The 288,358-nt window shown below is 36.7% G+C and overlaps 1 protein-coding gene across 1 annotated transcript; it reads right to left on the reverse strand.

Moving 5' to 3' along the window:
* Positions 1 to 69,569: 69,569 nt before the first annotated feature.
* On the reverse strand, positions 69,570 to 171,152 carry LOC131051729 (uncharacterized). The gene is made up of 17 exons (XM_059211775.1): positions 168,996 to 171,152; positions 167,732 to 167,851; positions 154,740 to 154,844; positions 154,231 to 154,621; positions 153,968 to 154,097; positions 153,546 to 153,840; positions 153,069 to 153,317; positions 128,590 to 128,925; positions 111,190 to 111,315; positions 111,016 to 111,083; positions 108,381 to 109,026; positions 101,445 to 101,564; positions 71,443 to 71,547; positions 70,932 to 71,322; positions 70,669 to 70,798; positions 70,241 to 70,535; positions 69,570 to 69,997 (listed from the first exon to the last, which is right to left on the reverse strand). The coding sequence occupies exons 1-17, from the start codon at positions 169,626 to 169,628 to the stop codon at positions 69,740 to 69,742; spliced, it is 4,398 nt and encodes a 1,465-aa protein (XP_059067758.1). The 5' UTR covers positions 169,629 to 171,152; the 3' UTR covers positions 69,570 to 69,739.
* Between the last annotated feature and the right edge of the window lie 117,206 nt (positions 171,153 to 288,358).

Raw genomic sequence — 288,358 nt, forward strand, 5'->3', positions numbered from 1 at the left:
AATTATGAAATTAAAGTGCATTGAGTAATTAACCTCTCGATGGCCACCTCACCAACCAAGTTAATTGAACGCTTCATAAAGTTATAAGATGTCATATCCTTGAACACATATGTAATTAAGATCTATGCATTATCCCGTAATTAAGATATCCAGATTAATGGATCTGATGACGCAAGTTGAGTTAGGTGTAAGGTTGTGTAAACGCGTTGGGAAACTCCTTAGGATCGTTTTAGCCTTTCGCTGTGTTACCTAGATAGGGATAACTTTGAGATAACTTCAATCTATCTTAATATTGTAACTTTTCGTTAACGCTCCTATTAATTATTTTTTTTTAAAAAAAATAAAAAAATTTACACTCTAATTGAGTGTTTTTAACTTAAACCCTTAGGGGTTTCCTGGCGGGGCATTACAGAGATCTTAGGTTAGTTTTATGGTTTTATTTATGTAAATGGTGGATATTTTATTGATTTAGTGGATGATGGAGACATAAGAATATTTGAATTTTACTTATTGCATATGGACAGTCATGCGACTTACTGAATTATTTATTTATTCATTTAACAAATAGAGAATATATTTTGTTATATTGTTTTGAGATAAATTAAGAAGAGTGGAATATTTAACTAAATAATTAAAAATATTTAATGAAGTGTTAATGTGGTGATTACATGGTGTTATAAATACTATCAAAACATGATAGATGATGGTGCATTTTAAGTGTATAGGAAACCCAAGAAAGAACCAATAAAAAATACTACATTTGAAGGTGGAGACATTTTTCTTGAGTTTCTCCATAACTAGATTAGTAAGTGAATAATCCTTAAGGATTGATATGCATTAATTTGATCCATTGCCTACTAGAGCCATTTTTTTTGTTGTTGTTTCTTTGTCATGGCATCAATTTCCTTCTCCTAAATCATATATCCAGATCCAACTACTATGCCCCTAACTAAATCATAGAGCGGGTGGCATTTCCTTTGCTAAGAGCCATCAAAAGTGAAACTAGAGGTAAAAATCCAAAAAATAAATATGAAACGCATGTTAAGAAATATTTAGATGAACATAAAACCACCAAACCATAGGAAATTTCATTCCTATATTTTCCTATTTTTCCATATCTATTGACTATGTCACTTAGCCTTAATATATAGCTAATATGAATAAGTTAGAAAAATAAATTAAGCAACAATAGAAAATACATTAACATATCAACAACAATGATAAATCAATTTTATTTGTTTATTAACTTCATTCATTATACTCTATTTAGCTCATTTTTCTTAGCCCCAATCAACAATAATATGAGCACTTATTCTATTTATGATCATGGGGAAAAGAGGTGGAGATTGAGCAATAATAACATAATTCTAAGGTGTAATCACTACAAGCATTGATAAATTTTATAATTTATAGTTTCAATCAATAGGACTAAGAATATAAATTCATAACGAGAATGAATTTTATTTATTTTAAACATTCAATTAAGAGAGAAATTTTTCCTAAAACCGTTATCACTAGCATTTCAAGTAATAACTTTAGGAATAGACAGGTGACTCATCAAAACCCCCAAGGATCCCTGCAAGACAAAATAGCTTCCACGAGAGATAATGAAAATATAACTTGCACAATAATCTATAGATTAAATATGAAAATAAATGTATAGGGGGGCTTGCTTATATAGGCAATGTATGAGGTGTTAGACAACTCAAATAATCAGAGGACAACTGAGAGTGGGGCTGCATTAGTTGTCATCGGATTACAAAACTTTAAGCATTCAAATACTTATTACTGGAACACATAAACACAATACCAAAATGCATAAACCAAATACCAAAATATCTGATATAGCAATTAAACATAAACATAAATCACAAAATAATTACCATCCATCTAGAACACATGACACCAAGATTTGTATGTGGAAAACTCGGTAAAGGGAAAAACCACGGTGGGCAACCTACCCACAATTAGATAATACTTCTGCAGTAAGTATGTGATTACAATAATGAGGGGCATGTACATGCAGGAAGGTCAATAGCCTAGAGCGCACTGCTCATCACAAAAGGAGCCTCACTGACTACAAAATAAATCCAGACTAGAATCCAGAAAGAAGAGTGAACTGTAAAGATAGCATCTCCTATGACTGAGTACAGTTCTAGTTAATCTCAGTACCAGAGGTTTTAAACCTCTCTCACGAACCCAATTTGACCACCTATTATCGACCAAAACCTCTGCATATGATTACAACATTATTCACCCATAGATAATCATGTATCCATAATCCCATATGCCCATATACCCATGATCTACAAAGAGATCTTACATCATATATATACCAACCGAGACCTAAACAATTAGGTTGGCCATCCAAAAGAAAACACAATAAGTTCATAACATAAACCCGCAATCGAATGATCAACCAAGTCGGCTTAGGCCGAAAATAATGTAAACCAATCATTAAATCCCGTCAGTAACACATCAAGAACATCCTCCAACACGTTACATAAACCCTTCCATAACCTAGATAACATCGGACCCAAAATAGGTTGCCTTAAGCCAAATCCAACACCACCAATCAACGAGAACACAAACAAGATAACCAACAACATCCCAAAAGCCATCTAGAAGTTGCACCAACACCACTTTTCACGTGCATCAAAAGATCTTCAACAAAGCTCTGTCAGTAAAACCCTTACCGATGACCAAAAGGCTTACTAGAACAAATGATAGTATCTGAGTCATCAAATCCTGAACCAACTGATCGTTATATGCATCTGAATAGCATGAATGATAGATCCAAATCAATTCCACAAACCAAAGCATACTGGATCTGATAGTTCTGATACTTAATGTAGCGTCCTAAAATTGCGACACTTGCAATTTTGACTGCATTTGGGTCTTCACGATGGTGATGCAACACTGAACCTGAATGGAGACCCTGAAACTTGCTTATGACATCAAAAACTGCATTTTTCAGCACCCTGGCCTGATCCTCCTTGCACCCTGCTGTCCCTGGAGGTGGGACCATGGCGCCCAGTGCCCTGGTCCTTTAGGACTAGGGCGCCCAACGCCCTGGTCCCCCAAGACCATGGCGCCCAGTGCCCTGGTCCCTGGCCCTATTTTTGGGCCTGGTCTCTTTTGGGTCTCGGGTCTTTATGTTTGCAAATTGGAAAATAATCTTCCTAGGTCGGCTTAAGGTCGGAAAAATCAGTCTTTCAACCCTAATTGACAAGTATATAAACTACATTTCTTCTCCCATTTTAGAGGATGGAAAAAAGGCGGAAACGATATTCAAACATTCAAACATTCAAGCATTCAAGCATTCAAGCATTTCCTTCAAGCAATTGAGCATTCTAAATCTCCATTCAAGGCTAAGTGTTGCATTCAAGACAAGGATTCAACCATTGAAGAGGAGATCACATACAACATACAACATACTACATACATTACACCTTCGCATGTAAGAATACAAACATTCTTACAACAAGGTATCAGTACTTGTTTACATTACAAACATTTACATTTACAACATTCTCATTTCTTGGTTAATTCCAAAACTGGGGTTTGACCTAAAGGCAAACCCCTCATCCCTAACCCCCCAATCATCCTCTCTTTTCTGTGTGTAGGTTGCAGGTACGCAGCTGTAATTGAAGATCTGGAATCCTTGTGCAGAGACGAACAGATCCCCCTTCGTTTCGCGGATTTTTCGGAGGACCGTGTGCATGCCGGGCGCCATCGTCCCGTCAACTTTCGCTCAAATTTGTAGAATAGCACCGTCTCGACATTTTACTGCTAATTCTAGGTCCACAGCTTCATCCTATATCCCTATCTCTGTTTATAAGTGAATCTTTCCTACTTTACATGCATTCCTAGTTCAATCTTTCTATCTACATTCTTTACAAAAGAGGGTATCCTTGATGTCTTAACCCTTGAAACTCATATAGAATCTAATCTTGCATTGCGTGGGATTGGATCTTGTGGTTTTCAACCCCTCTTTTGAATGTAAAGTCTCTCCTAAGTGAAAACCATCAACCCTAGTGACTCCCCCTTCTCTCTCCTTGGAGTTGGGGAGGGGAGAACGACTAGGGTTCGATTTTTTCGCTTTACATTTTGGTGAACCCGACGTGAACATCCTCATTCTGATTATTCATGGTTAGATCTGAAAAATTTGCTTCCCTAATTACATTTCCATATTTGATCTTTTGCAAATTTTAGAGGTTAATTGCATAAAAACCCTAAAATTTTCTTTTTTGTAATTAAACTTGTGAAATGTTTAATTGTTAATGCTTGTTTCAGATCTACCCTTCTATTGCAAATTGTCAATTCATATTTGTGCTTTAATTCTGAAAATTAAGTGGTTAAATGTCAAAACCCTAATTTTTAAAACCCTCTTGATTCAACCTTTGACTGATAATTTCATTAATCAAAACACCTCCAAATCGGCTGTAACTTTGGATTCCGCAATAAAATCACAATATCTTTCATCCCTGAAAATTTGGAAAAAAGTTGCGAGGACCATGTGCACCCCGAGCGCCATCGTCCCCGACATTTTTTCCGAAATTTCGGGAGCTAGATCTTAATGTATTTTTCTGCTAAAATCCAGAATTTTGGCTGATTTTATCAATTTTAACACTCTCAAAATTAAAGTCAACGTTGGTCTAGTGATTGCTTGGATAAAGGCTTCTAATCATTCAAAAATTGTTGAAATTAAAATTCATATCAAAATTGTGTTCCTTATTGTCCTAAATCTGAAAAGTGTGTTGGCATTCATTCGAAATTTCAGTGTTTTGTTCAAATTTTTACAATTTGTGACTTTTGAAATTAAGTGTTTAATTGCAACAACCTTGATTTCCATTTTCAAAATCTGAATTTTGCATGAAATTGAGTCAACCTTTAAATTTCGAAGCCTGCATTGCTTTCAACATTCCCTCTAAAAACATAAAATTCAAAATTTCAGTTTCCCTCTCTTTTTCAAAATTCAAATTTTACATTTTTCAACAATCTTGGTAGGGTTCAATTTTGAGATTGCAACTTTAATTTGGCCTATCTACAAATCGTAAAATCACTCAATTTTTTCAGATTAGCTTTAAAATCATCATAACTTTCATCCCTGAAAATTTTGAAAAAAGTTGCGAGGACCGTGTGCACTCCGTTCGCCACGGTCCCGGACATTTTTTCCGAAATTTCGGGAGATTGTCCTGATTGCATTTAATAGCTTAAATCTAGGAGATTGGCTGATTTTATTGAAATTTGCTACCTCTAAAATTCAAAATCTTCTCTCTTTCTTTAGTGCATGAGTTTTACAACAATAAGCCCTACTTACACTATTCCCGTTAGACGAAGCCTTAGAATTAAGTCTTTCCAAGGTGTAATTACCGAGGAGATGGAACCTAATTTGAATGGCCTTTTTAACGAGGACATGGGTAATTCCTCTAATCCTCTTAATGATAAAGAAGCTCTCCATGAGGTTTCTGTAGAACAACTTTCAAAATTGGATAACCAATTTGATGATTTTCGACAATGGATGTCTCAAGAATACCCTGATAGTGAAGCTCTTTCATTAATTGAGGGTCTAAAACGTATGGTTCAAAGTGATAAGAATGGAATTGATATTTTGCGTGGTATTGCACACATTGTGGATTCGAATGTGATGCCTATGAAAAGTTGTGCCGAAACTTTAGGTTATACACAACCTCCTACTCAAGTTAATCATTCTATTCCTTTGACAATTCCTATTGCTAGTATGCCTACTTTTACATCAAACATAATGACTACTTCAATACAAGACATTCCTCCTATGATCACCAGTCATGGGGGCAATCCTTCTTCTTCAATCAACCCTCTTCCTTCATTCAATCCAACTTCTTCATTCATTCCTTCAATGAGTGTTCCTATTACATCTCTACAAATGAACATAACGCAAGGGGGCAATTCATTTAACCCTTCCATTCCTCCTTGTAGTGTTTCTCCTTTCCAATCATCTCCTATGACTAACTATCATAGTGTCCCACCACCTTACTCTCTACCTTCTTTCAATAACATAACACCTCCATCACAATCTAACACGTCTAATATGAACTCTTCGACTGAAGCGACCATTAACAATCTTGCACAAACTATCTCTTCTTTACAACAACAAATTGCCTCTATGAATCAATCTAAGTTTAGTGTGCCCACCTTTGATGTTGTGAGCCCACTTTCTCTTGACATTGTTCGAGCTATCCCCCCTAAACATGTTGAAATTCCGCATTTGGAGCTTTATAATGGTAAGGGTGATCCTCTAACGCATGTTAAGACCTTTCAAACAATATGTACCGATTTTGCTTATGACCAAAGGTTGCTTGCAAAACTGTTTACTAGAACATTAAGAGATAAAGCCCTACAATGGTATTGCTTGTTGCCTTCTTATTCTATTACTTCTTTCGAACAACTTGCAAATGCGTTTATTCAACAATTTCAAAACAATATAAGTCCTAAAGTTACTTTGATTGATTTAATGCATTGTAAACAAGGTGTTAAAGAAAAAGTGACTGATTTCATTGGTAGATATAAGCATTTGTATGCTCAAATTTCTTTTCCAGTGCCTGACAATGATATTCAAAGAATCTTTATTTCTAATTTACAAAAAGACATTAGAGAAAAACTTCTATTTTCTGAGTTTACTTCTTTCCAACAGTTGTGCGCAACTCTTCACAATTATCAACTGACTGTGAGTCAAATGGAACAAGCAAATCCTATGACTCCGAGTGATAAGGGTGATAGTAGTCAACAACCATTTGGGAAGTTTAAACTGAATAGAGAGTCCATTAAATTCAATGAACACATCATCAACAACAATGTGAATGTGGCATCAGGTGTGCCTCCTATTTCTAAGTTTTTCAAGAAAGAAAGAAAGTTCACTCCTTTGAATGAATCATTGCATAGTATTATGAATAAGTTACTGGAACAAAATGTGCTTACTCTTCCTCCTATAAGGCAAATAGACCCTGCAAAGATTAATTCACCCTATTTTGATAACAAATCTTTTTGCCAATTTCATCGTCAACCTGGGCATGATACTGAAAAATGTTTTGCTTTAAAGGGTAAAATTCAAGATTTGATTGATAATAATATTATTTTTGTTTCTGGAGTGAATGATAAAGGCAACACATCTGTAGCTCCTCCTAACCAAAATCTTCAGATTTTTACTGATCCATTACCTTCTCATACCTCTAATGCAATTGATACTACTGATTCCTCTGTCTCACCTGATGATCTTGTGTCCATGACTCCGAATGTGATTAACTTTGTAGAGCAGCAGAAAATCCCTAAAGAACCTTCCATCACATTTGATTCCAGTGAAACTATCAGGGCACCTGATGGTCCTTTATATATAGTTGCAAAAGTCAAGAATACACCTTGCCGTGGAGTGCTTATTAATCCTTCTTGTATGGTTAATATCATTACTGAAGAATTCCTTTTTACTTTGCAATTGAATCAAGTGATCTATGACGAAACAAATGTGGTTGTGAAACTATTTGATGCATTTTCTTCTCCTGCAATTGGTTCCATTACATTACCTATTGAGGTCCATAACAAATCCCTTGATGTGGACTTTGCTATTATTCCATCATCCGAACAATTTCGTGTGAAGCTAGGCTATCCTTGGCTATCTTCCATGAAAGCTATTGCTTCTCCTATTCACAAGTATTTGAAATTTCCCCATAATGGTGAAGTTGTTACTGTCAATCATAGTCTCTTTAAACCAGCTGAAAGAATTCCTAGCGTTCCTATTGATTACTTTTGGCCTAAACAATTCCAATCTCTTCCTCCACGAAGTGATCATCTTTTTAAATCTTATCAAAAGTGGAAAAAAGATATGATCCTGTCTCTAAGTGAACCTAGAACACCCAAACTTGACATTCCTATCATTCTTGAGAAGGAAGTTCTTCCTTTGAAAGATAAAACTAATGTCTTTCCTCAAGAAGATTCCCAACCCATCCCTATGGATGTGACTATGCCTATATCTAATAAACTTCCTAAAAGTAGACCTATCCCTCCTCATCATGATGGACTTGGTCTCCTTCCTAAACCAAATATTCCTCCCTTATATGGAGCAGTTCCTCCTCCTTCCTCTTATGGAGAGAAGAGACCTTCCTCTTCTCCTATTATTCAACCTAAGAGACCACAACCTAAACACCCAAGTGATGAGGATGAGAACATTCCTCCTCCTCAATCTTCGCAACTTCCTACTAAGACTAGACGGAATCGTTCTGCACGTGAATGCCGACGAAAGCGTCATCTTAGAGCTCAGGCAGCTGCTTCTCAAACTTTGCAATCCCCAAAAACACCTTTAGCCAATATTATTCCATTTTCTCCTTAGCCGACGATTGAGCCGAAATCTCCTAAACATAAGATGCATGATGGTCTTGATCCTGTGCGAGTTAAAGATCCTATTTTTATAAATCTTGATGATGATATAGATGAAAATGTTATTCATGATGAAAATGTTACTCCTATTCATTCTGATAGTGAATATGAACATGTTGATGTTGATAACCATCTATCTAACGAATTTTCTAAAGCACTTATCCTAGCTCCTAGACAAGAACACCGTGGCTTGGGGTATGAACATAGCCCTTGTTTGGATCTTGAGATAGCTCCATCTGCTGTGTTGGATGTTCCTCCTCTAGCGTGTTTCCTACCTTCCCGAAATATTGATCAGCAAGATCGGGGGGTAGATGATGTGCTAGACTAGTTCATTAGCATAGCAGACTCTCTCCTCCTCTCTTGTGTTACTTCTTCTATGTGTTATTTTCATTCTTCTATTTGTTGTCCTTAGTGTTGTCTACTTGAGGACGATGCAAAGCATTGAGATCTCTTTTGGTCTCTCTCATGTTGACTCAAAAGACACGTGTTCCCTTCTTCTAGGTGACCTTCCTTGATTGGGGAATGAAGACAATTATGCATACATACATATGATATACATGAATTATCATACAGCATACTGACCCCGAGGAAAGCAAAGTCACCTTGTGCTTTGTGTTTTGTGTCTATTATCCTTGGGTTTATCTCACACTTGGGGGATAAATCCTTGTGATAACGTGCTCCTTTCTCATTTCTTATATGTATCACTACCTTAAAGCAATCACCCTCGGTGAGGCGTGTGCGATCGCTTTAACGTAGGGGGGCATACATCCTGTCCATATCTTTTCAAGATACTTGAAAATTTCTTGACAAATTTAGCTTTGCCTTGAAAATTTTTGATATCTTTCTTGCATGACTCATAGTGAGGGAACCTTACTACTGACAGTCATGGTTCTCCCTCGTGAGCTTCCCTTTTACTTTGACAATCGAAGTCGTAAGATCCTTAGTCCACTGGGGGCTTGGTGTATCTTGCCTCCTTGACATGGTGAAAGCTTTTCAATGTTATTTCCTTGTACTTTACTGGAAGTATGAGCATACGCTTATACTCCCGCTAAAGTGGGGGCTAAATGTAGCATCCTAAAATTGTGACACTTGCAATTTCGACTGCATTTGGGTCTTCACGATGGCGATGCAACACTGAACCTGAATGGAGACCCCGAAACTTGCTTATGACATCAAAAACTGCATTTTTCAGCACCCTGGCCTGATCCTCCTTGCACCCTACTGTCCCTAAAGGTGGGACCATGGCACCCAGCGCCCTGGTCCTTCAGGACTAGGGCACCCAGCTCCCTGGTCCCCCAGGACCATGGCGCCTAGCGCCCTGGTCCCTGGCCCTATTTTTGGGCCCGGTCTCTTTTGGGTCTTGGGTCTTTATGTTTGCAAATTGGAAAATAATCTTCCTAGGTCGGCTTAAGGTCGAAAAAATTAATCTTTCAACCCTAATTGACAAGTATATAAACTACATTTCCTCTCCCATTTTGGAGGATGGCAAAAAGGCGGAAACGATATTCAAACATTCAAACATTCAAGCATTCAAGCATTCAAGCATTTCCTTCAAGCAATTGAGCATTCTAAATCTCCATTCAAGGCTAAGTGTTGCATTCAAGACAAGGATTCAACCATTGAAGAGGAGATCACATACAACATACTACATACTACATACATTACACCTTCGCATGTAAGAATACAAACATTCTTACAATAAGGTATAAGTACTTGTTTACATTACACACATTTACATTTACAGCATTCTCATTTCTTGGTTAATTCCAAAACTAGGGTTTGACCTAAAGGCAAACCCCTCATCCCTAACCCCCCAATCATCCTCTCTTTTCTGTGTGTAGGTTGCAGGTACGCGGCTGTAATTGAAGATCTGGAATCCTTGTGCAGAGACGAATAGATCCCCCTTCGTTTCGCGGATTTTTCGAAGGACCGTGTGCACGTCGGGCGCCATCGTCCCATCAACTTTTGCTCAAATTTGCAGAACAGCACCATCTCGACATTTTACTGCTAATTCCAGGTCTGCAGCTTCATCCTATATCCCTATCTCTGTTTATAAGCGAATCTTTCCTACTTTACATGCATTCCTAGTTCAATCTTTCTATCTACATTCTTTACAAAAGAGGGTATCCTTGATGTCTTAACCCTTGAAACTCATATATAATCCAATCTTGCATTGCATGGGATTGGATCTTGTGGGTTTCAACCCCTCTTTTGAATGTAAAGTCTCTCCTAAGTGAGAACCATCAACCCTAGTGACTCCCCCTTCTCTCTCCTTGGAGTTGGGGAGGGGAGAACGACTAGGGTTTGATTTTTCCACTTTACACTTAATATAAGTACAGATCCAATAACCAACAAGATGAGAGGGGGGGGGGGTGAATCATACAAACTTAATCTTCCATAGAAACATCAGATTCAACCTCGGTAACATGCACTTCAGTAATAAAACCAAAACTGTCAAACATGCAAACTCAAAAGCATATAAACATCATAAACCTCATAACACCAGATTTAAAGTAGAAACCCAAATAGGGAAAAACCACTGTGGGATTTCGGACCCACTAAGAAATATACTCTTCTAGAGTATGCTCGGTTAAAAGCAAATCCTGTTAAAGATTACAAACACATTGCTAGATGTGACCCGGTTAAGGGATTTCCCTTAGATCTGTTAGGATCTTCACCTTGTTAGAAGTGACCTTGTCAAAGGATTTCAAACACTCAATCATAATGTCACCTTGCTAGAGGGTTTTACAAATAAGACTGTTAAGTCCACTCAGTTAAGAGATTTTCTGTCACTTTCACAAAATAACAGTAATAAAAATCTATCTGCAACTTCACATCTAAAATGCTAAAGCAAATTCTTATTTGTTCAATACAATCTAGACATAGAACTAATCTTGTCTATCTGTTGGGCTTCTATACTCTGTTATTCTAATAGGTCTTCAAGCTTTTGTGCTCGGTTATCACTATGTAGCATCCCTATGCATACACTTGCTCGCATACATTGTTTATCAATAGTTTCCTATTTATAAACAATTAGGTAACCACATAATCTGCTTGATCACATTTCCCATGATCAATCATAGCCATCAGATCTTCAATCTTGTCCAGGTTCAATGCATCTTTCGATCTGAAAATGTTTTACCCTGCCTTGGAACTTGCATATTAGTCTTGGAACTTGTGCCAGGGTATTGCGGTTCAATCTACGCTATAGATCTTCATGCCGACTTTCCTTTGCCTTAGATTCATTAACAAACTTCATGCACGACATACCAATCATTTAATCAGTTCCAGCTCATCAGCTTCCTTCATTAAATACTGCATGTAAACATTTAATGCATTCTGTTATAGCTCGGTTACAACTCGGTTAAAACTTGGTAAATACTAAACTTCACTCGGTAGACATTTCGCCTTCATTAACCGATACTGATAACCTTAGGGTTTACCGACTAGGTTCCTCAGGGTTTACCGACTAGGTTCTTTGCTTGATAACATAGTATAGTATTAACCTTTACATTTTACAACATATGTATGATGTTAAAACAATCTAAACATCATGATCTCATCATTGTCTGACTCGGTACTAGTTGCCCATTGAATACCTTATTCATCCCCTTATTCATCATATTCTTTCCTGTGTCTTTTACCGACATCTTTATACTCTTCAAATCATACTTCTCAAGATATGGCAACATCATACTGAATTAGAAAATCAATTTCTTGACATCAATGACAAAATAATAATATCAAGATAGTAAAACATCTTTAATTAGTTATATCCATAATCATCAACAACCTTCTCAATATCCTTATTGAAATGCCAACAATCTTTCATTGTCTATTATAATGCTATATTGCCAACAGGATCAATATCATAATCCAACCACTCTATCAGAACCAACCGGAAACCAGTAAACAACCAAAACAACTAGTGTTGCCATCAATGAAAAAAAATCAATGCAACACATAATCAATTCCTCCAAATTGCCAACAATCTCCCCCTTTTGTATTGATGACAACACTACATGTGAAAAACATCCAAGTGCCAAGAAATGCCAAACAAGTCTACCCCTATGGAAGACACCCAACAATCTCCCACAAAATGATATAGCAATGAAGCTCCGAACAAAACTAACCTAATGAATATATCTCTCCCTTATGTTTTTTCATCTCCCCCTTTGACATCAATGCCAAATATCTTACATAAATATCAAAGAAAAGATCATAAATCCTTTGATTCTTACAGTTGACTACTCCCCCTGAGTAGTAGCACCACCACATCAATCTGGAATGAGTAATAGCTCTGATAATGCATACCGGACTTATGCCAATCAACATCACTCAGGTCTCTATCAGAGGGGCTGAAACTCCCAATCTGTCTCTGAAGCACTCAAATGGTTCTTTAGGTAAAGGTTTAGAGAAGATGTCTGCAATCTGCTCTTTAGTGTTCACATAAACCAATCTGACTCCATTTGCTTCCACGTTCTCCTTCAAAAAGTTATACTTGATAGATATGTGCTTTGACTTAGAATGAAATACCAGATTCTTTGATATATCAATAGTAGCAGAGTTATCACAGTGAATAACTATCGGTTCATTACAATCCACCTTTATATCCTTCGACATTTTCTTCATCCATAGAGCTTGTGTACAGTTAGTAGCAACAACAACATACTCAACTTCAACAATAGACAAAGAGTTCCAAGAAAGAAAGCTCCATCGGATGTGCTCTTTCGGTCATCAACATCTCCAGCCCAATCTACATCTGTATATGAACATAATGTAAAGTTATGATTTTTAGGATACCACAAACCATATTCAGTTGTTCCCTGCAAATACCTAAAAATCCTTTTCACCGCACTCTCATGATTATCTCTAGGATCACTCTGATATCTTGATACAATACAAACTCCATTCATTATTTCATCTCCCCAACCATAGACATCTCAAATTCATTCTCCATATTGTTAGAGAATTCCATACAACTTTTCTTCACCTCCAAAAATGATATCATCGACAAAGACTTCAATAATCAATATGTCATTATTTGTGATCTTATAATATAAATTACTATCAACATTACCTTTAGTGAAATCAAGCTTCAAAAGATATTTATCCAGTCTTGCATACCAAGCTCTAGGGACTTGTTTCAATCCATATAAATCTTTTTTTAACCTGTAAACCATGTTTTTGTCATCTGAAAGTGAAAATCCATCAGGTTGCTCAATATAAACTACCACTTCAAGATCTCCATTCAGAAATGCACACTTAACATACATCCGATAAACCTTGTAGTTCTTATGTGCAGCATAAGCAAGAAATAATCTCACAACTTCAACCCTAGCTACCGGTGCAAAGGTTTCACCATAATCAATTCCTTCTTTTTGAGAATATCCTTTACAAACCAATCTAGCTTTATTCCTCATAACTTGTCCATCTTCATTCAATTTATTCCTAAAAACCCATTTAGTTCCAATAACATTCTTATTTTAGACCAGGGAACTAAAGTCCATATGTTATTCTTTTTTATCTGATCTAATTCTTCTCCCATAGCTTTCATCTAGCATTCATCTTTACAAGCTTCAATTACTGATGCATGTTCAACTTGAGAAATAAAACATACCTCATCAATTGCCAACCTTCTTCTTGTCATCACTCCTTTGTTTTTTGATACTGCCAGAATAACTGGTTCAATATTTTGTTCCGGTGTAGGTTCTACCGGTTCAGTTATGATCATTTCACTGTTGGTTCTCTCTCATAAGTTCTGATTTGACTTTTACTCTACTCATCCACCTTGACATTTGTGCTTCCCATAATTCTATGCAATCTTTTGTTATAACATCTATATGCTTTGCTTTCATTAGAATAACCAAGAAATATTCCTTCATCACATCTAGGATCAAACTTTCTGATTGAATCACCTCATTTGGTATAGCATTTACTACCAAAGATTCTGAAATACTTAACTACCAGTGTATGATCAAACCATAACTCATAGGGTGTCTTACCGATATCTCCTTTGGTATGAACTATGTTGAATGTGTATATCGTCATGCTTACATCTTCTCTCCAGTAGACATGAGGCATATTAGCTTCCATCATCATATTTCTAGCTACATCCAAGATAGTTATGTTCTTCCTTTCCACAACTCCATTTTGTTGAGGTGTCTGGGGTGCAGACAACTCTTTCCTTATCCCATTCTTCTCACAATAGCTATTAAATTCACCGAATGTGAATTCTCCACCCTAATCTAACCTTAAGCATTTAATCTTCAATCTCGTCTTTGTCTCAACTTTATCTTTAAAGATTTTAAAATTTTCAAATGCTTCAGACTTCTCCCTTAGAAAAGTAACCGACATCATTCTTGAATAGTCATCAATGATTAGCACAAAATATCTATCACCCTGAAAACTTTTGATTGTAGAAGGACCACACAAATGAGTATGAATAAGATCAAGAACATCATTAGATTTTTCTTTTATACTCTTAAAAGAAATTTTGACTTGCTTTCCCATTTGACATTTCTTACATACCGGATTATAGGACTTTACAATCTTAGGTATATCTCTAACAGCCTTAGTAGAACTGATCTTCACAATGCAATCAAAATTCACATGACACAACCTCTTATGCCATGCCAAATCTCATCAATTTGTGCAATCAAACATGTCTTCTCACCGGAGTTCAAATGAAAGATATTACCTTTAGTCTATGTACCGGTTGCAACCTCCAATCCAGATCTGTTGATAATCTTGCATTTTCCATCCTTGAACGATAACTGAAATCCCTTATCCACCAATTGTCCTATACTTAAAATATTATGCCTTAAACCTTCAACATAATAAACATTATCAGTGTTATGCTTACCATCCAATGATATTGTTCCTCTTCCCTTCATCATGCATGCTTTGTCATCTCCAAATATAACTAGACCACCATCAAATTCTTGCAAAGATAAGAACTTTCTTCTATCTCCAGTCATATGATGTGAACATCCACTATCAATTACCCATTCATCCCTGTCTTCAATTTTAGCAGCAAGGGCCTTCTCTTTAGGTATCAAATCATCTTCCTTGATAGTCAAAAATACCCATTCCTTTCCATTTCTGGATCCACTAGTTGAATCTTGTGTCAGTTCATCATCAGAATTAGTCACACCTTCCTCATTTGCATAGTAACATGATTTGTCATTGTTCCTCCTGTACTTATGCTTATTCTCATAATCATCGTTAGGCCTAAATATTTTCTAGCTCTTCCTTCAAATCTTGAATTACTTTCAAGACATCTAGATGCAAAATGACTTATCTTATTACATGCAAAGAATTTAAAAGGTGATTTTCTTTCATACTTACTTCACGTCGGTCCTTTAGGTACTCTTCTAGAAAATAAGGCTTCAAGTTGCTCAAAATCTTCATCTTCTTTCTTCATATCCTCTAGTTCGTTCACATATAAATCTTTCCAATCACTCTTGCCGGTAGATGATGTAGATGCATGAAAAGAAGATTCAGATTTCATAGTTCCAAAAGGTCCAAATTCCTCAAGTTCAAAAGTAGATAACTTCCCAACCAAGGTATCCATATTAATAAAGGTGTCTATCATAATTCTCAGCTCATTAATTGCAGTAGCCTTCATCTTATAAGTCGGTGGCAAAGCTCTCAATACTTTAGAAACTATTTCATCTTTGCTTAGAGATCCACCACAACATTGAATTCCCATAACAATCTAATTAAATCTCTCCATAAAAGTAGTAATCATTTCATCTTCTTCCATCTTCAGGTTCTCATACCTCACCTGGTAACCATCAATTTTAGCAATTTTAATAGTAGGGTCACCTTCATTCTGAGTCTCCAATTTGTCCCATATAGCCTTTGCAGTTGATTTATCAGTTAGTCCCATTATTTGTTGATCAGAAAGTGCACACAAAAGGGCTTCTCTAGATCTACAACCATTCTCAATCTCCTTATGTAGACCCACCGGAGGAGGATTTCCAGATGCCGGATTAAAAGGGGTTACACCTTTCTCAGTGATCTCCCAAATTTCCTTTCCAAGACATCTCAAATGAGTCTCCATCTGAATCTTCCATACCCTGTAATTTGTTCCATCAAACCTATGAATTTCTCTATGAAAAAAAGCTATAGATGTACTTGATGAACTTGAACTGTTAGATGTCATAGGATCTTCCTCAAGCGGTTAAGATTTTGCAGAGAGGACCAAGCTTTGATACCAATTGCTAGACAACTCAAATAACTAGAGGACAATTGAGAGGGGGGTGAATTAGTTGTCACCAGATTACAGAACTTTAATCATTCAAATCCTTATTACTGGAACACATAAACTCAATATCAGAATGCATAAAAGAAATATCGGAATAACTGATTTCTATAAACATAAACCATAGAACAATTACCATCCATCCAGAACACATGACACCAAGATTTGTACGTGGAAAACCTTGTAAAGGGAAAAACCATGGTGGGAAGCCTACCCACAGTCAGATAATACTTCTGCAGTGAGTGTGTGATTACAATAATGAGGGGGCTGCACATGTAGGAAGTCTTACAACCTAGAGCGCACTGCTCATCACAAAAGGAGTCTCATTGACTGCAAAATAAATCCAGACTACAATTCAAAAAGAAGAGTGAACTGTAAAGATAACATCTCTTATGCCTTAGTATAGTTATGGTTAAGCTCAGTACCGGAGGTCTTAAACCTCTCCCACAAACCCAATTCGATCACCTATGATCGACCAAAACCTCTACATATTATTACAACATTATTTGTCCACAGTTAATCCTATATCCATAATCCCATATGCCCATATACCCATGATCTACAAAGAGAGCTTACATCATATATATTCCAACTGGGGACCTAAACAATTAGGTCGGCCATCTAAAAGATAATACAATAAATTCATAATATAAACCCTTAATCCAATGATCAACCAAGTCATCTTAGGCCAAAAAAAATATAAGTCAATCATTAAATCCCACTGGTAACGTATTAGGAACATCCTCCAACACGTTACATAAAATGGTCCATAACCTAGATAACACCAGACCCAAAATAGGTCTCCATAAGCCAAATTCAACACCACCGATCAACACGAACACGAACAAGATAGCCAACAACATCCCAAAATCCATCTAGAAGCCACATCAATACCACTTATCGCGTGCATCAAAATATATTCAACAAATCTCTATCAGTAAAACCCTTACCGGCGACCAAACGGCTTACTAGAACAAATGATAGTATATGAGTCATCAAATCCGGATCCAACTGATCATGATACACATATGAATAGCGTGAATGACAGATCCAAATCAATTCCACAAACCAAAGCATACCGGAGCATACCAGATCAATATCATAATCCAACCACTCTACCGAAACCAATCGTAAACCAGTAAACAACCAAAACAGTCGGTGTTGCCATCAATGACAAAACATCAATGCAACACATAATCAATTCCTCCAAATTGCCAATATGAGGTAGCATTACAAAATATGTTGTCATAATCCTAGGCAATGAGACAACTACCCTTGATACAAATAATAAATGCATGATGCAAATATTAAATACCTAGATGGCTAAAAGTAAATAATGAGACATGGCTCTATCACAAGGAACTCCTAGAATGCAACCTAGGATATAAGGGAAACTAACTTAAGATAACTTAGGACCTAAGTAATATTAACATGTGAATAGGCTCCCACTAATAACTAGATAGGTAAGATCTTCTCTTAAGTGCAACTTAGGGAGTGAAATTATTATGCAAAACCTACAAGACCCTAAATAATGATGCAATATGCAATATGAAGATACAATATGGGTCATGGCAACTAAGCCGTGTTAGGTACCCATGCACAAATGATCACAAACATAGAAAAGGAGAAAACCCATTGGGACAAAACTCCTCTCCAAAAGAGGGAAAATGCAAATCATGTACAAGTGGTAAAATAAGTGATGTATGGAGGTATCAACATCAATACCCCAAAAGAACTACATCCATCATGAAAATACATTCATTATCTCCTCATAAGAGGGAAAGAGAGAGATTATATAGCTCCCCAATAATGAATAATCTTCTACAAAAATGGTATTGTTTGAAGGCACAACATGATCCAATGCTTACAAACACCTTGTTTCTCATATGAAGAAAACAAACCAAGTATAAATGTAGGAATGCATCCCATTCAGGAAATGATGATTATCTCTAAAAAATGTGCATGTGTCTTCTTGTCCATGAAAGATGATGATGCTACTATCCAATCAGGTATAGGTAACAAACTAGAAATATCCAAAAATTGATGTAGAATACGCTCCAAAGACAAGCATGGTGTGACAACATCAATGCAATGAGCATCATCAAATATGAGAGTTAATCCATTAAATGCGTCATCCAGCCAAAATTGAAATGCAATAGAAATGTGTCCTCCAACCAAATTTTAAAGACAATGTAATAGATCCATCACAATTTCTATCAATTTGCCTTTTGTATGAAGGATCAATAAGAGAGACATCAACTCCCATAATTAGATAACCTGATGCAAAGAAGCACTAAAAGAAGTCCATGGCGAAATCTCTAAAACCCTTAATCTAATAAATCAAAGGACTAGATACATCGATGTAGAAACACTAGAAAATCTTAATCAAGGAGTCTCATAGGAATCACAATAAGAAAACTAAATAAGTCTTGTTGGTAAGGAACAACTGCAAAACTCTCATTTTGGCACAACCCTAAAATCTATGATGCAACAATTGATTGAAAAATGATTTAGAACTGAAATGAAATGTAAAGATCAAAATAGCACCTCCCCAAGTAATAGTATGTCCAAGTAATGCTTCATGGTGCTCATTAGACAATATATAAATTAAATTATACCTACGATTCTAAAGGAAAAAAAGTGCATGGATGGCTATATAGATCTCCTCAATACATTTTTAATGCTGCTAGAATAACAAAAGGCAAATAATCTAGGAAAAAGTTATCAACTTAAGAGCCACAAATGAAGATCTGACTTATTGATAAAATGCTATCAAAGAGAAAAATATATAAATTAACCTACCTCGTAGTGAATTTGTTGGTGTTAGGATAAGGTGAAATTAACCTTGCAATCCTAGGTCATTAATATGATTCTACGTTCTTTGGAAATTGTTCCCTATGACATGTGAGGAAAATATTAAATATTTCTACTTTATGGCTATTTGTAATTGCATTTTTAAGAGGTGACAAATAAAAATAAAAATGGATAAAATACATTCCTTCACAATCCATAATGAGACATGAAGGGTCGTGCGTAAGGAGATCAAGTTTAGGGGGTGAAAAGGTGTCCATTTTGGGTTCTAAATACTCACTGCAAGCTTCATAACACTCAAAATGTGTAAAGAATAAGTAGCTTTGGGTTTGGAAGCCATGAGAATTCAATTGAAGAGTTATTTATTATTTTATTATTTATATTGGCTATTCATTCTCCAAGGCATGAGTTTTTGCAAGTGGTTTTGGCACCTTGTTTTGGGAAAACAACGATGGTTTTCCCTCTCCCATTTGGATATAAATTAGAGCCAAAGCATAGTTGTTTATTCATTAGTTGGTAATCGTTTCCAAATAGTTCTAGGATCATTTGGATTTTGTTGTTCTATCTTTTGAAGAATAATAATATGCTTTCCCACAATTCTCTAGTGGATTTTTTTGAAAGTGTTTCTCCACATTTAAATCTGGTGTCTCTTTTGTTATGATTGTTTTTATATTTATGTTGAATGGTGCAATCACATGTCTATTTCATATTTGGTAATATTTTCAGATTCGTAATTACATAAGAAATTTAATATTGCAAGAATTCTTCAACTTGTTTCTCAATATTTGGTATTAGTCTTGGATATTGTTGCTACTAGGATATGTTGTCATCATTGATGTCAACATATTACTGTGTTCTTGTGTTGTAGAGAGTTGTTTTGGTGCTCTAGTGATTGAAAGGAGTTGATCTAGTTGGTTTATCGGTTTTATATACTGAATCGACTAGAGATACTTCATTTAGTGTTGGTTTTATGATGATATGTGGTGATTTGACCAGGTTGTGGATTCCGCTATGAGGATTGGTTTTTCAGTGTTTAGTGTTGCAGTGTTCTAGTATTTGATTTCTTGTGCTCTAAAATGATTATATCTTGAGGTGCATATTTGGGAGAATGTTTAGGATGTTCACGTGTATCTTCAATTCAGATGGTTCATGGTTTGGTGCTCCGTAAGTTATCTTTCTTGTCCAGGTTGTTGTTGTTGAAGTGTTCTTGAGTATCAACATGTTGATCAATGGTGATTTGATTAAGTGGTGTCGATACAACTATTGCAGATAATTCTAACGATATTGTTGGTGTTTCCTAATCATGTCTTATTTGTTTTGGTGGTCCGTATCGATCATTGTGCACATTATTGAAGATCTTATGGGTCCGGTGATATTCTTCGTGTTATGCAACATTTTTGGTAGTGTAGCATGTTGTCGATGATCTTGGGAAGATTTCTGGTGGTATTGTGTATTCAAGGATTTGATTTGGGTCCATGCTATATTAGAAATGACATTGTATTGGTCTGGTGGTTGATTTATGTATCGCGTGATGTATATTTAAAATTAGGTGTTAAGGGTTGAGTCGACCTTGTAGTCAAGGTTGATTTGTATAAATAGGTGTTATATTCATGTAATTGGTGTAGAGGGGTTGTGTCTACATTATCAAAGAGTGGTGTATGTGAAAACAAGCGAATTTATCTTTTAGTGTGAAATGTAGAGTAGAGTGTGTTGTAGGGAAAACAATTGTGCTTAACCAGATCTATCATCAGGCATTAGTAGATACTATTCTTTCAGTTCATCTAAACCGGATTGTAGTCTGAATGTTATTGTAAGGTAGTGAAACTTCCCTGAGGGTTGTAGCCTTCTAGGTTATTATATTTTGATCAGTGAGCTCTAGGCAATGTGCTTGAATGTATGTGCATTCCTCATTGTAATATTTTCACATAATACTATAGAATATCATCTTATTGTGGGTAGGTTCCCACCATGGTTTTTCCATTAACTAGGTTTACCAATTCAAAAATATTGGTGTTATGTGTGTTGCTATTATTGTTCTTATCTTTGTTCTTGTTGTTGTTGATCACATTTGAATTTGTGCTTAAATTGTTTAATCCGATGAAAACTTATTCACCCCCCTCTCAGTTTTCCTTCATCATTGTTGCCAACAATTAGACCTAATGATTTTGTTGAGAGGGGGACACGGTTCTCTAAGTATTGAAGGTTTTTTATATAGTGGGAACTCTTATTGTGTGGTTTTATAGTTTGAGAAGAGGATTTGGTGCAGAAGCACCTAGTTGAGCAAAACTCTCCTTTTTGAGTATTTAATTCTTTCATGTTTGTAATGTCTTGTGTCAAGTTTATAATGTTGTTTTAGATTTTTGTGTGTCATGTTTAGTGGTTTTGATCTCATTTTGGGTTCAAGAGGTCAAGTTTTGCCTTTCAGGCTTTAAGTTGACAATATTTGGCAAAAATGTGCAAAATTGCCAAAAAGGTCTTCTAATGCTTTCCAAAGAATTGAAACATGTTTGATAATTTTTTTAAGGCATATAAAATTTGTGTAGACAAGTTGATAAGGTTATATTGTCAAAAATGCCTCTTGGAGCAAGAAATGTTGTCATTTGGCTTGAAAAGTTGTCAAAGTTGTCATTTTTGGGGTTTTTCTTGCAAAATGCAATTGTGGAAGCCTCATGTCCATACAGGGCTTGGTAAATAATTAGAAATGCTATAAAAAATTCCTCCCTTTTCCTTTAAAAAGGTTGGTGATTGTATGAGCAAGAGCTTCTTAATAAAATCATGAAATTTTGGCTTTTATGACTGGCTCTTCCTTCCTTTGTGAAACAGTCCGTACTGTAGCTCCATAGTCCATATTGTACCTTTGGAAGTGTGCATAATAGTTGTATAATGATCTCTAGTTGATTGTTGTATTGGTTTCTTTTGGAAATTTGATTGTACGAAATTATTTTCAATCTGTGTGCTCACTGCCCTGTCAAGGGTTTGAAGTTCTAAAATGTCACCACTTGACTAATCCAGGTCTGGGATCCCACAAAATGGATTTAGTCAAGTTGGAATTCATGTATATACTGTACATATGCTCTATTTTATGCCAAGAGTGTGGTTGGAAGAAGGACTTGAGTGAATACTAGGCAAGGATTGATTACTTGGCTGGTAACATGAACAAAACTCAAGATTTGTGCCCAAAAGGAATTTGGAGTGAACAAATGCATGATGCAGAGGTCTAGACATGTGGCCAAGTGTGTTGAGAATCATCTTTGTTTATTGGAGTAGCTTGTTCTTATCAAACATTCTCATTTTTTAAACAAAACAACGAGTTCACTATTTTTTATGAATTGTGTTGTCAATTTGCTTATGGAATGCTTCAAAAGCATCATCCAAGCCTTGTAACTGAGAAGACATTGTAATAGGAAGATTATCCAATGTTTGTAGACCTCATTGAGGAGTATTTCCAATCCAAAACTCTTCATTATGCAGGTCCAAGGGTGTAATAGTTGCTGACTGGTAAAAGGGCAGCATTCTTGACTGTAACAATGACAATTTTATTGTTTTCTCAGTGGCTTGCCAAGTGTTTGGCATAATGTTGGTCAAACAAAGGAAAGGGAAGCTTCAGTTTGTTGTGGCAGAGGTCTCCTATCAATATGGGAGTTTGAAACAAGTTTCATGGAGAGTGTCTATGGTGGAAGCACCCAAACCCTCATGAAACCCTATGTTTAAGCCTAATTTAGTTGACAGTCATTAAACCAAGTTGAGGGAGTCCAAAACCACAAAAATCTCTTTGTTTAGACCTAATCCACATTAACCAAATCATCTCCCATGGTCAAGAAGCCCATCGTTGGGCAGTATGAGAAAAAATTGGCCAATTAGGCCTCCACGGGCTAGTAGCCCTTTGACTGTATAACAAACAATTTTTAGAACCCGATTGCAAGGAGGAGTTTGGGGCTCATGAGACTTTGTGTGGACATTCTAAAATAGTAAAACCAAATTAAAAATAAGACCTTGGATAGTGCATAGCCTCAGTTGGATTTTTTGACCCTTTGTTGGTGTTTTGAGTAAGCTAAGGGCTATGAGCCTTAAACTAAGTTGGGTGTCAAACTTGAACAAAAGCTTGTTGCCCCTACATGTCCATGTTGAAGACTCCTAATGCACTCTGAAACAGTGAGTTAAATGCTAAGAGAGTAGGGATTGAGGAGTGTGTAGTTGGGTGGAATGATCAGTTGGAGTAAGTTTGAGCATGGGTGTGAGCTATCACCAAAAAGGGGAGTTTGTTAGGAAAGTGATACATGAAGTGCTTGGCACTATAACCACAAGAATGATTTTGTAAACACATACAACAACCTCAAACAAGTCTTTGTGAAAACAAATTGAACCTTTAGACTTGAACATCCTTATTGAGCACTTACCTACCAATCTCCCTATCATAATGGTATTAGAGCCAACAAATATTTAGAAGGAAAAGAACATTAGGGAAAACATGGTGACTAATGCAGAGTTAGCCAAGAAGGTTGAAGACCAAGAAGAGGAAAATAGGGCACTCAGAGAAAGATTAGATCAACTAGCAATGAAACTAGCTGAAGTAGAAGTCAAAGCTGAAGAAGTTCATGATAAGGTTGGAGATCAGGGTAAAACGATGGCAATAGAGGATGAGGTCCCCATGCCTGACCCTGTCATTGAGCAATAACCATTCTTGAAAGCCTTGAGAGCTATGAGTGGTAAAACCTTAGAGGGAGTGGCTCTTTTTAGTGGGAAGATGGATCCAGATGCTCTTATAGAGTGGATTGAAGGTCTAGAAAACCATTTTGAATGTGATGGAGTAACTGAAGCACAAAAGGTTAAGGTAGCAAAATCAAGGTTGAGAGGGGCAGCCTTAACTTGGTGGAAGTTCATCCAAGAGGGAAGGGTGAAAGGAGGTAAGCAACCAATAGCCACCTGGAAAGCAATGGTAGCGAAAATAAAAGAAACCTACCTTCCAGAAGACTATGAAATACAACTTCACAGGAAAAGACAAATTTTGAGACAAAAATACCTAGATGTTAGTAGCTACACTGAGGAGTTTCAAAAATATGCATGAGATCCAGAGTAGTAGAGGATGAGAGTATAAAAGTGGCAAGGTACTTGAATGGGTTAAGATGGAACATCCAGGAAGAGATGAGCTTGTTATGCCCACAAACAGTACACAAGTGTTATCAACTAGCACTTAAGGTGGAAGAGAAAGGTAGGAAAAAGCAAGAACAAAACAACAAAGGTAGAGGTAGGGGAAGAGATGGTAGAGGCCATAGAGGCAGTTTTTGGGGAAGGAGCATAGATCAACGATCCTAGGGAGAGTCTAAACTTCTAGAGCAAAGCGGGGACTCTCAGAGAAAACCCAAATATAGGGGTAGGGGATCAAGCAACCCGAGTAGGGGTAGATCTAATGGACCAGGGAGAGGGTCCTAATTCTCAACCATGAAGTGCTATAACTGCCAAAAGTTGGGCCACCCTGCCTATATATGCCCAGAGAAGCCTAGTTCATCCTATGGTGGTGAGAAGAGGGTAAACTATGTTTAGGAAGATGGAGGTAATACCATAACTTCAACATTGAATCACCTAGCTTCAGAAGATGGTGAGAGTGTAATGATCAAGAGAGTGTTAATGAAGAAGCCACACAGTACAAAGGTCTCACAGAGAAGAGCATTGTTCAGGATTAAGTATAAAATCATGGGAAAGGTGTGTAAGGTTATCATAGATTCAGGATCCACAGATAACATCATATTAGAGGAAGCAGTGAGTAAATTGAAACTACCTAGGATACAACACAAGGAGCCATACAAGGTCACATGGTTAAATAAGGGACAACATGTGTTAGTAAATGAGCAAGCCTGGGTAGATTTCCACATAAGCGGATATGTAGATAGGATCCTATGTGACATCCTTCCTATGGATGCTTGCCACCTACTGTTGGGTAGACCATGGCAGTTTGACCGAAAAGCACACCATGATGAGGAAATAAACTCCTACTCATTTCAGAAAGATGGATCAACCTATCAGATTCAATCCCTCATTGAAGAAGGAGAGAGAAGCAACAAAGTACCTAACATCTTGTAAGTGAATGAGAAAGAGTTCATAAAAACACTAGAAGAAGGTGAAGGAGTGGGATTTGCACTCATAATGAAACCCAAGGAAGAAAAAGTAGAAAAGAAAGTTGAGATACCATATGAGGTGCAGCAAATCCTTGATAACTTCAAAGCAATAATCAGTGATGGTACACCTGCAGCTTTACCACCTCCTAGAGCCATTAGCCATCAAATTGATTTCATACCTGGAGCCTCTTTACCAAATAAGGCAGCCTATAAGATGACCCTTGAACAAAATGAAGAGGTAGCAAGACAAATACAAGAACTCTTAGACCAAGGGCTGATTAGGAAAAACATTAGTCCTTGTGCAGTACCTACAGTGTTGGCACCTAAGAAGGGTGGAACATGGAGACTTTGTACAAATTCTAGAGCCATAAACAAGATCACCATTAGATACAAATTTCTCATACCCAAGATAGAGGATTTGATGGATTGTTTGGGGGGTGCACAGTATTTTAGTAAGATTGACTTGAAGAGTGGTTAACATCAGATAAGAATCAAAGAGGGGGATGAATGGAAGACAACTTTCAAAACAAATGAGGGTCTCTATGAGTGGCTTGTCATGCCTTTTGGACTCTCTAATGCTCCCAGCACATTCATGAGACTCATGAATGAAGTTTTACATGATTTCATTGGCAAGTTTGTTGTTGTGTATTTAGATGATATTCTTATTTTCAGTAAGACTAAGGAAGAGCATTTGAAGCTTTTAGCTATTATTTTGAGACAGTTATCTGATGAACAACTAAATCTAGAAAAATGTGATTTCTTGTAGCGAGAATTGGTCTATCTTGGATTTGTTGTATCAGGAGGCAATCTAAAAATGGATCAGTCTAAAGTTGCAGCAATAACCAGTTGACCAACTCCTAGGACAACCAGTAATGTCAGAAGCTTCCATGGTTTGGCATAGTTTTACAGAAAATTCATCAGGGGATTCAGTGAGATTTGTGCTCCAATGTTAGACACCATCAAAGAGGGTGTAAAGGTAAAATTTTAGTGGACAAGTGCAGCCAATAAGGGGTTTGAAATATTGAAAACTAAAGTAACTACTCAACCAGTGCTCATTTTACCTAGTTTTGATAAGATTTTTACTATTGAATGTGATGCTAGTAATATTGTTGTAGGAGTTGTTTTAAGTCAAGAAAATAGACCAGTTGCATTCTTTAGTGAGAAGTTGAATGATGCAAAGAAAAAGTACTCTTCGTATGATTTAGAACTTTATGAATTAGTACAAGCACTTAGGAAATGGAGACACTATCTTCTTCCTAAAGAGTTTGTTGTATACATAGATAATCAGGCACTAAGTTTCTTGAACTCACGGGATAAACTGAATCATAGGCATGTTAAATGGGTAGAATACTTGCAAGCTTATACTTTTACTCTTAAGCATAAGAAGGGTCAGTTGAATAAGGTAGCAGATGCTTTGAGTAGAAGGTTGTTAACTGTTCATGAGATTCAAGTTTAGAGCATTGGTATTGATAGTTTTAAAGAAATGTATCCTACTGATGATGATTTTGCTGAAGCTTATAAAGTTTGTCAAGATTTTGAGAATAATTTCTATGGTGCATATGTTGATTTCACTTTGCAAGATGGTTTTTTATTCAGGGGTGGGCATTTGTGTGTTCCAAAGGGTTCTATGAGAGAGAACCTCATTCAGGAGAAGCACAATGGGTGCTTAAGTGGACATTTCGGTCTTAACAAGACCTTAGAGTTGGTTCAAAGGTTCTATTATTGGCCTAAGATGCAGAAAGACATCCAGAGGTATGTTGAGGAGTGTTTTGTATGTCATAAAGCAAAAGGTAATTCCTCTAATGCTGGTTTATATCAGCCTCTTCCCAATCCACATAGGCCTTGGGATTGCATTAGTATGGATTTTGTGGTAGGATTACCTAGAACTCAAGTAGGGTTTGATAGCATAATTGTAGTAGTTGACAGATTTAGCAAAATGGCTCATTTTATTCCTTGCAAGACAACACATGATGCAAGTCATATTGCCTATTTATTTTTCAAAGAAGCTGTTAGAATACATGGTTTTCCTACTAGCATTGTTTCAGATAGGGATGTTAAGTTTCTTGTTCATTTCTGGAAAACATTGTGGAAGAGATTGGGTACTAATCTCTCTTTTGGTTCAGCTTATCATCCACAAACGGATGGCCAAACCGAAGTTGTGAACAGGTCTCTTGGCAACATGCTTAGGTGCTTAACAAAGGAATATGGGTGGAGTTGGGATCAGCTCATTCATCAGGCAGAATATGTCTACAATGATAGTGTTAACCGGTCTACAGGTAAAAGCCCTTTTGAAGTTGTTTATGGTATGCATCCAAGGGGTATAATGGAGTTGAGTGATATCACTAACTTGTAGCCTAAGAGTGGAACATTAGATGACATGGCTCAATCCATGAAGGAGGTTCATGAGCAAGTGAGAAAAGATCTCCAAGAAACCTCCCAAAAAGTCAAGGCAAGAGTGGATGCTACAAAGAGAGATGTTCAGTTTTCCATAGGTGATTATGTGATGGTTCATTTGAAAAAATCAAGGCTACAAAAAGGAGTTCCAATAAAAATTCAGATGAGGAGAATAGGCCCTTGCAAAATCTTGGCTAAGTATGGGTCTAATGCTTACAAAGTTGATTTGCCTACTGATGTTTCTTTGTCTCCCATTTTTAATGTTGTAGATTTGATTTCTTTCAAAGGGTAGCCACTTGAGGAGATTCAAAGAGTTTCAGATGTTGTACAATCCCTTTCTGATCTATCTCTCCCTTCTCTTTCTATTCCCCAAGCAGAACAAGTTCTAGACTCCAGGATTCTCAAAAAGACAAGGAATCACACCTACATGGAGCATCTAATCAAATGGAAGGATAACCCTATCTGAAAGGCCACATGGATACCTAAAGCTAACTTTCAGAATTTTGACATTTCTTCTTCTTTGCTGCCTCAAGGAGTCACATGACTTCTTTGTTTTTGGGGGAGTATGGTGCAAGAGCACCTAGTTGAGCAAAACTCTCCTTGTTAAGTATTTAATGCTTTCATGTTTGTAATGCCTTGTTTCAAGTTTATAATGTTGTTTTAGGTTGTTGTGTGTCATTTTTAGTGGTTTTGATCTCATTTTGGGTTCAAGAGGTCAAGTTTTGCCTTTCAAGCTTTGAGTTGACAATATTTGGCAAAAATGTGCAAAATTGTCAAAAAGGTCTTCTAATGCTTTCCAAAGAATTGAAACATGTTTGATAAGTGTTTTTAGGCATATCAAAGTTGTGTAGACAAGTTGATAAGGTTAGATTGTCAAAAATGCCTCTTGGAGCAAGAAATGTTTTCATTTGGCTTGAAAAGTTGTCAAAGTTGTCATTTTTGGGTTTTTCTTGCAAAATATAGTTGTGGAAGCCTCATGTCCATACAGAGCTTGGTAACTAATTATAAATTCTATAAAAATTCCCCCATTTTCCTTGAAGGTTGGTTATTGTATGAGCAAGAGCTTCTTAATAAAATCATGAAATTTTGGCATTTATGACTGGTTCTTCCTTCCTTTGTCAAACAGTCCGTACTGTAGCTCCATAGTCTATATTGTACCTTTGGGAAGTGTGCATAACAGTTGTATAATTCTCTCTAGTTGATTATTGTATTGGTTTCTTTTGGAAATTTGATTGTACGAAATTATTTTCAATCTATGTGCTCACTGCCCTGTCAAGGGTTTGAAGTTCTAAAATGTCACCACTTGACTAATCCAGGTCTGGGATCCCACAAAATGGAATTAGTCAAGTTCGAATTCATGTATATACTATAAATATGCTCTATTTTATGCCAAGAGTGTGGTTGGAAGAATGACTTGAGTGAATACTAAGCAAGTATTGATTACTTGGCTGGTAACATGAACAAAACTCAAGATTTGTGCCCAAAAGGAATTTGGAGTGAACAAATGCATGATGCAGAGGTCTGGACATGTGGCCAAGTGTGTTGAGAATCATGTTAGTTTATTGTAATATCTTTTTCTTATCAAACATTCTCATTTTGTAAACAAAACAGTGAGTTCACTATTTTTATGAATTGTGTTGTCAATTTGCTTATGGAATGCTTCAAAAGCATCATCCAAGCCTTGTAACTAAGAAGGAATTGTAATAGGAAGATTATCCAATGTTTTTAGAACTCATTGAGGAGTATTTCCAATCCAGAACTCTTCATTATGCAGGTCCAAGGGTGTAATAGCTGCTGACTGGTAAAAGGGCAGCATTCTTGACTGTAACAGTGACAATTTTATTGTTTTCTCAGTGGCTTGCCAAGTGTTTGGCATAATGCTGGTCAAAAAAAGGTGGGGAAAGCTTCAATTTGTTGTGGCAAAGGTCTCCTATTAGTATGGGAGTTTGAAACAAGTTTCATGGAGAGATTCTATGGTGGAAGCACCCAAACCCTCATGAAACCCTATGTTTAAGCCTAATTTAGTGGACAGTCATTAAACCAGGTTGAGGGAGTCCAAAACCACAAAAATCTCTTTGTTTAGACCTAATCCACACTAACCAAATCATCTCCCATGGTCAAGAAGCCCATCATTGGGTAGTATGAGCAAAATTTGACCAATTAGGCCTCCACGGGCTAGTAGCCCTTTGACTGCATAACACACAGTTTTTAGAACCTGATTGCAAGGAGGAGTTTGGGGCTCATGAGACTTTGTGTGGACATTTTAAAATAGTAAAAGCAAATGAAAAATAAGACCTTGGACAATGCCTAGCCTCAGTTGGATTTTTTGACCCTTTGTTGGTGTTTTGAGTAAGCTAAGGGCTATTAGCCTTAAACTAAGTTGGGTGTCAAACTTGAACAAAACCTTGCTGCTGCTACATGTCCATGTTGAAGACTCCTAATGCACTCTGAAATAGTGAGTTGAATGCCAAGAGAGCAGGGATTGAGGAGTGTGTAGTTGGGTGGAGTGAGCAGTTGGAGTAAGTTTGAGCATGGGTGTGAGCTATCACCAAAAAGGGGAGTTTGTTAGGAAAGTGATACATGAAGTGCTTGGCACTATAACCGCAAGAATGATTTTGTAAACACATACAACCACCTCAAACAAGTCTTTGGGAAAACAAATTTAACCTTTAGACTTAAACATCCTTATTGAGCACTTACCTACCAATCTCCCTATCAGGATTGAAAGCCATGACTTTACTTCTCACATTCAAATTGATAAATTCAATGGCACTAGCTATGAGATGTGGAAAATGGAGATGGGAGATCTTTTGGTGGAAAGAGATCAATGGTTGTTAGTTTTATATGAAAAGAAACTAGAAGACTCTAGTTTGGATGATGATGCTTGGAATAAATTGGACAATAAGACACAAGGAAGCATTTGGTTGTCTCTTACTGATTTTGTCCTCTTGAATGTCTCCGCAGAAGACACCACATACAATTTATGGAAGAGGATTGGTGACATTTATCATTCTAAAAGTTTTTCTCATAATTTATATCTCAAAATAAGGTTATATTATTTGAAAATGAAAGAGAGGAATTTGTTACAAATCATTTGAATGCTTTTAATCTTATTACAATTAAGCTTGCATCAATAGATGTTAAATTAGAAGATAAAGATAAATGTATCTTATTCCTTTTCTCTTTGCCTGAATATTGGGAAATTTCGATTGTTGCTATTAGCAGTAGTAGTATAGAGACAAAGATGGACAACTTAATTTTCACACCTTTTTTAGAGGAGGTGATAAGAAAGTCTATGAATGTTGGCTCCCAAGATGCCTTCCATGTGCAAGGAAGGTCTATAGAAAAAGAGCCTAAAGGGGATAAAAAGAGGGAGAACTCTAAAGTATGATTAAAGACCTCAAAAAGACTAGATTAAAGTGTTGGAATTGTTGGAAAAGAGGGCATGTGAACAAGGAATGTAGAGTTAAGAAAGAGAATGTTGATTGCTCCATAGAAAAGCTTTCCAATGATTATTATGATGCTTTATTTATTTATGCTAATACTATTAGTGATGATGCTTGGCTTATGATTTTAGGTGTCCCCAACCACATGACTCCTCACAAGGATTCATTTTCCTCTTACAAAGAATATGGTGGGGAGATGTTTTCCTTGGTGAAAATAGTACGAAGAAGGTTGTTGGTAAAGGAAAGGTAAAATTATGTTTCAATGATGGAAGAGTAAAAATAATTGATAATGTTTCTCATATTCTAGGACTTGTGATAAATCTTCTTTTTGTATCCAATTTCAATTATTCTAGAGTGCATGTGACATTTGACATGGTTGTTTGCAGGTTGGTATGAGGGAGTTTGGTGATAGCTAAAGGATCTTAAATAGGGACTTTGTTAGGCTTAACTACTTTTTGTAACTCTACCAATGTAACTAGAAATGAAAACACATGTATGATGTGACACTAGAGATTTGGTCACATTGGTGAAAAAGATCTTAGGACCATTCTAAATAAAAAATTGGTTGACAGTCTTTTTGATTATTCTATTGGAAAAAATGATAGATATGTGAGCACTATGTGTTTGGTAAACATAATAGATTGTCATTTTCTAAAGGAATCTATAAGGAAAAGATATCATTAGAGATTATTCATTCGGATGTTTGTGGTCTAGTGGATGTTGTTTCTTTGGGTGAATCTTGATAATTATATTTCCTTCATTGACGATTTATCAAGATACACTTGGATTTATTTTATTTATTCCAATTCTAAACTTTTCACTAAGTTTAAGTAATTGAAGGCCTTGGTGGAAAAATAATCGAATAACAAGATAAAAGTGTCAAGGACTAACAATGAGGATCAATATTGTTCAAGGGAATTGGATGAGCTCTATAAGCATGGAATAATTGTTTTACAAAATACTACTCCTTACACTCCCCCCAAAATGGGGTAATAGAAATAATGAACCGAACCATAATGGAAAGACCGAGGAGCATGTCGAGTGGTGCTAAGCTAGATACATACTTATGGGAATAATCTATTGATACTACTTGTTATTTGACTAATAGATCTCCTTGTTCAGCTCTCACAAACAAAAATCCTTATGGACAGGTAGAAATTTGCCAGTTGCACACCTAAGGATATTTTTTGTGAGGCTTTCGTTCATGCGGCTCAAGAGAAGCAATCTAAACTGGATCCAAAATCTCATAAGTGCATCTTTGTTGGTTACAATGAGAATATAATAGGTTATGAGCTTTGGAATCTTCTAACTTGAAAAATGATTATTTCTAGAGATGTTATTTTTCAAGGAATTTAGAGCTTATTTAGGTGAAGAACAACCAAAGGCGAAAACAAAGACAATGCACTTTGAAAAAATAATTGAGAAGTAGGAAGTTGCACATGTGGAAGAATAGATATATGGATCTAAGGATGGAGAAGAAGAAGAGGTTTCAAAAAGTTCATATGATGCATAGGATGAGCATGCAAAGGAAGATGAATAGGTTGGGCCCATTAATTCTACCTTGAGAAAGTCCACAAGGCAACAAAATCTAGATGATAGGTATAGCCCACCAAATTTATATTGTATATTTTATTTGTTAAGTAATAAAAATGAACCTAGATCCTTCAGGGAAGCTCTCTTTTCATGGGAAATTGAGTCTTGGATACAATCCATATAGGAGGAGATGATGGCCTTAGATAGTTGTGACACCTGGGATTTTGTAAGCTTGCTTGAAGGAAGGAAGCCCATTGGATGCAAGTGGGTTTTTAGAAAGAAGTTTAGAGCCGACAGATAGTTAAAGTGGTACAAGGCTAGATTGGTGGCCAAGGGCTAATCCCAAGGAGAGGGAATTGATTTTGGTTAAATTTTCTCTCATGTTGCACAGTTTACTTCTATTAGATTCCTATTGTCTATTACTATTGCTTGTGATTTTTAAATAGAGAAAATGGATGTTAAAACTACTTTCTTGCATGGAGATCTTAAGGAGGAGATTAAAATGCAACAAGTTGATGATTTTGTTATGAAAGGGAAATACTAATTGGTTTGCAGGTTAAAGAGATCTTTGTATAGTTTGAAAAAATCAACTAGGATGTGGTACCAAAATTTTGATAATTTTGTATTGAAGTTAGGTTATAAGAGGAGCGAGGAAGATCATTGTGTTTATATTAAGGTTATTGATGATCATATACTAATCATTGTCTTGCATGTTGACACCATGTTTATGGGTAACAGGGTGATGATTAGATAACATAAGGCTCAACTTTATGGCATATTTGATATGAAATAATGGATGGAGATTAGCAGAGATTGGGTTCAATGAAATTGTTGGTTAGGCTAGAGTAAGTATGTTTATACTATTTTGTAGAAGTTTAATATGCATGATTGCAAGCCAATTAGTATCCCTTTTCTAGTTGGTACTATGTTGAATTTATATATATATGTGCAAGTTAGAATGATTCTTATGAGGATATTTATAAGGTTCCTCATGCTAGTTCCATTGGGAGTTTTATGTATGCAGTGGTTTGCACTAGACCAAATATAGCCCAAGCAATGGGAGTTTTGAGTAGTTTATGTCTAATCCTGGTCAAGAGCATTGGACTTTTATTAAGCGGGTGTTTAGATATATGTGAGGTACTTTTGATTATTGCTTATTTTACCATGGTACAGATTGTTGGCAATATTGCATTATAACAGATAATGAAAGATTGTTGGCATTTCAATAAGGATATTGAGAAGGTTGTTGATGATTATGGACATAACTGATTAAAGATGTTTTACTATCTTGATATTATTATTTTGTCATTGATGTCAAGAAATTGATTTTCTAATTTAGTATGGCATTGCCATATCTTGAGAAGTATGATATGAAGATTATAAAGAAGTCGGTAAAAGACACAGGAAAGAATATGATGAATAAGGGGTTAGGTTATTCAATGGGCAACTACTACCAAGTTAGACAATGATGAGATCATGATGTTTTAGATTGTTTTAACATCATAAATATGTTGTAAAATGTAAAGGTTAATACTACACTATGTTATCAGGCAAAGAACCTAGTCGGTAAACCCTCAGGAACCTAGTCGGTAAACCCTAAGGTTATCGGTATCGATTAATGAAGGCAGAATGTCTACCGAGTGAAGTCTAGTACTCACCAAGTTGTAACCGAGATATAACATAATGCATTAAATTTTTACATGTGATATTTAATGAAAGAAGCTGATGAGCTAGAGCGGATCAATGATTGGTAAGCCATGTATGAAGATTGTTAAAGAATCTATGGTAAAGAAAGATCAGTAGGAAGATCTACAACTCAGATTGAACCGCATTACCCTAACACAAGTTCCAAGGTGAAAATGCAAGTTCCAAGGCGAGGTAAAACATTTTTAGATCAAAAAGGATACATTGAAACTGGACAAGATTGAACATCTGATGGCTATGATTGATCATGGGAAATGTGATCAATGAGATTAAGCGGTTAGAAGATTGTTTATAAATAGGAAACTGTTGATAAACAATGTATGCGGGCAAGTGTATGCATAGGGATGCTACATAGTGATTACCAAGCACGGAAGCTTGAAGACCTGTTTTGATAACAGAGTATAGAGCCCAGCAAATAGACAAGATTAGTTCTATGTCTAGATTGTATTGAACAAATAGGAATCTGCTTTAGCATTTTTAGATGTGAAGTTGCAGACATATCTTTATTACTGTTATTTTGAGAAGTAGCAAAAAAATCTCTTAACCGAGTGGACTTAACAGTCTTATATGTAAATCCTCTAGCAAGGTGACATTCTGATTGAGTGTTTGAAATCCTTTGACAAGGTCACTTCTAACAAAGTGAAGATCCTAACAGATCTGAGGGAAATCCCTTAACTGGGTCACATCTAGCAATGTGTTTGTAATATTTAACAGGATTTGCTTTTAACCGAGCATACTCTAGAAGAGTATATTTCTTAGTGGGTCTGAAATCCCATAGTGGTTTTTCCCTATTTGGGTTTCCACGTTAAATCTGGTTTTATGAGGTGTAATGCCCCGCCAGGAAACCCTGAAGGGATAAGCCAAAATACAAGATTAGAGTGCAATAATGTTTTATTTTTATTTTTAAAAGTTACACCACATTAAGATACAACAAGATATCAAAGATTCAGAATTACATAGCGGAAGACATCAACTAACACCTAAAGAGTTTCCCAACGAGATTACTTAAATTTCACAACTCACTTAACTCACACAATTAATCCAATAAGTTGATTACCTTAACAACAAGATAATTCTTAATCAGGATAATTTCTTTCATAAGATGGAAATATAAATCACAAGCAAGATTCATCCATTAAGATCTATTCATAATCTTCATTCAAGCTTTTCATTAAAAATTACAAGCCATACATCTAATATTCTAACACACTAGAATTTCGTCATAAACATATGAGATCTTATCAAGCATACTTAATTTCCTAATCAACAACTGAATATATATTCCATTACTCTAAGAACATTCTTTCATATTCCAATTTAATACATTTGAAAAGATGATTGCATACATGCATCTACGATAAATCTCATCTAAACCACTTATGCATTCGATCAAAATGGCAATTCAAGAAAGGACTGCAATTAAGCATTTAAAGTTAATTCCATTTATCCACTTATCCATTCTAACATAAACTAATCATACATGATAAAGTTGATTAAAGGAAACATAAGAGAATAACATCACATAACACCATAATGATCTCGGAGTTCACCCCTGAAGGGCTACATCTCCGGGTCTGCTCAACTGCAAGACCCCTCTGATAATAATAAAGTTAAGAATACAAGAGGTTACACCATTACAAACCGGCCATCAAGGCGAAACATAAATAATATACAAGTGACCACATCGGTCAATTAATACATAAACGATCCTTGAAAAGGAAAGGATCCAGCTGAACATAATCAAAGCTAATACAAAGGTCCAGAAGAGCATCCACAAGACTGAGCCATCACCACCCAAGGTCTAACATGAAACCGATACTCACAAGGCAAAGACAAAAGGATGACCCACAAAGGTACTCCTAACAGGACAAAACGACAACACACTAGCGAACGTAGGGACAAGTGTCATCACACAACCTGGTACGGTTACCATGGCAGGTCTTCATAGGTTTCGGCCCCATACATTGGGTTACCCTGGCAATCTAATCCGAGCCTCCGGCCCATCCAAGCCTTATGTGGACCTACACATCCTCTCGTGAAGACAAGGATGGTGGTTTGCCATTTCAGGCCTTCTCACAGCATGTTAGGTTTATGTTAGCACTCGTCCCATGTGTGAGGCACAATATCTTACTTAGAGATTACATTCTAATCTACTGATAGGTTATCACTTATTAGACTCACTTTCGATGGGTTACCCAACAGCCACTTTGGGCGCGGCCCCCAATCGAAAGCCACTTTCCCATACGACACTAGACTATACTCAGACGAACTCAAAACCCAAGGAATACACATGGTCAGACGAACGGAGTTCAAGAAAGAGGGAACAACCAACTGGTCAAACACGACTCATCATTCGACACCTACACAAAGGATATGACCAATTATGACACAACCACAAAACAACAGTCAACTCAAAACCGAGGACAGAAACAGGTACCCCAAATCATTCCATACGACAGGGACCTATCAAACAAAGCACTCTTGCCATTTCATAATTAAAAGTGAATACAGAAATTAAACTCGCAAAGGCAACATTCAACAGATACAATCTTTCTCCAAATTAATCTAGACATTAAATGTCGATCAAGATTTCCACAAAGTCTATATTAGATTGCAGTTATCTACCTCATCTAGGTATAGGTTGTTCTTGGTTTTCTAACTCACTGATGTTCATAGCATCGAACAGACATATTAAGCCATAATGAGTTCTTTAACCAATTTCACAAGAATATAATATAAACAACCATTAACTAACTAATTTAAAATTTCCAAAAGCACATCGATTAAATTCAATTATCCAACGATAAAAATATTACACTTACTTCTCAATTAGACAAATACCCAAATAAGCTATTGATTAAGGTATGTATCTATTTCTCCAAGATAAATCAAAATATAACCCATTATCATATAATTGCGAAAAATTGGCAACTCTAGCATTTAATTTGAAACAGTACACTAATCATACAATGAAATCGAATATTAATTTAACATAATTATTCCCTCATACCATTGCTTAATATCCAATTTATCATTATTTATAAACTCGCGCCACATTAATCATAAATAAACTCAAGAAAATTTAACATTTGATAATATTAAAATATTATATATATTTTTTGAACAATAAAAAAATATATTAAAAAAAACATTTTAAAAGAAACAAACTAATTAAAAACAACGTTTTATATGGGCGGCGACGGCCGGGCCCACCTCCCAACTCGGGGGTTGGGCGCCCAAAGCCCTAGCCACAGTGACTCCCGCGCGGGTGGCGCCACTGTGGTGCTCGCAGGTCCCGCGGCGCCTTGCGGCCACCGCGGCCCCTGCGGCCACAGCGAGCGGGGAAAGAGCGGGGGACGGGCGTCGCGAGCGGGGAAAGATGCGGGGGACGAGCGAGGGAGGGGAGGAGGAGGCAGGTGGAGCTCCGCTCCCCGCCCTCCAAACCCCAAACCCCGAGTTATTATTAACAGACCCCCCTTTTTTTTAAAAAACTTTCATAGTTCGGAATTAACAAAAACACCACACCAAAAAATGAATAGAAATTTCGATTTAATAAAAAAATTTGGTTTAAAAGAACAATGATTTAGTATGACATTTCTTTGATGGCATTCATCATTTCCAAACACAAAGGGGATTCAAACACAAATGGGTTTCAACATCCAAAAAGATTGAGGAACAGCAAAACCCCAAATTTGGTTTTCATTTAATCCCTATTTTTTTTTTTTAAACTTCAACCAGATTTTCATAAACACCAAAACGATTTTCTTTATGCAAGAAACCAAGAAATAACCAGAGGCCTACCTAATTTAGCAATCCTGGCAAGATCAGAGGAGAGCCCCAACCTGCAAGCTCCAAGCAAAATCCTTCCAAAATCCCCAAATTTCCTCCAAAAACATTCTCCAACCCAATATTTTCCAAAAATGTCCATTTCCCAAAAATTTCCCAAAATTTAGGTTATATGGAAGAGTTGACCAAAAATTCCATTTTTGGGAATTAAAATTTTTATTTAAAAATAATTCTCAAAATTAATTCTTTTCTAACTATTACAATAAATTAAATTGTTTTTTCAATTCCAAATTGATTTCTCATTTAATTCAATTTAACCTTTCTAATTTCAAAAGCCAACAGAATACAATTAAATCTATTGCACTTAAATACAAAACTTTCTTTTCAACAGCATATCCAAAATGCATTTAATATTTAAATTAACTATTTATTTGGACTTGCTCCCAATTTAAAACAAGCAATCCAAAATCAACGATAATCGCATAATGAAAACCCGATTAATCTAGTCCATAATCTCTAATGCACAAATACATATTTAATCAAAATAATTACTAAGGACTAATTAATCAATTTAACCATACACACCAAGCACGCAAATTGAGAAGGTCAACCAAACAGACGACTCGCAAACCCGAACAAAAAGGGATTACCGACGACGACTGACGATGCTCACCTGAGCACGACTAGGGTCAACTAGGGTCTTACGACCACCTAATCCAACTCTAAGGATTAAAGAGGTACACTCAAACCTGCAAATTCAGGTGAAGACGAACCTCGCACTCATGCGGCGTTGTACCTGAAATCTCCTGCAACCAAGAGTCATACATGCATACATATATAAACTTAATGAAAGCGTTAGCCCGATATTAATACCACAAAATAGGAACACTAAACAACTTGCATACAACTAGTGTGGGAACCCACATCAACAGCTATGCGTTAAATCAAACATCTGACTATAATCATAATATTAAGATAAACTGAACAAGACTAAACCGAGATTAGAAATTGATTAGGGCAGGGGTACTACATGAGGTTTATATTGTTCATATGCTTTTGAGTTTGCATGTTTGACAGTTTTGGTTATATGACTGATATATGTTACCGAGGTTGAATATGATGTTTTTATGGATGATTAAATTTGTATGATTCACCCCCCCCTCTCATCTTGTTGGCTATTTGATCTGTACTTATATTAAGTATCAGAACTACGTTGAATTTATATATATGTGCAAGTTAGAATGATTCTTATGAGGATATTTATAAGGTTCCTTATGCTAGTTCCATTGGGAGTTTTATGTATGCAGTGGTTTGCACTAGACCAAATATAGCCCAAGCAATGGGAGTTTTGAGTAGTTTATGTCTAATCCTGGTAAAGAGAATTGGACTTTTATTAAGCGGGTGTTTAGATATTTGTGAGGTACTTTTGATTATTTCTTATTTTATCATGGCACAGATGATGTGCCTAATTCATTTGACATACAAGGATTTGTTGATGTAGATTGGGCAGGTGACTTGGACAGTTGAAGGTCTACTAGTGGTTATGTATCTACTTTGTTTGGAGGAGTAGTGAATTGGATGAGTACGAGGAAGACCATAGTTTATTTTTCCACCACTAAAGTAGAGTATATGGATACTACGCATGCCTCTAAGGAGGTGATATGACTATAGATACTTAGGATTGGCATTGGTTTTGGTTACAGGACTAGGAGGATTGGATGTGATAGTCAGGGTGCTATATATTTGGCCAAGAATCCTATGTATCATGTTCATACTAAGAATGTTGATGTTCAGTATCACTTTGTGTGAGAACTTATTAATAATGGTAAGTTGTTGATAGAAAAATTTGACACATAAAAGTTCTCTTGGTGTAGGAAGGTCATGGGCCTTGATTACTATACTTGATTTTTTATACATCTCTTGGATGTAATTGCAATGTATAATGTCAAGTGGAAGAATATTATCATAAGATAAAATTAATCTTGCAATCCTAAGCTATTCATATTTCTCCATGTTCTTTAGAAAGTATTCCCTAGGACATGTGAGGAAAATATTAAGTATTTGTACCTTATGGGTATTTGTAATTGTATTTCAAGAGGTAAAAATGAAGAGGTGATAAATAAAAATAAAAATAGATAAAATACACTCCTTACCACATCCATAATGAGATATGAAGGGCCATGCATAAGAAGATCAAGTTTGGGGGGAGAAAAGGTATCCATTTGGGATTCTGAATAGTCACTGCAAGCTTCAAAGCACTCAAAATGTGTAAAGACTAACTGGATTTTGGTTTGGTGCCCCATGAAAAGTCACTTTAAGATTTATTTATTATTTTATTATGTAAATTATCTATTCATTATCCAAGGAATGGGTTTTTGCAAATGGTTTTGGCTCCTTATTTGGGGAAAACAATAATGGTTTTTCCTCTCCAATTTGGCTATGAATTAGAGCCAAGGCATAGTTTTTTATTCATCAATTAGTCATTGTTTCCAAGTATCTTTGATATCATTTGGAGAAGTGTAGTGAAGTGTATTATTGTGGTGTTCTCTCTTTTGAAGAATAATAATATACTTGCCCTCGTTCTCTAGTGGAGTTTTTTCTCAAAAGGGTTTCTCCACGTAAATCTGGTCTCTCTTTTGGTATGGTTGTATTTATATTTATGTTGAAAGGTGCAATAATATGTTCATTTCCAATTTGGTAATATTTTTAATAATTGGAATCATGTAAGAAAGTTAATATCGCACGATTTCTTCACCTTGTTTCTCAATAGGTGGGACTAGCTTTCCAAAGGTAACTCATTTCTAAAAAATGACTTTGTATGCCCAAGTTATGCTAGTTTGAAAAAAGTCCCAATTTGGGCTATAGAGGGTCAAATGGGGGTGAAAAATTAGGCCCTATATTCTTAGTTTCTAGTCATAACATTGTAAAAATGGGGCAAAAAAGAGCCCCTGTTGGTGAATTGATCCATAGGAGTGGGGGTGGCACCAAGGTGGTAGACTAGAGGCTACACCATACTAGGTTATTGGCACCTAAATAGCCATGGAACCACATGGGAGGTGGTTGAGCACATAGCGCTTTTCTCATAGTAAATCAATGACCATAGTTTGTATTAAAACTGACACCCAAACACCATTTAATAAAACATTTTTTATTGCAATAAATAAGTGACCAAACATTGTAAATATAACCACATAAATTAATACCTACAAACAATGTACCATGTGTACTTGATTGATTGCAAATGATGATGCCTAGTGATGTAGACAATATGTTGGAACTACACTAGAACAGGGAATCCACAAAGAATATTCACCTAATGCAAGGAGGTACATTTTTCTTCTGAACCAGGTTGATTCATATGGTACAGTTTGTATGTCCAAGTGAAAATACATATGGACTCCATCAATGGCCCAAAAAATAGATGTGACACTAGTTAAGTTCTCTTATTTTGACAACTTGGTAGGAGATTTTAGGGGTTTTGGGCTTTTCAAGCATAATGGCAGGGTCAAATTCGATCTGAGATGCCCCAAAATTTTGACTAACCCCAAATTTTACAATTGAAAACCTATCTTAAAACCATTGTAAATCTTGCAAATAATAATGAAATTTGATAAAACAAAAGCTAATCCCGACTTTCTTCAACATCCTAGATACAAAAATAACTAGGTAGTAAAAAAAAAAGGCTTATGTTAACGACTCTCTTGCTAGTGGCTCTCCTGCATAGTGAAATTTGAATGCTATGTGTTGGTGTGTAGATTTGTTGGATTTTGGCCTTCTCTCTTGGATCTCCATAGTTGGGTGAGTGATTCCTGAAAGCCTTTGGTTTCTCATAGCATTGACATTTTTCCTTGTGCTAATGGTTTTTTCATTGCCTCCTCTCGTGATTGTGACTTGGTGTTAGGCAAGTTGTGGGCTTCGGGAGTTCACTCTCTCTCTATCAAGCCCTGGACAATTTATTTTAACTCTCTTATTGAACCACTTAATGTGTGTTTGATATGGGTTCACCTTCCTAATATTCCCCTTCATTTCTGGGAGCATTCTTGTTACAAGACCATTGACACCTCTATTGGCTTATTCTTGATGGTTGATGATGTCGCGTCTTCCATTGTTCATTCTACCTTTGCCCATCTTTTACTCAATTTGGACATATCTTTGCTTCTCCCTGGAAATGTGGTTCTTATGGTTGGGGATAGGCCATGGACTCAACCATTAGATTATGAGGGCCTCCCCTTTCATTGTCAGAGATGCTTCTCAACAAGTCACTTAGCTTCAAACTACTCTCTCTCTCTCTCTCTCTCTCTCTCTCTCTCTCTCTCTCTCTCTCTCTCTCTCTCTCTCTCTCTCTCTCTCTCACACACACACACACACACACACACATTTCTACTTGGTGGAACAATCCTACCATTGATCACTTGTTTGTCAATACTTCTAATTATGATTCTATTGACTCCTCCCAAGAGGATGAGGTTGTGCCTCTTACTACTACTGAAATCTTTGTCGACCCTCTCCTTAGTACTATTGTGGCCTCCTTCATCCCTAAGGCTCCCACACCTATTACTCCATCTTTGTAGATTTGATCTACTCTTGGTGTATCTGCTCCTATTTCTCTTCTACAACAACACTCTACTTCTATTATGTAACACTAGCCTGTTTCTATTGCTGATAGAAACTCTACAAGGTCCTCCTCGATTGTTCCTTCTTTTGATGTTCCTAATGACAATATTGTTTGGATTGTTGTTTTTTACAAGTGGAAGGGGAAGTCTTCCCCTCTCCCCCAAACCCCTCTTAATCAATTTTTGGTTGTTTCTCCCCATTCTTGAGTTGTCTTTTAGGTTGTTATAGGTTTGATAGGTGTTTCATAGTGGTCTTCTACCTTGTTGGACCAAATGCATGTCCGACCTTGATTTTTTAGTATCATAAATTTGCGACCCTAGCAATTTTTGGTTGCATTAGGGTCTTCACGCATGTGAGATTGAATCCTCTAGCCTAATTGAAGACCAGAGATTTCTCAAACCTCAGAAAGTGCTTCCTTCTTGACCTCTGCATCACCCTGTCTATACTCTACCCTGGAGAAAGGGTTAGGATAAGGGAGTGGCACCATTGTCCTCTCCCCCCCCTTGGACAAGGGCGTGGCACCCTTGTCCTCCCAAGATAGGGGCGTGGCGCCCCTATCCCTACTCTATTTTGGGGCAGGACCCTTCCTAGGGTTGCACTATTGGTTGTGCATTAGGCGAGAAAACTCCCCCGATGTCGGCCTATGACGAAAAATCAAATCCACTAACATGTATTTAAGGGGCATTCGTCCTCTCATTTGCATAGGTTGAAGTTGGATAAGATTGGAGTGGATCAAGCATTCAAGAGCATTCAAGCATTCTTTTCCAGCATTGAGCAATATTAAGTCTCCTTTCAAGGTTAGGTGTTTTATTCAAGTGAAGGATTCAACCATTGAAGAGGAGATTAATTCCAACATTCAATTCCATACAAGCATTTCTATCAACATTGCTATCACAACCTCCTTTGAGGTGAATTACAATCCAGTCTTTCATTTACATCTACTTGCAAGTACTTTCTTTCATTACTTGGTTAATTCCAAAACTAGGGTTTGACCTAAAGTCAAACCCCCAATCCCAACCCATTTTCCTCTATTTTTTGTGTGTAGGTTGAAGGTGCGCAACTGGACTTTTGAATTTGGGCTCCATTTGCAGAGGCAGAAAAACCCTTTTCGTTTCGCAAATTTTTCAGAGGATCGTGTACATTCCCGCCACAGTCCAGGTAACTTTTCCTCAAATTCATAGGCGACTTTGTATCAACATTTTACTGCCAAATCCAAGTGCACAACTTCATCCCATATCCCGATCTTAAGTTATAATCAATTCTTTGTCACTTTTGTACTACATAGTTCAGCCAATTCCTATCCATTTCAAACAAGGAAGAGGGGATCAACTTATCATTCCCATTTTACTCAGAATTCTATCTTCTTGTTACGAGATTGAATCTAGTGAATTTTCCTCTCCTCTTCCAAATGTAATTTGGTGAAAGTGTTTCAAGGGTAATCAATAGTGAAACTCTCAACTCTCTTTGAGGGAAAGGGTAGTTTTCCTCTTGATCTATCATTCACCATTTTCCCACATTACATTTTGGTGAACCCAACATCTTGCATGCTTTCCTTTGAACAACATTGCATATTTTTCATGTGCAAGTTTAAATTTTCTGCAAACTTAGTGGTTAAATCATTAAAAACCCCTAGTTTTTCAAATTAAAATTGAACTTGTGATTTGTAAAAATTGCTTGTGGTTATCTTAGATCTGAAAATTGTCTTGTTTATCAAATTCAATTTCTCCATTGTCTTGTTCAATTTACAAATAAAATTTACAAAATTAAGAGGCTATTTTTTAAAACCCTAATTTTCAAAAATCATGTTGAACTTGTACAAAAAATTGGATTTCCATTTAATTTTTAGATTTCTGATTGTTCTCAGACTTGTCTTCATTCCTACAATTCAAATTTTGAATTTCCCCCCTTTTCCAAAATTCAAATTTCAAATTTAAGTGGTTAGGTCATAAAACCCAAATTTTCAAAATTCAGTGGATTTTGTGCAAATTTCAATCAATTTCATTCCAATTCAGATTTTTAAACATTTTCCAAGGTGTCCCTATCCATTAGGTTTGACCCTTTCCAAAATTGCAATTCAATTCCTCTTTTTCTTCAAAACCCTAATAGGATCCTATTTTGACATTTGCACCTTAATTTCTCCTATCTAGAAATCGTAAAATTCATCAATTTTGGGGGGTTAGCTTTAAAATCATTGTAATATTCATCCCTAAAATTTCAAAAAAAGTTGGTCGGACCATGTGCATTCCCGCCACAGTCCTCGACTTTTTTCCTGAAATTTCGAGTGACTATTATGACTGTATTTAATAGCCTAAATCCATAATATTGGCTGATTTTGTCAATTTTTTATCCCTCTAGAATCGAAAATACCTCCAAAATTCAACATTTCAAATTTCAAGAAATTTTTAAAAATTAAAAGGTTTATTATAGTCTATACCCTGATTTTAAAAATTTTGATTTTAAAATTGTGGTATTCCCTTGGCCCTAATTTTAAAATTCCAATTTCCTTTCATTTTTGGAAATTGTGTCATCCTTTTCATCCAACAAAGTTCAAATTGTTTAATCATTATTTTCTTAAATTTTGCATTACTCAATTTTGTAAGCTTTGTTCCAAATTCAATTTTTCCCTCTAGTGCATGAGTTTTACCACTATTAGTCCTACCTATCCTATCCCTATTAGACGAAGCATTAGAATTAAGGCTTCCCAAGGTTTAATTACCAAGGAGATGGAGCCTAATTTGGGTGACTTCTTTAATGGTGATCATGCTAATTCTTCTCATCCTAATCATGTTGATATGCACCCCATTGATGAATCCCATGATGAAGAAGAAGCTTTAACTGGGGTTTCTATAGATCAACTTTCCACATTGGACAATCAGTTTGATAACTTTCAACAATGGATGTCCCAAGAACACCCTAATAGTGAAGCTCTTCCATTAATTGAAGGCCTTAAGCACATGATTCAAAGTGATAAGAATGGAATTGATATATTGTGTGGTATTGCACATATTGTTGATTCTAGTGTCATGTCTATCAAGAGTTATCCCGAAACCCTAGGTTATTCGCAACCTTCAATTCCTTTGACTACTCTTATGACTAGTATTCCTACTTTTACCTCCAATATCATGGCTACATAAACTCAAAGTGCCATTCCTACAACCATTAGTCATGGGGGAAACCCCTCTTCTTCATTTAATCCTCCATCTTTACCTATGTCTTCCATAAGTATTCCTACTATTCCTCAACCAATCAATGTGACACAAGGGGGCAATTCCTTCAATAACTTTAGTCCTCCTTTAAGTGTCCATTTTCCTACCCAATCATCACCTATGCCTACTTATAATAATGTCCCACCACCTTATTCTCAGTCCATGGATTCTTTCAATAACATCCCACCACCTTCTCAATCACCTATGTCTGACATCAATTCTTCTACCGAAGCAATAATTAATAATCTTGCTTAAAATGTGTCTTCCTTACAACAAAAAATTGCTTTCTATGAGTCAATTCAAGTTTAGTGTGCCCACCTTTGATGTTGAGAGCCCACTTTCTCTTGATATTGTTAAAGTCGTGCCACCTAAACATGTCGAGATCCCTCAATTAGAACTCTACAATGGAAAAGGTGATCCTCTTATGCATGTCAAAACATTTCAAACCTTGTGTACTGATTTTGCTTATGATCAAAGGCTGCTTGCAAAAACGTTTACAGGAACACTAAGAGATAAGGATTTACAATGGTATTTCTCTTTGCCTTCTTATTCTATCACTTCATTTCAACAACTGGAAAAAGCTTTCATCCAACAATTTCAAAACAACATTGGTCCTAAAATCACTTTGACTCATTTAATGCATTCTAAACAAGGTGTTAAAGAAAAAGTGATTGATTTCATTGGTAGATATAAGCATTTGTGTGCTCAAATTTCTTTTCATGTACCTGATAATGATATTCAAAGAATTTTCATTTCTAATTTACAAAAAGATATCAGGGAAAAGCTTATTTTATCTGAGTTTACTTCCTTTCTGCAGTTGTGCTTAATTCTCCACAATTATCAATTGGTTGTGAGTCAAATGTAGCAATCTACTCCTATGGCTCCGAGTGATAAGGGGGAGAGTGCTAAACAACCGTTTGCCAGGTTCAAACCAACAAAAAGCTTCATCAAGATCAATGATACAATCAACAACAACAATGTGAATGCTACAATAGGTGTGCCCCCTATTTCTAAATTCTTCCAAAGAGAAAAATAGATTACTTCTTTGAATGAGTCTTTACATAGTATTATGTCTCAGTTGTTGCATAGAAATGTTATCGAACGTCCTCCTATAAAACAAATTGATGCTTCAAAACTTGCATCCCCTCATTTTGATAACAATTCCTTTTGTCAATTTCATCGTCAACCTGGTCATGATACAGAGAAATGTTATGCATTAAAGAATAAGATTCAAGACTTGATTAATAATAATACCATATATGTGGCAGGTGTGAATGATAAAGGGAATAAATTAGTAGCTCCTCCTAATCAAAATCTTAAGATTTTCATTGATCCCTTACCTTCTCATACCTCTAAAATTATTGAGATTGTGCCCAATTCTTTCTCTTCTGAAGAATTCACCTCTATGGCTCCAAACTTAGTTAATATGGTAGAAACACAAGATATGCCTAAAGATCCTTGTATTACATTTGACCCTGGTGAGACCATTAGAGCACCTGATGGCCCTTATACATAGTTGTGAAGGTTAAGGATATCCCTTGGCGTGGTGCCCTTATTGATCCCTCTTGCATGGTTAAAGTCATAACTGAAGAGTATCTTTTCACTTTACGATTGCGTAAACAAATATATGATGATTCTAATATGGTTGTGAATCTATTTGATGGCTTCTCTTGTCCTACCATTGGTTCTATCACCCTTCTTGTTGAAGTTCATACTAAATCCATGGATGTTGACTTTTTTTTATCATACCCTCTTCTGAGAAATTCCATGTGAAGTTGGGCTATCCTTGGCTATCTTCCATGAAGGCTATTGCTTCTCCAATTCACAAGTGTCTGAAATTTCCTCATAATGGAGAAATCATAACCGTGAACTATAGCTTATTTCATCCATCCAAAGAATCCCTGATGTTCCTATTGATTTATTTTGGCCTAAACAATTTCAATCTCTTCCACCAAGGAGCGATGCTCTTTTTCAATCTTATCAAAAATGGAAGAAAGATATGATTTTATCCTTAAGTCAACCTAGATCCCCAACATTTGCCATTCCTATTATTCTTCAAGATGAGGTTCTTCCCCTCATGGATAGAACTAATCTCCCTCCTAAGGAAGACCGTCAACCTATACCTATGGATGTGACTTTACCTTCTCTTAAGGAGAACAACAATATTCCTCCTAAGGTTAGACCTTTACCTACTCCTCATGATGGACCCAATCTCCTTCCTACACCTAATATTCCTCCTTTCTATGGCACAATTCCACCTCCTTCCTCTTATCGAGAGAAGAGGCCTGCTTCTCCTATTGTTCAACCAAAAACACCTCAACCTAAACATTCAATTATCAAGGAGAAAAACATTCCTACTTTTTCAAAAGTTCCTCCTCCTTCTCAGCCTTACACTAAGACTCGACGGAATCGTTGTGTGAAAGAACATCGACGAAGACGTCGTATTCGAGCTCGTGAAGCTATCCCTCAAAATAATAAATCTCCTCATACTCCAGCAGTTGACATGATTCCCTTTTCTCCCAAGATGTTCAACCTACATCTCCAAATCATAAGTTGTACAAAACATGTAATGGTTTTACTCCTATTAGTGTTCTTGCTCCTCTTTCTCTAAACTTTGATGAAGAAATGGGTGAAAATGTTATTCATAATGGCAATATAGCTCCTAATGCTTTTGATAGTGAGTATGAGTATGTTGATGTGGACAAGCATTTATCGGATGAATTTTCACAAATCCTAATCCTAGCTCCTCGAATCGAACAAAGTGATTTACAACATGAGCATAGTCCTTGTTTGGATCTTGTGATAGCTCCATTTGTTGTGCTTGATGTCGCTCCTTTGGCATGTTTCTTGCCTTCCCGAAATAGTGATCAACAAGATTAGGAGGTGGATGTCGTGCTAGATTAGCAATATTAGCATTGTAGATCTTCTCTCTCTCTTTGTCCTTTGTGACCATTCTTCTATGTGTATCCTTGTTCTTCTATTGTTCCCTTAATGTCTACTTGGGGACGATTTAAAGCATTGAGATATTTTCTTGGTCTCTTGTTGACTCAAAAGACATCCTATCTTCCCTTTCTTCTAAGGTAGTGTCCTTCTTTGGGGAGTGACGATTATTATATGCATATACATACATGATATGCATGAGTTATCATACAACATACTGACCCCGAGGAAAGTGACACTACCTCGTGTTTTGTGTTCATTATCCTTGGGTTTATTCCTTGATTGGGGGATATATCCTTGTGATAATGTGCTCCCTCCCTTCTCTTTCTCTTGGGTGTATCCTACCTTAAAGAAATCACTCCCGATAAGGCATGAGTGATCGCTTTAACGTGGGGGCATACACTCTACTCATATTTTCCTTCTTGATACTTAGAATTACTTAGTGAACTTTTTTTTGCTTTGTAATCTTTGGTATCCTTGCTTTCATGACTCATAGTGAAGGGAACTTTTCTACTTGCAGTCATGGTTCTCCTCTTCTTGATCTTCCCTTTTACTTTGTCAATCGAAGTCGTAAGATCCTAAGTCCACTAGGGGATTGGCGCATCTTGCCTCCTTGACGTGGTAAAATTCTTTCAATCTTATTTCCTTGTACTTTACCAGTAGTATTGGCGTACGCTTATACTCCCGCTAAAGTGGGGGCTAAATGTAGTGTCATAAAATTGTGACCCTAGCAATTTTTGACTCAATTAGGGTCCTCACACATGCAAGATCAAATCGTCTAGCCTGGTCGAAGACCAGAGATTGCTCAAAACTTAGAAACAACTTCCTTCTTGTCCTCTGCATCACCCCGTCTTCAATCTACCCTAGAGAAAGGGGTAAGATATGGGTGTGGCACCACTATCCTCCCTTGGACAGAGGCGTGGCACCCCTGCCCCTGGCCTATTTTGGGGCAGGACCCTTCCTAGGGTTGCATTGTTGGTTGTGCATTAGGCAGGAAAACTCCCCCAATGTCGGCCTGTGACAAAAATCAAATCCACTAACATGTATTTAAGGGGTATTTGTCCTCTCATTTGCATACGTTGAAGTTGGATAAGATTGGAGTGGATCAAGCATTCAAGAGCATTCAAGCATTCTTTTCTAGCATTGATAATTCTCAAGTCTCCCTTCAAGGCTAGGTGTTGTATTCAAGTCAAGGATTTAACCATTGAAGAGGAGATTGATTCCAACATTCAATTCCATACAATCATTTATATCAACATTTCTATCACAACCTTCCTTGAGGGGATTTACAATTCAATCTTTCATTTACATCTACTTGCAAGTACTTTCTTTCATTACTTGGTTAATTCCAAAACTGGGGTTTGACCTAAAGGTAAACCCCCAATCCCAACCCATTTTCCTATCTTTTCTGTGTGTAGGTTACGGGTGCATATCTTTACTTTCGGATTTGGTCTCTATTTGTAGAGGCAAAAAAACCCTTTTCGTTTCGTAGATTTTTTAGAGGACCGTGTACATTCCTGCCACGGTCCGGACAACTTTTCCTCAAATTCGTAGGGCAACTTCGTATCGACGTTTTACTGCCAAATCCAAGTGCACGGCTTCATCCCATATCCTGATCTTAAGTTATAATCAATTCTTTGTCACTTCTGCACTACACAGTTCAGTCAATTCCTTTCCATCTCAAACAAGGAAGAGGGGATCAACTTATCATTCTCATTTTACTCAAAATTCTATCTTCTTGTTAGGAGATTGAATCTAGTGAGTTCTCTTCTCGTCTTCCAAATGTAATTTGGTGAAAGTGTTTGAAGGGTAATCAACAATGAAACTCTCATCTCTCTTTGAGGGAAGGGTAGTTTTCCTCTTGATCTATCATTCACCATTCTCCACCATTATAGTTTTGTTTTGGGTTTGTACGTCTATTTTCTTGTCTCTCTTTTTGTTGCATACAGGTTGTTCTATAATGGGCCAACACCCTTGTTTTTCTGTTATTTTAAAAAAACATCCTAGATACAAATATTAAATACATAATACAAATATTAAATGAGTCAATAGATAAAAGCAAATAATGAGACATGGCCCTATTATAAGGAACTTCTAGAACACCACTTAAGATATAAGGACAACTAACTTGGGATAATGACACTTATCTTAGGACCTAAGTAAACTTAACATGTGAATAGGTTCCCAATAATAACTAGATATAAAATAACCTCATCCACACTAACAACAACAATGTGTAAGTGATCTATGTAGCACCACACCTGCATGGACTAATCACATTGTAAACCACTTTTCTTTTAAACATATTCTAAAATATATATAATGACTCATATCCATATCTGCATAAATAATATTGAAATACAAAATTTACATGTCCATTGCTAAACATTGATAATACATTAGTAAAACCAAAATTGTAATATTATATATGTATATATGAATACACATATGTGTGTATGCACATTTATCTATCCATATTTGTACTTGAGAATCAATAGATTCTTCAATGATAAATTATTCGTTATATAGATTATAGTGTACCTACGCAATGCTATATACAACAATAGTTCACTAGGATAAAAATATTATATGTATTATTTACAAGGTAATACAATACCCTCATTTCATCATTAAAGTATATATATTTATATAATAACATTTTATTATTGATTATAATATTATATCTCAAATTATACATATAATCGTATCATGAGATGACTAAATATAATTATATTCGTCAAATACAAATATATATTACAAATATCATATAATAATCTTATGTTACTAATAATGTATCTAATAAAAGATAAAAGTTTGAATCATTACTATGTAAAACATAATTTATAGTGTATATTATATGTTCTTTTTCATACAACATTATATGATTCCAACCCTACTTTTCATTATACATTTAAAAGGATAATATCTAACACTAGAGATTCTCTGATTTTTTTTTGTGGTGTAGGAAGCAACAACCATTGAAGCTTATATTTATAATTTAAAAAAATGTCTTGCAAATTCTAGCAGAAGTGAAGATTTGCAGGCTAGTTTGGAAGGAAAGATTAGCGAAGTAGAGGGCACTGGCAAGGTCAAATCGGCAATGGCAAAAGGAATAGTATTCTTTTTGGGGCAAATGCAATCCCTGTTGGCAATAAACCATCCATCACAGAGCCATACACAACCAAGGGAGGTCTAGATGTAGTAGTGAATCTACTTGTAGACATGAAGGCTCTGAATGAACCAGCAGCAAAGTTCGATCAACAAAAGGAGAATCCGGGTGATATGAAGGATTATCATAGTAAAAATAAGATCTCGTGGTGTGGGAGGAAAGGGAATGCCTTTTCTACAAAACTTCATAGACATAAGAGATGGGGACTCACTAATAATGGTAAACCCCTACAAAAACAATGGAGGAAATCAATTCCCCAACCAACCATCAACAACATCCAAAATAGTAAACCCTACTCTTCGCTAGAGAGGAGGAGAAAATTGATTTCAATATCTTCATATTATCTCCAATTGCGCAAGGATCACCTGAGGGATTGTGCTCTATTTATCAAGTGGACAAGAAAGGATCCACCAATTTAATGGATTTTGGACTGGTTTTCGGTCACCTTTGTAGATCGAGTATGTATCAAAACCCTAGCTGAAGGTTTTTATTCCTTGAATTTATAGACAAAGATTTAAAATGAAGAATTGTGCATGGGGAGCCTATTTTTTTAGGGTTTTTGTTTTTACATGATAGATTGAGAGCCAAATTTTAATCCCTTGACTCACTGCTCGTCACGGTTTCCACATTGGGTATCCATGGTTAAACTCCCACCTAAGTATTAGAGCACAAAGGTGATAGACAAAATTGGGAATTCTCTAGGGAAAGTGATTGGATATGATGAAGAATTTTATTTAGGGAGATCAAGGAAGGCAAAGATTTTGATCGATCTTAATATGTTGTGAGTTGCTCAATGAGTAAAGGGAAATTAGTAGATATCACATTCATGGAGGATAACAGAATAAGGAAAGATGAACCCAACGTGGCTATAGGGAAGATGAACATCAATTCGTGTGACAAGAATATATGTCATCCCTCTGAAGCTAATATTGGTGAGGGATTGGTAAAAAAATCCCAAAATATAGGAGGTTAGAATACTGACTTGCCACAATATCCCATAACTGAAAAGGAACCCCATGACTCTCCACATAATATTATGGATGAAAACAAAGATGAAGGTCATATATCTCTTCCCATCACTCATAATAGTGGTGATATCATCTCCACAATTGTTGATAATGAGTGTGGGCAAAAGGACATGGAGGCCAATAAACAATAATTCAATTGAGCCATGAGGTGGAGACCCTATAGGATGAGATAAATAAGAATCTTGCCTCAATGGGTCAAGTGATCCAACTGGAAGTAGTATCATCGATAAACAATCCTCTTTTAACACAAAACCAAAATAATATCAAAGAACACTCTACAAGAGACATGGAGACTGAAACTGTGGAGGACTTAGATGATGAAATCTTGAATGAAGAAATAAGATAACTAGAGTGACAAGATCTTATTCAAAAAATTAAGGAGTTGGATAACCTAAATGCAGAAGATTAGGATGTGACTAATGATCAAAACTCAAGCCGCCCTGATATTGGCTTGGGACTCAATTAGGACATGTCCTCTAAAAAATTGTGTGACTGTGGCAAGGATACCCCAGGTAAAAGAGGCAAAAGTCTTTTCTAGAGCTTTGAACCTTTTATGGGCAAGAAGAAGGACAAACGAAGATAACAACCCTGCTGCCCCAGGGGAAGGGAAACTCCCTTCTTCTAGAGCTCTATAGATATTATCTTCAATCATTAGGGGTCTAGATGCCCCTAACAAGCAGTGCTTGGTCAAGCATAAGTGCATATCAAATCAAACTAACATAATGCTCCTCCAAGAAACAAAATTAAAATAAGAGGAAGTAGCAAAATTTTCATCCAGACTGGGCCTCTAGCAAGCAAAAGTAGTGGATGCAGATGGTGCATATGGGGGCCTGACCATTCTATGGAAAATGAATGTTGTAAGCTTTGAGATTGTGGAAGTAGAAAAGCATTGGCAAGGAGGCTATGTTAAATCTTTGAACAACAGTTTGAAATTCATTTTAATCAATGTCTATGGTCACATCCCCGCCATAAGGAAAATAGAGGTTTGGATAGAAATTGAAAGGTTCTCAGCAAGATTTTCAGATTCCCACATCATATTGGGAGGAGATTTCAATGCAATCCTGCACTACTTTGAAAAAAGGGGTGGCTCACATATGATTGGCCGATCACAGGAAGATTTTAGCAACTAGGTTTGTAGGAATAATTTATTGGAAATTGATATTGGTAGAGGAGAATTTACCTAGAACAACTGAAGGCTTGGCTTCAATTAGATTCCAAAGAAACTAGATAGATTCTTCATAAAAGGGGACTTATCCACCCATCCCTTTGACTTGAAAGCCTCTGTCCAACCCTGCTCATGATTTGATCACTATCCAATCTTGCTAGAAATTATGGGAGATAAGAAACCTAGATGATATCCTTTCAAATTTGAGTTTATGTGGCTAAAACACAAAGAATTATTTAAGAATATTCAGGAATGGTGGAGCGAAGAAAAATTCTTAGGTTCAAAATTATTTTGCCTAGTGTCCAAAATCAAAGATACCAAGAACAAACTGATACAATGGAACAAAGAGTACTTCAAGGATATTTTCTTAGAAAAAATGAGAATAGAAAATGAGATGGCAGTCTTGAATGTTCAAGTTCTCAGGGTAGAAATGGACCAGGAAAGTTTCATCCTTGAAAAAAATCTCTTGCAAGAATATGAAGATATCTTAGCTAAGGAAGAGATATTTTGGAAGCAAAAATCTAGGGAAACCTAGCTTGAGGATGGAGATAAAAACACAAAAAAAATCATAATTCAATGACATAAAGAAGAGTAGTAAACAAAATAATAATAATACACAAAGAAGATGGATCGATTCTAGAAGACCCTGCTTTGATTGTAGCAAGTGCAATGGAGTATTTCAGCAACATCCTCAATAGCTTGGAAAGTTTGAATCCAAACAACCAAAGAAAATGCATTCATTTTATTCCTAAACTAGTCTTGGAAGATCAAATTTGGATGCTCAATGAAAGGATATCTAGGTCTAAAGTTGAAGCAACTCTCTCACAGTTTTAGATGGACAAGGCCCCAAGCCTTGATGGCTTCCTAATAGGTTTTTGCCATAAGTGTTGGAGCATCATTGGAGATGATGTGGTTGAAGCCATAATAGTAGCCCAAAAAGCAGGGAGATTTCTAAAAGATCAATAACACATATTTATCCCATTTTCCAAAAAAGAGAATGCCACGAGGTGGGAAGAATTCAGACCTATATCTTTATGCAATGTAATCTACAAAATTTTGACAAAAGTTATGGCTAATAGGCTAAAAAAAGGTGTTCCCCAGCCTTATTTTAGATGAACAATCTGGGTTTGTCGCAGGCTGATCAATTCTAGGTAGTATAATTTTAGCCCAAGAAGCGATCCATGCAATTCAAAACCATAAAAGGTTGAGTATGATTATCAAACTGGACATTAAAAAGGCATATGATAAGATATATTAGCTCTTCATGAGCAAATGCCTGGAGGCTTTTAGTTTCAGCAAAAGATGGATAGATTGGATCTTCTATTGCTTATCCAGTCATCACTTCTATGTGATTGTAAATGGCACACCTGAAGGTTTCTTCAAGATTTCTAGAGGGTTGAGACAGGGTGACCCATTATCACCTTTCTTATTCATAATTATGGTTGAGTCTTTAGGAAGGAGCATCTAAAAATTAAAAAAAGCAAGGAAAGATTGGAGGTATACATATCACAAGTGGGGTGGAACCATGCACTCATCAGCAATTTGCACATGACACCCTACCAATGGGCCTGGGTTGTAAACAAGAGGCTCGAGAGTTTAAGTTGATCCTCAAATAGTATGAAAAAGCATTAGGTCAAGAAGTAAGTAATGAGAAGTATGAGATTTTCTTTTTTAATGTGGACCCAATAAAGGAACTTGAAATAGCCAATAGACTAAGGTTTAAGATAGATAAGCTTCCATGTTCCTACCTAGGAATTCATGTTGACAAAGGTACCCAAAACTCTAAATTGTGGGAACCTCTCTATGAAAAGATTGAAAAGAGACTATCTGCATGGAAAGGGAAATGGCTTTCCTAGGCAAGAAGAACTATGCTACTTAAATCAGCCTTATGAGGCTTGCCTATCTATATGATGTCTTGTTTAGACCTCCTAGCTGGGACTAATAGAAAACTAATCTTGTGCTTGAGAAGATTCTACTGGCAAGGCTTCTCAGAAAAGAAGAAAATAGCTTTAATATCTTGGGAGAGAATTTGCAGATCAAGGCAGGATGGGGGTTGTAGGTCTTAGGAATATGTTTTGGCAAAATCTGGCATTGGGAGCAAAGCTAGCATGGAGAATATACTCACAACCAAATCTCAAGTGGGTAAGAATCATCCAGGCGAAGTATTTGAACTCAGGATACAAGGAAGAGATCTTCAAAGTTACTAACCCCTTGAAAGGCTCCATAATTTGGAACTTCATCTTGAACAGTAGGAAAGTGCTTCTTCACCGTGTGTCATGGAATGCATTTCATTGCAAGGTCTGCTCTTTTTTGGGAAGACTCATGGGGTGGTCTTCCTCCAATAGACATGTTAATGGATACCAAAGCTTTCAAGAATCTCTTCATTTAGACATGGGGTTCAAATCTTCGTAGCTATGTAGATGTGGATGCTTCTTTTTTGCCTCTTGGGTGGAGATGGAAAGATTTTTTAGTTCATATGAGTAAGGATGATTGGGATATTTTCAATAACAATATTCTATCCTCTAGGTCTCTGGTCTTTCGAGAAGGCGGTGATAGAATTATTTGGACAGAGTCAAATAATGGACAATATAACTCTAAGGATGGGTTCCAGGTGATATACAAGGAGGCTCAATAGATTACAAATAATCTTCCCACAATTCTTTGTTGGGACAAACTATGCTTACCTAAAGAAGGAGCCTTTGCATGCGTTGACATCCAAAGTAGGATTCTAACTTTTGAACACTTAAAGAAAATTACTTTTTTAGGCCCTTCATGGTGTGTTTTATGCAAAAAGGCAAAAGAAAATCCTGATCATCTACTAAAGTTGCCCTTATTCCCATCATAGCTGGAATTGCCTCATCAACAAGCTAGGTTGGTCAACTGGTGTGCCCTCAAGTATTTTGTAGTAGTTTATTGGATGGTCGACTCTCAAAAAATCAAAGCCTATTTGGAATCCTTTGCATTAGTAGCCCCTCAATTATGATATGGGAGCTTTGGAAGGAGAGAAATAGGAGAATTTTTAAAGAAAGAGAGTTATTTGTTGATAGGATTCTCAACAAAATTGAGGCTGCTATAGTGGAGGTGGTAAATAGTAGAAATTTTAAGCATGTCAGGAAAGATTGCAAATTTTCAGAATGGGATAATCTTATGAGGAAGAACTCGCAAGGTCTTTGCATTCCCCCCTTCTTTGGTGATAACCATAAAGACAAACAAGTAGTAAGGAATCAATGTGTGTGGACTATGCGAAAGCATGGTTGGCATAAGCTCAACTTTCATGGAACTTCTAGAGAGAATCCAAGAGTGTCTGGGGCGGGTTGTATTATTCATTCATGGGAGAAAAAAATCATTGCTTACAAATCAGTTTGCTTAGGACAAGCCACCAATAACTTTGCAGAATTTAATGGCTTAATTGACGGCTCTTACTCTGCAAATAGTTAGGCATCTCAAAGGTAGAGATTGAGGGGGATTCAACTATCATTGTCAATGTAGTAAAAAAGTGAGAAATTCCCAATTGGAAGCTCAAGGGACTCCTTGATTAGACTCTTGAAATTTTGGACACAATCAACCATGTTTATCGAGAGGCTAATAGAATGGCCGACAATTTAGCAAATAGGGGTGTGGATGGCGAGAATCTTATGATGTTTGATGTGGCTGCCAGCTCAACTCCCATTGCCACATAAGGTGAAGTTGATGCTTATGTCATTTCTCTGAAATGACATTGTCAACGAATGATTTGAAACTCACATTTAATAAGGAGTTTGTAGTAATCATTTCCAATGTCATTCATAAAGGCCTCAAATCAATTTCCAAGTGAATTCAGATAATAATATTGGCAAGTTGTTAATAGATCTGCATGTGTAGGATCGCCTCGAGATTGTTCTCTTCATTATGAACTGGTACCCTTCCCCTCGAAAAAAACTTAAATATCTAGGCTTGCGAAAGAAGCTTGTTAAAGAAACTGTTTGCTAAGTATAGTCTGGTTTTCATGGAGTCCACTCTACGCCTACTATCAGAAAATGGGCAAATGTCTTTCCTTGGACCCATCAAGGACAAGAGGTGGAGAGATATTATTGAATCGAAGGATGACCTTGTCAATAGGGTCATGAGACAAATCCTAAGGGATGTTTTCATTGAGGCAGAGCACTGCTATCAAGTAAACACAGATATCTCAATAGTATTTGTCTCTATTCTTCTAGTAATGGGTTTGAGGAAATTTGAAGCCACTTTATTATGTTGTGCCCTCTTCGGGAAAGAAATTCTAGGGGATCTTAATTTGCAGTAGACAACATAGATGAAGAAATGAAGGCCCCGTTTCTTGAAGATTATGTGGTTAGAGATGGGCCTAGGGTTTCGAGTAAAACTGGGCAGCACATTCCTAAAAGATCGATTCTCATCATCAGAGATGAGGTTGCATTTGAAGAGAGGAAGTCAAGTATTGCAAGAAACATCGAGTTTCTGCAAATGTGGCTAGGACAAAAAGCCACTCCTAGTGGCAACTGGTGGAAGGAGTATATGTTGGTTGAAGGATATGTGCCCTGGTCACCCGAGATGGCTAAAGCCAGAGAGGAGAAAGAAGTTGTGTAGGTTCCCCAACATCTATTGAAGAGGCGTCATGACACACCGAACTAAAGTGATCTTCAAAGGGAGGTGATCTGTGCTACCAAACAACCCCTTCCACTGCATGGGGACTATTTTAATGTTGATCAGAGCATGTTGAAGGAGAAAGGCAAAGGAAAGAAGTGTGGTCCAGCCCTCGGGAGCTCTTCTACAAATAAGGCATACTCTTCTTTTCTATGTTTGAGATTTTGGAAGCTTGGAGTTTTGGTTTTGTATCCAAGCTATAGTTATGGTAGGATAGGTCTCTGTGAGTGCCATATAGGGCACCTTAGTTCAGTATATGTTGTTATAGATAGCATGATTTTTGTCAATCTTTCACGCTTTATTTCTGGAGTCTGGTTTAGGTGGTACTTTTTGTTCTTAGTTTGTGGATAGTGCCATATAGGGCACCAAGACTCTGATAATAGATTAACTGCATATGCAATATTTTGTAAACTTTTATTATTAATAATATATTACCGTTGCGGCTGTGAATTATCGAAAATACAACAACCATTGAACCTTGTCAATAGTAATAAGGTAAATAGATAATGACTGAGAAGAAATACATATAAGGATGAAATCTACATATATGAAATTGATGATGATTAAAAATGAGGGCATCATCTATTGTAGGAAGCATACCTAGGCAAGAGTGGTACACCCACACACATGCATCTATAAAACCTTAAACAAAAGAGAATAATTCATTTTTATTTTCATTTAAATTTATTTTTTATTTTTAGCTACAATTTCATTCAAACAAATAGCAATCAACATGGATTTCTTCATTAAGATATATTATAAAGTGCAAGGATCTTGTACTACTATTGTTATTGTATAATGCAAGAGGTATAAGTATACCATTCACATGGATTTGTTAAAAGATCCTAAGATATTAAAAATAGATCTTTTTAATTTGTACAAGGATGTATCTTGGATAAACAAATATCTTCAAATATTTATATAAAATTAAATATTTCAAAATTTCAAAAGAAAATGCATATTTCAAATTTCTTCACATGAACGTTCTCTTTTAATTCTAAACTGCACAAATACAAGTCTCATAAGCATGCCATCTCAAATTAAGATAAGTCTTATTAAGTGTTTTCTTCTAATAATAATAAACTTAGATTTTCATTGCAAGGGACTCCACAAACCATATCTAGTTGGTATAGAATTATCTATACCATGAAATATTTGGTAGAAGATTATAGCCACCGGAGATCTAGGAACTTCATAAAAGCACAAGAGAGATTAGCTATGGAAGAATAATGTTATTCTATCAAAGGATGCAAATGATAAATTGATAAACAAGATGAGATTACAAAGGGAACACCTTAATTATATAGACCAAGGTGATCATAGGATTGCATAAGATTATGACATGTGTCTTAATCTTATGATTTCACACATAAAGTGATAACTATCATATGTGTAACAAATTGGTTACAACATAGGTGATGAACTAGCTAGGTAAAACATCCTTTTTCACACCACCACCCCTTAAGTGCAACTTACAAAAATATATATAAATGTAAATGATGCAAAGAAGGATTCCAACTACTAGACCATATTAGGTATACATGTACAAATGTAATACAATTTCTCATAAACAAAGAAAAAGAGAAAACCCAATGGAGCAAAACTCTTCCACCAAAATAGAGATGAAAACAAAATTCTCTCAATGAAAAATAAGATGGAAAAATATGAAAGAAGATGAAGATAGACCATGTATATGTTAGGAAAATGGTTACACAACCTTACATCTATATAGGTTACTTTTTGTAGAAATTTTTATGTTTGTGCAAGGATTGGTCTGAAATTTTCCTTAAAGCTATGAATTGGCCAAATAAGCATGTTGGTAATTTTTTTGTTACAAGGTCATGTAGAAAATTGAAGATATTAAAGTTCGATTGCAATTGGCTTTTGGATTCAATAATGTAAGAAATTTTGCATCAACATTTTGGGTCACACTCCGTCAACCATCATCAAGGTGAATGAGAACAATCGAAGGTTTTCCTTCAACTATTCTCTTTAATCTTGATGATGGTTCACAGACTGTGACCCGACCTTTAATTGTTCTCTTTCATCTTGATGATGGTTTATAGAGTGTGACCCGAAACTTTGATGCAAAATTTCTTACAAAGTTGAATCCAGAAGTCCATTGCAATCAAATATCATGGACTGTGGAAATTTGGTAGATCTAATTGATATTAAAGTTTCCATTTTTTTTAAGTTTTAAAGTCGATTTTAAAGGCCTTAGAGACATTTTTGGGCTCAAAAGTGATCCTAATTCTCATAACATGTTATTGCTTGATAGAGCACTTCACAACCTTTTTGTTATTTCAAATAGTTTGTCAATCAGACTCTTGAATCAAAAGTTATGGCCTCTGAAAGTTGGGTCTCCTAAAATAGGAAATATAAAAATGTGTTGGACACATGAATGGGTAGAAAAAGAGAGGTATACGTGTTAGTGTGTTTTTTGACATGTGATATGGCATCTTGGATTGGACATAAGTTGGGCACCACTTTTTGGGTGGGCTTAGCTTATATTTTTGTCACATTGTTTGACAATTTCGTGTATTGCATCTCTTATATATTAGGTGTGTGGGATGGAGGTTGAGTGTAAGAGTCTTATAGCTAATGAGTTACCTCTGGATTTCTAGTTGGTGATAATCCTGTGAGAAGCTCGCTCTACAAGTATATTGTATTTTTTTGTTGATTTATGAATAATATATTGTGCAACTTTTGGAGTGTGTTGAAAGGGTTTTTTCCATGTAAACCACTATGTTGTGGTATGCATGCTATTTAAATTTATTTTTGTTAATTTTATGTAATTGTTGTAAAGATCTAAATTTTTTTGCATAATTCTCCTCTCAAGGTTAGTGTAGGAAGTTGTCTACTACCTTAACTTCCTTACAAGTGGTATCAGACCTTGATCACCTTTGGTTTCAATTGTGGGTTGTTGACTTTTTTAGAACTAATCTAGATTTGAGTTGGAGTTTGTGTAGAAGATACTCTGTGATCATATTACAAGAACTTTTAGATGTCAAGTTCATCAAGGAAAATGAATAGAGTTGGAAAAAAATGGAAATAACTTTGAGATGTGGAAGTTGAAAATGGAGGATCTATTAATAGTTTGTGATATATGGGATGCTATTAATGAGAATGTCTTCAAACCTACAATTCCTACTTTAACAGCTCAATATGATGTTATGGACCATAAATCCAAGGGTCTAACCAGATTGTTCTTGGAGGACTCTATTTTAATGAATGCCCATGAAGAGTCTTTTGCAAAGAAGCTATGGAAAAAACTTGGTGAGATCTATCAACCCAAATATTTAGTGAACATGCTCAAAGTGCAATTCGCCCAACTAAGAAACCAACTTTTCATGTCAAAACCAAGCACATTGATGTTCAGTATCATTTTTTAGAAATATGGTCAAGGATGGTAGGGTAAAGTTGGTTAAGGTAGATACTTTAATGAATGTTTCATATTTTTAAACTAAGATTGTAAGCACATAGAAGTTAAAATGGTGTTCAGAGTCAATGGACTCATGGCCCCTAGTGATTACATTATGGTGCAGATACTCCCTTTTCTTTTGTAATACAATCGACAAGTGGAAGAATATTTGAAAAATGTTGTCTCAGCTTGCTTCTACATAAGGTTACTATCTTAAGTAAGTTTACATTTGAGCATAGATTGGTCCAAAATTTCCTTCAAGGCTACAAATTGGCTATATAAGAATAATCATGTCTAGATTTGAAGATATTAAAGTTTCTATTTTTTAAAGCTTCAAAGTTAATTTTGAAGTCCTTAGAAGCATTTTTTGGTCTTGAAAATGGTTGTAACTAACTTAGCAAGTTGAATATTGATAGAGAACTTCGGGAGCTTTTTGATGCTTCAAACGGTTTGCTAATCAAACTCTCAAATCAAAAGTTATGGCCTCCAAAAGTTGGGTATTCTGAAATAGAAAATATAAAAACATTTTGGAAACATAATTGAGTTGTAAAAGGGAGTTACATGTGTTGATGTATTTTAGACACATCATAGAGCATCTTGGATCGGAGATAAGTTGGGCATGACTTTTTGAGTGGTTTTAGCTCATGGTTTTGTAATATAGTTTGACAGATTTGTGTATTGTATCTACTATGTATTAAGTGCACGAGATGGAGGTTGTGTAAGAGTCTTATAGTTGTTGACTTATCTCTAAATCTTTGGTTGGTGATACTCCCGTGAGAAGCTTTCTCTACAAGTGTGTTGTATTCTATTTTTTATTTTTTAAATATATTGGGCGGCTTTTGGATTGTGGGTTTTTTCTCTAAAAAGGGTTTTTCCCATGTAAATCATTGAGTTGTGGTATGCATGTTTTTTATATTTATTTTTGTTAAATTTTTGTAACTGTTGTGAAAATCTAAAAAGTTTTACATAATCCTCCTCTCAAGGTTAGTGTAAGTAATTATGCTACCTTAACTTCCTTATAGTAGGCATGAATTCTTCGTCACCTTTGGTTTTAGTTGTGGGTGTACTTGGGGTTTTTTGAACTTATTCATATTTGAGTGGGAGCTTGTGTAAAAGATACTTTGTGATCTTGTTACAGGAATTTTCAGATGGCAAGGTCATCAAGGACAAAAAAGGTGGATAATTTTTTTGTAAATTATTTTGAGACGTGAAAGCTAAAGATGGAAGATCTGTTAATAGATCAAGATTTATTGGATGTTATTGATGAGAATGTCTTGAAACCTACAGATTCTACTTTGGTTGCTCATTATGATGTTATGGACTATAAATCCAAGGGTGTAATCAAATTATATTTGGAAGACTGTTTATATGACTGTTTTTGAAGAGTCCTTTGTAAAGAAGCTATAGAAGAAACTTGGTGAGATGAATCAAACAAAATCTTTAGTGAACAAGATTTTCTTGAGGAAGAAATTATACCCCTTGAGAATGAAAGAGGATGAATGAATTACAAACCACCTAGAAACATTCAATATGTTGGTGTTTCAATTGGCATATGTTGGTATCAAAATGTATGAAAAAGAGAAATGTCAGATCTTTCTTTGTTATTTGTCTAATTTGTGGGATTATCTTGTTATGAATATCAGCAATGTTTCGTGGTGGGTTCTTTTCTTTCTAAAGAAATGAGGAAGAAGGATTCCATCAATGCCAAGGATTCCCTAAATATTTATGGAAGACCTAAAGAAAAGGGCAAGAAGAATGAGAAACCTAATAAATTGAAGTCTAGAGGGAGATCCAAATCTCTTGGAAAGACCAAAGTCATTTTCTTGAACTATAGGAAGCCTAAAATGTTTTAAGGAGTGTCAAAGAGAAAAGAAGATAAAAAAAGAAAAAGAAAATTGATTCTAATTTTGAATCCAAGAAGAAAGATGGTGATGTGATCATTGTAGCTTTGGTCACTCATACAAGTAATGATGCATGGCAGAGGAGCATCTTTTCATATGAGCTCTAGTAGAGATTGGTTTTTTTAAATATGAGAATATCGATGGAGGTACGATGTACTTTTTTTAAATATGAGAATATCGATGGAGGCAAGGTGTACTTCGGTGATGATTTGCATTTAGATATTGTTGGTCGTGGTAAATTTATAATCAAGTTTCCTAATGGTAGAATAAAAAGGATTAATGGCGTATCGCATATCCCTAGACTAGCACAAAATTTGTTATTTGTGATCAAACTAATAGATGTAGATGTGCAGGTAGTTTTTTATTTATTTTTATTTAAAATAGGATGCAAAATGGTCATAGGTGCTATGGTGATTGCTAGATGTGTCATATTTGGTTGGTGATGCTTGTGAGAAGCTTTCTTTGCATGTATATTGTATTCTTTTATTGATTTTTGAATAATATTTTTGGCGGCTTTTAGAGAGGAGTTTTTCTTCTAAAAGGTTTTTCCCCACATCAATCATTGTGTTGTGTTATGCATGTTATATATGTTTATTTATGTAATTGTTGTAAAGATAAATAAATTTTTGCATAACCCTCCTTTCAAGGTTAGTGTAAGAAGTTTTTTTGATACCTTAACTTCCCTTTGGCAAACCACCTCAATGTAATCTCATGCAATGATAGTAGATGCCCAAGACTGAATGTTTAATATAATCCAATAATGCTAAGTGTCGATCCATCTCAATATGAAAGCTACCATAATCCAATCAGGTATTCTAGACCACATGGATGAAGATGAAAATCCAAAATCTAGTAGAGACGATTGTAGAGCACAATCCAAAGACAAAGATATGCCCTTTGAAGATAAAGAGAACCTCATCCAAATAATACTGAAAATTATCCACTCATGTCAAGCTCTAAGGAATGATCATTTAGCCTAAAGAATATGGTGATCTCGACATCATTTATCTGTATACACATGACAAATGACGTGGCTAACCAGATTTTTAGGTCATTGCAAGGATCAACTTCATAGAATGAATGCATGAAGGAAATTTAATGACGTCCACAAGACCCAACGGTCTAAGAGGCTGGGATGTGACAAGTTAACTAGTTTTCGAGTTCTTTTCCATGTTGGTTCTTTTCTAAGTTCAAAAAACCACAACCACAAGATTTTTTACAAGGATCTTCATATCTAAGTTCAAACGACCATAACTTTTAAATCATGGACATTTATTTGGTGACATAACAAAATCCTCTTACCATCTCACCTCGACATACCGACCTCTTAATGAATAAATAGAAGGCTTGGTAGGTTGTTTCACCCCTCATGTTGGAAGATTAGTTCCATAGAGAATGGTTCAAGTTTCCCTACTTCTAGATATATGTAACAGATCGATTCAAATGGATGACAAAACTGCTTGCCTTTGGGAAACATATTGGGGGTACATTTGCCTTTTAAAAGATGTACAAACCTTTTGTTGATTTATGGGACCTTTCTACAATGACCTGGATTGATGATCGCTGTTAATATATATTTCAACCTTTGGAAGAGTCGGCTGCAAACAATTCACACGGTAAAGGTTCGTCCCACCATGGATTCAAATCAAACTCAACACTGAAGTGATGCAATTTCTTATAAAATTGGTCAATGGCATTTTAGCTGTAGAACCATGGATTCAAATCAAACTCAACACTAAAGTGATGCAATTTCTTAAAAAAATGGTCAATGGCATTTTAGCTGTAGAATTCTACATTTCCTGTGAGAGCTTGTATAAAAATCTTCTTCCCTTAAACTTGACAAGAAATTGAATTCCAAGAGGAGAGGCTATTTCTCTTCCAACAAATGCTATATAGGCTTAGCAATATTATTTGGAAATCAAATGCTGCTGCTCAAACTCGATCTCTGGCCTCAAAACTTCATCACTGACTGCCTACTAATGATCACTTTTGATTTCTTCAAACTATCTTATCATGTTATTCATTCTGCTAAAATGATTAAAAAAAGGCACAAAAAACCGCCCAACATTAGTTTTAGCTCTGTTTGCATTCCTGGAGCCTATCGTAACCTATCATCCATACTAAATTAACTACCTCCCCTATTCAACTTCACTAGAAATCTACATTTTTGGGGATCAAGACGCCTTTCAATGTCATTTTTGAAACCTGCCATCAGTTAACTATTTTTTTTCATTTGGAAGCAAAGGAGTTTCAGCTATATTTTCTAACAAAATTATCTCTTTTGAAATTGCAATTGCCAGATCTTTTCTCCAATCTTTTTCTGGTTGCAAATCTAGCAAATATTTTGTATGGTGATTATAGAACTAGCATAGATATCTTAAATACATCTATCTAAAATATTAATATCGTTGAAACTATCATTGAGAATAGATAGGCACAAATCTCTCAATAGCGTCTTTTAAATAAATGTATTTAAGATATCTAAGCTAGTTTTAAAATTTATAATTTATAATTTATATATATATAGAGAGAGAGAGAGAGAGCTACATAATAAACTATAAATATTAGGGTTTAGAGTAAAACAAAAATGGTTTATTTTTCATGAGTTATTTAATTGTTTTATTAAAATGTTGACCTCATTCACCTCATGCTGCCACTGTAGATTACGCCTCTTGATATAATAACATAGAGCTTAATCAATAAATGGAAGACATTTTAGAGCAGCTAGATGCTATTGCTAATAATCGCATTTATCTAGCCAAAAACATTGATGAAATCGCCAGGAATTTCAACCTTTGCTCTTCCTCAAAGATACCAAGATCAGATTCTTCCATATGGAATGCACAAGCTCCTCCCCAAGCTAGAAGTAAAGGAAGCTTCTAATTATGCAGTTGTTTCTGTGAATTTCAAGTAAGTAAAAATAGTTGTACAAGGGAAGTTTTATTATCTGAAGATGGATCCAGGTAGGTGGGCAGAATTTAGAATTATGGTCATAAATGATTATTTTCAATAACCAAAAAGGCAGATTTAGCTAAGTGATCAATGAAGCATCACCGTTTGCTGTGGAGCTTGTTTTGGGCAAGAGGAGGCATGAAGTGTTGCAGGCTACAGCAGTTATATAAATCAAATGACTGTTGAGTATGTGCATGAAGAGGAGCATGCAATGGGTAGAATATGGAAAAAAACTCAACTAGCTTTTGGATAATATTGGTGAGTTCAGTGCCATAGCTGCTGGAGCATTTGCACTGCATGAGATTATGAACTGCAAATCAAATTTTTACGAGGCTGCAAGACAGAAATTTCATGGTGAGGGGCATTCTGTTGGAAGTTCTGCCTGAAATATGAACGGTAATAATTCACAAAAGGGTCAAAGCGTTCTTAGCAACAGCCAGAGCTTGAGCAAGGTATTCCTTGCTGCTGCTTTTTATTATGAAGAGCGTGACTTGTACTACAATCCTTCAACTGCAAATACAGAATGGTTGCATGGCTTAAAAAAGATAAATCATAAAATGGATGAAATTTCTATCACATCCAAAATTTCATGAGGCAATTGGGGGTAATGCTTACTTTATTATTAAAATTTTGAGCATGAATAATTTGCATCCTGCGTCATTAAAAGAGAAAGGCTCACCAATCACCAAAAGTATGAGTATTTTGCATCCTGCACCATTAGAAGAGAAAGGCTCACCAATCAGCAAACCTCGCTGATATGATCCCCAAAAAGGCATGTCAGAGCCCCATGAATGCAAAGAAAAGGGCTGCAATGAAAAATCTAAAACACGTCCATAAGCAACCAAGAGTTTCATGGATAGATTCTGATGAAAACCACTTCATCGCACATGATTCTCTTTGCAATTGAAGAAGATGGACCATTTGGCACTGCATATTCAGATCAACTATGCAGTTATGAAAATGGTTGTTGATGGAACTACATTTTGACTTATTGCCTAAAATGTTGAGGACTAGACCACCGTGCCTTGATGAGTTTTGCCATGTATGTCATTACCAGGCCTTCATTTTGTCCTCTCAAGAATGTTGTGTTTGCTTGTTCTTTGTATCAGGATTATGAAGAGCACAATCTATAATTTGTTTGGATCCATATCCAGATGACCCCATTGATGTACCAGTAGCCAAGGTAGAGGCACCAAAGATGAGATAAGCAAGGGCAGATCCAGTTCCAAGTGCAGGTTCAGATTTGTTCCAGTTGAAGAAGCAGGAGAACTCGGGTCAAATAGGAACAACTGGCCTCCCTCCATTCAGTTATAGCCATTGCCTGCCTGCATATCCGCTCAAATCACTAATGGTTACTAACTATACTAGGTAGATAAGGGTAATCTCTCTCAAATGGATCAACTATCTGCAACAGAATAAGAAAGGTCAGAGTGGGTTCTTTTCTCCCTAATTTGAGCGCTTCTGGCACCATTATTGAAACACCCTCAATCAAAACTGCAGAGAGATTGACCTACGCAACAGCACAAGCAGCACCTTTGAACTGGAATCGAAACATATTAGGCTGATCTCTTATTTGCCAATTTCACTGCTTTCATGTGAGGGATAACCATGGAATCAACCCCTAAGAATTGGTGCATAGATCAAGAACGACAAAATCTCTATGGAAGTGGCCTTACTGGTTTCTCCATTCCATTCCGGAAGGGAAGTGAAAGGTTCCAGTTTGTTGATCCCTGAGCTTCTCATGCTGAAAACGTTAGAAAAGCTTTTTACAGATGAAGCTTTTAATAACCGCACATTATAACTCTGGCTCTGCAAGATGATCAATGTGAAACCTGCAAATCTGAAGTTAGGAGATCACATACAAAGTTCCACAATTAACTAGAACTAATAAAGTCATTATTATGAGTGTCGCTAGAGTCATAAAATGGTTGCCCTTAAAGCAACAGCCAATAAACACATCTCTAGAAAACAAACATGATTTTGGTTTGTCACCAATGAGAAAAACAAAGAAGAGAACCAAACCAGTAGACTCCTCAGCAGCAGCCCTAATTCACGCACAGGATGCACTGTATCTGAAAATTTGCGTAAATTCCAAATGCCACATAGTTTCTAATTGCTAGAAGCATTCATTCCTCAAGTGAACCATGGCAACACTACAAAGACACTCTGAAATATATAAATACCATTATGTTTGCCTGAAACATTGAATTCTTGGACAACGCTGTGACATAAGAATATTACATCACACAAGGTTTATCCATCCAGCGAATAGTACACCCATGGGCCTCTAAACTCTTAATTAGAGCAAGTGGTAATTTAAATTTAAGGCATTCAAGAAGCCTTAGTTTCTTTAAATTCTCACAAGCCAACAGTGTAGAAACATAGCCCTCAACGGTTACATTCCTCAAATGAACCAGCTTCATGATCTGTAAGCAAGGCAGGCTTGCTAATGCTAATAATCCAACATCCGAGACCATACAATATGATAGATTCACCTGCAGAAACAACACAGATTCCAATACATGATATGATAAGGAACATGATTCATAATGTTGCACAATATGAAAAATTTATCTGTATAAATACACGAGGTTCCAATGTAAGATATGCAGGGGAAAATGAATCAAAAAGTTCCACTAGGTAATATCATCTACAAAAATACCTTAGATTCCAATATAAGATCCGTAAGAAATGCAGGGGAACATAAATAAAAAAGTTGCATTGTAAGATATAATTACCTGTCGCAAACTCTGACATGAATCAGCTATTGCCAACATCCCAGCATCATCAATATGGTAGCACCCTTTGATATCTAATTTAGCAATGTGTTTGCATCCTAAAGCAATTGCTGAAATACCAGCAGATGAAATACCAGAACAACCTCGGATTTCAAGGTTATGAAGTTTATGCAATTGTGAGATAGACTTGAGAGCATTATCACTAACACGCATACAGTAGGAAATATTAATGCTTTTTAACCTTTCACACCCATTAGAGATTGCTGCAATTCCAGCATCACCAACACCTGTGCATCTGGATATATAATCTCAATCAGTAACCAGCAAACATCTTAAATTGGGAATTGCAATTTTCAATAAAGATTCTCAACTTTTTCTATTCTTAGATTATGTAAAGATGTGGCAGACATCCTTAATTCTCAAAGCACCTGTACAGACTAATTTCTTGGAGCTTTGAGCAACATGTGCCTATATGTATGATCCCCTCATCAGATATATTTGGGCAGAATCCTAGCTTCAAAATGATCAATTCAGAGCACCTAGAAATGGATTCCAATCCTGCACGAATGGCCATATATTGTAAATACAAAAATTGTAAAAAATGATATATTAATTAAAAGATGTCTTTCTACTATCAAAATTCTCCCTTTCATAACTCTCTTCCTTTCCAAGTCAAAGTGAAATATGGAACCTGCGTTATTGATGCTGCAGTCACTAAGATCAAGCTCTTGCAGAAAAGGACACCCCTCCCCTAACATTGACAAGCTCTTTTCCGTAACCAAGTGACAAGATTCAATCTTAAGAGATGAAAGATATTTGTATGATCTCGCAACAGCTGATAAAGCAACATCAGTTAGATCACGACAGCATGTAAGATCTAACTTATTCAGCTCTCTACAATATGCCATAAATCCTTTCAGTTCTTCATCTGTGACTCCAATACACTTGCTTAAGCTCAATTCCCTCAAATATTTGCAGCTTCTACCAACAGACTCCAGTGCAGTGCTATAAATTTTACAACTATCAAATTTGATTATTTGCAGTCTATCAAAAGTTTGGGAGCTAGCAAGATCACTTGTAATCTGCATTACACAAAGGAAAAGATAGTTAAATTATAAAACGATGGTTACAAAACACATTAAATTTATGTACTTAAATACTTTGACAATCAAGAAAGTCTTTCCCAAAGTTTCAATACTTACCGGTATGCAATACGCAACAGTAAGTTGGCGCAACTCTGGAGAAACACTTGCAAGGTTGATTATTCCAGCAAAGCTGATATTGTGACACTTTGAAACATCCAGTCCCTATGACAGGGAACAAGCAGCATATCACAGCATATACAGACGTTTTAGGGTAAAAAAATTTAGTCAGATTCTTATGATATGTTTAATTGGGTCACCGACCAAGCAGAAACAAATCCTACATATGTAAATCTAATAAAATTCCTTAAGATCTGCAATTTGTTCTAATTTTTAATAGCAAGAATAAATTACCCACCTTCAATAGAATAGTACAAGTGAGATTCACAGATCTAAATCTGCAGCAAAATTGCATGAAAAAGACAAATAGTACACGAAATACCAAAAAAGGGGCAGGGACAGCAGATCCAAATCGTAAATCTTATTATGGCCTGGATAACTTCTTGCAAGCAAAAGTTTTAAGTTTGCTTTACAACCTGCATACCAGGTTTGCTCATAATTGGGGCTTGGCAATACTTGATGCTTCGAACCTTGTTGTCCTGACACCAAATCGGATAAAACTAAGATGCCATTACAAGTTGTAATGGATTCCTACTAGTAATAACCAACGAATCAATGAATGGTAATATTGATAATTGTAATTTGCTGCTAACAACACTCTGCTGGTTGACACATGCCCCATAATATTGAAATTTAGTACATGCAATACCACTTATAACTTACATGCTAGGCTGATTAAGAAGCTAGATAGAAAATCATGCTTAGAAAAAGATGAGACAGAAAAGAAGCAAAAATGAAACGACAAATATAGCATGAGTTTGAAGGTCAAGTCTTTCAAGTGTTGACAGTGGAATCTTGATCTGACCAAGAATTGTTATGAGCACAACCTACAATCCTCAAGGATCTAAGCTTTGTTCTGAAGCAATCTCATTAGGCCAAAACCTGAGGCACAAGATTGAATCAGGAAGCCTCCCAGGGTGTTGGTCAGGTTTAAATGCCCACCAAGGACTAGAAATCATATGAAGCAATGCATTGTCATAGGAAAAAGATCCACAGCTCATTTGAGATGCAACCCAACCAACATGCATCCCACCAGCCTGGATACTCCTCCATAGGGAGGTATCCAGCACATGAAGAGCTGAGACAGATAAAGGCAATGATGGCACACATCTCAAAAGAGGAAGATTTGCCAAGGAATGAAACAATCAAGAAAAATAAAACAAGTAATAAAACTCAAACTTATGCCTAAGATTAAGAAGCCTACAGTTGCCAAAGCCACTGAGGCGCCTCAAAATTAAGCAGCCAATAGCTATCTACATGGATGAGGATAACCCAAAGCTGCCCAAGAAGTCTGAGACTGCACTGATCCACTCTAAAATAAGAGGGTAGTAATCAAGATCTCCAGATTGACTTTTGCTACGTTTCAACAGTTTGACAAATTACTCAATAGCTTATTCATCTATATGAAGATAACTGTGCTGTATAATGAACTTGTCCAAAAAGGAAGTCCCACTTCTCTTGTTGAAGTTCAAAGTCTAAAACATTGATCATGAGAAGGTCATGGAGATCAACCAAACCACCAGTAAGTGGGTGCAATCAGATGTTCCTTAAGGTCTTCAATGTCTTAAAGAAGTCCATACCAAGAATGGACAAGTTGGAAACTAAGATGAGCAATCAACCAGCCAGTCATCAACCAAGGCAATAAGATCAATGAGACCAACCTCCTCAATCAAGTCAATTCTCAATTAGAGGATATCTTTCCAACATTATGAAGCATGAACACTTGAGCGAGAGAAGTAAGGTCAATTGAGATCAAGCAGGGATTGAAACTGATCTGAAATGGATCAATAGTAATACACAAAATACATTGTCTAATTTTGCAACACACTCGATTGATTACTTACATTCAAAGAATTGACACTCATAGCAAAACAACACCCTAAACTGCAAAGTTGCATAGACATGGATATGGATACAACCATTTTTTAAGACCCCCAATATGGATACGGCTAGATACGTCATTCATAAAAAAAACACACACATATATTTAACACAATTTTCTAAGTTATTCGAGGAGATTTTCATTACTTCAAAAGCAATATAGACACATAATTGCTACATAAATAATGATGAGTTGATATAACATTTTACAATATGCAAAAATAGTAGAGTTGCATTGGAAGATAACCCAAAAAATGGGTCACTGAAATAGAAAAATATTTCATTTGTCTTTCTCATTTGGTGTGGATTTTGTTAATACCAATTTTTTTTTTAAAAATGCATGAATGAAGTTTTTTTAAATTAAATTTAGGAAGATTTACGTCAAATTTTAGAAAAAATCAAATCACATAGTATCTAGCATGGTTGGAAATCAAGGATTTTTGGGCATGCGTGGGTACAATATTCGACGTGTATCCGAGCTGTATCGGATACGTATCTGTTTTGGAAACGGGAATGGATATGGGGATACGCATGCCCAGGGAGGGACAAAGAAGTTTCCGGCTACTATGTATTATGACCTAATCACACATCACCCCATCCCAGATAGGGACCTGTTGTCGTGTATTTTGTACACAATCATACACAGAATAAAATACCAATAGGCATCTTATCCTCTCTTGAGAAAATAGTCTCTAACTGCTTAAGATTCGCATAAAGGATCAGTTAGGAAGACTCCAAGGTTCTATTAGTCCTTCCACATGAGTTCATATGTCATTTATGCCTTGATTAGGAGTGTTGAGTACGCAGGACTACCTCACAGAGGAGTGATTGGAAGAGGACCCAGCGAGGTCAGAGCTTGTGATTCCTATGCCTACTTGCATCATCCGCCAGGGAGCAACTATAAGTTGGTTAATGATACTTTCACGATGAACATCACAAGGACGTTGCAAGGTGGAATTCACAACAGGTTATCTCATGATGCCCAGGAATTCATAAAGAGGTACGGTGCTTGGTTCATTCAATTTCCCAAGTTCACTTATATTAGGGTGCATGGATGTCCTTTACCTCCATACATGTTGCCGAGATATCCGACAGACAGAATTGTGTTACTTGAAGTAACAAGACAGTTGGCAGCATATGTGAAGGCATTCAGACACAGACATCAGAATGGAGTTCCAGTACCTATCATTTTGGGTAATTCAGTTGAGGTATGTCCTAATGCTTTAGCCATGGATGACGCAGAGAAGGAGTTAGCCTTGTATTCTTTTCCATCTTTTGCTTTGAGAGAAAGCTTTGATCCACATGGACATTTAGAGGAGACAGTCGGCAGAAGGTTTAGGCATGAGTACCAAATAGAAGATTTTATGATGAATCTCTTAGATGATCTTGAAGTGAAACGGAAAATGCATTCTAGATTGCCTTTGGATTTCATCAGGAGATGCAGGATTTACAGAGTGGCCGACCAAGCTCAAGACAGTGGCAGACATATCCAGTCTTCCTATGATCGAGAAAGCAAAACAATAAGATTAGATTGGAATGAGCCCGAGGTCGTGGATTTAGATACTTTGATGGCACCAGTCTTGTCTTGTACTCGCAGATGGGTTGACATACAACATCAGAAGTTAAGAGAACAAGGCATAGCTATAACTTTCACTTTGGAAGAGAAACCAGCCGAAGGTGGAGCTAGTGTGAGTGAAGGCAATCCTAATCCTAGAAATTCAGGTGAAGGGAACCTTCGATGTGCCAGTGAGGGCAATCTCCATCCAAGAGGTTCGAAGAGGAAAGAGAGACCTGGAAAGAGAGAATCTTCCAAGAAGAAACAAGAGGCTAACAGAGATCGATCATCCGGTACTTCTTTTAGACCTGAGAAGAGAACAATTCAAGTGGAAGAATCCATGGAGTCTATGGTACAGAATGATAGGCAGGAGGAAGGACAAGCACAACAAGGGTCACCAGATGGATCTCTCCAAGACTATGAGTTAGATGAAGATAAAGAAGACAATGAAATATCATCTCCTCCCAGACAAGAAGAAATAGTGCACAAAGAGATTCAAGTTCAAGAGACAAGATCAATTATCCCAGATTGGTTGAAGGAAAGATTAACCAAGGTGATCGTAGTAGAGGACGAGGACAATGCAATTGATTTAGAGAGCCTTGTTGGACATTCCCAGGAAGTGACAGAGAAGAGAAAGGCTACCAAGATGTCCAAGATGATTCGAGATGAGACTGGATCCAGGAAATTGCAGATAGCTACACCGGCAGTAGACAAATATGAAGGTGAGATCCTAGCAGAGGAATATGATATACAGACATTTGAGCTAGGACCATCTACAGCAGAGCAAACTTTAGATGATGCCACCGATTCATTTGAGGCATTGAAAGACAAGCTTAGAGAAGAAATGGAGAAGAACAGAAAGCTTGAGAGAGAGGTCGGTGCATGGAGGACTTATTTCAGTCACATCAATGAACCTTTGGGACGTCAGGATCCAGCTAGATCACCAGTGCAAGCACTTCCACTTCAATCAATCAGTGAGGCAGAAAGATTCAGGAACATGGTCCAACGTACAAGTAATTGGATGGATAGATCTCATACAGTGGCCGTAGAGTTTGTAACAAGGATGATGAAGATTATTCATCAAGCTATCCAAGTTCTTGAGATAATCCACAATTTGATGATAACAGTAGCTGCATTTGCCCATACCAAGGATGTCGTCATTCCTGTCTTGAAAGTTATTAGACACACATCCAGGAAAGTTTTAACGCAAGAGAAGATCTTGGATGGAGAATCTCACAGTTTGTTTCAGTGGTCAACCTTACTCCATATGAAGAGTGTTTTCTTCGAGGACATCAGTGTTAGATGTGGCCAAGTTGAGGAGGTGATCAATCCGATCCAGGACAGAGTATTTGAGGTACTTCGTACCATTCTTGGCAGAAGGATCGAGGTCGAGACAGATGTGGATATGCAGGAGTTAGAGGATAGAATCAAGGTCATCTTTTGCAACGACGCAAATGTTACAGATGAGCAATATGATCAAATGTTTGCCACCATGCTCCTGATTGAAAGAACAAAAGAACTTGAATCTACTTGGGACGCAGCTCTTCTAGATGCATTCGATCAGGTCATCCACTTGGAAGAGAGTATGAAGAATCTTCCCGAGATTCCAATTGCAGAAATCGAAGGAATCGTGACAAGATTCATTGCATATGCCAAAAAAGAACATTGGAAAGGGAATAAGGTTCTAGATGAAAGGTTGTTATAGATGACATGGCATCTTATTTGTCATTGGTTTATGTCTCCTAGGTTTTTGTGCCAAATTTAATATTTGGCTATGTATTTAATATTGTTCAGTAAAAAGGAGGCCATTTGTGTCATGATCTTGACCGTTGATCTACTTTCGATCTAGACCTTTCATTGTAATTGGGGATGCTATTTATACCCCCATTTTTCATTTCATTTGGTAATAGTTAATAGTCAATAGTTGATGTAATAGAGAAGAGAGATAGCTAAGAGATTAGAAATTAGAAGCAATTTTATTTTGTAGCAAGATTGAGTTTTGAAGAGAGGAATTCAAGCAATTGTTGTATATGATGACTTGGAAATCAATAAAATATTGAAGTTATGGTGTTTTGTTGCAACTTTCTTGGTTATCTTCATGGTTGTTTAATCTACTTGAATCATGCTCAATCAAGGTAGTGTGTTAGTTTGAAGGACATTGTGTGAGACTTGATCTTTGGTAGGATTCGTAATCCAAACCACTAGCTTCTTGCTGATTGTAGGAACGCCTTGCGTGGTCGACTGGAGAATACTTTGAGTCCCTTAACCTTCAATCATTATTGTATCTTGGATATGTACCTTCGTGGTAGTGTCTTTGATCTTTGATGCATTGAATATCATTTTGTTACCTTAGAAGATCGCATCAATTTCAATTGAGTTGTTATCTTATGGCAAAATTGAAGTTGGTTGAATCTTGCCAAGTCTTGTCCATACGAAGTCATTCTTAAGGTTAGGCTAGATTAGACCTCTTTCAAACCCTACTCGTTTGTTATTTTTGAATAATTTCTTAGTTTAGCAAATCTTGAACTTTCGGAATGCGTAAGACCCCTTGAAGGAAACAGCAAATCACATCATACCGCTGGAAGCTTGTCCACACGTAGAGACCCTACTAACAGAACCTTGGAGTCTTCCTAACTGATCCTTTATGCGAATCTTCAGCAGTTAGAGACTATTTTCTCAAGAGAGGATAAGATGCCTATTGGTATTTTATTCTGTGTATGATTGTGTACAAAATACACGTCAACAGGACCCCCCTAGCTTTTAGGCCCTTTCGATCATTTGGTCTTGGTTTTTTGTGTGTTTTGGTAGCGGTCTCGTCAATCTCTCCGCTTTGTGGATGTTCAGGGGTCAGTTAGAGGTGATCTGCTTCTCTGTCAAGCGAATTCTATGAAGTCTAGGGCCTGTTTTGTCCCTTTTTAGAGTTTTGTCTTCTGTCCTAGATTTTAGGGGGTTTCTGTTAGGGTTTTGGGAAAACTGAACATACAACTGGAATCAAGACCCTTCAAAGAACCTCCTAGTAAAATTTGAGCCCAAACGGAGCGACTTTCTATTTTTAGAAAGTCCCTATTTTTTAGGGATTTTTCCAAGTCTCGGAATGTCATCATTTTGCCAAAAATCAAACTTACTATCTTTAGTAATTTCTATTTTTAATAAGTTTATATTTATAGTAAGTCATTCCTACACCTTGTCTAGGGGCCTAACGTTGACACTTTGAAGGTTTCTATTTTTGGAAAGTCAATACTGGCAGGGTCAGTTAGACAAGGCGACAAGGATCAGACGTTTGCAGACATTTCTAGTTCCGGAAAGTCAGATAGGAGTCAGAGAAAGCCAGAAATTGATCAAGTGCTAGAAGCCTATGCCTAAAATGGAAAGCTCAAAAATTCACCAAGGTTTAGGAAGTCATTCCAAAATTGCAAAGCGGAAAATTTCCATGAATCCATGGCAGAGTGAAATCAGCGCCCAAGGATGCAGTTGGGCGCCAAAATGGGTCAGGCAAGGATGGATGGACAAATTCCATGAATCCATGGCAGAGTGAAAACAGCACCCAAGGATGCAGTTGGGCGCCAAAATGGGTCAGGCAAGGATGGATGGACAAATTCCATGAATCCATGGTACAGTGAAAACAGCGCCCAAGGATGCAGTTAGGCGCCAAAATGGGTCAGGCAAGGATGGATGGACAAATTCCATGAATCCATGGCAGAGTGAAAACAGCACCCAAGGATGCAGTTGGGCGCCAAAATGGGTCAGGCAAGGATGGATGGACAAATTCCATGAATCCATGGCAGAGTGAAAATAGCGCCCAAGGATGCAGTTGGGCGCCAAAATGGGTCAGGCAAGGATGGATGGACAAATTCCATGAATCCATGGCAAAGTGAAAACAGCGCCCAAGGATGCAGTTGGGCGCCAAAATGGGTCAGGCAAGGATGGATGGACAATTTCCGTGAATCCATGGCAGAGTGAAAATTTCGCCCAAGGGAGTGATTGGGCGCCAAAAAGTTATACCCATGGAAGGTGTAAAAAATGAAAAAATTCCAAGACACAGTGAATTCAACGCCCAAGCTAAAAAGTTGAAATTTTGCCTAAGGCATGGAATCCAAGGAGTCAAGGAGGAATAAAAAGCAAAATTCCCCTCGGGCAAATTTTTGAATTTGCTATTTTTAGACACCGAATCTAGACGGAGTGTGGAAAATTTTATAGATTCGGAATCGGCGTGAAATTCTCCATCCAATGAACCTGACTCCTAAATTTTAGGAGGATCCCTAAAAAATAGGGATGTTGAAAATAGACATGGAAATTCCTTCAAAAGAAGGAGATGACAAGTTAGAATGGAATCAAAGCAAATCCTGAGAGGATCCTTCAAATTCCCTCCAAAATTGGAAAAAATGAAAATCAACGAGTTGGCGAATAGAATCTTCCAAGTATGACGCATGACTTGGAGCATTTAAGGAAAGTTCTAAATTTGAACTCATTCGCATGGGAAGTTGCCTTTGCATGGCGTAGTGATTGGGGAAAGTATGACGCATCATGAATGCAATTGCTAAATTAATGCCTCTTGAGAATTCTATATAAGTTTGGAAAGGCATTTCATTTCTCACGTGCAATATTTAGGAAAGAAGAGGTGGAGAAGTGAAGAATAGTCATACTTAAGTCTCTGTTTTCATCGTTTCCAAGGTGCTTCCAGGATGGCGGAATCAAGCAAGGCAACTACTATCTCTAGGTAGGCATTGATCAAGGCGGAAATGAAAAGTTTTCTTCCTCATTCTCGGTTGAATTCAAGATGGGATGAAATCAGCGATACTAATCTAGGCACATTCAACCTGGCTGCATTCAAGATCCAAATGTTCGGAACAACAGGGCACAATCCATCCCCGATAGCTGTCAGAATTGTGGAAAGTGGAATTGTTGCGGCAGCTGGTTTTCCTCCTGCTATTCAATGCCCAGACCCGGTCTTGGAATGTGCAACACATTACAATTTGGAGCGAAAAACAATCTCAACGCCAGATGGCAAGCTGTTGGCAACATTGACTCCGGAGTCAATTGGTGAGGCTTTCGAAATTCCTTCACATTATTCCATGATGTACAGGACCAGCAGCAGAGCTTAGGCAGCATATGAAGCAGGTCCTGCTAGGTGTGCTGATTTGATTAATAAATAGTGGTTGTTGAAGCCTAGAGTGCACGTTTCCAAGATGCCCAAAACTCTCACCATCTCCGAGTTCAAGCAGGAGTATATAGACCTGATAAAAATGCTAAGCAGAGTAATTAAGCGAGATCATGAATTCAAATACGTTGATCGACTGGGCCAGATTGATCAATCACTACTTGCATGAGCAGTTGAAGAACCTAAAAGAGAAAATATCCCAATCCTTTTTTATGAGCTCCTACCTGTTCTATATGCTTGCGCGAAGAGGAGGATTCGATGGGCTGCCAGCAAGAGGAATCATGGGTTGCGGACCAGCTCAGTTAAAAGTACATGAATGTTATCCCCAGCTGCATCTCCACAATGTTAATTCTTACAGGTTGGCGAATGACACCTTCACCATGTACTTGACGCGGCTTATGCAGAAGAAGTTGCACGTAAGGATGTCACTGCAAGCAAGTGCCTAGGTCCGAAGGTATGGAGCTACGTTCTTACAATTCCCTAAATTCACCTACATCAGGATGCAAGGATTCTCCTTCCAGTCATACAAGCTTGTATTGCTAGAGCTCATGAGGCAGTTAACGGCCTATGATCAGCTGCAGAAGAAGAAGAAGCAATCAATTGAATTTCCAATTGTTCTAGGTGACTTCATGGAAATATGCCTAGGCTTGGAAGTCGTTGAAAGTGTAGCAAGGGAATTGGCATTCTATCGCCTTCCATTTTATACATCCAGGGCCCAATATGATCCTTACAACCAAATTAGGAAGGTTGTTGGCATCAAATTCATACACAAGTTTCACTTGGAGGATTACTGGGCAAGTGTCGAGGATGACCTTGAGGTCCGGAGAAGAATGCATTCCAGATTGCCCCTCAACATCATCAGGACAAGTGAAATGTATCAGGTGCCAAATTAGATGAAGGAAGATGAAGATTTGATACAACCTAAATTCGAAAAAGTAAAGGATCAACCTATTCAGTCGCCGGATTGGTCAAAGCCCGAGATGGATGATTTGAATATCTTGGCTAGACCAGTGCTGAAATTCACTAAGCACTGGATTGACAAGCAGATAAGAAAGTTGGTGGAAGAAAATGTCCATCTAACATACCAGCTAAAGGGAAGTCTGGATTCCCACAATGAGGCAACTGAAAGCTCTTCATAGGTTCACGCAGGAAGGGAAGCCCGGATGGACAAAGGGAAAAAAGCCCCAAAGAGGCCAAGGACAACAAAGAAGAAAGATATCCAACAAGAAATCCCACAGGAGGTTCAACAGGAAGCCCAGCAAGAAGAACCTCCACAAAACAGAGCAAGGACCGAAAGGGAACATTCGCCAGTTAGTTCCTCGAGTGTGGAGGAAGTTGAAATGTTTCCACATACCACGGGCTCACTTCTAGGGAACATTCCAGCACCCAATATACTCAACATCAATGCTTCGCAAGAACACCGTCAACCGAGAAGTCAAGAGGCAAGAAAGTCCCCCACACCAAGAGGAAGTTCGCCAAGATAGCTTCATGGAAGCTATCCTTGGTGAAATGGAGGAAGAATCTCAGGAACAAGAACATGTAGAAGATCATAGCCACTCCATCCCCGCTCCAGACTGGTTGATAGGCAAGTTGGGGAATGAAGCAGAAGGAAGAACCAATCCTGCTCAGGAGTTGGAAGAATTATTGAAGAGGATGGGTCGGCCAGCAGAAAGAAAGGCTCCCCGGAAGTTTTCCAAGGTGGTCAGGTAAGAATCTTGATCCCGGACCTTGCATATTGCTGAGCCTGCAATGGATAAAGATAGAAGTGAGATTAGGCAGGAGGATTACATCATCAGACAAATTGATCTTGGCCATGCTTCCACAGGTCAAGTAGTGGGAGACTTTGAAGAATCTTCCTTAGCCATGAAGGAGAAGTTGTTGAAATCAAAGGCGAAATGTAAGCGGTTGAGGGAAGAAAATAGAGTCCTATGCGAATACGTCAAGAGTTTCAAAAGACCCCTCAGGGAGGCAAGTCCTTCATTCACTCCTCCTCCCTCCCTTCCCAAGGAAGTGGTTGATGATGCAGAGCTTATTAGAGCAATAGCGCAAAATTCCCAAGAATGGGTAGAGGACATTTATGTTGAGGCAGGAAAATTCATTGAGGATCTAGCTCAGCTTCATTCGAAGCTCGTGGCCCTCCTAAACAGATTGGAGACAGCAGAAGGATTATGGGAGGATGTAGACATTTACCAAGAATTAACCATTCCGCGACTCAGTGCTCTGATGAAGACTCTGAGGCAAACTCTGGTGGACGGAAAAGTGATCCAAGAAAATGAAGCTTATGACTTTCCCTAATGGTTCTACACCATCTGCTCAGGAAAGAAAACCTTTGACAAATTCAGTGTTGACTTTGTCACCTTGAAGGAGTCGATCAGAGGGGTACAGGAGGACATCCCTAGTGCAATAGAAGCATTGTTTGCGAAGAAACTCAATGACAGAGGAATAACGGTGAACTCCCTGAAATCTCAGTTGCGCGATTTCTTCTTCGTAAGTTCATTCCCTAAGGAACATTTTGCAAATGTTTCTTCATTCTCCGGTATAATGAAGAAGGTGCAGGAAGTCATGACGGAGTGGGAGAGCTTCTTTTCCAAGAGCGAGGAAGAAATTGCCTTGATGGAATTTGACATTGAAAATGTGCCAAGTGTCTCCATCGAAGAGCTGGAAGCCGTCATCGGCAGATTCATTGCATACGCCATAAATGAACGGGATAATGGTCGTCCATTTTTGGACGAGAATCTTTTGGTTGAATAGTGGTGGCGTTTTTATTACTAAAGGTATTTTGACTACACGTGGGTCCAGTCAATGCATGTCGCCGTCAAAGAGGGAATCTTCCTACATGTCGCCTCCTCATTAATTGTTTTATTCTCCATGCATGTCGCCATCATATGGAGAATGATGGGCATTTATTCCTTGCATGGGTGTTTGCTATATTCTGGGCATAATCAACATCATGGGGCACATTTAATGTGCTAGTGGGCGCTATTTTAGGCTCTTTAAATTAATTGTACATGGGCATAATGGGTTATTTATTACCGATTCCTGCCTTGTTGCACCTTGAGTGGGGAATCTTTTGGGGAAACCCTAATTAGGGTTTTCATGGCCTGAGGCCTATATAAGGGGGTGCCCCCCTCATTTGTAAGGGAGGAGAGATTATTGTCTGAGATTGTTGCATCAGGATTGCGAAGTAGTCAACTTAATGCATTGTTCAATTTGATGGTGTATTCTTGTTCTACTTTGGCAATCTGCATGGTCTTGCTCTCTTCGATTAGATTAAATTTGCTTATATGTTGTTAGAAGAACTTGTTGCAAAATCCGAGCTCATACTTTTGGTGTGCAGCTGATTGTTGTACGCCATGCAAAGTTAGCCTGAGCATGTTGATGTGTATGCGTTTAACTTCGGTTGTCAGTAGAGATTGTTCGATCCGATGGTCTGTATTGATGATCTGAAAAGCCTCCACGAACCCTTTGAAGATTGCACTGCCTTCGTGTAGTTGTGCTCTGCTGGCAAAATGAAGCGTGGTTTGTTTTTGCATAAGTAATCTCGTCTCTTGTTCTTAGGATTAAATTAGCCTTAGCCTAGTTTTTCTCTACCCTACTCCTATTTACTTTCCGCATAATTCAAAATCTAAAAGACTCAAAACTAGAGTTTTCATTGCAAATCATCCGCACAGAAATCTGAGCTTGCATGAGTTTTCTCCAATTGAACACACGTAAGGCCCCTTGGGTTATCAACAAACCCATCAAACATCTGAGTCACATCCGCGCACTGAAGGAACCTTGGAATTAGCCGTTTGAACTTTAAGCAATCCTAACATACGGACTAATCTTGATCAAGAGAGGATAAGGTGACCGTTGGTGACTTTATTCTGTGTTAGACGCTGTCATAAAAAACACGTCAACACTATGCCCTTAAGACTATGGGCTAATGTCACAAATCAACAACAAAGCCACAGAAACCAATGTGGAGTGGTTGGAAAAGGATAAGTAGATCCCATTGTATCTTTTGGTGGGTCTGCAAGGATGTTAACAATAAATTAAACATTCAGCTAGACCTGGATCTGTCACCTACAAATTCAGCTAGGGCCAACTCTTCCACCTACATATGCATCCATGGCCATATATGTCATTAATGAAAGTGATTTATTACATGTTTGCTCCCAGATGAATTTGTCATTTGCATATTCATCCTGGCCAAGTTAATTAGTGTACCTGATGAAAGACAGCAAAATCAACCCATAGAAAACTTTCCAAATTCCCTATCTGATGCCTTTCATTGTTCGAAAAACTTTGGTTTCAATTTGATAAATGTAAATGCATGGGGGAAACCAGACTTGAGTTGAGTAGTTGCAGCAAATTGTAGTTCTTGGCAATTTGCACTTAGCATAGAGAATCGAATACAAAATGAGCTGATAAGTTGTTGTAGAAGTCTAATAACAGCTGTAATGACCTTTAATAGCTTGTAACCTTGTATTTTTGGTGTTAGTTGGAAAATACACAACCCCTTGCTGGGGAATTTACCTACACTAGGTTTCTTCTGGTTAACTCACATTGTTGACTTGTGTGATTGCTGCGATGTTTCATGTTTCCAGTTCCACAAAACGCTTCCACTCCATTTCCATCAACAAAATATTCAAAAGACAACTCTGTGAATGTATGTACGTCACATACTTAAATCTTCGAGTAAACAATCAATTTTAGTCAAAGACAATGTAGAATCCATTTAGATGGAATTGAAATTGTTAATAACCAAGCTATTTTAAATCTTTTGCCAAGGAGGCTAGCAACACTTCAGCTTGAATCCAGTGCTTTCTTAATGCCCTAAACACAATGACTGAGGAGCCAATTATCGCAGCAGATTTGATAGCTTTGCCATACAGCAATGAATGCCAAAGGAAGTTTCCACCTGAATGCAAATGTTGTGGAGGAACGCATCTATTAGAAATGATTGGCCAAATTCAATACATCACGTTAAGGTCTTCTCTAACCTACAAACAAACCCAACTGCTACAAGATGGAGTGGCCTACCTCGTAGTGGTCAGGCCATGCAGCTGCAAACATGAGAAATTTGATGATGTTAAAGACACAACTGCAGGCATCATCATAGGCATAACCATATCTAGCCTAAAGTCCCTAAGAAGAATAAATCAATGAAAAAATGATAGGTGCAAGAAGGACATCCATTTTGCCAAAATCTCAAGAATGTTTTCAATGGTGTCCTTGGGATCAAGAATTGCTTGAACCTCAATGGTGAGACATACATGATGAAAATTATTGGGGTGAGGGAACCTCCATGTTCCCACTAAAATCAATCTATTATTTATTTCCAACTCCACTCATGCTTGATCTTCATTTTTATGAAGCACTACCAATTTCAGAATTTTGTGCAATAGGTGTATCCTCTCTCTCTCTCTCTCTCTGTCTCTCTCTCTCTCACACACACACACACACGCCCCAAAATAGCTATTTTCATCGCCACTCATTCTTAATCTTCATTTTGGTGAAGCACTACCAATTTCAGAATTTTGTGCAATAGGTACATCCACTCACTCACACACACCAACTTGAGTCATCCTTGATTTTCATTTTTGTTGAAGTGCAACCAATAAGGGTCATCCCTAGGGCTATGATTGGTTATTGTCTCCCTAGCCTTAGGTCAGACTGTAGAAGAAGATAGGCTGCAGCCTCTTTCCAATATTTCGTTTAAGATATTTGTAACCAAATCATAGTTGTAAGATAATTTCAAATTCAATAACTTATTTCTGTATTTTCAACAAGCCAATAAGTGTCATCCCTAGGGCTAGGGATTAGTCATTGCCTCCCTATCCTTAGGTCAGATTGTAGAGGAAAATTGGCTGCTGGCCTCTTCCCATTATTTTGTATATTTGTATTTTGAAGGGTATATTTGCTTCGTTTGCTTTGTTTGCTTTGTCTATTGGCTTTTATATATCTCTAATTTCAAAGAGATTCTTTTCATCCTCATGCAAATTGTTGAAAGATTTTTATATACTTAAATGTACACATCTGCCTGAGATTCACTGCAATAATGCAAAATTGATTTTCTCTTTCACGTCTCATTCAAATGGTTAACGTCTTGATCCTTTTCTTTTGTCTTTATAAAATTTTGCCACGACAATGTAATTTGTCTTAAAAGGATACATTACCATTCCAATCTAAGTAGTCATCTATTTTAACTTTTTAATTCTTTTCTTGTCAAAGCTGATTTAGAAATCTTTGCTTGCATGTATTGAAGAAATCTTGCTAAGTAAACAAGTTGGTATGCCTCCTTGGACCAATCTGTTATTGCTCCAGGATTAAGTGACACTCTTCCAAATCTGAAAGGTTGCCTCATCAGCATCCTTCACTAAATATTCAGTTTAACTTTTTAAGGAAATCACCTTGCCCAGTCTTATCTTAAGACTTAGACTATTACATCCAATCAAAGTGTGCATTGATGAATAGTTCTTTTGTGGAAAAATTGATGGGAGTATATCTCTGATTGACAGTGCAACAAGCACTTTAGGCATCTGAAATTGTATCTAATCAGTTGATATTGTTTGGAAACTCTGTCCAAGGAAAGAACCAAGACAAATCATCACCCTTGAAGGATGGTAACAACTAACTCAGATGTCAAAAGCAAAAGGAATTGCCCCAAAGTGGTTCAAAAAAAGTAAACAAACCGAATAGGTAAAGCCGGGATGATCCCAAAAAACAGTGCACAATCAAATGGTATATCCTATCCCTCAAGGGGTACGAATCTTTCGGTTTGTTATCAGGGACAGCTAACACCTCTCCAATATCTGCATCTCAGCCCTCAGAATATATAAAAGAAAAGAGAACCTCACCTCCTTGTAAATGAACCAACTCTAAAAAGAAGCCTTAAGAACTCAATGAACAAACTCGGTGAAGCACACTGCAGAACCATTGAACAATCACGAAATCGAACAAGAAATCAGAAATAAACAATACCAAGAAAAAGGGACATCACCTGGGAAGCAAAGAAGACAACTATGCCCATGAAGGATCATGAAAAACGTAAGAAACGTCAAGAAGTATCTTCTAAATTTTGAAGTGCACATGATCAAGTTCCTCACAACAATCAATGAATTTGAATTTGACCATGAAGATTATTCGTAAGTCATTTGTCCAGTCTTTTAAGGACGATGTCACAGAGCAGTATGAGGTACAGCCATCCAATATCAAGGAGAAGGAATCAACACAAAAATATAACATCAAAGCATGGAAAAAAAATCCTGGGATGCTCTGTGCCTAGATAAGATGAGGTGCTTGCTTATACATCAACGCCTTTGATGATAATGTCAATTATCAACTGAAAAATGGGAATAGGAAACAGTCTTGTTTCTCTTTAAAAATGTATGAGTCATATGTTTATATCATTACCCCTATAAGCAACATCCATCAGTTTCATTTTATTTTATACATTGGAAGAGAAGTTTTATTTTTTGAAGTCCTACCAAACTTCAAAGTGTCACGGGAACATCATTCCAAATTCAAAACAGCATATTTGTAGAATATCATAGATCGAGTTTAATTCATATTTCAAGTCTCTCAAAGATTCAATATATCTTCCTACGAGCACTTACATTTTTAATTGGCATGCATGATTGTAGTTATCATATTTCAATAGTCTCTCCAAGATTCCAATATATCTTCCTACCAGCACTTAAGTTTTTATTTGGCATGCATCAATGTAAATAGGTAGTTAAGTGAGTTATCCATAAGAAGGTCAATAAGTAGGTGGCTGACTAAGGGTAAGGGAGGTAACAACTCATAATCAGCAAATTATAAAGTCAAGAAAGGCTTAAAGAGAAATGAACTACTTTACCTCACATTTTATAAATATTAAACCAACAGCATACAAGACAACCTGCTTTCCACCAGACCAGACTGATATTACTTTGAGAGGATCTTGAAAGAGTAGTGAACCAAGCGATAATAGATTAACATAGCAAAGACAAAGGCCCAGTCAAGCGCTTCATGAGTATCAGCACCCTTTCACTTGCCTTCCTTTCCCTTATGTTCAAATGTATAAAAGTCCTCCTCCCCCTCCTCTGTTGGGAGTGGGAGAGCCACATCCTAACAGACAAAGACATAAAGACCCTTTGTTGGGTGACCCTCCGAGTCCTCTGGGACAAAACATCCACGGGCTAAAGGCCCTATTTCTCAACCCAAAAATTGAATACATAATGAAGATTAGAGTTATGACATCCTGCCTAAATGGTTGCAAGTTTGCATCCTCCACCCAAAAGTAAGGTTGAGTAAACAAAAAAACTTGTGATCCATGCATTCATACAAAGGAATTTCAAAAACAACAGATGAATGATCATAACCTTGAAGCAGACCCACACAGACTGAAAATTAAAACATTGGATTGTCAGAATAGGCAAGCATTGCTTAAAATATGAAGCTGGTTTATCTGAAAAATGTAACCATGCGTAGCTTCAAAATCTGTTGGCTTGCCCTAGTTTAAACGAGCTAAAGCTTCTTGAATGCTTTAAATTCATAACACCATGGGCTCTAATTGAGTACTTGGAAGTCCACGGTGTGCTTTTCATTGGATGGACAAGCATTTTGTGATGAAGCATTTTCATGTCTGGATTCTTCAAAAATCTGAGGATTAAGAATAATGCATAATGTATTAAATATTCAGAGTTCCCATTTTGGCAGTACAGATATTGTCTCAACAACAGAAATTTAAGAAATTTCTGGTCTTTTGATCCAACCTGCAAATTTTTAGTTACAGTGCATTGTATGTGCTGGTTTGTCACAGCTGATGAAGATCCCACTATTTTGGTCCCTCGTTTTCTGTACTCCATGAAAAATCATATTTTATATTTGATGCTAGATGTTTTCAGTTATACCATGACAGGGCAGTTTGATCATGCCATGTAATACTTTACAATTTTGAGGTTTTAATGCAATTACTAAACATTTAGAGGAAATGAACAAAATAAAAAATGTAAAGAAAATAAAATATTTGAAAATAAAATCCACAAAATTATGGTTAATTAGATATTGTGAGCATCATTGGAACTATTTTATGCTCTCTCTTCACTCTCCCTTTGCAGAAAGAGGTATTATGACAATCCAATTAGGGAGTCTGCAATTTGCTTATGTTGATTATAAAAGTTAAGATAATTTTGAAATTTGGTGTATAAAGGAGTCAATTATAACCTCCCTCAAGTGTCTGGATGACACTTGACACTCCAGTGAAAAGTCCAATTCTATATTCTCCAATGGTTTGCGATGTATAGAAGCATGCCAAAATCCAGGCATGTATGCATAAATTATATGTTCTTATTTGAATTGATAAATGCATAGTTGAAAAAAAATGCATTTACTTGCGCAAGTGATTATGAGCAGTAATGGCTACCAAGTAACTCACTGCAAAACTCAGTCACAAGTTCTTAATAAAACTTGCCACAGTTTTAATCAAAAAACTCACCAAAACACAACACTTCAAATCCATCAAGACTCACAACTAAGGTAAGATTTGGTCACTGACCAAAAGTAAAATGTTAAGACATGATTTCATTTTGAGATTTTAATAGTGAACGATTTAGAAGTGGATTAATGAAATTTTACTTTAGAGTCTGCCAACTCCACGTGCTACAGTAATCCATCAAGACTCACAACTAAGGTAAGATTTGGTCACTGACCAAAAGTAAAATGTTATGACATGATTTCATTTTGAGATTTTAATAGTGAACGATTTAGAAGTGGATTAATGAAATTTTACTTTAGAGTCTGCCAACTCCACGTGCTACAGTGCTACTGAACAGTGATGCCAGTTTGCTGACGAGTTTGGTCAACAGTCTGCTGACGACAGCCTGGTTGCAGCAAAATAAACAGGAGTCACAATGCAGGTATGTGTTTGACCTTTTCTTTTCAATGCAGTTTAGAAAAAATTTCTACATTTAGATTTTTAAGTACACATAATAAATATTAAAATATACATATAACATATAATTCTATTCAGAATTTTTATTTTTTATGACTATTAGAAAGTAAGTTGTAAGTGAAAAAGCAAAGGGTTCTACCTCCATCAAAATAAAAACATTGTTAGTGGCATAGTTTTCAGAATTCACCGAGTACTCGGCAGGACTTGCCCAACTCATGAGTCCTTAGAGCGGCGGCCAAGGCAAGTCAACAAGGACTCTTGAGTCGAGTCTAGCCAAGTACTCAACTCAGTCCTTCTCCAAGACTCTTAAGTCGAGTCTAGCCGAGTACTCAACCGAGTCCTCCTCCAAGACTCCTAAGTGTTAGGCTGGGACTCCCAAGTATTGAGCTAGACTCTTCTGGCACCTGACCATAACAGACATAGCAACTAAAATTTCAAATTTTGAGAGTTATCATATGACAAGTGTAGTGTTTGAATTATGACAAACTGATAGTCAAATAGACTTTTATGTTCTCTAAATGCATTTATTTCATTTTTTCATGTGGCCAAGTCTGTGTTGAGTTTTTTGCCGAGTCAAGTCCAAGTCTGAGTTTTCGAACTTTGGTTAGTGAAATGCTAAAGATTTGTTTTTAGAATAAACTACTAATTAGGATATTAAAAAACTAGCATTGTTTTTTAGTAAGTTAAAACAGGTTTTGAAGGGCTCCTCAAAACCTGTACAACAAAAGCTGCCAAAAACCAGAAAACAACAAAGCACAAAAAAATTAAAACAATAAAATAACATTGTTAGTAAAACACTAAAGATTTTTGTTTAGTTTAAACTACTAATTAGAATATAAAAAAAATTGTTATCTCCCTTTTGCTAAGGTTCATTTTCATTTTTCTTAAAAGAATTAGAATTCCACAAATGGGAGAATTGGTGGCAAACCTAAGGAACCTTGCTGGAAACACGGTACAAAAGGTCCAATGCAGGAAGCCGTTATTTGTACCCATTGCAATAAGGATAAAAAGGAGGCATAATTCACCTTAAATATCATCTTACATGGGTTCCATGCCAAGATGTTAAGTATAGAATCTAATTTAGAGGTTCAAGAGGTGAAAGCAGAGATCCTGTACTCGCCAGGACTTAGTGAGTCCCAAGCCAGGTGACCCTAGGCAAGTCTCAAGGGCCCAGACTAAAACTCGTCCAAGTCTTGGGCAAGTCCTAGCAATTCCAGGGACTCACGGACTCAGCTCAGAGCTGACGAGTCCTTATGCCTAGACTCTGCCAGATTCAAATTTTTTTTTTTAAATCTAGCATCTTGTGTGGATCACTGAAGCTGTGGATCCTATCTTTAGTGACGAGGACCTTGATTGGGTCAACCAAGCAAATAGTGAGGCTGAGATTGTAGCCATGGGAAAGGAGGAGGTTAGAGCACGAGTAGACACAAGCACAACTGATGTTAGTGAGGGTGGCATGGAGTCACAGACAAGGACTATGGCTGCTAAATCATCTAGGACCTACCTTAGATGCTTTCATATGAGGGATGCAGGCTCCTTTGAGCCATAGACTCGTAGCTATTGTTTTGATATTTTTGTGGAACATTTGATGTCATGGATTTTATATTCCATGAGTTTTTGTATACATTTGACAATATTTAAATATCTAAATTTGCGATTATACTTATGTGATCGATGTATACTTGTGTTTGTGATCAAATTAGCTTCTATTTGATGATGTTATTATGCCTTTAAGGTTTATTAAATAAAAGATGCATGAAACAAGCTTTAAATCCTTACAAATCTCTAAATTTCTTGGGTTTTTCACTTTGCCGAGTCTACAAAGTTTTTTTTGCTAAGTCCCAAGTCCCGAGTTGAGTCACCCTTGCTGAGTTCGAGTCCCATTTCTATGGGTGAAAGACTTCCTTGTGACATTTGAGCAGAAAAAAAGGCAACAAAGGCATTGGCAGCCCTAGCCCAATTTTAGTTCTACAAAGTCAAATGGAGATGTAGGAGGCTCTTCTCTTCCATTGGGCCACGAATACGAGAATTAAGCAATGTGAGTTATAATAGTTCCATCATTTTTGTCCCTTGCAACTTGCTTGGTGCACAAACTTTGTTGAAAGGTACTACAAGGAATAGGGAATTGCAACATGAGGAGGGGTTGGCATATGTGAAATGTTAATATCACAAAACTTTTTTGATTAATTTTGCTTCAAATCCTTATTGGCAACAGTTGGTCAATGAATTGACCATGACAAGTAAGAGGTTCAACACCCAAGCCATCATGAGTTGAGTGGCCCAATATTGCAAGATGAGGTCCAAAACACATGTTAACTACTAAAGGAACAAAAATAAATTTGAAAAAAAAGAAAAGCTTCGCCTTTTGATCTGATGAGTGGGCAGATGGCAAGACCCTATGTGACTTGTTGGATGAGGTAGTGATGAAGGTGTGGGTGGAAAATGTCATCCAAATAGCAATTGACAGTGCAATTGTATATGTGACGATTGCTAATAGGCAAAGCACCAAATGTTGTTTTGAAGCCCTTGTGCTGCCCATTGTCTTCACCTACTCCTTGAAGACATGGGGAAACTAAGTTGGGTAAAGAATGTGGTTGAAAATGTAATGAATAGCACAAAGTACATCTACAACCACACACGGATCTCGAATCTCAAAAGAGCATATAGATGGCAAGAAGCTCGTGCAATTATGAGTGACATTCTTTGCCACTACCTCACCGTGAGTATGGTCATTGCCCAACCTTAAGCACATGTTTGTAAGTGAAAGGTGATTGGAAAGTTCTTAATGCAAGAAGGCCAAAGCAAAGAGGGTTGTGTAGACCATTTTTTTATGATAAATTTTGTGGAGACCATTACGGTAAAAAAAATTATTTCTAATTTCCATTTTTTATTATTTCACAATGTGATAATTCGCTGATTTAGTATATTTCTCTAATTTCATTTTCATTTATTATTGATCTAGATGTCAAAACCATTGGTTATTGGTGGATGGAAATAAAAATCTAATGGGGTATCTATATGAGGCTATGGAAAAGGCCAAAGGGGTAATTCAACATTTATATGGGTCTAATACAGCCAACTATGAACTCATATGGCATATTATTAATCAGAGGTCCAGCAACTCTGACATATTCATGTTGCTACCTACTATTTGAACCCCTTAATTTTTCTTTTCCTCTTTACATTCAAAGTGGTTGCGAAAGTTATGCTTGGTCTCAACACATGCATTTAGAGGTCAGTGCCTAATGACAACCTTTGAGACCTTGTACACAATCAGCTCCCTAGTAGAGGTGAAGGGGGCATTGTTTTCTTTTAGTATTTGTAAGAGAGCCACTCTGAAACCAAGCAAACAAAATGCATATGTCTAATTTTAGTTTAGCATTTATTTTAACTTTTAAACTTACTAAAATCCTTACATAGTTATAAATGATGTACTTGCAAATTATGGTGAATAGATTTTGGTGACACAATACCTAACCTTCAAAAGCTTGTCATCTAATTTTTTCCCCAGCCTTGTAATGCTCATACTTAGGCTATTAAGATCAAGTACACCACATACATAGCTTGATGCTATACATGAGGCTGTTGTTGAGGATACACCATCCACTTCCATGATGGCAACAAACTTTTTTGAGCATTAGAAAAAATTAGGGCCCCTCCATCCATCGTATAGCAATTGAGTTTCTTGATCCTTGCAAACAATGCAAAGGCTATTAGTGCTCCACAGTCACTTTCTTTGATTCCTTATTTCCCACATTGACCAATCAGGAATCCTCCATACATCATTTCCAAGTTTCTATTCATTGCAATGGGAATACCTTGACAAGCTTTATCCATAGGGCATGCTTAGAAACCCATTAAAAAATCTAGAAAAGAAACATTCCATTGCATACCATCATTTCCATGGTTTGTCACTCCCTATGGATGATTATGTAATATGTGTTCTTACACAAAAAACACATGAGCATCTATGCAAACTTACTTCTTTATCAACTTATGCAATAAAAATCTCTATCACTAGACCATGATTAGGCTTGCTTTAAAGGCATTTAATAAATCCATCTATAAAAAAAGAACTCCAAGCAGCTAATAGGCCTTACATTTTGTAAAAATAGGTGTTTGAAGTAATATATATAAGATGCAGAGCAACCAAACCAATATAGCTCACTAAAGGAACACCTAGCATATAGTTATGAACTTTGGAGTATCCTTAACACATGTGCATTCATGCAATTGTCCATCATGTCCATTCTTGACTAAGTGCACAAATCTGAAATTTCTTACACCACATATTCTTCTGCAAATTTTCATCCACAAGAGAACCGGGTCCATGCCTAAAGGGTTTCATCCTCAAGTGTCAAGCAAGTTGATGTAGCAACGTTAGTTTCTTTTAGCTATAGTTGAGTTTTAGGTTTGTGTTATTCAAAAAGATGTTTTTCTCTTTACCCCATGTGTTATGTACCAATCCTAAATCAAAGTAATTCAATCCACAAATAATGGAAGCTATCTAACAATTAATTTCCTCAAACATAGGCAGCTAATTGAACTCACTCTAATTGTGACACTAACTAATTGGCACAAACATGTAGGAGACTAAAACTCAAACAATCGCCTTATTTTATGGATAACTAATTTTACTCTAACTACAAACAAAAGTAATCACTTCATTTTGACTAAAAGACTTAGTCTTGTTTATTCTAACTATAGACAAAAACACTTATTTGATGTTGTAGTTTAAGGGGAGGATTACAAACTTGCCTTTCCCAAAATTGCTTGCCCACATACAATGTAGTGTTTGATGATCAAAGATCTCTAGCCTCTCCCAACTAGCATCCTTTGTAAGTACATTCTTCCAACAGACCAAGTACTCTATGACAATCAAATCCCTCAATTATTCTCCCATATGCAACCTTTAGAACCAAGACAGGTGTCCCCACATCATCCAAAGATGGTAAATCAACTAATGGTGAAACATGCTAGTCAAATGCCTTTTTAAGGTAGAATACATAGAAAATATCATGAATCTGTTTGCTAGTTAGCAATTCCAACTCTCCTCAACAACCTATATGGTCCATAGAAGCAAGGTGTGGGCTTTCCAATCCCACTTAGCTAAGGGAAGCTTGCCCATAAGGCTACAAGAATACAAATACCATATCTCCAACTTCAAAAGATCTCTTGATGCAATGCCACTCAACATTAAAATTCTATTCATTTTGGATCTGTTGCAAATGATATTTGAATGACCTTGAATGTCTCAAAAATGCCCCAACATGTCTCTTGTTGCTAATACTGTGTTGTCAATGATCACTATATTGGTGAAGGTAAGTGCATCATATACATAGGGGGGGCATAAATGTGTCATGCCAATGGAAATATAGTAAGTGGCATTATAACTATTAACAATATTATCCAAGATGGTGCCACTTAATCCAAGTTATCTGCTGATTTGCAACATAAATTCCTCAAGTACCCTTTGATACACTTATTTATTATACCTATACGCTGTTTGTGGGTTATGCTACTAGGAGTGAGCTTGGTGCCCATCAAACAAAATACCTCTCTAAAACATCTACTATCCACATCATTGACAGCAGACTTAAGCAAACCCTGTAGCCAAAATACCTCTTTGAAAAACAAGCCAACTACCTATGTGCTTTGAACTCAATAGGGATGGCAAAGAAATAAACATATTTAGTTAAACAATCCACTAAAACAAATATACAATCCTTGTTTTTTACCTTAGAAAAGGCTTGTGATGAAATCTACGGATATACATTCCTATTTCTAATTAGGAACATACAAGGTTGTAGTAAACCTGCTAAAAAAGTATGCTCTACCTTATTCTACTGGCATTGAGAACATCTTTCTTGAGGTCCTTGCAAAGAAATCCCTTCCTCAACTACTTATAGGCCTTGTAGAAACATAGATGACCAGCCATAGGTACACCATACAAAGTACTCATAGACGTCTTCTCGATCTTGGACTCAGATACAAAGAAAATTCTGTTCTTATACAAGATAAGACCATCTACTACCATATACTTGTCATTCTTCACACGTCCATCTAAAATATTACTAGCAAAAGGATTCTTAGCACAATCAGCAACAATTAAAAACATGAAATAAAAAGTAGGGATTCAGAAAATAGTTTCAGCAACCATATTCTTTTGGCTCTTCACACATTCTATGTCAAAATCATAAGCTTGAAGCTTACTCGCCCACTTTTCTTGTCAATCATTCCAATCACAATGGCCAAAGATGAATTTCAAACTGTTGCGATACATTCTTTAATAAATATCTATCACATGCTAAGTATTTTCCGTACTTAGCCAAATCATCCATCATAATAAGCATTTCCTTGTCACAAAAAGAATATCCCTTCCTAAAAATTTATATTCTCTACTTTCCAATGCTATGGGATGCCCCTTTAGCATCAGCACAATTCCAATCCCCTCACTCTCACCATAAGCATTACGCTCTAAAACAAATGATTATGAGAAGTTGAGAATGACTAGCACAAGACATGAACCCATTACTTCTTTATGCTTCCCAAATGCTTCTAGAGCCATGTCATTCCATAAGATGCATCTCTTCTTAGTCATGTCAATCAAGAGTGTTACCAACTATAAGAAACCCTTTTTGAATCTTTGCCAAAGGATTCTCTCAAATGATTTAGTGTAGTGGGGATTGGCCAATACAAAATAGCTTGGATTTTTTGTTGATCCACTTGAACATGTTGAGCACTAATAATGCACCAATGAATAGAAGCTCTATAACTCCAAAATCAAAGTTAGATACTTTTGCAAAGAAAACTTGTTGCTGCAATATCCCAAGTATTTTTACAACAATCTCAAGTGATCTTCGTAAGTTTTACCATAGATCAATATATCATCAAAGAATAACAAACAAAAAATTTCAATTGGGTATTAAATAACTATTTCATTGCTAATCGAAAAGTAGCAAGAATAGTTGGTATTGGCATGGTGTGATGGTTAGGTTGTGGTCTTGTTGTTCTTTAAATCAAGGTTCAAACCTTCAAACCCCACCAGGGGTGCTTTTGTTGAATATTTAAATGGGGATGAGATCCCCTGTTTGTGACCTCACTAGTTCATCGCTCTATGTCAAAAGTGTTTACCCCTTTCAAAACAAAGTAGCTAGAACATTTTTTAGCCAAAATGGCATGACCATGATCTCATAGTGGCCACAATGATGCTTGAGGATTGTCTTGCGTATGTCCACATCACACACAAATCTAATGTGGTTGGACCTCAAGTCAATTTTTGAAAAATAGGGCCCTCTATACAATTCATCAATAAGCCCATCAATATTGAGAATGGGATATTTATTTTTTATTTTTTTCTTGTTTGAGGCCATGTAATCTCTAAGCATCTTCATTGTACCATCTTTATTCTTTACAAATACTACTGATGATGCAAAAGGACTAGAACTAGGTTTGTTGTAGCCCATATCCAACAATTATTTACTAGCCTTTTCTATTTCCTCTTTATATATGCATAGATGACAATACACGGTGATCATGACATGATTAAAACTTGCTTGAACTCTATGATGTGTGTGAATCCTCTATCCAGTGGCAAACTTGGAGACATATCACTAAACAACACTATGCTCATCCAAGATAGTTTGAATGTCAATGTGATAAATGTGGCGCTTACTAGAAGGCTGAGTGGGCTTGCCTTTTATCACAAAGCAATAAGCTACCCTTGAAACTTGTCACTTACAAAAAGTACTTTCCATTCTCTTAGTTGTGATCACCTAAGCTGACCATGAAGCATGCATGAAGTTGGAACTTCAAAATTTCAAATCCATTGATCTAATAGTTTAGGGAATGATCCCTAGGGGAATGCAACTAGTATACACCTAGAGCAATGTGTGACTCCCTTGGTCCCACAACATAGAAATCATCACATACATTATACTCTCCACAAGAAAACTTGATTTGTCAAATTACCTTGGAGCATAGGATAGCAAGAACAACACAATGACATTGAACCTTGACAAGCCCTCCACCTTCAAGGCCTTGTTCAATAAAATTGTGGGTGATCCCACTATCAATAAGCATAATAATCTACTATCTAAATAACTCCCTACAAATTTGGAATAGGTGATGCCATGGTGCTCCTTAAAGAGTTGCAAGTATCCCTTCACTAGTGCCAATATTATCTCCCACCAACTACTCAAGTGCATGCCCTACAATTGATTCTTTTGTTGCATGCTGTTCTGATTTATTGGTCTCATAACCACATAAATTACTTCAATGTAATGAACTTGGCCCTTGCCAAACATCTATGACCAAGCTCCCAAGAATCTTGGCATGAAGAACACTACTTGTTCCTTCTAAGCTCATTTCTAGTCTACTTGTCAATCTTTTCTGCCACAATGGGCTGCAATGTAGCTCTTTGAGAGTATGAAGTAAATCCTCCTTTTTGAAAATTACCTTTTCCCTATTCGACAGTAGGTAATTTAGGCTTAGATAAAAACTTGCTCCCCAATATAGATAGCTAAAGTGTTATAGCCCTCCTAAAAGAATCTTGCAGTGATAGAGGTGCAAAGGCCTTAACTAGACTTTTGAGGAGCTCAAATAAACCATCAATAAAGAGAAAAGTGATTCTCTTTTCTGATACATCAAGTACCATGACCACAACTTGCTGAAACAGCAACATAAAAATCCACTGAGGTCTGTTGTTTGATTCTAGCAAGATCCCTTAACTACTCATCCTTATCCTTTCACTTAAAGCTAAGTTACCGGTTCAGGTTCGGGTTTGGGTTCGGGTTCGGGTACGGATTCGTGGATTCGGCAAAAAAAAAAAATCTTGGGTACGGGTACGGGTTCGTCCGTATATATATACATATATTAATTATAAATTTTTATATATATACACATATATTATATATATGTTCAATATATACAATCCATACAAAAATAAAATATACAATGTGACTTTCCATACATAAATCATAAATGATAAATGATAAATCCATAATTGCCAATGCCAATAAATATTCATATATCGCAAATGTTATCAGTAAACTAATAACTAATATATGTTTTTTGACCCGTGGGCCCCGTTTTTGGGAACCCATGGGCCTGGGTTCACCCGGGTCCTCCTGGGTTCGACCTAGGTTCCACTTGGGTGCTTCCTAGGTGGTCAGGTTCCCTGTGGGTCCTGCGAACCCGGCCACCTGGGAAGGACCCGAGTGGAACCCAAGTCGAACCCGGGCCGGACCAAGACCGGGCACGAACCAAGACCCGGACCCAAGCCAAAAGGACAAGAACCAGTAACTTAGACATAAAGCAATCCAAAAATCTTTCACTGAAATCAACAAAATCATTCATGTAAACATGCCCTAATATGAACAATCCATGGAGTTACCAGTCATAGGCAACACCCTCCAAATGGCATGTGGCGAATTAAATGCCATCTTCCTCCATCAAAGGACTGATTGTAAAGTAGGTCTGCAAATTCTACAACCATGCTCAGGCGGATATTTTATTGCTGCCATCAAAGGTCGAATCATTTACTTTGTTCAGCCATTGTTGCAAGTCCCTCCTTTCATCATTCTAGTTGTTACTATGGGTTCCAATTGTTGGTGTTTGAAATAAGCCACACCCGGACCGATGATGGACTGGTCCAAGAGGGGCCAGTAGCTCAGTGGTAGAGCACTCCAGCAGCGTATGGAAGGTCCTAGATTCGAGTCCTAGCTGGTCCATGTCTCAACATGGTATCAGAGCCAGGTCCAGGCTAGGAGCCCCAAGCACACGAGAGGTGTGGCTTAGGGGGGGGTGTCGGTGTTCGAAATAAGCCACACCCAGACCAATGATGGACTGTCCAAGAGGGGCCAGTAGCTCAGTGGTAGAGCACTCCAGCAGCGTATGGAAGGTCCTAGGTTCGAGTCCTAGCTGGTCCATGTCTCAACACCAATTCGCTGAATTTGCTTCCTAAGCATCTCCAAATAAATAAGAAAAGTTATTGTGGCCTTAAAAACTTTCAATTTCTCTTGAAACTCCACAAGAAGTATGTCCAACTCCCCAGGAGTAATTGTCTCAGCCTCTTGTTATTCATTCTTCCATATGAACATGGGCTTAGCTAGTTTTTGAAGGAGACTTATTTGACTCACTGCTGGTCAGTCATGTGATGCTGATCTCCCTCTTTTTGAGATGCCTTCGTGAGATCTAGATTTTGCATGTTATTTTAGAAATATAACATTTGTGGCATTAATTCTAGATTTCTTTCTTGTCCCCACTGAATTCCTCCTATCAAAGTATCTTAAAACAGATCTGGCTTTCATCTTTTGTTATATTTTCATCGCTCTATCCTCATGTGCTGTTTTCTACTTCCTCTGTTCTCTCTTTGATATCTTATTTTCCTGTCACTCTCTAACATGTGGTTCTGAAATTTGAATTTTTGTGTGCGCGCACTTTTTCCATAGGCTAGCAAGTCCACAGCTCTGATACCAAATTACTGTCCTAGGCTCAATGCATACAAATAATCAAACATAGAAAGTCTCTAACAACAGAAACATCTTATATTATTTTCATAAAAAACATACATGCAAATGGAGAGCAACTAAACCAATACAACTCACTGGTAAAATGCCCAGCATACACATCATACAGTTTGAAATATCCTAAACACAAATGCAGTCATGCAATTATTCATCCTGCTGATCCTTGAATCGCTGCACAAATCAGAAATATTCTGCACCATGTGATCTCTTGAGGGTACTCGTCCCCAAGAGGACCAGATTAACATCTAAAAGGTTTGCTCTTCAAGTGTGAAGCAAGCTGCTGTAGCAATGTAACCTTCATGTAGCTGAAGTTGAATTTTGATTTTCTAATATTCAAAAAGATAATTTTTCTTTGCCTTACATGCTGTTTGATAGCCCAGCTCCCACAAAGCCAGTCCACTAACAATGACAGCTAACTTAAAATTAATTTCCTCAAACATATGCAGCCAATTGAACTACTCCCTCCAACTGTGATGCTGACTGAGTGGTACAGACAGGTTGGATACTAAAATTCAAACAGCTGCCTTATTTTATGGAGTGATCTCCTAACTTTATTCTAACTACAGACAGACTCACTCAGTTTATTCTGATTGAACGAATCCATCTTAATTTATTCTAACCATAGACAGAGCACTTGCTCAGTGATGCAATGTAAATATGTATGCATATAGCACAGGCACAGAAGTACACAACTGCCAATGCACTCAAGTACACGCCTACACACACATATACACACCCATACCCACATGCATGCACACCTTATCAAGCAATAAAAACATATGAAATACTTTCCAAGTTTTCAAATCTTAAAATCAACTTACATGAAAATTTATTTTACCATTATCCATTTCCATTAGCTTATTATTTTAATAAGGATCCTTGCTTATGCATTTTCCATACCTGTAAAGATTTGCTCCTGAGATAAACAAGGCCTTCATCACCCACACTGACACATCCAACCAATGTTAAGTTCTCAAGACAACTTAGATGTGTAAGAGATTCCAGACATTTGTTGGTTATCTGTGGCAAAACAGATCTTCTCAGTATGCAATGATCCAATTTCAAGTATGATAAATTCAATCACATTTCAGTCGTGCTAAATGTTGGGCTTGATTCAAAACACATGCAAACAAACAAGTGAACAATCCTTGAATCAATATTGAGGTAACAATCTCTATTATATATTGTGTTTATGACAAAAGTAGCATGACCCAACACTTATCACCAAAACAGTGCACTCGCTACAAATAATCAAGTACATCCTGATATGAAAATACCATCCAAGAATTCAATATTATGTTTGAAATAAACTTAAAATCTCCAACACTCAAAATCTAACAATCTAGCAATTAAGGAGAATCATACCAATATGACTCAAATTGGAAGGAGCAAACAGAAATGGTATGAATGAGGTTCAAAGGCTGTATGTATTTTAATATTATCTAAGATGTATGTAGTCATAGATATGATAAACATTTCTCATTTTTATGCGCAAAATTATGTGTGTAATAGATTGTATATGGATTCTTCAACACAAAGAAAACTGCACAGAAGAAGATAGTGTAATGTCTCTACTTTGAAATATAATTTAATAAAAATAATTATTATTATTATATTATAATAATAATAAAATACAAAAGAATAAAATATTTTAAAAATTAAATTAAAATATAAAAGAATATAAATAAATTTAATTAAGTTAATGAATGGCCAAAAGACATTGAAGGAAAAGTTGTGACTCCCTCAATAAAGAGATATAAAAGGGAGAAGAGAACCTCATTTGAGAGGGGGACAATTTGAAAATCACAAGTGCAGATTTGATTATAAAAGGTTGTGTCCCTTTCAGAAGGCAAAAATAATGAAGAGTTGCACTCTTTCAAAGGGTGCTAATGGTGAAAGGGTGTGTCTCTTGCCAAAGGGCATACATGATGAAGAGGTATGACCTCTCCCTCACATTGAGAGATATAAAAGAAAGGAATCAAAAGAATCCAGTGAGATCACCATCGATTAGATCAGATCAAAGCAGATCAGAACTGTTATTAAGTTACATGCACTAACATCCTTGCTCTTGGTGGTATGCATGAGGATGTGCTTAATATTGATGCCTGATAATGTTCTTATGCAAATTTTAATAGTAATATTAATATAGACTGCAATATGTATGACAGTCATACTTAATTTGATATATATTCATAATACATGAGAAGTTAGTATACTTACAGTCTAAATCATGTTATTACTGTCAGTATTGAAGAAGATGGGGATGAGATGTTCCAAAGAGGGGCAGTCTAAATCCAAGCAATTGGTTGAGTCCCAAGATAGGGTGGGGATCATCGACCCATAAGCCTTGAGGGTATAGACCCAAGATAGGTTAGGGCTTGGATCTGTAAACTTCGAGGGAGCCTATTGTATTTGGTCTCTAAGCGCTTTGGTAACATACATAGACCTTTCTCCCTTAAAACTGAATTAGTAGCAAGGTCTGATAACTATATTAAGAACTGTGCATAATGAAATTAATCATGTAATGAGGAAAATAAATAAGCAATTATTAATAACTAATAAATTGAAGAATATCAATGATTGGCTTCATGATTAGTCTCTCAATCAATTTTAGTATGTTGAAATAGATCAGGTAGGGGACATTACAAATGGTATCAGAGCTTTGATCCTGCCATCCTATAGTGTAAAGATGAATCAATGAATCATTCTAGTCAATAAGAAGAAATCTAACAATACGTCTATTTATGTGTATGCTCTGTGTTTGCATATATCCATGTGTATGCTTCATGTCTTTCATGTGTATGCTCCATGTTTTATTAATATTGGTAGATGACTCAATTTGAGAAAATTAAAATCGAAATTGCTCGAGGACAAGAAAATTTAGGAAGGGCGGACTGTCATGTCCCTACTTTGAAATATAATTTAATAATAATTATTATTATTAACAATAATAAAATACAAACGAATAAAAATTTAAAAAATTAAATTACAATATAAAAGAATATAATTAAATTTAATAAGTTAATGAATGGCCAAAAGACATTGAAGGAAAAGTTGTGACTCCCTCAATAATGAGATATAAAAGGTAGAAGAGAACCTCATTTAAGAGGGGGACAATTTGAAAATCACAAGTGCAGATTTGATTATAAAAGGTTGTGTCCCTTTCAGAAGGCAAAAATAATGAAGAGTTGCACTCTTTCAAAGGGTGCTAATGGTGAAAGGGTGTGTCTCTTGCCAAAGGGCATACATGATGAAGAGGTATGACCTCTCCCTCACATTGAGAGATAAAAAGAAAAGGAATCAAAAGGATCCAGTGAGATCACCATCGATTAGATCAGATCAAAGCAGATCAGAACTGTTATTAAGTTACATGCACTAACATCCTTGCTCTTGGTGGTATGCATGAGGATGTGCTTAATATATGATGCCTGATAATGTTCTTATGCAGATTTTAATAGTAATATTAATATAGACTGCAATATGTATGACAGTCATACTTAATTTGATATATATTCATAATACATGAGAAGTTAGTATACTTACAGTCTAAATCATGTTATTACTGTCAGTACTGAAGAAGATGGCGATGAGATGTTCCAAAGAGGGGCAGTCTAAATCCAAGCAATTGGTTGAGTCCCAAGATAGGGTGGGGATCATCGACCCATAAGCCTTGAGGGTATAGACCCAAGATAGGTAAGGGCTTGGATCTGTAAACTTTGAGGGAGCCTATTGTATTTGGTCTCTAAGCGCTTTGGTAACATACATAGACCTTTCTCCCTTAAAACTGAATTAGTAGCAAGGTCTGATTACTATATTAAGAACTATGCATAATGAAATTAATCATGTAATGAGGAAAATAAATATACAATTATTAATAAGTAATAACTAATAAATTGAAGAATATCAATGACTGGCTTCATGATTAGTCTCTCAATCAATTTTAGTATGTTGAAATAGATCAGGTAGGGGACATTACAGATAGCAAGAGAGTTGGGGTTTTCGATTGGAAAACTCCAATCTAAATATCTGGGTGCACCACTTTTTGTTGGGGATTGTAGAACAACGCATTGGGATGAAGTGATCAACAATTGTAGGAACAAGGTGGAACCTGGAAAAATAAGTGGTTATCATTGGCCGGGAGGGTTCTACTGATTAAGTCCGTTCTTGCTGTGGTTCCAATATACATAATGTCATGTTTCAAGATGACTGTGAAAGCCAATAATTGCTTGGAAGGGTACCTTAAACGGTTCTTATGGGAAGGTGCTAAAGAAGAAAAAAGGATCCCACTACTAAGTTGGGATACAGCTTGTCTACCAAAAGAGTCAGAAGGGGCAAGACTTAGAAGGATGGAACCACAAAATATAGCTTTGGGACCTAAACTTTCTAGGAAAATGCTTAAATCCTCAAATAAGTTGTGGTGTCAGATAATGCAAAAGAAGTATCTTGATAGTGAAGACCCTTATTGAATCATTACACAAGCTAATTCAGTTGGTGGATCCTCAAATAAGTTGTGGTGTCAGATAATGCAAAAGAAGTATCTTGATAGTGAAGACCCTAATTGAATCATTACACAAGCTAATTCAGTTGGTGGATCCCCAATATGGTGTTTTGTTTAGGATAGCACATTTTGTGGAAAATAGGAAATGGAAGGAAAGAAAAGTTTTGGATGAACTCCTGGAACGGGGAGATCCCAATTGTCGATCTACTGGAGGATAAATCTTGGCTACCAGTGGTAATTGCTGCAATTGGTGAGGCTGTTGCTGATTACGCTACAAATGAAGGTAGTGGGTTTGGGGAAGCATATGGATGGATCTCATTTAGTAGCGTTTCGATTCCAGTTTCAGTCAATAATACATTAAAGGTAATACTAGCCAAGAGAAGGATTATACTGACAGATGAGGAAGATAAACTTATATGGATGGATTCCAAGTCTGGAATTTACTCCATCAAACTCAGGTTTGAAATTCAGCATGCCCAGCGTGTGGAGAATACTTGGCCAAAAAGACTTTGTTGGAGTAGAAGATTACTATCTAAGGCCAGGGCACTTTTGCGGACTGTGTTGCATCATCGGATCCTAACTGGTGATAGACCGTGTACCATAGGTTTTGAGAACCCAAATATATATTCGATGTATATGCAAAATGAAGAGAGTGCATATCATTTACTTATAAATTGCAGGGTGGCATCTCAATGCTAGGACTCGTTCATAAAGGAGGTTGGCTAGTGTTTGGCAAGGCAGAACAATCTCTTCCATTTCTTGCTTTGCTGGCCTTCTTTGGGAACACATGGCACCTGGGGTGACATATGGATTACTGCCCCAGCAATGATAGTGTGGCAGATTTGGAGAGAGCGTAATGGAAGGATATTTAAGGAACAATGACTGGAGCCTGCAGAGTTGATCAGAAGAATTAATATATGTGAAAAGGCCAATGCAAATCAACTGAATAGAAAGAACCACTCTATTTCCAACTGAGACAACGAAATACACAAAAAATGGGGAAGTCTTTGTACCCCAAGCGGTTGTTTATCATCCAAAAATGAAAAGAGGAAAGAGGCAAGATGGTTGCCCCACCCCCCTCCCTGAGGTAGATTGAAGCTCAACTTCAATGGAGTGGCAAAGGGCAATCTGGGTCCTGCGGGTGCTGGATGTATAATTAGAGATGAGAAAGGAGATTGTGTTTCGGCATATTCCCAAAAATTGGGGACTGCCTCCAACAATGAAGCCAGCCAAACTTGAGGCACTTGGTAAGGGTCTACGGTTGTCTATTGAAAAGAATTTGGTCATTGAAAGTGATTCACATGCATGTATAAACATTGTCTGCAAGATTCACATCCAAAATTGGAAATTGAAAATATAATCATCAAAGATCTGGAGGTACCCTGACAGAATTCGTGATTATACGATCTCCCATGTGTATCGAGAAGCTAACTGGGTGTCAGATTTGTTAGCCAACAAAGGGGTGTCTCAAGAATTATTGGAGGATATTCATAATTATATCAGGGTGGATTCAGAAATTAAAGAAATAATCATAACAGAAAAGAATTGTTAGAACATGGATAAAAACGGGGCAGGATAAATCCACTACATCAAGTTAATTGATGTTATTGTTTGGTCACGAGTGTAACGAGACTTCTCTCTCTGCCGCATGCATATTTTGCAATGATTGATCAAACTTGTTGATATCCTGCTCGCTAAAAAGCTCAGAAACAGATAGATATCTCAGGTAGATCAAAAGTTGATTCAACGACAGGTGGTAGCGGTTGGATACATCCTTACAAGATGATGGATTTATTGTTACAAAAAATATATATAATCGAGAACTAGGTAACTGGAATTATCAGTGTCTCTCACACATATTGGGCAACATGACTGCATGGCACAGATAAATAGATCATGATTTTTTGTGGGCTTAGCCACACGTTGAAGGACTGAAATATCTTTTCACCATGTGCTGGGGCTGGGCAGGGTATGATATCTATTTATGGCCCAATTATTTCTTCTTATTGTATGCACTAGAGCGCTACTTTTGATCTAGCAAAGGTGTGGGCTGGAAAATCTTCCCTATTTTGGTGATCTTGGCTCTCTTGGGTGCTGAGTTTGGATGCTTTGGCAATCTCATGTCAGGAAAGAAGCATTTTAGTATGACCTTCAACTGCCTTGATGAGGATATTGGGCAGCAACTTAATCGATTGTTCAAAATGGGAGAGGTGGAGATCAAGAAAGCTGTGAATCAAATCATTGGTCCAAAACTTCAACACGGGGTTCATTGGCATGATGGTGTTTTGTTTAATGCCTTCTTCACAAATGTGATTCAGGCAACTAGATTGTATGATCATGGGGCTAGATTTGCTTACAGGGTTGTGAAAGAGAACTACTACATGATTGTCATCAATGAAATATCCAAAGTAAAGAAAAATCCAAAGACTGGGTATATAGCTGGGATTTTCGATGCAGTGGCTGTGGGTAAGAAGCAAGAAAATGGCTGAAGCATTGAAAATATTTAGGGAAAGCTTGAAAATGTGTGATAGGACCCCATTTGCAAATTATGTCAGTATTTATGGGGATTTGTTCTCTGTTGCGCAAATGGAGTGCATTAATGTACTTGCAGATGGGTTCAATACCATCTCACGCGCTGTGTAACCTTTTTTCTGAAATTTAATATAGAGAGCTACCCCCTCTGGTAGCACTTATCTTTATATATATATATATGGAATATACGTGCAGTTTAGCAATTGTTGACTGCTACCAAATAATGCCTAACTGAAAGCATTAGTTAGAATAAAGCACTACTTAAAGATTGGGCTTTCTAGAATGTATCCATATTCAACAATTTTCATGTCTAGTGTATTTTGATCACCTTGCATTGGGAAAATAGCTGTGGTCACCACTGGCTAGTTGACTTATTTTTATTGTAAATAGAAATTGAAGACAGACCTCAATCTTTATAAAACATTTTTTGCCTACAGGATTTGTCAGCATTTATTTATAAATCACAGAAAAGAATCGTAATGGAGGTTAACACAGCTTTCAATTTCACCAAACTAAAAAAAATTCAGAAATAGCATTGGAAAAATTTTGCCAGAGTTCATAACCTTCTAGATTCTCTATGAATGGATGATTACTTAGAATCTTCCCTACCTGTAAGAAAAGGTTTCATCTGCAACAGCCACACATTATGGAAAAGGGAGAGTGGTCCTTTTCAAAAAGCAGTGCTCCAAAACAGAGCCAAAAACCTTAATTTTGCCTTCACATAACAAGACCTACCCATAAATGCAGAAAAATAAAAAGATGGGATTAACAACAAGAGTTAACTAAAACTTACGTCAGATTCATACCTGTAAGTAAGACAGATCGAGATTCCGCAGCTCTTTACATTTGACAGCAATCAGCTCAACTCCAAGGTCTGTGAGCCCTACACACCACTTAAGATTCAAAGTCTCCAGTTTCCCACATCCAATAGCTATGCATCCAAGACCCATGTCTGTGATTTGCTTACATTTCACTAGTTTCAATGATTGCAAGTTCTGGGCATTTCCTAAAGCTTCAGCTGCATAATCTGTGAATTCAGTACAATTGGAAAGATCAACCTCAACCAAAGATTGACATCTTTCAACCAGCTCTGCTATGCCCAAGTGAGTGAAAGTCCACAACTTTGAGAGGTTGATGGAAAGCAGACGATTCCCAAGGATGCGAGCCACATGCCCTAAACTTTCATCTGTAATCTGGGAGCAAGGAGATAGATCTAAACACTGAATCTTGCTGTATCTTTGCAAAATTCTGGGTAGCAGCTCTGATCTCATTAACTGTACTTCCTTCCTAGACCTCGCTTCCAAAGAGAAAAAATGTTTGCTGACTAAGCACCATGACTCTCTATCTTTGGGATCCTGCAGTTTGTCAAGAATAGTTACAAGGATCTCATCATCCAAGATGCCCATGATTGACCTACACTGTACAGCCGCTCTCTTCATTGCAAGGGATTGAAATTATAAATCCACCCTTGTTTCCCAATACGGAAGCAAAGTGTGAAAAAACTAAAATCTCCTTTGTGATCTGAGACATAAAAAATAAAATCAAATTGCTAGACCTTCCCAGAATCCTTGGGGATATTCTGCCTTATCTATAGCTCAATGCAACTATTTATCAATTCACTCCATATTCGGATTAGCTTTTTGGGTAACTGGGTAATCCCAAAAATGTTGCTGCAAGATTGCTACAGAATCCACAAGCTGATTTTACAAATGTAAAAATAAATCATGATTTTAAGCCTTCTGCAAAACCTTACGGTAATATTATCATTTCTAATGAAGTGCAGAAGCCCATGCAGAGCTGAAATTTACTCTGAAAGCCAACTACTATTTCATATTCAAAAGAACTATTGCAAGCAGAGAATGAAGAGATTATTGTACAGTCCAGATATCAAAGATTAAAACGGGCTAGAAGAAAATGATTGGTTTAAAGACAATCACCACATTTTTAATTGATGCTGGTAGTCTCAGAGCTTGATAGCTTAAACACGATGATGGGTAGAAAGGTGCTTTTAAGATCTAAGATGTCAGCCCTGTGAACTTGATTGTAAATGAATGGCAGAATAGTTTCTGCTAGCAACTGTACCAATAGGAGGTGCAATGGGTGTGCCAACAGGAAGATCAAGAGAATCTCTTGGTTGATGAAATCTTTTATCACAAGGTTTTCAACCCTGGACTGACCATGCTGGTAGAAAAAGAGTGCAGTCAATTCCGATCAGCAGGACAACGAGTTTTATTTTCCTGTGTTGACGCTTGAGATGGAGGAGCCACATAAAACTAGAGTGGGATGGTGATGGTGCAGAGAATGGTGAAGACTATGTCTAAATTTTAAATTTTCTTTCCAATATATGACAAAAAAAAACGAGATGATTTCAGAAATGACAGATTTATGCATGAAAATGTACACAAAAAAGGACTATTGTTAATTAAAATATAACAATTTATATTAATAGAAGAGTTTGTGAGAATGAGAAACTAATAACAAATGATGTGTAGTTGTAAGTTTGGTTGTATCCCTTAACTTGTCCAATTCAGCGCAAATGGAGATGCCAATGCAATATTCCCATTACCACCGCTCACATCAAATCTCTACATCAATGATTTAGAAATAAACATAATGTAGAAACCAAACAATAAACAAGGTGTCATTACATGTAACACGACCGCAATTAGATGAATGGTCTATCTATCAAACAAGGGCAGTCTCAATTAGTACATAAAAGAGAATAAAAATTGTAATATTCATTGTTGCGAGGGCTGTTTATTGCAGAAAGCCCTAGAGCAACAAAAATGTCTGATCAAAGAGAGCGCTCTAAATATAACAAAACTAGTTACTGCCATTACCCAATATCTGAGCAGATACAGTTAAAACTAATGCAAAGCTTGCCATAATCGCAAAAAATAAAAACACCATAAGTCAGGTTTGCAACAACCAGCCATCTCAAGTCAGAATTGATATCTTCGCAACACATATAAATTACAACACATTCTTATCAACATCCAGTAAAGAAAAGCAAAGTATACATGTTACCAAAAATTAAAAAGATAAAATTACCATTTAATTCCTTCCAAAAACAGATCTAACCCCAACCAACATAGCCCATTTTCAAATTTATACAGATCATAATTTATTTTTTTTTATTTTAAATGACACATTTATATCAGCTGCGGGTCTCTAAAAAGCTTTTCAGTAATGAACCCCTAAAGAAAAACTTAATTTTTTCCGTCACGAACCCGTCAGTACAAATTTCAATTTTTAAATCCCTAAAACCTTTGTAGAAGTTTTTTTTTTAAAAGCTCAGTCCTGAAACCCTTGATTTTCGGTAACCACTGAAATCCTTAAATTTTCAGCACGACTGAAACCCGAAATAAAACTTTAAATATCGAAATTGAAAATTCTAATTCTTTTATCAAAATTACAAACAGGAATACAATGCATTGATACCTTCCAAATTCAAAAATGTCTGTAAATGCAAGGCCGCCCTGCACCTCGGAAATTGAAGGAATTCTGATCTGCAAAAGAAATGAGATAAATTGTGAAGAGAAAAAGTCTTTGGTAAGAGATGCAGAAAAAATTTTAAACCATTTTTCCCTCGTTAGAAGGTGAAATATTATTTACCTGCATCTGGCGGGGAAAATCCAAGCCTTTGTCGCAGTACAGAAAAACAGCCATCCCCGCTAACATGGACGACTCTTCCGTCTGGTACGATGTCTTCGGCGGCCCACTTAAATCTACAGGACATTTCTATCAAGGAACCGAAGCATGCGATAGCATATTTAGCAGCTTTTCTACACCCATGAAGAACTTCTGTATCTGCCTTCGGTACATCAGCCTTACGAGTCATGGAAGAAAGCGATGAAGGCGACATGGTATTTATTATTTTATTTTTTGGATTGCCCGGGAAATACCATTTACAAGCTCGGTTCCGGTGTGGGGTGAGTTTTCAGGTGGACGCAACTATTCTGGTTCCAAAACGGTACTATCGACTAACATGAAGTTACAAATGCATTACAGATTGTTGATCGTGAAAATTAAGGTTGTGATTTTTCGAAAGAGTCAATAATATACATGGTTTTGAAGGCATAATAGCTGCCATTGAAAGTCCACAATAGAAGATTTCTTATTGTGGAAGTTTTTATGTGAAATGTATGTAACCAATCCCATCCGGTGTACCTATAATGGAAGTTTTTACGGAAAATGTAGATAACCAATTCCATTAGGTGTACAATGGGTATGTCAAAAGGTGTGGAAAGTTAATTAGGGAAAATGTTGGTTTATTTTTTTTGCATATATTTGTGTAGTAAACTAAGTCAATTGATATAAAATGATATTTTTTGTGCAACAAATATCTCAGTGGAGAAGTGATAGCTTCAAATGAACTATGTATTCACTTACAAAAACCCAAACATGATTGAAACAAAACATCTGAATTAGGAAGATAATTAGGCTCCATTGCAACCATGCTCATGTTATGTTTATAATAGGGAGAGGAGGAGAGAGGGAGAGAGAGAGGGAGAGACAAAGGGGAGAAGAGTGAGAGAGAGGGGGGGGGATAAGGAGACAGATGTAGAGAGGAATATAAAGATAGAGAGAGAGAGAGAGAGAGAGAGAGAGAGAGAGAGAGAGAGAGAGAGGAGAGAGAGAGAGAGAGATTTGAAGTGATATATAGAGAGAGGTAGGGAGAGGAAGAGCTATAGGGGTGGAGAGAGTTGGAGAAATGATGAAAAGAGATAGAGGGAGAGATGGAAGAAGAAAACTTAGTGAAGGTAACAAAATAATGATTAAATGATGAATTTTCTGAACTTATAGAAGGATAGGTTTCTTGACATTTCATATTTGAAAAATATTTTCAGCCTTTTTGATGGCCTAAGGTATGCATTAATGCTTTTAAATTAATTATATGAGTAGAATGAGCAAATGAGACGAGAGGAGAAAGAGAGGTAGATATAAAAAGAGAGATAAGGATATGTGGGAAGAGTTATAAGAGAGAGGGAGGTAGAGATGGAGAAGCGGGAAAGAGGAAGAGAGATAGGTAGAGGAGGGAGAGAAATAGGTAGAGAGAAGAGGGGGGAGAGAGAGATATGGCTCAATATATAGAAGGATGGGGAGGGATAAGAGAGGGACGTGAATAAAAAGAGAGTGTGAAAGAAGAGGGGAGAGAGAGAACAAGAGAGATGGATTGGATAAGTGAGAGGTATAAATAGAGAGGGAGGGAGTGAGAGAAATAGAGAGAGGAGAGATGATAAGTATAAAGATATAGAAAGGAGTGATATAGAGAGAGGGAGAGATAGGGACAAAAAGGAGAGATATAGAGATAGAAATAACTTGGGAAAGATAGAGGGTGTGTGTGTGAGAGAGAGAGAGAGATGGAAAGATTAATAAATAGGAATTGATACACACACACACACACACACACACACACACACAGAGGAGAATTATAGAGATATACAAAGAGAGAGATTGAGAGAGAGAGGGAGGGGGGGAGGGGGGGAGGAGTGAAATGAAGAAACATCTTAAACACTAAAAACCAAATAATATAGTGACTAAAATAATACAGGATAGAAAAAAGGAGCAATAATTGTTTTTTTAAATAGGTAGGTCATTCCCTTAGTTAGGTATGATAACCTCACTTTCCATTTACACCTAGATTGAGTGAAATGAAGAATTGTCTTCTCAAATATTTAACAACAAATAGACAACTTGAGCAATACATGATAAAGAAGAAACAAATAAGAAAAACAATAAGAACAAGTGGATCATTGCCTTAGTGAGGTATGACAACCTCACCTTCCATTTACAATGAGACAAAAGAATGAAATGAAGAAATGCCTTAGCAAGGTATGAAGTTCTTAGCTTCTATTTCAAGCTAGATGGATGAGGGCATTGAACACAACCACCAAATAGACCTCTACATCCTCTAGACAATCTCTTCCTACAAATGTTCAATTGTCTCCATTGAATCCCTTTGAAGCCATGAGAAAATGAGACCTGAAGTGAACAACTATAGGTGAAATATGCAACACATTTTGAGGAAGAAGACAATTGGTAATGAAGTGTTGTGCATTGTTTACAGTTATGTATTGTAGCATTGAAGGTGACATCATTTCATATCTCTACATGCCATTGCACACAAATGCATGAAAGTGGCATTACTAAATGCATATGTGTGAGAGTTGAGTGTGGAATAGTGAAATATAAATGTGTTGGTGTTTGATGAAACATGAATTTTGCATCACATGAACATGTCAATGGAAACAAGGCATTAGTTGTTGATAATCTACCATTTGGTAGTCCACGTGCACTACATTTGATTAACCATTATTTTAAGGAGGAAAAAAAATGTCTTTATGATAGCCTCTTCCACATATACGATGAGTCAAACACCCCGCAAAACAAATTTTTAAAATTGTCCCTTAATTGCACACATAGTTGATTTTTTTTTTTTCCTTCGTAACACATAAAAATCCATATCAACCTTAAAGGGTAAAGTGCCACCATCACATTCTATCCCCTATATTCAATCACACTATTTTTTATCTACAACTCCAAATATTTTATTCTATTTTTAGATCCAATCAAGACATATTTGCAACCCCAACCATAATATTCAAAATATATTATTTTTTATTTTTAATCCTAAATATTTTATGTAGAGATGTATTCCCTTAAAATAGATAATTAATAAAGATCACATAGACAATTGAGTTACATATTATTTCAATCCTAAATGATGTGGATTAAGTTTATAACCATGATGCCCAATCATCATAATCTAGAGTTATCTATTTGCAATTATTTCATTGGCTTATTGGTGATGCAAAAAGTGTTTTATAGTTTTTCTTGGAGACCATTTTTTATTACGCCAAAGGCATTCCTTATATGAGAAAGATATACTAACTTTACAAATTGACAGTTTACAGCTTTCTAAAAACATGCAAGATGATTGAAAACGTGTTGGTTGTTGATTTCCCCGTCTACCGTCTTTTTTCCCTCTGGTCTCTCACCGTTTTTACTTCTTGTTCGTCGTAAATATAAGCTTTATTTCATTCAAGTGAGCAAGTAAGTGGTCACATCTATACAGGTGTCTACAGTTGTCAGATTATTTTCGTCGATATTTTCCTTGTTACCCTCGAAACAAGTAAAACTTTGTTTCCATTAAAAACGACCATTTCTAACCATGTGATGTTGTTGCCATAAGTGTCATTTATTTCTGCAATATTTTCTGCCTTCCCCGAAGGAGTCATTCAGACTATTTTTCTTTTAATCTTTTAAGTAAATAGCATCAACCATGATACATTTTTAATAACCTCATTTTCATACAAAATTGATCATTGTAGTAAGCCTATAAAAAACATTTCCATTCCAAATTTAAGCATATGGATTTATGTTGAAGAATAAATTCAACAGCTACTAGCTGTTTTTCTTTGATTAAAGATAACAATATTTTAACAAATCTATGTTACTCTTTAAAATATTTTTATTTTATTAATGATATTTTATTAACATTGTTAGTTTTATTTTCATTATAGATTATATTAAAGTTAAGATATATAATTACATTTTTAAATTTAAATTTTAAAAATATATATGTATATAAATCGGTTTCTTACATGTAATCTTTAAATATTCTATTCTAGTTATTACAATTTTCATTTTTTTGTATCTGGTACCATACGTTAAGCATGGGCACTCAATTACAACCGTGCTCAATTACTCTAACAACACTAGCCCTTGAATTATTTGGCTTAATTATATATATCTAAATTAAACGATTGATGGATATTAAAGTTTTTTTTATATTAATTGTATAATAGTTTTTAGTGTTAAAATAGAAAACTAAATATATATTAAAACGATTTAAGTTTGAAATTTATTTTATTTATTTATTGATTTTATGAACTTACATGTAATAATGAAAATTTATTAGAATAAAATTCATGAATAATTTTTTTTCTTTTTAAAATTATATTTATTATAGAATAATTATATTTAAATTTTAATATTAATTTATATAAAAAAATAAAAATATTGATCAATATGGGGTTCACCCTGCAGTGCAACAACATCGTTGCAAGTCGTGTTGGTACAATGCTCTGAGTTCACAAATCTCTTGAAAGTTGTATCAGTTGTAATGGTTTGTTTGTGTGCCCAAGGTGTTCGTGGATTTCGGTTGGTGGTTTGGCACCTTTCTCGATGGTGAGTGGCCTGGCTTTGACGGTCGTGGTGTTCATGCCACGCTAGTTTCTGCACTGACTGTTCCTGTGGTGGGTTCCCTTCGTGTTGCGGTTGTGTTTATGCCACACTGGATGCTCCCAATCTCTAACATGCGCTAACTGATTCCCCTGATGCTTCATGCAAGGGTCAAGCCATTACACTCGAAGCTGTAGGCATGTGATGCAAATTAGGAGAGTAGTATTCGGAGAGATAAAGTGTTAAAAATGGACAGATAAGGTGAGAGCAGAGTGATAAGGAGAACATAGTGATAAGGAGAGACGATTGCAAGATTCAATTAGGAGGTGTTAATACCTCATCATAATATATTTGAGGATGGGGTCCCCCTTTGTGGCCCCACTGGTTCAAGCTCCAGTCTAAAGCAGTCACCTATCAAATATATATATTGATCAATATAAAAAGTGTTTTTAAATTTGATTATAATAACTTTAATATTAAAACAAAAAACCAAAATTACATACATTAAAAAGACTGAAGATTGAAATTTATTTTGATTATATATCTTTTTTATGAAACTATAAAATAATAATTACAAGTTATTAGAATTAATTTAGTTTATAATTATTTATCCTATTCAAATTTTCTTTTTTTTTGAAAATTTATGTTTAGAACTTATATAATAAAATAAATTTCAACCTTTCTTTCTCTTTCTCTCTCCTTGTATTTATCTTCCTTACTCTCCTTTGTTGATGCGCCCCCGCCCACTAAATAATGAAACACCTCTCCCCACTACCCCCTCCCCCCTCTTTATTTCCCTCTTCTATCCCTATATCTCCCTCTCCCCTATTGCAAAAATGACATAATTAAAATGGAAAAAATGCTTTCACTACCAAGCTATAAGAATGATTTCCCTTTCTTATTCTTCAAGCCCAGTGAGTGATTACCATAAATTATATATTATATTATATTTATTTTTGAAGAACTAGGGCAACTAACATTTGTCAGATTGTCAAATCCTAAAGCTTCATTTTAGAAATCAATGTCACATAGCAGTCACTTCACATTTAGACAAAATTGAGCCCAAGGCAAATCTTTCATGACAAGTATTCATTTATTAATTAAATAATTAATATATTATTATTTTAGATAATATAATTAAGTACACAAATATATAATACAATTCATAAAAAGGGTCAAAAGTATTTAGTTTTATATGTGATTAAAATGAAATTTTTCTATAACTTTTCATACAATTTAATTTTAATTTCAATTATTTATCTTGAAATTTTGAAGCTTTGTTAGATTGAGATTTTCTTGCACTTTGTTTTGGTTTAGTCTCAAATTTGTAGTTATGACTATCGCACTTGAAACTTTAATTATTATACATATTAATTTGAGCTTTTTTCATGACATTGAACTTCGTATCTAAGATCTTTATAATCTTGATCACCTCTAATATAAGAATGATAATTCTCAAAAGTAACATCAAAACTTGCTATTTTGAGGATGATAATTCAATTAACTTCCTACTTTATGTTAAGCCCTTAAATCTATTCAATGGTGTTGATCAAGTTTCAACATAATCAAGAGTGTCAAATGCCTATGAACATCCTTATGATCTTGTATGTTGATGGAATTCTCCTTAAGTAATGCTTTAGTTACATGTGAGTGAGTTGATAAATTCAATTGGATTGGGTTTGTCCTTTTATATAACACCCTACCATCAAAATTTGAATATTTTATGTTTGGTTGGATGGGCAACAACTAACTAACTTAGTAAGTAAGACTAAGCTCATAATTAAATTTGAATTTGGAAAAGGGGGTTGAATATTGTATATGTTGTTCTGAATCGAATTTAGGGTCTTGCCCATCATTTTGAACTAGGTTCGAGAATAACAATTTTGAGGGTTAGGTATAAGCCAATAAAGGATAAGGCTTTTTGCTTTTTGAATAGATTTCATTTTATTTTAAAAATTTTAAGTTTGGTTTTACTCATTTCTTTTAATATAAAAGTTAAAAGTTTAGCTTTATATATAAAAGAATTATAAATTTAATTATGTTTACGTTCAATTTTATAATATTTTTCATTTGTTAATATTGAGTTTATATTTCAATTGATGTTTATATGTTAATTATATTTATATTCTAATAAATGAAAAAAAAAAATTACCTTAATTATTTATTAATTTAAATAAAATAATATTTGTAGTCACATAAATCTGTCCACTTAATTAAATGAATATTTAGTATTTATTTGATTATTTAACCATCAATCAATAATTAATTAAATTAATATATTTAATTAATTCATCTTCACCCTCTTCTCCTATTAACTAAATAAATTATTCAATTTATTTGATTTAATTCACTTAACAAATTCAAACCATTAATTAAATAAATAAATCATATTTATTTAATTAAATATTCTCTCACATTTAAATAAATTAATATTTATTTAAATCCCCCAAAATCCCACCTTTCACATTTAAATAAATTAACATTTGTTTAAATCACTTTTATCCTCTACCCACTTGTATTTTCCTACAAATGCAAGTTGCACAACTATTTTAAATAAATCATTTATTTAAATCACCTTTATCCTCCACCCACTTGCATTTTCCTACAAATGCAAGTTGCACAACTATTTTAAATAAATTATTTATTTAAAATCCTATTTATCCTCACCCACTTGAAACCTTTAATGGTTTCCCTTAAAGTCTTCAAACTTAATGGCTTCCTTCTAGAGTCTTCTCAAACCTTTAATGGTTTCCCTTAAAGTCTTCAAACTTAATGGTTTCCCTTAAAGTCTTCTTAATACTTTAATAGGTTTCCCTTAAAGTCTTCAAATTTAATGGCTTCTTTCTAGAGTCTTCTCAAACCTTTAATGGTTTCCCTTAAAGTCTTCAAACATTTAATGTTTTATCTTCCTTTTTCTCATTTAAATAAATTAATATTTATTTGAATATTTACCCAAATGCAAATTACACCATTTAATTGAAATAAATGATTTTATTTTAATTGAAAATACCAAAATTCCTCCCACTTGCATTTTCCTACAAAATCCACTTGCATGCCTAAACCCCTTCTAGATTCTTCTAAACCCTTCCTAATTAACCTAATCCATCCCCTAAATATTGTCATATTCTTAAGCAAATTGGAGTCGCTTCTCAAAGACTCCAAAGTCTTTGAAAAGCAATTAATGCTTTGTGTGTTCAACAAATTAACCTCTAAAGTCTTCCAAACCACTTATGGCTCTTACATGACCATTAATGGTTAATTCCACTTGCACCCATGGTTAAGGACTTTGACCCCTAACTTAACCCTCATGTAACCCATGTGTCTCTTCAAAGCATTTATTTCTTTGACTAAGGTAACCATCATGTCCCCTCAAGCATTTAATGCTCCTTATCTCTCCTCTCAAGCCTCCTCATGGTGACACTTGTCAACATGGGATTGGGTTGAAAGTCCTCACATGGATTGAATACCATTCAATCCTAACCCTTGTTGAGATTACTCAATCTCAACCATCCATTGCTCCATTTTTCCTATAAATAGAGCCTGTTTCTTCATAATCCAGATCCTGAAAACTTGTATGCATTTAACCTATAGGCATTTTAGAGAGCATTTAGCATAGCAAACTAAAATCTTGTTATTTTGGTTAAAATCAATCATTTTAATAGCATCTAGTATTTTAGTTTTTCATTTTATATTTGGAGCACAATACTAAAATCTCAATCCTCCATAAGCATCCATAGTGCAAAAAGCTGCTGAGAGCTACACTATTTTGGAACTGGGAGAGGAGAGGAACAAGGGAGAAGGAGCTAAGAGCATGCTAGGAGGCATTTGGAGATGCCTTATTATCTTTGTTTCATTTGTTAGATATATTAGCATGATTTTAGTATCTCTTTTGATATGCCTGTTTAGATTAGTTTTTGATTGACTAACACTAACAATTTTCTTGTGTCTTGTGTTGTTTGTCATTTGCTAACCTTGTCCATTTCGCAGAGCATCATTTGGTGAACCCGACGTGAATCAAAGAGCAATCATTTTGAATACTTCTAACTTTTGAATGTTTTAATTGACACACAAGTCATTCTCTTGTGCTTTTGTTCTCAGTTTAGCGCCTTCGCAAATTGATACTTTAGCACTATTGTCTATATTGTTGTTCTTTCGTTTTAAATAGCGCTTCTGTTTTCACACAGAGTAGAGCTATTGTAACAGAGAGTTGTAAGAAAATCCCTTGTAACCGAAAACCAATATTTTTAGGCTTGTAGAAGCCCACCAAAACATGCAGATTTGTCTAACTAATTATCTTTTGTGCAGGTTTTAACTAACCCCTACAATAGGATTTTTTTATTTTTATTTTTAAGCAATTTTAGCTTAGGAAATAAATTTGTTCATATTGCTAACTTTGTCTTTCAAGTTAGGATAAAATAAATTCATTTTCCTTTTGGGTTAAAATCAACTACACTTTCATTTGGAGTTTTAAAAAGAACCACATCTTTTGTTTGGAGCTCTAAAAAAGAATCACACTTGTTCAAAGTTAAAAAGAATCACAAAAACAAACGCACAAAATTATTTTTTTGCAAAGTTAGGAACAAATTCTTTTGGTGCTTAAAATCAACAAGGCAAATTTTATTTCTTGCATCAAACTAAAATTCATAATCAACACTTCATTTTGTGCAAGTTAAAAAGAATCCTCAATTTGTCAAAGTTGTTCTCAAATCGATTTACTTCAAGCAAAATGTGCTCTTAATTCAGTTGACCAGGATTTCTAATTTCTAGATTACAGCACATTTTGCCATTGAAGGATAATAAAAACACCATGCCTGTTGGAGCAACATCTCCAAATAGTTAGATTATATTGCAATGGCAGATTAAAAAGAACAAGTGTTTTTCGTGCTTGGCACACTTGTGCAAAAAGTCGGTCGAGTGGTCCCACTTCTAACACACACTATCCTCTCCCTTGGCTTTCGTGGTCCTAGGTGCAAGAGAAAAGTGTTAGTAACACTCAAAATTTTTATCTTTTTAAGAGAGGCCTGCCAAGAGACACATCACTCTTGGGAACGACCTCACGTGGTAAATCCTTTGAGCCGCTATAAAAATCAGGTGAGAGCGAAAGCTGTAGCCTTGGGTATAACTGTTCCTACAGTGTAACTGACCGAAAGGACATATGGGCTCCACCACTAGTTACAAGGCTCTTAAGTGAGTCACTGCAGAATGAACTTATGTCCAAAAACATCAAACATGACTATACACCTTTAAGTAGTAGCCCACCCATTCTATTGATTGAGGATATTTGCGATATAATTTAGTGCAAGAGCATAGATGGTTTTGCTCCCAAGATACTCACCATACATATTTCCTTGAGTAGAAACATAGCTTTTTGAAAAATCACTTGTGGCTTGATAAAAGTGGTGACTCCCCCATCATAGGGATCATCTATTTGTTATGCTCGTGCAAGACTTAGTATATCACATCCTTACCTGCCAAGGCGGGATTCATAAGGTATGTAGTACCAAAGTCGAAGAAATATCAAGATGTGGGCTAAATTTATCACAACTGGCCATTTGACCTTAAGGATAAAAAAGTGTTTGAAGTGTGTTCGTTTTAGTCAAAACCAAGTGCAAATTGAGCCGCTTCAGGTTTTGGAAATACACCTTAAAATACATCTAAAGGAAGGGTCATATACAAGTCCAAGGATTGGGTTGATCTAGACCCATACTCATTTGTGCCTTTTTAGGCAACATTCTTGTGTTTGTGTGCTTGCTTTGTTTTCTTGTCAAAGAAAAATCAGAAAAAAATCACTTCCAAAAACAAAGTATTCATCCAACCAAACATTTCTCAAAACAACCAAACACATCAAAAACAAAGTGCAAACAACAAAGAGTCAAATTTTATGACCACTCTTCACATCTTGCGAAAGAAGAAGCGCCATCAGAATATCAACTTGAAAAAAAGACCATTAAGCTCAAAGGCTTTGTTCAAAAGGAGGAAATTCTTTTATCTAAATAGACAAATCTTTGTCTCACATAGAGTCTTTCTGCATCACATGCGTCTCTACCTTCAAGGCAAAACAAACGAATTTGATTCAGAATCATTGAACCGCAAAGCTTTTATGCAATATAGAGCTCTGAGTTATCACAAAAACCGAGGTAAGATTAATCCCAACTTTTTCCCAAATGTTTGCATCACATACAACGTAGCTCGAGAAATACCACCAACACACAAAAGGGAAGAGGTAGAGTTTGTCCCATTTGCGACACAAAGCTTTTATTGAAGTTAAAAACATTTTCATCCATTATCTTTTTCATACATCATCACTTCATCATCAATTCGTTCCAACTCTCAAAACATTAAGAGGTTCTTGTCCCAAGTTCTCTTTTTAGATATTGCTTGAATCAATCGCATCACATTACTTTTTAGATTGTTTCTACATCTAGGATAAGCTCATCCTAAGAAACACATCTACGCAGGTTAAAACTAGTTCATGAGTGAATCCTCTCATTACTAGGTAGTTCAATCTATAACACATCTTAGATTTCTCTACACCTTATCACATCAAATCTTATCAAACAAGCAAGCAATTCAAAGAAGGAATTTCGGTTACATCTACCTTAAAAGTGCTAGAGATCTACATGCAACACAATTCACCAACCATCAATCTTTCATTTCATCAACAACTCATCATCATTTTCACACAACTTCAATAAAAGTTTGTAAACAAAATGGCCCAAACCCGATCACAATCAAGGCAATGAGAAATAGAAATGGAAGAAGAAGAAGAGGAAAATCTCAATGAATTTCAAGAAGCACTTGGAGGAAATGCAAATGATGAAAACCCAAGTACTCCTACTCCTGCAACAATAGAAAGGGCCCAACATAACCCTATCTTTAACAGACTTTTTGACGAAATACTCAGGAGCAATGTGGATGCTCACTTCTTAAAGCTCGCTCAAGAAAGAGCAAAACTCCCCTCTGACTTTGATCTTGCCCAATTAAGACAGGCATCAGAAAGACAAAGTCGCCATGAAGAGGAAAGAGGTAGATATCCCATCAGATATAACATTCCTCGAGGTAACCCACCACCTCCTCCTCCAAATGAAATGGAGATGTTGCGGCAACAAGTCGAGAATCTTGCCCAACAACTTCATAGTGGTGTCAAAACTAACCAATTCTCACTCAATGACATCTGTCCCTATCCTTTTGATAGGAATCTTTATATGCCACCCTTTCCATGAGGATTCGAAACACCCAAATTCGAAAAATATAGAGGAAAGGGAGATCCTCGTGATCATGTCAGAGAATTTCATTCTGCTTGTCTCGAAGTGGCATATGAAGACACATACCTAATGCGCCTTTTTCCCCAAAGCTTGGGAGGAACAACCACATCATGGTTTTCCCGACTACCAGGTGGCATTAGAACATTTGAGGAACTCATCCAGAAGTTCCTAGCTCATTACTCTCATAACATTGAATGCGACATCACCATGGCTGATCTGTGCAACACTAAACAAAAACCAGGTGAACTATTCTCAGTATTCCTGCAACGATGGCGTCAAATGTCTAGCAAGAGTTCTCTTCAGTTACCTGAACGAGAACTAGTGGAAATATTCATTTCCAACTTAAACGAAGAAATGGAATTTCACCTGGATGTCAAAGACACAAACTCTTTTAATGATATGATCACCAAGGGTTTGAAATGTGAACGGGCACTTATCAAGAAAGGACTCATCAAAATCTATAATGAACCAAAGGATGGTCCTCGCCCACGCTTCAATAGTGATAAACCAAGCTTCTGGAACAAAAACAAGAATATCGTCAATGATGGGGTTGTGGATGCCAGGACTATACAAACTGCACAACCTGTGGTTCAGTTTGCAGGACAGAATCCTCCATCTCAGAATAACACAAATGTTCCTTCCAGTCAAAGTCGCATCACATCTCACGATGAACCAAGACCTCGTCAGCAAAAACAGAAATGCACATACACTCCCTTAGGGGAACCCATTGAAACAGTATTGCAACAACTCATTTCTCAAAATTTGGTCACTCTACCAAAAACATCAAACTATGAACCTCAGGTCAAACCTGCATGGTGGAGAGATACTGAACACTGTGATTTCCACCAAGGAAGAGGACACAAGACAAGTAATTGTCATCGATTGAAAGATCTTATTCAGGATCTTATTGACCGAAGAGAAATTGAAATAGAAGGACATGACCCAAAAAATACAAATAATGATCATTTGATGTTCAAAAATCCACTTCCATCACAAGATCAAAGGGGTCCTTCCACTTCCAGGAGAGGCACTGATACCACTGATTATACACAGGCTGTGTATAATTATACTATAAATCACCTGTACGATGCCAATGAACAAGTTGCAACTATAACCATCAAAAATTCCCACTCCAATTGCAATGTTGTTACACGTCGCGGCAAGGTTACCATAAAGGCAACTCTATAAGGCACCACCTCCATACCAAAGCAGTACAATCTTGTGGAACAATTAGACAAAACGCCTGCGCTTATATCCATTTTAGAACTATTGCGCCTATCGCTATCCCATAAAACTATCTTGGATCAAGCACTCCAAGAGGCGTCAGTCCCTGCAAACTTGAATACAGACCAATTTCAAGCCATGGTTGGAAGTCTAAAGTCATCACCTTGTCTCACTTTTTCTGAAAGTAACAACTCTTCTTTCCAGCAACCTCATAACGCTTCACTACACATTGAAGGCTTTATCAACCAGCATAGGATCAAGCGAGTCTTGATCGATAATGGAGCAGGCCTGAATATTTGTACACTACAGTTGGTCATAGCATTGGGATATGCCATAGAATTAGTGGATCCTCGCAAAAAGATCACAATCAAAGCCTATGACAATGCAGAGCATTCATCCAAAGGAGCTGTGGTACTCCCAATCCGAGTGGGCCCTGTGGTAAAACACATCATCTGTCAGGTTCTGGACCTTCCTCTGCCATACAATCTATTATTACGAAGACCTTGGATACATGCCATGCAAGTCGTTCCATCTACCTACCATCAATGTATCAAGTTCCCACATAATGGTATAGAGATCACAATCCTGGGCGATGCAAATCCCTTTGCGTATTGCCATAATATCAGCCATCAACCAGAGATTATCGTTCCTAATAATAGAGAAGTCATTTCCTCCACATCATATATAAGTCCCGCCTCTCTTTCCAGTTCGAACACCACTATACCAAAGCAAGAAAAGCTTAAAATGAAAATAGCAGAGGAAGGTCCTGAGGAATACAACTTGAGTCAACTCTTTTGTGTAGGACAAATGCCCACTTCTCCTAGAACACATGGTAAACCACAACAGTTACTCCAGCAACCACTGATCACGCCAACATGTGCTTTGACGCCTTTCATCCTTGGAAAGAGTCAAGAAGAAGAAACCCAAGATGAGGACTTAGCGGAATGGATCTATAAAGATCCCATCACCACTGATATACTACAAGCTACGCTTCCTACGGATCAATATGACAAAGGCCTCCTCATTATGCAAAGAATGGGGTATGATGGTCAGAGTGCTTTGAGATATTGCAAACAAGGACGACATGAACCACTACTGCCGGAATTAAAGCCCAAAGGTAATACAGGCCTAGGCTTTGAAAAAGAGATCTTTCCTAAGCTCAGATTCAAAGGAAAACCCAACAAACCATTATGTCAGCCTACTACAAAAAGGACACCTTTCATTATTAAAGCAACATCAAGCACCATCCCAACTGCCCCACCGAGGCTCAAAACCCCAACACCACCATCTACAATACCAATCATCCCACCAAGCGAACCAATAATCCCATCAATAGTACCATTAGCAGCAACAACTGTATCAGAACACGCAACAACATCTATGGCACCAGCAGTTCCAGCAGAAGCCACTGAGTCAACACTACCGATACTCTTCGTACCAGATCCTTTAATCCCCATCGACCTTCCTGCAGCACCGATCACTACAAAGGTACATCAACCAATCACACCTGCAGTATTTAACTCCAAAGACATCCCAATATGGTATAGTAATCGGATGCTAGAAAGTGACTCAGAGATCGACTCACATGAGTGGAAATTTGATTCTGTACAGCTTAACACTTTAGATGAGGAAGACACATCACTACCTCCACCACGTAAAGACATCCCTGTTTATGGAGAAGCACAGATAAAGACCACTTGGGTTCCTAAACTGGAAACATCTTCCACAGACCCTACGTCTCATCGTACGCCTGATTCTGATAGGGAGAGTACCATTAACGACCTTCACCATAATGTCTTAACCCTCACTGATACATCTAACACACTTAACCTAATCGATGAAGTAATGCCCATTATCCACCCTGAATTCATCAAATGGAACCAACCAAATCCCCCATGTCTTGACTTCTTCCAAAACGATGAGGCTATCATTGACTTTTTGGAATTAAGGGATAACCTACCAAGCGGGGATCACAAAGCTGGATTCGCCATTGAACTTAATAGCGCAACATACTTCGGGGCGGATGCCAAACCTTTCAGCTGCAAAAATATAACAATAAAACATGGATCTTCCAGTGAAAACCACACCGTGGCACTGTTTGATTCAACAAAAGTAAAAAGAAAGAGCGTATCCAATGGTGAAAACCTCTATGAGGCACCTAAGGATGAAGGGTTTGACATCCTCCCCGCTAGTACACAACAAGAACAATCAACGATTCTCATCGAGGAAACCAAAGAATACAATGTGGGGACTCCTAAAAATCCTCATCTCCTACATCTGACATCTCTTCTCACTCTAAAGGAACAGCCTAAATTTATAGAGTTCTTCTAGAAGCGTCAGATCAACTTTGCATGGTCATATGCAAACATGCCTGGATTTGATCTGATTTAGTCATGCATCACCTCACCGTAGCAAAAAGAGCCATACCTGTCAAGCAGAAGCTTCGTAAGATGCATCCTCAGATTGCAGTGCTAGTCAAAACAGAACTGAAGAAACTCCTAGATGTTGGTTTCATTAGACCAATTGATTATGCAGATTGGATCTCCAACATTGTGCCTATCGGCAAACCAAAAGGGGGCATCCGCATTTGTACCGACTTCAAAGATCTGAATAAGGCACGTCCTAAGGATGACTTCCCCCTACCAAATATCGACATCATAGTAGACTTGACAGTAGGACATGTCATGCTTTCACTCATGGATGGCTTTTCAGGATACAATCAGATAAAGATCGCACCAGAAGATCAACATAAGACAGCCTTCACATGTCCATGGGGCACATACTGCTGGAATTTAATGCCTTTTGGTCTAAACAATGCAGGAGCGACCTATCAACGAGCAATGACTACTATCTTTCATGATATGATGTATACCATAATGGAAGATTATGTTGATGACTTATTAGCAAAATCACTCACTAGAGAAGGTCATTTGGACATATTAGAGAGAATCTTTGATAGACTGGAACAATATCATGTTCGACTCAACCCCAAAAAATGTGTCTTTGGAGTAACCTCCAGGAAACTTCTAGGATACATTGTCTCAAGCAAAGGCATTAAGGTCGATCCAGCAAAAGTTAAGGCAATCATGGACATGCCACCTCCAAAGAATATCAATCAGCTAAGGACACTACAAGGATGGCTCCAATCTATCTGCAGATTCATCGCACAACTGGCTGATAAGTGTCACCCATTCACACACCTGCTACACAAGAACATCCGCTTTCAGTGGGATGGTCGATGCCAACAAGCATTTCAAACGCTTAAAGACTATCTCATGAATACGCCATTGCTGATCCCACCAGATCCAAGTAGACCATTGTTACTCTATATCTCAGCGACAAGTACAACATTGGGTGTACTACTGGCACAACATAATACAGAAGGAAAAGAGTGTGTTGTTTACTACATCTCTCGCACACTGGTGGGCTATGAACTCAATTACACGCCTATTGAGCGAGCTTGCCTAGCAGTAATCTTAGCAGCCACTAAACTGAGGCACTATCTGTTAACACACAAGGTACAATTCATTGCAAAGATTGATCCACTCAAGTATTTGCTAGAGTATTCGGGTATTTACTTGATTAATTAAACATTATTTGTTTAATTATTTAAGTTCCCTTTATCTCTTTTACACTTAAGCTAACTTTAGGTGCATATAATTAATTATTTTAATTAATTATTATGTGCAAACCTAGGTTTTCCCTTTTTAGGGTTTCTTATTACAGGTTGAGTTCTTTCTTTTCATTGTAAGAATCACATTACATATTTTTGTGAATATTGAGCTCTCTCTTTTTTAGCATATTCTCTGTGTTTTGTATGTTCTTCAGATTTTGCTTCATTGCTTCTCCTTGTAACAGGTTATTCGGCTTGCAGAAGATCTTCAGGCTCCTGTGGTGTTGTATTTTCTCAACTCCTATATGGTATCAGAGCTCAGATCTGCAGCTACCTGTTCCTATTTTTCGAGAATTTTGCATTTGAAGCAGATCTGGGGTTTCAAGCATTTTTTTGTGTGTGCTTAGGGTTAAGGTTTTTTTTTTGGAGCACTTTGGGCCTAAATGGACCTCACCATCGTGCTCAAAAAACTCAAAAACCCCTAAAGTCATATAAAATTTGTCCTTTTTTGACCCCTGAACATCTGGGTGATTTTTTTCTCCTAGCCAGACCGTACGGCCCTGGCATGCAAATCGAGAAAAAATTTTGAAAAAAAAATTGCCTTTTTATGGCATGCAGGCCAAATTGTGTTGATTTTTCAAAAAAAAAAATTTACAAAACAAAAATCAAACAAAAAAAGGGCTTTCAAAAAAAATTTATCACAATTTTGAGGGTATCGGACCTGACAGGTCGGCGCCGTACGGCCCTGTCAGGCCGACCCCACCCGGTGCCGCTGGCCTCCGGCTCCGGCCACGGCTTCCGCCGGCCACGTGATGTCTCCCGCCGGCAGTTTTTTCCCCGCTCCGGCGAAGATCTCCGGCCCCCGCCGGCGAGCCTCTGCGCCGCTCCGGTTTCTCCCGGCGAGCTGCCTCCGCCGGGCCGCGCCACCTCCGCTCGGCTGTTGCGCCGCTCCGCCCTAGCACCACTTGCGCCTGGCCCAAGTGCCACCTCCGCTCGGCCCGCGCGCCACCTCCGCCCGGCCCGAGCCCCACCTCCGCCCGGAGCACTACCAGTCCCTCCTCTCTAGTCTTTTTGAGAGGGGGTTGGTTTTTTGGGCCTATATCGTGCATCCGAAGTCAGATTTTGGCGAACGAATAGGCATTAGAAAGGTGATTCCGAGCCGGACCTCGTGGTGTGAACTTTTTTCCTGGATCTGCTGTTTGACTGTGTTTTTTACCAGTCAAAGTCGGGTTTCTTTTTTGCACTTCCAGGGCTGTAGAATGGGCAAACGGAGTCATTTTTTTTAGAACGAATAGGTGTCGGAATGCTGGTTTCGAGGCCGACCTCATGGTGTTGGTAATTTTTTCCAATTTTTGTTGTTTGACTTTTTTTTGCAGTCAAAGTGAGGTCTCTTTTTTTTGCACTTCGGGAGACGTAGAATGAGCATCCGACCTCTGTTTTTCGAAAACTTTATATTTTCGGAAAGCGTGTTCTATGTACTTTCCAGAAATATGGGTTTTACTTCTAGATTCTGCTCCATGCATATTTTATTTAGATTTTTTCTTTTCAGCACTCTGGTGGATATCGTGGTTGTTTCAAGTCCTGGGATCTCTTTTCTGAGCAGGATGTCTCTGTTTTGATTCTCGTTTCTATTTCTAGTCTTCTTATCATTGTAGCTTGTAATTATGCAAGTGCACTGAGATAAAGTGCCATCATGCATTGTTTACTTGGAATCTTACATATCTTGTGTCTTGTTGTACATGCACTGTTGATCAAGTGCCACGATGGGGTTGATGTTTGCCTTTGTTTGCCATCTTCCTTTGTCAAGTGAGTGTTCCTTCCACGACATTCGCCTCATGATGATGTGTCTCAGCACCTTTGATGTTCTTGGTTCTTCGTCATGTAGTTGTTTTTGGCTATCCTTTTCAGTGTTCCTGTCCCTCTCCCACTTCCGCATTATGGGGAGGTTTATCCTGTTGGTTCTAATGCTTCCGTGGTTCTATTGATCAGCTCTTCAGGCTTTGGTTTCTCATGCCATCTGTATCTTCGATTTCAGTTGTTTTGCCTTGTTTGTCTCCTGATTCGAGTAGTGTCATTTGAGGGCACTCATGCAGATTACAGTCTTCTCTACCTGGTCATATTCTAGTTCAGTGGATGTTCTTCAGATCAGCAGTTATTCTTCGACAGAGTTTGCATGTTCTTCATGCTTCAGTGGTGTTCTTTTATCTCTTTTTGGAGAGGAGTTTTTTTCCCACTGGGTTTTCTCCTTTGTCTCTGTTTCATAGAGATTTCATTGTATTTGGGTACCTGATCAGGCCTTGTTGCCGGGACCCATCTTTATTGCTTTCAGTAGCTGTTCTAGGTTTTAACTTCTCCCTAAGTCTAGCTTAAGGGGGGTTGTTAGAGTATTCGGGTATTTACTTGATTAATTAAACATTATTTGTTTAATTATTTAAGTTCCCTTTATCTCTTTTACACTTAAGCTAACTTTAGGTGCATATAATTAATTATTTTAATTAATTATTATGTGCAAACCTAGGTTTTCCCTTTTTAGGGTTTCTTGACCTATTACAGGTTGAGTTCTTTCTTTTCATTGTAAGAATCACATTACATATTTTTGTGAATATTGAGCTCTCTCTTTTTTAGCATATTCTCTGTGTTTTGTATGTTCTTCAGATTTTGCTTCATTGCTTCTCCTTGTAACAGGTTATTCGGCTTGCAGAAGATCTTCAGGCTCCTGTGGTGTTGTATTTTCTCAACTCCTATAGTATTTACTTAGCAAAGCAGCATTGACAGGTCGCTTGGCCAAATGGGTGATGATTCTAAGTGAATTTGACATTGAGTATGTAGACCGTAAAGCTATCAAAGGTCAAGTTATTGCAAATTAGTTGGTCGATGCACCCCTCATAGGCAATCATCCTCTCATTTCCAATTTTTCAGATGAAGAGATATTCATGATCACAACAACACAGTCATGGAAACTATACTTTGATGGTTCATACACTAGGCACGACTCGGGGGCAGGCATTTTGTTTATCACACCTCAAGGTGATAGCATCCCAAAGTCTTACAGGCTCACATTTCCATGCACCAACAACATCGCAGAGTATGAGGCCTTGATCACAGGACTCAGACTAGTCGTACAATGGAAATTATGAGAACTGCAAGTATATGGCGACTCACAACTAGTCATTCAACAAGCAATAGATGAATATCAGACCAAGGATGATAAACTCATGCCATATAAGCAAATGGTGGACACTTTAAGACATCATTTACTACTATCACTTTTGAGCAGATACTAAGAGATCAGAATCGAGCTGTTGACGCTATGGCTACCATCGCATCTCTCCTAGATCTTCCACAGAATTCAACACGCTACGAGTTCTTGGTCGAACAGCTTTGGATTCCCGCTTATGATATCCCCGAATCCGAAATGATATATCGCCTTGTCAGTTATGAATCCCCATGGTATGGTGAGTTCTACACCTATCTCCGCGATCACACCCTTCCTCCCAACCAATCGAATAACCAACATAAAACCTTCATTCGCCAAACTACTCGATATACCATTTTTGCTGAGACCCTATATCGACGCTGTCTTGATGGTACTCTCCTTCGATGTCTGGAACAAGATGAGATAATAAAAGCCTTAGAAGAAGTACACGAAGGAATTTGTGGAACTCATGCAAGCGGTCCGTCACTAGCCAAGAAACTCTTGTGCAATGGATACTATTGGCCATCTATGGAAAAAGATTCCTACTACTTTGTCAGAAAATGCAAAAAATGTCAAGTTAATGGTGACTTGATACATGCACCAGCCCAGGAACTACAACCAATCACAACACCATGGCCTTTTTGTCAATGGGGCCTTGACCTTGTGGGTAAGATTCATCCATCTTCATCCAATGGCCATAAATTCATTATTACTGCCACCGAATATTTCATAAAGTGGATCGAAGTTGTTCCACTTACCCAAGTCACCGATAAGCAGATCGTCTCATTCATCCTCAACTACATCATCTGCCGGTATGGTGTACCCATGTCCATCATAATAGATAATGGTCTTCCTTTTAAAAATCAGGATGTCCGTGAACTTTGTGAGAAATTTCATATCCAACACCGCTTTTCCACTCCCTACTACCCACAAGGCAATGGTCAGGCCGAAGCATCCAATAAAAACATATTAAGGATCCTAAAGAAGACAGTCAATGATGCCGGCCGTGATTGGCATGTTCAACTGAATCCAGCACTATGGGCATATCGAACTAGCATTCGAACCCTTGCAGGCGCAACTCCCTACTCATTGGTCTATGGCGTCGAAGCTATCTTACCTATTGAGATTGAGATACCATCACTATGGGTTTCCTTGCATAATCTAATAGATGATGAAGCGTACAGAGTCTCACGCCTCCAAGACTTAGAATTACTTGATGAGAAGCGACAAGTTGCATACAATCATCTCAAAGCCTATCAGCAGCGCATGAGCAGAAGCTACAATCACTGAGTTAGACCTCGTGCATTTGAGGTAGGTGATCTTGTTCTTCGAGAGAATCCTCGCAACCAACCAAACAGAGAACATCAGGGCAAGTTTGAATCAAACTGGCTGGGCCCATATGTTGTCACTGCTGTATTCGGGTTCGGGGCATATCAGTTGGCTACATCAGAAGGAGAACCGCTCGCAGATCTAATCAACAGCATGCACCTTAAATGGTTTTATAACTAAGCTGTACAGAGCATCAGGCTCCCATATATACTGGCAAAAATACCAAAAACGTCTAGATAAATGACCTGAAGAAAATACAAAAATATCAAAAGAGTAAAAATAAAATAAAATCATGCATCCAAACGGTGAACAACCACTCCGATGGCACTTTGGGTAAGTACGATGGTGAAAACCTGGTAAACAGGCGCCACTCGTAAAAGGCTATGGCTCCATTGTCTTTCAAACTTGTTGCGATCACATCTACTTCATACATACATCCATCCATCCATCAACCATGGCTTGTTATAAATCTACAAATCCAAGAAAGTACTACATGCATCCTGCATCCCGCTTTTTTATAGTCATGTCTAAACTAGGGGCAATTCCCTTAAACTATTGATGGAAGTGGATTCTACATTGTCTTGTGATTCATTAAAGTTCTTCATTTAAAACTATCTCACAAAATCCACAAACATTCAAAACAATTCAAAATCCAAAAACATCCAAAACACTTCAAAATCCAAAAACATTCAAAACAATTCAAAATCCAAAAACATCAAAAAACATCGAAAATCACACAAAAACATGGCAACACATTGTACATACTCATCTGCACAAATACCAAACAAGCATTGAAAAAAATCCTCGCACAATGATCACTTCTCAAATTGACCAAAACAATCAACATCAACAATCAAACTGTCTTCAACAAGGATGCATCCTTCCTTACCAAAACAAAGACAAAAGTGACGTTTTCTTTGACAAGAAAATTATGATTAAGCTATCAAATACTTGGTTGATTTGTGAGTACAATCATTTGTTTATCTGTATCGGGATCTTTCAACATTATTTTGTATCGTTTGCGCATTATTTCCGATGAAGTTCTGGGGCATGTACTAATGGTGTCTATGTGGGAAGTTCACTAAGCTACGTGATCATAGGCAAAAATACAGTCATAGATCACTACGGCTTGCTGACTACAGCGTATGCCTCGACCATATGAGCATGAACCATTACCAAGGATCCATATTCTTTATTCTTTATGTATATACTGTTTGTTTGCAGGTACAATGCTCTTTCTTTGGTTCCTCCTACCTCATCCAAACTGGATAAAGGCTTTATCTCTTATTACGATATGCACTTGTCTCAGGATATGATCAGCCTAAGATCACGGAGGACGATCCAAGTCATGCATGAAAGGAGATAATCCTTGTCTGTTCCGCAAGCAATACTCAGGTCAACTTGATCCATTATATCAAGTTGCTTGTATTAACTTGCTATATCAAATCCATGTAAGAAATACTCTGGTCATCTTGAATCTTTATGTCAAGCTGCTTGTATTTTCTTACAACATTTTAAAGCTCAATGATAAAAATAGAGCACTATGGATCGTCATCTCATCTCATCTGTATATATTGCATTTCATTGCATTCCACCCCTCCATACATTCATAATAGCTGCATATCATGCATACATAGTCATAATAATGCATACTCTATTTTACTCATCTTCTTCCATAGGACTCGGTCCTAGTCCTCCATATCTTCTATCTAACATCGAATCCCCCATCACCTTCCCTATCTTGATCATCAACATCATCCTAATCCCTTCATCGCTTCCCATCTTCACTCATCCACAAAATTAAACCAGTTACTCTGTCTACACAGATACATCGACTCCCACACACCTAGACTATCAACAGATACTCTGATCAAGTATCTTCGGGTCTCAACAAGTAATCGATCATGGTAATCCTAGACTACATCAGACATTTATCATGATGACCTAGTCTCAATGGGGTTGCCATGATTTCCCACAACCATCCATCACACGCACACACTATCAATTGATCAACCAATCAAACACAATCCAACGAACAATTACATCAATTGTCTACGTCTCAATGAGTATTTTGCTTCATATACCTTGACTTCATCGGACGATTACATCAATTGTCTAAGTCACATCAGGTTACTTTGATTCACTTACTCAGACTTTATCATGTCCAAGCGACCAACTGACATCAACTGTCACGCTTTGACTTGATCGGGGCAATCAAACCGATTGCACCAGGTTGTCCAACTAATTTTGATCAATTGTATCGCATCAATCCAAACCCCACACTACATCTGCTATGTATCTTTTGCACCCCACACTACATCTGCTATGTATCTCTTGCATGACCTCAGGGTACTCGATGGCTTGTTGTTTCTTCATATTCACTCCATTTTCTCCCATTCTTTCATCATTAGTTCTAATTTCTTCTATTCTACCTCCCCTCCACTTTTCATTCTTTTTTGAGAGATCGCCCGATTTTTCAAAAAAAATCAGCCCATCTCTCGAAGGGGCATACCACCCATTAAATTTACATTTTATGGGGCATATTTCTTCACACCTATTTTTCTTTCTTTGAAACGACGCGATAAAACCGCACCGTCTCAAAGAGGGGCAAATGTAGTCACATAAATCTGTCCACTTAATTAAATGAATATTTAGTATTTATTTGATTATTTAACCATCAATCAATAATTAATTAAATTAATATATTTAATTAATTCATCTTCACCCTCTTCTCCTATTAACTAAATAAATTATTCAATTTATTTGATTTAATTCACTTAACAAATTCAGACCATTAATTATATAAATAAATCATATTTATTTAATTAAATATTCTTTCACATTTAAATAAATTAATATTTATTTAAATCCCCCAAAATCCCACCTCTCACATTTAAATAAACTAACATTTATTTAAATCACCTTTATCCTCTACCCACTTGTATTTTCCTACAAATGCAAGTTGCACAACTATTTTAAATAAATCATTTATTTAAATCACCTTTATCCTCCACCCACTTGCATTTTCCTACAAATGCAAGTTGCACAACTATTTTAAATAAATTATTTATTTAAAATCCTATTTATCCTCACCCACTTGAAACCTTTAATGGTTTCCCTTAAAGTCTTCAAACTTAATGGCTTCCTTCTAGAGTCTTCTCAAACTTTTAATGGCTTCCCTTAAAGTCTTCTTAAGACTTTAATAGGTTCCCTTAAAGTCTTCAAATTTAATGGCTTCCTTCTAGAGTTTTCTCAAACCTTTAATGGTTTCCCTTAAAGTCTTCAAACATTTAATGTTTTATCTTCCTTTTTCTCATTTAAATAAATTAATATTTATTTGAATATTTACCCAAATGCAAATTACACCATTTAATTGAAATAAATGATTTTATTTTAATCGAAAATACCAAAATTCCTCCCACTTGCATTTTCCTACAAAATCCACTTGCATGCCTAAACCCCTTCTAGATTCTTCTAAACCCTTCCTAATTAACCTAATCCATCCCCTAAATATTGTCACATTCCTAAGCAAATTGGAGTCACTTCTCAAAGACTCCAAAGTCTTTGAAAAGCAATTAATGCTTTATGTGTTCAACAAATTAACCTCTAAAGTCTTCCAAACCACTTATGGCTCTTACATGACCATTAATGGTTAATTCCACTTGCACCCATGGTTAAGGACTTTGACCCCTAACTTAACCCTCATGTAACCCATGTGTCTCTTCAAAACATTTATTTTTTTTGACTAGGGTAACCATCATGTCCCCTCAAGCATTTAATGCTCCTTATCTCTCCTCTCAAGCCTCCTCATAGTGACATTTGTCAACATGGGATTGGGTTGAAAGTCCTCACATGGATTGAATACCATTCAATCCTGACCCTTGTTGAGATTACTCAATCTCAACCATCCATTGCTCTATTTTTTCTATAAATAGAGCCCGTTTTTTCATAATCCAGATCTTGAAAACTTGTATGCATTTAACCTATAGGCATTTTAGAGAGCATTTAGCATAGCAAACTAAAATCTTATTATTTTGGTTAAAATCAATCATTTTAATAGCATCTAGTATTTTAGCTTTTCATTTTACATTTGGAGCACAATACTAAAATCTCAATCCTCCATAAGCATCCATAGTGCAAAAAGCTGCTGAGAGTTACACTATTTTGGAACTTGGAGAGGAGAGGAACAAGGGAGAAGGAGCTAAGAGCATGCTAGGAGGCATTTGGAGATGCCTTATTATCTTTGTTTCATTTGTTAGATATATTAGCATGATTTTAGTATCTCTTTTGATATGCCTGTTTAGATTAGTTTTTGATTGACTAACACTAACGATTTTTTTGTGTCTTGTGTTGTTTGTCATTTGCTAACTTTGTCCATTTCACAAAACATCAATATTATTTATTAATTTTTTAAAATTATTATTATTATTAATATTTGTATCTAGGAATATTTTCTCTTTGCATTTAGTTCATTCTATTTTAATTTCCAATTTAGAAATTTGAAAATTATTTTAATTATTTCTTTTTTTATAAAATCACACATAATAATTAAAAGTTACTAGAATTAATTTAATTTATAATTGTTTGTCATTATTATATGTTCATTGGTAGCCATAAGCAACTTGTTCATTCCAATGAAAGAAATATTAATGTAACTAACCTTAACTTTTAAAAGTTAAAATTAATCATTTATGTAATTACTACAAAAACAAGAGCTGTGAGATAGCATGAGTCCCTGCCTTTAGCTAAAAACATGCTAGCAATGCAGTAAAGTGTTGAGAACAATTAAGTAGTATAAAGTTACTTTGAGCATGTAAAAAATGTATATAATAAATAATATTATATATGATAAATTTTTTAATTTGGGTGAGCTTATATTTGACATAGTAGGAACTTTTTCTTTTCATAATTTCTAATTTATATAAAGATTGTAATTAATCAAACTATAAATAGATATGCAAGTAATTAGTAAAAATATTGTAATTTATATATTATAATTTAAACATTATTCCTGCTGCTTCATGTCAGTTAGACTAGCTATTTTTGCATGCATAGGACAATTGGCAAATAATGTAAACTCAGTGAGGACAATTAGCAAATAGTGTAAACTCAGTGAGAACAATTTAGGCAACAAACCTTTGACGTGTAACTTGCTAAAGATTTCAATTGTGATTCAATATGAATATTGAAAAATCACAGTTGTAGGCAACTCCCAGATGAGGATCAATAGGTTATGGGTAATTTCTGGCGGAACAAGGAGAAAGGGAGTGGTGGTGGTGAATATCATTGCAAAAGTGCTCATAATAATCATCTTGTGGGCAATTGTGGAGCTAAAATTCAGATTTTAGATTTTGGAAAGAAGAAATAGAGGAGCGGCCTGGTGCAGTATTTGCATCTCTTTTCAATCTTTGGTGCTTAAAACTTGACAAAAGTTCACTTAATTAGGTTCCCACAAGATGCCTTTGTAGCATTTTCAAAGTTTGAGGTTCTTGATCTGAGTGGGATTTGCAAGATGCCACATTTGCAAGAGTTTTTGATGAGAAAGCGTTTGCAAGAAGTCCCTTCTTATTTGTCCATCTTAAGGAAACTCCAAATTTTTTATTTAGGCCAGAATAATCTGTCTGAAATTTCAAAGATTTTCCAACATTTAACATGCCTGGTGGAGCTTGATTTATTTTTGTAGCCCTTCAGGTCAAACATATTCACTGCATGGGAGAGATAGAGTGGGGAAGAGTGAGAGAGAGGGGGGATAAGGAGATAGAGATAAAAAGGGTATAGATAAAGATAGAGATGGAGGAAAGGGATATGGAGAGAAGGAGAGGGAGATAAAGAGATGAGATGGGGATAGATAGAGATGAAAGAGATAAATATGTAGAGGTAGAGGTAGAGATCTAGGGAGAGATAGAAAGATAAATATAGAGATAGGAAGTGATATATTGATAGAAATAGAGTGAGGGAGAGATGTAGGGGTGAAGAGAGAGGGATATAAAGCAGAAGTGATAGAAAAATATAGAGGAAGAGGGAGAAGGAAAGATAGATGTATATGACAATATAGAGTGTGGAGAGTAATAAGGATTCATTGCCAATATACACATGTTATGTTTGTGATAGGGAGAGAGGAGATAGAAGGGGGAGAGATAATATATAAGAAATGGCATTTAATATAATATCTTAAAATATTTGATATAATAATAAGCATAAATTATGTTATATATTTAAAAAAACAAACAAATATAATTGAATAATAATTTTATATAAAAATTAAATATATAACATTTAACTATATAATATTATAATATGAAGTTTTTTTATAAAAATGTAACATGTTTATATCATATTATTTTATTTTATAAATTAATTTTAAATTAATATTTTAGAGGAATTTTTAAAACATAATAATTAACAATAATAATTTAAAAAATATATATAACCAAAAGAGCTCGGAAAATAGCTTCAATCCTCTCCATAGGGTTTTTGAAGATATTTATTAGCAATTTGCCTTTCCTCTTGGTGCTATATTTGGTAAAGATTAAAAATTTACATTTTATAATGTAATTGTGTGGGCCCCATTATTTGTTTCAAACATTAGAAAATTATCTAATTTTTTTTTGTTCACATTTCATTGGCTATCTATTTTTATTTTAAGGAAAAGAAAAAAAAGCCCACAAAAAAGTTTAGGAAAAAGCTCACCAGCCAATCAGAAAAATGTAAAAAGAGAAAGAAAAACATGTTAATAAATAAAATAATGTGAACTATAATGTAAACTCTAGTATAAAAATCTGACATGGTTTTCGAAGCAAATTTACTTGGATAAATGAGGGAGATGGAAACATTAGTCTCCACTTATAGCTAAGCAGGACTAATAAGGTTGCAAGTATTCAAATTTCCACAATGAATATCATGAAGGATATAAAGGTCATTAGGAAGTTGAAAATGGATGACATGGACTACTTGTTGGAATCAAGGGTTGAGATTGAATTTGATTCCTTGGGATGAGGAAATGGACATGCATCCAAGAGATTAGGAGGTTGGACCAATTAGAGGGTAGGAGATTATGAGGGAGGAAATGGGACATGGAGTGGCAAGGGGAGTGGAAACCTCTCAAGGTGCCACTTGACATGTTTGGGAGAGTTCTAACGATTTAAATAAATAAATATTCATACGATTTAAATAAATAAATATTCATATGCATTTTAATCCCAAATTAAATAAATTGAGGCATTTATTTAATCTAGGTGAGAAGGATATGGAATATTAATTAAATGAGATTTAATAAATGTAGAGGAGTGAATATTGATTAAATAATGAGAGATTATTTAATTAAATGATGGATGAAGGGATAGTAATTAAATAATAAAATATTATTTAATTAATGGGACAGTAAATTAAATTGGAGGGAATTTAATGAGAGATTAGGGAAATGGAGAAAATTAATAATATGCCCCAATCTTAGGTGTTTATAATTTAAATTCTATTAAATTAAATTATTAAGTAATAATGATGATTCCTTTATAAAACCATTACATTATTAAGTGAATATTAATATTTATTCCAAATAACTATGGAATGTGCCTCTATCATTAAACATATACTATATTTTTAATGAAAAAATTGGAGATTTGTTGGTAAATCATTAGATTATAACTGTGAATCATTTTACATTGTACACCATGCAATATAATGCTACTAAGACAAAATATTTTTAAAAATATTTTAAACTTATATGTAAATACTAAATAATAAACATCCGTTTTTTAAGTAACATTTAATTATGAATTTAATGTTTAAATTTTTAATATTTATATATATGTCAAAATTTACAATAATTACATAAAAGATGCTCTATTTTAAAATAACAATAAATCACAAATTGACATGTTATAACTAATGTATAAAAAAAAATAAACATATTATAATTATATATAAAAACCAGAAAATAATAAATAAATATTAAAAAAAAAATTAATATCCTTATTGATATTAAAATAATTATATTATTTCAACACTATTCTTTTAAAATTTCATGAAACGGCCTAAGTTGTTTGAAAAAAGAAAACCTCTTATTTACAAAAAGAGAAAGGGTTTTCAAATCCCCATTTAAAAACCCAGAAAAATTAATTTATCAAATTTTCATCTTTCAGCTGCGTAGATTTTTCCCATTAAAAATCTAAGTAGGATCTACCATACCCATTAGTAAATCTGACAGTGAATTTTATCAATTAACGGGGCTACACTTAATCCTGTAAACCCCAGCAAAAAATGAAACAGTCAATGATTGATCAAAAAATTAATAATTTTTAAAATAGCTTAATAAGAAGAAAAATAAAACTTTGGTATAAGATTAAATTTTTCATTTTGCACAGTTACCAAAACATGTTAATGCTGGAGGTGAAAACATTAGTTCCCTGCTTAAGGCAGGGACTAATAATCAAATTATTTGAGTGTACATGCACTCAATTATGAAGTTTTTGTGGCCTCATCTCCATAGCCCATAAATTTATTTTGTCCATGTTTATTTATTGTCATAAAATTGTACATGAAACTAAATCAAATCAGGTATGGGTACAAGGAAAATAACATGTCCTATGCAATTTAAAAGTAACTTCCTCCCGTGGAACTTTCCCCTGTACAAAACCCAACTTACCAGTTACTATAATTATGAATGACATATTAAATATCGCACTTGCAAACATTTTATGTCTTGATCCCTCAAATGTCTTCTCTATATCTTTATCTCTATCATTCACTCTATCTCTCCTACTATATATATCTCTTTGTTTCTCTATCTCTATCTAGATCCATATTTCTTCTTCCATCTAATGGAGAGATAAGAGATATAAAGGTAAGTAAATATGGAGAAAAGAGAAACTAACTTTTGATTAGCTGTCATACCAAAAATCTATGGATGGCATGCATCCTTAGGGATTTATGCTTAGGGCAGCATGTCCTTATTCTTTTTTTTTCTATTAGTATTTACCTCTCTCTCTCTCTCTCCTCTCTCTCTCTCTCTCTATCTATCTATCTATCTATCTATATATATATATACATATATCACTCTATCTCTTCATCTCTTTCCCTATCCATCTCTCTCCATCTCTAGTGCAGCCATTTGTTAGGAGGGACCTCAAAGAGATCAATCCGGACTGGGCAACAAGAGTAAACACAACGGAAACAAGAGGATATGATGGAGGCAATGCAGAATTGAATGAATTAGATCATGAAAACTGATTATAGATAACCAGTAACATCCAGGATATAAGATTCGGCTCACTAGCGTGCTACATACATGCTCAATTACAGAATTGGTCAACTCTAGACCTCTAATTCTTAAGATCTATCTTCTTTCTAACTGAATTATGATGCTTAATTACATTGATTTATATGGTCCAAGGAGATCCGGTCGGCCCAAAAGGGATCAAATGCCGAAGAACAAGATCAAACCTATAATACAAACAGGTCGGCCTCCACCAAAGAGATTCCTCCGGAAAATCCAAAGGATGAAGTGCGGATCAAAGGGAAGGTCGGTCACACGCCAAGGAATATTGGGATCAACAAATTGAGGCTTCGCAAGCTACGAAAAGGGTCCACAAGATTCGCCAATGCAAATAGGTCCAAGCGATTTCGGGGCCAGAAAACTATCTCGGAATCCGGAATAGATAACTTGATGGAAAATTATCCAAACGCTATGTGGTTTAGGAATAAGGAAGATGATCATGTCCTCAAGAAAAATCCAGCTCCGCAAGATCCAATGAGCTAATGCACGAAAATGTAGAAAGAAATGTTGAAACTACAAAACAAAAAACAAACTAGAAAGGAAATGTTTTTGGTTGATGCAAGATTGCCAAGAACCGAGGATGCTCCTACATCAGACATCTAGGGTTGTTGAAAAAGTGAGTCTCTCACTTTGTTGGGATAAGAGGAAAACCAAGGCAATCCACCTTTGCTTGAGAAATCTAAGATGAATCTTCAACTAGTTTGTCTTTCCACTTCACAAGGTACTCCTTATACAGACTGCTCTGGGTACTACGCCCAATCCTACTGTCCAAAATGTCTTCAATCTAATCTGGCTCCTTCTGGGGCTATTGTTTCTCCAAGTCTGCAATATTGTCTTCACTAAATTCTGATTCATGATACTAAATGTAGATCTGCAATGTTGAATATAGGTGAAATACTCAAACTATCTAGTAGCTCCACTTCATATGCATTTCCGAAACTGAACTTCCTCGAGATCTTACAAGGTCCAAACTTCCTCATCTGCAATTTGTTATAGGTTCCAACTGGAAATCTCTCTTTTCTCAGATATACCATCACTTCATCGTCAACTTCAAATTCCTTATGTATCATCTTCTCATTTGTTTTCTCCTTATACTTATTGTTCATATCCTCCAAATGTTGCTTAACCTAAATATGCAAGGCCTTCATGTGATCTACAATTTTTTCTGCTTTTGCACTCCTTTTGTCTTCAATACTGATATCTCTCAATTCTGGTATACCTCTAGGGTGTGCTTCGGTATTCCTATTCACTGAATTATTGTAGGCAAACTCTGCTTGTGCAAGAATCAAATCCCAACTTCCAGTTTTCTCTCAAACTAAGCATCTCAACAAATTTCCCAAGCTCCTGTTTACTACCTCAGTCCGTCCATCAATCTGTGGGTGAAAAGTAGAATTGAACTTCAAATCTGTCTTCATCTTCTTCCAAAGTGTTCTCCAAAAATTAAAAAACAAACTTAGTGTCTTTGTCTGAAACTATGCTTTTAGGTAATCCATGCAATCTCACTACTTCCTTGAAAAATAAATCAGCTATATGCACTGCATCTGATGTTTTCTTACAAGGTATGAAATGAGTCATCTTTGAGAATCTATCCACCACCACAAATATAGAATCATTTCCTCTTCGTGTCTTAAGCAATCCAAGTATGAAATCCATGCTTATGTCCTCCCAAGGTCTCTCTGGTACTGTCAAAGGTTTATTTCTGACTACTACCTTTTGCAACTTGACAAACTCTACAACTCTGCACAAATTTCCTAACATCCTTATGAATCTGAGGCCAAAAGTAATGTTCACTCACCAATGCTATTGTTTTGTCAACACCAAAGTGTCCGACTAATCCTCCACTATGCTTCTCCTTTTATCAGATTCTCCCTCATAGAACTCTTAGGTATACACAACTGAACTCCTCTAAATAATATCCCATCCTGAATGAAATAGTCCAACCATTTGCTTCTATCTACCATAACTGGTGCTTTACATGCTTTCCAAGGTTCTACAAAATCTAGGTCATCATCTTACAAGGTCTTCAACCCATCAAATCCTAATACTGACACTCTCATCTATGTCAACAAATTCCTCCTACTCAATGCATCAACAACTTTGTTTGACTTCCCACTCCTATGCTTCAACACAAAGGTGTAACTCTGCAAAAATTCTACCCATCTCATATGTCTCTGATTCAACTTACTCTGACTGTTCAAATATTGCAAGGCTTTATAGTTAGTATACAACACAAATTCCTTAGGCAACATGTAATGTCTCCATTTCTTCAAGGCTTGAACTATGGCATAAAATTCCTAATCATACACTGAATATCTCCTCCTGGCGTCATTCAACTTTTCACTAAAATAAGCTACTGCTCTCCCTTCTTGACTCAATACTGCTCCAATTGCATTCCCACTTGCATCACAGTCCACTTGAAATAATTTGTTAAAATCTGGTATAGCTAACACAGGTTGTTCAGTGACCTCTTACTTCAGCAATTCAAAACTTTTATTTGTTACCATAAAAACATCATTCTAGAATAATCATCAATAAATATTATGAAATATTTGTCACCATAAAAACATCTAGTCCTCATAGGACCACATAAGTCAGTGTGCACCAAATCTAAAATATGCGTAGAAGAAAAAGATTTGCTCTTAAAAGAAGATGTAGTCATCTTACCCAGCTAACATTCTTTACACATCACATTGTCTGGCTTAACAAGTTGTGGCATGCTTCTCACCATACTAGATTTGCTGACCTTAACCACATTATCAAAGTTCACATGAAAAAACCTTCTATGTCATAACCATCTTCAACCTTAGCAACCAAACAACTGTTAACATTAGTATTCAGATGGAATAAGTTACCTTTAGTTTGTTTACCGGTAGCAATTAGTTCTCCTTTGCATCCTAAAACCCTGCACACTCCATTCTTGAACTCAAGATGATAACCTTTGTTATTCAACTGACCAACACTCAACAAGTTATGTTTCAAACCTTCAACCCAACATACATCATTAGTATTACTTTTACCATTCAAAGAGATAGAACCTTTACCTTTTACCATACAGGGTAAATTGTTCCCAAATCTTACTACACCGCCATCAAGTTCGTTAAGAGAAATAAACCTGCTCTTATCATCGATCATGTGGTGTGAGCAACCACTGTCAATAATCCATTCATCACTATTGTGAATGTGAGATACTAAAGCCTTCTTATCAGACAAATCTTCCTTAACAACAACAAAAACAATCTCCTCATTGTCTTCATCTTCAGATTCTTCATCAATGACTCCTTCATCAACTGCAACATAGCACTGTTTCTTTCCTTTTCCCTTATATTTTCTAAACTTTTCTTTTTGGTCACTATTAGGACAATTTACAACTATATGTCCTATCTTGTTACAAGAAAAACACTTAAGAGGAAGCTTGCCTTTGTACTTACCAGTGCCTCTAGGAAGTCTTTTTGCTAATAGAGCTTCAAATTCCATCAGGTTGCTTTCATCATCCATTCCTTCATTACCACCGCCATGTTGACTTGACCTGCATTCACTACTATGACAAACATCTTTCTACAGATGCTTTGAAAGCAAAATTTGTCTTAGGTACACTGTTATCAAAACTATTCAACTCAAAAGCAGTGAGTTTACCAATCAAAGAATCAACAATAACCTTATCATTGTTGACTTACCTCAACTCTTGAATAACAGACACTCTAATAGCATAGGCAGGCAATAGGGTTCTAAGCATTTTACTCACCACATTGTCTTCTTCTATAGTACCACTAGCACTCTTGATTCCACCGACAACCTCTTTAATCCTCTGTCCATACTGAGTAATATTTTCACCTTCCATCATTCTCATTTCATCAAACTTTCCTCTAAGGCTTTCTTCTTTAGCCTTTTGAACATGCTTATCACCACCATAGATTAATTCCAACTTATCTCAAACTTCAAAAGCAATTTCTAAACCATGGACATCAATGTATTCAGTATCAAAAGGTGTACTTACAATGGCTTTCAATGCTTGAATGCTTGAATGCTCCTCCTTAAGTTGATTTGCAGTCAGAGGACCGGTAGGAGGTACATACTTAGTAATAACATGCTGCCAGAACTGAGCACCCATACCTTTGATGTAAATCTTCATTATATATCACTCCATATTTTGTAGTTGTCCTTAATGAATTTGGGACCCTCTTTCTTCATCATCTTCGGATCTTTCCTCAAGATTTTAAGCTTCTCCACAAAGATGACCTAATGCTTTGATACCAATTGTTATTGTGAGGATCTAGTTGTTACTGAGAGGGAGGGGTGAACAATAAAGTGCAATCTTTTACCAATCTGAAAACACTTCTCAAAAAAAGTTCATAACCAGTACCGATGGCTGATTAAACAGTCTTCAAATAAGATTACCAAAACATTACCGGTAGCAACTGAAGTGTTCATCATTAAGCAAATACATTAAAGACATCAAATGAATAACTCAACAATCCATCCACAACATGAACACAAAGATTTTTCACATGGAAACCCAAATGGAAAAAACCACGGTGGGAATTGGTACCCACAAAATTTTTGCACTCTTTTGGAATGCGCTCTGTTAAAGGTCTAGCCCGATTAGGAGCTTTACAATAATGCCCGGTTAAGAGCAAACCCTGTTAGGAGTCACCTGATGAAGGGATTTCAACCTCACCCCTGTTAGAAGCTATACCCTGTTAGGAGTAACCTTGCTAAAAGATTTAAACCCAAATTAATGAGCCACCTGGTTAAGAGATTTACAAGATCTGGCCTGTTAAGACCTACCTGGTTAAGGGATTTTAATACTACCGCAACTGTTAGGAAACAACAGATAAATGAACTGATCAATTTAAGTTTCAATATGCTTCACACATGCAGACATCTCAATCTGGTTCGACACACTCTCCTTCTTTGATCACCAACACACAATCTCTTCTCAAACTCGACCTAAATACACTTTTCAACTAGGTCGGTTACAAAACCCTAACTTACAATGAATCTACATCATAGATCATATCAGATCATTACAAATCATCATACAGATCATTACAACAAATTTCAAGGCAATTACAGTCGTTGAATGATCATAACACATCACCGCACATCAATCTGATAAACTGTCAAACCCTTAACACATTCTGCTAAGCACTTCGTTGTTTCCCAAGAAATTCAATCCTAGTACGCGCTTAAATGCGATCTTATCATCACACATGGTTTCTAACACATCATCACCAAGTAATGAACATGATAGATTCACCGCCAAACCATAAAACATCACTGGTCAAAGATCTTGTTACCAGTTCTCAAACCTTGCATTGAATATACAACAATCAATTACAAACATGAATTTCGGTTCTCCAAATATGATGCGGTTCAAGTCATAGACTCCTTACAATGTCATAAGCACACATTCCAAACTGCAACACCAAACTCAACACGGATCTCTACCGCAACCATCTCCTTCACTGTTCCTGCTTACCGGTTCACTGTCAACTTAGCAAACATTCTATTACCGGTTAGACTTAGATAACTTAGATGATATACCAAGCATAAACAAACATAGTTGTCATTGTTGGAGTTATCTTTTATTACCTAATAATTATTTATTTAATTATTAGTCTATTAGACTCCATGCTTAAGCTAAACTTAGAAATCTTATAATTCTTGAGGGTTTCGAGCATCATCTTATAAGGATTCTCTCTTTGTATTTTCATAACAACTGTAATTATTGAATTGCATTCTTGTTGCACAATCAATATGACTCCTCTTTTCTGGATCTCTGAATTCTGGCCTCCATAGCTTTTTTGTTTCTCTCCTTCTGTGACACGTTTGCATGCAGGTGATCTTTGGAAACTGTAGAGTTGATTTTTCCTCAACTCCAATATGGTATCAGAGCTTTAGATATGCATGTCCATGTTCTCTTCATGAGAGATTTTGGGCCTTGTTCTTCAGATTTGAGTATTCGGGTGTTTGTGCAGTTGTTTTTTTTCCATTTTTGGGGGTAGCTGATTTTTTGGTACATTTTGGTGCCAAAAGGACCTCACGGTTGGATTTAGGAGGTCAATTCCACGAATATTGATATATAATTCAACCTATTTTGATGACAAGGGCATTTGGGCCATGATTTTTTATTAGCACGCTTTTCGAGGCACAAAAATCCTTACGGTTGTACCTGCAAATGCGTCAAAAAAATTTCGTCAATTTTTTTTTTACCCTCTTTATGCCCTACAAGGGTTTTTTTTTCTTTTGATCGTAACTTGGTCATACAGAGGTGCTTTTTCAAAAACTTTATATCATCAGAAAACTCTTTCCGAGCTCTATCCAAATCTGGAGGTTTGAACTTTTGATTTTTCTTTTTTGATGACATTTTTTGCTGTCAAAGTCAGAGGTTCCTTTTTGCACTCTAGGAGACATAACTTGAGCATCTGAACTCCGTTTTTCAAAAAATTTATATTGTTGGAAAGCTTGTTCTGTGTTCTTTCCATTAATATGAGTTTTCTTTCCAGATTCTGCTCCAAGTATATTTTATTCAGTTTTTTGCTTTTCAGCACTAGTGAATATCTTGGATGTTTCAGGTCCTGGGATCTCTTTCTTTAAGTAGGATGTCTTGTCTTTGGCTTTTTGTTTCCAATCTTCTGTCTCTTCTTATCATTGTAACATTTTATTTATGCAAACACAATGAGATAAAGTGCCACCATGCATTGTATACTTGAGATCTTGCACATCTTGTGCCTTATTGTATATGCACTACTTATAAAGTGTCATGGGGGGGTTGATGTTTGCCTTTGTTTGTCATCTACCTTTGTCACATGAGTGTTCCTCCCACGACATTCGCCTCATGTTGTGTGTCAAGTGAGTGTTCCTTCCACGACACTATGTACTTTCTTTGCATCTTCGATGTTCCTGGTTCTTCGTCATGCAATTCTTGTTGGTCGTTCTTTTTAGTGTACCTGTCCCTCTTCCTTTTCAACATTATGGGGAGGTTTGTCATGTTATTCTAATGCTTCCTTGGTTCGATTGATCAGCTCTTCAAACTTTGGTGTTTTATGCCATCTGTATCTTCGAGTTCAATTGTTTGTCTTTGTTTGCCATCTGATTCGAGTAGTGTCATTTGAGGGCACTCATGCAGATTATAGTCTTCTCTACCTGGTCATGTTCTATTTCAGTGGAAGTTCTTTAGATCAGCAGTTACTCTTCGACAATGTTTGCAGCTATTTCATGCTTCAATCGTGTTCTTCATTCTCTCTTTTTTGTTCCTATCTTTTGGAACACTCTTGTTTGGAGGCTTCTTAGTTCTTTACTTGAGCTTTAATCTCTTCTTGGAGATGAGTTTTGTTCACACAAGGTTTTCTCTTTTTTTCTCCACTTTACAGAGATTTTATTGTACTTGGGTACCTCATCAAGCCTAGTTGTCGGGACCCATTGTTGTTTTCCTGCATTTTTTACATGTTTTTTTAATCCTTAGTTGTTTTTTTAGCTACTCCCTGAGTTCATCTTAAGGGGGGGTGTTGGAGTTATCTTTTATTAGCTAATAATTATTAGTCTATTATACTCTATGCTTAAGCTAAACTTAGGAATCTGATAATTTTTTAGGGTTTTCACTTTTAGGGTTTCGAGTATCCTCTTATAAGGATTCTCTCTTTGTATTTTCATAACAACTGTATTTATTGAATTGCATTCTTGTTGCACAATCAATAAGACTCCTCTTTTTTGGATCTCTGAATTCTAGCCTCCATAGCTTTTTTGCTTCTCTCCTTCTGTGACAAGTTTGCATGCAGGTGATCTTTGGGAACTGTAGAGTTGATTTTTCTTCAACTCCAATAGTCATCAATGACAACACAAATAACTGTTCACTAAGCATCATATCATAATTATATCATCACTAACAATCTATCAATATATCATCACCAACAGTCATTTACCAGTACACCATCATCTCCATCAATTATGCCAATATGCCAACATTATATGGTCCAAGGAGATTCGGTCACCCCAAAAGGGATCAAATGCCGAAGGACAAGATCAAACGTGTAATACCAACAGGTCAGCCTCTGCCAAAGAGATTCCTCCAAAAAATCTAAAGGATGAAGTGCAGATCAAAGGGAAGGTCGGCCACATGCCAAGGAACATCGGGAGCAACAAACTGAGGCTCCACAAGCTACAAAAAAGGTTTGCAAGATTCACCAATGCAAATAGGGCCAAGTGGTTCCAAGGCCAGAAAACTATCTCGCAATTCGGAATCGATAACTTACCGAAAATTTATCCAAACGCTTTCCAATTTAGGAATATAAAAGATGATCATGTCCTCAAGCAAAATCCAGCTCCGCAAGGTCCTGTGAGCTAATGCACGAAAATGTAGAAAGAAATGTTGAAACTGCAAAACAGAAAACAAACTGGAAAGGAAATGTTTTTGATTGATGCAAGATTGCCAAGAACTGAGGATGCTCCTGCATCAATCTCTCTCTCTCTCTCTCTCTCTCTCTCTCTCTCTCTATCCTTCTATCTCTCTGTTTCCCCCTTTCTGTCCCCATATATCTCCATCTCCCTTTCTCTTTCCATTTACCTCTATCTCTTCATATTTCTTGCTCGCTCTCTCTATTTCCCACTATTCCTCTCCCCCTCTATCTCTATTTTTCCACATCTACTTCTCTTTGTTTATCTATCTCTCTATATTTGTCTCCCTACCCCCCTCTCTATATCTCCTTTATCTCTATCTCTCTATCACTCTATCTCACCATCTATATCTTTCTCTATATCTCCCTCTTCCTATTCCTCTATATCTCTCTATATATCTTCCTCTCTATCTCACCCTCTCTATCTCTAACTCTCTCTTGATTTGTCTTACTCTTCCCCTATTACTATATCTTCATCCGTATCTCTATTTTCCTCTCTCCCCCTCTATCTCTAGACATGTCTCCCTCACTCTATCCATACATCTCTCTCCATCTCCCTCTTCCTAAACCTCCATTTCTAAATTTATTTGCTTATCAATCTCAAACTCTTTAGATTTCTTCTTCCATATCTCACTCTTTTTAGCTATCTCATTATCTCTCCATCTCTCTCTACCTCTTTATATATCACTTCCTAGTTCTATATTTATCTTTCCATCTCTCACTCTTTCATTTTACCCCTCTCTATATATCACACTCTCCTCTATCTCTTTATCTCTCCCTCCTTCTCCATCTCTATATTTATCTTTATCTTCCTCTCTATCTCCTTACCCCCATGATATACTGCATAAATATATGCAAAAAATGGATCAAAATTTTCCCTCATTGACCCTCCATACCTCTTCGGCATACCCTTTGCACACCAAGGTGCAATTGCTAGTAATCATACGATTCTAGGGATGTGCATCTATAAAACTAGTAATGACTTTCCAAATATATACATACTGAGTTGAGCCCTTCTTTAGAGAACATACATAATACTGAAAGAAACTCAAACCAAAAAAAATGATGCATTCGATTGATCCATGATTGATCCATGTAGAAATGTTGCAAGATTGAGCTCTAGTAAAAACCAAGGCAATCAGCTTCTACAAGCATGCAATATGCGTTATTATGATTGTTGAGTTGGTCTAAAACCTCAGAACTTGTTGAGCATTTTTAAATTTTAATAACCATGACATTAATTTATATTTAGTGTTGTTTGTTAGATTATATATTCAATCGTGAATGAACTGTTTACAAATGTCTGGTGTAGTGGTAAATTGTCATGAGTTGCCAGTGACAAGATGTCAATTCAAAATATACCACACTTTATATGATATAAAAATTGTGCGAATTTATTCAAAAAAAATTCTCAACATGATGGCAATCAGGTCGTGGCTCGATCTGAGCATTCATGGGGCAGGATAGGCATCCACGAATTTGCAATTCTTCCAAATCCACAGTAGTGTTCTATTTCTTTAACTTTGAAAGAGGTTTTGAGTGGTAAATCCATTTCTAAACAGTAGTTATTCTCATCTTTATGTAAAATTTCGTGACTTGATCACTCATGAGGCAGGACAATTAAATATCCAAATAGAGAACTAACGATCACAGAAAGCATGTGTTTGCAAGAAAAGAGGCAGGAGGCAAGATGTATTGAGTACTGAACCAGGCACAACATAGATGTATGCTTGGTTTTTTCCAAGAAAATATTCATCTGACTATCTTCTAGTAACCTCTCTAGTAACCTCTCGAATGTTATGGAATTTATGAAATTATAATTTAGCTTCTATTCAATTGAGGGAAAGCCTAAAATTCTTCAATACATGGAAAATATTATACATTTCCAACTAAATGTTTTTGTAATTGTATCAAAATCAAAGAAAATATTGTTTTTTGTTAATCTACTAAGTTACCGGTTCTTCCCCTTTTGGCCTGGGTTCTGGTTCTGGTTCTGGTTCTTGCCCGATCCTGGTTCTCCCCGGGTTCTCCTTGGGTTCCTCCTGGGTCCTTCCCAGGTGGTCGGGTTCTCTGTGGGTCGCAGGACCCACAGGGAACCCGGGTGGAACCCAGGTCGAACCCAGGAGGACCCACGTGAACCCAAGCCCGTGGTTTCCAAAAAATAGGGCCACGAGTCAAAAAAACAATAAAAAAAGACTTTTTAAAATAGTTTTTTTATAATAAAACTCTACTTTGCCCCTTTATGACTTTTTTAAAAAGACTTGAAACTTGAATATTATATTTTTTGCAAATTATGAATATGATATTAGACTTTAGTTATTAGTTTACTGATTACATTTGCGATATATGAATATTTATTGACATTGGCAATTAATAATTATGGATTTATCATTTATCATTTATGTATGGAAAGTCACATTGTATATTTTATTTTTGTATGGATTGTATGTATTGAACATATATATAATATATGGGTATATATATATATATATATATAATTAAAATATATATGTACGGACGAACCCGTACCTGTACCCAAGATTTTTTTTTTTGCCGAATTCGCGAATCCATACCCGAATCCGAACCCAAACCGGTAACTTGGTTAATTTATTACCACGATCAAACTGTTGATGGCATGGCATTCCAAAAAGACTGCTGAATTTTTATTTTTTTACATCGATATGGCTTATTTCACCAGACCATGACAGCCAAGAAACACAATCCCCAGAAATCAAACATGGTTTGGGTTTATGACCAAAGGAAAAATAGAGAAGAGAAAATCAAACCAGCAGAGTCCCCAGCCGCTGCCATAGTTCAAGCAGAAGATGCACTGTTTCTGAAAATTTGTATATTTATCAAATGCCACAAAGTTTCTGATTATCAGGAACATCACATGCACACACTTCCTCGAGTCAAACATGGCACTGTTAAAAAGGAACTCTGAAATACATAACATGTTTGTTAAAAACACTGAATTGTTGGAAAATCCTGTCACATGAGAATGTTACATCACAAAAGGTTTATCCATCCAGCGAATGGTGCACCCATGGGCTTCTAAGTGCTTAATTAGAGGACGTGGTAATTTGAACTTTAAGCATTTGTGAAGCTTCAGTTTCTTCAAACTCTCACAAGCCAACAGAGTAGAAACAAAGCTACTAACAGTTACATTCCTCAAATGAACCAGCTTCAGGTTCTGTAAGCAAGTAAGGCTAGCCAATGCTGAAAATCCAACATCTGAGACTGCACAATATGAAAGGTTGATCTGCAGAAACAAGAAACATTCCAACGTAAGATATTAAGGGGAACATGATTCAAACCATTGCACAATTTATCTGCAGAAATACCAGAAGTTCCAATATAAGATATGCAGGGGAACAGAAACAAAAACGTTTCTCAATATGAAAGATTTATCTGCAGAATAACCATAGATTCCAATGAAAGATACACAAGGGAACATGACTCAAAAAGTTGCATTTTAATTTATAATTACCTGTCGCAAATTCTGACATGAATCAGCTATTGCCAATATCCCAGCATCATCAACACGATAACACCTTTTAATATCTAACTCTGCAATGCGCTTGCAACCTAAAGCAATTGCTGAAAGACCAGCAGATGAAATTCCAGAACAACCTCGGATTTCGAGGTTATGAAGTTTACGCAATCGTGAGATAGACTTCAGAGAATCATCACTAATATTTGTGCAGTAGGAAAGGTTTATGCTCTTTAACCTTGGGCATCCATTAGAAATTGCTTCCATTCCTATATCACCCACACCTTTGGATCTGGATACATAATCTCAATTAGTAACCTGCAAACATCTTAAATTGAGAATAGTAACTTTCTTGACTTTTTCTTTTCATATGAACATTATGTAAAGATGCTGCAGACATCCATAATTCATGAAAGCACCTGTACAGATCAAGTTCTTGGAGATTTGAGCAACGTGCACCTATGTGTATGATCCCCTCATCAGATATATTTGGGCAGAATCCTAGCTTCAAAGTGATCAATTCGGAGCACCTCGAAAGGGATTCCAGTCCTGCATGAATGGATATTGTAAATACAAGGATCGTAAAAGATGAAAGATATCTCTATGGGCTAAAAACCTATTACTATCAAAATCATCTATTTCAAAACTCTCTTCCTTTTCAAATCTAAGTGAAGCATGGAACCTGTGTTGTTTACGCTACAATCAGTCAGGTCAAGCTCTTGGAGGAAAGGACAACCCTCCCCTAACATTGTCAAACTCTTTTCTGTAACCAACTGACAAGATTCAATCTTAAGAGATGAAAGATATCTGCATGATCTTGCAACAGTTGATAAAGCAACATCAGTTAGATCATGGCAGCATGTGAGATCCAACTTGTTAAGTTCTCTACGATATGCCAAAAAACCTTTCAATTCTTCATCTGTGACTCCAATACACTTGCTTAAGCTCAATTCCCTCAAATATTTGCAGCTTCTACCAACAGACTCCAGTGCAGTGCTAGAAATTTTACAACCATCAAATTTGATTATTTGCAGTCCATCAAAAGTTTGTGAGCTTGCAAGATCACTTGTAATCTGCATTATATAAATAAATATATTGTTAAATTATTAAACTATGGCTACAACATGAATTAAATTTATGTACTTAAATCCCATTAAGAAAGTTAGTCTTTACCAAAGCTTTAATACTTACTGGTATGCAATAGGCAAGAGTAAGTTGGTGCAGATCAGGGGAAACACTTGCAAAGTTGATTATTCCAGTAGTGCTGATATTGTGACACTTTGAAACATCCAGTCCCTAAGACAGCAAACAAGCAACATATCGCAGCAGATATAGATGTTTTAGGATCCAAACTTTTGGCCAGATTCTTATGATATTTTTATTTTTGTCAGTGACCAAGCAGAAACAAAACCTCGCTGAACATTAAAATTTTAAACCGTGCAATTACTTCAAATTTTTAAAAACAATAATAAATTAATTTTCTACAGAACAATACAAGTGAGAATCACGTTCTTCCAAAATCTGAAGGAATGAAAAGACAATTGGTAGAAGAAATACCAAAAGGGGGAAAACAGCAGATCTACATTATAAACCTTCGTAGGGCCTGCAGAATTTCTTGCAAACCAAAATTTTGTGTGCTTTACTGTCTAAAGAATAGGTTATCTTATGATTGGGGCTTTATGATACTTGATGTTGCAAACATTGTTGTCCTGACAGTACACTAGATAAAACTAAGATGCCATTACAAGTTGTATTCATTCCTACTATTAATAATAATAACCAAAGAATCAATAAATTGTAACTGTAATTTGCTATTAGCAACTCTCTGCAGGTGGGAATTCACTTGCTCCATAATTCTGAACTTCAGTACATGCAATACCATTTATCACTTGCATGCTAGGCTAGGTAGAAAGTCAGAGAAAACACTTAGAAACAGAGGACATGGAAAAGAAGCAAATATGAAACCACAAAGATGGCATAAGTTTAAAAGTTATGTCCTTCTAGAATTGGCCATGGAAACCTTATCCGATCCAAGAACTGTTAAGAGCACAACTTGCAATCTACAAGGATTTAAGTGGATTGACAATGCCAAGTTTGTTTTGGATTTTGGAGCATTATTAGGTCAAAAGGCCTCCCCAGGTTTTGGTCAGCTTTAAAATCCCATCAAGGGCTAGAAGGTTGTATAAAGCAAAGAATGAATAATGCAGTAACATTGGCAAAAAATCCTCAACTCATTTGAAATATAATCCAGCCAATGCACATCTCGCCAGACCAAATACTCCTCTGAAAGGAATATTCAGCACAATAAGGAGCCAAGACAGAGGCAATGGTGGCATATCTCAAAAGAGGAAGGACCTCCTTGGTGATGAAACAACCAAGAGAAAAAAAAGACAAGTAATAGAATTCAAATTGGTGTTAACATCAAGTAAAGATCAGAAGGAGACAAGATCAAGAAGTCCATTCACCAAATAAAGCAGCAAGTAGCTATCTACTAGGATGAGGATTGCCCAAAGCTGCCCAAGAAGGTTGATACTGTAGTAATCCACTCCCAAAATAAGAGGATAGCAATCAAGATGTTCAGATCAACTTTTGCCAAATTCACTCAATAGCCTAGTGGTCTATGTGAATAAAACCATGAAGAAAAATAGACTTGTCCAGAAAGTAAGCACTACCTCTCTTGTTGAAGATCAAATTCCAGAAACCAACCAGCTAGCCATCAAACAAGGTGATAAAATCACTGGGAGTAACCACCTCAATTATCAATTTTATGGATACCTTTGCAACTTTATGAAGCATTAAAACTTGAGGAAGAGAGAAGAGACCAGTTTGGATCAATGGGGATTTCAATTGATCTAAAATGGATCAACCGTAATAAGTGAACACTTTGCCTAATCTTGTAATGCAACCAATTGATTCTTTGTATGCAATGAATTGACATTTATAGTAAAACAATACCTTCAAAACAAGAGAGGAAAATGTTGCAATTAATGCCAAAGGCACAGAAACCAATGTGAAGTTATTGGAAAAGGATAAGTAGACCCCACTGCACGTTTTGGTAGATATGCAAGGGGTGATTATAATAAATTACACATTCAGCTAGGTCGAATCTGTCACCTACAAATTTTGCTAGGACCAAGTCTTTCACCTACATATTCATCCATGGCCAAAATATATCACTAACACTAATGAACAGTGATATACTAAATGTTTGCCCCCAGCCAAATTTGTCATTTACAGGTTCATCCATGGCCAAATTAGTTACTGTACCTGATAAAAGGAAGCAAAACCAACAGGTAGACGACACAACACTCCAAAAATCTCTATCTGATGTCTTTTAATGTTCCCAAAACTTTGTTATGAATTTGATAAACATGTTTGTATGAAAAATTAATATAATGAGCATGCATGGGGTAATCTAGAGTCGAGTTCAGTAGTTGCACTAAATTGTAGCTTTTGGAAATTGGTAGAGAGCATAGAGAATTCATTCAGAGCAGAATAAGATGATAATTTGTTGTAGAAATCTAATGCCAGCCACTATGACCTCTAATAGCTTGGAACATTGCATTTTTGGTGTTAATGGTGAAAGGGGCAGTCCACATTGCTGGAAATTTTACCCACACTAGGTTTCTCTGTGGTGATTTTTCTGTGGCTTGCTTGTGTGATTGGTGTAATGTTTCATGTTTCCTCGTTACACTTTCACTTCTCCATTTCCTTAAAAAACATATCCAAATGAACAACTCCATGAATGTGTGTGTATTAGCCTTGGGTACTTAGAATGTTCTTGTAAACAATTATTTCAGTCAAAGACTAAGTAGAATCTGTTTAGATGAATTTGAAATTGATAATAACCAAATACAAGTTATTGACAAGATATAAAAGCTTTTTTGAAGGAGGTTAGCAACAGTTTAGCTTAAGTCCAAGACTTTACTAATGCCCATCATTTTTATGGGAACCTAACACTGCCAAGAAATTATCACAGCCAATTTGACAGCTTTTCCATATAGCAACGAATGCAGTAGGAAGCTTGCACCAGAGCACCAATGTTGTGGAGGAATACATCTCTTAGAAATGATTGAAAATGTTCACAACACATCGTATGTTGAGGTCTTCTCTCACCTACCAACAAACCTGACTGCTCCAAGATGGAGTGCCTAGCTGGTAGTGATCAATCACCATGCAGCTGCACAATGCAAGAAACTTGATTATGTCAAGGAGATGTATGCAGACATTGTCATAGATGTTGGCATAATCATATCTAGAATAAAGACCCTAAGAGGAACAAATCAATGAGAAAATGACATTGTTGATGGGTGCACGAAGGAGTTCTGTTACTCAAAGTCAACTTATTGGCAAAATACCAAGGATGTTTTGCAGTGTAATTTGGATCAAGAAGTGCTTGAACCTCCATTGGGAGATCCATGTGATGTCATTTATTGGGGTCAGAAAGCCTCCATATTCCCACTAAAATCAATTTATTAATTCCACACATTCTTCAGTTTCATAAGCACAACCAGTTTTGGAATTTTGTGCAGCAAGTATATCCACAATCACAGCAAGTATATACACAAACACACACATGTAACATTAAAAGGATCTTTTATCAATTGGTACACCACTCTTCACTTTTGCTTACATTCATTACCCTTTGTCTCACATGTGAATCATTTCCCTTTCCTTTACTGTATTTCCCTCTATCAAGATCACCCACTTGAAGCTCAATGATTGAGAAATTTTGGATAATCCAGTAAGATCTTTCCCTAGGTCTAGAACTAGTCATTGCCTTCCTAGCTTTAAGTCAAGTTGTAGAGGAAGATTGACTTCTGGCCTCTTCCCAATATTTTGTTTAAGATATTTGTAACCAAGTCAAAGTTGTAAGGTAGCTTCAAATTCAATAGCCTATTTCCTATTGTTCCATGGCCATTGGGGAGGGGGAGACGGGGGGACGTGGGGACGGGCTTTGGGGACGGGGGGACAAAGGGAAAAATTTTGGGGGACGGGTTTCGGGGAGCGGGGGACTTGGGTCTGGGGGGAGTATTTCCTAAATTCGAAGACATCATTGTTTTATTTGCTTTGTCTATTGTTTTTTTTAATTTCTTTATAGCCAATGAGATTCTTTTCAGCCTCGTGTGACTAGTTGAATGATTTTTATATGCTCAAATGTATGTCTGCTTGAGACTCACTGCAATCATGCCTCAATGTTTTTCTTCTTTTGCACCTCATTCACATTATTGATGAGCCCGTCATTGACTCATTTGCTACCATTGTCTTCATTTCATTTTCTTGAGCTTCTTAACTTTTCTTTAGAAATCTATGCCATACAATGCAATTTTCTTGTTAAAGGGATATGATACCATTCTCATCGAAGCAGTCTTCTAATTTTAAGTCTTTTTTTCCCCAAAGATTAGTTAAAAATATCTTTGATTCCATGTGTTAAAGAAAATCTGTTAGGTAAACAGGTTAAAATGGCTCCTTGGATCAATCTTTCATTGTCCCTAGATTGAGTGAGGTTCTTCCAAAGCCTCACCGACATCCTTTACTGAATATTCAGTTTAAGAAAATCACCTTGTCTGGCCTTTGTTAGATAAATACATCAAATCAAAGTGTGCATAGAGGAATAATACTTTTGTAGTGATTTTTTTAGGAGAAGCTCTCAAATTGATAGCGTGGCAAATTCTCTAAGCATCTGATATTGCATCTAATCAGTTTATCTTGTTCAGCAACTTTGTCCAAGGAAGAACCAAGATAAATTGTTATATCGTGACAACCAATTTGGACCTCAAAAGCATATGGATTGGCCCCAGAGTGGTTCAAATAAGTAAACAAACCAAACAAGGAAAGGTAGAACAACTAACAACTCTCCAATATCTACTTCTCAGACCTTAATATATCCAAGAAAAGAGAACCTCACCTCCTCAAAGAGGAACCAACCCTAAAGAGATGCCTAGAGAAATCAAGGAATAAACTAGGAGGAACACATGGTAGGAGGCCACAGAACTATTGAACAATCATGGGATTGAACAAGAAATAAAAAATTTATGCCACTAAGAAGAAAAGAAATATCATCCTTGGAAGCAATGAAGACAATTATACCTAGCAAAGATCACAAAAACTATGACAAAGACAAGAAATATCTTCCAAGTTCCATGACTACTAATTAATTATTATTGAAGAGCACATGATCGAGTTCCTCACAACAAAAAATGCATTTTAATTCCACCACGAAGATTGATCATTGAGTTGTTTGTCCAGATTTTCAATGTCACAAAGTAGCATGAATTGTTACTTGTAAGATGCAACTTTGCCTAGGACGAATTCAAGGATCCCTTCTAGAATGACTTTGGAAAGCATCAGGATTACACTTTCTCCTCGCACAGCTATCCAAAATCAAGAAGGAATGAATATAAAAATTTAATGTACAAAGCATGAAAGGAGGTCCTAGAGGATGCTTGGCCCCTAGATAAGATGAGATGCTTTTACATCAATTTCTTTGATGGTAATGTCAATTATCAACTTAAGGATGAGAATAGAAAATAGTCTATTGTGTCTCCTTTAAAATGCATTAATCACGTGTTTATATCATAAACCCCATAAGCATCACCATCAGATCCATTTTGTTTTATGCATTGGAAGAGAAGTCTTCATTTTTTAAGTCCTACCAAACTTAGAAGCTTGATAGGGACATAATTCCAAATTCAAAACAGAATAGTTGTAGAGTATCATAGATCCAATTTAATTACTAGTACAAAACTTTTTCCAAGATAAGTAAACCTACAATTGCTTACATTTTAAATTGCCTTCCATCATTGTTGTTTATCTCAATAATGATAAGAACTATATTATAAATGTAAGTAGATATGTAAGTGTGTGGATCAGTAAGTCAATGAGTAGGGTAGGTAACTAAGGGGAAGGTGTTGTAACGTAATCACACATCACCCCATTGCAAATGGGGACCCCCACTTTTTGCCTTGCTGCTTAGGGTATCTAGTTAGGGACAGTCCTTAGTCCTTAACCTTTCAGCGAGAGGAGGTTAGCTCAGGTTGTTAGTATTGCCTTCTAATGCCAAAAGACATCCAAATGGCAAAGAATGAATGCGATGAACTCATGAAGGCTTGAGGCAAAAATTTTAACTGTCATAATTTTGCTCAAGGCAAGGTCTTGGTACCAGCTTGCTCAAAATGAGCAATTTCTGCAAATAAAGCCTCATTTTGCGCTCTCCTTCAAGATTTGTGCAATTGAACCTAGGATTTGCGTCCATGCTAGGGAGGCAAGAACCATGAGAAAACCTACGGCAATGTTAGAAAAGTGATCAAGATTGATGAATTGGGGTGCGAAAATGAAATTTACAAATCTTTGCTCAAGTTGTGGTCTTGATATTAGCTTGCTCACCAGGAGCAAATTTGTGCAAATGAAGGCATAAAAGCTGCACAACCAAGCAACTTGTACAAATGAAGACATAAAATCCACCCTAGCATGAGCAATTTGTGCAAATGCATCATCATTTGTGCCCTACATAAAGGCTTACTCACCACAGAGTTGTGTAAATAGACCTTGAAAAGCCTCCCTAGCAAACAAAAGTTGTGCAAATGGACATAGAACATGTGCTCTCCTTGTGCAATCAAGCACAAAGCTTGCACCTAAGTTGTGCAATTGAACCATGAAAACCCACCCAAGCAAATAGGGCAGACTTAGGGTGGCAAATTCAAATTTCAAATTATAACAAAGTGGTTGCGAAGCCAAGTCGGCTGTAGCAAGGAGATGCGATCCATTCTTGGAGGCATATATATTTATTTCAAAATCATTTGAAGTGCAGACCCAAAGGGTGAATTCAAGGAGTAGAATTAAGATGAGGTGCGAATCTGTGAAAGATCAGACTTTAAGGCGGAGAAGTAGGTGAAAAATCTGACATGCAACCATACAAATCAGACCTACAATGTGAAGGAATTAGACCTGAGACAACTTCCTATCAACTACCTTGCAATTAGGGTGAATTCCATCAGTTTGGGCAGTTTGGTTATTTCAACGAATTTGGGGAATATTTTGCCAAGTTTTAAGCATGATCTTGCTGCGATTTTTATCAGAATATCAGAATCGATCTGATGAAGGCGAAATTCTCAGCTGGGGCAGAATTATAACATTCTGATTTTGGGAGATCCTAGTTTTTTATTTTTAGATTTGAAAGGATTGATATTGTTCTCATTTAAGAATGCTACATTTCTATTATCACATGTTTCTTGATTCCAATGTATTGTTCTCTTCTCAGGTTTAATGCAAAGATAAAAGTAAGAAAGGACATTTACATTTCCAAAAGAGGGAAATCAAGAAGGAAGGCATAAGTGTAGAAGACAACACGATCTCAAACAATGGAACTTAGAGGAGCTGATAGAGGACAACTACACTAATACAAGGAAGAGATCAAGATATCATAGCATGAACGATACTCCAGCAACATGAAAAAGACCCAATGAGAAGAGAAACTTCATACTATGGAGAAGCTTTGCAGTGATAACATCATGACATGAAGGAATTCAAGATAAAGGCTCAACAGCATGTGTAAGGTAAAGAATTTAGTGAAAGAACTCAGCAATGCAAGTGCAAAGATCAACATGTTCAAGGTGATGACGAAGGAAGATAGTGCAAATGAAGGCTATAACTACAACGACCTTGGATTTCCTTCGGAAATCCAAAGGTCAAGATCAAGTACATCTGTGGTATAAGAAAGATGATGATGAAATCAGGGCAAGAAAGATAATCAAGAAGAAACAATTTTCATTCCTAAGGAGGTAGAAAAGCTAAGCAACGTTAGAGTGTATGCTTGACCATGCTTGGGTGATACAATTTGAGAATTTTGCCTTCACCCACACCACACCGAGCTTGGAGATGTTGAGTATCCCGAGATATTGCTCAACTATTTACATATGTGATGAGGTACCAAGTCTACGGTGCAAATTGAGATGGCTTGTCATCATCCTTCCAATCAAAAGGTCCCAAGTCAGCTTGTTAAAATACAATGCACCTGACTCATCCTATGGAGGCACAAACTTTAGGATACCTAACCTCATATTTCATTGGTTCACATTCATAGATGAACATATATCCAAATATTGTAATTATTTCATTGGCCAGAATGGAGTTTGTTGTAGCAAACCCTGATTAGGATTTTATTGTAAAATCTTGGCCATTTGTGAGTCAATTTGAGCCATTCATTGTATTGAGAGCACTATAAAAGGTTCAAATCTCTCATCGTAAAGGAGAATAGTGGAGTAATAGAGAATGATGGATAGAGGATCAATAGTTTAGAAATAGTCAGTAGTTAGATAGCAGCTAGAGTAGAGTAGAAGAAAAGGAGATTGTTGCCAAGATCTTGTTGTAAGAGGCATATTGTTTTCATTGAAGTTATGGTGAATTCTCTATGTTAATTCAACATGTTGCATGGTCTCTATTTCAAATTTGCTTTAAAGTTGGTTAATTGAATGGAAGATATCATTGTTGATGAATGGTGTACCTAATGTTCATACTACTTGTAATTTGTTGATTGCAAATTGCAGTGTGTAGTCAACTGAACTTGTGTGAAAGCTCAACTTCTATTACTTCACACTCATTGTTCATGTGGTTGATGTGCATTGATGATATGAAAATCATTCGTCGGAGATTGCACTAGTTTTGTGTAGTTGTTCCTTGATGGCAAAACAAAGCTTGGTTTGGTCACACTAATCAACAATCGGTTCTGACATTCTTAGGATTAGATTGCTTTCTTAACCCTTAATTCCTTTTGCTATTTTTTTCCAAATCAAGTAAGTCTTCATTTTCCAGCAACATTCATGTTCAACATAAGTCCCCTTGTGATTCCAGCAAATCACATCACAACCATTGAGCTATCAACATGTCAAGACTTGACAATAGAAACCTTGGAGTCATCTCGGTTGATCATATAATTTAACCGAGGAGATTTTGATCAAGGGAGGATAGAGTGCCTTTGGTATTTTATTATGTGTTGCATAGTGCATAAAAACACATTAACAGAAGGGAGGCAACAACTCACATTCATCAAATTCATGAAGCCGTGACAGGAGTAAAGGGAATGAACTACATTACTTCACTTCACACTCTATTGACAATGCTTTGTGGTATTTAAACCCATGACACTCGCTTTTAAAAACCTGCTCTCCATCAGACTGAACTGAAATCATTTTGTAAGGATTTTGAAAGAGTATTGAGACAAGCCATATTAGATTGGCATGGCTAAGACATAGGCCCAGTCAGTGCTTCTCAGTCATCATTACCGTTCTGTTTGGCTTCCTCTCCTTGATGTAAAGAGCATAAATGCCCTCCTCCTCCTTTGTTGGAAGAGGGAGAATTCCACCCTAACAGACAAAAGCATAAAGGGCCTTTGTTGGGTGGCTTTCCCAGTCATATAGGATGAAAGGGTACGAGGCTAAAGGACCTCTTCCTAAGCCCAAAAGCCAAATGCATAATGAAGATTAAGCAATCGCAAGATGGATTCCCATCCACCCAAAACTAAGGTTGACAAAACAACAGGAATAGGAAGCGAAGGACGACAGGTGTTTCATCACAGCCTTGAAGAAGACCCACACAGGCTGACAAATCAAACATTGGATTGTCAGCACTGGATGTCATGTCCCCTCTTAGCTGATCGGCCAGCAAGGTTTTTACAAAAGGTGTTTTTAAACACTAAATAATTAATATGTACATATTACATTTAAACATTATATAATATGAAAAAATATATAAATATATAAATAAAATAAACAATAAATAAAACATAAAGTATACTTCGAGTTTGAATTTAGGCGCCATTTTGTAACCCTAGCGCCTCTTTCCCAGATTGCTATTTAAACAGGTCAGTTGTCTGGGCACAGATGTACAGAGAAATTGATTGAGAATTGAGAGAAATTCCTGATTGAGAGACCTGGGAAGAAAACCTTTGTCTTCTACAACCCTAACCTTCTATAATCACTTTTTCTGTTCAAAGTTGCTATCTCAAACCCTACGCCAATATCTAATCCAGGACAGATCTAAATTGCGGACAGCTGCCAGCTTGCAGAATTGTAGCAGAGCTGTATCAAGTGTGCAGGACATTACTTCACTCACCTGGGTGTTTCCAAATTAGCGGTGGATTTAAGGATAGGTGCTGGGTGGATCTTGTGAGTCTATCTGAGAGTAATAAAAGGGCTCCAGGTGACTGAAGCATTACCAGACGAGCAGATCAACCCTCAAGTAACTCCCTTCCAGATTTGGAGACCTTCTTGTGCAGCATCATAGGAGCTTGTCAAACATTAGGAGTTTGGAACCTTACAGCAGTAAATTGGAGCGCAAGTACAGGCCAAACATCACACGAATACCAGTCATAAAATGCATACCCTAGGGGCTGATCATTATACAGACAGAAAGTCGATTTGAGCACCACTGGTTGAGGGTTACATGCCTGAATCTTAAGGGGAGTGCTAGGGTCAAAACAGCCCCAGGGGTTTGGAGATGACAACACCTCGGAGATTACAGTCGCCACTACATAAGTGAACTTCTAGGTCAGATCAGGAGGGTCGTTAGAGATCTGGCTACTACTGGTTATGCATAAAACAACTGTTATTCATTCAAGCTGCGAAATTATACAAATTTCTGCCAAGTTCTAGATCTCTGTTACTCAGACTTGAATCACATATTCATTGAAATTGTGTTAGCTGTGCATTTCCTAAAAGTGATTTTGGGACTATATTGTTGATAATAACTGAAGCAATCAGAAATACTTCTTGATACTCTACTGTGAAATTGTTTCCTTTACGATTTAATCTTTAAACATCTGATAGAAGTGGACTAGGGCAGAACAAAAAAAAACTAAGGACACCACACTTGTAAGCCTTGCTTAAAGAATGAGAAACTAGTTTACCTGAAAATGTAACCATGCATGGCTTTGTTTCTGGTCTGTTGTCTAGCCGTTGCTAAAACAAACTAAAGCTTTTTGAATGCTTAAAACTCATATCACCATGCGCTCTAATTGAGTACTTTTAAGTCCATAAGTGAACTTTTTATTGGACAGATAAGCCCTTTCTGATGAAGCCTTTTCTTGTCAGGTTTTTTAAAAACCTGAGAATTACGGAAAATGCATAATATATTGATTTATTCAGAGGTTCCACTTTGGTAGTACTGATATTGGCTCAACAAGGGAAATATTTCAAATTTTCAACATGTGATTGTTATTTGCCAATTTGCATTTATAAATTTTTTGGGTTTTGATTCAATATGCAAATTTTCAGATATAGTGCAGTGTCTAAGCTGGATTGCCATAGCTGAGGAGGATTCATTCCACTATTTTGGTTCCTGGTTTCCTGTATTTGAGTAAAAATCATATTTGATCTTTGGAGCTACATGTTTACAGTTGAGGTGAATTATCTATCTAGTTTTTCTTAGGATCATCTATCTAGTTTCTCTTAGGAGGATTCATTCCACTATTTTGGTTCCTGGTTTCCTGTATTTGAGTAAAAATCATATTTGATCTTTGGAGCTACATGTTTACAGTTGAGGTGAATTATCTATCCAGTTTTTCTTAGGATCATCTATCTAGTTTCTCTTAGGACCATCCTTTTTGGAATGCCATGCTAGCACAGTTTTGAGGTTTTAATGAAAGTACTAAACATTCAGTGGAAATGAACAAATAAAAAATAACCAAGAAAATTAAATCAAAAACACAAACACCTGGAAATAAAATCTGCAAAACTATGGAGCATTGCATGATCTGAGAATCATTGGAATCATGGGATGCCCTCTCTTGACTCTCTCTCCTTTGCTTAAAGAAGTATTTTGACCTTGATCACGGAGTCTGAAATTTGCTTCTGTTGATTATAAAAAATAGGATGATTTTGATGTGTAGAGGAGTCAACTTGTTACCTTTCTCAAAGTGTTTAGATTCAGAAACTTGAAACTGCTCTGAATAGTGCAAATTTTCATTTCTCCCATGGTCCATGATTTATAGAAGAATGCAGAAATCCATGCATGTGTGCATTAATATGTATGTTCTTATTTGTATGGATATAAGTGTGCATGAATACATGTGTATGCATCAATGTATGTCTGCATGAATGTATGAGTCTATGTATCGATGTATATATGTACGTTTTCATAAAAATGTATTTATGTACAAGTGCTTACACACAAACATACAAAAATGCAAATAATAAATTTGTTTCTTTCTCTGCCTAAGCAGTGAAAATCCCTTGAAATTTCATTAGAACACTGATTCAACCTGCTTTCTGGACACCTAAGAAAACCCTAGCGTTTGGGTTTATTAACCACTGCAAAGACTAGAACACTGATTCAGCCTGCTTTCTGGACACCTAAGAAAACCCTAGCGTTTGAGTTTCTTAACCCTTGCAAAGGCTAGAACACTGATTCAGCTTGCTTTCTGGACACCTAAGTATAGTGTTTGAGTTTCTAAACCCCTGCAAAGGCTAGAACACTGATTCAGCTTGCTTTCTGGACACCTAAGTATAGTGTTTTGAGTTTCTTAACCCCTGCAAAGGCTATTAGTGCTCCACAGTCACTTTCTTTGGTTTATCCTTTACCGCATTGTCCAATTAGGGATCCTCCAGTACATCATTTACAAGATTCTATTTATTATGGTGGGATTACATTGACAAGTTTTATCTTTAGGGCATGCTTAGAAAAACCCATTAAAAAATTCCTCGAAAGAACCAGTCCATTGCATACCATCATTTCCATGGTGGTTATTTGATGTGCATAATTATGTGTGCTTACACAACAAATACATAAACACATCTATGTCAAATTTGCTTTTATACCAGCCTATGCAATGAAAACTTCTTTGAATGTCACTGGAACCATGATTAGGCCTGTTTTTGTCACACTTAATAAACAAAGAAAGAGCTTTGAGCTGATAGGCCTTACAATAGCATTTTGTAAAAATTGGTTTTGGAAGCACTTGTTGAAGTACATAGATATAGATATAATCCCAAATATGCACAGGCACATGCATGCACACACCCACACCCACACCCACATGCATGTGAGCACACCATGTCGATAACAAATAACATATGAAACTCTTTCTAAGTTTTTAAACCCTAAATTTAATTATATGAAACTCAATTTACAATTATCCATTCCCATTAGCTTAATTTTAAAAAGGACCATGGCTTATTAATTTTCCATACCTGTAAAGATTTGTTCCTGAGATAAATAAGGCCCTCGTCATCCACACTGACACATCCAACCAATGCTAAGTTCTCAAGATGACTTAAACGTGTAAGCGATTCAAGACATTTGTTGGTTATCTGCAGCAAAACAGATCTTCTCAGTATTCAGTGAATCCAATTTCAAGTATGATAAAGTAAGTCACATTTCAGTTGTGCTAAATGTTGGGCCCTATTCAAAATGCATGCAGACAATACACATCCACATTTGTTTAAATCACTATTGAGTTAACAATCTCGATTATGTACTATGTTTTTGAGAACAACTACCATGGCTCAAGACTTATCACCAAAACAGTTCCATACCTACAAATAATCAAGTACATCCTGACATGAAATGTCATCTAAGAATTCAATACCATGTATGAGATAAACTACGAAAAATCTTACAGTTTAGCATTGAAGGGGAATCATACTAACATGATTCAAATTGGAAGGAAAAGACGGTACGAATGAGGTTAGAATAACTGTATGCATTTTAATATTGTCTAAGATGTATAGCATCATGAACATTTTATGTACATTTCTTGTTTTTATGTGTATAATCATTTCTGTGTGTATATATGTAATATATTGCATATGGAATAAATGTACAACTTAAGCAACAGCTGACTGTTACCAAACAATGCCTAGCAGAAAGAATTAGTTCAACTTCAAATAAAACACTACATAAAAGACCAGGCTTTCTAGAATACAAGCATATTTAACAATTTTCATGTCTAGTGAATTTTGATTGCCTTACAATGGGAGAATTTCAGTGGCCAATACTGGTGAGTTATTTTTTTATTTTTTTTTAAATTATAAACTGAAACTGAAGACGAACATCAAGAATTGTCAACTTTTATTTATAATAATATCCAAAATAATCTTTGTGAAAATTGACGTATAGTACGCAAAATAATCTTTATGAAAATTGACGGATAGTTTTTATTTCTACCAAACTAATTGTTTTTGAGAAATCATAATAGTAAAATTAGCCAAGATTCATTATCTTCTAGATTCTCTCTTTATGTATGGTTACTTAGAATTTTCCCTACATGTATTCAAAGGTTTCATCTGCAACGGCCACAATTTATTAATAAGGAGAATGGCCCTTAAAAGAAAAGCGGTGTCCATAACAGAACCGAAAACCTTAATTTTGCCTTCACATGACAAAACCTATCCGTAAATGCTGAAAAACGGATCAAATAATAAGAGTTAACTAAGGCTTAAGTTAGATTCTTACCTGTAAGTAAGAAAGATCAAGATTCCGCAGCTCCTTACATTTGACTGCAACTAGCTCAACTCCAAGGTCTGTGACACCTACACACCACTTAAGATTTAGAGTCTGCAACTTCCTGCATCCAACGGCTATGCATCCAAGACCCATGTCAGTGATTTGTTTGCATTTCACTAGCTTCAATGATTTCAAGTTCCGGGCATGTGCTATAGCTTCAGCTCCATAATCTGTGAATTCAGTGCAATTGGAAAGATCAACCTCAACCAAAGATCGACAACTTTCAACCAGCTTTGCTATACCCAGATGAGTAAAAGTCCACAACTTTGAGAGGTTGATGGAAAGCAAACGATTCCCAATTATGCGAGCCACGTGCCCTAAACTTTCATCTGTTATCTGGGAGCAAAGGGATAGATCTAAATGGCGAATCTTGTTGTATCTTTCTAATATCCTGGGTAACAACTCTGATCTCATTAACTGCACTTCCTTCCTAGACGTCGCTTCCAAAGAGAAAAAATGTTTACAGACTAAGCACCATGATTTTCTGTCTGTGGGATCCTGCAGTTTGTCAAGAATAGTTATAAGGATCTCATCATCCAGGATCCCCATGATTGAGCTACACTGAACAGCCGCTCTCTTCATTGCAAGGGATTGAAATAAAAAACCTGCCCTTAAAGGTTTCCAAATTCACAGGCAACGCGTGAACAAAACCTTAACTCTCCTTTGTTATCTGCGACACGAGAAAGAATTCTGCAAAATCCTTGGGGATAATTCTGCTTTATCTATAGCCCAGAGTTATCGTTTATTAATTCACTCTATACTCGGATTTGCTTTACGGGTAATCCCAAAAATGATGCTGGAAGACTGCTAGAGAACCCAATACCTGATTTACGAATGTAAATAGCAAATAATTTTTATTGTCTTCTGCAAAGCCTCGCAGCAACTTTATTAGACGCTAAAAATGTGCAGCAGCCCACTCAGAAGCTGAATATTCTCTGAAAGTCAACTACAATTTCATATTCTAAAGAACTATTGCAAGCAGAGAATGAAGGCATTATTTTTAGACAGTTCAGGAATCAAAGGACAAATAGGCTAGAAGAAAATGATTATTTTGAAGGCCAACTCAATTTCACACATCCACAATAAAATCCTCCTAAGCTCTAATGGTTTCAAGTTTCCCTATCCCAAACCCAAAATCTTAGCTGTAGTTAATTGGGTAGTCTTAGAATTCAACTGCTAACCCATACTTACTAATTAGAATGTCTCTAATCCACAACCTTCTGAGGACCGGACGAAACACATAGTAAATCAGGTGTCTAATGTAAGCTTATTCACACCTTTCAGAGTCTAGTACTGCACATACAGTTGCATTGGGTTCTGTATATTTCTTTAACATCCACTTCTATTTTGACTGAGGTAAAACAGGATTCACGAGATCCTCCACCATCACGACCCTTCTTTCTTACAAAAACAGGGATACAAATACTGCCCTGTACTTACTAAGATGTACCATATTCCAGTGCCAAACCCACACTTATTATTGCTCAAATGCTAACCCAACTATTAGAAATTGGAACTCAAACCTTGCATAGAAAGAAATTATTCAGCTAATGTGTGAAATAATTATCAGGACATCCAATTGCAGAAAGAATCACCCCCAAACCTACGAACAATAAAATCCCAATTCCCAATTCATCAATGCCCTTTTTCCTACGAAACCTGCCTGAAATTCCTCAATTACAAACATTTACACAGATATCCTGAGCAACCCATTTCATATTCCTCGTTTAGACACATACCCAATTCACGCAAACCAACTCTAGCTCCATGAGTAGACCTCACCTGTAACGTGAAAACCCATGTGAAACTTCCCACTTAACACAATTTTTAATCCGAGAACTCCAACTTCTATTTTCTCGTGCTTTCTTCTTTGAATAGGTAGCGTGTCCTCAGACTTCACGAATAAAATAAAATAAAATAAAAAGTACGATGCCAAGTACAACATGTCTACGATGGTAATAAATTTCCGAAAGGGAGAAAGATGGAGATTCATTCCGGAGAACATGAAGGCATTTCATAGAGCTTGGGGTGAATGTACACTGTTCCGTACAATATTTCCCAGAGTAAATTTGCACTTCATGAAATCATGGTGGTAACGAAGTAGTTGGGCTCCATCTGGACAGGTACCGTGTGTACCTGTGTGTACCTCCCCTAAGACCGTCCATATATCGTCCTTAATTCACTATATATGGGACCCTCAGCACATGGTTGTGATTTAATTGGCTTGGGTCAAATTTGATGGTTATAACGACTATATTCGCAACATTGACACTTTTGGAAGTTCTCGCGTGCTATGAACCAGAAGATGGTGACTTAGTTGATCTTAAAATGTTTGGCTAATGATTTCAATTAGTTAGATGTAAAATTAACAATGGAAAGATTTTTAAGGGATTTGACACGTGTCTTTAGGTTGAAATTGTGTTTTGTTACTAGTCAAGGGTTTAGAAGTATACATTCCACCAAAGTCTATTAGGATATGTCATGACCTCATCACACACCCTTGCATTCAAAGAGACTTTGAACTTCACTAGCAAGACTTAAAGTTTACATTTTTATTTTTTAGAGAGGTTTATGAGTAATTTAATGGGATTGTCATGAGATTTTTGTTTTTTTAAAGTAGCGGTTAACTTTTGAATGGAACATTTTAAAATAATTTCTTCTACTTTAAATTGAGAAGGTGGATATATTAAATTGACAATATCATACATATTGATAACGTGAACATGAATAATTAGAAAAGTTGCACTTCAAGTAATATTAGTAATTGTAAATTAGTTAGATGTGAAAAAATTCTACACAATCTAATCTAGAAGCATCTATAATAATTTACTATGGATTGTGGAAACTTGGTATCATTGATTAGTAATTGTATTGAATTCAATAAAGAACTTGAAGCTAATTACTAACTTCTCTTATTAGATGTTTTGCTCACTTGAAAAGAGAATGATTTTGTTACTTTCCAAGTCTTTAGAAAATTCACTCATGTTGACCTCCACCTCTACATGTCCTTCCATTGCCATCATGTTAAAAATAGTTGGTACCTTAAAGACTGGCCATTACAGTCTACTACATTTGTGAGTAAGACTGTATAAAATTTAGGCTTTCACACCTCTCCAAAATCTTCAAGCTAAATAGGTACTACAACAAACACATTGCTATAGTGTTTAAACAAGCCTAGACACTCTAAACCATGTGAGGATGAATCTCTTGTGTTTTTTTTGTAGCCACACTCCCATACATTAAGGAATCTCCAATAAGTTCTATAAAATTATTTGTAAGAAAGGCCTCACGCATGCCTTTAATTTATTTTTTTCGTCAGAAACCTTGTTCCTTCCATTAAAGATCCTAGTGATCATTATGCCCAAGTTCAAGATCTATAAAATTGTTTATTAATGTGGAATTTCATACATTACTGAAACTAAACATTTTATTAGCATTAGAATCAAGGAGCACAATATTGTAAGATTGTAACCCAAAGCAATATCACAAAATAATAAAAAAATAACTCAAATTTCAAATCAATAAGGAAATAATTGGATTACCATAAGATTTTGAGTACACAATACATCCTCTCACGTGGAAATGTCAAACCAATACTATGGAATACAAGAAATACATTTTACAAAGGATGTGACCTAATCTCTCATACTCATTTCGTGACATCAATATAATAATGATACAAAATCACTAGAGTCGCTAGTAGTTAATCGTCATCCACAAACTAAGAGATCAAAATTATTGGCAACATGTGCAATATGTTATCACTGATGTCGACCTTGATGACAACCTATCATTCTTGTATAGAGATGGATTGATATAGTTGAAGAGGCAAATAAATAGTTTGAGACCAACATGTTTGAGAGAGATGGTTTGACATTGATGAAGACATGGGATCAACATGTTTAAAGACAAGCAAGATAGTCTAGAAGACCAAGTAGATGTATTTGTGACATAAGATGATACTAAGACAATTTAGAAGTATGGTGTGTATCTTTTAAACCATGGCTAAGTTAGTTACACATTATTCATGCTTTGAATGAGGAATGTATTCAAATAGATTGCACATGAATTGATTCCTCATGTTTCAAGGAGTTAGATGGATGAAAGTTGAGTCTTTGTTCATACTTGTATTGTTGAGAAAAGTTGTCTAAAGCATAAAATTTATATCTTCATAAGACAAAGTCTATGTATTTTGGTTTCCATTACAATATTTCAAGGCATTTAGGATCTAGAGATTAGATTGTCAATTACTCAGGAGGTTATTTCTAGATTTTAACATAACATTTTCTACAACAAAATTTTGGTTTGAGTGTTCTCCAAGTTATACTATAATAGAGTTAAGTGTCTAAGAAGTTTACTAAAATGCTTTGCATTCCTTCAGATGGATAGATATGCTCGCACAAGCTTGAGGATATGATCAGTGAGGTATACGGGTTCATACATGCAAGTTTGGGATGATTTGATTTACCATAACACAATATCCAAAGAGTTATGAGTTAAGAGTCAGTCGAGGATGCTTTGTTTTCATCAGTTCAATGTGTTTCTCTACTTGTGCTAGCATATTATAATCAAATACTTCAAATTTATGTTGTAGGGATATTGTGCATAGACTACAATACTTATATCTTGATCCATATAATGTTCTTGGTCTATCCCTAATGGTACAAAGGTGAACAATTAACAGTTTTGGTGAATTTGTTGTTGTTAGGTTGATATTCTTGTATTCCTTCTATTGTGGTTGACCCCAAGATCAACTATATTTTCTTTGGAGGACGTGTTATGATATTTTTGGGCCCTATTATGCCTTGGGTTGATCCACAACTCATTCTATTTCACTAAGCATGTGTTTGGTGCTAACCTGTGTAGTATCGCACGTTTCATCTAAAGGTCAGCGAAGTTTTGAGATGATGTGGAGGGTATATATTGAAGATCAAATCATTCTATGATGTGGCAATTTAGTAATATGGGGACAGGTTGTGAAAAAAGGGATCATAACATCTACCTATGACATATGCATAATTTATAGTAGTTAAAGTTCATCTTGCTCATTGTAACCTTCATGTATCCTACTCCAAGATAGTGAATCTCTTCAACAAGTCTTTGTATCTTATTCAACAAGTCCATCAGGGAGCAGTGAAACTTAACAAAATATTGTAATAATTGCTCATATATTGTGAGATAATGCTTACAATGGTTTTCCCTTATTGGATTTTCTCCATAAAAATATTGGAGTGTAGAATGTTGTGGTGCATGTTTTTCTTCTAGTTTTTCATTTGATGTTTAATTTGAAAATGATATTGTTTAAATTTTAGTAAATATTGATTCACCCCCCCCAAGTATTTCAATGTATTCAATAAAGAAAATGAGTCAGATGCTTTTCTACCCCACCGTGAAACTTACACTTCCCAATAATTCTTACAAGAAGAATAATTGACCTTGCACAAAATGCCTAGCAATTTGGATACGACGAGCATGATGGAACTCAATGCAACATGATATATTTACATGAATTTCACATATGAACATGATATAGCATATAAAATAAATAATAAACAAACAATCATCTATTTCAATGATACACATATCTTTGGGCAAACAAATTCAAATCGTAAATCAATAGGTTGTGTTTATGTAAAATTTTGAATCCTATTTGTAAACCCTAAAGGTCCAACCACTAGCCTAATTCTACAAACTAATTCAACACAACATCAATAGAGATCTACCATGCATGCAAATGACAATGAAATAACAAACATTATACCATTCACATACACAGTAGGTTTGTCTTCATTGTTCTCCTATCCTTCATGATCTTGTATTTGATTTGCTCTCAACTTTGTATTTCACTTGCACAAGAGCTCGAGGAAGAACATATGTGGTTGTGATGATGTATAGCTATGATGCAGATATTATGTGATGATGTATGCTAAAGAGATTTCAACAAAATGTAAGTATGCTCCAAGTATGCTATCTTATGAAAAATGAAAGTAGGAAGCATCTTTTATAGAGAGCATCCAAGAAAATCAAGGGTTGAGATTAAGAGGTTAAAAGAATGGCCAAGATCACATAGGTGAAATACACTCAATAGAATTGTAGGGTAGGTAAAGATGAAGGGAGGATATTAAGATGTGGAAAGGTAAAAGATAAGGTTGAATAGGATTAAGAGGTTAAATTAAAATGGAAGGCTGGGATTAAGGAGTAGGTATTTAAGGAGACACAATATCATTTATAAATATATCAAACCATATGATCATTTACAAATATATCAAACCCCACTCAAGAAGCAATATCTAAAAAAGGTTCATCCAGGTGAGTTCAAGGTGGGTGATCTAGTGCTTCGAGAAAATCCTCAGAAGCAGTAGGACAAAGAAAGGAAAGAAAAATTTGAAGTCAATTGGTTGGCCCCATATGTAGTCACAACAAAATATGGTTCAAGGGCCTATCAGTTATCCACTCTAGAATGGGAGACTCTCAATGATCCCCTAAATATCCTACATCTGAAGAGATTCTATGCCTGATTCATGGTAGTGTACCATTCAAAAATCTAAAAGTCCAAAAAAGTTTGAAAAAATAAAAAAATACAAAAAACTTTGAAAAAATAAAAAAATACAAAAAAATGGAAAAATAAAAAACAACAAAAAAAAGAAAAAAGTAAAGAAAAATAAATCGTCCTGTGGTGAAAATCACTTTCGGTGACGTCTTAGGCATGTATATATGGTGAGAACCTAGAAACAAATGTTGTATATAAGGGCAGTTTCATTATCCTTTGGCTTCTCTCATCCACCTCATCCTAACGTGGTATCTTTTGTTACTTGCCTCCATGAGAATCCCTTCTATCGTTACTTGCTTCTATTTTTTGCTACTCGCATCTCCTCTTCCATGATTTGCATCCATTTGCTTTGTCTTTGGTTTCTCCTTTTGGGTTTTTGTGCAGTCGTCTCTTATTCATAGTGGCTTGTGTATAGTGTTCGCTTTGGTCCTTTGTACACAATGTGCGGTCTTGTCCTGTATAGGTTTTTGATTCAATTATGTATAGGTGTGCCCTATATGTTGGCATTTTTGATGTTTATGTTGTGATTGTCATTGATGGACAGACACTTGTATTGAGATCCCCTTTATATGTATGAGCTCATGCTCAACCGGTATTTGTTCCAACCGGTATGTTATATTCTAGTCTTTAGACTAGTGGTGATTTTGTAGAATGTGTTTCCCGGTTTGAAGCGGCATGTCGACCCCAAGCGGTTCACAGATCACAAGCGGTACGAGGAAGCAAAGCAGCACAACACATTCTTACCAGTCTTCATTTTTGTCAAACCGACAACCGGCATTTTGTATGAACCGGTAACACTCTGTGATGAGTTACCAACCGGCATTTTGTGATGAGTTACCAATCCACCGATTGTTTGACGGTGCCGACACATTGACGGTGATTCTTGTGTCGTGTTACTGAGTATGTCTAGATTCACTGAACCTAGGAAATTGTAATGTAATCCTATTGGACCGACATGAAATCAGATTCCTTAAAAGGACATCATGTCTAGGATTTTTAAGTTGTTGAAGAAGTTGAGAATAGGGTTTATGTTGTGCTAGGGTTTAAGGTGGAAGAGGAGAGCGATCTTATCAGAGGAGATCGAGTTGTAACTGAGAGAGATAGAGGAGACTGAAGTAATGCTGGAATGCATTAGCTGTGAGCAATACTGGATCTAACCAAGCAATTTGTGCTTGTAGATAGATCAAACACTTGTTGATTACTCACATCTTTGACAAGTTTGTAGCCCTTAACCGGGTAGGCCTCAAAGCCTTTGTAAAATCCTCTAACAAGGTGGTTCACACATGTGAATCTAAAATCCTCTAACAAGTTAGTCTTTAATCAGACTTATCTCCTAACAGAGATTGAGATTCCTAACAGGATCTGTTTTGGTGAAGAACATTGTAAGACCTTAACTGGTCTGACCTTAACCGGTCTGGTTTCTATTCTACAGATAGTGACTTGTGAGTTCCATCTCACCGTGGTTTTTCCCAGTTGGGTTTCCACGTCAAATATCTTGTGTTATGGTTGTATTGCTTTTGTGGGTGAATGTTTTATTTGCATTTTGGTTTGTATGTGTGATAACCGGTTTGATTGTCAGACTGCTTTACCGGTTTATCTTTAGACTGTGTAAGTGTTTTACTGCAAATATTTTTGGCATACTAATTCACCCCCCCCTCTTAGTATTCATCACTATATATAAGGTGTATTGTACATATGTGTGTCAGTTGTGTTATCAATATCATATCCCATTGTCTTGCTCTTCAAAAATTGTCCTCAAGCATCTATGTCATCATGATCATATCAGGTTCCCTTTTTTCAATTAGTCTCATCGATCACTCGTCCAATCATTAGTCTGCCGTAGGATGTATCCTTCCTCTAATCAAACAATATCAAATCCTCATCCTTCAATTCTCTTTTTGGAAAAAGATAAATGAGGCACTTGAGTTGGTTTTGATTCTTTTTTATCTTTGTTTATCTTTGTTTTGTGTGCTCTTAGTTTTCACGAATCTTAATATCATGGTGTGTTAGGAATGAAAAAAAACAGGGGTTTGATCTTTGATGTTTTGTTTTGTTTTTGTTTTGTTTTGTTTTGTTTTGTTTTGTTTTGTTTTGTTTTGTTTGTTTTTTTTTTGTTTTTTTTTTCTGGTGTGTTTTTTATGTATCCCTAGTTACACCCTCATGAGGTTTCAGTTATCTCATGTTACGTTGGGGCATGTCTCTTTGCTTGTGGTTTTTGTAGCATCATTTCCTACTAAGTTCTTTGTAACTCTATGTGGTGCTAGACTAACCTTTTATGTCTTTTTATTTGAGTTAGTCCATGCATTGGTTGTGAAATTCACCTTATCTATTTGTACCCTGGTGCATCGCATACAATGCTAAAGAAAATAATTTATTTCTACGATGGAAATTAGTGCCAAAGATTCTCATGCTCCATGATCATTTCATGCATTATATTCATTACATTCACCCACATTTTCTTGTCCATCTTCTTTTCCATCTCCATACTTCGTCCGGAACTATGCACTGCATCCTGATCTTTCCTTTTCTTTGCTCTTGGGTAGTGTATTTTGGTTGAGTGAATCCTAGAGAATCTGCATTCATTCCACACCGTACTTGCATGTAGTCTTGCACTTGTATCCATTTTTGCATAAAAATTGCATTCCGCATTGCATTCTACATCATGAGTAGGTTAGTTCGCACATCCATCATTTATACACTTCATTCATATCATACTATATGTATATAAACATACCAAAAACTTAATCATATGGTATATGCATCACATCCTACATCCACAACAAGTCAACATATCACAAATATCATAAATCATCACATCCTGCATCATAAATCCGTCAACACATGTCATGCATCTCATATAATAATCCCACCATATAGCATATACAATTTTGCACACGCATCATATCTTGCATCACAAACATGTTAGGGCATCATACCATATGCATCCATACATCCATCATGATCCATCCATGTATACATCGTAAAAAACATAAATATCTAGATAAGCCATCCAAATGTCCATCTTGTGTATCATAAACAAAATATCTCAATGCATGTACATATGTATCTTGTCAAGATATATGCATAACTGTACATCTAGGAATGAAAGAATAATAACCTACATTAGATATTAGTACATCAATGAATGGTTGTGACAATATGTCATTGTATGAATAAAAGAATGGTGGAACATCTATATTTGGAATCCAAAAAGAATCTGTATAAATCATCTGCATCTCTATCTATATTTACACACATTTTTATTTGGAAGTCTCTCTAAAAAAATGCTATCCCTATCCCCTTGTCCTATGTCAGACCTTGTAGATCCACTCTCCTAAGATTAGGTGCTCCTACTACTCCCTGTCAACCTGGTCGATCCACCTATGGATGTTGAGATGGCATGTCTACCCCAAGAGGGTGCAATGTATACCTCTCTCCTCTCTATTGATACTAATACCTCATAGCGTGACATGTACCATCTAGCCTCATGGGATCTATTGGTCGTCTCATGTAATTGTTGATCCATCAACACACACACCATCCACCCATCTCCACCTCCGCTCCTAGTCTCATCCCTCTCTCTCTCTCTCTCTCACTCACTCTCTCTCTCTCTCTCTCTCTCTCTCTCTCTCTCTCTCTCTCTCTCTCGCGCTAGTAGCAAGTGATCTGCTCATCCATCTTTCTCCTATTGTACTCTAAGGTATCCCCGGTGGATCTCGGGCTATTCCTATCCTAAGATAGTGTATCTCTCTCTTGTTGTAATTGATCCCTCTCATCCTGTATCCTATCCCTCTCCCTTGCCAGTCCATCCCTCTCCTACCTCAAGATGTCTCTCTCTGCAAGCATAATTTGATATCGCTTCTTTGACCTGTCTAAGACCTCCTCTAGAGACCTAATGTGTGCTACTAGATCAGTTGTTGTTGATGATCCCTCCCCCCTCTACTCCTACCTTTGACATCAACTAGTTGTTCAATGAGGTTGATCTGTACTAGGATCTATCTATGTGCTTTCTATTGTAGATGGTGCATGAGCACCTTGATCAATATCCATATAAACTAGAGCATCCTCCTATACCTATCATGATCTCTCACCATCCTCCTCCTGCATGGTCATCCTCCTCGGTGTAGTTTTATTGTCTCCTTTGTGACTGGCATGGACCTAATCATCAAAACTATCAATGCCACCCTATCTGTAACCCTCTAGGTTGGTTGATATTGCCTTACTCTACCTCCTCTTTCTCATTCACCCACTATAAGGGTCCATTGTAGAGCATATTCACAACAACCAACATTGTTGATCTTGAGTTGCGAAAAGATGGATGAGATGGAAGTTTTCTTTTTGCAACAATGAGTATGGAATCAGGGTCAACATATGAGGATGATGAATTAGCTTGATGAATTCCAATGTTGATGCTTGGACAATGGTGGGATTATGGTGAGGATGCCTCAAGAGCATGACAATACTCAAATGGTTGAGTGTCACCATGAATGCTGATTTCACAACCTTAATACAAAAAATTAAGACATTGATGGCAAGTTGATGCCATGGCTTGCATGGCATCAATCCATGGGCAACTGAGGAGAATATTAAATTGAAAATCGAGATCAATGATGTGACAAAGCATGTCTTGTGTTATCGAGCCTACCTGAATTGAAAGATTGATAATCCTCACTGAGTTTCTCTCTGCATTATCATATGCCTTGATGGTGATGGATTGGTTGTGCAAATCCATGATAGTGTACCCTACCTATGTAAAAAAAATTAATGTACAAATATTTGGGGCAGAACCATTATCGATTAGAACTCACTTTACCTGGTAATGATTGATAATGACCTCGATATTAATCGAGCATATGTGATTAGAATTGGGAACTATAGCATCAGATTGGGTAAAGTTGAGATGGCATGTGGTAGATAAATGTGCTACCAAAGCTTGGAATTGTATAGGATCTATGTTGCTAGGCACATGAGTCTCTTGAAATGCATGGTTAAGAATCTCTTGATGACTAGGTAATTCTTCTAGCAAATTTAAAATGGAGATCTATGCAAGGGTCTTTCCTAGATACTCAAGAATGATGTACTAAATAGACATAGGAACTTGAATTATGGTAGGTGTTGGGGCTCCAGGGACCATCATGTGAGCTCTTGTAATGGTTTCATTCCATAGAGTATCGACTCCTTTGACATGATCTTCTAAATGGGTAGTGCAAACTATCATACTAACATAATCAAACCAGACATTGTTATAGTTGATATTATTGGTTGTACAATATTGACCTACATTGGATGTACTAGCATCTCCTTGATACTTGGGAAGAGAATCTTTGTACATACCTAGATTCTCATTGGATGACTTTCCTATGAGGGTCAACATCAATTTTCTCTTGATCAATAAGATTTCAGACTAGATGCTTAAGCTCCATGCACTTGTTCATCACGTGACCCTTGAAACGATGATAATCAATCATTAAACAATATTGTTTGTGGATACGTGACCATATTACGTTGCTCCATACATTTAAAGATCACATCCAAGGGTTCACCCATGGGTGTAAACTGATGTCTTGGGTTGTTATAATTTGTTTGTCGAGGGGGAGCTTGAGAAACAATAATGGCATTTGTATGATTAGTTTTCACATTAGATGTTTTCATTTGAGGATTATGATAAGCTTGAGGTGGTGGATTGACATGTATTGTTGGTGATGGACTGGTATATGATTTCTATAGAGAATTGGAATATGTTTGTAGGGGTGGTGGTTGTGTGGCCACAACCATTCAAACTGTTTTGGAATCAGTGACTCCATCTCCCACAACATTTTTGTTTTTGTTCTAATATCTTTTCTTGTCACCACTTGTTTTGTTAAAAGGCTATTTATAGAGTTTGATGATTCCTTCATCAATCAAAGCCTTTTCTACTAATGGTCCTTTAGACATGATATCTTTGAATTTGGCTGCACAATTTAATTAGATATGATATGCAAAATTTTGATGAAGATTATTGATGAATATTGGGACCAATTAAGTATTTGGTATTGCACAAGGGAGATGTAAACAAGAGCTCTCCACTTTGAATACAGTCTAAGAGACTTTTGCCTCCTTTCTGTTTGGTTTGACAAAGGTCAAGCATGAAAATGTCATTTTCCACATTGTAATGATAATGGGCCACAAATCTCTCTAATTGATCTATAAATATAGTAATAGTACCAAACTACAACTTGGAAAACCATTCTAGAGATGGACCACTAAGACTTTTGGGAAATAGACGTAGGAGATAGTTAAAATTGAAACTTGGAAAACCATTCTAGAGATGGACCACTAAGACTTTTAGGAAATAGATGTAGGAAATAGTTATCGCAATATGCGACCTCTTGACAAGCCATATATAATTCTTTGATGTGATGATGTGGATCACCTTTCCCCTTGTATTTATCAAATTTTGGCATTTCAAAGTGTTTGGGAAATGGAATTGATGACATTGACTTGTCAAATAGATAATGGAAATGATCATCAAATTTGAAGACTCTCTCGGAGTTACTATTTTGTAAAGTTTTGAGAGCTGCCTTCATTTCCCCGATTTAGCATTGACTAGAAATGGTTCAAGAGATGGCGTAGGCGGTTGATCAAGCGATGTTTGATATGCCATTTGATATGGACGAACAATTTGATTATTGTTCAAGGTATTGATAGCATGTCGTGTTCTAAATAAATAGAAACACTTTGTTGAATAAAAGGTAGTTGTTGTTGTTGATATTTGGGTGCTTGTGAGTAGGTGGTAGTATTCTATTATGAAGGAATGTATTGTTGTTGATACCACACATTTTGAGGTTATTGATTGGAATAATACCACCTTGCAAATAACTACCTCCAATATAGTTGGGATGAGACACATTAGGTTTTTGCTTATTGTACAATGGAGGATTTTGACTAATGCTACTTGAAAGTTGTTGAACATTTACAACAATATAAGATGAAGATGGTGCTTGCAAGTAACTAAATCATGGTTGCAAGATAGTAGGTTGCAAAGTCACTTGAGGCTAACATTGAATTATATTAACAATTTGTGGTATAAATTGTAGAGGGGGGGGCATAGATGATTTTAGCACTATATAACTCATGCTCCCAGTCATGGCTTGTGTAATAAGTGGTGAGGATAACCTAGCATTCCTTTGGTCCAAGTTGGTGTTTGTGTAGAAGATAAGTTTAATGGTCGTGTGACTGGATTGAAAAAAGGAGTGACATGAACAACACTAGAAGTCATGGGCATTTGAGGCATCATGGGGATGGAAGTGAGAAGTTGCATAGATGGTGCAATAGTTGGTGCATTGTAAAAACTCCTCTTAAGGTTGGAGATGGCACAAGAACTGATGAAGTTTCATAAAAAGTTTGATAATGCATTTCCATCAAACCCATGGGTGGTAATCCCATAGACGAAAATGGGTTACTTTGTTGTGGCGGTGTTATTGAAGTTTGGACTAGAATTGACACTGATGGGGATTTTATGGAGGTACTTGTTGCGAAGGTAGCCCTTGCAGATTAGCAGTCATAAGTGTATCGGGTGACACAATAGTTATACCTTGGGCAACCATATTATCAAAGATTAGATTCTTACAACTTTTATTGATTGCATCCACCATTTAAGCATTATTTGGGTTTGGAAGGAATTGATCAATGGGGTTAACTAGGACATCAATCTCATCTGGTTGATTAATCATATTCACTTCCAAGACAACAAGGTTAAGTGGATTAAAACTGACAGGGACACTTTCTGACATAATAGGATTAACACCCAAATTGGGATTTAGTTGTAGGTATGACGTCCCTACTCCTAATTGATAAGATTGTTGTTCCATTGCTTGTCTAGATCGAGATTGAGTTGCGATGTGAATGAACTAAGTTGAAGTCAAGGATTTGGATTAACTGATTGATTGATTCAAACTAGCAAAATGATAAATGAGATGATTGATTGAGATGATTTGGTACTCAAATTGCAAATGGATAAGTCCAATTGAACAACGCAACTTCAAAGCTACTCAAGAGGATACACTCAAGCAAAAAGATGAATCAATGTGTACCAAACCTCTGGCTCGAGGTGATAAAACCACAATGATGTAAAAGATAAGCTCTAGACACGATATAGTCAAAGAGCTAGTGATAATAGTCGCTAGAAAAGGGATTTAGATTTTACAATTTGGTGATGAATACTAAGAGGGGGGGGGGTGAATTAGTATGCCAAAACTATTTGCACATAGACACTTTACAAGACTGACAGTAAACCGGTAAAACAATTTAGCAGACAAACCGGTTAGCACACATGCAAACCAAATAGCAAATAATGCATTCACCCACAAAAGCACAAACACCATAACACGTAAGATTTTGATGTGGAAACCCAAATGGGAAAAACCATGGTGAGATGGAACTCACAAGTAACTATCTGCAGATTAGGAACCAGATCGGTTAAGGTCTTACAATGTTCTTTACCAGAACAGATCCTATTAGGAATCTCAATCTCTGTTAGGAGATAAGTCCGATTAAAGACTACCTTGCTAGAGGATTTTAGATCCACAGATGTGAACCACCTTGTTAGAGGATTTACAAAAGGCTTTTGTGCCTACCCGGTTAAGGGCTATAGACTTGTCAAAGATGTGAGTAATCAACAAGTGTTTGATCTAGCTAATAGCACAGACTGCTCGGTTAGATCCTTGATAGCTCATTCTTAATGCACTCCAACATTACTTCAGTCTTCTACACATTCATATTCTCTCCAACTCCTCAACCACCTTAAACCCTAGCAACAACATAAACTTTTGCTATATCCACATCAACAACCTAAAACCCTAGACATGATGTCCTTATAAAGGAATCTGATTTCATGTCGGTCCAATAGGATTACATTACAATTTCCTAGGTTCAATGAACCTGGACATACTTGGTAACATGACACAAAAAGCATCGTTAAAGTGTCAACACCGTCAAACAATCGGTGGATGGTAACTCATCACAAAATATCGATTGGTAACTCATCACAGAGTATTACCGGTTCATACAAAATGCCGGTTGCCGGTTTGACAAAAATGAAGATTGGTAAAAATGTGTTTTGCCGCTTTGATCCTTCGTACCGCTTGGGATCAACATGCCGCTTCAAACCGGGAAACACATTCTGCAAAACACCAATAGTCTAAAGACTATAATACAACATACCGATTGGAACAAATACTGGTTGTGCTCTAACTCATACATATAGAGGGGATCTCAATGAAAGTGTGTGTCCATCAATGACAATCACAACATAAACATAAAAAATGCCAACAATCTCCCCCTTTGTCATTGATGGCAACACTTAGGAAAATAAAATTTTGACATCTAAGTGTTTTACAATAAAATCATGCCATTAGCAAAATTTCTCCCCCTAAGCATATACACTATCCCTTTGACAATACAATGTATAACAATTTTAGGCTTCCAGGTTTAGATAGCACTTCTGAAGAATTTGCAATCGTGGAAGTAGAACCAGTTGTAGCTCCTACAAATCTCTAGACTGGGTGCTGATCTCTTGCTCAATTTTTGCTGACTGGATGTGAAACCGGTGAATGGTTTGCCCATAAATTGTAAAGGAATCATAAGGTGGCTTGAATGTGCTCATGTAGGACTGCAAGTCCGTTTGAAGCTTTTGCTTCTGAGCTAGCACATCATCGTAGAACAGATGGGGTTTGCAGATCTTGCTGAGTAGCAGATTCCCCTCATCCAAAGCGTCCCTTATATCCTTTTGTTCTTTCTTCAGTTCAGACTAGAGCTCATTCAACTTCTTCACCAGAGCTATATTAAGAGCTTTTTGATGCTCCTTCTTGACATTTGCCTCTGCCGCCTCTTCTAGACTCTGCACCTGATCATCCACTACTGTGCATAGGAGTTTTAGTTTGGCCAGTGATGATTCAGTGTTGGGAAGGTTAGTACTAGGTATCAAACCAGTAAGAGTGTCCACAGCCGCTTGAATTACATCCTGCTCCTTCTTCCTCCGTATGTTTTCAAGCTGTTCTTGGGCAATTTTGATGCTCTGCATCAGCTCCATTCCACTTGCAGACTGGAGGTTGATAGGACTGGTGAGGTCAACCGATTTGGCTTGACTACCGATTGCCTTTGGAGTCTCCATCTGGATTCTCCTTGCCACTTTTCTTTCCTTATCCTCTTCTGCTTTCTTCTTCTCCGCATCTCTTCTCTTCTCCTCTTCTTTGTCCTCCTCAACCTTTTTCTTTTTTGCTTCCTTCTTCTTCTCCTGTTCCTTATCTTCCTCTTCCTTCTTCTTCCTCTCTACTTCCTTCTTCTTCTCTTATTCCTTATCTTCATCTTCCTTCTTCTTCTCCTGTTCCTTATCTTCCTCTTCTTTCTTTTTCTTTTCATCTTCTTACTTCTTTTTCTCTTCTTCATCCTTCTTCTTCTTCTCCTCTTCATCTTTCTTCTTCTTCTCTTCTTCATCCTTTTTCTTCTTCTCTTCTTCATCTTTCTTCTTCTTCTCTTGTTCATCCTTTTTCTTCTTCCCTTCTTCATCCTTTTTCTTCTTCTCTTCTTCATCCTTTTTCCACTTCTCTTCTTCATCCTTCTTCTTCTTCTCGGCCTCTTCCTTTGCCGCTTCTTGTCTATCCCCGGCTTGCTTATCAACCTGTTTAGCCTGTTGCTCCTGTCTTGTTGCCTCAGATGGTGTTTGCTGAGTAACATCCTCTACATCCAAAGCATCGACATCAATGGTGTCGATCGGTTCAACAACCGGATTTCCTTCATCAAATACTTCGTCCAGTTTGGATATAACCGGTTCTTTTTCAGCTTGTCGGTTGGCTAGACATGCTTTGTGAGATTGGACAACGGTTCTCATATACTGATGAGTGTCTTTTTCGACATCATCAACTCTACCTTCTAATAGCCAGAGTCTTCTTCTTCTAGTGAAGAAGAGTCCTTTATTTTGGTCAATAACATCAAATAATTCAGAATTTGACAGGTCGGGAAAGTACTGTGCAAAAAATTTCTCCCTAATTTCTTGTTCCTTCTCTATGGCAATGCGCCATCTATTATCTAATGACTTATATAAATAATCCGGTGTCTAAGGTTTAATCTTTGAGGGCGATCGATCATTAACACATAAATACTGAATTATTTCCTTTTCAACCGCTTCCTTTTCATCCTCATTAAAGTCATCAAAACACTCAATCAAGTCATGTAGCACTTTTCTCCTAATATTCTTTATTGTTCTTTGACAATGTGTCAAAGGTTTATAGGAAGAGATATCTATATTTACCGGTGCAGATGATGCCGGTTCATTCTTTGTCTTTCTCTTTGCTTGACGTGTTTTCTTTGGTTTTTCCTCAGACACAGTTTCTTCTGAGTTTGGAGAGGTATTCCTTGTCTTCCTTTTTCTCTCGAACACTTTAGCTGGTGCCGCTTCCAGTTTCTTCTTGGCTGGTGACCGCTTGGTCACTTTTGGAGTTGCAGTAGTAACCGGTGCTGATGCTGCAGGCACTGCCTTTGCCTTCTTCACTGCAGGTTCTTTTCCTTTCTTTGCAGAGGGTTCCTCGACTGGTGTAACCCTTTCTAGATAGGTTCCGGTCCTCTTTGCCTTAGGATCAAGAGGTGAGGCAATAAGGGTAGAGGCATACCCTTCCAGCATATCATACATCACCTCATAGCCCATTGGCTCCACTTCTTCCTGTCTGGGCTCAACAGCCTCCATTATGCATTTATCCACTTGGATGGTGAAACGGATATCATCTTCATATTTCTTGACGATGTCACCTGATATCCTCATTCTTTGGCTCATTTTCCATCTGAACTCATCAAAATACTTGTTCAGAATATCAGGGTAACCGATTCCAATTGCTTGAATTCTTTCCTTGATTTGCTTGGTCACTGGTTAGTCAACAGACCACTGGACATCTCCTACTCCTGGAAAGTAGCCTTGGAAATATAAAAACAACCCAACCAATAGTTGTCCAAACTTGAACCTTAGTGCATTGTCCTGTTTGATCAACTTCATATTCAACAGGAGTTGTCTCTGCATACTGGTGCACAGGTCAAATGATGCATCCTCCTTTATCATCCGGTAAGTGGCATTTACCGCTGCAGCTGATATAGAGTTAATTCTGCTGGCAGAGAATGTCCGGTAGCCTATCACCATGCAGGCATACTTAACCAGATCATCCTTGATAGAATTGATTGTCATGCCTTGTGAGTCGCTCACTGAACTGGTGAGCTTGGACATTTCAGTTTTGCTTAATGTCCTTAGGGCTGGCACTTCCCCTGTGTTGTAGAAACCAGTGACTACATGAATTGCCTATGATGTGATATCATGTGTTCTCTTCAGGTACATCTTGTCACCATGGACTCTACTCAGAATTATCCTTATATGATCCTCTATGAAATCCTCTAGGAAGTAAACAACATTGTGGAGCTTCTTCTTTTCCAAGATATTATACTCCGGTTTGATCTTCTTATCCTTTCCACAAAATAAACCTAACTGGGAGTGGATAGCAAGAGACCCTAGGTCTTCAATCTTGCAATCTATGTAGTCATAAATTCCCTCTTCCACTATCACACCAATCAAAACTTGTGATAGGGCATTATACTTAGACTTTCGTTGAATAAAACTTGCAGACTCGATAAATGCACTAGAACTGGTATGAGATGACAAAGCCATGATAGAAATTTTAAGAACTCGAGAAATACCTTTTGAAACATGTGAATTTAGGGCTTGCAGATTCTCCTTCACTTCACACTCTGTCAGTTGCTGAATCGCCACTTTGTGTTCTCCACTTGACCGTTTGCAGTTTGAAATTGAATCTCCTTCGCGGTTTCTCAATTTCTCAAAATCTCAGCTCAAATCGCCTTTTCGTCGCTCTGCTCTTTGAAAAATTTTCTTCGCTCAAAAACTGATATTGAGAAATGATTTGAAAAATGCTTTTAAGCATATTTCTCACCTACCGTCATTAATGCTCCTCCATTAGGGCGTAAACCCTAATTTGCCTTTTTACCATTTCCGGTCTTCTACCAAACGACAGGTATCACATATCGGTTAAGGTCTTTTACCGATGTAAACTGGGGGTTCGAAACATTTCGCCGTTTGCTCCCCCTAAGCTTTTTTGAAGCTTAGTTTGCCGGTTCGGTGATTTCCACACTAGGTACAAAAACCGGTTCCTCTTGTAACACCGCTGGTTTCTTCTTCTAGGTTTTGTTCATGTCCGCTTGAACAATGTCAACATCAATTTTTCCTTCTGGAGTGACCGGTATATCATCAAATATGTTCTTTCTTGATCTACAGAATCTGGCAATGTGACTCGGTTTGTTGCAATGATAGCAGACCAATCCAGGTGCTCTCCAAGGTCCATTGTTCATGTTTCCATTCTTCCTCCTACATGTTGCAATAGTGTAACCATGACCATGACAGACCATACAGTTTTCTCTCCATCTGGTTGCCGCTTGATAGCCACCGCTTCTTTGTTGATGATTGAAGGCATTAAACCAGTTGTGATTTCGGTTCACAAAAGGTTCAGGACTAGCTCCTTGGGTCCTCTGAGGATATCTATCAATGTTGTTCATAACTGACCTGCATTCAGATGCTCTATGCCCATACTTGTTGCATGCATAACAGTTACCATTGAATCTATAGGATCTAGGCTTATGATTTAGAAAATAAGGAAAATTGTTGTAAGCCTTACTCCTACACACATTTGTAGTATGTCCTTCTTTAAGACAATTGAAGCAAATAGGTTTAAACTTTTGCTTACCTTTATCCTTTGATGTCGGTTGTTTCTTTGATGTTCTAGCATTTGTACCAGAGGTCTCACCTTCCTCATGACCAGAATAACCAAGTCCATTGGTATTCTTGACCAGTTTGGCAGATTCAAGCTTTTGCTCTAGCTTGATAGTACTCTTGTTGAACTTAGCAAGTATTTCCTTTGACTTAGAGAGTTCTTTGGAAATAGCAGCATTTGTTTCCAACAGGTTTTCATTCTCAGAGATGGCAATGTTTAGTTCTCCTTGCATGTCTTCCTTTTCCACTTTGCTTGCATGAAGTTGAGTAGTTAGGGCACTAATCTCTTGTTTCAGCTTGGAGATCTCATGATCTCTTTCTTTCACCAGATCTTCAGCTTTCCTCCAGTTCTCAAGCTCTTGACACATCCGGATAGTCAGTCCTTCCAATTCCTTTCTTAGGTTGGAGTTTGATTCATTCAACTTATTTACTTATGCAATTAGGGCTTCCATGTATGCTTCATCTGAAGAACTATTTTCAAATAGCTCCATCAGCTTTTCTGCATGTTCTCTCCTTTTTGCTTGACATGCCTTGTATTTGACCATAAGATCATCATAGGCTTGCTCAAACTGAGTGAGCCGATGAGTAAGTTCCCTTATAGAGTATTCCCCCATATCTCTTTCCAAGTGGTTAAACTTATAGAAAGGTAGGCTCTGATACCAATTGATGAATACTAAGAGGGGGGGGGGGGTGAACTAGTATGCCAAAAATATTTGCACATAGACACTTTACAAGACTGACAGTAAACCGGTAAAACAGTTTAGCAGACAAACCGGTTAGCACACATGCAAACCAAATAGCAATCAATGCATTCATCCACAAAAGCACAAACACCATAACACATGAGATTTTGACGTGGAAACCCAAATGGGAAAAACCACGGTGAGATGGAACTCACAAGTAACTATCTGCAGAATAGGAACTAGATCGATTAAGGTCAGACCGGTTAAGGTCTTACAATGTTCTTTACCAGAACAGATCTTGTTAGGAATCTCAATCTCTGTTAGGAGATAAGTCCGATTAAAGACTACCTTGCTAGAGGATTTTAGATCCATAGATGTGAACCGCCTTGTTAGAGGATTTACAAAAGGCTTTTGTGCCTACCCGGTTAAGGGCTATAGACTTGTCAAAGATGTGAGTAATCAACAAGTGTTTGATCTAGATAATAGCACATACTACTCGGTTAGATCCTTGATAGCTCGTTCTTAATGCACTCCAGCATTACTTCAATCTTCTACACATTCATATTCTCTCCAACTCCTCAACCACCTTAAACCCTAGCAACAACATAAACTTTTTCTATATCCACATCAACAACCTAAAACCCTAGACATGATGTCCTTATAAAGGAATCTGATTTCATGTCGGTTCAATAGGATTACATTACAATTTCCTAGGTTCAATGAACCTGGAAATACTTGGTAACACAACACAAAAAGCACCATTAAAGTGTTGGCACCGTCAAACAATCCGTGGATGGTAACTCATCACAAAATGCCGGTTGGTAACTCATCACAGAGTATTACTGGTTCATACAAAATGCCGGTTGCTAGTTTGACAAAAATGAAGACTGGTAAAAATGTGTTTTGCCACTTTGATCCTTCGTACCGCTTGGGATCAACATGCCGCTTCAGATCGAGAAACACATTCTGTAAAACACCAATAGTCTAAAGACTATAATACAACATACCGGTTGGAACAAATACCGGTTGTGCTCTAACTCATACATATAAAGGGGATCTCAATGCAAGTGTGTGTCCATCAATGACAATCACAACATAAACATAAAAAATGCCAACATTTGGGATGTGAGACCAAAGATGACAAAAGGATTGACTTTTGGGACATGCACCAAGATGGGGGACCAAAAAGATGCCAATTTTTTTTTGACCCCCATCAAGCCCTTTTGCGTGCGCCAAATAGGGCATGTGCCAAATAGGTTTGGCACGTTGAACCTAAGTTTTGGGCATGCCTAATGTATTTGGTGCACGCCAAATAAGGCATGCACCAAATGCATTTGCATTTTGGAAAGTGCATCTTGAATTTTTAAACTATAAATTATCCTTCTCTATCGCTTTCTCTCTCCGAATATATACATAAAATATAACATTTAAGTATAAGTGTGACTTATACTTTAAGTTATATTTTATGTATATATTGTTAGGATGTTTGAGAGTGGTTTCAAATCTCTAGGATTTATAATGTAGATTCTAGTTTTTAAAGAATTCACATAAATTTCAGACTTAGTTAAATTTTAGTTCAACATGCTCATATCAACATTCTCTCTCTTTGGTCTTTCCTCTTTCCCTACATTCACCCCCCCCTCTCTCTCTCTCTCTCTTCCTCAACCCTTACCTCTCTCTCTCTCTTAGGTATCTACCTCTCTTTCCCTCCCTCCCTCCCTCTCTTATACTTGGGTTTTCTCTCCTAGTCTCTTCCTTAACACCCACCTTCCTCCCTCTCTCTCCTTCTCACTCTCCCTCAATCACTCTCTTCACATCTCTCTCTCTCCCTCTTTGTGACAAAAAGAAAGGAAAATACCAGAGAGAGAGAGAGAGAGAGAGAGAGAGAGAGAGAGAGAGAGAGAGAGAGAGAATCAAATTGAAAGGGAGAGGGAGGGAGGGAGGAATGAATGGGTTGAGGGAGAGATCAAGTGGGAGAGATGGAGGGAAGAAGGGAGTAGTTGATGGAAAGAGAGGGATATATAAGAGAGAGAGGAAGAAAGGGATGGATAGAGAGGGGGAGATCCAAGGGAGAGAGATTAAGTGAGAGAGGGAGGGAGGGGTTGAGGTAAAGAGAGAAAGGAAGGGATTTTTCTGAAAAGAGAGGGAGAGACCAAAGAGAGAGAGAGAGAGAGAGAGAGAGAGAGAGAGAGAGAGAGAGAGAGAGAGAGAGGAAGGAATGGGTTGAGGGAGAGACTTGAGAAAGAGGGAGATCAATTGAGAGAGATGGAGGAAGGAAGTAAGGGGTTGTTGGAAAGATAGGGATATATGAGGAAGAGAGCCCAAAGAGAGCCTGAGTGAGAGAGGGGAAGAGAGAGAGAGATACGGGAAGGTAGGGGTTGAGAAAAAGAGAGGGAGAGAATTTTGAGAGAGATAGCCATACCTTTCTCTCTCCCTCTCTCACTTAATATATCTCTCTCTCCCCCTCCCTCAACCTCTCCCTTCTTTCATATCTCTCAATTCATCTCACTCTCTCTCAATCCATACCTTCCTCCCTCTCTCTCAACCCTTCCCCTCCTCCATTTCTCTCGCTTGGGCTCTCTTTGGTATCTTACTCATTTTACATCCCTTCCTCCCTCTCACTCAGGCTCTCTCTCTCTCTCTCTCAGGTCTCTCTCTCACATAGGTCTCTCTCTTAGGTTAATATTGAGAGGGAGAGAAGGATAGTGAAGAGAGAAGGTGGGGGAAGGAGAGGGAAAGAGATGGAGAGATAATTGAGAGATAAAGGGAGGGTGAGAGGGAGAGATACTTGAGAGAGAAAGAGAGGGTGAGATACTTGAGAGAGAAAGAAAGACTGTTAGAGAGAAAGAGAGATAGACTTGAGAGAGAAAGAGAAAGGGAGAGGGAGAGAATGTGAGAGAGAGAGAGACTTGAGACAATAGGAGAGACGGAGAGAGAGGGGGAGAGAAAGAATGGAGGGAGAGAGGGAGAGAGGGAGAGGGTAGAAAGAAGATGGTGTAGGGAGAGAGGGGAAGAGGTACATAATAGGAGAGAGATACATGAGAGAGAGAGAGGCAGAGGGAGAGATGGAGAGAATGGGAGAGAGAGAGGGAGAGAGGGAGAGTGAAGATATAGGATAGGGGAGGGACAAAGGGAAATAAAGGGAGAGGATGTGAGAGAGAGAGACATGAGAGAGAGAGAGAGAGGGAGAGGGAGAGAATGGGAGAGAGAGACACACCTGAGAGTGGGGGAGAGAGAGAGATTTGGATAAAGGGTGAGAGGGAGAGAGACTTGAAAGAGAAAGAGAAAGTGAGTAGGAGGGAGAGAGGGAAAGAGAGAGATATCTAAAAAAAATATAAATGGAGGGAGAGGGAGAGAATGGGAGAGAGAGACACACACCTGAGAGTGGGGGAGAGAGAGATCTGGATAGAGGGTGAGAGGGAGAGAGACTTGAAAGAGAAAGAGAAAGTGAGTAGGAGGAAGAGAGGGAAAGAGAGAGAGATATCTAATAAAAATAGAAATGGAGGGAGAGGGAGAGAATGGGAGAGAGAGACACACACACACTTGAGAGAGAGAGAGAGAGAGAGAGAGAGAGAGAGAGAGAGAGAGAGAGAGAGAGAGAGAGAGAGAGAGAGAGAGAGAAGATAGAAATCAAGAGGGAAAGAGGGACATAGGAAAAGATGGAAAGAGAGGGAGAGAGAAATGGGGAGGGAAAGAGAGAGAGACTTGAGAGAGAAAGAGAAAGGGATAGGAGGGAGAGAGGGAAATAATGGGATAGAGATGTTGACATGATGATGATTGTAATGTATTCATCATATGTTGTCATTGATGAAACACTCACACACACATATGATTATGTTGTCTATCGGTGTAACTTCAACTGTTTACACTGTCAACCGGTATGTACATGTGAGACAACCTTTGGTTATGATTATTCGGCATCAAGATGAAGATCAAGATGGAGATCAAGTAGAGATCATGACTGAAGATTTGAGGATAATGGTTTAATATTTAACTCAAACTGGTAGTGATTGTTCCAACCGGTATTCGGTAATTTTTGTGATGAGTTACCATAGATCGTGGTGAGTTATTCCACCGACAAAATTTTGGTGGTAATTTTTGTGATGAGTTATGATCACTTGACTAGATACACTGCACCTAGCAAATTGTGTTATGATTTCCTTAGGCCGACATGAAATTTGAATGTCTATATAATGACATTTTAGTAAATCATTTGCAGAACAAATATGATGTTGGTATGCATGTAGAGAGGAAAATTTTCATGTTGAAGAGCTATAAGTGTTAAGATGGAGAGTGTTTTGTATATAAGTGTTGAGATTATCTAGAAGGATCTGATCAAGTAAGTATTGTGCTACTCAGAACAGATCAAACCAATCCTGTTGTTTTCTAACAATTACAGCAGAATCAAATCCCCTAACTGGGTAAGCTCTAACAAGCTTCAATGTATAAAATCATCTAGCAGGGTGGTCTATTAACTTGGATTTTTAAATCCTCTGGCGAGGTTACTCCTAACAGGGTACTACATTTAACAGGGTATGAGCTTCTAATCAAGCTTTGGGATCTCTAATCAGATTCTCTCTTAGCAGAGCACTTTGTAGACCTTAACCGGTCAGTTATCTATTATTGCATATAGTTAACTTGTGAGTTCCATCTCACTATGGTTTTTACCTATTTGGGTTTTCCATGTATAAATATTCATGTTATGGTGGATGTGTTACTTGTTGTGAATGCTATTATATCATTTTGGATTACATGCATTTTAGTTAAAAGCTTTGTTAAGTTCATCTATCGGTTATTAGCTAAAGTAGTTTTATTTTTGGTGTCATTGATTCACCCTCCCCTCTCAGTGCTTTTCAAGTCCATCAACTAGTATCAGAGCCTAACTTTTGTGAAGCCTAATCACTTAGAAGGAAGTCTTGAAACCACCACGGGGGATATGAGCTACCTTGAGATGGCTAGAGAACTAGAAGCTAGCATAAATGAGATAGAAACCCTTAGGGTCAAACTGAAAGCTTTTCAAAACAAAAGGAGAGATCTTACTGAATAACTATTAGAAATATCTGATAATTGTTCTTCAGATGAAGCCAATATTGATGCTTTAGCTGAGGAGGTTGAAAACTCAATGGTGAGAAGATAAACCTAAGAAGAGAACTGGAAAGTCTTACTATTCACATGAGTCAAGAACTGGAAGCCAGAAGAGAAGCTAAGGATCTTATCAAGGAGAGAGATCATGACATTGTCAAGATAAAGCGTGAAAATGCTACCTTATGTGAGCATTTGAATTTTGAAAGAGAAGAGAAGGAAAATCTGTAGTTAGATCTCGATTTCGCATCATCTCTGAGAGAGAACCTGTCTAAGCATAATGAAGATCTCACCAAACAGCTCACTGAAATAAATGAGAAGTTGGACAAATTTGTCAAAAGTTCAATCTTGCTAGAAGAGCAAATTCAATCTCAAAGGATGAAAGGTGATACCTCTGGACTTGGTTTTCACACATCTGAAAAAGGTGAATCGTCCAGTACCAAGAGAAACATTCCTAAGAACAAATCTGCTCCTAAGGTCAGAATGCCTACCGGTAAGAAGGTTTATAAACCTGTTTGTTTTGTTTGCCATAAGCCTGGTCATACTGCTAATGTTTGCAAAGACAAACCTAACAGGAATACAAGTTTTAATACTAATGCTAGGTTCATATCTAAGAAGTTTGAAGGTCATTGCTTCACTTGTGGAATGTATGGACATAGATCTATTGAGTACAGATATGGAGCTAATAATTCTGTACCACATATGCATCCAAGACCTAATGGCAACTAGATGAGGAATTTTGACAACTAGGTAAACATGAATTGACAAAGACCCCACACCAACTAGTTTAGTCCATTTGAGATGGAAAAAGTAACAAATGTTGTATGCACCATCTGTAATAACTTTGGTCATGTGGCTATGAATTGTAGAAGAAGAATAGGAAAAGGAAATGCAGGACCTTGGAGATCATCTGGTATGGTGTGCTATCATTGCAACAAACCAAGGCATTTAGCAAAATTCTGCAGATCCAGAAATAGAAAACCGGTCAATTCGGTAAAAGATATGAAAGGTAAACAGAAAGTAAGTGTTGAAGAAATGAGAGAGGAAATGAACTGCACTTGGAAGAAAAATAATGATGACTCACCGACAGAGGAAATTATTTCTTCACCTAGTGAAGAGAACCTTGCACCGGTGAACCAGGCCTTGTCATATGGCTAAGGGGAACTTAAACGACAAATCCACCTCCGGACCCCTTGAGATGAATGAGTGGTAAGAAAATTTTTGAGTTTAAAATTTTGATAACTTTTTCTTGATATTTTATCAACCGATTTACTTCTTGAGTGGTGAAATTAGGGTTTTCAACCCTAACGGGTGAGCATTTAATGCAATAGGTAAAAAGGATAAAAGCAAGTTTTTACTTTGTTATTTTTACCCTAACACATTCGAGAGAGAAAATTGGAGCTCTTGCTGAGCTGAGAAAGATTATTTGCTATCATTTACCGAATTGCTTTATGATTTGTGTGATCAAGCTGAATTGAAGGTTGCAGAAAGTTGAGTTGGTGTTCACTTGAGCATACTATCGGTGAAATGAAGCAGCGTGCGTAAGAAAAGGTATTTCTCTGAAAATCTTACTTTGAAGTCTTGTTTATCTGAAATGGCATCATCTTCAACACCTGTAGAGAGGTTAATGATTACTTTTGAGCCAATGGAAGCCGTAGTTGCTGAACAAATTGTGTCATATAATGCGTAATCGCAAATTCTGAGCGGAGTTTTGGTTAAAGGTGATTTTGTTGGCATTTTGAGTTTGTTTGGCATTTTGCATAGAGATTGCATTAATGATATGTTGTCATTGATGTCAATTGAACCAGTAAATGGTATTCATGTTATTGTTGATATTGTTGCTTTTGATATTAGCTAGTAATCGGTAAGAAGAGAGTTGTAGAAGATGTTGTAACCGGTGTATGTAAAGTTTGTGAGTTGAACCGGTGAATCGGTGTAAATGGTTAAACCTTTCTATGAAATATAACCCGTAAACCCTATCAACTATTAAACCCTAAATGATCAAGTTTGTTGGTTTATTATTTGATGAGCGGTAATAATGGAGACACGTGTGATCATTGTATAAGGATAAATTCAAATTGGTTTGGTGCATTTTCTTATTGTCTAGGGAAGGAGCAAAGTGGATTGCATTTAATGCACAACATGTGATGAGTTACAAAGTCCAATGGAGTGGTGATCATGGAGCAGTTGAAATTGTCTTGAAGAATGTGAAGAGATTGTCATAATTTCTAACGATCAAGATTGAACCGACTTGTTTGTAATCTCAATAATGAGAATTAGGTTTTTGTTGTGTTACCAACCTAATTGATTTGTATTTAAGGTCGATGAAGTTGTTTGTAAATGTTGTTGGCAAGGTTGATAGAAAACTTGTTGTGTGTGTGGTTGCCCAACTAGTGAATGGATCTGCACTTTGAGTGAAGGTAGATTGAAGCTTAGAAGGATCTGATCAAGCAAAGATAGTGCTACTCAGACAAATCAAGAAAACCTATTATTTTCTAACAATTACAGCAGAAGTAAAATCCCTTAACCGGGTAAGCTCTAACAAGATTGGTTACTCATTAAATCCTCTAACAAGGTGGTCCATTAGCTTGGATTCTTAAATCCTCCAACGAGGTTACTCCTAACAGGGTATTATGCTTCTAACAAGGCATATTTGTAAATCCCTTAACCGAGTGATTCCTAACTGAATTTTTTTCTTAACAGGACTTATTGTAAAGCTCTAATAGGCTTTGGCTCCTAACAGGGCGAACTTCGAAAGAGTTCAGATAGCTATCCTTGTGAGGCCCATCTCACCGTGGTTTTTACCTATTGGGGTTTTCCATGTATAAATATTTGTGTCAAGTGGTGAATTCTTTTGTGGATGTGATCTTATTTGTTGATTTGATTAACTTCTAATAAGGCATGTTAAGTATAAGCATTGAGAGATGAATATGTTGAGTTATGATTAAGCATTGTTGATGTTTACAAGATTGAAGGTGTTTACTGTTAAAGTTGTCATAACAGTTAAACCGGTTAATGTCAAGTATTCCTATGAATATTGATCTTGACTGATATATGTTTACTTTGTTTAACTGAGTTTGAGTTTGGGAACTTTGTATCAGTTTTTCAATATACCGATTCACCCCCCCTCTCAGTATTCTATTGGATACTTATTCTTTCATCATACCATCAGATTTATCTAGCTATATTGACTGCAAGATAGAAGATCTAGGATCTCTCTTTATATATATACTCAGTTGAAATCACTATATGATGAGGATGGTAAAATTCAATCAGAGTATGCTAGGATTTTTGAAAAGGGTTTTCATAATGTTGCCTACTTTCTTGAAGATTTTGAGGAAGAACACACCAAAATTATTTTGAGTAGAGTTCATGGAGAGAACATGTATTTGGAGAGAACTCACACAATTGCCAAGGAAGCCATTCAGGCTATAACTGGTTATTTCTCAACCGGTGAAGTACCTGCGTTAAGGCAAATTTATAAAGAGACCATTTTCACTTTAATCGGTTCTACATCTGACCAACGTGCCTTATCTATCAACAATATTAGAGACCCTGTAGTAAAACTAATAGCAATGGTGATAGGCTACCGAGTATTTTACTCTAGCAGACTTAACAGTGTTCCTTCTGCAACAATTCAAACTGCTCACATGATGATTGTTGATAGTGCAAATTATGATCTCTGTGAAGCTATCAGGAGACAACTATTTCTGAATTTACAATCTATCAAAAGGATAGCAGTCAAAAGTTCCAATATGGTCAGCTGTTGATTGGATTATTCTTTTATTTTCAAAATTTTCTACCAGGAATTGGAGACATTAAATGGTCAAAAGACCTACCAATCATAACACAAATCAAGAACAACATTAAGGCTGTAAGAAATACTTTCCATGCAACAATGAATAAGTATTTTAATGAGTTTCAAAAGAAAATGAGCCTGGGAATGAGATTACCAGACGATGTGGTAAAACATTTTGCAAAAGATATAATCTTTACTGTTACCACTAACTTTTGCTTGATGCAAGCAATTGAGCCTAGAAAAGAAGAGATGGAAGACATGAGCTATGAAGTTCATTATGACTTACTAGTTGGATATGCTAATAACATGTTGGCATCTCCTAAAGACAAAAAGAAGGCTAAATTGAACATTGTGGCAGTCCAAGATGCACCAACACAAACCGGTACTGCTCCTATTAAAAATGTGAAAGGAAAGCAAAAGAAGTTTGAAGAAGCACCTCCAACAATAAAGAATACTAGGGTAACCCGGAGTATCCAAACTAACAAGGAACCGGAACCTAAAGTATATATAAAGAAGGAGACAAAGAAGAGAGGCAGAAAATTAATTTTGCAACCAGAGTCTGAGGGAACTGATTCTGATGAAGAACCAAAGAAGGTAAAGACAACCGATAGATTATCCAAGAAGTTTAAGGAAGTGCCAAAGGCAACTATACCTCTTGATATATCTAAGTTCAAACTTGAGAGTCATTTTGAAAGAACAATGAAGACATCGGGGCAAAATAGATCTGAAAATGTTAAAGAACATTTTGATTCCTTCAATGAAGATGAGAAAGAAGAAGTTGTTCAATAGGTAATCACTCAATTGTGTCATTATAGTAGATTGCCTTATGATATTGAGAAGGATGTTTCAAATTATTTGCATACAATTCTTTTAAATAAATGGGAAGAAGTTGTTAAGATTGAAAAAGAAATTATTGATGAAGTATTTGTACAATATTTTCCTGAACTTTCTAAAGATGCAATTATTACTTTAGTGGAAAGGTACAAAGCTCAGTCTATGTTCAAAGCAAGAAGATTGAAGCTTCTTGGTGGGAAGAGGTCAATTGTTGAAACTGAGACCCATCATATAGCCTTCAATATCAAAAGGATGGAAGAACTTGTACTATCTTCTAAGAATGTAAAAGATGTTACTATTAACAGACCGAAAATGGATGAAGAAGAAATTGTTCAAGTAGATGTGGTCTCTCTTGTCAAGGATGACACCACTATTAATGTGATTGATGATGATATATCTGGAAATGTTACTGCACCAGATATAGAGCCTCCAAAAGTTACATATTCATAGGTCAAGTTAGTTGAGCAACCGACAACTCAACTAAAAGTGGACAATCCACTAGTCACATAACAACTAGAGAAACCCCAATCTCCACTGGTCATTCAAATTACTCAATTAGTGCCTACTGAAAAAGTTGCCACATAGTCCTCTAAAAAGGAAATGAAGGAGAATACTGAGAAATCAATCATTAAAGTTGTATCCTCTGAGCCAGCAAAGCAAAAGAAAATTGATGAGGATGATGATGATTCTTTGAGTATTTCAGGAACTATTGATGTGGACAATATGAGTGCATTAGAAATGATGAAGATTGTTAATGTTATGCAATCTAGGGCACATAAGAAGAGATTGAAAGAGCAAAGAATTGAAGCTGAGGCAATTTAGTTTGTAGTAGATATTTTATCTGGTTTGCTACCGGAAACATCTACCGCACATCTATCTACACCTATTAGCAAACTTGGTCAGTTAGTTGTAGATGCAACTAATCACATTAACTCACTGGAAGATGCAACTCAAATTTATGCTGAAAAGATTCATAAGAAGAAGTATGGTGAAAAACTGGCAAAGGACATTGATAATGGAAAGATGGCTCTATCACACAAGAATGATTTGTTGAGTAAAGCTATTGAAATAGGAGGAAAATTTCTTGCTTCTACCTCTAATGTTACATTCATTTATTCTGATATCACAAAAAGGTATACAGAAACAGAGCAAGAGCTAGAACGGATATGCAATGCATATGTTCCTCTTAAGGATTATCTTGTTGCCTTTAACAAATATGTAGATGACTTACACAATCAGCTGGATATCTATGATCATGAGAAAGAAAAGAGACTTCGTTCTCTAAAGGAACTCAAAAATCTTCTCACATCACAAGTAGACATACTTCAGAGAGCCTACTCCAATGCAGAAGCTATCCTTGCAACCCATGAAACTTGCACATTGGATTCCATGGAAGAATTTTGTTCACACCTAATGTCTACAAACGAGTACACTGAGAACATGTTGGAATCATGGTCAAATGCCTTGTCACAACTGAAGAAGAGCTACAAAGTTATTTTCATGAGAATTGCTAATACCTGAACTTTGATTTAATTTTTTTTGTTAGTTATTATTATAAATGCTAAACACTTTGATACAAATTTTCTATATATATCTATATTTTGTTTTTTCAATTTGGCATTGTTGTCAAGGGGGGAGTAGAAATATGTATGTGTGTTTTTAAAATTTTTGTATTATGTATGCATTAAGGGGGAGCATGAGTAGATGTGTAAATTTGCTGTGTATGCACACTTAGTCGTATTAATGTAAAATTTTCTAAGTGTTTCCATCAATGACAAAGGGGGAGATTGTTGGCATAATGATGATTGTAATGTATTCATCATATGTTGTCATTGATGAAACACTAACACACACATATGATTATGTTGTCTACCGGTGTAACTTCAACTGTTTACATTGGCAACCAATATTCTTAGTGGTTATCTCTAACTGGTACTTTGTGTCAACCAATATGTACATGTGAGACGACCTGTGGTTATGATTAATTAACATCAAGATGAAGATCAAGACGGAGATCAAACAGAGATCATGACAAAAGATTCGAGGATAATGGTTTAATATTTAACTCAAACCGGTATTGATTGTTCCAACTGGTATTTGGTAATTTTTGTGATGAGTTATGATCACTTGACTAGATACACTACACCTAGCAAATTGTGCTATGATTTCCTTAGGCCGGCATGAAATTTGAATGTCTATATAATGACATCTTAGTAAATCATTTGCAGAATGAATATGATGTTGGTATGCATGTAGAGCGGAAAATTTTCATGTTGAAGAGCTATAAGTGTTAAGATGGAAAGTGTGTTGTATAGCAGTGTTGAGATTATCTAGAAGGATCTAATCAAGAAAGTATTGTGCTACTCAGAACATATCAAACCAATCCTGTTGTTTTCTAACAATTACAATAGAATCAAATCCCCTAACCAGGTAAGCTCTAACAAGCTTCAATGTATAAAATCTTCTAACAGGGTGGTCAATTAACTTGGATCCTGAAATCCTCCAGCGAGGTTACTCCTAATAGGGTACTACCTTTAACAGGGTATGAGCTTCTAATCAAGCTTTGGGATCTCTAATCAGATTCTCTCTTAGCAGAGCACTTTGTAGAGCTTAACCGGACAGTTATCTATTATTGCATATAGTTAACTTGTGAGTTCCATCTCACTGTGGTTTTTTACCTATTTAGGTTTTCCACGTATAAATATTTGTGTTATGGTGGATGTGTTACTTGTTGTGAATGCTATTATTTCATTTTGGATTACATGCATTTTAGTTAAAAGCTTTGTTAAGTTCATCTACCGGTTATTAAATGAAGTAGTTTCATTTTTGGTGTCACTGATTCACGCCCCCTGTCTCAGTGGTTTTCAAGTCCATTAAGAGATACTTGAGAGAGGGGTAGAGAGAGAGGTAGAGGGCGTGGGGGAGATATAGAGAGACCTAAGAGGTGGATGGAGGGATTATGAGAGAGAGAGAGAGAGAGAGAGAGAGAGAGAGAGAGAGAGAGAGAGAGAGAGATGGGGAGAATGGAAAAAGTGGGACAAAGACACCTAAGAGAGAGAGGTGCAAAGGGAGGGGGAAGGGGAAGGAGAGAGGGAAAGAGAGAGAGAGAGAGAGATATAGAGAGACTTGACATGGAAAGAGGGAAAAAGAGAGGGAGAGAGGAAGAGAGGTAAAGAGAGGGAGAGAGAGATGGAGAGGGAAAGAGAGAATTGAGAGAGAAAAAGAAAGGGATATGGAGGCAGAGAGGGAAAGAATGGGATAGGACCCCTAACGACAACATGTGACCCCTCATGACACCATATGACCCCTTAGGACAATGTGATGTCCTAATGGGTCATATGGTGTCTTAAGGGGTCATATGGTGTCCTAAGGGATCATATGGTGTTCTAACACACGTGTGGCCACTGAGAACCCCATATGACCTTTAGAACATCATTTGACCCCTTTTAACATCCTAGTACATGACATGATCCCTTATGACACCATATGACCCCTTAGGACAATGTGATGTCGTAATGGGTCATATGGTGTCCTAAGGTGTCATATGGTATTCTAACACATGTGTGGGACCTTAGGACCCCATATGACCCCTAAAGACACCACATGACCCCTCAAGAGACCATATGACCCCTTTTAACATCCTAGAACACAACATGACCCCTTACGACACCATTTGACCCCTTATGACAATATGTTGTCCTAATGGATCATATGGTATCCTAAGGGATCATATGGTATCCTAAGGGGTCATATGGTGCTTTAGAACATGTATGGGCCCTTAGGACCACATATGATCCCTAATGACACCATGTGACCCCTTTTAACATCCTAGTACATGACATGATCCCTTATGACACCATATTACCTCTTAGGACAATATGACTTACCTCTTAGGACAATATGACGTCTTAATGGGTCATATGGTGTCCTAAGGTGTCATATGGTGTTCTAACATGTGTGGGCCCTTAGGACCCCATATGACCCCTAATGACACCATACGACCCCTCAGGACACCATATGACTCCTTTTAACATCCTAGTACATGATATGACCCCTTACGACACCATATGACCACTTAGGGCACCATATGACCCCTTTTAACAACCTAGTATGCGACATGATCCCTTATGACACTATATGATCCCTCAGGACAATATGATGTCCTAATGGGTCATATGGTGTCCTAAGGTGCCATATGGTGTCCTAACACATGTATGGGCCCTTAGGACCCCATTTGACCCCTAACGACACCATATGACCCCTTAGGACACCATATGACACCTTAGAACACCATATGATGTCCATATGGTGTCTCAAGGGATCATATGGTGTTCTAACATATGCGTGGCCCCTTAAGACTCCATATGACCCCTAATGACACCTTGTGCCCCCTCATGACACAATATGACTCCTTATGACACCATATGAGCCATTAGGACAAAATGATGTCCTAAGGTGTCATATGGTGTCATAAGGGGATATATTATGTCCAAAGGGGTCATATGGCGTTATAACACATGTGTGGGCCCTGAGGATACCATATGACCCCTTAGGACCATATGGTGTCCATATGGTTTCCTAAGGGGTCATATGGTGTTATAACACATGTGTGGCCCCTTATGACCCCCAATGACAACATGTGACCCTCATGCCACCATATGACCCCTTAGGACAATATGATGTCCTAATGCATCATATTATGTCTTAAAGGGCCATATGGTGTCCTAAGGGGTCATATGGTGTTCTAATAGATTCTTGGCCCCTTAGGACCCCATATGACCCCTAACAACACCATATGACCCCTTAGGACACCATATGACCCCTTAGGACAACACATGACCCCTTAGGACAATATGATGTCCTAATGGGTCATATGGTGTCCTAGGGGGTCATATGATGTTCTAACACATGTGTAGTCCCTTAGGACACCATATGACCCTAGAGAGGGAGGGAGGGGGAAGAGAGAGGGAGGGGGGAGAGAGAGGGAGGGGGGAGAGAGATACACCCGAGAGAGGAGGAGAGAGATATAGAGAGATAGAGGTTGAGAGGGAGAGACTTAAGAGATAAAGAATGAGAGAGAAAGAGATATGGAGAGAGAGTTAGAGAGAGAGAGAGAGGCTTGTGTGAAAAAGAGAAAGGGAGGGGGAGGAAGAGAATGGGAGATATACACTTGAGAGAGAAAAGTAAGATAGAGAGATAGATGAAATAATGTGATAGAGACACCTAAGAGAGGGGAAGAGAGAGAGATATGGAGTGGGGGAGATATAGAGAGAACTGATAAGTAGATGGAGGGATTGTGAGAGGGAGGTAAGGTGAGAGAGATACCTAAGAGTTGGAGGAAGGGATGGTGAGAGAGAGAAAGAGAGAGTGGGAGATATAGAGATCCCGAGTGAGAGGGAGGAAGGGATGGAAGGAGAGTACACGAGAATAGAGAGAGAGAGAGAGAGAGAGAGAGAGAGAGAGAGAGAGAGAGAGAGAGAGAGAGAGAGAGAGAGAGAGAGAGGAGAGAGGGAGAAAGTGAGAAAGAGTGATAATGAGAAATTAATAGAGGGAGGGGGAGGAGAGATGGAGAGAAAGGGAGAGAGAGACACCTAATATAGGAGGAGAGTGAGATAAAGAGATAGAGGTTGAGAGGGAAAGACTTGAGAGAGAGAGAGAGAGAGAGAGAGAGAGAGAGAGAGAGAGAGAGAGAGAGAGTGGAAAGAATGGGAGAGACACTTGAGAGAGAGGGGGAGAGAGAGATAAAGAAAGGGAAAGGGAGGGGGAGAGAGATGGAGAGAGAGAAAAGGAGAGAGAGGGAAAGAGGGAAAGAGAGGGAGAGATAGAGATAGAGGGAAATAGGGAGAATGAGAGAGAGAGGGATGGGGAGGGAAAGAATGGGATAGATACACTTAAGAGAGGGGGAGAGAGAGGTCTAAGTGGGGGAGATATAGAGAGACCTCAGAGGTAAATGAAGGGATTGTGAGAGAGAGGCTTAAGAGGTGGAGGGAGGGAAGGTGCGAGAGATGCATAATAGGTGGAGGGAGGGATGGTGAGAGAGAGAAAGAGAGAGTGAGAGATAAAGAGAGCTTGAGTGAGAGGGAGGAAGGGATGGAAGGAGATTAAAAGAGACTAGAGAGAGAGAGAGAGAGTTGAAGGGAGTAAGAGAGGGAGAGAGTGAGAAAGAGATATAATGAGAAAGGGAGAGAGGTAGGGGAGGAGAGGGAGAGAATGTGAGAGAGATACAATTGAGAGAGGAGAGTGAGATAGAGAGATAGAGGCTAAGAGGGAGAGAATTAAGAGATAAAAATGATAGAGGAAGAGAGATGGAGAGAGAGAGGGGGAGAGAGAGTTGGAAAGAGAGTTGGAAAGAGAGAGGGAAAGAGAGAGAGACTTAAGTGAAAAGAGAAAGGGAGGGGGAGGGAGGGAGAGAGATAATGGGAGAGAGATACACTTGAGAGAGGAGGAGAGTGAGATAGAGAGATAGAGGTAGAGAGGGAGAGAGACTTAAGAGAGAAAGAATGTGAGAGAAAGAGAAGGAAAGAGAGTTAGAGAGAGGGAGAGAGAGGGAGAGAGGAAACAAAACAAAGAGAGGGAAAAAGAGTTAGAGGAAAAGAGAGAAAAAATGGGGGAGAGAGACACCTAAGAGAGGAGGAGAGAGATATAGATAGATAAAGGTTGAGAGTGAGAGACTTGATAGAGAGGAGATAGACTTGAGAAAAAGAGAAAGAGAGTGATAGGGAGATAGAGAGAGATAGAGGGAAATACATACTTGAGAGAGGAAGAGAAAGGGAGGGGGACGAAGAGGAAGATAAAGGGAGGGAAAGGGAGGGGGAGGGAGAGGGAGAGAATGGGAGAGAGAGACACCTCAGAGAGTGGGAGAGAGTGAGAGATAGAGATAATTGAGAAAGGGAGAGAAAGAGAGAGCCCAAGTGAAAGAGGGAAAGAGAGGGATGAATGAGAGAGAGAGAGAGGGTGAGGGAGATGGGAAAGAGAGGGAGAGATACATGAGATAGTGAAGGAATTAGAGAGGGAGAGACCTAAGAGAGAGAGAGGTAGGGGTTAAGGAAGAGAGGGAGAATGCAAGGAAGAGACTAGAGAGATAATGCTAATACGAGCAAGTTGATTACTGAAATTTGCCTTAAATCTGAAATTTATATGAATACTCCAAAAATTAGAATCTACATTATAACTCCTAGAGATATAGAACCACTCTCAAACATCCTGACAATATATACATAAAATAGAAATGTGACTTAAATGTTATATTTTATGTATATATTCAAAGAGAGAGAACACTTTTTTCTTTCTAAGATTACTTTTTTTTATTAAATGTGACTTATCCAGCTGCCGCCACTGCACTACTCTTGCGCTGCCTAGGAGCCGCCGACCCGTTTCTGACCCTTGGGCCCTCCTTGTTGTTCCGATGATCAAGATTTTTGTTAGCATTATACACTCAGATGAGAATGGTTGATGTTGTCATTGATGACAACCAACTGGTAACATGGTTCACAGGTTCTACCAGCAACAAACTTCACCTACCGACACCAACAGTCACTACAAGGTTTATTCACACTGACATCCAGTCTAAACTGGTAGTAGATCATACCGACACTCTAAGTCAACTTGGAAATAATATTGTTTTATATTGTAATTATATTTGTATAGCCGACATGATGTATTGTAAAGACTCATATATGTATGAGATCTTGTAGGTCATTTTGTATGTAATTAGGTAATGAAGTAAGCGATATATGAGATGTTATAGGTTATGATACTAGATATTTGTTTATACACTTTGATGTATTTATTTTGAGAGCGCTTAAGAAGCAGAGAAAAGCCAAGTCTATTCTGTGAAAGCAGAATCATTTACCAGCAAGGTTTTTGGTTATGGTATCAGATAGAGCTTAAACCGGTACTGAATCCAGCATGTAGATGCTATTTTGTAGTACATTGCTAGCTATTGGATTTAACCATCCAATTGTAGTCAGTGGGACTCCATTTTGTTGTTGAGAAGTGAGCTCTAGGAAGTTGGCCTTCCTGCATGTGCAGGCCCCTATTGTACTGAGTAATATTTATTCATATTGGCTAGTGAGTAAATATTGTGGGTCACAAATCCCATCGAGATTTTTCCCTTACCGAGTTTCCTAGCCAAAAATATCTATGCTATGGTGTGCATTGATACTTATTCTTTTGCTTCTCTTTACTGCATTATTATTTGCTTACTGGTATATTAATCTGGGTTATAAAGTTGCAAATAAGTTTAAATCTTTCATCCACTGGTTAGACACTGATTCACCCCCCCCCCTCTCAGTGTCTTTGGGACTAACCAAGTATCTAACAATTGGTATTAGAGCCTAGTTCCCTATTTGCAGAAGCCTAACAACTTGAGGAAGATTCTAAAACTGGTGCCGATGGAAAGTTTGAGACAATAGTTGGAAGGAGCTCTTGAAGATTTTGATGCAGAAAAATTGAAGATTATCAAACTAGAAGATGATCTTAGAACTACCCAGGAATTCATTAAAGCACTTCAAGAAAACCTGGTTATGGTACAAAATAAGAGAAAGGAACTTCGTGAGAAAATGCAGAAACAAGATGATGAAGAAAAAGAAACTCTCAGAGATATTGCAGAGAAATCGAGACAAGAGAACAATAACATGAAGAATGAGATGCAAGATTTAACCATGAGACTATATAAGGATATTGAAGACAGAAAGAGGGATCAGGAAGATTTGGCCAAAAGATTTAATGAAAGAGTTGATGAATCTCTGAGGCTTAGTCATGAAAATGATATGCTTAAGACAGAGTTGATTCACATGCAACATGACAAAGAGGAACTTATGAGACAAGTTAGCACTCTGGAAAGTGAGTTGGTCACTGCAAATGAATACAAAGAAAAATTCAAGAAGAGTTTAGATAAGCTTGATGATATGCTAAAAAGTCAGAAACCTGATGGAGAAACAATTGGACTTGGATTTGAACATGGAGAGAGTTCCGGGACTGCAAACAATCATGATCACAACAAACTGGTAAGGCAACCTAATGCTTATAAATTCAATGGGAAATGTTTTAATTGCAACAAATTTGGTCATAGAGAAAATCAATGCAGATTTGGGAATAATCAGAATACAAACTTACCCACCGGTCAATGTTCCAAATGCAATAAAAATGGTCACAACTCAAATAATTGCAGAATGAATGTAAAATGCGATGCTTGTGGTAGATTTGGACATTTATCTAATCAATGCAAAACTCAAACTAGTCAAGGTTATGGAAAATCTATTCAGCGGAACAATGTAACTTGTTATGCATCTAACAAGATTGGGCATATTGCATGATTTTGTAGAAGTAAGATTGTACCAGCGAACAATAAAGGATCTAATGACAAAGGCAAAGAAAAGGTGAATGAAATCAAACAATAATTTTCTAAACAATGGATCGGGAAGAAACATCAGAGAAATGATGAATCTGTCTCTGCACCGATAGAACAGGGCAATCCTGCACCGACAGGAGATTCTTCATCTAACTAAGGAATAATCCTTAGGGGTAAGGCAGCTAATTGAAGATCATGCATTTACCCTTAGTTGGTGGTAAGAAGTTATAATTCTTCTTTACCGACAGACATGATTGAGTATTCACTTAATCGGCAAAGCATTTATTGCAGTTGTAAGTTAACTTTTGGTTATAAATCACTGTAACTTATCATTTCGACTTACCAAGCATTCAAGCATTCGAAGAGTGCGAAAGTTGAGCACCGACATTCTTGAGGCGAAGCAACAAAATTTTTTCAAGGCATCCAAGGTTTTTCAGTTAAAAGGTATTTATTTTACACAATGGCTTCTTCATCCTCTGTTCCTAAATTCGTTATAAACCCTACTATTGTGGAAAACATAAAATGACCTACACCCATCTTCAAGATAATTCCTAAGATAGCAAAGTTGGATGACTCCATTGGTGCATTGTTGAAAATTCTAAAAGGAGTTGCGTTTGTTGAAGACCCTAGGGCATACATACACTGTAACATTGAAAGTTTAGGGTCTGAGGATATTAAGAATATGTTCATGAATGTTATCATTGACAAACAAGGTATAGTTAAACCGGAACACAAGATTGTTGAAGATTTACGGTTCATTGACATCCTTCACATGCCTGAGTTTTCAGATGAAATTGTCCATTATGTACTTAGCAGAGTTCACGGTGAATTTTTGTGGTTAGATTCAGTTTTCAAGATCACTAAGGAAGCGCTAAGAGTTGTTACTGGTTTATTTTCAACCGAAACTAGGCCTGATAAGAAAAAGAAAATTCCAAACAAAGAGGTTATGAACCTAAGTGACACAACATCAGATAACAGATCACTTAGGGTTAATGATATAACTGATAACAATGTCAAATATGCAAGTATGGTCATTGGATATAAAGTTGCACATACTAATAGGCTGAATTATGTTTCAAATTTATGCATTCATAGTGCCTATGAGATGATTATGAATAATGCTAAAATTGACATCTGTGAATGGTTAAAAGATGAACTGTTAGAAAATTTGGTTAAAATTAAAGGTGATAAGAAGGGAACTTTTAAATTTGGGAATTTGATTGTATGCTTAATGCCATATTTCTCAAAAGAGATTCCCGATATTGGACACAAGGACTTTGCCTATGATATTTCTGTTGGAAAACAGATAAAGGAGGCAATTACCGGCATGGGCTCAGATGGTAACAGACTAGTAAATGAGTACTTCAAATATTTTCAAGCAAAAATGAGACAAAGGGAAAGGATTCCCCAAAGAATCGTTGAAAAATATGACAAACAAATATGCTTTGTGATTAAGAGAGATGAAGTTTGGATGGAGGCAGTTAGACCTAGAACTGTCTAGATAACAAAAATGGGTTATGAAGTGGATTCACACATCTTGGAATCACATGCCAAAATACTCCTAGATGCTCCATCGGAACCGTCAGAGAAGATATTTGGTAATGCTAAAACCATTGAGAAAGATGTTGATATGCAAAAGTAGAGAAACAAAAGAGATAAATTACTAAAAGATGCTTCAAAATTTGTTGAAGATGTTACAAAGGGGCTATTGAATCTTGGTGGTATTGTTGCAAGCATGAAAGAAAGAAAAACAGAATAGAAACTAGTAGCACATATTTCTCCTGTGGCTACCTCATCTGATTTTGACAGTGATAAGGTAGCTGAATTCAAAAGGGTGGACATAAAGAAAAGAAAACCTTCACTGACACCTGCTCCATCTCCAATGAAAGCAAGGACACTGAGAAAGAAACAATAGGCTATAAGAGAGCCCAGTGGTCCCAAGATGAAAGTCACACCAAAGAAACAACCGGAACAAAAGGAACCGGTCACTCTTTCACCAAAAGAGTTGGTAAATGAAATTACTCAAGATGGTAATCTTAGCAATGTCAATAAATTCTATCATTCTTTTAAGGATTCAGATAAGGATACTATTGAGGAGAGCATTATTTTATATATATATATATATATATATATATATATATATATAAGAAGGTTCTTATTGAGGTTATAGATGTTCTTCCTAATGATTTATATTTGAGACTTGAAGCAAAAAGAATGTCTATTATGGAACTAGATAAGAAACTAAAGGTAGAGGCTCTATTAGATGTGCATCCTATTAACTCTAAGCAAGAAATTTATGATTTAATAGCTGAAACTAATAGGACTATTTTTGTGAGTGGTCACCAGAAAGTTAGTCGTATGACTGATAGAGTAAAAGAAATTGTAGATGAAATAACTGATAAATGGGATATATTCTTTGTTGACAGAGAGATGAAAGAAGAGAAAGATAGACAAAAGGTTGATAAATCATTCACTAAAGTGTATCAAAAAGCAGATAAAGCTAAGGGTAAGGTTGGTTGTGTACCTGACATCATAATTAAGGACAAATTACCGCCACTGGCACATGACACCCCACCGGTAGTATCAGAGGCACCGACAAAAATGGAAAATCTTCCTGGAGAAGAGAAGTCAAAGGAAGTGAAAACAGATGATATTGATCTGGAGTCAGACATTCTTTTCACAATGAATATGGACACTTAGGGTATCAATATTGTAATGGATAAGGAAACTGCTAAGGATAAGAAATCAAAATCCATTCTTGAAGACACTCAACTGAACATTGAAATACCAACAGAAAGTGAAACAGAACAAGAACAAAAATAATTTGAACTGACAGAGGATAAGGTTGAGAATAAGGTTGAAGAAGTGGTTAAGGTAACTGAGCAAGTATCTGGAGAAGAAAAGAAAGTTATTGCAGAACCAAGCACTTCTCCCAACACTTCTACTGTGGATTATAGACCGACAAATGTTACCGATGTATTATTAGATTCCATAAAGAAGGTAACAAACTGCAATGCCTTAGCATTTAAGGCTATTGATGATTCTTTATCGATTTTGCAAATGATTGCACCGATGTGCAAGGTTGATCACATTGTTGGGTCTTTAGGTAAATTGGACACATTATCCAAATTCACTTCTTCTAACATTCAAACTGTAGACAAGATAAATGAGGAGACCATTAAGGAAAGAGTAAATAAGAAGAAGGATGAATTCTTTGTAACAAATTGACTCATTATTGCCGGCACTGAATTCCACCATTCTAGAATATAAGGAATTGTATAGGGAAGCATGTAAACCCCACCATCTAACAAAAGATATTGATGAGAAAATAAAGAAAACACAAAAAGAGATTGATGATATTGCTGACAATATGATTGGTTCTTCAGAACTCACATTAGTTTTGGATCAAGAGATGATTGTTTATGAAGAGAAGAATGAGAAATTGGAAAGAGAGAAAGCAAGGTTAAAGATGAAAACTCGGGAGTTAAAGAATAAAATTGGTCCTAGATTGGATAATTTGTTAACACACCGGAATGAGCTAACCAAGGCAACTATTCAAGGGGAAAGATTACTAGAGAAATAGATGCATTATCTCACCGAGATGATCCAATAGATAGAGACTATAATTTATGACAGCACAAAGTTTTTGCAATCTTAACTGAGTAATATTTATTCATATTGGCTAGTGAGTAAATATTGCGGGTCACAAATCCCATCGAGGTTTTTCCCTTACCGGGTTTCCTCGCCAAAAATATCTATGTTATGGTGTGCATTGATGCTTATTATTTTGCTTCTCTTTACTGCATTATTTGCTTATCAGTATATTGATTTGGGTTATAAAGTTGCAAATAAGTTTAAATCTTTCATCGACCGGTTAGACACTGATTCACCCCCCCTCTCAGTGTCTTTGGGACTAACCAAGTATCTATCAAATTTTTCCAGGCACTAGATTTTTTTTCCAACGAGGTTTTCCAGGCAGATTGTTTTTTTGGTGGAAATAGCCATACGCCCGTCAAATTTATGCTCACAAACCGATGATGTCAGCACTATGTAGGCAGCCTTTAGGCCCCTTCTGGGCCCATCCAAAGCACCTTTAGTTTTTTGGCCATATCTTGGGCATACAGAGGCATTTTTTCAAGAAATCTTATATCGTCGAAAAGATCTTTCTGAGCTCTATCCAGATTTGGAGGTTTGAATTTTTTATTTTTCTTTTTTATGGTTTTTTTTTTCTGCCAAAGCTAGAGGTTCATTTTTGCACTCCGAGAGACATAACTTGAGCATCAGAACTCCATTTTTTGAAAACTTTATATCATTGGAAAGATTGTTCTGTTTTCTTTTCATTCATATGAGTGTTCTTTCTAGATTTTGCTCCAGGTATATTTTATTCAGTTTTTTTCTTTTCAGCACTATGGTGAATATCTTAGATGTTTCATGTCCTAGGATCTCTTTATTTGAGTAGGATGTCTTGTCTTTGGCTGTTCTTTCTATTTATAGTCTTTTGTCTCTTCTGATCATTGTAGCATTTTATTTATGCAAACACACTGAGATAAAGTGCCACCATGCATTGTATACTTGGGATCTTGCACATCTTGTGCCTTATTATACATGCACTACTTATAAAGTGTCATGGGGGGGTTGATGTTTGCCTTTGTTTTCCATCTACCTTTGTCACATGAGTGTTACTTCCATGAAATTAGCCTCATGATGTGTGTCAAGCGAGTGTTCCTTCCATGACACTATGTACTTTCTCTAGACCTTTGATGTTCCTAGTTCTTCATCATGCAGTTCTTGTTGGCCGTTATTTTTAGTGTACCTATCCCTCTCCCTTTTTCAACATTATGGGGAGGTTTGCCTTGTTGTTCTAATGCTTCCTTGGTTCGATTGATCAAATCTTCAGGCTTTCGTGTTTCATGCCATCTGTATCTTCGAGTTCAGTTGTTTGCCTTTGTTTGGCATTTGATTTGAGTAGTATCATTCAAGGGAACTCATGCAGATTACAATCTTCTCTACCTGGTCATGTTCTATTTTAGTGCAGGTTCTTCAGATCAACAGTTACTCTTCGACAATGTTTGCAACTATTTCATGCTTCAGTGGTGTTATTCATGCTCTTCTTTTTGTTCCTATCTTCTAGAACACTCTTGTTTGGAGGCTTCTTAGTCCTTCACTTGAGCTTTCATCTCTTCTTGGAGAGGAGTTTTGTTCCCATGGGGTTTTCTCCTTTTTTTCCACTTTACAGAGATTTTATTATACTTGGGTACCTCATCAGTCCTAGTTGTCGGGACCCATTGTTGCTTTCTTGTATTTTTTACACGTTTTTTTAGTCCTTAGTTGTTTTTTAGCTACTCCCTAAGTTCATCTTAAGGGTGGGTGTTAGAGTTATCTTTTATTAGCTAATAATTATTTATTTAATTATTAGTCTATTATACTCTATGCTTAAGCCAAACTTAGGAATCTTATAATTCTTTAGGGTTTTATCCTTTAGGGTTTCGAGTATCCTCTTATAAGGATTCTCTCTTTGTATTTTTAATAACAATTGTAATTATTGAATTGCATTCTTGTTGCACAATAAATATGACTCCTCTTTTCTGGATCTCTGAATTCTGGCCTCCATAGCTTTTTTGCTTCTCTCCTTCTGTGATAGGTTTGTATGTAGGTGATCTTTGGGAGATGTAGAGTTGATTTTTCCTCAAATCCAATAGTTTTTAATTAGTTTTCACAAATTTTTAGGAGGAACACGCTCAAATTTATACCTTTTAGGATGTGTCCACTTTGAAAATTAGTAAAAAATCATATACTCTTTAAAAAATTAGCCGAAAAATCTAGCATAAACTACATGGTGTTAGCTAATTTATCATTGGAGAGATTTTATGAATTCCAAAAGAAGTTGACATTTTAGGGGGAGCACACCGAGTGCTATATTTTTTATTTTTTTTGAAAAAACAACACCATTTGTGTGCTCCTCCTTTTTTAAACCCTTCATCTTCACCATTTTAAAAAAAATAGTAGTTTAAAAAGTAGACTTGGAGCACTACAACTCTTGTTCGTAATGCATCCTCATATTTTGAGTGTAACTATCTTTATTTTCTTGTCGAAGTCCAGACATTGCTGATTTTAGAAAAAAAAAGTGGCATCTTAAGACCCCTTTTTGGTCCCCCATCTTTGTGCTCTTACCCTTTGATTTGATTTGATTTGATTCGATTTGATAAATTAGATGAACTAATTAGACGATTGACCAATTTGATGAGATGGAATAAAGGATTGATTGACTCTATGTATGGTGAAAAGTGGATAATGGAAACGACAATATTGAAAGACTAAATGAATTCAACCACAAAACCCTAGCCTAACAACAACAAAGATCCACCATAACATATGAAGATTACCTAAGACAATGTAAATCAACAAAATCAAAAAGATTATACCATCACATGCCCACTAGGGTTTGAATCTCCATTCTTCCTATCTCCATTGATCTTGCTTGATATATTTGCTCTTAGATTTTATGTGTGCAAAAGAGTTCAACAAAGAATGAAAATGTGGTTGATAGCTTGGTCGCAAAAAGGCTTGATTGCATAAGATTGATTAGAATGTGTAGGGGGGATTGATAATGAAAGAAGCATCCTCTTATATAGAAAACACTGTAAGAAATGGAGGGATAAGGTTAAGAGGTGTAAAAGATAGATGGTTGGCTAGGATTAAAGGGTAGGTAGAAGAAATAAGAAAATAACGAGAGGGTAGGTAGTGCAGGAATTAAGAGATGAATGACATGTGCCATGGGTAGAAAAATCCAATGAATTAATTAAAATAAATAAAGATTTATTTAATTAATAGAAGAAGTGGGATCAATTAAATAAATAAAATATTTATTTAATTTAGGAAAAGGACAATTTAAATAAATAAAAGTATTTATTTAAATGAGGAAAGGCTTAGAAGAGGATTAATTAATTAATTAAATAAATAAATAAAATAAATTAAAATAAATAAAGATTTATTTAATTAACAGAAGAATTAGGCTTAAATAATTAAATATTTATTTAATTAGACATGACAATTTTAGGTGTCTACATACTCAACCTAGCTATATTAATGACCGATTCAAGACTCAAAAATATATCAGATAAACGAATTGATGACATGATTGATTGGATTAAAAGATAAGTCCTTGACTTAGGAAAAGGTGCGATGATGTGACAAGATGATAATGATAGTGCAAGCTTGAGATGATGACCAAGATTGGCTCAACAACTAGAAGAGTCAAAGTGACAATGCAAGCTAAGATCTTTGTAGGTGATAATAATGATGTTGAAATGGACCAACCAAGCCTAGAAAAAGGTGAACCTACTAGATTGATAAACTTATAAAGCACTAAGAGGGGGGGGGGGGTGTGAATCAGTGAAAGCAAAAACAATAACACTTTAATTGCAGACCGGTAAAAACATTTAACCAATTTACCAATGACTTTGCATATAATCCAAATTGCTATAAAAGTATTCACCACAAGCAAAACATTCACCGTAACACAAATATTTATATGTGGTGATTTGAAACTCACAAGTTAACTATTTGCGGTATAGAAAACTAACCGGTTAAGGTCTACAAATGCTCTGGTAGGATCAAATCCTTTTAAAGATCTCAAGCCGCGTTAGGAGCTATACCTGGTTAAATCAATGAATCACCTTGTTAGAGGATTTATACAAAAGAAGATTATTAGAGCTTACCCAGTTAAGGGATTGTACTGCTGTAGTGGTTAGAGAACAACAATTCGATTGATCTAAGAATATCACCTTTTGCTTGTTTATATCCTTTTTTGCACACACATTACTGTATCACTGACATACTTTGTAATTCCTTCAACAAATCACATCCACTTCAACTCATATCATAACTTGTATCTTCTCTATAAAATAACTCACACAATGTCTTTTTATAGATATTAGATTTCATGTTGGCTCCTGAACCTTGACACAATTTCCTAGGTTCAATGTATCAAGACAATCTTCCTTAACATGACACAAATCACTGTCATAGTGTTGGTCGATGGTAACACATCACAATCGATGACAACTCATCACACAAACTAGGAAAACCAGTTAAAACACCTATACCGGTTTAGTGTTGACCACTTCAAATAAAATATCAACTCACAAACTGATTCACTTTGAATTCATACTGGGTGATTATCTCCATGCGCCTTCTTGACTTTATCTGTTGTATCTCAAAACTGGTAACTCTAGAACTAATCAAAACTGATTGAATTATCTGCATATACCGGTTATCTACATATACCGGTTTAGACATCTTCATATCAGTTAGACTTCCACTATACATATAATACCAATTTATACAATGACTCAAATATACCGGTTTAACTTAACTGGTATACTAAGATGACTATGACAATTAGAACATATGTGCCATCAATGACAACACATGAAGTCATTAGATACAAAAATCATCATCATGCCAACATTCTCCCCCTTTGGCATTGATGGCAACACTTAGGAAAATTTTGACAACTAAGTGTGCTTACAAAAAATTAGAGACTCAAAAGATTCCCCCTAGCATAAGATTCTCCCTTTGACATCATACATGATTACATACAAAATTTTCACATATATTACTTCCCCTTTGACACAGATGAAAAAGAAATGCAAAAACATGAATAGATAAAGCATCATAATCACATTTGCATTAATAAAAACATATAGGAGTTAGATAGAAATGTCTATAGATGGGAAAGCTTATCAAATACAGATTTAAAGTCTTTTTGCACAATAGTAAGATCATTAGACCATGTCTTCAATAACGTAGCAGTAATCTCCTGTTGAGTCCTTATTTGAAATGCTAGTTCCTCCATTGCATCTAGAGTGCTCATCTCCGGTGTTGCAAGGATTGCATCAGTATGCAGAAAACTCCTTTGCAGTACCTGTAATTTTGGCAATAAAATCATTTGAAGCTCCTGTAAGGTTTTTGACCTTTTTGTTGTTTCAACTTCAATCTTTTATAACTGGTGTTGGTATGACTCAACAGTCTGTTCATAAGTGGTAAATGAATCATAAGGAAGCTTAAAAGATTTTATGTAACCTTTTAGCTCAACTTCAATTTTCTCTCATGATTTTATCAAATCTTCATAAAATAAATTACTTAGGCATACTTTGCTCAAAAATCTTGTGGCCTTTAGTCATGGAAATAGAGATTTGATCTCTTATGTACAAGACTTTCCCGGTTGGTGTCAATACACTTAATCAACTCTACTGATTTCTTCTTTCTATATTATTTCTCAATATTCACCTATGTTGTTTCCTCCAAAGTGTTGACTTGATCACTAACATATGTACATAGAAAATCAAGTTGCTTTATTGGGTTTGAAATGCTTGAAACGTCAACATCTGATAAGAGATTTGACAATACATTTATTATGGTATGGAGAACCTCCTTCTCCTTCTTGATCTTCATTTTATCTGCTCTATCCTGAAGTTCCAATGACAACTTGATCAGCTCATCTTCATCATTAGGTATGGCAATGTTTGTAGGTGAACTAAGTTCAATTGCAGCTTGCATTTGATCCTCACTACCAGTTTTATCACCTTACTTGTCTCATGATTTACCTATTCTTCTAATGTCTTTTTGGTTCCTTATCCTTTTCTTGATCTTTCTCTTTCTCCACTTCCTCTACTTCCTCTGTTTCCTTTCCTGATTCTTCTTCTATTTCCTTATCCGATTCCTATTATTTTTCCTTATCCAGTTCATTATTGGTATCAGTTGTATTAATAGTATCATGTGTATCTTCAGTTTTATCAATAAAGAATATGACCGGTGGTGAATTAGTGTCATTCTTGTCCTTGTCAATGTAGACTTCATCTGGTATAACAATTTCTTTAGTTTCCAGTTCCGGTGGAGCTCTGGTTTCAGTTTGATCAAGTTTGTTGTGATAATTCTTCAATTGTTCATTCATTCTCTAAATATCTTTTGCAACTCGATTAGTATCGTCTTCTACTACCTTATTTTTTCCTTCCAAGAGTCTAAGTCTCCTTGCTCTTGTATGAAATTGTCCCTTGTGTTTAGAAAGAATTTCTAATAATTCTTCATGAGATAATTTAGGAAAGTATTGAACAGAAATTCTATCTACAATCTCTTGTTCTTTATCTATGATCAACTTTCATTTATTTTCCAAAATTAAATTCAAAGAAGCATAAATTTCCTTTTGAATTTCATGTGGTAGCCGATTATATTGACATAGGTAATTAATTACCTCTTGTACCACTTCTTATTTCTGAGTCTCATCAAAAGAATCAAAATACTACTTTACATCATCAAATTTCTTTCTTTTTAAAGTTTCCAAAGTCCTCTCAAAATGACTCATTGGCTTGAAAGATGTAATATCAATAGAAATATTTTGTTTAGGGATTTCCCCTACTGATTTAGATTTCTTACTAGTTCCCTTCAGCTTTTTCTTTTCTTCCTTGGAATCTGTTTCCTTGGATTCTTATTGTAAGATAAGATGTATGCCTCTCTTCCTAGAGGTAGTCGACTTCTTTGTATATACATTAGGTTCCGGTTCCTTCTTGGATTGAATGCTTCTTGTTACTCTAGTACCAGTTGACACAGAAGCTGCTTGATCCATCTTTCTTCTTTTTCTCCTTCACACTACTAGGCTATTCATGTGCAATTATTTCTTGATATGTACCCAATCTCTTCTTCTTGGTGTCCTTAGGTGATGCTATAAGGTTGTTGGCATAATTGATCAATAAGTCATAACTGACTTTATAACCCATTTTCTCCATCTCTTCTTCTCTAGGTTCTACAACCTCCATTAGGCAGAAAGTAGTGGTCATTGTGAAACAAATGTCATTTTCAAAATGTTGACCACTTCATCTGATAACCTCATTCTCATACTCATTTTCTTCTGAAATTCATTGAAATAATTATTCATGTTGGCATTGAGTTGTCATTGATGTCAACCAATATTGCAGGCTACTGATAGAGATATGACATAACTGGTATGAAGAAGACTGAGCAGGCATAAGGAAGACTAACATGAAGGCTTGTCAATCGGTATGGTGGATGACAAGTAGGTATTAAGACCGTTAGTGACATCACTGATAAGAGGTGATACGAAGTTGTGTGTTGGAATGACAAGTTGTAACTTGTATAAAGACTGACAATTTGCTTGTGATTATGTTCGTGATAAGAGGTATAATGATAAAGAGATCACAAACCATTAGAGCTAGAGTTGTGCTACCGGTGTAGAGTGCACTACCGATTAGCAGAAGGAGAAGGTCTCACCAGTAAGGGCTTGTACTAGTATGAGTTTGTTGTATGTTTAAGTTTAAACTGACCTGTTGTCGGTGAGTTGAGTGTATGCTGATGTGATGCCACATGGAGTTGAGGTGGCTAGCATGCAGAACTTGGTGAAGTGTCTATCAACATGGTTGTTGGAGTAGTTAGTCGACATTAAATGAAACAACCACAAATCACAGGTTGATAATAAAGAAATGTGGATCGAGGAAGATTGAACAACATAGAGAGATTAGGGAGTTGTTGGTGCTGAGATCGAAGGAAGGAAATCAGATTGCAAGAGGACTTCGAGAAGGAAACAACTGGTTCATAAATGAGTCGACAGATTTCAAGGCCGGAAATCATGGTTGGGATTTTTGTTTTTGGCAAACATACTTTGGACAGATGGAAAATGTATGATGGATTATTCCTCCAATGCAAGTGTGCGATCCAAGGCGGATCGAATCAGATAAGATGCAAATTTGGTTGGTAGAAGAAAACCCTAGACACCCTCTGTTTGAATTGGTTTTTGGCGGGAAAGCTTCAATTTAAATATGGTGACCTAAGACAGATAGTGTTGCTGCTGAAAAGTGAAGAAAAGAGTGAAATTGTTGAATGAAAGCCAAATAGATAAACACTTGAAATGTTTTGCGAGTGAAGATTGTACCGGTAAGGAGAAGCAGGGTAAACAAGTTTAAGGAACAAACCGACAGAGTGATCAGAGAATGCAGAGGTGACAAACTGAAAGAAGAAGTACCTGATAAAGAGTGACCAAGTGTGATTTGAATTCAACAGAATAAAGGGAGAGAAGATTAAGGAAAGTTAGAACGAGTAGAAAGGCTAAGTTGTAGTGTGTGTTGAGTCAACAAAAACCGGTAAGATAGAAACCGATAGTGCAAAGCCTTGAAGGGTTGCAAAACTTAATTTGCAGCAAGGATCTCATTTGTATATCTGAGTTTTAATATTGTTTTCACTAAGTAGGTACTTAGTGCAGGGATTGGTTATCCTTTGAGTTGGTTCTCATAAATCAGGGGTTGGTGCTCCTTGGGTTGGTGCCCTAAAATTTGTAATCAGATAATTTCATTGTGAGGTTGGATTGGAGTAGAAGATCTCCAACAACTATTCTCACTGAGGTTTTTGCCACATTGGGTTTTCCTTGTACATCTAGTGTTATGTGTTGCATCTTCATGTGTGTGAAGTATTAATCCTTTAGTTATTTCTCTTGCACACACTATTTGCATTGCTTTGGTAATTGGTCTGTATCTTGTGTATTTCATATTGAACCAGTATAGCTTTGATTAAGGAAAAAATGTTTAAGGCACTGATTCACCCCCCTCTCAGTGATCCATTGTGTCCAACAATCGGTATCAGAGCCTAGGTACCCTATTTTGTCAAAGCGTTCTCTAGCTTAGGTAGATCTTATTAAGTGTTCACAATGGTAAGAAATGAATCAACCTCCTCAAAAGCCCCTATGTTTGATGGTGTCAACTATGCCTTTTAGAGTAGAAGAATGGAAACCAATTTGTCCTCTCTAGGTTGTGATGTATGGATGTCGGTTGTGAATGGGTGTACTATCCCTAATAATCCTCCTACTGATCTAGATGCTAAGAAGGAATATGAGAACAATGCTAAGGCAAAGAATGCTATTATTAGTGAGTTGTCTGATAATGAGTTTGTTAAGGTCATGCACTGCTCATTTGCCAAAGCAACTTGGGATAAGTTGTAGAAAATATTTAAAGGTGATGCTAAAGTCAAGGAAGCCAAGTTATAGAAATTGAGAGAACAACTTGAGGGTTTGAAGATGAGAGATGAAGAGAAGATTGTTGACTATCTCCAAAGGATTGATGAAACGACAAACACCATTAGATGGCTTGGAGAAGAAATAAAAGATGAGGTGGTAGTGAAGAAAGTAATTAGATCCCCTACACCTAAGCTAATACAAATTTTTCTACAATAGAAGAAGCAAAAGATCTTAAAGTCTATACAATGGATGAGTTGTATGGTTCCCTAACCGCTTATGAAATGAGGACTGCCGGTACTGAGATTGTGAATAAAGAAGTTGCATTCAAAACATCAAGAAAAGGAAAATAAGAGTCTAATCATGATGGAACTAGTGAAGACTTTGATGATAACATGGCAAACTTTTTCAGAAGATTCAAGACGGGTTTAGGCAAATAGAAAGGCAAGCTACCCTTGAAATGTTTCAACTATGGAAAGATTGGACATTTTGTTGCCAAACGTCCCTATGGTGATAAGAAGGAAGATGATCAATCAAGTGGTAGTAGATCATATGGTAAAGACAAGAAGAAGAATGTCTACCGGTATGGTAGAAGGGGCAACTGGAAGAATAATAGTTTCTACACACATGAAAATGATACCATCAATGATGAGAGTGTCTCAGATGATTGTTGCAGTGAAGATGATGTCAGTGCAACCCTTTTCATGGCCCATGAGGTTCTAGTATCTGAAGAAGGAGAAGAGGAAGAGCAAGATGGAGATCCCATCAGTGCCTTGGAAGAGTTGAAGAAAACAAGAAGAGATCTGAAGAAGGTGAAAAAGGTTGTAGCTGAAGAACAAGACATGTTGGAGAAATCTCTTGAAGAGTCCAAGAAAAAAATTGCAGACCTAAAACTTCAATTGGAAGAAGCCAAGAGGATCTGTGAAGTTACTAGCACCAGTTTGAGTAAAAAGGAAAAGGAGCATTAGAACGTAGAAGAAGAAATTGTCATGCTCCGAAAGGAATTAGTGAGAAGGAAGGAAGAAATGAAAGTGAGAAGCAAATATGAAGGCAACACTGAAGCCTTAGGCAAGATGTTGAGAAAACAAAATAAATCTAAGGATACCAGTGGCTTTGGATTTGAAGAGGGTCAAAGTTCAAATAGAAAAGACACATGCAGTAAGGAGATACTGTTTACTTCCTCAAATGAAAGCGAAGAAAAGAAGACATTTACAGTAAGAAAAGATACCGGTAAGAAGACATATGTAGATGTTGTCAAGAATCATCACACAAACCGATATACACAATCAATGAACCAGAGACCATACTCAATGCACTGACATGCGGATCCAAGGAGAAATGGAAGAGCTGATCATGAAGGATTCATTAGGTTTAGCAGCATGAAAGGAAGACTGCCGGTGAGGCAGTCATTTGTAGGACCAAGACAATCTAACAGGTATGCTCCAAAATTTCATGGTTATTGTCATCAATGTAATAAGTTCGGTCATAAAATGATAGAATGTAGGAAAATGAATGTAAATCCCAATTTTGAGAGTAGAAACTCATTTGCTGCATTACAAGGTACAAATGTCACTTGCTATAATTGCAATGAGTTTGGTCATAAGAGTTATGAGTGTAGGAGAAGTGTGCAGATGTCTTACAAGAATTCTTTGGATACATCTTTCAATGCTAATGTAAAATATTACGAGTGTCAAAATTTTGGTCACATTGCAAGGCATTGTAAGCTGAGAACTGAGGAGCAAAACAAAACAGTACTAGATCAAAAGATAGTGACTAAATTGGAACACAAGATGACAGAAGAGGAGAAGAAAGAAGAGAAACAGGTTTGGATAGAGAAGGAGAAGAATAAGACTGTGTCAAGCTTGATTGTGAAGACTGCTCTACTTACTAAAAGGAAGAATTTATGGGTAGTTGATAGTGGCTTCTCAAATCACAGGACCAGAGACACAAAAAAGTTTATCAAGCTTGATGATTAGAATGGTAGTTATGTCCATTTTGGTGACAACTCCTCCATCAAGATTAAAGGTCGTGGTACATTGAATATTGATGGCAAGCTCAAGGCTCATGATGTGTACTACGTGGAAGGAATGAAGCATAATCTGTTGAGTGTAAGTCAGATGTGTGATAAAGGGTACAAGTTCATATTTGACTCTACCGGTTGTCAAATAAGAAAGTAGAGTACCAGTCAGGTTGTGGCAGAAGGAAAGAGAACTGATGGAAATGTCTACAATTTGAAGGAATGCTATGAGTCCCAATGCATGATGGGTTAGGTTGATGAAAGATGGTTATGGCACCAAAGATTAGGTCATGTGAACTTTGACAATCTGGCGAAGATAAGCAAGAACCGGTGTGTAAGAAATATTCCACAAATAACAAAACCAACAAGTACCTTTTGTGATGAATGTATCAGAGGAAAGAAAATTAAAGTAAGTTAAAAAACAAAAGAGTACAATACCTAAAGACCTCTATAATTAGTGCATACAGATTTGTGTGGGCCATCAAGGACAAGGGATCTGACCGGTGAGAGATACTTCATGTTGTTCATTGACGACTACTCAAGGATGGCTTGGGTGACATTTTTGCATGAAAACATTTGAAAGATTCAAGAGTTTTAAAAGGATGGTTGAAAATGATAGTGGAAACTAGTTAAAGTGTTTAAGATCAAACCGAGGTGGAGAATATTCTTCAAATGAGTTTATTGACTATTGTGAGAAACATAGAATCCAGAGACAGTATTTAGCAACAAGAACACCACAACAGAATGGTGTGGCAAAAAGGAAGAATAGGATAGTAAAGTAAATGGCTAGAACAATGTAGAATCAGGCTAGCATACCAGACACATACTGGAAGGAAGCAGTTCATACTGTTGTCTATACATTAAATCGGGTACAACTAAGAGTGAACAATAGAATGACTCCCTATGATTTATGTTACAATCGGAAATCATCACTCAAACATTTTAGAGTGTTTGGAAGTAAGTGATTCATAAAGAGAGATGTAGATGGATTAGGAAGCTTTGATTCCAGAAGTGATGAAGGAATCTTCTTGGGTTACTCAACCAAGAGCAAAGCCTACAAATGCTACAACAAGAATTTGAGAAAAATGGATAATAGTATATATGTGAGAATAGATGAAGACCTACATAGGAAAGAATCTGCATCGACACCCTATATTGATGTTTGAAATGATGAGCATGAAGATCAATTTGACAATGGATCAGTAGTGGAAGCACCAAGAAAAAACTCCAACTGGTATGTGGAGAAGAATCATCTGGAAGAACAAATCATAGGAGATAAAAAATGAAGGTGTGCAAACCAAAAGAAGACTAGCTTGAAATGATGAGTAGGTAAATTTTTGCCTCATGGCAGAACTTGAACCCAAAACTTTTGATGAAGCTAGTAAAAGTAAGAAATGGGTAGATGCCATGGATGAAGAGTTGACACAATTCGAGAAGAATCAAACATGGGAACTTGTTCCTAGACTGGCAGACAAGAATGTCATAGGTACCAAGTGGGTCTACAGGAATAAGATGAATGAAGAAGACAAGATATTCTGACACAAAGAAAGGTTAGTTTGTAAAGGGTATGCTCAAGTGGAAGGTATTGACTTCAAAGAAACCTTTGCATAGGTTGCTAGGTTAAAGGCAATAAGAATATTTTTAGCTTTCTCTGCCTATAAAGGTTATAAAGTCTACCAAATGGATGTCAAATATGCCTTTTTGAATGGTAACCTTGAAGAAGAGGTATAAATGAAACAACCAGAGGGTTATCTTTTACATGATGATGAGAGTTTTGTATGTTGGTTGAAGAAAGCCTTGCATGGTTTGAAGCAGGCTCCTAGAGCATTGTATTCTTGGTTGGATAAATACTTGAAGGAGCAAGGATTCCACAAAGGAAATGTAGACAATAACTTGTATGTCAAGGTAAATGGAGATCACATGATTATAGTGTTTGTATATGTGGAAGATATTATCTTTGGTGGAGACAAGGACATCATGTGCAAAGAATTTGTAGATCAGATGAAGACAAAATTTGATATGTCCATGCTAGGTGAGTTTTCCCATTTTCTTGGTTTGAAAATATCACAACAAGAGAAAGGAATTTTTATCTCCCAAACCGAGTATGTGAAAGACATGTTGAAGAAATTTCAAATGGAGGACAACAAACTGGTAAGTACTCCCATGGTTACCAGTTGTAATTTGAGAAAACTAGATGAGTCACCATAGGTTGAGAAAACACTATATAGGTCTATGATTGGTAGTTTGTTATATTTAACAAAATCTAGACCGAATATTGTACAAGCTGTTTGCATGGTAGCAAGATTCCAAGCTTCTTTTTAAACAGTCTCACCTAAATGCAGTCAGAAGAGTCTTCAGGTATCTACAAAAGACTATCAACTATGGCCTGTGGTATTCAAAGAAATGAGACTTTTCTTTGCAGGCCTATACTGATGCAGATTGGGCCAAAAGTATTGATGACTAGAAAAGTACAAGTGGAGGCGCTTTCTACTTAGGAGACTGGTTACTATCATGGCACAACAAGAAGAAAGACTTAGTGTCATTATCCACTACTGAGGCCAAATACATAGCTGCTGCTACATGTTGCTGACAAGTGCTATGGATGGAGCAGACATTGAAGGACATACAGGTGGAGATATCGGATCCTATTCCAATCTAGTATGATAACTCAAGTGCAATCAACATCTCCAAGAATCCACTAATGCACTCAAGAACAAAACACATTGCAATCAAGTATCACTTGTTGAGGGAGAAGGTAGAAGACAAGGAGGTCATAGTTGAATATGTTTCAACTGGTGAGTAGATTGCTAACATATTTACCAAGCCACTTCCTTTGGGCCCATTTGAGTACTTGAGACAAAAGATGGGAGTTGTCCCACCATCCAAAAACACTTAAATGTGTAGGAGGATGTATGATTCAGGGGGATTCAACCATTGTTACTATCTTATGACTCTTGAATCATGAAGCATGGACACAGGGCAAGATTGTGTCCTAACTAGCTATAACTGGGAGAGATTATTAGTGTTAGACTAAGGTTCCCTTTGCCATTGTTGTCAAAGGGGGAGAGAAAACAGAATGGATTATGTTGACATCAATGCCAAAGGGGAATATTGTTGGCATTGAGTTCTCATCGATGTCAATCGGTATTGCAGTCTACCAGTAGAGATATGACATAACTGGTATGAAGAAGACTGAACTGGCATAAGGAAGATTAACATGAAGGCTTGTCAATCGGTATGGTGGATGACAAGTAGGTATTAAGACCGTCAGTGACATCACCGATAAGAGGTGATATGAAGTTGTGTGTTGGCATGACAAGTTGTATCCTGTATAAAGGCTGGTTGTTTTCTTGTGATTATGTTGATGATAAAGAGGTAGAATGACAAAGAGATCACAAACCATTAGAGGTGAAGTTGTGCTACCGGTGTAGTGTGCACTATCGGTTAGCAGAAAGGTCTCACTGGTAAGGGCTTGTACTGGTATGAGTTTGTTGTATGTTCGAGTTTAAATTGACCTATTGTCGGTAAGTTGAGTGTATGTCGATGTGATGCCACATGGAGCTAAGGTGGACAACATGCAGAAGTTGGTAAAGTGTCTATCGACATGGTTGTTGGAGTAGTTAGTCGACATTAAATGGAACAACCACAAATAACGGGTTGGTAACAGAGAAATGCAACTCGAGGAAGATTGAACGACAGAGAAAGATCATGGAGTTTTTGGCGCCTGGATCGAAGAAAAGAAATCAGATTGCAAGAGGGCCTTGAGAAGGAAACAACTAGGTCATAAATGATGATGAGTTGAGACATTAGCATATTTTTATCCCCAGAACTCTTAAGTTTTTCTCATATTTTGATTTATATGATAGTAATGATGTATCAAAAGTTGACTATATGCATTTCAGATGTTAACCCGAGCCTATTAAAACATGTTTTGTCTTTGCCAGTTGATTCCTGCAGCCATGTTATTCATTCATGTTGCCATGTAGATTGTTGAGGCAATATTATGTATGAAATTAATAGATGTTTTGATTAATTAAGGTAGATACGTATGTGCTTGTATGTTATTTATTTTGAATTGCAGGAATAAGATGATGTTGCGGTGGAAGCTCTCCTATTATGCCAACTGCGGTAAGAGTTATTCAAGGAGGTGATTGAAAGATCAAATCAGTGGAAAAGATGATGAGCATAAGGAACGAAAGAAGAGAAGTGGGCGCACAATGCTTACTGATGTCTTACTCAAGTGGGCACTAGTGTTGTAGATACCGCCACGCTATGTTATGACTGTAGTTCAGTTTAGATCCATTTTATCAGTGACTTAACTCCGGCTATTTTCTTTCTTGAATAGTTATCCACCTCTTCTCATCGGTATGATCTATGTTGTATGAAGTAGTTGTTTTCCTTTAAATAAGAATTTAATCTCTTTTCAGAGGTTAGAAAGAAAAGAGAAGAAACAGAGTAGAGGATTTAGAAATAAAGTTGCAAGTGTTTCGAGTTTTCTTTGGATTCTGAATCATGTAATGACTTTTGAAGAACAATGAATAAAGATATGTTATTCTGAGCACTTAGAGTTATTTTTGGGAAGCCTGGAAGCACTCATCCAAGGGGCCCCACTAGGTGAGTGTTCATGTGTCTTTCAATTGTTAAAATTAGTTTTCTTGTTTAACTGCAGTAGACATTTTTGCATTGACTGTTCCTGCAGCCATTGGAAACCGATCCATTGACTGTTCCTGCAGCCAAACCAAAACAAAGTAATTCATGTTTGGCAACATTGGACTTAGCCAATATTTCTTGAATGAATTTATGATTAATGCAGAATTTTTCCTATAGCCTTTCAATTATTTCAATTCTTGCATACCTTTCCCGCATAGATGTTAGTTGCTACAGTAATGCAGGGTAGCTATTGTAGGAACTTAGTGCATATATAGTGTAGACCCATTTCAAGTATTATGTCCCTGGGTTGACAATCAAATGAACACCAATTATGAAGATAGTAACTTCACCGAGTGAATGTCCAAACTTCGGATTGAGACTTCAGTTAGAGTTATTATTCCTATTGTTGGGTTGAACATTTTTGGTGCCATTGTCGGGGATGGTGTCAAACTAAGAACTTGTTATGGTTATTACCTCTTCAATTTTTAGTTAATTTTTTTTAATTTGACATACCTAATTTCTCCTAAAAATTGTATGAACCTACATGCATAGGCAAAGAAGAGATGCTCTAGGTAGATTTCTACCCAGTCATCTTAATCATGCAAAAATTGATTCCCCAGATATAAATCCTTTTGCTGAACTTTATCAAACTCCAAAGAATTTGAACCACCCTGAATCTGAATTTCCTGAAGGCAACCTTCATTCCCTTTTTGGACCCCCAAAAGAAGAATTTCATTTAGTAACTCCCCCTACAAGTCCAATGCAAGGAAACCCACCTCCTGGTGGGAATAATCCACCCCCACCTTTGGAACCAACATTTGAGTTTCCTATCTCAGATCAACATGATAATGCTAATCTCAAGAACATTACAACTTTTTCCCTCCCTAAATTCTATGGATTAGTGATAGAGGATCTAGACACATTCCTGTTTGACTTTGATGTTCTCTGTAGGAGTTTTGATTATACTACAAAATCCCATAGACTCAAAATATTTCTTGCCACTTTGAAAGAATCATCTTTAAGATGGTTTATGAGCATGGGGAGTAGCACAATTAATACATGGGATGAGATGAAGCGATTGTTTCTTGCAAAGTATAAAGATTATTGTAGAGGCACTAATCGCCATGGGGATAATATTTTTAGAATGACACAGAAAGAAGACGAGAGTCTTGAAGATTATCTAGAAAGGTTTCTGTTTAATGTCAAAAAGTCCAAGCATAGCACTCTAAATGAAGATTCCCTCAAGTTGACACTTTTAAGGGGAACCAGTGATGAATGCACTGATGCAGTGGATCTTATGGGAGGAGACGACATTACACAATCTACATGGAATGAAATAGGACAAATTTGTAAGAAGTATTCTAGATCAGCTTCTAAAAAAACCAGGTGTTTCAAGCAAGGAGTTTCTTCATCAACGTCTAGTATTGGAGTTTCTAGAATGGAACTTAGCCATTTTTTGAAGGAATTTAAGGGGGATATCGTAAAAAATATGGCTACTCAATTAGATACACTCTCAACTAAGAAGAAGCATGAAGAAGTTGATGTAGTTCTTGTAGAATTTTGCCGTCATTGTAGACAAAGGAAAAAAGATTGCAGATGTAAAATGGTTGCAAATCTTGAAGTTCCTGACTTCAAGCCAATACAAGGTGATGATGAACAAGTTTTCTATGTTTCTCAAAGAAGGCCAAATTTCCAAAGACAAGGTATGCCACCTCATCCACTTTCTTTTTCTGGTTATAGTGGGAATTCTTATGTACCAAATAATCAATGGCAGTCACCATATGCTCAAAATTTTGGTAGTTATCCAAACTGGTATGGTCCTCAAGGCTAAGGGCAGTATTTTGCTAGTCAAATTCCACAGTGGCAATAGCCACAAGGAAATTAGTCTCCGTCTTAGGCACAAGGGCACCAATTTTAAGGAAATTGGCAACCTGCTCCTTAATGGAGGGGGAGTCAACCATGGACTAATCAATCTTTTAGATATCAACAACCTAATCAACAGCCTAGTCAACTGCCTACAATAATGCCTCCCCCTATAGCCACTGTTGTTCCACCTAAAACTACATAGTTGCCTACTCAGCCAATGCCGAATCCTAATATTAAATCTCAGCAACAACAACAAGTTTATTCAGCTGATCCTAATCAATACCCAACCTATTCTTTATCTATAAGTGATATTCACCTCAGATCAGAGACAACTCTGCCTAACCCATCCCCTCTAGTTATAATTGAACTACCCAAAGAACAAGAAATATCTAGCCCAACAACCACAATACCTCAGAAATAGAGACTACCACCATTTCCTCACAGATTGCAAGAAAAAGAGGTTCTTACAGAATAGGAGCAAGGTTTTGATATTAAAGATCAACTGAAACATGTATGTATTAAAATCCCATTGTCACAAGCAATAAATGATGTTCCTATATATGGTAAGGCACTTAAGGAAGTATGTCTGAAAAAACCTGGTAGGAAGAAGAAAGATCCGCAAACAGTGCATGTAATGGGTCAACTGGTAGATATTATGCTAGGGAAAGTTTCAATTCCTAAGTATTTTGATCCTGCTAGTCTTGTTGTGAATATAGTCATTAATGGCACTAAGATAAAGAATGTTTTGGTTGATTTAGGGGCATCCATTAATGTTATGACAAGAGAAGTAATGAAGCGACTTGAAATCAATAGTCTCAGACCTACACCTATAGTCTTACAGCTTGCTGACAACTCTATAGTTCGACCTGATGGTATGATTGAAGATGTGGTTGTTACTTTGGATTCCTGGGAATACCTTGCAGACTTTATGATCCTGTCTCCAAAGGCAACATTAGGAGGATATCTAGTGATTTTGGGAAGACCTTGGCTTGCTACGACTGATGCATATATTGGATGTAGATAAGGGGATATGACTATTTCAGATGGGAATTCTACCAAAACATTAGCTTTGTATTCTCCTGCTCAGCCCCAGTTTGATCAACAACATGCTGTTTGGCCTAATTTGGGACAAGAATCTGAAGGAGTTGACTCTATTAATCACCTTATGATGATTAATAGATGACCATTCATTCAATTCCATGATGAAGACTCAATACTTTATAAAATTTTGACAAATGAGTTCAAACAAGAACAACAATTGTAGGAGTTAATACCAAATATTGCAGACTCATACTTTCCTACAACCACTGATATATTGCATACTTTGTTGCCGCAGGAAGCCCGTACTTCTTTTTTGATATATCCCAAATTGATCTTACTATCAAAATAGAAGTCGATTTGAATAAATATTTGAATATCAACAATGATCTTGCAGAAACTCAAAAAGTGGCACTTATGGACTTGCTCAAATGTCATAAACATGCCTTTGCTTGGGATTATAAGGATATGCATGGAATTGATCCAACAGTTTGTACCCACTGTATCTACATAAAAGAAGTCTGTAGCCCACTTAGACAGCCACAAAGAAGAATCAATCCCGCATTAAAAGAAATAGTTAAAGAGGAATTGTAGAAGTTGTTAAAAGCTGGGTTTATCTATCCTATTTTTGATAGTCAATGGGTATCACCTTTGGTAATAGTTCCTAAGAAAGGAGGAAAATGGAGAGTATGTGTTTATTACAAAGCTTTGAACTTAGCAACCGAAAAAGATAATTTTCCATTTCCATTTGTGGATCAAGTATTAGACTCTTTGGCTAGAAAGAAATACTTCTCATTTCTTGATGGATTCAGTGGCTACAACCAGATTCAAATTGCCCCGGAGGATCAAGAAAAGACTACATTTACTTGTTCTTGGGGAACATATGCATATTCTATTCTTCCTTTTGGATTATGTAATGCTCCAACCACTTTTCAAAGAGCAGTGATAAGTATATTTTCAGATATTTCCCAAGACATCATGGAAATTTATATGGATGACTTTACAACTTATGGTTCAAAATTTGAAGAAGCATTAGAGAACCTAAAGAAAGTTTTGCAATGGTGTGAAGACTATAATTTGTCATTAAACAATGAGAAGTGCTTCATGATGATGCAAGAAGGTATAGTCCTTGGTCATCATATCTCTATAAAAGGAATACAAGTTGACCCAACAAAAATTGAAGTTATTCAAAATATCACTACACCGATAAAGCAGAAAGATGTCAGAAGTTTTCTTGGTCATGCTGGATATTATAGAAGGTTTATCAAAGATTTCAACAAAATTGCAAGTCCCTTATATTCTCTACTTACCAAGGATATGGAATTTAAATGGACTTCTTCATGCAATGAAGCTTTCTTAAAGCTCAAGCAAGCTTTGACCCAAGCACCAGTTCTTAAAGGTCCAAATTGGTCTTTACCATTTCAAATTCATACGGATGCATCTGATTATGCAATAGGAGTAGTTTTAGGACAAAAGGATGATAAGTTAGAGAGTGCAATATATTATATCAACAAGAACTTGCAGGGGCCTGAGTTAAATTACACAGTCATTGAAAAAGAAATGTTATCAGTCATATATGCACTCAACAAATTCAGGCACTATATAACAAGATTCCTATATTTGTGCACACTGATCATACTACAATTAGATATCTTATGAATAAGCCTTCAATTACTGGAAGATTAGCTCGTTGGTTACTGTTGATGCAGGAATTTTATATCACGGTTATTGATAAACCAGGGAAGTCCAATGTGGAAGCAAATTATCTTTCAAGACTTCAATTGCAGGAAGATCCTACAACCATAGATGATGCTTTCCCTGATGAACCTTTTTTTCTTATACAAGCCCACACTCCCTGGTATGTTGATATTGCCAATTATTTAGCTGCTGCCAAAATGCCAGTTCATTTCTCTCCTAAAGAAAGAAGGTTGCTAGTTGAAAAAAGCTTTAACTTCTCATGGATTGCTGATAGTTTATTTTATACTGGACCTTACCAGGTCATGAGGAGATGTGTAAGAGAAGATGAAACATATGATATCCTACATGCATGTCATGATGAACCATGTGGAGATCATTTTGCTGCTAAGAGGACAACACTCAAAATACTGAACATAGGATATTATTGGCCATCCTTGCATAAAGATGCAACACAATATACAAGTAAATGTGATAGATGCCAACATATGGAGAGACCTACTAAATCTGATGAAATGCCATTGTACCCACAAATATTAGTTGCACCATTTGATAAATGGGAATTAGATTTTGTTGGCCCAATTGATCCCCCTTTTAATGGAAAATATTACATTATGGTATGCACTGATTATGTAACCAAATGGGTGGAAGCTCGAGCCATGACACATGCAAGAGATAATAAAGTGGTTGAATTCCTTTATGAGTAAATATTTACAAGATATGGGGTTCCAAGGGAAATTGTATTAGACCAAGGACCACAATTTACTTCAACATTGATTGCAGCCTTGGTCAATGAATACAATATAAGGCACAATAAATCTACTCCATACCATCCACAGGCTAATGGACAAGTAGAGGTCACAAATAGGGAGCTAGAAGCCATTCTTACCAAAACAGTGGCTATTCATAAAAGAGACTGGTCTCATAGACTTTCAGAAGCTATTTGGGCATATAGAACAACCTGGAAAACACCAATTGGTTTTACCCCTTTTGAGATGGTGTATGGAAAAACAACAATGATGCCTATTGAGTTTGAACACAAAAATTTAAGGACAACTTTGCAATTGAATATGACACTTTCTGAAGCACAGATAGACCGTATTCAATAATTGAATGCTTTGGATGAGTGGAGAAAAATGATTGTCCAACAGACATAACTGATTCAAAATCAGAGAGCCAAGTGGCATGATAAATACACCAAGGAGAAAAAGTTCAAAGCAGGTGACTGGGCGCTGTTATATGACTCCAGATATAAAGATACTATAGGAAAGCTACAAATAAGGTGGTTGGGACCATATGAGATAGAGGAAGTTTTCAACAATGGAGCTGTTCGTTTGAGCATAATTGACCCAGTTCGGTTTAAGCTTGTAGTGAATGGTCACATATTGCATCCTTATCATAAGACTGCAACGAAAGAGCAGTTCATGCAGAAATTTACCAATAAAGAGCAAATATTGGTTCCTGCAGCAATTGGGCAAGTTCCTACTGGAATAGGAGAAGGTATTCGGGGTACGGTTCTTGCAGTCTCTGCGGAGAACATACTGTTGGTATTATGGATGTGTTGCATTATTTTTTTCATTGATGTCAACACTTATCCTTCTAGAGAGCTATGGTTATGTTACCAATACATTGTGTTCACAGGTATGGACAGTGACTTGCACAGTAACCAGCATTTGGTTCACCGACAGGTTATATTATTCACCAACACTGATGAAGACTTCTTATCATCTGGAGATCACTTTATTATGTTGAAGACTTGGTTTGGATATTTGGTTTTGGTGTTTTGGTTATTGGTCTAATTGGGTTGACATATTTGCTGTTACCGACAAATTGGTCTAGGTTATTCATCAGCACACATTATCTATTCCAGATCAACACAACACGTTATGGAGATGATTTATTGATTGAATATTATTGTAAATGTATTGAGCCGACATGATGCATCACATATTGACTTATTTGTAATTGATTTGAATGTAATATTCTTAGTGAGCCGACCTACACATTTGGTCTTAGGTTTGGTATATATGTAAGATCTCATTTGTGAGATGAATGTAACACATAATGGTATTGTAATAGAGTGTGGTATTTGGTATATGCAAATATAAGCATAGCTATTCAAGCAAACGTCATTCAAAGGTTCAAGGAAGGTTTGAAGGTGATTATCAAAGCTTAAATCGGTACTGAATCCAACATTGGAGATGCTATTTTGAGCAGTACATTATTCTAGGATTTAACCATCCTACTGTAGTCATTGCGACTCCCATTTGAGTAGTGTGGTCTAGGCGGTTGGCCTTTCTGCATGTGCAAACCCCATTTATGTACACATACTATCTGTAGTAGTATCATCTGATTGTGGGTAAGGTTTCCCATAGTGGTTTTTCCCCTTACAGGGTTTCCACGTCAAAAATCTCTATGTTATGTGTTGTGGATGTTGTTTCTATTTCTATTTCATGCTTTATGTTTCACCGGTATTGATATTAACTGTTAATCTGTTAACCAACATTAAGATTGGTTTACCGGTATTAAGTATCAAGTTTGATTAAGTTATATTTGGGTTGAAATTCATAGTCAATTGATTCACCCCCCCTCTTAGTTGCCTTTCGGTCCTAACACATACCTACCATTTCAGAATTCTCCAAAAATCATTTCATTATGATATTTCCATACCTTATGGAAATATTATTCTCCATGAATAAATTTTTCCATCCACGTCATCCCATCTCATTTCTTTGTCTATCACTTCATTCATATCACATCATTTCATTTCGCCATTCTTTTCGCTAACTGCTTTCATGCAACATTTATGCACACGATTGCAGGTATGTACATATTTTATTTTAATTAATTAGGCATTTATGATTTCATTATGATTATTGCCTTTCCTAAATCTGCGTACACTTCCCTAAATCCCTTTCGCAAGTGTGGACACATGCCAAAATAAGTTGGGGGGGGGGGGTGTTTTATGGTTCGATTTCCAAAATTAGTAATTATTCATCCTTTCTAGGACCTTGATTTGATTGCTTGCCATCATTCTTTTAATGAGATATTCTTTTGTATGAGGAAGTAATGAATTCTGCCTCCAAATCTGGAAATAGGTAAGGAAGTTTCAATTTTTAGTCTGTAGAGTATTTCAGTTCTTCATTTCTCAGCTGTAGAGATTGCTACATTAACAGATTAAGACATGGGTGGGGATCCTATCCGCCATGAACTAGTAGTCCATGATGCGTTGCTACAGGATGCTCTTTGTGAGCATTATTTTCGGCTGCATGGTTGGATTGACTACTTCCTGAAAATAATAGATTATAATGAATAAATTGCCTCTGAGTTTATGCATCCATTCAACGAAGGGGAGACTACTGTTAAAGGATTAAGGGTCATTGCTACATAGCAATAGATAGCTGAGGTTACGGGGTTACTGCAGGAAGGAGAGTTGTTTCCTGAATCAAAGGATGCTAGAAGCGCTAGAGCAGAATTTACACTCCCTATGGATGGACCTCTATTGGTGGACAAGCAGGGAACCAAAAGGGTATCCCTTCCAATATAATGGCCCCAGGTGGCCTTGTATGTAATGAAGTGCATTGCTTGCAAAGGGAGGTATTCAAATTTACATTCACCCCATTTCAAATTGCTTATTCATTTATGGCATGGCCGGAGAGTGAATGTTCCAAATTTTTATATCACCTCATTTCCACAAGTGCCAAAGAAACATAGAAGAATGGAAATCATTCTATCAGCCATCATGGTTTGATAAAATTGCTGGTAGAACATTCTCTTAGGGATGTTTCACAGATGGAATGGGGGGTATTTGAAGATATATTGCAGTTTAGGGTTGAAGATGCCCTATTGTGGATGAGTTAGCGGTTGAAAATGAGGTTATGGGAGGACCCTCTTCTCCTATAAAATTTTGCAAGGAATGAATCTCTCATCGCCGAAGGAGCTGTGACTATTACAGAAGAAGAAATGGAGGAATCAAACATTGTGCAACCCTCCACTTCTTTTAAAAAAGGAGCGACATCTTATAAAAGAAAAGGGAAAGAATTAGAAGTTATTAATGTAGAAGATGAACCTATGGCTCAGCCCTAGGCAACTCAAGTTTCCCATGCATCCAAGAGGCGTAGGCCAAAGGGAAATACCCCTACAGCAAAGTCACAGGTAAAAATAGTTCCTCCAGCCACTCCAAAGGTTTATGCAAGAAGGACTCAGAGTAGTACCCAAAAAGTTTGTCCAATAGGTGATGCAACAGAGGTTATTTCGGTAGAAGCATCGGAAGAAGAGAGCCCATCGGAGGTCAAAATTCAGAATGAGGATGATGTTGACAAACTTTCAAATCTGGCGTATGTGGCAAAACAACTTGAGGAACCTGTTGAACAAATTCCACGTCCTAAGGTAACAACTATTAAACCTCCATCATCCCTCAATAGTTTATCTTTTGCATTAACATTTTATAGGTAGTGGGAGATAGAGAGGGCTAGATTACAGGGGATTATTGACAAACAACAGAAGGAAATTGAAAAAAGGGATAATGAAATTGAAGAATTAGAAGCCAAAGTTGACATGATCACTATTATGGTCCCCGAGTTAATGCAATGTAGGGCACCGCCAAGAGTTTATGCTCTACATTTGAAGGAGCGGTATTTAAATTTTAAATTAAACCACATTATCAGGGACCTTAGCCCTTCTTTAGAAATCCTTGAGGAATTTTATGATGCCTATCAGACTTCCCCAATAGCTGTGAAAATTTTATTTTGTGAACTTTACTTGCATAACTATGTTGTAACTTCTGATAGTGAGTGGAATCCCTTGCTATACATTGGTGATATCCACATAAAAGCCTTAATGTCATGGATTCAGAATGAGATCGGCATGGGAGCATAGGCTAGAACACATAAGGATATTGAATTTGATTGTCCATTACCACTGAGGAAAGAAGCAAAAGAGCCAAGAGTTCTTTATTATGAATGGCAGAAGCTATTGGTAAGGCAAGATGTAAGGAATCAAGTGTTTCCAATGAGGGAAGAAATATTCCAAGCACATGAACATTTAGTTCAGAATGAAAGTGTAGCTACAATTGATTGCCTAACTCAGCGCTGGAACAATTTGCCAGAAGAATTGAAATTAGGAGAACCTCATTCACTACCAATTTTCATGTAGCTATGCAAAGAGCCCCTAAATATATCCAATTGGGCAGGATGAAAAGCCATAACTGGTTACCTTTGATCTTTCAACCCCCTATTCTTATGTGGCCATTATTGGGATGTAAGGTTACAGATCAGCCCTATGAAGTAGTAACAAAGGAGGCTAGATGGTCCAGGCTAGAAAAGATGAAGGGGTTTTATTGGAATTTAGCTTCAGGAGGAACAGGTCAAGGAACCGTTGGTGACTTAAGAGTTAGTGCCAGAATCAAGAATTTTCCTCTTACTGGAGGATCAACAAGACCTTAAGTTGGGGGGCATGATGAGTTGAGACATTAGCATATTTTTATCCCTAGAACTCTTAAGTTTTTCTCATATTTTGATTTATATGATAGTAATGATGTATCAAAAGTTGACTATATGCATTTCAGATGTTAACTTGAGCCTATTAAAACATGTTTTATCTTTGCCAGTTGATTCTTGCAGCCATGTTATTCATTCATGTTGCCATGTAGATTGTTGAGGCAATATTATGTATGAAATTAATAGATTTTTTGATTAATTAAGGTAGATGCGTATGTGCTTGTATGTTCTTTCTTTTGAATTGTAGGAATAAGATGATGTTGCAGTGGAAGCTCTCCTGTTACGCCAACTGCGATAAGAGTTATTCAAGGAGGTGACTGAAAGATCAAATCAAGGGAAAAGATGATGAGCATAAGGAACAGAAGAAGAGAAGTGGGTGTGCAATGCTTACTGATGTCTTACTCAAGTGGGCACTAGTGTTGTAGATACTGCCACACTATGTTATGACTATAGTTCAGTTTAGATCCATTTTATCAGTGACTTAACTCCGACTGTTTTATTTCTTGAATAGTTATCCGCCTCTTCTCATCAGCGTGATCTATGTTGTATGAAGTAGTTATTTTCCTTTAAATAAGAATTTCATCTCTTTTCAGAGGTTAGAAAGAAAAGAGAAGAAATAGAGCAGAGGATTTAGAAATAAAGTTGCAAGTGTTTTGAGTTTTCTTTGGATTCTGAATCATGTAATGACTTTTGAAGAACAATGAATAAAGATATGTTATTCTGAGCACTTAGAGTTGTTTTTGGGAAGCCTGGAAGCACTCATCCAAGGGGGCCCACTTGGTGAGTGTTCCTGTGTCTTTCAATTGTTAAAATTAGTTTTCTTCTTTAACTACAGTAGACATTATTGCATCGACTATTCCTGCCGCCATTGGAAACAAATCCATTGACTATTCCTGCAGCCAAACCAAAACAGAGTAATTCCTGTTTGGCAGCATTGGACTTAGCTAGTATTTCTTGAGTGAATTTATGATTAATGCATAATTTTTCCTGTAGCCTTTCAATTGTTTCAATTCTTGCATACCTTTCCCGCATAGATGTTAGTTGCTGCAGTAATGCAGGGTAGCTATTGCAGGAACTTAGTGCATATATAGTGCAGACCCATTTCAAGTATTATGTTCCTGGGTTGACAATCAAATGAACACCAATTATGAAGATAGTAACTTCACAGAGTGAATGTCCAAACTTTGGATTTAGACTTCAATTAGAGTTATTATTCCTATTTTTGGGTTGAACAAATGATATGATAGATTTCAAGGCCGAAAATCATGGTCGGGATTGCTATTTTTGTCAAACTTTGGACAGATGGAAAATGTGTGATGGCTTATTCCTCCAATACAAGTGTGTAATCCAAGGCAAATCAGATCAGATTGGAAGCAGATTTGGTCTGTAGAAGAAAACCGTAGCCACTCTCTATTTGAATTGGTTTTTGGTGGGATAGCTTTAGTTTAAATATGGTGACCAAAGACAAACAATGTTGCTACTGAATAGTGAAGAAAAGAGTGAAATTTATGAATGAAAGCCGAAGAGATAAACACTTGAAGTGTTTTGTGAGTGAAGATTGTACCGGTAAGGAGAAGTAGGGAAGATCGGTGTAAGGAACAAACCGACAAAGTGAGAAGAGAATGCAAAGGTGACAAAATGAAAGAAGCAATACTTGATAGAGAGTGACCAAATGTGATTTGAATTCACCAGAAAAAGGAAGAGAAGATTAAGGAATTGTGTAGGGGTTGGTGCTCCTTGGGTTGGTGCCCTAAAATTTGTAATCAGATCTTTTCATTGCGAGGCTAGATTGGAGCAGAATATCTCCAGTAGCTATTCTCACCGAGGTTTTTGCCACATTGGGTTTTCCTCATACATCTGGTGTTATGTGTTGCATCTTCATGTGTGTGAAGTATTAATCCTTTAGTTATTTCTCCCACACACATGATTTGTATTGCTTTGGTAACCAATTTGCATCTTGTGTATTTCATATTGAACCGGTATAGCTTTGATTAAGGAAAAATTGTTTAAATCACTAATTCACCCCCCTCTCAGTGATCCATTGTGTCCAACAATTCATAGAAATTAGAAATGTGTTCTTAACATCCTTTATACTATTTTTTATCTAGGCTGAAAATAGGTGTATCATTTGACCATTGGATATCTCCAACACCAGGAATAAAAATCTGAAAAATAGAAAAACAAACCGATCAAAAGTTGTCCAAACTTGAACTTCTAATTTTTGTCCTTCTTAATCGATTCTAGATTCAACATTAGCTGACTCCACATTGCCTCACACAGAGCATAAATTGCATTTTTTTTTATCATTCGGTAGGCAGAATGTACGACAACCGATGACACACTATTCATTCAACTAGAATGGAATATCTTGTAACCGATAACCATTGTAGCATATTTGACTGCTTCATCTTCAATGTTATTGACATACATAAAATGACCATCTCAAGTGGTGTTTGTTAGTTCAATAACAATATTCTGCAAAATTTTCCACAACTTGGGAACTTTGCCGGTTTAGCAGAATCCAGTCACAACATGAATAGTATGTGACCTATCTAAATACATGTTCACTCCATGAATGCGGCTGAGGATAATCGTGATGTGCTCTTCCTCAAATTCCTCAAGAAAATAAACCACATTGTGAAAACCTTTCTCATAAGCCCTAATGAACTCGGGTTTAATCTTCTTGTTCTTGTTGCACAAAGATTTTAGTTGGGAATAGATTGCCAATGAACCTAAATCTTTAATCTTGCAATCTATATAAATGGACAGATCGCCTTTAACTAAAACTCCTTGGGGTACTTACGATAATGCATTGTAGGATTCTATCTTGTCCGACTTCATTGATTCAATGGCTTTAGTAGTGATAACAAGACTCTTTGATGGTGTAGATGATTATGCCATTCCAAATAACTTTGATTTGAGAGAGGAGATTGACCAAATACTTTGTTTTCTTCGCACTACTAGGGTTTCCGGTTGCTCTCTTGCTAGCAAACTTGAATCATTTTACTCTGCTTCAAATCCGATCCAACTTCTTAATCTGTTGTCCAAATCTGTTCACAATCTGCTGGGAATGCTATGTTTCCCTCTGCAAGTTCTCACAAAATGCTCTTCGAATACAATAAGGTAAAAATGACTTAGCAAAACTGCATTTTATTTACTTTACCTACTACATTTATTGCACTATCGATAGAGTGAAAAACACTAATTACCACTTGACATACTTGCCTTTACCGATAGGTATACCAATCGATTGATAATCCTTTAGAAAATTGATTGATAGCAATATCAAAATTCTTATATTTCAACTCAAAATGCAAAAATTATTTACCATACTTTCTTCAAGGGGTCTGAAAATGGATTTACCGATATGCTCCCCTACGCTTGTTGAGAAGCTCAATTTGGCTGTGTAGGATTCTCCACACTAGGTGAAATATTTGGTTCTTCTGATGGCTTGTCCTCACTTTTCTTTTTCTAGATCCTATTCATCTCAGCTCTGGTTTCTTTAACATCTACTGTCTTCTTTCCTTTCAGATTTGCAGAGTGACTTACCGGTTGGTTCTTTTGCTTTCTATAAAACTTAGCAATGCGTCCCAGTTTATGACAATGATAGCAGGCCATTCCAGATGCTCTCCAAGGTCCTACATTACCTCTTCCAGTTATTCTTCTATAGTTCATAGCCACATGTCCATAGTTTTTGCAAATTGTGCAAATCACATTACTTCCTTTCTCCATCTCATAGGGACTAAACCGATTGATATAAGGTTTTTGCGAATTCATGTTTCTCTGGTTATCATAGTTCTTTCTTCGATCACCAACATGTCTTGTGCTCATATGAAGGTGCTGGGTTATTAGCTCCATATCTTCATTCAACTGATCTATGCCCATACATATTGCATGTATAATAGTAACCTTCAAATCTTCTAGACACATATCTAGTATTAGGACTATAATCTATGTTCTTCTTAGATCTGCTTCTACACACATTTGTAGTTTGTCCTGATTTGTGATAGTTAAAACAAACTGGTTTAAATTTCTTCTTACCTGATTTCATGCTTTCAGATACCGGTTTGTCTTTTGGTGGAGTATCCTTTGATTTGGAAGATTCACCTTTTTAAAATGATGAATATCCCAATTTAGTGGTGTCACTTTTTTGTCTCATAGACTCCAGTTGCTCATCAAGTTTAGCTTTGCTTCCATTGAGTTTGGAAAGGATTTCCTTGGTATCTTTAAGTTCTTTGGAAAGAACCTCATTTGTCTTCTTAAGGGTTTCATTGAGAGATATAGCTGCATCTAGATTTGATTGAATCTCAACTTTTTCTTCTTTTTACTCTTGTAGATATGTAGTTATGGTTCCAACTTCTTGATTCATCTTGAAGATTTCATGCTCCTTATCTTTGATCCGGTCTTCAACACTTCTCCTATTTTCCAATTCTTGACTCATTCTAATGGTTAAACCTTCCAATTCCTTTCTCAGATTTTACTTGTCTTTATTTGGTTTTTCCACTTCTTGAGCAAGTGCGTCCACATTAGTTTCATTCGAAGAACTATTTTCAGATATTTCCATTAGTTGTTCTGCCAGTTCTCTTCTCTTTGCTTGTGAAGCCTTGTATTTCACCTTGAGCGCATCAAAGGCCTGTTTAGTCTCTGCAAGTCGGTGTGAGAGTTCTCTGTAATTCATTTCCCCCATGATGGCTTTAGGGTTTCCTTCCAAGTGGTTAAGCCTCAAGGAAGTCAGGCTCTGATACCAATTGATAAACTTATAAAGCACTGAGAAGGGGGGGGGGTGAATCATTGAAAGCAAAAATAGTAACACTTTAATTACAGACCGATAAAAACATTTAACCAATTTACCAATGAATTTGCATATAATCCAAAATGTTATAAAAGTATTCACCACAAGTAAAACATTCACCATAACACAAATATTTATGTGTGGAAAACCCAATTGGGAAAAACCACGGTGAGTTGGAACTCACAAGTTAACTATCTGCAATATAGAAAATTGACCGATTAAGGTCTACAAATTCTCTATTAGGAGCAGATCCTATTAAAGATCTCAAGCCTTGTTAGGAGCTATACCTAGTTAAAGATAACCTCAGTGGAGGCTTTAGATCCAAATTAATGAATCACCTTGTTGGAGGATTTATACAAAAGAATCTTGTTAGAGCTTACCCGGTTAAGGGATTTTACTATTGTAGTGGTTAGAGAAGAATAGTTGGATTGATCTAAGATTAGCACCTTTTGCTTGTTTAGATCCTTTTCTGCACACACATTACTGTATCACCGACATACTCTATAATTACTTGTATCTTCTCTATAAAATAACTCATCACAATGTCTTTTTATAGATATTAGATTTCATGTCGGCTCTTGAACCTTCAAAAAATTTCCTAGGTTCAAAGTATCAATACAATCTTCCTTAACATGACACAAATCACCGCCATGGTGTTGGTTGGTGGTAACAAATCACAATCGGTGATAAATCATCACACAAACTAGGAAAACTGGTTAGAACACCGATACCGGTTCAGTGTTGTCCACTTCAAATAAAATATCAACTCATAGACTGATTCACTTTGAATTCATACTAGGTGATTATGTCCATGCACCTTCTTGACTTTATCTGTTGCATCTCAAAACTGGTAACTCTTGGACTGATCAAAATCGATTGACTTATCTGCATATACCAATTATTTACATATACCAATTTAGACATCTTCATATTGGTTAGACTTCCACTATACATATAATACCGGTTTAACTTAACTGGTATACTAAGATGACTATGACAATTAGAACATATGTGCCATCAATGACAACACATAAAGTCATCAGATAGAAAAATCATCATCATGCCAACAAAAATGGACCAACCAAGCCTGGAAAAAGGCGAACCTGCTAGACCTAGGCGCAAGCCCACCAAAGACAAGATTTTTGACAACATAATGAGATCATAGATATGAACCCATGAGACTAAGAAGCAAACCCATCGAAAAACAAGACAAACCCACTAAACTAAGGTGCAAACCCACTAAAAAAAAAAATTTGGCAAAATAAAAGGACAACAAACACAAACCCACTATAATGAAGGGAAAACCTGCTAAACAATGATAGACTTAGGTGAGGAAGACCAAAAAGTGAACCCTTTGTTTCTCAGATCAAACCCACTGGTCCTCAAAGAAAACTGTCAAGAGCTAAGATGATAGTGATTACACTAAAGATGTTATTCCCAACTCAGAGTAAGGACGTTCGTGCTAAAATAAATGACAAACCCGCTAAAGGACATTTGTGACAAGTTAAACTAATTGTTGGACAAGTTTCGACAAAATATCATTTTGTGACACAAAAGCACATCAAACAAGGCAAGCACAAAGTTTGACTTAATTAGAAAATGGGGGCTTAGATCAGCCCAGAATGATTCACTGGTACGAATGAAATAATATGCAGTTGTTAGCATATACTTGGTAGGATAGAAATGTGATACTACTTGTTGAATCCCCACTTGGATTTCTCCAAATACCTAAACAAGGTAGATAGAAAGAGATTTCATTGGCGTTGGCTCCCCCACCATGATACACACTTCTCAGGCACACCAAAATTTCATACCTCATAGATCCGAAGATCATATGACACACTTTTATCTTGCACTTAAGACCATGAAAGCTACTAGAGAGGATAGTGTTTGTTAGCAGTAGGTCCACTCACATGCACAAGTGTGCCAAACATAGAATATAGATGTTCATTTCCTTATGAAATTGAAGTGTTTAACTAAGAGAAGGCATATGATTTATTGCAATATAAAATTATTTGCAAATGCACCCCTCTTTAGCTATCCTACAACAAACAAGTTAGAGTTTTGAGCTTTGGGGCCTTCTACTATTGAACCTGCACCAATTTTAGTAAAAAAATAGGAAGCTAACAAGGGATTAGTGGGTAAGCCACAAAATGATGAAATAAAGACTTGGGAAAGACACAATAAAATGCCTAAACCTTGAACCCGCTAAACCACGAAACTCATTGGAGTTTCAATAGAACATGCAAACCAACTAGAATACACTTCAAACCCCCTATAGTATGCTTCAAACCCTTTGTAGTATGCAACAAACCTTCTAAAATTTTGAATGCATAATGAAAACCAAAAAGCATAAACACAAATAAAAGTTAACTAATGCGAACCCACGTGAGTTAACCTCAAACCTGCTACACTGCTGAAACAAATTATAAGTAACAACCATACAGACCCAAGAGCAAAAAGACCTAGAGCTAAATTCACCAGTACAAACCTGTGGGAGTTACCTTCAAACTTGTTATAGTGTGAAAATACTAATTTTTTTATACTTATAGATGAAATGGCAGGAATGTGTTCCCACTGGAGTTAGTAGCGAACTTGGTGTTTTTGGCCACGTTCTTGCTAGACTGTAAAACTTAACCTAGTCACAAAATGACTCTTGCCAAAGTGGAAGTTAATCTCCGAGATCGCGTTTCTACCTCCAAGTATTGAAAATTTGAGATTGTGTTTCTACTTCCATGTATTGAAAATCTGCAACTAAAATTCACTAAAACAATTAAAAAGCATTAAAATGACCTGTGAAGTGGGTCGCATTGGGAGTGCTAGAAATCACTAATAGAAAAACAACAATAAATGACTAAAAAACCTACTAAAAATTGCATATAAATGACCAAACTTGGTCATGTGACCATTGATAGTTTATTGACGGTCATTTATATCGCGACCAAATTCACAACTAAACCATTTTTAGTCATTTATTGGTTGTTTTGATTAATTAATTTGGTAGTATATTTTCTCATTTATTTAGTCATTGATTATTGTTAATTGCTCATTTATTTGGTCATTGTAATTATTAATTGATATATATATATATATATATATATATATAGGAAAATTGGGAGCTTCGAAAATTTGCCACTTGAAAGGGGGAAGTTGCTAAGTCAATTTTCACTTGGAGGACTTTACATTCCAAAGAGGGGTTGAATCCACTAGATCCAATCCTATATGATGCAAGGACTGAAAGCTAAGTAGATTTGGTTGTAGTTTGAAATGTGTTTGACCCTCTTTTGTAAGTTGAATAAGTAAAGTGCTGAAATTGAAGACAAAGTAAGCAAAAATAGTGAGATAGAGATTCGAGATTTAGTCATGCACCTAGATCTAAGAAGTTTGAGATGATTTGGATCTGCTTTGGAAAATTCACCAAAAATACCAAGGACCATGTAGAGGGACCATCGCGTCCACCACCTTGGTCCTCCGAACTTTTTACACGTCGAAAAGGGTTTTTCCGTCTCTACAAATAAAGCTTAATTCCAGAAGAATGACTGCACACCTGTTTCCTACACATAGAAAATAAGGGGAAAAGGGTTGGAAATAGGGGTTTGCCTTAGTCAAACCCTGGTTTGGAATCAACCTTAAATGAAATATTGCAAATGCTTGAAATAAATAATGTAAAGGTATACCTCAGATTTGCAATGAGTGATGCCAATACTTTGCTTCTTGAATGTAATCACATATTTTGTATGAAATGACATGAACATGGCAGAACTCTAACACACACACATGCTTACAAATGAATGATGTAAATTTTCTCCACAATAGATGATTGAAAATGGTTGAGGTGGACTTGATGAATGCTTGAGAAGACTTCACATAACCTACGCTTTCACTTCATAAGAGGCTCCTCCCAAATTGCTTGATCTTCTTAGATCTTCAAATGAGGAAAGGAAGGCTATATGTAGGAGACCCTAACTTTGTTTTGAGTCATAGGTTGACCTAGGAATAATATTTTTCACCAATCACTTGGATTTGAATAGTAAAATATTGCCCAAACATGATCCCGAAATTCGGGGAAAAAAAGTCGGGACCATGTTGGTACCAACATGGTCCGAACATATGGTCTAACCAACTTTTCGCCAAATTTTTGAGGAAGAAAGATATTGTTATTTTAAAGAAAATTCCAGGGGTATGTGGGAATTTGAGCTGTCTAGATATGCAAATTCGGGTCTTGAAGGTCGAAATAGGACATAATTAGGGCTTTTGATGAATTAATTAATTGGAAGAATAAAAAGGGGCACACTTAGGGTGAAGGGCCCAATTTTATGATGTGTGGAAAGAGAAGGCTTTATATTAATTAAATGCTTAAGGGAATTTAAATAATGCTCCCACTTATGCCTCCTATGTCCAAATGAGAGGGGAAGACCTCCTTACATCCTTGCCTGTCGTCAATGTTAACTTTTCGACATAAGCCGACATGAAGGAGTAACTCCCACTCAAATTTTGGATGGGGCTAAGGGATCAAGATGAGTACCAATTAGGGAGGAATAGGGCATGGTACCCCAGTCTTGGTGAGGACCAAGGCATGGTGCCCTTGTCCTACCCCAAATTGGGCTAGGGTTAAGGGCCTATGCAAGGTGAAAGATAGAAAAGTAAAGCTTGGTTGCATGGGGGAGGCATAAACAAGTCCCGATCAAGCATGGGGATGAGAAAAATAAGGTGAGGGCCCCAAATGCTATTAAAATTGAAAAGGGGGTGCAATTTTAGGATGCTACATTTAGCCCCCACTTTAGCGAGAATACGAGCTTACACAAATACTCACGATAAAGTAGAAGAAAGAGAGATGAAGATGAAGAATGTGGAGCAAGATCACAAGGCGTATAAGATGTCACTAATTTCAAAGAACAAAGCCCCCAATATTAGGATCTTAACTCATTCAAACATATGCAAGGGCACACAAAAAGAAACACAACAAAAACTAAGAATAAAAAACAAGATCTTAAGTCAACTAGCCAAAGAGACCTCGATATCAAAATGTCTCAAAAACTAATATCATTCTTGATAAATGCCATCTCACGAATACAAGTGATCACATAAAATAGAAAAGCAAGCATCATCCATGAACTATCAATAGAAAAACTATCAGTTCATGAGAAGAAGAAGAGAGAGCATGAATACATGCTAGATATGTTTATCCAGTCAATCCATGAGAAGAATGGTGAAAGAGGGCATGGACTACTCGCCCCTAGATGTTTTTATCTATGTGATCCATGGTGAGAAAGGAAATGGACAAATTTAACTAGAAGTTGTTATCTAGGTGATGCATGTGGGGAGGAGAGTAAGAATAGTCTAGCTATTTTTAGGTAGTTCCACCCATTCTTGTGCGTGTGTGTAAGTGATGTCTGGTTTCAAGTGTATAACACCCCATATAAGAGTCTTTTCTCTATTTTTGAGTGTGCTTCAATATGTTTAAGACATGTAATGTAAATGCAAATTCCAAGTGGTGAATCAAATGTTCCATTTGGTTTTGAGTGTGAAGCATCTTTCTCTAAGAGTTTTTACTCCAGTTCTGAGAATGAACACCCCATTTAAGACATATACATGCCTAGTTTCGAGGTCATCCCATGTAAGATTCTTTGCTTTGGTTTTGGTGATGTGTAACCCTGTCTAAGATATGCTATGTCTGTTTTGGGTGTGAAACATCTCACTCTAAGAGTTTTTACTATGGTTCCAAGAATGAACACCTTATTTAAGACATGCAAAAATGATATGCAAATGTATAGTACAATATGATACAAAGGGAGTGATATGGGTCCCCCCCCCCTTAATATGTCAACATAGCCTTATGTTGATGTCTTAAGGAAGCTAGAAACAAGGATACCTTACCTTCAATACGAAGGAGATATCCTTTAGGCAACAATGTCATAAATCAAATCTAGAGAGGGAATACTCTTCAAGAAAGGATAAGATAGTTTCAAAAGAGATATTTTGCAACAAGTGTAAATGAGATCCTTAGAGGAGAAGAGATCTTTTCTCAAAATAAATCTTCTTCCAACATGAGCTTTCTTGAACAAACATAAAATCTTCTACCAAAAGAAGGGAAGGAGAACGAGACTGCATACCTTCCTTCTATTGCTAAGTGAAAGGGATTCTTGATGAAGGGCTGACATAATTTGACCCAATATGAGGGGTAAGTTTATGATAGATTTATATTGCCAAGTGAAGAAGAGGTTGTAGCCAAGGATTTACACCTCTTATAGAAGAGAGAATCCTTGAGTAAACAAAAAATTCACACAAGGAATGACACTAAATCATGAACAAACACCACTTCACAAAGGAAAAGTAGATCCTTAAATAGGAGAGAGAGAGGAGGAGAAATCAATCATTGCCCCCCAAGTGTAATAAAAATGAGAATAATTACACAATATTTTGAAGAGATATTATTCATAAGAGACACACTATTTCACACAAATAATAGGTCCTAACAAGGGACACACATGTGCACACATGAAGGATAACTCAATGTATGAAAGGAGATCATGTTATGATAAATGCAATGCAAAGGAAGAGGTAATCTTTAAAGAGAAAGAGTGAGATAGAAGAAGGATCATAAAAATTCTCTAAGGAGAGATCATTCATAAAAGGTGTACCATTTCAAGAAAGGAACAAGTCCTAACCAAGGAACGCACATGTGCTTGCATGAAGGATAACTCAATACAAGAAAGGACATCAAGTTATGAAAAATGCAATCCATAGTGAAAATAGTGAAACATTAGGAAGAGAGAAGATAATATTATTTCCCCCCAAGCATAGAGAAAAAAATAAATAGACTATTATGTTTCTCACTAATATGATTTCACTTGAAATTGTACCACCATGAATGACAATGAGTTCTCAATAGGTAGGTTGACAATGTCACATAGTGACGAGTAACATAATAGGAACTTGAATGTTATTTGAAATGATCATGAGAAATATACCATTCATCGTCAGATGTTATTTTTACTATGCTTGAATCAATATAATGTTGTATTTTTATTTTCAAATATTGACACTGATTAGTAGAATGACCATGAATTTGATGATACTTGCAAAAAGTAGAATTTTCAAGATGTTGTTTATGTTTCCTTTTTTAAGGGCAAGGAGAGAGATTAAATTGGCATGGAGAAGATTGGACAATATATTTTCTTGTTGTACCACAAAGTTGGAATGAGAAGGTGTGGATTCACTAGACAATGGAGGAGGAGTTGTTAACAAAGGAAGAGGTTGGAAACCTAGCTTTTCACTAGAAAACTGTGATTTCTCACGACTTTCACGACTTTGTTGTACACATCCTAAAACTTGTACATTGCATCCATGTGTAGGATCAAGAGAGGGTTTTCTCTTAGGTGGAATTGGATTGAAGTTTAAAGAGGCCCAATCAATTTCTAGACATGATATAGGAGAAACATTTTGAGTATCAAATTCTAGCGTCTTAGATTTTCCAGAAAAGGAAGGTGTGAAATCTAAGGACCCCCAATCACCCTCTAAGAGTTTTTCTTTAGAAAATTATTTAGTAGGAGACAGTGTATTTGTTTGAATTGGAGAGAGGATTGTAGGAACTAATAAAGCATACTATGCTTCAATTCATAAGGTCTCATCTAAAGCAAACACCTCATTGTTATATGTGTAAGGCACTGCATGATAATTAGGAAAAAATTTTAATTTCTTAGCAATATGAATTTTATTGATTTGATCTTTGTTAGGCTCTTCATTTTTGGGAGAGAGATCATTACAACTACGGGAAATAGCATCATCTTCTTTCTCTAAGGTATATTTGTGATTAAGAAAATCAATAGGAAAGAGACTATCATATGTAATTAATGCTTAATCTTTAGGAGGAAGGCTATTGAAATGAATAGAAGGTGATGTGTTATCAAAAGAATTCTTAGTCATTTCAACTTCTTTCACCAAAATATCATCCTCTTTCTCCAAGGTATTCTCATGAGGGAGGAACATATTAAGAGAATAATCCACTCCATCCTCTAATGGTTCATCCCAAATAGGAAGATCATTGAGAGAAATGTTAAAAATATCTTCCTACATCAATATGTCCTCTCTAGGGAGATAAATTTTGGGAGATGAATTATTGGTAGGCTCATAAAGGGAGTTTTCATATATCTTAAATCCTTTCAACTTAATAACCTCCTCTTGTAAAAAGAAATTGACATTTTTTCTCAATTAAGAAAAGGAAACTTGTAATGAAAGAACTGAATTTAGATGCAATCCACAAGATAACTTATAGATTAGGGTTTTTGTAAATTCAACCACTAAATTTATGTAATTCAAATGAGATATAGGAGGGAAATTTTGAGTTTTGAAACTTGCAGGATATTTGAATAATGCAAAATTATAGGAAAAATGATTATTCAATTAAATGAAGGAATTGAAAGAATAAAGAACAATAATGCAATCTCCTAGAAAATAAAAAATGAAAATTATCCAAAAGAGGTCTAGTGAAAATAACCTCTTAATTTTAAAATTGAAAATTGGAAAGAGGGAAGGTTTAAATATAAAATTAGGGTTGTCCAAAACTAACCTCTTCATTTTAAAATTTAAAATATTGAAATGTCAAAATTTGAGAATTGAAAGGATTAATTTAATTTTAAAAATTAGGGCTCTTTTAATTAACCTCTTAATTTTAAAAATTTAAATTTGAAAATGTTCACAAGAGAGTTAAATTTAAAATCAAGGTCTCTTAGAAAGAACGACTTAATTTAAAAATTAAATTTGAAAATAGATCTAAGACTGGAACTTGGAAATTGAAAAATTGGAAAATGCACAAGGTTAATTTAAAGTTAGAAATTAGGGTTTGTTTAATTAACCGCTTAATTTAAAATTTAAATTTGAAATTTGATCCAAAGTTGCAATTTTGAATTTGAATTTGAATTCAACAACTAAATTTAAAGAGGGGAATTAAAAATTTAAACAACCCACAAGCTCAATTTTAAAAATTTAAAAATTAGGGTTTTTGAAATTAACCACTTAATTTTAAAAATTAATTGTGAAATTTGACTTGTAGATGAAAACTTGAATTTGCAAATCGAATGAATGTCCAGATCTAAAATAATTAATCCAAATTAAGCAAATCACAAGATCAATTTTAAAAATAAAAAAATTAGGGTTTTAATGAAATCAACCTCTAAATTTTTAAAATTTGTGAGGAAATCAAACTTGTATTTTAAATTGCATACACTTAGATCTATAAACAAAAATCAGAATTCATGGTGTAAGGAGTCAGGTTCATGAAAACGTAAAGTGGAAAATTGGGAGCTTAGCAAGTTCACCACTTGAAAGGGGGAAGTCGCTAAGTCAATTTTCACTTGGAGGAATTTACATTCAAAAGAGGGGTTGAATCCACTAGATCCAATCCTAGATGATATAAGGGATGAATTCTAAGTAGATTTGGTTGTGTTTTGAAATGTGTTTGACCCTCTTTTGTAAGTTGAATATGTAAAGTGCTGAAATTGAAGACAAAGTAAGCAAAAACAGTGAGCTACAGATTTGGGATTCAGTCATGCACTTGGATATGAGAAGTTTGAGATGATTTAGAGCTACTTTGTGAAATCTTCCAAAAATAGCAAGGACCATGTGCAGGGACCAGGGCGCCTACCACCTTGGTCCTCTGAACTTTCTGTGTGTCGATAAGGGTTTTTCTGTCTCTACAAATAAAGCTTAATTCCAGAAGAACGATTGCGCATTTTCCTACACACAAAAAGGAAGAGGAAAAGGGTTGGAAATAAGGGTTTTCCTTAGTCAAACCCCGATTTGGAATCAACCTTGAATGAAATATTGAAAATTCTTGAAATAAATAATATAAAGTTATACCTCAGATCTGCAATGAGTGATGATGATGCTTTGCTTCTTGAATGTAATCACATATGTTGTATCAAATGGCATGAACATGACAAAACCCTAACACACACATGCTTGCAATTGAATGATGTAAAATTTATCCATAATAGATGAATGAGAATGGTTAAGGTAGACTTGATGAATGCTTGAGAAGACTTCACATAACCTGCACTTTCACTTCATAAGAGGATCCTCCCAAATTTCTTGATCTTCTTAGATCTTCAAATGAGGAAAGGAAGGCTATATGTAGGAGACCCTAACTTTGTTTTGAGTCATAGGCCGACCTAGAAATAATATTTTTCACCAATCTCTTGTATTTGAATAGTAAAATACCACCAAAACATGCTCCTGAAATTCAAGGAGAAAAAGTCAGGATCATGTTGGTACCAACATGGTACGAACACATGGTCCAAACACATTTTCCGAACACATGGTCTGACCAACTTTTCACCAAATTTTTGGGGAAGCAAGATATTGTGATTTTAAAGCAAATTTTAGGAGTATGTGGGAATTTGAGATTTCTAGATATGTGAAATCAAGTCTTGAAGGTCGAAATAGGACATAATTAGGGCTTTTGATGAATGAATTAATTGTAAGAATAAAGAGGGGCACACTTAGGGTAAAGGGCCCAATTTTATGATGTGTGGAAAGAGAAGGCTTTAGATTAATTAAATTATTAAAGGGAATTTAAATAATGCTCCCACTTATGCCTCCTATGTCCAAATGAGAGGGGAAGACCTCCTTACATCATTGCCCGCTGTCAATGTTAACTTTTCAACATAACCTGACATGGAGCAACTCCCACTCAAATTTTGGATGGGGTTAAGGGCCCAAGCTGAATCCCAATTAGGGAGGACCAAAGAAAGGCACCCTGGTCCTACCCCAAATTGGGCTAGGGTTAAGGGCCTATGCAAGGTGCAAGATGGAAAAATAAAGCTTGGTTGCATGGGGGAGGCATAAAAAAGTCCCGATCAAGCATGGGGATGAGCATACTAAGGTGATGGCCTCAAATGCAGTCAAAATGGCAAAGGGGGTGTAATTTTAGGACACTACACACACACACACACACACACACACACACACATACATACATACGTACATACATGTATATATATACATATATGTATGTCATATATATGTATATATATGTATGTATGTATATGTATATATTTATATATATATGTACATACATACATATATATATATACTTATATAGTATATACATATACACACACATATATACATATATACATATATACATACATATACATACATATACATACACACACACATATGTGTGTGTGTGTGTGTGTGTGAATGTATATATATGTATGTATATATATACATCTACATATATATATATATATGTATGTATATATACATATACATATACATACATATATATACATATACATATATGTGTGTGTGTATGTATGTATAAATGTATATATATGTATGTATATATATACATCTACATATATATATATATACATATGTGTATATACATATGTATATATACATATGTATATACATACATATGTATATACATACATATGTATATACATACATATGTATATACATACATATGTATATATGTATATATACATATGTATATACATACATATGTATATATGTATATATACATATGTATATACATACATATGTATATATATATATATATATATGTATATGTATATATACATATACATATACAGATACACATACACATACATACATACATACATACATATACATATATACATACATATATATTGTATGTATATATATTGTATGTATGTATGTATGCATGTATCTATCTATATATATGACATATATATATATATATACATATTTTATATATATAAAATAATATATATGTTAATCTAAGAGGATCTCGTTAATACTGAGAGTGGGGGTGAATCAATATTAACAACAAATTCAAATATGAAACTCAACCTTATAAAACTTTCACCAAATCAAACAATAACCAACAACACAATCATTTACTAGTACCAGTATCTGCTGATAATCATTTGCTAAATTGATTTATCAAGTCTGCACATTGAGTGTTCATTAGCCATGCATTAACTGAAAATAAAACATAACAACACATAAAAACATTCACCATATGAAAACCATGTTTTTCATGTGGAAACCCAAATAGGGAAAAACCACGGTGGGAATCGGTACCCACTAAAATTGTGCATTCTTTCGGAATGCGCCATGTTAGGAGCTTACAAAGATGCCCTGTTAGGAGCAGACCTTGTTAGGAGTCACTCGGTTAAGAGATTTAATCTGATGAGCCCTGTTACGATCAACCTCGCAAGAGGTTTTAGAACTCAGATGTTGAGCCACCCTGTTAGGGGATTTACAATGTAAGGCCTATTAGGACCTACCCGATTAAGGGATTTTGACTGCTGCAATTGTTAGGGAACAATAGTGAATGATATGGGTATAGCACTTAACTGCTTGCTTGATCAGATCCAATTCTGCTCCAAATCTACAACACATTGACATATTTCTCACACTTTGGTTTGGCTTCACACTCTTCTCAAAACCATCGACACAACAAACATCAAATAAACCAACATAAATAACCTTTACAACTAGGCCGGTTACTAAACCCTAGATACATCAAGAATTTACAATACAGATCATCACATATCATATTAAATCATTCTACAGATTATTACAACATTTTACAAGACAATATCAATCGTTGAGTGATTGTAACTCATCACAGCAACTCGATCTGATACAAAGTCAAACCCTTAGAACACTCTTCTAAGCGCTTTGCCAATTCCCAAAAAATTTCATCTTCAAACGCGCCAAAACAACAATTCATCTATCTACACAGGTTGTGCCAACATTTGAACTTGATATAGATTACTGCCAAACAAAAAATCATTACCGGTTAAGAGAATTCTTTACCGGTCCTTAAACCCTTCTTAAACCCTAGCAAAAATATAACATAAATCATAAACATGACTTTTTGTAACCAAAACATGATGCGGTTCCGACCAGATACATATTATAATGGTACAAACTCACATTCCAAACCGCAACACTTCAGTAATCACCAATCACCATATCTAATCAAAATATTTCCACGTTTACCAATTAAGGTCCTAATTCCTAGTTATTATATATTTATATATATTTGTAATATATATACATATAGTATATATATGTATGTATATATATGTATGTATGTATGTATATATATATATGTATATATATATATTTAAAATTAATATAAAGAAATCTCAAAAAGAAGTTATTAAACAAATAAAAAGCATGCAACCCGCTTTGCATGGGAGGTCGTAGCCCATGGAGACTGCAATACGCCTTTACATGGGGGGTCGCAACTCTTAGATTTGTGGTACCCCATGTAAAGGGGGTGTTGCAACCCCTTCACACACACACACACACACACATTTATCAAAAAAAAAAATGCAAACAAGAAAATGGAGATATTAATCTCCCACATATCATATGGTCGCCACTCCTTCCAAACCTACACCCACAAACAAAAGAATTGCATTAGATCTAGGGTTTTATTGAGAAAACAAGAGGGAAAGAAAAATAAATCTCAAAAGAAAATTGGTGCAAACCGAAAACAAATAAAATGGAGATTTTGATCCCCCACAAATGCATATGGTCACAACTCCTTCCCAAACAATATAAAAGAAAAATTACATCAAATCTAGGGTTTTAAAAATACAAAAACTCATTGGGTGAAATCTTTGATCTCCATAGCTTATTTGACGAAGCCAAAGCACTTTTGACAAACTTGCAATAATGGCTTCTATGAAGGAGGCTAGAGTTAGAAAGATTGAGAAAATGTTCAAATGAGATAATAGGGTTACTTTGAACCATCATAATAGATTTTAGGGTTTTTCATTGAAGCCCTAAGATTCAACGGTAATCTAATGGATGTGATTCTTTGCACAACCCATTCTAGGCCTGTGGCTAGAAGTTTTTTTAATGGAGATCAAAATAATTAATTATGATTAGCATCATTGTGGGGGACCATTATATACATACATACATACAGATACATATATAGATACATAAATACATACATACATACATACATACATACATACATACATATACATATACATATACATATACATATACATATACATATACATATACATATACATATACATATACATCCAAACATAAAAATGATGTTTAGTTGTGTATTTTATTTGATGATCAAATTAGTCATTTTTACTTGTGTGACTAATTATTTGGTTGCGTTTTCCTACCCGATGACCAAATTAGACATTTATTTAGCCATTTGTAGGTGTGTTGCAAAAAATGACAAGGATTTGGTCTTTTTTGATGAATACTAAGAGGGGGGGATGAATTAGTATGCCAAAAATCTTTGCACTTAAACACTTTGCAAGACTAACAGTAAACCGGTAAAACAGTTTAGCAGACAAACCGGTTAACACACATGCAAACCAAATAGCTAATAATGCATTCACCCACAAAAGCACAAAGACCATAACATAAGAGATTTTGATGTGGAAACCCAAATGGGAAAAACCATGGTGAGATGGAACTCACAAGTAACTATCTGCAGAATAGGAACCAGACCGGTTAAGGTCTTACAATGTTCTTTACCAGAACAAATCCTGTTAGGAATCTCAATCTCTGTTAGGAGATAAGTTCGATTAAAGACTACCTTGCTAGAGGATTTTAGATCCACACATGTGAACCACCTTGTTAGAGGATTTACAAAAGGCTTTTTGTCCTACCCGGTTAAGGGCTACAGACTTGTCGAAGATGTGAGTAATCAACAAGTGATTGATCTAGCCAATAGCACAGACTACTTGGTTAGATCCTTGATAGCTCGTTCCTAATGCATTCCAACATTTCTTCAGTCTTCTACACATTCATACTCTCTCTAACTCCTCAACCACCTTAAAACCTAGCCGCAATATCAGCTTTTGCAAAAACAACATTATCAACAACCTAAAACCCTAGACATGATGTCCTTATAAAGGAATCTAATTTCATGTCGGTCCAATAGGATTACATTACAATTTCCTAGGTTCAATGCATCTAGACATATCTGGTAACACGACACAAAAAACACCACTAAAGTTTTGGCACCGTCAAACAATTGGTGGATGGTAACTCATCACAAAGTGCCGGTTGGTAACTCATCACAGAGTATTACCGGTTCATACAAAATACCGGTTCAAGCAAAATGCCGGTTTCCGGTTTGACAAAATGAAGACTGGCAAATATGTATTCTGCCACTTTGGTCCTTCGTATCGCTTGAGATCCTTGAACCGCTTGGGGTCTACATACTCCTTCAGATCAGTAATCACTTTTTGCAAAACACCAATAGTCTAAGGACTATAATGCATCATACCAGTTGGAACAATTGCCGGTTGAGCATAACTCATACATACAAAAATGATCTCAATGAAAGTGTGTGTCCATCAATGACAATCACAACATAATCATAAAAAATGCCAACAATCTCCCCCTTTGGCATTGATGGCAACACTTAGGAAATTTTTTTTTGACATCTAAGTGTTTTACAACAAAATCATGCCATTAGCAAAATTGCTCTGCCTAAGCATATACACTATCCCTTTGACAATACAATGTATAACAATTTTGCATATAGAGCATAAACATTGAGATATTCAGAGCATATATCAAAATTTTGATTACCAGATACTTCTCCCAAATAGAATTCTTCTCCCCCTTTGCCAACAATGACAAAGTATAGTTGAACAACCCTGTTTTCATTTGATATTAAAATAATAAAAGTTTATGACAATAAGGAATAATACTTGTCAAAAATAGATTTAAAGTCCTGCATGAATTGTTTCATCAATAAAGAGCAGGACTCAAGTAGGGAGGTGGCTACTTCTTTCTCTGTCTGCATCTGGGAGACCTGTTCTTCCATGGCATCAATTGTGCTCATCTCCTGTGTCGCTATTAAGGTATCCAGGTTTAGATAGCACTTCTGAAGAATTTTCAATCGTGGGAGTAGAACCAGTTGTAGCTCCTGCAAATCTCTAGACCGGGTGTTGATCTCTTGCTCCATTTTTGCTGACTGGATGTGAAACCGGTGAATAGTTTGCCCATAAGTTGTAAAGGAATCATAAGGCATCTTGAATGTGCTCATGTATGACTGCAAGTCTGTTTGAAGGTTTTGCTTCTAAGCTAGCACATCATCATAGAATAGATGGGGTTGGCAGATCTTGCTGAGAAGCAGATTGCCCTCATCCAGAGCGTCCCTTATATCCTTTTGTTCTTTTTGTAGTTCAGACCGAAGCTCATTCAACTTCTTTACCAGAGCTGTATTAAGATCTTTTTGATGCTCTTTCTTGACATTTGCCTCTGCTGCCTCTTCTAGGCTTTGCACCTGATCATCCACTACTGTGCATAGTAGCTTAAGTTTAGGCAGTGATGATTTAGTGTTGGGAAGGTTAGTACCGGATATCAAACTGGTAAGAGTGTCCACAGTCGCTTGAATTACATCCTGCTCCTTCTTCTTCTGTATGTTTTCAAGCCGTTCTTGGGCAACTTTGATGCTTTGCATCAGCTCCATTTCACTTGCAGACTGGAGGTCAATAGGACTAGTAAGGTCAGCCGGTTGCCTTAGGTGTCTCCATCTGCGTGCTCTTAGCCGCTTCAGCTTCCTTGTTCTCCTCTGCCTTCTTCTTCTTTGCTTCTTTTCTCTTTTCCTCTTCCATTTCCTCCTCTGATTTCTTCTTTTCTACTTCCTTCCTTTTCTCCTCTACCTTATCTTCCTCTTCCTTCTTCTTTTCTGCTTCCTTCCACTTTTCCTCTTCCTTTCTCTTCTTCTCATCCTCTTCCTCTTTCTTCTTCCTTGTATCTTCTTCATTCTTCTTCTTCTTCTCCTCTTCATTCTTCTTCTTCTTCTCCTCCGCTTGCTTCTTTGCTTCCTCCTTTTTGTCCTCTGTTTCCTTTTGCTTTATTTCCTGTTCAGCCTATTCTGTTGCTTCTGATGGTGTACCCTGAGCAATATCTTCTCCATCCAAAGCATCGACATCAATAGTGTCGATCGGTTCAGTAACCAGATTTCCTTCATCATCAAACACTTCATCCAGTTTAGTTATTACCGGTTCTTGATCAGCCTTCCTATTGGCTTCAGCCACTCAATGCATCTTCAAGGCATCTAGAGAAAGGGTGTGTGTATTCTTGAGCACTTATTTACCCTTCCTTTCTAGTAACAAGAGTCTTCTTCTTCTCATGAAGAAGAGGCCTTTGTATTTGTTCATTACTTCGAACAGTTCCAAATTTGATACATCAGGAAAATGTTAGGCAAAAACTTTTTCTCTCATTTCCTGTTCCTGCTCTATGGCAATGCGCCATTTATTGTCTAAGGATTTATACAAAGAATCCGGTGTCTCAGCTCTAATTTCTGAAGGCAACCAGTCATTAAGACATAAATACTGAATAATTTATTTTTCTACCACTTCCTTTTCATCATCATTAAAGTCATCAAAGCAATCAATCAAATCATTCAACACTTTTCTTCTAATGTTTTTGATAGTTCTTTGACAATGTGTCAAAGGTTTGTAGGAGGAGATGTCAATATTTACCGGTGCTGATGATGCCGGTTCATTCTTTGTTTTTTTCTTTGCTTGACGAGTCTTCTTGGGTTTTTCCTCAGACATGGTTTCTTCTGAGTCTAGAGAGGCATTCCTTGTCTTCCTCTTTCTCTCAAAGACTTTAGCAGGTGCTGCTTCCGGTTTCCTTTTAGCAGGTGACCGCATGGTCACTTTAGGACTGGCTATAGTAGCCGGTGCCGATGTTGAGGGCACTGCTTTTGCCTTCTTTACTGAAGGTTCTTTTCCTTTCTTTGCTGAGGGTTCCTCAACCGGTGTTACCCTTTCTAGGTAGGTGTCGGTTCTCCTTGCCTTTGGATCAAGCGGCGAGGCAATAAGGGTAGAGGCATACCCTTCTAGCATATCATTCATTACCTCATAGCCCATAGCCTCCACTTCGTCCTGTCTGGGCTCAACAACCTCCATTATGCATTGATCCACTTTAATGGTGAAACATATATCATCTTCATATTTCTTGACAATATCCCTTGATATTCTCACCCTCTGACTCATTTTGTGTCTGAACTCATCAAAGTACTTGTTCAGAACTTCAGGGTAACCGGTTCCAACTACTTGAATGCTTTCCTTGATTTGCTTGGTTACTGGTTAATTAGTAGACCATTGGACATCACCTACTCCTGGAAAGTAGCCTTGGAAGTAAAATAATAGCCCAACCAGTAGTTGTCCAAACTTGAACCTTAAAGCATTATCCTGCTTGATAGATTTCAGATTCAATAGGAGTTGCCTTTGCATACCGGTGCATAGGTCAAATGATGCATCCTCCTTAATCATCCGGTAAGTAGCATTTACTGCTGCAACATATACAGAGTTAATTCTGCTGGTTGAGAACGTCCGGTATCCAAACAACATACATGCATACTTCACCAGATCATCCTTGATAGAATTGACGGTGATATGTCGTGAGTCGCTCACTGAACCGGTGAGCTTGGACATTTCAGTTTTGCTTATCGTCCTTAGGGCTGGCACTTCCCCTGTATTGCAGAAAATGGTGATGACATGAATTTCTTATGGTGTTATATCATGCATTCTTTCTAGGTACATCTTGTCACCATGAACTCTGCTCAAGATGATCCTAATGTGATCATCTGTGAAATCCTCCAGGAAATAAACAACATTGTGGAGCTTCTTCCTCTCCAAGATACTATACTCCGGTTTGATCTTTTTATCTTGTCCACAGAACAAACTTAGCTGGGAGTGGATAGCTAGAGACCCTAGGTCTTCAATCTTGCAATCTATGTAATCAAAGATCCCTTCTTCTACTATAACACTAGCCGAAACTTGTGATAGGGCATTATACTTAGACTTGCATTGAATAAAACTTACAGACTCGACAGATGCACTAGAACTGGTATGAGATGTGGAAGCCATGATAGAAACTTAAAAACTCGAGAAATACCTTTTAAAACACATGAATTTAGGGCTTTCAGATTCTCCTTCACTTCACACTCCGTCGGTTGCAGAATCACCGCTTTGCATTCTTCACTTGGCCGTTTGCAATTTGAATTTGAATCTCCTTCATGGTTTCTCAATTTCTCAAAATCTCAGCATGAATCACCTTTTCTTCGCTCTGCTCTTTGAAAACCTCCTTCGCTTCAAAAACTGATAGTGAGAAATGATTTGAAAAATCATTTTAAACATATTCCTCACCTACCATAATTAATGCTCCACCATTAGTGCATAAACCCTAATTTGCCTTTTATCATTTCTGGTCTTCCACCACAATGACAGGTAACGCATACAGGTTAAGGTCTTTTATCGGTGATAACTGGGGGTTCGAAACATTTCATCATCTACTCCCCCTAAGCTTTTCTGAAGCTTAGTTTGTCGGTTCTGTGATTTCCACACTAGGTGCAGAAACCGGTTCCTCTTGTAACACCGCTGGTTTCTTCTTCCAGGTTTTGTTCATGTCTGCTTGAACAGTGTCAACATCAACGTTTCCTTCTGGAGTGACTGGTATATCATCAGATATGTTCCTTTTTGATCTACGAAATCTGGCAATGTGACCTGGTTTGTTGCAATGATAGCAGACCAATCCAGGTGCTCTCTAAGGTCCATTGTTCATGTTCCCATTCTTCCTTCTGCATGTTGCAGCAGTGTGACCATGACCATGATAGACCATACATTTTGCTCTCCATCCGGTTACCACTTGATAGCCACCGCTTCTTGGCTGATGATTGAAAGCATTAAACCGGTTGTCGTTCCGGTTCACAAAAGGTTCAGGACCAACTCCTTGGGTCCTCTAAGGATATCTTCCAGTGTTGTTCATAACAGACCTGCATTCAGACGCTCTATGCCCAAACTTGTTGCATGCATAATAGTTACCATTGAATCTATAGGATCCTAGCTTATCATTTATGAAATAAGGAAAATTATTGTAAGCCTTATTCCTACACACATTGGCAGTATGTCCTTCTTTAAGACAATTAAAGCAAACAGGTTTAAATTTTTGCTTACCTTTATCCTTTGATGCTGGTTTTTTCTTTGATGCTCCAGCACTTATACCAGAGGTCTCAGCTTCCTCATGACCAGAATAACCAAGTCCATCAGTATTCTTGACAGGTTTGGTAGATTCAAGATTTTGCTCTAGCTTGACAGTACTCTTGTTGAACTTAGCAAGTATTTCCTTTGACTCAGATAGTTCTTTGGAAATAGCAACATTTGTTTCCATCAGGTTTTCATTCTCAGAGATGGCAATGTTCAGTTCTCCTTGCATGTCTTCCTTTTCCACTTTGCTTGCATGGAGCTGAGCAGTTAGGGCACCAATCTCTTGTTTCAGCTTGGAGATCTCATGATCTATGTCCTTCACCAGATCTTCAGCTTTCCTCTGGTTCTCAAGCTCTTGACACATCTAGATAGTCAGTCCTTCCAACTCCTTTCTCAGGTTGGAGTTTGATTCATTCAACTTTTCAACTTCTTGAATCAGGGCTTCCATGTCCGCTTCATCAGAGGAACTATTTTTCAGATAGCTCCATCAGCTTTTCTGCATGTTCTCTCCTTTTTGCTTGAGATGCCTTGTATTTGACCATAAGATCATCATAGGCTTGCTCAGACTGAGTGAGCCGATGAGTAAGTTCCCTCAATGTGTATTCTCCCATATCTATTTCCAAGTGGTTAAACTTATAGGAAGTTAGGCTCTGATACCAATTGATGAATACTAAGAGGGGGGGGGGGTGAATTAGTATGCCAAAAATCTTTGCACTTAAACACTTTGCAAGACTAATAGTAAACCAGTAAAACAATTTAGCAGACAAACCGGTTAACACACATGCAAACCAAATAGCTAATAATGCATTCACCCACAGAAGCACAAAGACCATAACACAAGAGATTTTGACGTGGAAACCCAAATGGGAAAAACCACGGTGAGATGGAACTCACAAGTAACTATCTGCAGAATAGGAACCAGACCGGTTGAGGTTAGACCGGTTAAGGTCTTACAATGTTCTTTACCAGAACAGATCCTGTTAGGAATCTCAATCTCTGTTAGGAGATAAGTCTGATTAAAGACTACCTTGCTAGAGGATTTTAGATCCACACATGTGAACCACCTTGTTAGAGGATTTACAAAAGGCTTTTGGGCCTACCCGATTAAGGGCTACAGACTTGTTGAAGATGTGAGTGTATATGGTGAAAATGGATAACAATAATAACGATATTGAAAGGCTAAATGAATTCAACCACAAAACCCTAGCCTAACAACAACAAAGATCCACCATAACATATGAAGATTACCTAAGACAATGCAAATCAAACAAAATCACAAAGATTATACCATTACATGTCCAATAGGGTTTGGATCTCCATTCTTCCTATCTCCATTGATCTTGTTTGATGTATTTGCTCTCAGATTTTATGTGCACAAGAGCTCAACAAAGAACGGAATGTGGTTGCAAGTAGGATCGCATATGCCAAGTAGTCAATTGATCAAGTAGTTAGAATGATTGATTAGGGTTGATAATGAAGGAAGAATCTCCTTATATAGAAGACACTATAAGAAATGGAGGGATAAGATTGAGAGGTGTAAAAGGAGGTTGGCTATGATTAGAGGGCAGGTAAAAGAAATAATAAAATAATGAAAGGGGTAGGTAGTGTATGAATTAAGAGATGAATGACATGTGTCATGGGTAGAAAAGGTTAAAGAATTAATTAATTAAATAAATATTTATTTAATTAATAGAAGGAGTGAGATCAATTAAATAAATAAGATATTTATTTAATTTAGGAAAAGGATAATTTAAATAAATAAATGTATTTATTTAAATGAGAAATAAGGCTAGAAGAGGATAAATGAATTAATTAAATAAATAAAGATTTATTTAATTAATAGAAGAATTAAGCTTAGATAATTAAATAAATAAAATATTTATTTAATTAGACTGGACAATTTTGGGTGTCTACATTTTGCCCCTCTTTGAGACAATGCGGCTTGTCACGTTGTTTCAAAGAAGATAAGATGAACTGATACAAAGTTGCCCCAAGATGGGAATGATATGCCCCCTCGAGAGATTGGATGAAAATGTTTGAAAAGATTGCAGACAATCTCTCGATAAGAAAGAGAGGCTAGAATGGACTGACCGGATAAAGTGACAGAGTCATGGGATAATGAAGACTGACTCGAGAGACGAGGGCTAGGGCAGTCTATAAGATAGACCACGAGGGAAATACATCCTCATTGTCATCTACAGCTCCAAGAGATTAGAGTGCAGAGAGAGAAAAGAGCAGCAACAGTCAGCAACGATGGCTTTGGTTCACATATTCAATCGCGTTCGCCGATTCCAGAGGCCAGCAGAGGCAGGAGAGCCAGTAAGTACCACAAAACCTCCTTGTACTTTGATGCATTTATTATTGTCATTAATGCATACTAGGTAATGTAATAAATGCACGTTTATGTCAGGAAAACGCATTTGTGTCCAAAAATGTGAATTTGTGTCTTCTAGGTCAAATCGGCAGTTTTGTGATGAACATACGCTGTCGATTGGATAAGCTGCTGAGAGGATACACTCAAGCAGGTCCTCTAGGGAAAACTAGGATAGAAAATAGGGCTAGGATTGACAATTCTATGATAGAACATACATTGCCAATTAGGAAACTTCTCAAGAGGATTCACTCAAGCATAGGCCCTAGGATAAGATAGATCAAGGCACTTTGTGATGATCAGGGAGTACCAAGACAAAGTACTTTGTGATGAACAGGGAGTAATAAAAAAAAGAGCAGCACTTTGTGATGAATAGGGAGTACCACTAGGATAGAAGCAACACTTTGTGATGAACAATGAGTGTCACTAGGACTGAGATGATTGATTTGTGTGACTGCAAGAGTATTTGCCTATGCTGGAGTCATGGGAGAGATTCCCATCGACTTAGAGGTTGCGACCCGAGTTGACAGCCGAGGACCGAGCTGCGATTGAGGCTATGGGATTGAGACATATTTTGTATGTGCCTGAGTTTCGGGCAAACATGGGATTGCTGACTGTGTTGGCTGAGAGATGGCACTCAGAGACATGTACGTTTCATTTGTCGATGGGGGAGATGACAGTCACCCTGGAGGATGTATATAGGATTCTGTGGATATCGATCGATGGGGAGCTGATTTCGTACAATCGAGACGAAGATAGTGATGCCCTTAGATGAGTGTTCTAGGATCTGGGACTGGAGATGAGGGTGGGACATGTGGCATGGGATACCATGACATGGACAGGATTAGCACTACCAATAATGTTGGCAGGAGTTATCAGTGGGTTCCTCTGTCCGGATAGGGCAACATGAGGGGTGGCTGCAGAGGACACAGGGGCCAGGAGAGATGATCTTGGGGTGGGTCCTTCTAGGGCTCAAGCTCCGTTGAGGCCAGCCAGCTCTGAGGGAGGGAATTCATCATAGCCGTAGAGGGATCCCTATGTATTAGTATTGTACCATTTTTGTATGATGATGTAGACACCTACGGGTGATTGTAGCCATATGATTTTGACATCATTGTATCATGACACTTTATATATATATGAGATGATTCATCTTTGCTACAGCTATATGCATGTGTACCTATGTGATGAGATGTTCTTATGTGATGCTTATGATATGGATGCAAATATGTACATAATGAAATGCAATATTTTTGTTCTTTTATATTTTTATATGTTATGCCAATGTAAATGTGAATGTATGAAATGCAGATGAATATGATAATGCAAATGTAAAATGTTCTAATATGTGTTGTGTGCATGGTGTGATGCAATTGTGATATCTATATGTATGTATGAAATGAGATATGTGGTAATGCAGGTGAAACTACATGAAATGTAAATATTTTTGGTGTGTCATTATACTCAGTCATGTGATAGCATGCTACGCGGACTCGAGAAGGACGATGGAGGTCAATCAAGAAAGGGGGATGAAAGATAGAAGATATGAAAGTGAAAGAGCTTCTTGTGCGTTATCATCATTGAGCTTTATTATGGCAAGTAGGTTATGACAATCGAGGCATATGTTTGACCCAGAAAGTCATTGTACCTATTTGCATGGAGATAAGACAGTCTCAAACAAGGAATGCCCCAGTTCACACTAGACTCACAGTGTCCTCATATCCTTGGACAAGTCATAGCATTACTAAGAGACAATCCACAGACAATAAAGAAAAAAAATAGGTGATGATACCCCATCCTCGCCTTTCTAGTCAAAGACATCCTGGAGATAGAATCTCTAGTCAAAGACATCCTGGAAAAGCTAAAAGACATGTCACCAAAAGATAAAATCAAAAGAAAACCAAGACTCGACACCAACATCCATTGCAGTCCTCAAGTTTAGTGTCTCTTGTCACTTGTATAAGTCTTATTTGATTGTGGTCACAATGTTTACTTTCACAAAAATGATAGATAGCACTGAACCATGTGTTGTCTGAGTCTGTTGAAAGATTTGATTTGTTGAAGCCCATTGTTGCTATTGTGTCTCATCTGAAATTGACTGAATCCATGAAACTGATACTTTATTGTGGAGAAGATGAAACTTTATTGCGGATCTGTGATGCAAATGTTGCTTTATTGCGGATTGTACGCGGATAGACTGAAGGAAGCTGGAAGAAACTGTACTCCTCGAAACATGTGATGCTCTCAGTTCCACACCCATCACTAGACGTAGGATTTGCCTTAGCCACAGATAGGAGCTGATTTATTATGGATGGAAAGGGAGGAAAAGGAATGCTTATTATGAATGGCTAAAAAATCTTGGGTAAATCAATAACAAGCCATGATGGGAATGGGTAAGTTTATTATGGATGAATTGGTCATGAGTGTGTGCAAAGTGAAGTGATGAAAGTGAATCCTGAAGGAGGGAGGAGCAATGTCTCTACACATGGCGTTGGTGACCCAGTTTTCACCATGGTACTTGCCCAGGGCGCCACCGAAGTGGTTTTCACCATTGGATGAAAAATGTTTCTCTTTACTTTTTTGATTTTTTGATTTTTTTATGTCACAAGGCGCCTGTTTGCCAGGTTTTCACCAAGTAACAATTTTTTTTGTATTTTTGAATTTTTTGATTTTTTTTGTATTTTTGAAATTTTTGATTTTTTTTATATTTTTTAAATTAGGATATTCCAAAGAGCTATGTGTAGAACCTGCGAAGGTGCATGCTGTTGATAGGATCCTCCAAAGGTTCACCTTCTGTAGTTGAGAGCTGATATGCCCCAGATCCACATGCTGCTGTAATGATGTAAGGACCAAGCCAATTTGGTTCGAACTTGCCCTTTTTCTCTCTGTCTTGCTGATTTTTGGGGTTTTCTCTGAGAACCAAATCACCTACCTCAAATGTGCGAGGCTTGACTTTGTGATTGTGACTGCAATGTTCCTTGACTGAATTATGTGTATCTCGAGTGACTGTCTTCCTTGATAAAGGAACTGAGATAGAATTACTAATATATGGACTACATAGGCCCATATGCATGTCACCTGAAGAAGTTTGGGCATCCCTGACAACAAAGTCCCTTGAGGAAGCTCCATTAAAGGTCCATGATGTATCACCAGAAGGGAAAGGATGTGCAAAACAAGTGGATGAGTTATGAAGGCTTATGATTGTGAAAAGAAGTGAAATTAAGATGACATGATGGAGACTTAGGATCAACAAGTGTGCTTTTTGACTTAAAATTTTAGAACTTTTGCCCCCAATTATTTTGATATTAGGGGAGATCATCTTTTGCTCTTTTTGCTTCATAGGATTTTTATCCTTGACTTTGATTTTTGCAGAGTCCAGTAGCTTTTGATTTTTATTTGGACTAAAGGACTTTCCTTTATTTTTTACTTTTAGATTTTTCTTTTCAAAGCTTGATTTTTTATCCCCAATTAGTAAGGGCTTTTGTGATTCTTGTTGATCCAAGTCTGGAAGTGGAGTGGAAATGGAAGGAGTGGATGAAATAGTAAGGCTATGTGAGTTCTCAAGAGGGTTGGCGATATGATCAATAGATTCTTTGCTGGAACCACTCTTTGGACTATTGATACCAAGAGGTGCTTGCACCACTAGAGGAGATTTTCATTCAAACTTAGTAGCCACAACACTAGTTGGTTCATATCCAATTCCTTGGCATTGCAAATTGTTTGTAGTATGTTCTTGTCGACTGAATGTCTTAAGATATAGTGAGAGTTGATCAACACGAAAGATATACTCACCACATCCCTGATCGATAATCACTTTCTGCAAAACACCAGTAGTCTAAGGACTATAATGCATCATACCGGTTGGAACAATTGTCGGTTGAGCATAACTCATACATACAAAAATGATCTCAATGCAAGTGTGTGTCCATCAATGACAATCACAACATAATCATAAAAAATGGCAACATTTTTTACTTGTCATGACAAAAAGTTTGTCACCTATTCATTTATTTTACATATTTCTACTAGTGAATCTATGTAGAAAATTGTGAGTGCAAAACTTTAAAGAGATTGAAAAGATAGAATTAAAAATCAAGCGAACACTTATTTCAACCTCACTCAAGCTTAGGATGCTAAAAGGGAAGAAAACTAGATGAAAAGAAAATGATAAACAAATAAGATGCAAACTCTAGATTATTCCTTTGATTTGATTTTCCTCCGATTTGATAGTGTAGTCTCATGAAATTGCGACCCTTGCAATTTTAGCCACATTTGGGGTCCTCACCTTGGTGACGACATCTTATTCCCTAACCGGGACCTATTTCTGCATTTTCACCCCTTCACCCTTCCTCCTTCATGTCTTGTGGCTACTCCATATCTTGTTTGGGGCCCAGAATAGGGTAGGATAGGGGCATGACACCCCTGTCCCCCTAGGACAGGGGCGTGATGCCCTTGTCCCCATCGCTTATAGTGGCCCTATGTCAGGTCTTCCCGATCTCCTATGCATAATTTGTCTTCAGGGTTTGTAATTCCTCTTTGTCAGTCTTCAGTGGTTGAAAATTAATCCTTGAGGCATGTATAAAAAGGAATTCAATACCCTCATTCAAGGGAGGACAAACAACAGATAGACAAATGATAAGGGATAAGAGGTATAAGGAGAAGATACAAGATTTCAAGGTCATTGTCAAGCATTCAAGTCTTCTTCATTCATCCATTGGAGCAACATTATAACATTCATTTGCAAGAATGTGTGTGTTAGGGTTTTGTCATGTTATATGCCATTTCATACAATATTTGTGGTTACATTCAAGAAGCAAAGCAATCATCATCAACAAGTCGCAGATCTACAAGGTATACATTTTCCATTGTTTACATTCAAGCATTTGCAATTACTTTCTTTTAAGGTTGATTCCTCAACTGGGGTTTGACTGAGGAAAACCCCTATCCACAACCCCCCTTTTCCTCTCTTTCTGTGTGTAGGTTGCAGTTGTGCAACTGTAATTGCAAGTTTGGGCTTTATTTGCAGAGATGGAAGAATCCTTTTTGTTTCATGGATTTTGTGGAGGACCATGTACATTCCCGCAATGATCCTGATGAATTTTCTCCAAATTTGCAAAGTAGATCCATATCAGTCTATTTAGCTCAGATCCAAAGTTACAACGTGATCCTAACCGATAGCTCCTCATTTCACTCATTTCCTCTCTCTTTTTCGCATAGTCAACAAGTCAACTTTCTCATTTACAAAAGAGGGTAAATAACACTTCAACCACTTGCAATCCACTCAAAATTCACATCCTTGTTTCCCTCGGATTTGCATCTAGCAGATTGAACCCCTCTTTTGAATGTAAAGTATCTCCCAAGTGAAAATCATCCCAGTGGCTTCCTTTCTCTCTCCTAGGTGGGGAGTTACTAGGATCCAATTTTCCACTTTACATTTTGGTGAACCCGATGTCTTACACATTAATTCTGATTTCTCATTCTTAGATATGATAAATTGCAATTTGAATTTCAAATTTTCATTTTCAAGTTTGATCTATTTGCAAATTTTAGAGGTTAATTGCATAAAAACCCTAATTTTTTATTTTGAGAAAATTAAGCTTGTGAGTTGTAAAATTTTAATTGCTTATTTAAGATCTGATTTCTATTTCGAAATTGTAATTCAAATCTATTTCTTTATGTAAAGCGGAAAATAATCGAACCCTAGTCGTTCTCCCCTCCCCAACTCCGAGGAGAGAGAAGGGAGAGTCACTAGGGTTGATGGTTTTCACTCAGGGGAGACTTTACATTCAAAAGAGGGGTTGAAACCCACAAGATCCAATACCATGCAATGCAAGATTGGATTCTATATGAGTTTCAAGGGTTGTGATAGCAAGGATACCCTCTTTTGTAAAGAATGTTGATAGAAGAATTAAGCTAGGCATGCATAGAAAGTGAGAAAGATTCGCTTATAAACTGAGTTAGGGATATAGGATGAAGCTGCGGACCTGGAATTAGCAGTAAAATGTTGATACGGTGCTGTCCTGCAAATTTGAGCAAAAGTTGACAAGACGATGGTGCCCGGCGTGCACACGGTCCTACGAAAAATCCGCGAAACGAAGGGGGATCTGTTCGTCTCTGCACAAGGATTCCAGATCTTCAATTTTAGCCGCGTACCTGCAACCTACACACAGAAAAGCGAAGACGATTGGGGGGTTAGGGATTAGGGGTTTGCCCTTATGTCAAACCTCGGTTTTGGAATTAACCAAGAAATGAGAAATGCTGTAAATGTAATGTAAAACAAGTACTAATACCTTGTTGTAAGGATGTTTGTATCCTTATATGCGAAGGTATAGATGTTGTTGTTTGTTGTATGTTGTATGTTGTATGTTGTAGTATGTGATCTCCTCTTCAATGGTTGAATCCTTGTCTTGAATGCAACACTTAGCCTTGAATGGAGACTTAGAAGGAATGCTTGAATGCTTGAATGCTTGAATGCTTGAATGTTTTAGTATAGTTTCCACGCCTTGTACACATATGTCCTTCCTACCCAAATGGGAGAGGAAAATGCCATTTATATACTTGCCAATTAGGGTTAATAGACTGATTTTCCCGACCTTAGGCCGACCAGGAAAGTTAATTTCCAAATTGCAAACAAAAAGACCTGAGACCCCATAGGAGACCGGGCCCAAAATAGGGCCAGGGACCAGGGCGCTGGGCGCCATGGTCCTGGGGGGCGCTCTGGTCCCACCTCCCAGGACAACGGGGTGCAAGGAGGATCAGGCCAGGGTGCTGGAAAAATGCAGTTTTCAGTGTCATAATCAGGTTTCGGGGTCTCCATTCAGGTTGCATGTTGCATCGCCATCGTGAAGACCGAAATGCAGTCGAAATTGCAAGTGTCGCAATTTTAGGACGCTACATTTAGCCCCCACTTTAGCGGGAGTATAGGCATATGCTCATACTTCCGGTAAAGTACAAGGAAACAACATTGAAAGACTTTCACCACGTCAAGGAGGCAAGATACACCAAGCCCCCAGTGGACTAAGGATCTTATGACTTCGATTGACAAAGTAAAAGGGAAGATCACGAGGGAGAACCATGACTATCAGTAGTAAGGTTCCCTCACTATGAGTCATGTAGGAAAGATATCAAAAATTTTCAAGGCAAGGTTAAATTTGCCAAGAAATTTTCAAGTATCTTGAAAAGATATGAATGGGATGTATGCCCCCCTACGTTAAAGCGATCACACACGCCTCACCGGGGGTGATTGCTTTAAGGTAGTGATACATATAAGAAATGAGAAAGGAGCACGTTATCACAAGGATTTAGCCCCCAAGTGTGAGATAAGCCCAAGGATAATAGACACAAAACACAAAGCACAAGGTGACTTCGCTTTCCTCGGGGTCAGTATGCTGTATGATAATTCATGTATATCATATTTATGTATGCATAATTGTTCTTCATTCCCCAATCAAGGAAGGTCACCTAGAAGAAGGGAACACATGTGTCTTTTGAGTTAACATGAGAGAGATCGAGAGATCTCAATGCTTTGCATCATCCTCAAGTAGACAACACTAAGGACAACAAATAGAAGAATGAGAATAACACATAGAGGAAGTAACAAAAGAGAGGGGGAGAGAATCTGCTATGCTAATGAAACTAGTCTAGCACATCATCTACCCCCCGATCTTGCTGATCAATATTTCGGGAAGGTAGGGAACATGCTAGAGGAGGAACATCCAACATAGCAGATGGAGCTATCACAAGATCCAAACAAGGGCTATGTTCATATCCCAAGCCACGGTGTTCTTGTCTAGGAGCTAGGATAAGTATTTTAGAAAATTCATTAGATAAATGGTTATCAATATCAACAAGTTCATATTCACTATTAGAATGAACAGGAGTAACATTTTCATCATGAATAACATTTTCATCTATATCATCATCAAGATTTATAAAAATAGGATCTTTAACTCGCACAGGATCAAAACCATCATGCATCTTATGTTTAGGAGATTTCGGCTCAATCGTCGGCTGAGGAGAAAATGGAATAATGCTTGTTGAAGGTGTTTTTGGGGATTGCAAAGTTTGAGCTCTAAGACGACGCTTTCGCCGGCGTTCACGTGCAGAGCGATTTCGTCTAGTCTTAGTAGGAAGTTGTGAAGATTGAGGAGGAGGAATGTTCTCATCCTTATCACTTGGGTGTTTAGGTTGTGGTCTCTTAGGTTGAACAATAGGAGAAGAGGAAGGTCTCTTCTCTCCATAAGAGGAAGGAGGAGGAACTGCTCCATATAAGGGAGGAATACTTGGTTTAGGAAGGAGACCAAGTCCATCATGACGAGGAGGTATAGGTCTACTCTTAGGAGGTTTATTAATCATAGGCATAGTCACATCCATAGGGATGGGTTGGGAATCTTCTTGAGGAAAGACATTAGTTTTATCTTTCAAAGGAAGAACTTCCTTCTCAAGAATGATAGGAATATCAAGTTTGGGTGTTCTAGGTTCGCTTAGAGAAAGGATCATATCTTTTTTCCACTTTTGATAAGATTTGAAAAGATGATCACTTCGCGGAGGAAGAGATTGGAATTGTTTAGGCCAAAAATAATCAATAGGAACGCTAGAAGTTCTTTCAGCTGGTTTAAAGAGACTATGATTGACAGTAACAACTTCACCATTATGGGGAAATTTCAAACACTTGTGAATAGGAGAAGCAATAGCTTTCATGGAAGATAGCAAAGGATAGCCTAGCTTCACATGAAATTGTTCGGATGATGGAATAATAGCAAAGTCTACATCAAGGGATTTGTTATGGACCTCAATAGGTAATGTAATAGAACCAATTGCAGGAGAAGAAAATGCATCAAATAATTTCACAATCACATCTATTTTGTCATAGATCACTTGATTCAATTGCAAAGTAAAAAGAAATTCTTCAGTAATGATATTAACCATGCAAGAAGGCTCAATAAGCACTCCACGGCAAGGTGTATTCTTGACTTTTGCAACTATATATAAAGGACCATCAGGTGCCCTGATAGTTTCATTGGAATCAAAGGTGATGGAAGGTTCTTTAGGGATTTTTTGCTGCTCTACAAAGTTAATCACATTCAGAGTCATAGACACGAGATCATCAGGTGAGACAGAGGAATCAGTAGTATCAATCGCATTAGAGGTATGAGAAGGCAATGGATCAGTGAAAATATTAAGATTTTGGTTAGGAGGAGCTACGGATGTGTTGCCTTTATCATTCACTCCAGAAACAGAGATAGTATTATTATCAATCAAATCTTGAACTTTCCCCTTTAAAGCAAAACATTTTTCAGTATCATGCCCAGGTTGACGATGAAATTGACAAAAAGATTTGTTATCAAAATAAGGTGAATTAATCTTTGCAGGATCAATTTGCCTTATAGGAGGAAGAGTAAGCACATTTTGTTCCAATAACTTATTCATAATACTATGCAATGATTCATTCAAAGGAGTAAACTTTCTTTCTCTCTTGAAAAACTTAGAAATAGGAGACACACCTGATGCTGCATTCACATTGTTGTTGATGATGTTTTCATTGAATTTAATGGACTCTCTGTTCGGTTTAAACTTCCCAAATGGTTGTTGGCTACTATCACCCTTATCACTCGGAGCCATAGGATGTGATTGTTCCATTTGACTCATAGTCAGTTGATAATTGTGAAGAGTTGCGCACAACTGTTGGAAAGAAGTAAACTCAGAAAACAAGAGTTTTTCTCTAATGTCTTTTTGTAAATTAGATATAAAGATTCTTTGAATATCATTGTCAGGGGCTGGAAAAGAAATTTGAGCATACAAATGCTTATATCTACCAATGAAATCCGTCACTTTTTCTTTAACACCTTGTTTACAATGCATTAAATCAATCAAAGTAACTTTAGGACTTATATTGTTTTGAAATTGTTGAATGAAAGCATTTGCAAGTTGTTCGAAAGAAGTAATAGAATAGGAAGGCAACGAGCAATACCATTGTAGGGCTTTGTCTCTTAATGTTCTAGTAAACAGTTTTGCAAGCAACCTTTGGTCATAAGCAAAATCAGTACATATTGTTTGAAAGGTTTTAACATGTGTTAGAGGATCACCCTTACCATTATAAAGCTCCAAATGCGGAATTTCAACATGTTTAGGGGGGATAGCTCAAACAATATCAAGAGAAAGTGGGCTCGCAACATCAAATGTGGGCACACTAAACTTAGATTGATTCATAGAGGCAATTTGTTGCTGTAAAGAAGAGGCAGTTTGTGCAAGATTGTTAATGGTCACTTCAGTCGAAGAGTTCATATTAGACGTGTTAGATTGTGATGGATGTGTTATGTTATTGAAAGAAGGTAGAGAGTATGGTGGTAGGACACTATGATAGTTAGTCATAGGAGATGATTAGAAAGGAGGAACACTACAAGGAGGAATGAAATGGTTAAATGAATTACCCCCTTGCGTCATGTTCATTTGTGGTGATATAATAGGAACACTCATTGAAGGAATGAATGAAGAAGTTGGATTGAATGAAGGAAGAGGGTTGATTGAAGAAGAAGGATTGCCCCCATGACTAGTGATCATAGGAGGAATGTCTTGTGTTGAAGTAGTCATTATGTTTGATGTAAAAGTAGGTATACTAGCAATAGGAGTCGTTAAAGGAATAGAATGATTGACTTGAGTAGGAGGTTGTGTATAACCTAAGGTTTCGGCACAACTTTTCATAGGCATCACATTTGAATCTACAATGTGTGCAATACCACGCAAAATATCAATTCCATTCTTATCACTTTGAAGCATACGTTTTAGACCCTCAATTAAAGGAAGAGCTTGACTATCAGGGTATTCTTGAGACATCCATTGTCGAAAATCGTCAAATTGGTTATCCAATTTTGAAATTTGTTCTACAGAAACCTCATGGAGAGCTTCTTCATCATTAAGAGGATTAGAGGAATTACCCATGTCCTCGTTAAAAAGACCATTCAAATTAGGTTCCATCTCCTCAGTAATTAAACCTTGGAAAGACTTAATTCTAAGGCTTCGTCTAACGGGAATAGTGTAAGTAGGGCTTATTGTTGTAAAACTCATGCACTAAAGAAAGAGAGAAGATTTTGAATTTTAGAGGTAGCAAATTTCAGTAAAACCAGCCAATCTTCTAGATTTAAGCTATTAAATACAATCAGGACAATCTCCCGAAATTTCGGAAAAAATGTCCGGGACTGTGGCGCTCGGGGTGCACACGGTCCTCGCAACTTTTTTCAAAATTTGCAGGGATGAAAGTTATGATGATTTTACAGCTAACCTGAAAAAATTGAGTGATTTTACGATCTGTAGATAGGCCAAATTAAAGTTGCAATCTCAAAATTGAACCCTACCAAGATTGTCGAAAAATGCAAAATTTGAATTTTGAAAAAGAGAGGGAAACTGAAATTTTGAATTTTATGATTTTAGAGGGAATACCAAAAGCAATGCAAGTTTTGAAATTTGAAAGTTGACTCAATTTCACGCAAAATTCAATTTTGAAAGCGGAAATCAAAGTTGTTGTAATTAAGAACTTAATTTCAAAAGTCACAAGTTGCAAAAATTTGAATAAAGCATTGAAATTTCGAATGAATGATAACACACTTTTCAGATTTAGGACTGTAAGAAACACAATTTTGACACAAATTTCAATTTCAACAATTTTTGAATGATTAGAAGCCTCAATCAAAGCAATCGCTAGACCAACTTTGACTGTAATTTTGAAGGTGTTAAAATTGATAAAATCAACCAAAATTCTGGATTTTAGCAGAAAAATACAGTAAAATCTAGCTCCCGAAATTTCAGAAAAAATGTCGGGGACGATGGTGCTCGGAGTTCACATGGTCCTCGCAACTTTTTTCCAAATTTTCAGGGATGAAAGATATTATGATTTTATTGCGGAATCCAAAGTTACAGCTGATTTGGAGATGTTTTGATTAGTGAAATTGTCGGACAAAGGTTGAATCAAGAGGGTTTCAAAAATTAGGGTTTTGACACTTAACCACTTAATTTTCAAAATTAAAGCACAAATATGAATTGATAATTTGTAATAGAAGGGCAGATCTGAAACAAGCATCAACAATTAAACATTTCACAAGTTTAATTACTTAAAAAGAAAATTTAGGGTTTTTATGCAATTAACCTCTAAAATTTTGCAAAAGATCAAACATGGAAATGTAATCAAGGAATCCAATTTTCAGATCTAATTATGAATAATCAGAAAGGATGTTCACGTCGGGTTCACCAAAATGTAAAGCGGAAAATAATCGAACCCTAGTCGTTCTCCCCTCCCCAACTCCGAGGAGAGAGAAGGGAGAGTCACTAGGGTTGATGGTTTTCACTTAGGGGAGACTTTACATTCAAAAGAGGGGTTGAAACCCACAAGATCCAATCCCACGCAATGCAAGATTGGATTCTATATGAGTTTCAAGGGTTGTGATAGCAAGGATACCCTCTTTTGTAAAGAATGTTGATAGAAGAATTAAGCTAGGCATGCACAGAAAGTGAGAAAGATTCGCTTATAAACTGAGTTAGGGATATAGGATGAAGCTGCGGACCTGGAATTAGCAGTAAAATGTCGATACGGCGCTGTCCTGCAAATTTGAGCAAAATTTGACGGGACGATGGCACCCGACGTGCACACGGTCCTTCAAAAAATCCGCGAAACGAAGGGGGATCTGTTCGTCTCTGCACAAGGATTCCAGATCTTCAATTTCAGCCGCGTACCTGCAACCTACACACAAAAAAGCGAAGACGATTGGGGGGTTAGGGATTAGGGGTTTGCCCTTAGGTCAAACCCCGGTTTTGGAATTAACCAAGAAATGAGAAATGCTGTAAATGTAATGTAAAACAAGTACTAATACCTTGTTGTAAGGATGTTTGTATCCTTATATGCGAAGGTATAGATGTTGTTGTTTGTTGTTTGTTGTATGTTGTATGTTGTATGTTGTAGTATGTGATCTCCTCTTCAATGGTTGAATCCTTGTCTTGAATGCAACACTTAGCCTTGAATGGAGACTTAGAAGGAATGCTTGAATGCTTGAATGCTTGAATGTTTTAGTATAGTTTCCATGCCTTGTACACATATGTCCTTCCTACCCAAATGGGAGAGGAAAATGCCATTTATATACTTGCCAATTAGGGTTAATAGACTGATTTTCCCGACCTTAGGCCGACCAGGAAAGTTAATTTCCAAATTGCAAACAAAAAGACCCGAGACCCCATAGGAGACCGAGCCCAAAATAGGGCCAGGGAACAGGGCGCTGGGCGCCCTGGTCCTAAAGGACCAGGGCGCTGGGCGCTCTGGTCCCACCTCCTGGGGCAACGGGGTGCAAGGAGGATCAGGCCAGGGTGCTGGAAAAATACAGTTTTCAGTGTCATAATTAGGTTTCAGGGTCTCCATTCAGGTTGCATGTTGCGTTGCCATCGTGAAGACCGAAATGCAGTCGAAATTGCAAGTGTCGCAATTTTAGGACGCTACACTTTATTATGAAAATTCAATGGTTAAATCATAAAACCCTAATTTTTAAGATTCTTCTATTTTCGACCTTTGACTGCAATTTTGACTGATCTAGACATCTCCAAATTGGTTATTTTTTGGATTCTACATTAAAATCATAATCTTTATTATCTCTAAAAATTTCAAAAAAATTTGGTCGGACTGTGTGTGTTCCTACCACGGTCCTCGACTTTTTTCCCAAAATTTCAGGAGACGGAATTGACTGTATTTTTCTGCTCAAATCCAGAAAATCAGTGTATTTTATCAATTTTAACACTCTCTAAGGTCAAATTAAAATTCAAAATTCATCAAATTCAAATCTTAAAATTAATTTTCATAAAAAGGTCCTAATTTTAGATTTGCTTTTCCAGCAAGTTCAGATTTCACTTAAGAGACTTTTGATGGCAATTAATAAATTGGATTTATTTGCTCTTTTGCATATATTTACTACAATCATGTGTCAGATAAGAGTTTGTTTCATTTCCTATTGCTTCTCTTTCTTCATAGCACTTGGTCATATTGTGTTGTGAAGATTTCCAAGTTATTTTCTTTTCAATTAGATCTCAAAGATTTCATGTACCATTTATGTTGCATTATGGTGTTGTTGTTAACAAAATGCATTTCCTATGTTAATCACCTTAAAGCTTTCGTAGATCCTAAACCTAATCCTTGTACCTCTCCTAGGGTATCTTGTGTGAAAAAAAAAAAATCTAATGGTTTACCCAATGATCTTTCTACAAGAGAGAAAGCATTGGAAAGTAATATGGATCCATCTTCTTCTTCTACACATACCCTTGAGCAAGGGGGGAAATATAAAAACATCAACATTCTTACATCTTTAGATCCTCCTTATTCTCCTAAGAACTATCTTCAACATCAAAGTCTATGCAGTGAGGATGATGTCATGCATTTTATTCATGACCTTTCCCCTCACATAGAAATCACTAAAAATGAGCTTTTAGATGATGAAGATGTTCCTCCTCAATCTTCCAAAAAGGATAAGCTTGATAAGGGAAAAGAGATTTTAATTTCACATGATATTCCTCCATCTACAAATCCTTTTCTACCTCCTTACACATCAGATTTCAAAGAAATTCATGACCCTATTCCTCCATCTAGTCAATTACAACATTCTTATAGTCATGGCTTTCATATAATTACAAAACAAGGTTATAAAGGACAAGGAATTGGTAAATTTGAGCATGGAATTCGTGTTCCTATAAGCCCTCCTACACAAATTACTACAAAAAGCCTAGGAAGTGGTACCCCTCTTTTTATTAATGAATTCCTTAGGCTTCAAAACTTTCAAGATTACCTTCAAAAACAACAAATCAAGAGAGCCTGTAAGAATGCTTCTTCTTCAAAGTGTCATTTTGGTTCATTTCATCAAACCCATGACTATAATGATGATGATTGCCCTGATTTTCAACAATATGTTCAAGATGGCATAGATAGTGGCAAAATTAGAATTGTGGATCATGAAACTTCTTCTCCTAAAAAACCCTCTTCTTCATGACAAGACGATATTTACCATCCCCACAAATTAGCTGGAAGAATCTATTGGAGGTTGAAATATGAAAAGAAAATTTCCTTTCCTCCTCAAAATAAAAACAAAAATCTTAGGCAAGTGAAAGGTATTAAATATTGCATTTTTCATGATTTATATTCACATTCTCTTGGGAAATGTTATGCATTTATGAAATTTGTTCAACTATAATATGATCTTGAACACATTTATCTCATAGAAGATCTAGCTGTATTTCTTGGTAAAAACATCATGTCTTAGCACTTCTTTTCCCTTCATGTTGCTCTTCACCCAATGGCATAATTAGCCCATTTAACGAGAGCTCTTTATCATTAGTGGTGGTATTGTTGCACTTTAACATACTTTGAGGCAGCAACATGAAGTCCATTTTTCTTCTTCTTTCTTACATTTATCTCTATCTTTGTTCATTGTTCATTATTAGATCTCTTTTCTTGCATAGGGTGATTCTTATATGAGCAAATAATTGTTCTTTGGTTTCCTTCTTTGCTGGGAGAAGGGTATCTTTAATGAGTACTGAACCTCTTCTTTTTCCTTCATTCTCTTGGAAATCTTATCTCTTCTATGGTCTCGATTATTCACAAGTATGATATGCCCCTTAGCAGGGAATGATCTCTTGAGAAGTATGTATCCCTTCCTTGAAATGATTTTTTCCACTCGAATGACATATCACTTGAAACTAATCACCAACAGAATAGGTGTAATGTTTCTCCTTGTTCTCCTCACTTAGGGGGCAAGGATTTTCACTCCTTTCCCTTTCTTTCTTTGTCATTTATTATTATATCCTTTAGGGCCTACATTTTTCATATATGATTATCATTTCTTACAATGGTATGCTTTTATGATTAATCCCCCTTGGGGAATATATGATTCTATTTCTCTCTCCCTTTCAAAGATTACCACTTCTTGAGACATGTATTTTATATTTACTAATGTCTTTTCTTGCACGTGTTCATGTAAGTTCATTGCACATTTGCTTATGTTTAATCTCTCTAGTAGATTGTGTAAGCTCTTCTCATTGTCCCTTAGCTTGGGGGGCAATGATCCTTCTCTCTCTCTTTCTCTAGGGACCCCCTTTTTCCTATTAAGTGGATGGTGTGAATTCTATTACTTGAAGTCATTCCTTGTACAAAATTATTGGTTGTTGGCTCAAGGATTCTCTCTTATACAAGAGGTGTAAATCATTGATTACAGTCTCTCTCACACTTGGTAATGCACATCTGTGATAAATTCTCCCATCCCTCTAGGGGATAAAAATGAGTCATCCCTCACCAAGAATCCCTTTTTAGTTAGAAATAGGAGGAAGAATTGCATTCTTGTTCTAGAAGATGCTATATTTGTCTAAGACAACACCTCTTGGGGGTAGATGTCTTTTTGAACAAATATCTCTACTCCTCCAAGGATCACCTTTACACTTATAGCAATATATCTCTTTTCAACTATCTTATCCTTGCTTGAAGAGCATTCTCTCTCTTTCTTGGATTTATGATATTGTTTCATAGCGGATATCTTCTTTGTGATGAAGGTAGGTATCCTTGTTCTGCTTTCCTTAAGATATCAACATTAGCCTATGTTGACATCTTAAGGGGGGGGCACCCACACTGCTCCTTTGTACTATACTTCTCTCATACATTGTATAGTGAGACATTCTTGGAACTAGAGGGAAACCTCTTAGAGCAAGATGTCGTCACTTTTCTTGTACAGTGAAGCATTCTTGAAACCAGAGGGAAACCTCTTAGAGCAAGATGTAGTCACTTTTATGTTGTATAGTGGATCATTCTTGGAGCCAGAACGCAGTCTCTTAGAGCAAGATGACACCACTTTTCTATGGGGTGATTATTCTTGAAACCAGAGCACAAAATCTTAGAGCAGGATGTCACACCTCTCTTGACACTCAAGTACTATACCTTCTATATATGTTGTAGCATACTCAGACATAGAATCCTATGAGGTGCTTCAAACCTCACTTGCACACGCACACATGAGGTTGAGTGTAATTAACGGTGTTCTCACTCTCTCTCTTTACATGGATCACCTAGTTTTAGGGGCGAGACGTCCATGGTTTCTTTCTTCTTCACCTTTCTTCTTGTGGATCACCGAAGTGTGTATTCATGTTCTCTCTCTTCTTCCTCTCATGAACTCATAGTTTTACTATTGATGGTTCATGGATGATGCCAACTTTTCTCTTTTATGTGATTTCTCATGTTTATGTAATTGCATGGGTCTTTGTGTCCTGATTAGTTATTGAGACATCTGAGCTCTAGATCTCTTCGGCTAGATAGTTTGTCATCATGTATCTTATTCTTGTCATGTGTCATTTTGTGCTTTGTCTTTCCTTTTGTGTGTCTTGTGACTTTTTATTTTGTGTTCTTTTGCATATGTTAGCGTGAGTTAAGACCCTAAGATGGGGGGATTTTTGCTCCTCAATATTAGTGATGTCTTATACTCCTTGTGGCTTTGCTTCACGTCTCTCATCTTCATCTCTCTCTTCCTTCTACTTTACCGATAGTAGTGGCATAAGTCATACTCTCGCTAAAGTGGGGGATAAATGTAGTGTCATAAAATTGCAACCCCTATAATTTTAACCATATTTAGGGTCCTCACCATGGCGACGACATCTCCTTCCCTAACCGGGACCTATTTTTGCATTTTCACCCCTTCACCCTTCACCCTTCCTCCTTCATGTCTTGTGGCTACTTTGTATCCTGTCTGGGGCCCAAAATAGGGCAGGACAGGGGCATGGTGCCCCTGTCCCCCTTAGGAAAAGGGTGTGGTGCCCCTATCCCCACCCCTTAGGGTGGCCCTATGCCAGGTTTGCCCAATCTCCTATGCACAATTTGTCTTCAGGGTTTGTAATTCCTCTTTGTCGGCCTTCAATGGTTGAAAATTAATCCTTGAGGCATGTATTAAAAGCAATTCAATACCCTCATTCAAGGGAGGACAAAAAATAGATAGATAGATGATAAGGGATAAGAGGTGTAAGGAGAATATGGAAGATTTCAAGGTCATCATCAAGCATTCAAGTCTTCTTCATTCATCCATTGGAGTAACATTACAACATTCATTTGCAAGCATGTGTGTGTGTTAGGGTTTTGTCATGTTGCATGCCATTTCATACAATATTTGTGGTTATATTCAAGAAGCAAAGCAATCATCATCAATAAGCTACAGATCTACAAGGTATACATTTCCATTGTTTACATTCAAGCATTTGAAATTACTTTCTTTCAAGGTTGATTCCTCAACTAGGGTTTGAATGAGGCATAACCCTATCGACAACCCCCCTTTTCCTCTCTTTCTGTGTGTAGGTTACAGGTGTGCAACTATAATTGCAGGTTTGAGCTTCATTTGTAGAGACTTAAGAACCCTTTTCATTTCGCGGATTTTGTGGAGGACCATGTACATTCCCACCACGGTCTCGATGAATTTTCTCCAAATTTATAGGGCAGATTCATATCAGTCTAATTAGCTCAGATCCAATGTTACAACATGATCCCAAACTGGTAGCTCCTCATTTCACTCATTTCCTCTCTCTTTTCTGCATAGTCAACAAGTCAACTTTCTCATTTACAAAGAGGGTAAATCACACGTCAACCACTTGTAATCCACCCAGAATTCACATCCTTGTTTCCCTAAGATTTTGATCTAGCGGATTCAACCCCTCTTTTGAATGTAAAGTATCTCCCAAGTGAAAATCATCCTAGTAGCTTCTTTCCTCTCTCCTAGGTGGGGAGTCACTAGGATCCAATTTTCCACTTTATAGATAGGAAGAAAACCATCCCGAGAGTTAAACTAAAAAAGAGCCTTTGATCCTCTATTGTATATCCAAAACAAATTTTTTCTCTAAATCAAGTTAGCACCCCAATTTTAAGACTATCTGAAATCATAGAACCCATGCATACTAAGAAAATTTTAGGCATCTCTTCTTTCTCCACACATCTCAAATATTTAGAAGAGAGGATCTTAGCACAATCTTGATATTGATTAGTACATTGCCTCCAGTAAAGCTTAGTAGCCAAGGCCTAACCAACAAAGTAATCCTACCCCAACTTTAGACCACCCCCTTGCTTCAATCTATAGATAGTCTCTCACGTAACCAAAGTGTAGTTTAATGAATTCAGAGTACCAACTTCTAAAGGAATTTCTTAGAGAGAGCATCTATATTTTTAATAGAACTTAATGGGGCAAGCTACACCAAGCACCTATAAATAGGAACTACTTGAACCACAAACTTCAACAACAAGACTTTTCTAGTTAATGAAAGCCACCTTAAAATACACTAGTTTACTTTCATGTAAATGTTATGTTGAACGCAAGGCATGACTAAGGGGGGGGGGTGGTTGAATCAGTCTTGAACAAATATTAATGCATCACATAAACAATTAACCATCAACACAAACACAACACATCAACACCAAGATTTTCTACATGGAAAACCCAAACATGGAAAAACCACATTAAGCACTTGCCCATTAAATATATTTTTTATGTTTGTCATGTGCCCAAGGGTGTCAACCCCACTCTCCTGATAGCTGATGGCCTATGCTCTACCCACCATTTCATGTATGCATTTGTCACCCCAACATCTGCAACTCTTGTTCTGACATCCTGTGTTGTAGGCACAAGCCAAGTCCACTGATCTATCAACGCTTGAATGTCTCCCAAAAGTGGCCCAAACTTTGTAGTCCACTCTCTCTCAATGCATGTCCTACACCATATCAGATCTACCACAAGCAGTTAAGCTTACTCAAGAGGAACCTTTCTCTGATACCAAATTTTGAACCCAAGGTAGGACTGAGAGGGGGGGGGGTGAATCAGCCTTGAACAAAAATTAATGCATCACATAAACAATTAATCATCAACATAAACACAACACATCAACACTAATATTTTACGATGTGGAAAAACCTCACAGGGAAAAAAAATAGTGAGCACTTGCCCACAAAATATATCCACTATGTATATCAAATTAGAAAGAACGAGCTCACAACTCTAGACTTGCAAACCAAGCCTAACTAGTCTTGGGGCAAGATACAAAAAGAGGACTTGCACAAACTGAAGATAACTACAACGTGGCAAGATACAAAAAAAATTTGAAAAGAAGGATCTCCTGATCATAAAGGTGTCCTTGAACTATGCATCAAGTGACCAACATCAACACACACAACTCAAACCTCAATTGCCAACACTCTATCACACACCTCTACCACAGTCTTAAAACAACTCACATATCATTCAATCACAACTCTTCTTCTTTGCACTAAATCTCTTTGATTATATTCACATCACATACTTCCTCTTATCCTTGCTTCCACATGTCTTCACCACAACACTATCTACACACAATATTCTTTATATAGAAGATAGATCATCAAAGCTTGAAACAAGTTAGCCTGAAACAAAATATACCTTCTAGACCAAAAACACACATGCTGATCCACTCCAGGAGAAAGAGGGGACCAAAACACATCTTCCAAATATCAATTCTCTGATCCACAACCACATGAATATAACTAACAACATATTAACACAATACACATCTATATAAGCATCTAACGATCAAAACATATCCTTCAATATAAATAACTCTAACCTAGATCTCCACACACTATGGTGAGATCCATATTACATAAAATTGCCTTCCACAAATCATATTTGGAGCCCAAAATAGGTCTAACATAGAATATCACAACTTGATATGAAATATACAACTTCTAGAGAACACAAAGATATTTTCAGGCCACAAAACCAATATATCCATAATGCCAAAAACATAACCAACTAAGATAACAATATCAAACAATGTGACCAATAACACTTTCTCGAACCAAACACTTCTAAAACAACCAATAGAACAACTGCAACAACAACACAACAAGATATCTCTACACACCACAAATATTTTGGACCAACAACTACCCAAAGCAACAAGTTTGACATCAATGACAACCACAATATCACATACTTCCAACAAATTATCTAATATATTTTGCTAGTCATGTCTAATCTAAGGACTACTACATAAAGGAATACCTAAGTAAACAAAAAGAGGAGCCCCAATATAAAAATAGAGAATATGAGCAATCTTAGAACAAGAGGAGTGGTGAAGAAAAAAATAGAATAATTTCCTTTATTAATTCTTTGCCCAGAAGTTGCAAGATAGATATCTAAACTTCACTTGATGTTTGTTACCTCCTAGATTCTAGTAGTTCCCTACATAGCTATGTCATCCACAAAGTAAAGGTGAGAAATAGGGGGTAAACCATTACCTCGAATGCACCCTTAAATAATCCCTTGTCTAATATGCAAATTTAATATTCTTCCCAAGCCCTCTATCATTATAATGAAAAGATAGGGTGACAAAGGATCTCCCTATTGAAGGCCTTTTGAGGCTCTAAACAAGTGACAAGGCTTGCTATTAATTAGAATAGAAAAAGATGTAGATGAAATATAAATCGTCATCTTACTATTCCATTTAGAATAAAAAACAAAAGGTAGAAGCACCTTTTCAATAAAGGACCATTTAACCCAATCATAAACTTTGACCATATCTAGCTTTATGAACACAACATTCTCTTTGGAATTGATCTCCATGGAATGAATAGCCTTGATAGAAATCACCACCCCATTAAAAATTTGTGTAGTAATCACAAATCCATCCTACTCTTTTGAAATAATTCTATTAAGCCACAACTTGAGCCTCTCTGTAATCAATTTAGAAGTATTCTTATAGCACACATTACATAGAGCTACATGCCTAAATTTATCCAACAAGTTAGCCCCTTCTTTTTAAGGAATAGAGATGAGAAATGTCAAATTCATTTGTCTCAAAACCTATTTTCTACGCTTCAAGTACTACACTACTTCCAATTAAGCATATTTGATGATCTTACATAATTTCTGAAAAAATTAATCAAGAATCCATTTAATCATGAGGATTTCCCTATATTCACATGAAACACAATCTCTTCCAATTCATTAAAAGTGGCAGGACTAAAAGTAAACTCATTCATTTCATTATATACTATATTGGGAATACTATCTATAATGAGATTTACCTTGTCTGCCGCGGAGGGAGAATCCTTCTTAAACAATAAAAGTATAACTTAATAGCCTCCTTTGAAATATCATTAAAAGAAGATAACTAATAACCTAAGAGAGACAGTAGAGGAGACCGTATTCTTGTGTCTCCTATCCTTGACTAAGTTAAAGAAGATATCCATATTTTTTTCCT

Source organism: Cryptomeria japonica, chromosome 9 (assembly GCF_030272615.1).
Source record: "Cryptomeria japonica chromosome 9, Sugi_1.0, whole genome shotgun sequence".
NCBI classification, from domain to species: Eukaryota; Viridiplantae; Streptophyta; class Pinopsida; order Cupressales; family Cupressaceae; genus Cryptomeria; species Cryptomeria japonica.

Excerpts from the sequence above, each read along its gene's own strand:
- LOC131051729 (XM_059211775.1), bottom strand. The coding sequence starts at position 169,628 with ATGAAGAGAGCGGCTGTTCAGTGTAGCTCAATCATGGGGATCCTGGAT. Across the intron at positions 111,084-111,189 it reads ATTTTCCCCGCCAGATGCAG|ATCAGAATTCCTTCAATTTC; the intron begins GTAAATAATATT and ends TTTCTTTTGCAG. Across the intron at positions 71,548-101,444 it reads TCAGGAGCAAATCTTTACAG|GGACTGGATGTTTCAAAGTG; the intron begins GTATGGAAAATG and ends TCCCTGTCATAG.